The 247,211-nt window shown below is 39.0% G+C and overlaps 1 long non-coding RNA gene across 1 annotated transcript; it reads left to right on the top strand.

Annotated features, from left to right (window-relative positions):
* Positions 1–47,836: 47,836 nt before the first annotated feature.
* Positions 47,837–207,693, top strand: LOC128920555 (uncharacterized). Its single transcript, XR_008470646.1, has 4 exons — positions 47,837–47,979; positions 133,786–133,957; positions 200,403–200,577; positions 205,893–207,693. It is a non-coding gene; the product is annotated as an uncharacterized LOC128920555 (long non-coding RNA).
* The last annotated feature ends 39,518 nt before the right edge of the window (positions 207,694–247,211 follow it).

The raw sequence follows: 247,211 nt of genomic DNA, 5'->3' as shown, positions 1-247,211 counted from the left end.
GTCAAAATCGGAAGCACTTCTACTAATTTGTTCACTTATGGAGGTATAAAGGATCGTAGTGATCATATCTCAGACCTGTTTTAGAGAGGTATGTATTCACTCCGACAACAGAGCGGCAATACTGGCATTGGAATCGATGACAGTACGCTCTGGGCTAGGTAAGAAGTGCCTTAGATTCTTATCAATAGCTTCCAGCTATTTTGCGATCCGACTAGTGTGGGTACCCGGTCTCCGCGGGATCGTTGGACAAGCTTGCAAGGAATGGTACCCAAGCTACATTGACGTCGGAATGGGAGCGCGTTGGTAGTCCATAGACCACCTGCGCAAGAGCGCTGGACATGCACACTACGCATGAGCTCGTCAAACGCTGGTCAACTACCAGCACTTGTGCAGTGGCGAGGTCCTTTGGCCCTCTGTGGAACGTAAGCGGTCCTTTCAACTGCTTTCTCTGGGCAAGGTCCATCTCAGTGCGATCATTGGTGTGCTTACTGGACATTGTCCAATGGGTACCCATGCGGTCAAACTTGGGATCGTGGCAGATGCACGTTGTCAAAACTGTATGGAAGAAGGCGAGATGGAATCATCATTGTCCAGCTTTTGCCAGACTGAGGTTGAAACACCTCGGAAGGCCCTTTTTCGGCGATCCTAGCGAATTGGCTAGAATCGATATTAGCCGTCTTAAGAAATTTGTAACGCATTCCAAGCGTTTTGCTGAATCTTAAAGGTCTTTGATCCACAGGGAGTTTTATTGGTACCACAATGGACAGCGCCAGGATGTCTAAGTGAGATCTTCTGCTTTTGCAGTTTGTAATCTAACCTTGTAGTCGTATATTCATCGTCGAAATCGCGTTTATTCATCCTTGAACTTCGAACAGTGTGACCCCTGCCAACAAAAGCACTCCTTATTTACTAGATTTAGTTCCAACCCTTCCGAGGGATACAGAATGCGTCGTTGAGTCTGTCACAAATAGCTCCGCTTGCACCATATATCATCCGAGAACAAATTTACCGAAATTATTAGTATTCTATTGTCTCATATTTCTCTATTCCCCGAGCGAGTGTGAAAGCGTTCGGCACATGATATGTCTTAGCCAATTCCTGTACTCATTAGTAAACGACTGCTTTACATACAAGTGCGTTTACCGGTGAGCCTAATAACTGTTCGGCATTGATTGTTTATAACCGAAATCCTACGATATGTTTGTCAGCCACATAACCACAATCACGCATGCAAATTGGCCGGCTTACATGCATGCGAAGAAGCCAGAGGCAGTGGCAGATCAACAGCCCAAATGCATATACTGATAAAAGCAAGCGTCTAAATGTATTTATAACTGTGCATGTGTGTGTGTATGTGTGACCTACTTGTTGTATTCAACAATTAATCATGCAAGAAATGCCCACTAACTACATGCAAATACCCACACACACACACACAGAGTTAGGAGCGTATAAGCCACGGCTGTAAGTATGTGTTTGTACCTCCTCTCAGTGGCTGTGCTGATCTGATCGTTTGCTTTTTGGCCGCATGTAACCAAAATTCGATTATTACACCCACAATTGAACGCCTGACCACACAATCAACGCATATTATATTAGTTGGCTTAGTCACCTTAAGGACATTGCAAATGCTTATTAGTGTTTATTGCATGCGAGCTTCGATTGGCAGCGGCAGGGACAGTGAGTTTATCGGCAGTTTGTGTTTGTTTGCATGCAATACCTCAAGACACGACCGTCTAAGGCCAAAGCTGTTTGCATGAACAAATAAACAGATGCATTTATGCTAAGCAGGTGAGGGGCTCAGTGGTGTTTACAGTGGCATGCACTGAAGTGTGAGGGTGGGTATTCAAGTTTGCAGATTGATGATTTTTTTTTGGACTGGAATTTGTAATCTATCTAGGTCAAAAACTTATATGGAAGCACCATACGATTAGAACTACTTGAAAAGTTCTACTAGGAATACTTTCTCAGTAACATTCCAACTAAAAACTCCAGGCATATGGAACTAGACGAATCTTTAACGCAATGATTACCCAAACCGTTCGATAATTTTGGTATGGTTAATTGATTTCGACCGCGATATTCCAGGCGCGTAAGTCTCCATTTTGCTGAGCTATCCCAGCTTCATATTGACCTCATGTCACAAATTTTTCTACCAGTGGTAATACCACATTTCCTTAAGTACAATTCTATCCTACTCATAACTTCGATAATGAGTGCCAGACACTTTCATTAATTCCTTATTTTATACCCTCTTCTTAGTTCATTGTTTACTCTGATGTACCCTCGTATATTGTACGTCTATATTCACGTGTAATTCAATATCCAAGTTGCTAATAAAACAAAACTTGGGAATATTTTACAGCAAAGCAATTGTTTCGAGCATTGAACAGTAGATTAAAAGCAGGCACAAGAGATTCCAGTGGTGTGAGCAGCTAAGTAGTAGCGACACATATAGTAATACCTTTTCAAATGGGGCCATTGTGGTAATAAAAGCAGTCAGGAATAAATTTTATATTCCAGTTGAATTAACAAAGCTTCGTATCATATATTTTAATCGTTCTTCAAAATTATTATTTATTAAAAACTCTACTTCTGTGAGCTTGACGTGATGAATAGACTCAATCATATACCCTAAATGTAGGCAACACTTTATTTACATCTATTGTTGCCTACATTTAGGCGGTTACTCATAAATGTAGCTAAATCTCACACCTTTTTCAAGCAATTAAACACATTCAACATATTGCACAAAAGTCTAAAAAATAATGGAAGGCATCGATCGACCTATCCAGTGTGTCCAACCAGCGCCGTTGCACGTATGTCTGATGACAATTGAATCGAAAATGCTTCATGATGCGCACTTGTCGCACCAGAAATATGATATCGACAGGAAAGAGTGCTCTCCATTTAAGTGGAAAATTGTGCAAATTTGGCAAATTAGCCCTCGGCCTCAGCCACTGGGGTTGCATCCTCGCATCCCATGCGATAGCTCTCAATTTTTGCTGCATGTGATTGAGTGCGAACCTCAACAAATTGTATGCAATTAGCCGAACGCCACACTATGCCGGCACGCAAGGATCAACGGACTAGCTCTGCACACTTGCACACACACCCCTTCCTGCTGCAACATATATGAGTGTGTGTGTAGTGCGATGAGCACCAATATGCATTGTCATTGCCAACAGCAGTCGGCTGGCTGCACTCACATCTATAAGTACTTCCAGCTCATTAGCGGACTACAGCCATAAGTGCGTCAGCAATTTGAAGCTTTAGCAGCGAGATGTTGCTGTTGCGCCTGGCGTGCAGCTGCTGATGCCACAGCTAATTTGAATTATTCATACGTACTGACCGCTCTCCGCTCAGCTCTATGTGGCATGTCGAGTTCGTTGCGTAAAACATTCAATATAACCTGTCGCAGGCTAATCTTATGCACAACAATAATTTTCAATTTATCCTTATGGCACATAAATTCGCCAGAATATCTCTGAATATCTCTATGCATGCATATGCCCCATCAGCCATTTTGGGGGCCACCGCCGCCGCTGAACGCTCGCATGGTGCCTGGCTAATTGAATAAGCCCATGAATATGCCAGTGGGGGCGGCGCACTGTTGGTTGTGTGGAATGTCGCAACACAATGAGATAATACACAATACACTAATACCGAACAATGCCGACCACAACAACAACAACAGCAACACCAATAAAAACAACCACAATAGTTCATCGCACAATGGCGAGAGCTGGCCAGTTAGCCAGCCAGCCACCAATACAGTGGCAATAATAATAACAAAGAGCGTGTGTGTGTGTGTGCAATAAAAGAAACAACAACAGCAACAACTAGGCGCTTATAGCTATTGTGTGTGTGTGTGTGTGTCTTGCAACAGGCTCAACAACGCGCAGCGGCAGCAATGATCCAAATTGTTGCAATTAATTAGCGAAATGACTGCCGACGCTGCCGTCGTGCTGATAGTGCTGCCATAACTCTTCAGAAATACATATGAAATATATATATATACATGTATACTCATATACGAGCTATAGGCAAGTAATAGTGCATCTAATAGGCTGACAGTACGTCATTTTGTTGCTGCATAACATTGTGACAGCATTGTTGCTATTATTATCTAAATGCCACATGTAGTACGATTGAAATTGCGAAATTCGCAGCTGCACCCACACATGAGGCTTAAGTATGCATTTCACTATTTCACTATTAATCAGTTTTTGTGAGTAACTCTTTGTAATCGCTCTGTCAACTACATGATGAACAACATAATTTGGTCATTCGCTGAAATGGCACAACATTTGAGCTCTCGTTTCACCTCGGCATGTTGCACTCTTCACACCAGCAGATCGTTACTCTTTCACACGCACTCGCCCGCCTGCATGTCGAATTTCATCATTTTAATGTGCTGCATTTTGTTACTGTTGTTGTGTAGGTCAACACCGAGTCTGAGCGCTCATTTTGTGGTCATTCGTCTGAATTATGTCGGAAATTTCATATAAATTTGAACTCACTGCTTGTGAACTAAGTGACAGTAATTACAGGCGGTATTTGAGATAGTGCTAAATTTATAGTTCAATAAAATTGAGAAATTAGCATAAGTTATTTTTGGACGCGTTGACATAATTTCATGCGAAGAATATTAAATAAAATTATATTTTAATTAAAAATTTTAATTTAATATATTTAATCTTCACTTCTACTGGGTGCCAGGGCATAAAGGCATTGAAGGCAACGAGATTGTAGACGAAATTGCCAAGAGTGGCGTAAAACTGTCTTCCGGAAACGCGACCGACATTGGCAAACCCATGCACTGTCTATACGCTGATCTGGACAGGGGCATGAAAAAAAGAATCCTAACACGGTGGACAAATATACCGGGGTGTAAAACCGCTAAAGCCATGTGTAAAGCCGTAGACCAGAAATACACCAAACTCATTCTGTCACTCGATAGAAGGGACTGCAGGAGCTTGGTGGGAATACTCACAGGTCACTGTCTGGTGGCGGCACATGCCTACAAAATGGGACTTACGGGAAGACTGCAGGAAATGTCAAGAGCAAGGTGCAATAGAAACAATGAAACATCTTCTGTGCTCCTGCCCTGCATTGTCAAGACAACGACTTCGTCCTCACAATATGAGAGTCTGGAAGAGGTATCAAAAGTGAAACCCCAAAAACTTTTAAAATTCGCGTCAAGCGCAGGCATCCTAAAGGATGACTTCTCCTCGTGGACAACGTGACGGCACTCCATCTGGTATCGCAAAGGACCTAAATAGGTCTATGTGAGGCGTATTGGCCTACCAGTATAACCTAACCTAACCTAATTAAAATCTGTGTAGTTTCCTTTAAAAATGTCGCATCAATCTAATTATCATATCTAAAATAACCCAGACGCCCGCCATAAAGCTTTAAAAGCTTTCGAAAATAAGGGGAAAAGGTGTAAGCTTCAAATAATGACACTATTATTACGTTAATAGCAGAAGCTACTCGAAAGCTTTAGTTCCTTGAGCTTTCACTTGAAAAATAATAATTGGCTAAGATAAGCAAACTCTTCAGAGATCCAGAACAAAGTAATTCGTAAAATACGATATTTTCAATATTATGAAAGCTCCCAATGTTGTATAACAAGAGAGCTTTCGCACTACTGAAATTCTTTGAGTGATTTGTACTGAAAATGAATTTAAGAATACTGCTTTACTAGCACACATGTTCCCAGGTTGCATTTCGGCACTCCCTCTCACCAATACCACACGCTTTCATCAAAAGCGTTGAGCTTTCACTGTGCTTTTGGCTATAAAACGTTAGAAACGATTTTAGCTACCTTGTTGCCGTATCAACGAATGTGCTGCGTGCATACAAACTTATCGCAACAACATAAATATTTGCATAGTCAAAGGGGAAATCGTTGCTTGCAGCTGATGCAAGAGGTTACCTTATTTACCAGATGCTGCATATTATTACTCATTCTCTGCGCTGCAATAATTCAACGTCGCTCCCTACGAAATGGATTTTATGCCCGCGCTGCTGCTGCTGCTGGGCTCTCTATCTCGCCGCGCTAAGCCAATAAATCTTCAACAAAGTTTTTTCTATGGCCAAAAATGTGTAGAAAAAAAATCCAAAAAGAGAAATGAGTGTCGCAATTGAAATTAATTTCTCAAGGAGCGCGAAGGGCTGGCGAAGAAGCTGCTACCAAAAACTAACTAAGCTGCACAAACAAATACACTGCCGCAGCGATGCTTTGCCGTGGAGAAAGCTGCAGCCGAAGCGTTGGAGCGTTGCCTAAAAGTTTTTACCTCTTATTCGCACCTTCAGCGCGCGAGGAGGGGGAGCCCTTTAGTTACCAACCTTGCGCGCGCTGGCAAGTGTTTTCGGAACTTTTCGCTCACACGATGCAAGCATTTATGCATTTTCCGAACTTTCGCAGATTTCTCAACGATTTTTCTTCATTTTATTTACAGTTCACACAAAAGTGACGATTTATTTTACTTTTACCTGCGTTAAGCGGTGGCGGTGCTCGCTCTACACTCCACGCTTCCCCACCACAGGTCATACGATTTTCTCATCTGGCTCAACTGGAAACGCATTTCGAATGCAAAATGACATTTTCACTATCAAAACGTACAAATCCAATCGATTTCACTAACACGTTGCAATGCGCCGTTACTATTGTTACTATTGTTGCTATTGTTGTTGTTGCTACTGACATTTGTGTAATGCACAACTATGCCACAAAATTGAAAAGAAATTGATTTTGATTTCAGTTGCGAAGATGTTGCGGACTATGAAGGTGATGAGGGGGCAGGGGTGAGGGGTCGTAGCTTCGAGAGGTGCGCTCATAAATTATCGCAATGCTTTGAGGTTAAGTATACGCGTGTCGTGCGCGGCAGTAGGCAGCAAGTGTTGGCCGCTGTTCGCAGTGCGGCAGTAGTAAGCGGGTGCAGGAGAGAGAGAGCGGGAGGGCGCGCTGAGATTTTCGTTTTTCCCATTGTGGTGTTGAAATGACTTTTGATGGCGGATATATTATGATATTTTCTTAGGCAATGGATATATACTGCACGTATTTACACAAAAATAAACATTGAAGCAAACTTGCATTTGTTTTCATTCCATTTCGAATTTAATTTGCAAAACTTCCAGAGCTCACAATAAATGAAAATCTTCAAAACTTTTTCTATGGAAATTGCAGTGAAATGCAGTTGTTTTAGTTGATTTATGCGATCTTTGAGAATATATGTGGACTCTTTATGAAGTTTTTGGAAACTAGCAAGAATTGTGCTCTGGCCTGAATATCATCAGACTGGGCACGAGTCGGAGCTCCGGTGTTCTACAATGGTCTCTCATGAGCTCGGTTAGAGTTGGTCCTCTAGAAGTACAGCTGTGGCTAAGAGATCCTTCTAGCCAAGAGTAGAATCTTAGTGGTTCAAAAATAATTAACAGCTCCCAGCAAGGTCTAGACTCAGTTGTGGGAATTTCACACGGACACTATCCAATAGGAAGTAAGCGTAATGGAAACGGCTCGAAACTGTCACTTCAACCATCCAGCATTATCTCGAATGAGGTTGAAAGATCTTCGGGGAACCGAACGAATCGGCTGGAATCGATATTAAACGTTTCAAAAGTGCTTTGAAAATTTTTGGAAAGACCCACTGCGCTTCGTTGGTACATGAAGACCTCTTTATCCAAACTTCGGGGTGTTCGATGCGTTTCGGTGTTTTCATAGTCCATGTGAGAACTCTCTGACCTTCTTCGCAGAGTTCAGGTGCGAAAACTTAACATAATACATAGTCAAGGGCATTTCGAGCTCTTGAAACCTTTAGATTCACCATTTAGAAATTGTATTTGTATAATCAGATACTTAGAAATATAGTGATCCTTGGGTCTCCGGCTGAACACTTAAACAAATATTGATGCTGTTGACAGAAAAATCAAATAAAAATAAATTAAATCTTTTAAAGGAGTATAAAGCTTGGAAAATACAGTAAATTGGCAACCATTTGGACCGAAGAGAGTCGGTGTGTTACAAAAGCCAAGCGTCTTCAATGTTTTTGTCAGCAATTATAATTGAAAATACTTTATTAAATGCCACAAAATGGAGTTGTTCATGTGTGTGCGCGCCCTTAAAGGAATTTGCGAATGTATGTGTGTGCATATAGCGAACACACACGAGTCCTTTGTGTTTCAATCAAACGCATTCGGCAAATGTTTCCATTCCGGCCTCTGCTTCCATATACACACCAAAGTGTGGGTCTCTGCGCCAAAAACGCTGCCTTGTGTTGCATGTTGTAACTGTGAGTGTGTGTGCGGCATTAAAGGAGCATTTTGTGGCATGCGATTGCCTGAGCACAATGTGTAATCGAACATTGCACAGGAAATAAAATAAAATGTTTATACTTTTTCAATAATAATGGCCGATAAATAAATGGCAGAGCGGCCTGTGTGTTTGTGTTGCAACAACATCGCATGGCCTGTGCATTGCGCCAAAAAAGTTGTAGGCAAGTTATGCGCCAAATGCACATTGCACGTTTGTGGCATGTAGCACTAACAACAGGCGACATATTGTGGTGGTATTTTTGTGTTATTGCAGCCGCTCGTAACGCTGCTGCTGTCGTTGGTTGTGTTGCTGCAGCTGTTGTTGTGGCTAAGCATGTTAAAATATGCCGCAACATTTTGTGGCATGAAAACACATACTCGTATGAAACCATCTAATATTGCCATTACTTGCTACAGCGGCGCATGTGTGTGAGTCGGTGTAAACTACAAAAGATAGGGAAATGTGCAAAAATATTGCGGTTCAAACACACACACGAGTCGAACACACACACGCAAGTCGATTGTGTGCCTGCATTCCCTGCATGCGGCACTGCATCGATATGCAGCGGTAAATGTGGTTTTCGGCACAACTATTTGCACCGCAATAAAGCCAAGAAAGCGCTGCGAACTATGCAATGGAAAATCCTCATCGTTCTCCATTGTTTTTCTGGCTTTCGAATTTTTTTCTTGAGATTTTTGGCAATTTTTGGTGCTTGAACTGCTTTTGACTTCACATATGATTGCGTGTTGTTGCACGAATTCTATCTATGCCTTTCACTATTTGGTGCACCACAGCAATAAAAATGCCAGAGAGCAGCGTAAAAATAGTGGAAAATGATAATAAGATTTCGCTGCCGCAAATATTTATTTCGATATTACAATACATATATATGCAGCATAACTACAACTATTTCGCCGATTTTCCATCCGGCATGGCAGAGCAGTAAGCATAAATAACCGTCAGTCGATGCAATGAGGCAGACAGAATTCGATTATGCGGGTGCGGCAAGAGCGGCAAGTATGTCTTTGCCGTTTTGTCTCTTTGTCTTTTTGTCTTTTTGTCTGCAGCTCCAGCTCCGCAGCTCTCCGACGTTGAATTATTGTGCAACGGCATTACTATTCTCTATTTGCGCATACATTATCGGCAGGCATACTTTCGGGCGCGCACACACACACGCACGCTTGCCACACACGCCACATGCCACACATATGTTTTCATGTCACTGCGTCAATGCATTTGCATTTGCTTGCGGTTGGCGCAGCACAAAATTCTTGAAATATTCGCTTTGCCTGCTGCGATTTGCGGTGCATGCAACGCGCCGCCCACCACCTCTTTCCAGCCTAGGCAGTGCCTACTTTTAGGCGCTATGGCTTCGCACATATTTCTCCCCATTTTGTCCAAATCCATTCTGCATTTGCCAAATATCAAAGGATACCGAGGTCGTAAGCCATGCGGCGGCTAACGCAATATGTTCCGCTTTTAATGCCGCATGTGGCAGGCAATACTTGAACTCTGCTGCGCGTCAGAGTACGCCCATCAGCAGTAACGTCGGTGTGTGTGTGAGTGTGCGAGACCACACTGCAACATGACCACAGGGACGGATTGTCCAGTGGCAGCAACAGCAGCAGCAGCATTTGTTGTACCGTTAATTTTGCCAACTCATAAAAGTCTCGATGAAGTTGATGATGCCACGCGCACTCAGACACACACACACACACACATACTCATATGTGCCGACAACTAAGGTGTACTTTATGTCATTTAATCGCGTTGTACCGTCGTCCATCACTCAGAGAGCGACTGCTGTGAATGCTTGTTAATTTTTATATTCACTTCACGCCTGCACGCTCTGTGGCGCCAACTCCAACGGCATGTACGCTCGTGTGTACGGCAGTTTCGACACTGTCTAATGGTTTCATTGACGTGCCGTGTCTGCATTCATGGCTCGGTTTTGCTGTCAGCGGCGGCGATGAATTTGTTCTCTCTTAATTTGGTGGAGTTGTGCTGGAGCTGACCGCATCATTAGTTAAACAAATGTGTACGAGTGTGGCTCTAGTTAGTGTTGTTGTGATGTACATAGGTGTGAGAATTCGTTTAAAGCTTGTACATTTAAAATTTAGTTAAGAGATGACGTGATCTTATATTAATCAGCGTATCGGACGAAAAATTTGTCAAACTAACTAAAGCTGTGAAATATTTCCGGAAACGATCCTTTCGAGATCCATAATTACATAATAAATTTTACTTTTTTACGGTCGTCTGCGTTAAAAAGTCTTCGAAATGAAGAGAATAACTCGATGAAACAACGGGAAATTCCAGTGCTTCTTCGAATTGTCGAAACACTTCTCAAACTCGATTTTTGGCATTGTTCTTTCGACGATTTTACGTATGGTTTAAGAAGCTCTCTTTCATTACTTCGCCAATTACAGTGGGATAAGCCTCCTTAACATTGCATACAAGGTCCTCTCGAGCGTATTGTGTGAAAGATTAAAGCCCATCGTCAACGAACTGATTGGGCCTTATCAGTGTGGCTTTAGATCTGGAATATCCACTAAGGACCAGATATTTACCATGCGCCAAATCTTGGAAAAGATCCGAGAGAGAAGAATCGACACTCACCACCTGTTCATCGATTTTAAAGCTGCCTTCGACAGCACGACAAGGAGCTGTCTCTATGCCACGATGTCTGAATTTGGTATCCCCTCTAAACTAATACGGCTATGTAAACTGACGTTGAGCAACACCAAAAGCTCCGTCAGGATCGGGAAGGACCTCTCCGAGCCGTTCGATACCAAACGAGGATACCAAACGTTTAAGACAGGGTGACTCACTATCGTGTGACTTCTTCAATCTGTTGTTGGTAAAAATAATACGATCTGCAGAGCTAAATAGAGAAGGTACACTCTTCTACAAGAGTGTACAGCTACTGGCGTACGCCGATGATATCGATATCATTGGAAACAACACCCGTGCCGTTAGTTCTGCTTTTTCCAGACTGGATAAGGAAGCGAAACGAATGGGTCTGGAGGTGAATGAGGACAAGACGAAATATCTCCTGTCATCATGCAAACAGTCAGCGCACTCGCGTCTTGGCTCCCACGTCACTGTTGACATTCAAAACTTTGAAGTAGTAGACAGTTTCGTATCACTCTTGCCAACAGGTGCTACTTTGGACTGAGTAGGCAATTGAACAGTAAAGTCCTCTCTCGACGAACCAAAATCAAGCTCTACAAGTCGCTTATCATTCCCGTCCTGCTTTACGGTGCAGAAGCTTGGACGATGTCAACATCAGATGAGACGACACTAGGAGTTTTCGAGAGGAAAATTTTGCGCAAGATTTATGGTCCTCAGAACATTGGCAACGGCGAATACCGCAGACGATGGAACGATGAGCTGTACGAGTTATACGACGACATTGACATAGTTCAGCGAATAAAAAGACAGCGGCTACGCTGGCTAGGTCATGTTGTCCGAATGGACGAAAACACTCCAGCCCTGAAAGTGTTCGATGCAGTACCCGCCGGAGGAAGCCGAGGAAGGGGAAGGCCTCCACTCCGTTGGAGGGACTAGGTGGAGAGCGACCTGGTTATACTTGGGATCTCCAACTGGCGCCGAACTGCGAAGGAGAGAGACAGGTGGCGCACTATCGTCGATTCGGCTATAACCGGCTAAACGGTTGCAACGCCAATCACATACATACATATGTGGCTAACCTTGAGGTTAGGTTCCACAATCGTGTTGTCCTTGATTCCTAAATGTTTCTTCAAGCGAATGACAAGTCCAATAAATAATACACAATAAGTTTGTACATTATGTAAGACATTCATTGCCTGCCGGTGTTACATAACACTCACGAACATCCAAAATGCATATACGCCCACAAACCGAGCTGTGATAAAGTTCGTTTCAATTACAATTTAATTTAGGCAAAGTCCAGATCGTTGCCACTGATTGAAAAATATACTTGTAAACAAAATTAATTGTGTGCCTAAGTTTATTTGTATGGATGTATATACATGTATGTATGTGTATGTATGTCTGCGTGGCACTGAAATTATTTGCTCGCTTCCAACAGCTGCCACACGCTGCACACACTTGCTGTACACATTGCTACACTACACTACTGCTGCCTGTAATTGATAAGCGTATGTACAACAACAACAACAACAATAATAACAGCAATAACAAGCAAATCTTGTCTTGCACAACAAGTTTCTTTTATAATTGAGACAACGACGACGACAACGACGAGGACGACGACGACAGCAATGAATATTTAATTGAAATTTAATTACTAAACATGACTGAGCATTTATTTTATAGCATTAGAAATACCAAGCAACAACAACAACCACAGCGCCAACAACAACAAAGTGAAACAAATGTAATGTAAATGGCAATCTAAGCAAATGAAGCAGCGGCGCAGCGTTATAGTAGCTTCTGTGTGTGTATATGTAGTGGGTATATAAGAACAACAACAACAACACTATTATATAAACAATATTCATTATTCGTGGATTTAAAGTTGAGTAGGATCTTCAACAAGCCAACGTAGGCGTACAGCTGAGAAAATTAAGCGTGTAAATACAAGAAGAAAATGCTAACGGAAAATCACGATGAAAGTGTGGTACGGGATAATTAGCATAAACAAAATTAAAGAAAAAAATGTTTTTTTTTAGAAAAGAAGAAAAAATATTTTTTTTTTAAATTTTGAAGAAAAAAAATTATAATTTTGAAAAAAAAAATTATATTAATTTAGGTATTAAAAAGAAAAAAAAAAATTGATTTTGTAATTCACCAAAATATATAAAGATGACAACGCTTAAACTCTAATCCTAATCTAAGAAAATCAATTTTTTTTAATTTCCAAATTTTCCACTAAGTTTTCCATAAGTGTAACAAACGTCTTCGAAGCCATTATTTTCCAAATACAACTCTGTAAAAGTTTACAAAGAAACACGAACAACAAATTGCGCCAATTTAAAAAAAACACATCACAGCATTTAAATGCAGAAAAATCAGCTACCAACAAACAGGCAACGCACATCCCTACTTCACTCCGCTTAAATGTAATTATAGCGGTATTTATATTTGCACAGCAACAAAGTCGCTGGCATCAGCTGCGCCCACGTCCAGTTACAAAGCAATTTCCATGCGCCATTTTCGCTATTTGCGCCCACTAACACAATCAATTTGAGCCGTTTCAAGTGACGGAAATTATACTGACTGCGCTTTAGTATAATATTTATTTATGAAAGTGGAGAAGGCAAAATATTTAAATTAGTTGTTTGTGCCATTTTGATTGCGTTTCTGTCAGTGTGTGCGTGGAGTGTGGAGCGTTGACAATTCAATAAAGTTAAATTTTCTTAACTTAAAAACGCCCTGAAGTATGCAATAAACGTTGTTATAATACTTTTTGATGAGCTGCCTGCCGGAATTGACAAGTTTGATGAGCTACACAACAAATTGTATGCGTAAAAGTGGACATAAGTGTAACGAATACACTGAAGAAAACAAATATATGAAAAAATTTAGCTTAAGGGGCGTATAAGATTCTTTAGTGTTGAAAGATTGGCTGAAAATCCACCATTTATTATTATTCTAACAAACTATAGAAATATTAATAACAACAAGAAGCCGATAGTTTATGAGTTTGTTCCACTAGAGCCCCTGTTTTCTTTTTATTGATAAGAAGCTTAAGTGCCAAAGCAAATGATTTCAACAACAATATTCAACGCAAGCTATAATAATACTAGGATTTGATAAATAATTTCTCGCATTTTATTTTTATTTCTCAAAAATATTTGAAAACAGAATAAACAACTTAAAAATATGCCGTCAACATTTGATTGTGACGCGCTTTCATAGTTTCCAAGTAAACAAATTCTATTAAAAACGTAATATTTTATTTGAGCTCCCCCACCCCCACACCGCAACAACCTTGATTTCGCCACATTGCTTCACACAAACACACAGAGATGAGGCTGCCGGATGTCTTAAAGCAAAAGTTGTTTATATTAATAATAGAGCGAAATAAATAACACAGTTTAATAGAATATTTGTGTGGCAAGCGGCAAGTTTGCGCGCACTTAAGCTGCTTAGTAGCCAAATTTATGCGCTGCTGCTCAACAAAAAAGCTTAGCGCTGGCTGTGTGTGTGTGTGGTGTGTTGCAGCCGCAATTCGCTAATAATATTGACTGTTTACGATTGCAAATGCTTGCCAGCCAATAAGATATCGACATGAGAAATAATAAAATAATAAAAAGCTGCGAAGCTCAAACGACACTTCATAATTCGTGATGCGCCACAGCGTCATTTGAGAGCGCTTATTTGGCCGCGGCAGCTCGGGTGTGGGGGGAGTTATCACCGCTGTTTGCGCAAATGCTTGACGTTGTGAAATTGGAAAATATTTATCTTTTATTAATGGCCGCGATAATTTCAGCGGGCGATATTTGAAAATCGAGTAAACACAAACAAGTGCGTCATGCGATAGCAACTTTTGAGTGTTTGTAAGAAGGAAAGGCTATCCCAAAACTTAGATGCTTGGGAAGAGCTCTAAAATAACTGCATAATACAAAATGGGGTCTACTTTAAAGGCGACAACATTAACAGCATTATGGGAATGAAAAATATTTTTTTGTTTTGGAGGATGGTACTCACTCTATCACTTCGAACTGCGGATGAATGGTTTCGACGATTCAGAGCGGTTGAAAACGACACCATGGATAAGCCAGTCGCCGGAAGACCTGTGACGACGAATACCGATCAAATCATGAAAAACATCGAGTTAGACCGGCATGTGGCATCTCGTGACATCGCCCGGAAGATGGGAGTTGTTACCAAACCATTTTAAACCATTTGCAGAAGGCTGGATCCACCAAAAAGCTTGATGTTTGGGTGCCGCATGATTTGATGAAAAATAACCGTCTGGACCGGATCAATGCCTAAAACGGAACGAACTCGATCCATTTTTGAAGCGGATGGTGACTGGCGATGAAAAAAAGGGTCCAAACCGGAATTGACGGCCAGGAAGGTTTTGCTGTGTGTTTGGTGGGATTTGAAAGGAATCATTCACTATGAGCTGCTCCCATATGGCCAGACGCTTAATTCTATCAACTACTGCGAACAACCGGACCACTTGAAGCAGGCGATCGAGAAGAACCGTCTAGAATTGTCCAACAGGAAGGGTGTAGTAATCCAACGGGGCAACGCCAGACCACACACTTCGTTGATGACTCGTCAGAAGCTACGGGAACTCGGATGGGAGATTTTATCGTATCCACCAAATAGCCCGGACATAACGCCAAGTGACTACCACCTGCTCCTTTCCATGGCGAACGTCCTTGGTGGTGTAAAGTTGAACTCAAAAGAGGCTTGTGAAAAGTGGCTGTGTGAGTTCTTCGCAAATAAGGAGGGGGCTTCTACGAGGGGGTATTATGAAGTTTCCCTCTAGATGGAAACAGATTATCGAACGAAACGGCGCATATTTGCACTAAATTCGATCACTGTAACACTTTTTATAAAAATTTTGAACAAAGAGAAAAAATAGATAAAGAGTTAGTTAGAGTTAGTAGATATTTGCCAACCTAATATTTATTAGGGAGAAACTGTGGCAGAACTCGAAAGAACAACAGATAATAAGATTGAAGTCTCCAAGGTCTGAGACCACCTATTAGCTTGAGCTTACACCTTTAGTGCTGCCAGATTTCGTGCTGCTGTATTTATTCACTTCCCAACTGTGCAACATTTGGTGAAACAAAGACAACTTAAGCAGACATTTTTGACAGTATTTTTGAGTGGTGTTGCCACCTTTTATATATTTTTTATATAATTGAATTAAATATTAGAATATGTGCTTCAAACCGAATAAATTCAAGAAAGGTTTCAGCTGCATATATTTCAGTTAGACAAATTCAATACTCTCCCACTCTGCTGGCATTAATGTTAATATGGCATCACTGCTATGTATTTAAAATCTAAAAAATCTAAAAAAATCGAGTTTTGTCGCAAATTATTTCCAGCGCGAAGGTAAAGCATTTCAATTTTCCAAACGTTTTTAATGTTTAATGCACACTTTTATGTTCACAATTGGTTGTTGTTGTTGCACACGCAGTGCGACAAATTTTCTTTGAATATTCATTACTTTAGAGCATTTTATGCAAATGTGTGCACACGCATGAAACTTAAATATTTAATAAATTTCGCTGTGTTTGCACTTTTTTTTTTAATAAGGCGACAACGAAGTGTTTAAGGGAAAAAAGGGAATTTATATGTGTGGATATGTAAATATGTATTTGTATGTATGTATGTGCCTTATAGGGTATTTGTGTAATGCATGAAAGAGTTGTTGTTGACTAGTTGAAATTAAATGGCATGGGAACTGCAGAATGCCATTTAGTTGTTGTTGTGATGAATACAAATATAAATTTTTTGCCACATAAAAAGCAACAACACTGTGTGCTTTAAATTAATGAATGATTGAGTGAGTATGCTTGTGTGTGTGGTGAGTGCGTAAATGCCGCGCGTGTGATGGAATACATCATCAGAAATGCATTACACAAATAAACAAATAAACACAAGTGCTTACAAACCGCATTTGTATCCACATGTGCGCGGGTGTGTGTGTGTGTGCGCGCTTGCATAAATAAAAGCGAATTTAGTCAATCACATGCGCATTTGAACGCAATTGCAATGGTAATGCGCTTGCTGCTTGATGCTGGCTGTGGGAGTGTGTGCATGTGCTCAACGTGCTTGCGCCTAAATGTATGCTATGCTTAATTTACGACGCTTTTAAAGCGTTGTTGTTGTTGTTGTTGCCACTTTGTCAGCGGCTGCTTTATTTGTTGTCTCGCTCGACAATTGTTGCTTGCAGCATTTACTGTTTTTTTCACTGTTGTTGTTATTGTTTTTTTTCTCTTTTGTTATTTTTTTTCTCTTTTGTTATTGTTGTTGTGCGTGTGTTGTTTATGCATATGAAGATTTGAATTTTTAATTGCGCCCACTCAACGCCGCCGCAGCAGCAGCAGCAGCCTGCTGAGTGTGCAAATGTGATTTCAGTTATGCCTTGTTTGCCACTTTGTGGTTGCCACGCACATTTAATTTCACTTCATTTTCTTGTTTGTATTTTTTTACCGTTACAGTTGTTGTCGCATTGTGCTAGATTTTACTGTTGCGCACTTTATTGTTGATATGCTGTTACTTTGTTGTTGTTGTTTTATTTTTTTTGTTTTTGTTGTTGTTGTTTTTATTTATTTTTTGCTGTTTTTTTTTTGTTTTTGTAGCAACTTGCTCCTCATTCGTTTTGTTATGATTGCTTATGTTTTTCCCCACTCACATTAACTCCTTTGAGCACTCGGCGCTTAAGTCCTCTGACACACACACACACACACTTACTTATATTTATATGGAACTTTTTTTTACCGTTACGCTGTGGAGCCTCGCTTTATTGTTGTTGTTGCTGCGGCTCGACTGTAGTCTTATCTTTTTGTATCCCCACAAGCATTGCCAGCGCACATACGGGCTTTACTCTCACTGCTGTTGTTGTTGTTTCAAATGTAGTTGTTTTTGCGGCGCTTTATTTTTAAACACACATGCCGCGTTAGTTGTTGGCAGCCATTAGAGTACTTAAATTTGCCAAGTGTACTCTGCAGTTGACAAAGAATTTATTGTCTTAAAAATGCAATTAAATCTGCTGGCTCGGTCATTTTGTCAGGTCCTGGTTTTGGCCTTTGTTCTTGCTTGCTGGCGCTCTTGGGACAGCGCCAGGCAGCACTTTAAGCATTTTATTTGACAATTTCATTTGAGTTTGCTGCGAAGCCTGCTATATATGTTCGTATATATGTACTTTCTACTTTCATATGCCAAATTAAGTCGTCTTATTTATTTCATGCCGCTTTCTATTTGCGTTAGCTGCTTCTTCTTATTGTTGTTGTTGCATTTCGCTTTACGCACAGCACAGTTTTTTTTTTTTACTTTCGTCCATTGTTGTTCGCCGCCTTTATTTTTGCCGTTATTAATGCTCGCTTATGCTTATTTGTGTTTGCGCAAACAGTCGTAAAATGAAGTGAAAAGTCAAACAAAAGCGACATTTGCATGTGGAAGTTGTAAACATGGAAATTATTTAGCTAAAACGAACGAATGCGAATTTTATTGCGTAGCGCCCGGAAGGGTGCGGCGACGCAGCGCTGAAGTAACAATGTTGTAATTATGTTTATGAAGAAAAGTAATTAACGTTAAGGAGATGTAAAAATTATCATAACTAAGTAAAAAGAGAGAAAAGTTGATGGCGAAATCAAAGCGGATTTAAGTGCCGAAGTTTGATGCTTAAGTATATGCTTAGGAGAGATTTCTAATGGCTAAAATGACCGTGACGGCGATTTAATTGACTGACTGTCGGACAGTAAAGAACTCACTAAATGTGGATAGCAGTGAGTGAAGACAATGTTGATGGTTGTTAAGTACAGGGTGACTCTTTATGAGCTTAACACTGAACCTACCGACGTATTTTATATACTTATTTCTACCGAAGGCGGTGAAGTGACCGCCTTCATTATAGTCTTGAGGCTACAGTAGCGGTCTGATAAGTACTTAATCTCACTGACAGATGTCGCTACTAGTGCATGAGTACTTTGCTGTCGAGTAGATCATTTGGTTGCCGAGTGTGGGTGCCGAGTCATAGCGGAATAGCTCGGAACTGCAGAGCAGATGAGCTCGCAAGTAGGCGCACATGTCGTACTATTTCACCGTGTTGCGAACGAGTCGGGGCTCCTTGGTTCTCTTGTACGCTAGCACTGGATCAATGGATCTCTCGCGAGCTTAGTAAGCGTTGATTAACAACTAATATCTGCGCGGTTGCGAGATCCTTTTGGTCCAGATTGGAACGCAAGAGATCGATAGAACCACGTGTACTTAAAAGGGTTCAGCTGTTTGGAGGGAGGCGAGATGGAAACACCAAGCCTCCTCCACTGTCCAGCGTTCACAAAACTGAGGTTGGAACATCTTGGTAGCCATACTTTAGGCGTACTATGGAAAATTGCCGAATTAGGCATTAGCCGCCTCATAAAAGGGTCTTCTTTGCGATCCATGCTTAGGAGTCTTCAGGCATCACAACGAACTGGCACCTTTAGTTGTCCAAGTGGGTTCCATCGCGAAACTTGTTGTGAAGGTCAGCCTTCTTAAACTAACTTAGACTACTTCCGTAAGCTCCTAAATCGGATTCGTGTTTTAAATCGACTACCAGGAGGAGGATGCCAAAACGGCTACAGGGACCTACTATGCCGATTATTGGAACGATTCGACGCTGATGTAAAACAAAAATGGTCTCATTTGACGAAGCTGAGAACCAAGCGATCCGAGATTTAGCTTGTCTTTCCAAGAAGTGAAGAGAAATATCAGTTAAATTTAATGATGTGGGCTGTGTAAATTCCATTTGCCATTCTTCCATGAGACGGCTCCTACCATGCGCCACCCGTGTCTCCGAAATGCGGTTAATGCAACGGCAAATGCACGCTCTATTTCCGCAATAATCACGCACTTGATATTGACGAAGTCACGCATACCTTGCACGAGTCACCCACAGACACACACAAATACACAATAAACTGTAAGCACACACCAGGTATTACCACGCAAATCCAACCATTTTGCATTTTGTAGCGCACTGATTTTGGATATATTGCTGCCGATAGACTGGAGTAGGAGTCTAGCAGCTGGCAACTTGCAACAATGACGGCAAACCGCAAAATCAACAGCAAGCGTTGCAAATTTCGGATTAGTTCTAGGAAGAGTTGAAGTGAAAATGGATTTGTGGCACTGCTCGGCTGTGGTTGTGTATGCGGTTCTGCTAGCGACTGATGCAGTGGTTTGTTGTGGTTTCTCTTGAAATTCGCTTTCTGTGAGGTTTGTGAGTTCTCGGAGGTGGCTTGTATTTATCCCACATCTCGTCAGCTTCGACGTGTAGGCGTAAAGAATGGCATCGCTGATGATTTTCCCCTCTCTAGCTTCTACTTCTGCACTGATACTGATTATTTTGACGACCTTGACTCAGCTGCCTATCAATAACGGTAAAATAAGAGTTTTGTGATCTTCGAATAACTGTGGAATACACTGTGGAAGGATTTTACCCTGCAATGATTGTATAGTTTCTGCGCAAAATTTTGATGAATTCTCAAAACATTCGAGCCAATATAACCGCAAATAACTGCGATTTAAATCCGTTATCTATTCTTATTTGTTAACTCGTAAACATTTCCAAATAATTTATTTCTGAGTAAATTCATGTACCCCCTTAAATATTTCCCCAAATCTGTGACACGTGCTTTGAAACTCAGTTCATAACATTGTTGGCCTTTATGTTTTAATTCTCTTAAGAGTTGCTACCCGTCGCATGGCGCTAACTTTGACTGCTTGGCACAACCAACATGGCATATGCTTTATGACAGCGACGATTAGAAGTCCCGGCACAACTTTTGCCAATCGCAGGTAAAACGTTGTGCTTTGTTGTTGCGTTTGCAGCAACGAACTTAAGCCTTTGGCGCCGCCACTAACACGAACTTTATCGTTTGCTAGCGTTCAACTTGGAACTTAGACTTTAACAAGTTTAGCGTCAAGTCGTACACCGTCAGACGTGTATTTGTTTAGGGCGCCTAATGTCTAGTAGCTCCCCACTAAAAGTGTGTGTGTGTGTGTGTGTGTGGCTGTTCGGTTGTGTGACAAATTGAAATTCAATAAAATCTTTTGTTTTAGTTCCTTCGGTTCTTTGGGCGCACCAAAAATTGTTGTCACAGTGGCGGCGCATTTTCCACAACACGTCAGCAACCTTGGCAAACTGCTGCATTTGAAGTCTCTTGTGTTGGCAAATTTGTACCTAAATGTATTCACACAAGGACAATTTGTTCCTGTGTCATGTCTGTGTTACCTTCAAAGTGTTTCTCAATCGAATTTTGAACTTTGCGGCAGGTTCAACCGTGTTAACTTTCGCAAGTCCACGGGGACGTTATGTTAGTGGTGAGAATGAAGTTCACATATGCAGCTCTTTCTGTTCTTTTTTTGTTCTATTGCTTTTAAGTTATGGTAAACTGAGATTTAATTGAATGAGCGCCTTCAATATTAAAGGCATCAGTTTTGGTTTCATAATACATTAATAGAAATTAATGATTTTAATGATTTAAAAGGCTTTGAAGACCTCTCTTTTTACTTCCTTAAAGACAAATTTTCTTAAAGTAATAAAAAAAGAACCACTGTTAGGCGAACCATCTCGGTGCTAATCACATAACCTCAAAGTATCATGATTTCGTTTCTTGTTCAAGTATGTTGGCTGGAGATATACAACTGTGCCCAAAAAAATCAATTTTCTGCTGCGGATACGTTGAGGATGGTGCAGAAAGCCTTTGGTGATGAGGCTATGTCTAAAAAAATGTTTACATGTGGTATAGTGAGTTCCAAGCCGGCCGTGTCGAAGACGAAGAGCGTCCAGGGCGACCATCAACCCTAACCGACGAAGCTCACGTTCAACAAATCAAAGATTTGGTGTTGAAAACCCGTCGATTAACTAATAGAGACCTTGCTGATGAAGTTGGCATATCGAAAGGCTCAGCCAATACCATTTTGAAGGATGTTTTGGGCCTCAAGCGCGTCAAATCTCGACTGATATCGAAAACATTGAATTTTTTGGAACAAATTTCGCCAAAAACTCAACCCATATCGTTCCGCAACCACCGTATTCACCTGATCTGGCGCCGTGCGACTTCTGGCTGCTCACCAAGCTTAAAAGACCGCACCAGGGACACGATAGAGGTGATTCAAGCCGCAGCGAAGACGGAACTGAAGGCCACCCCGGAAAGTGACTACAACCAGTGTTTCGAAGATTGGAAAAACCGTTGGCATAAGTACATTGCATCGGGAGGGGTTTACTTTGAAGGGGATGAAATTGATTTGGAAGAATAAATAAAGAATTTTCAAACTCCACTTCGACAATTATATTGATTCTTTATTCTTAACCAAAATTTTGTTTAATTTTCGGGACATTGAATCAACTACTCTTCTGATTTTTATAACTCTGCGCCCAAATGTAGGCAACAATTTTTTAAATCGTCTACTTGTGTTGATATATTGAACAATCTTGCTGTGGCTCACTTTTTGGCACTAATCAACCCTATCGAGCGTTACCGAGTAATTCTTTGATACGTGAGTGACTTCCCTGTAATCATCAAAATTCTATTACATTTATATGAAAAATGTATTGACACAAAAATTACACGGTTCATTTGCTCATGCACATCTAACGTGACGAAGGTCTCCGCTCAATGTGCTGTCAAAGTACACTTCAAGCATAGACCCTACCAAGGACAAAGAAAACAGCTCTATAATATGGCCCACCCACTACACTCTGAATTCACTTATCCACACACCAGGTTGTAATCCTTGACGCATATCCTCGCATTTCCTGCCATATACAAGTATGTTCAGTCTGTAGGCAAACAAAAGCCTACTTCCCCTCACCCTTAATGTGGGTGGCAAAGGTTGCGTGCGGCTGTCGGCACCACGACGTCGTTGTTGCAGCTCAGTTTGACACACGCATGAATTGCAACGCTGTTGCATGCAATCTGTCTGTCTACCTTTTACGGTTAGGTGTTGCAAACTGCCGCACTGACGGTGCAATAACGGTGATGACAATGCCACACATTGTTGCATTTTTCGTTTGTTTGCCCGTGGCGAAGTGAGTGCAACGGCTGTACGTGTGGCACGTAGCAACTTGCAACAGCGTGTTGCATGCATCAAGCTAATGCGGGTGTGAAGTAACGCACACACACTTGTACATATTTAAGGCGGATTTGAATGGTGAAAGGGAAATAATGTATGAGACAGCAAGTAGAAGCAGAAGAAGTTTAGCATATTTGAGGAAAAACTCAGCTCTGTTATGCTCGAATTTTACAGTTAGATTGTGTGTGTGTTAAGGTACAAGATAGTTTAACCTTCGTCAGCACAAAGCTCTCGAAAATTGACCGCCAGTTTTCGGACACATCATAACCTCAAAGTGTTACATGCCTTGTTGCACGCCAAGAAGCAGAGTTTTTAGATCGGAAAGCGTTTTCGGAAACACCAACAGAGGAGAGACGATTTGTGCAGTATTTTTGACGAAACTTTTCGTAGAACTTTTCATACAGGGAAGCTAACGAAAACGCAAAAGAAAACTGAACAAAATGGAATTGTGTAAGCATTGAGTCCTTTCGAATCCACTTCAACTGTTCTCCTTTCTTTTTACACTCGTTTCTTTTGTCTTTCGCCGTTTTGTATATTGTGTGTTGAGCTTCCCTTATATCCTGGGATTCTTTATTGTTCTGATGGTTCCAAGATGTTCCATTAAAGTGAGGTTAGGTGGGTTTAAGTCTCACTTTGGAATAAAACAAGTTACGACTATTCTAGAGAGATACATAATTAAATACAAATATGAGAGAGTAAAAGAGACAGAGAGAGTGAGAGAGAGATATACAGAGAGGGAGATGGAGAGTACGACATATACTAAGGACTTATGACATCTCTACGGGAATACCGCTAAAAAGTAAGCTTAAATAAGAAGCCTCAAACCTCAAGAGTGTGATTCTTGAATTCTTTTCTAAAAAAAGAACAGAAAAAGAACTCTGAGAGCTTGCTACCTTTTTTCAAAATTAAAAATTTAAATTTAAGCGCAGAATCTTATGCCACAACACATTCACGCACACACGAAGCACGTGAATAAATATTCATGATGTTTCACAGTCGCAGGTTGTCGCGGCTGCATGCAACGCAACGCAGTGCAACGAAAAACACTTAAAATTTCCGCAAAGCACCTGAGGGATTTACTGCTGGTTGTTGCGGTTGCTTGCGCACAAACGATGCCGTCACGTCAGTTATGTGTTTATTGTTGTTGTTGTTGTCATTGCTGGTGTTGTTATTGTGCGTTCTCATTTGTTCCGCTTCTTTTCGCATAAACTTAAAACAGCTGTTGTAACAAGCTACGCGTGCGCGTTGCCGCTTATTGGATTTGGGCCAAGTTTTGTGGCATGCCACACGCACACACATATACATGTGTGTGTATGAAATTCAAATGTTTATGCCACGCAAGTAATCTATCAGGTTGTGGCGACATATTTTCTTCGACTATTTTAGTTCTTTCGCCGGTCACATATCCAGGTGTGGCACAAACTGCATGCTGCCCCGTCACAACGGTAGCAAATTCGTTGTGAGAATTTTGAGTTTGAGAATTTTTGCGGATTTCATAAAACTTTTTCCATTAAGCGACAACGAAAACTAAAGCTTAAAGCAGATTACTTACAATATCTCTTCTGCAGCGCTGAAACAAAGCTACGACGAGTTGATGCACCAGTGTGTGTGGCATGCGATTGTTGTTGCACCTGCATTTGTTTTGTTGTTTGTGTGCATTTTATATATGCCAGCTTCGCCGACAATTGCAATGCGAATGTGAGACATGTTTAAAGTTCCAGGGTTAGCAAAGATATGCAACGTAAACTTGCCACTTGCCACTGCCACTCGTCTTGCAACCTCCAAGCAGCCATCTTAGTGCCGGTAGCTAGAAACAAAAAGTCAAGAAACAAAAGCGCCAACTTGGCGATTCTTCAACTTTCAATTCCCCACACTGCAGCGTTGAACCCAACTTCTCTCTCTATATATATATGTGTGTGCTTGTGTATGGAGCTACATTTGGATCGTATAACTTTAACGATTCTGGGAAAAGTCGGCTGCCGCACACAGCTTATAATGGTTGACTGTCGCTCACAGCACCTGTCCTGGTGGTCTCCGCAATTGTGTTGCTTGCTGCGGCATTTTGTATTTCTTAAGGCGCGCGCAAATCATTTGAGACCAAAGACAAACAACTGGCGTAGACTTTGTGATTACAAAGGAAATTTGAACGGCGACAACAGCAGCGTACAACGGGATTGCAATTGAGTGTGAATAAGTATGATGTGAGCGGGGACGTTGAGAGTTGGCGGTATAATTTAGGTGAGATCAACTGTTTGCAAACATATGCCTATCATACAGGGTGTTTGCTTGCGGAATATGAAAATGGATGGCAAGGTGGTAAAGTTGTCTCTTACTCGTTCGAACTTCCGAACACAGGAAGGCAATTAATTGGACAAGTGCTCTCCAAATTCGTGAAATTTAAAAATTCCCGTTATTTTTTGAACATTCTCTCTCTCAAAATTAATTGTTTTTGCCCTTGTAAGCCTTGATGTTTCAATCTAATACACATTTTTATGACTTTACAGTTGTTTTCTAAAAACAACCAAATATATATAAATTTAAGTTTTTTTTTTATAAAAACGGTTACAAGTGTCGATGAGCCTCAGCCGCACTTTTCTTGGAAGTAAAAAAGAAAAGCAAAATTTTCCGCAAATGTCGAGAATTCGGCTCAAAAAGTGACATTTTCAGTTGAAAATAAGTTGGGGATGCAAACAGATCTTTACAAATATTTTGTTGGGTTAAGGTTGACACCGAAACGATTTAATCGACCAGTGCTTGACCCTAGAGACAACTATTGGAAAACGGCGGAAGCAAAGTTGTAGACCTAATAGTATCCAGCAGTTAAATCACATTTGATTGCAATCCGTTCAGCTCTTCTCCTTCGTTGTTCAAAGTTCAAATAGATTCTCATGCGATTATGATTACTTTTCATTTAAAAACATTCTCGTTACCATTACAGCCCGCTGCATGCATTGCCTGTCATTAAAAACTTGCTAGTTTACAGCCATTGAAGCGCTATTGTAGAAAACTGATTGGCTCGCTGCTAAAAGTCGCACTGTCATCGGTGCATTTTAACATTTGCAACATGCTAAAAAATATAAAAAATTAAAAAATGAAAAACTAGAAAAATAAAAAATTGCAAAAAAATTGCAAAAAAATTGGAAAAACAACTTTGCTCACTTTTCTTGCTGACAAAATGGGAAAAGTTTAAATGACGTTGCAGCATGAATGTAGCACTTCTGCAACTCATACGTTAACACCGTTGCTTTGTATGTGGAGCGCGCAGGGCGGGGGAACAGCTGGAAAAGAGTACGCGGCAGTTGGCTGGAGTTTCCGAGTAAGACATTGTGGATAAACACAGTGCAGAAGTCGGCAAAGCCAATCGTAAGGTAGCCAATGTGTGTGGGGCAAGGCACGCGAGGTCAAAAGTGAGCATTACTTAAAAATTATAAATGAGTTTGTGTGTGTTCACACGTGTTTATTTATTTAAAAAGTTCGACTTTCAGCTGGTTAGTTGGAGCCATTTGCCGTGTTGCATTAGCGGGCATTTCCGGGCAGATCTCCAGCCGATTTTTTTTTATTTTCCTCAATACTGCTGTGTACATATGTTTCTTTAACCGGTCGCAAAGTCAAAGTTTCAATACAAAAATATTAAAGTACACTTTGAGTCTGCTTTTCAGACGGGCAGCTCCTTTGTTTGGCTAGTTAGCGCAAAGCACGCATGGTTACGAGGGTGTTTTCATAAGTTTGTGGCTCATTCGAATTTCAAACTTCATATGGGAAAATGCAGCCAAATGACAGCTCCAAAATTCTTGGTATATATTTTAGTTGAAAATGAAGTGGTTCTCTATTATACTGAATCCCTCTCCGGTGTCCTAATTAGGTTTCTGAGGACGAAATACTATTCCGTTTTATATGGAGCCTTAGAGTTTGATATATGTTTTCTTTTATGCACACCCTTAGAACTCTAGATCAACGCCCATTTAAAAGCCCAGATAATGAGAAGATGTCTTTATAAGCTCTCCGGCAATAGGGAGATCTCTGGAAGCTCTACATTCGGATCGGCACGATCGCGATTAACACATTTGCTAAACTGTTTTCCAGAAAATCCGTGTTTATTTTCTGTTCGTCTGAATCCCTGATATCAAACTCAAACTCTGGGCCTAACACTTTCCTCAGTTTCTATGGTATGATCGCGCAATGCAGAACTCTATGGTCTGACTGTTTAATACTGAGGACTAATTGTATGTTCTTGCAATTCTTATCCTCTCCGGATTCGTGCCATAACTTTTCGATATCCTAACAGTTCACTTATAAATAAATGGAGTTTAGTTTACCGTTCAAGATCACGGTACAGCAGGGACCAAGTTATGGAGAGCACAGTCCAAGGTCAGTTCTGTCGCTATTTCTCCTAGAAAGTGCTACATCTTTTGAAAAATTCTTTACATCGAGTACATTTAAAGTAAAAATACCCTCGCACATTTTTGTAGCTGCAAATCATTACTTTTCTGACCTTGCTTTCTTCTTTGAACACCTTTAAGTCTCTAGAACGTCTTCGATTTCAGAGGCTACCTTGGCTTTCTCATAATGAACAGAAGCTCTTATAGGCTCCGCAACTCTGGTAGGACCTCTGGACACTACATCCGAATTAGCTGGATCGCGTGTAATTCATAGATGAACGGCCTTCTGAAAATCTAGGCTCATTTCTGATCGTATGAATCCTTGAAACTTCGTTCTAAAGCTGAGCGCTATACTTTCTTAAGTTTCGATAGTTCGATCTCGCAGTCCAGAACTGATTTCTCATTACTGACTTCTCATTACTGAATTCTAATTCGCTGCTTTTATATTTTGTAACATCTTCGGATCACTACGCCCTGGGGTGCGTGTTCGAGACCTTGTTCCGTAGAAATAGAGCTTTGATTAACACTGTACACTCTGAAACGAGATATATAGACAGGGCCAACACAGTCCAACGTCAGTTCTGAGACCGTTTCTCTCAAAAATGGTAAATTTTTAGGGAAATTTGTTCAACGAGTACCTTTGAAGTAAAGTTCCTCTCAAAAAAGTTTGTTACTGAAAATCATTACTTTTTCATAAACTCGCATACTTTTTAAAGCGCTTCGACGTACTAAAGAATGCATAGCAAAATAGCAATAGCAAAATGCATGCTAAAATAAAAAAAAAGTCATTTTCAAACACTTGCATGTGGCACCATTGTACGCTGACTGGTGTATTGTTGCGCCGTTGTGTGTTTTTGTCAGCAAAACTTTTCATATTTGCAGCTCGTTTCACGCGACGTTGCCACTTGTGCAATGGAGTACGTGTCAAATACGAAAAAAGAACGAAAAACATAAAATTTGACTACAAAATGATATTGAAAAAAATGGAGCGCAGTGCTGAAGCAAATAACCGAAAAAAAGCTGTGCGAAAGTTTCACTTGCATTACCTTGCCACTTGCAAAGTGTAAGTGCAAATGTGACAGCACAAATAAGCAGTCACGAGAAACTTGTCGATATTTAATATTAAATATTTATTTTTTTTGTTTAAAGTAGCAGTTTTCTAATGAAAATGAACAAAGAAACAGAAATACTTGTGCATTTAAATAATTATTATTTCAGGAGAATCTACATCTTGACTACAGGAAGCACCCAAAAATTGGTAACGAACCAATGTCTTAGCCGATCTGTTTTTTCTGGATTAACCCATAGCACTTTAGATCGATCGGATGATGACTGATTCATTGCATGATCTTCATTTTTACAACCTCCTCGGTCTCTCCTTCAAGTCTGCCTGACCTAGCTACCTATTCATATGGAACCCTGTGGATGTCTGTATTGAGTACTTTCTTTTCTTGTCCCACCTTTCGTTTGCAACTTCTTTACAAAGCGTCCGTCAATAATTTTATATCTTATTAAAATCGACTACTCCATCGTTGCCATATGCTTTTAAATATTCCAACAAACATTCCCGAACATATAATTGTACATAACTAGACGCACTCGCCTTCGCTTTCGGGACAACGCTTGACCTTTCGCACTTCAGCTGTTCTGCATAATTTGATTTCATGCCGTAGCCACCGCAGCAGCTGTTACGGTTCGCTGCCAACTTGAGCTTCGTACATTTCAAATTTTAGCCAATTCTTCTTGTTTAGTTGTTCGTATACACAAAATTTCCTTAACAGCGAGGCTTTTGTCCTCGGGGGCCGAGTGCGTAACTTTTCGGAGTTCGGTGTTTTTGGTTTTTCTAGAGGACCCTATAGGAAATACTACTTGGTCTGTGCTAGTGAATAGCTTTTTTCTGGAAACTGTTTGGCTCTTAGTGCACAGTCTCGGAGTTTCCTATTGCTCAATAAATGATTGCCGGCAACACTTTAGTTTAGATAATTTTATAACCATTTCCGAGCAGGTACATATGACCGAACTCCGCCGTTGGTCTAAAAGGAGTAATACTTCGTGGGCTGTATAAAGAAAATGTCGGCATGGACGACAACGAAGCCGAAAGGCTCTGAGAACTCGAACTTTTCGCTTCCCAAGTACTGTCGTAAATTCCGAATTTTAGTAGTTCTGTGTGCTAGAGGGATGGATCAGGGAATATATATTGCCGTGTATTTCTATGACTGTTTGTATATAATCCTAAGCACTGATTGCATTGCGGCGCTGTAGCGCTGGCAGCACCCGAGGCAAGCGAAAACTTTTAGTGTTTCTTCACAAAAACACCAATAAATAAAAATGCAAACAAAAACAAGAAAAAAGTGTGCAGTCTTTTCAATACTTTCATTTCATTATTTGCACGTATTCGTAGATTTGGCACCGAGGTGATTGTTTAGCTGCCTCAAGTGTTTTGCTGCTTGGCTCAAGTGTTTGAGTGGCCGTGTAGAGCCCCCGCCGCGGCTGTACGCCTGAAGCTGCTCATTACAGCAAAGTTTTGCCTGCCAGTTTGTTTGTTTGCATTGCTGGGCGTTGAGCGGCGCCTAAAACTTTACCGGCGCGCATAGATTTAACGGTCAATTGATGCGCTGCAGCGGCGAGGATGGCTGCGGACCCCAGTACGCCGTGGTAGGCAATTGTGTGTGTGTGTCTGATTGTGTGTTATTCATTTCTGTACCTCACACTCTCTCCTCTCTGTGCTCCTCTCCTACACTCCGACTCCTCTCGCATATGCAATCGACAATTCGGCAGCGTGATTTTCTTGTGTGTGTTTTCCTGGGCTGTGAGGTAGCAAAAGTTTATAATTTTATTTATTGAAAAGTTTGCGGCAAGGCAAATCAACTAGAAGCGACTGCGCGCGCGCTGCAAAACTTCACGCTGCTCCAGCAGCGGCTTCCTCTCCATGACGACCCATTTGCCGCATTCAACTTTCTTCGCCTGGTGCGCCGTGACACAAGTGCACGTTTCATTCCGTTGGGTAATTTGGTGGCTGCGGCGCCTTCGTTTGTTAACGCTATCGGCGTTCGTCCCCCATCAACCAGCGCGTTGTTGCTCTTGTTGTTTGTGCACTTTTTTCTATTTCTTTGCTTAAATAAATATTGTAAATTAAGTTTGATTCTCTCCTTTCAAATGCGTCGCATACGTTGCTGTGGAAAGTTTTTATTTCATTTGGCAGCAATTGTTGCTGCCCCAAATTGCATTTACAGTGCTCGTTTATGTTTTCATTTTAATTTTTATTTATTTTTTGATTTGTTATTCGCAATTTGCATTGAGTTTAGGCGGCGGCGACGGCGACACACACTCGGCGCGAGTGCGTGCTTATTAAATTATGTGTACATGTTTTTCTTTAATTAAAAGCAGCACTCGCGCAAGGAGCAATAGCGCGTTAGAGGAAGCAGAAGAAGAGCAAAGCGTATGTGTCTGTGTTGTAGTGAATGTGCGCGCTGTAGCTGTGTCCTTGAGTGAGTGAAACTTTGCTTTAAAGCGTAATTAAAATGCCATTTGCCAACGTCCTGTTGTGTTTCCCGTTGTTGTCACAACACTGCTTGTGGCGCCGTCGCATGATACACTTGGTCCACCAACTCTACACTCACTACATTCTATACTCCCTAATTGAATTATTACGTGGCCGTCTCCACTTTCTTTTCACTATTTCATCTTCAAAGTACCGGTACCGTTCATTTGGTTTCGTCACTCTCGTGGCACTGTCAACATGCAACTTAACTGGCTCTACGTTTGTGTGAGCTACGTTTCGTGGGTAATTTACACCGTTGAGAGGCAGTGCTGGAACACACCATAGCACGTACTTACCAATGTACTACAGTAGACTCTCTTTAATGGAAACGATTTTTTATTCCAGAGCATTCAAGGTTGGCCTGAGTTTTGCCAGCTTGAAAAAAGTATTCTAAAGGACTGATAATTTTAGAACTTTTGAAAGGATGGCAACGCACCTTAACTTGAACCACGATTGGATAGCCTGAACCTTGACCCTTTTTAGTGATTCTAACCCCATTTAGTGATTAATATTTGAAAGCAACAGTTTCTTACGAGGTTTTGGACCCTTCAAATGAGCTTTATTGAGCTGTTTTCGACCACTAACTTGTCTTCCGATCTCTGAGGATCAGTTGTTAATCACTGATCCTCAAAAAATCCGAAAGCAACAGCTTTTTGCGGGGTTTGAGACCCCTCCAACGAGCTTAATTAAGCTTTCTTCAACCACTAACTTCTCCTCTGTCTTGTCTGCTCTGAGGATTAGTGATTCATATCTGAAAACAACATCATCTTGCAGATTTTGTGGCCGTGCCAATGAATTTTATTAAGCTTTGTTGTGCTTTCTTAGACCACTAACTGGTCTATCGGTCTCTGAGAAGAAAGATAGACCTATACTATTCTGAAGTGTCTAATATTACCATATAGGACTATATATAGGCTTCTACTTCTATATCTTCAAGGTCAAGAATTTAAAATTCTAATTCTCCATGTAAGTCTTTTCATCGAAGTTTCACTCGAGCCAGCCTAAACTGTACCTCTTCACTGTACTCAAAACTCTACTAGCAAAAATAATTTATCATTTTCCTGTCAACTAACCAAAAGTTGTTGGTTACTGCTGCTGCTTCATGCATTTGTTGTTGCGTATTTATTTACCGGTAATTACAATTAAATTAATCATGCGATAGCTGCGCACATAGATACGTACTCGTAGATAAATACTTATACATAACTGTTAGTCTAAAGCAAACATTGCGCTCTTCACACTTACTAAACTTGTTTGCTTAGCTATCTGTGTGCGAGTGTGAGGGTGTGTGTGTGTGCGGAGAATATCAAGTAACGGCGTTATCTGTTAATGAACTTGACGCCGCTGCTACGTTCTAGGGTATTTTGGCTGCTGTCGCCAACAGCTGCTTCAAGCGCCACCGCAAATAGCAACGGAAGACTGTTGACATAGTCTAACAAAGCGGTGTGTCTAAAATGTCTAAAATTGCTTGTCTGTAAATAGAATTGCGTTCTTCGGCGTTTTTGTTGCACACATTTGAAATATATAGAAGGAAATTTAAAGTGTGATTTTGTATAAGTATTAAGTAGATACTTAAATATTGAATGAAACATAAGCAAAGAAAGACAGTTGTGAAAGACAATAAAGATTCTTTTAATTTTAAAAAACATTTATATCTAGTGTTTTGATATTATTTAAAAAATTATATTATATTTAAAAAATTCCAAAAAGCTTTAAGCTGAAGCTCTGAAAATAAAAAAATCCAAAAAGCTTTAAGCTCTCCTCAAATAGAAAAGCTTTTAAAAAGCTTACACAAGTTTTAAACTCATTTGATATTATTAGAAAGTAAACGGTTCAAAAAGCTTTAAGCTCCCTCAAATGGAAAAGCTTTCAAAAAGGAGCTTTAACTTCATTTGATATTATTAGAGGTTTAAACTCATTTGATATTATTAAAAGATAAACGATTCCAAAAAGCTTTAAGCAACCCCCAAATAGAAAAGCTTTTAAAAAGCTTACACGAATATACTCGGACCTTTTACCATGTTTAGAAGAATAAACCGAGAAAGTTTTTCATCAGATTTTCGGCTTCTACTCGTCCCCTTCAGTTAAGGGCGTAGGCAAATAGTGCTGCAGTACTCAAAACTGTACTCACGATATCGATCGGACTAAAGCTTTTTCAGGCTCATAAAAAAAGAAAGAATTTGTTTCTTCAGTTCGGACTAAAGTTTCTTCAGGTTGATAACGAAATAAGGACTATGCCGTAATTTTCTTAAATATTCTAAGATTGCCAGGTAGATTTTAGATGAGAAAAAACTAAAGAGATATTTTAAGTATTGAAAGCTTTGAAAAGCTGCTCGCTTTACTTTATGTGCCCTTGCTTTATAGCAAATTTTCCTAACTTCAAATGTAAAATTGTGAAACTTGGCATAAGCTGCTCTAGATTTAGCTGCTCTATTTAAAACCCCACAGGCCATCAATATTATGATGCCCGAAGTGCTTAAATAAAGAAAACACTTTTTTAATTACAAAAGAAGGCAAAAAATTCAAATTAGTTGTTGCATGCGCTCAACTCTTTTTCTCTTCTAAACTCACTGCGGCACTTTTTAATTTGCTTCCGCAAAGCAAGCGTCGGCAAGCAGGGATGCTGTAGCCAACTTTACGCACTAAACTCCTAAGGGTATGCTATTATTTTCGCGCACCAAAAAACTTACGCCATCAAATACGCAATTTTCATCATTGCGACATGCTTAAATTGTTGCGGTGGCTAAACGTCAGCATACAACAACAAACCGTTACTCGTTCCCATACACACTCACTTAGATGAACGCTCTCATAATTAAGTGTAAGACTTAAGTGCATTGGCATGCACGAAGTGAGAGGCAAGCAGGCAAGCTCTACAATAGCGCCAGCTGGCTTCCAGTTGCCTGCTCTGCTTTGACCTGCAGGCAGCGAGTCGACTGACTAATCTAACTGAATTTTCTACGGCTCCAGCTTTAGCTACAGCCATTCGCCTTTGATGTCTTGTGACACTTCCGCTCGCTTTCTGCCTGCCTCTGCCACATCAGCTTTAATGGCCACTTTATGCAGCTTAGTCGCTGCAGAGTTGACGCTTCATGCCTTAACTCTTTACGGCCGCAATCTCCTCCCATAGCGGTGTGTTAATTCTTGTTGTTCTGCTGTTCTGCTGCCTGCTCTTTTGTTCGTCGCCGCTTTGTCTTTGCGGCAAGTCGATTTTGCGGCATTGCATGCTCCAAACTACAGTTTTGGCATTGTTGCAATTGCTTCTTTGCGCTACTACTTTTCCCGTTAAACGTACTTAACTACAGCTTCTTCTAGGTTGTTGCCTTTGCTATTGTTGTTGTTGTTGTTGTGGGGTCTGCAGTTGTTTCCTATCGCTTGCTGGCTTAATGTTTGCGACATGTTCTCCAGAGTGTCAGAGTGCTGTTTGTCTGTGCCACAAACTCGCACCGGAGACTGCGCCACTGCCTTGAGCTGAGTGTTAGTTTTTCGGGGGCTTCATGTATAATTTATTGCACTCGAGAGAATAATCAAACAACTTGGTGTTGTTAATGTTGTTTCGGTTGCTTCCAACAATGTTATTTTTGTTATTGTTTTGGCAATTTCTTTGCTAGATTCTTTCGCGCTTCGTCTTGGTTGCGGCTGCGAAAAGGTTTGCTTTTTTGAGCGCACTTCAGCGGCGTCTTTTCATTCGGTTTTGCAGTGATGGATTAGTGGAGGGTTTGATATAATGGAAAATGAAACTGTATATTGCTGTTGCTGGTAGTTCATAAGCGTGTATGTGTGTGTGATCTGATCCAGCGCTCTTACCAAAAAAGGAGCTCAATCTTGTGCAGTTATTTGCAGCTAATGCGCTGTGAAATGAAGTTTCCGTTAAATGTATGCTTGAAAGTTGTTGCTCTCCGAAAAAAAGTTAGAGAATTGAATCCAATGGGAAGATGTAAGCGTACCCACACTCATGCCTGAGCTTAACCCCAAACAATTCGCATTATCGTAAGTTTTAAGTACCTGCATGTACATAAGTGCTTAGCAAGCTTATTGCTTATTGACTAGCCGGAAGTTTGTACAACTATTTTAAGTAACGCTTAAAACAGGAAAAGTTGTAACGGTTTATTTTTGTGTTATTGAAAGTTTTACATGCACATAGTCTCCTCTTGTGTCGTTATGTGTATGCTACTCAGAGTTTTTTCGATGTAACAGGTGTGTTCAAAAAATAACGGGAATTTAAATTAAAAAAAAAAAATGTATTCATCCGTCTACCTTATTATTGGCGCCCTTAAAATATTCACTTATGCTAGAGTTTCTTCCAAACGTCCAAACTCTTCTCAAACACAATTTTTGGGACCGCCTTTGTCACTTTCATCGATGTCTCGTAAGCTTGTAAAACGACGGCCTCTTAAGGTTCTCTTTATTTTTGGAAGAATGCAAAATTCACATGAAGTTATGTCATTGGAGGAAGGCGAAGTGGTATCATCCAGGCACTTCTTCCTTCAATGTCCAGCATTCGCCAGACTTAGGTTAAAGCACCTCGGTAGGCACATCTTCGGCGTACCCAGTGAAGTGACTGGAATCGACATTAACCGACTTAAGCACTTTATAATAGAGTCCAAGCGCTTTGTCGTATCATAAGGGTCTTAGAGATCCGTCAGGAGTATTCGGGTATCACAAAGTACAGTCGAATCTGTCCAAGTGAGCTTTTTGGAGTATGCGGAGGTCTGCCCCTTAACCTAACCTATGTCAGGAGAATGTGGAGACTGGCGCATCGTTAGAGTATTGTTTTTGGTCAAGAATACATAAAAACATATCTAACCTTACTCTACTTCAGGAGAGCTTTCCCAGTTTTATCTAGATATATTGTTAAATATACATAACGAGTGCGTTTCATTGAGAATCTTGTATAAAAGCGGTTTAGAGTTCTGAAAAATGATTAAAATCGGACCTTAAATACAAAATTTGTCATTATTTGACACCAGCGCCATCTGTTTATTCATCAGATAAACTCAAATGAGATAAATTAATGAAGCAAAAGTCGATTGACATTACTTACGTATATCCTTTGATATTGTATTTTTGTGCTTAACGTGATCTGTGGCATTGTGTCTGTGTGGCATTGAGAAAGTAGTAAGATGATTTTCTTAGAAATCCAACAAACTTTTATTATGATTTCTGCACTGCTCCGCTCCAATTACGCACACACTATACACGTATGCGTTGCCATACAGCGTGCACATTTGCGAGTTCTTCCAACTGCTTGCACCGCTTTTAGCATCTTTTAGCAGCAATTTGTCGCTCTTCAGATTGAGTTTAGCTGCTGCAATTTAGCAGCAATTAAAGTTAGTTAAATGTCGTAAAAACCCTGGTAATTAAGTAGAATTGCCGCAAGTGACAGAGAAGCAAAGGCTGCAAGCGTTTGCAATAAATGCACGATGCAGAGCCGGCGAAGAAGTTCTGCAACAACTGACAGCCGTAACATATAAATTTACATGAGAAGAGACGAGTGTGTGTGTGTGTGCTGAAATAAAACTGGCATAAAATAAAATAAAAAAGAAAGCTCGATAAGATGTTTGATGTGCAAAAAATGCAAATAGCAAGTAGAAGAAGAAGCACTAGAAGGAATTTGCCGACAAAAGCGTACAAAATCAGAACAATGCTTTGTTGCATTGCTTAACGGCACTCCTTCACCGACATGCGTACATTCTATGGAAGACCACAAAATTGCTCTCATTAAAAGTTGTGGGAAGACGTAAAAGTAAGCACTCAACGGAATAGACGAGTATGCAGCCACGCCAGTTGGCAAGTCGTTACGCAATAAGCAAGTGGTTTCTTATGCCTTTTTATGCCTTGTATAATTTCAAGTTGCATGAATATTAAAGAGAACTTGGCTTTTAGTTGCTTCCAAAGATGGCGCTTGTACTCTCTTCCATTAACTTTATGATAATCACTACTTTGTGGCAAGTTGAATATTTTTTATAATTATTTTTTGAAATTTTTTTTCTAATCTCCTTATTGCCACACCCTGTATCTTAATTGCTCACATTTGCTTGCAGCTCGGGTTTCATTTAACGTTAACTCTTCACATTTCAAGGCCTGTCACACACATTTATGCTCATTGATTTGTCTTCGACGTAAAGCTTAATAACCTAGTTGTGAGAGAATACATCAAGCATAATCATTAAAGTAGTTGACAATGAATTCTAACCCAGTAATTATTACGAAAGCAAAAGTAATGCAGATAATTAGCCAGTTTTGCGACACAAATGAAAGGGAAAGGTGGTGAAGAGTGAATTGGAAGATAATGGAGAAGAAAGTTGTAAAAAAATTAATGTGAAGATTAAGAGAAAATGTGTAGGAAGTGGCAATGAGAATACTTCAGCGAAAGGTTGAGAAAGGGAGAAAGAGACAGTGAGAGAAAAAAGAGAGGGAGACAGAGAGAGATAAATATCAGATCAAGAAAAAGAAAGATATATCTATATCTGAGTGATTTCACAAAACTTCGAAAAACTTAAAATAAAAAAAATTCGAATTCGAAATTTCGAAGTTTCAATAATATGTCTATTGTATTCAAACCTAGAATTATGTTAAGGTTTAGCATATTTATTAGAAGCAAAAATGAAATAAAAAGCACTTTAGTTGAACATAAACCGAAGTAAAGGCAGATTTCTTTGGAGCTATTATTCGAATTCGCAAAACATCATAAATCTTGGTACACAATGTTAAAGCTAGTTTAAACTAATGTAATTTGAATGGCATGCATACATCTGGGGCGAATTTTCAAAAATTCGGTAAAATTTGTAATAAATTTAAAATTCGAATTTTCGAAGTTTCAGTCAAAGAATATAAGTTTCCAATAAAAATTTATTTTTAATTTTTTTGAAATTTGCATGATATATCTACGTCTGAGGTGGTTTGCAAAAATGTGGTAAAATTTGTAAAAAATTTCGAGTTCGAATTTTCGAAGTTTCATTCGAAGATTATAATTTTTGTTTTAAAATCTAGAATTTTGTTAAGCACTAACTTGTTTAGTGTGAATATGGAAAGAAAATGTGAAGACAGTGGCAATGAGACTACTACAAAAAGAAAGAGAGAGAGAGATATTGAGCAAAATATAAGATAAAGAGTTGGATCGTCAGTGAATTCTTGTTACTTTTTTTTAAATAACTGCATTTAAATCTTGAAGTTACTACAACAACAACACTGTTGCTGTTATGTTGTCTGATTTCACTTATTACAACGAAAAGTAGGGCAATCAATACGCCTGCGTGTGTTTGTATGGCTGTGTAGACTCGCTGTCTCGCGCAGTGCAGTCAGTATAATAATCAATATACATACATACATATTGCATAAATATATCCTCGTGTGTGTGTGTGCAATCCATTAGCAGTTATTCAACTCTTCGCATTTGGAAATCAACAAGAGCGGATGCACTTTGGCAAGTGAAACGTGAAATATCTAATGAGAGGAAATGCAAGCGTTGCTGCCACAGCAACAGGAGGTAAATACTATTGTTGTTACTCAGCAAGCATGAATGATTTGATTTTGAGTTGAAAAAACTGTTGTCTTCATATTTGGTATGAAAAAGTGGCAGGGCGTATGAGTAACATGAGTAGTTGCTTGGGTGGGGTTCATATGTATGTGGCTTTACAAAGGAGGTTAATTCATTCATGCATTGTGGTAATTAATGCGACTTGACATATAATGAAAAGTTGATAAGACTCTGTATTTGTTGATTAATTGAACGGAGTAATGATTACAAAGAAATTTTGATGAGACACCAAGGCGTATGAGTAATATGTGATTTAGAATAAGTTGAGTTTACACAGAGAGTAGAATGAGATTGATTATAAGCTCAGTTTCATAACAAACTTTATTGCCACACCTCATTTATATGCTGATTTATATGCGACCCTCACTACTAGTTTTCTACGCCGCATTTTTAAAGGTCTTTCCTACAACTTCACATCATCATTATGCACTTAAGTTCAATTTCAGCCAACACACACACAGAATAGGTCTTTGTAAAAGTTACAGCCGAGAACAACAATAGCCAGCTGCTAACGACACCTTTATTATGTAACTGGCGTAAGCTCTTGCACAGCAACGCCTACTTGGAGGAGTAGTAAAGTCCAAATCAACAGAAACACATTTAAGTAGTTTTAATACACACTCGAACACACACACACACACTCCGCATATGTCAAGCGATAGCGTGTAAAACTCACTAGTCATTATTTTTTCGTTAAAGAAATGTGGAAAGCAAGGAAAAATCGACATTGTCTGTGACCTTTAAAATGCTGTCAGCGCAAACTTACCAATGTGTCGCGTATGTGTGTGTGTTACTACTTTTGTATGTATATGTGTTTGAGCGCATAAGCTGGCTTAAGTTGTGTACCCTTTCTTATGGCTTTCTATTATACGCTCTTGCCACATATCAAATATACAATTTTTTTTCGTTCGCTTCAGCGCTCAGTTCTCACTAAATTCCCACAACAACAGAAGGACCATTAAAATGAAATTAATTTTTTTATGTAGCAATGTCACTTTTTATTACACACAAACACGCTTGTAATGTGATTGCCTTTTTTCTGTTGCGCACTCGCCGCACCTTCGTCGTACGCCACAGCGTTGTTGCGGCGGCTTCGCTCAACCTGGAAATTGCGAAAAGATTGACTTTGAAGTAAAAGGATAAAGCATAATGATTTTCCCATTTACGTCGGTTCAATCAGCGGCCTGTATCACAGCTACACGCAACATAATGTGTATTAAATGATAGTTGGCAATCTTTTTTCTGCCGCTTGTTAGTTTTATGCACGGAGTAGAGGCCGTACCGTAATCCTTTGATATAAGTGGGGGTCGCATTAAACTAGTTAAAAATTGCGTAATTTGCATGTGATATCTACATTTGAGCATTTTCGCAAAAAATATTTTTTTAAAAATTTCGAATTCGAATTTTCGAAGTTCCAGTCAAAGAATATAATTTTTTAGTTACATTTTCGTGAAGTTTGCATGATATCTGAGCGGTTTTGCAAAAATACGGTAAAATTAAAAAAAAAAAAATGATTTCGAATTTTCGAAGTTCTATGGAAAATCTGGTAATTTGTTAAGAATATATTTTTGTTTGGATATTTCCTAGGAAGAAAAACAATCTCATGGCACATTCCTTGAACATAAACCGAAGTATGTAATAGTCTGATTTGTTTCGAATTTGCTCTCCGAATTCGCAAAAGACCATAATTTTTGGTACAAAATCTGAAAACTAGTTCGAAACTATGTAATTTGTTTTGCAAAAATTCGGTAAAATATTTAAAAATTTCGAATTCGAATTTCCAGTTCAAATTTTCGAAGTTACAGTCAAAGAATATAACTTTTGTACTGAAATGTAGTATTTTGTTAATATTGGGGAAAAAATCAAGTAAATAGCACTTTCGTTGAACAAAAACCGAAGCATAGTCTGATTTCTTTAGAACTTAATGTTCGAATTCGCAAACAGACATTAATTCTTAGTACACAATCTTAAAACTAGATTAAATTAGAGTAATTTGCATGATACATCTACATCTAAGCCATATTATGCAAATACTCGGTTAGATTAAAATAAATATTTCGAATTCGAATTTTCGAAGTTCCACACAAATAATATAACTTCTGTATTGAAGTCTAATATTTGCTTAACTATCAGCAAATTTTCTTAGAAAAAAATAATCTAAACTGCTTCTTTGTAGAACACAAATCGAAGTCAGATTTCTTTCGAACTGAAATAGAAATAGCAGGAATCGCATTAAACTAGTTAAAAATTACGTAATTTACTTGACATATCTACATCTGAGTATATTTGGAAAATTTTTATTTTCGAAATTTCGAATTCGAATTTTCGAAGTTCCTGAAAAATTTATAACTTTGGTATTGAAATATAGTATTTTTTTAAGAACTAGCGTAAACGATATAAATCGAATGACTATCAAGTATAGTAAAATTCCTTTCGAATTCGCTTGAATCACAATTCTTGGTACTTTCCCGCAATCTCAGTTCTTATGGAAACTATGTACTATTCATGTAGTAATATGCTTGTTGCTGCATTCATCACAACTGCATTACCTAATTAAATCTGCTTTCAATGAAAAGTTACTAAAAACTTTTACGTAAGAATTATAAATATTTACATACACACACACGCACACAAGTATACTTAATGCAAAAGTGCGCGGGAGACTGCGTCGTATTGCCTTCCATGAAGCGGAGAACGCTGCAATGCGGCCACCAACGCAGCGTTTCTAAAGTGTTAAAAATTACCAGAACCAGAACCAGAAAGTGGAAATGCGCGCGAGTGTGTGGGAATTTCCACAAAGTGTCTCGGTGAGGAAAAAGCGCTAACTTTGGCAAAAAACTTGAATGCGTTGTTGTTCAGCGAGAACGGCATTTAATTATCTTGCAACGCGTACGTTGGGGATAGCGCGCCAGAGCGGCGACATTGCGACGATAATAATAACTACGTTGCATCGGAATAACAGTAAGAATACCGTTACATTGAAAAATTATACACAAAAAAGTACATATCAAATTAAATATTTGTCGGAACAAGTTGTTGTTTTCGAATAAGAAACAACCCGCTTTTCGATTTCGAAAAAATTAAGAATTTATTATCAAGCAAATCACCATTTATTTCGAAATAAATTTGGCCTAGATATACTCACAATTCGATTTAAGGAAATATTTCCACTATAGTGATAACTATAGGGTTGCCGTATCGGCGAAAATCAAAAGTTCGGTATAAAGACAGAACTTTCACAAGTTCCTGAGCTTTTCTCTCTCTTAAAATATGTTTTTATGCGATTTCGAAATTTCAATCGAAACTTAAGATGCACTACAAATTATTACAAACTTTAACGGTTTACGAGCTAAACGGATTTCTTTCAAGTTTGCTACTCATTTCCATTTACTCCGCTTCGCTGCTCCTCACTTCACTTTGCGCCAACAACTTGCAACTTTATTAAAACATCTGCCCTATCAATTGGCCATTCATCAGCCGTCCAAACAATGTGCAAATTCATTTTTCCTCGAACGTCGAGTGAAGAGTGAAGCGGAGAGGATAAATAATAAAATATGAAAACAACAAAACGCCATTGAAAGTGCATTTAAAAGTTTCGCTAGAAAAACAACTTTGACAACTCATTCGAAACTGATTAAAGCGACGCGTTGTCTTCGGAGTACACAGTAGTTTGCCAAACACAGAGAATTGGTTTAGAAGGCAAGTGATAGTACACTTTCCGGTTGTAAGTTGTAACGAGAGTGCTCATCTCAGCTTCCCCCCACACTACTTGGATGCTGAAGTGCCATTACCAGCTGTATTTGATTTGGCCCACTCATTGGGGCATGTTGACAACCGCCACGCCCTGAGCGCCCACGCGCTGTGCTGCCATGACAATTGTTTTTCGCAAAGCTGCTGCTTAACTGGTGGAATGGAGGAATGAAGGGCTGCTAGGCTATGGGGTGTTTGGGCGTTGTTGCGTCGCGCGTAAATTACGCGAAACTTTCCCACTTTCCGATCAAAGTTAGAGCGAAAACTTTTTCCGCGCTTCTCAACTTCACAAATGATGAATTTATTTATACGCGTCGCCCGCCAAGTAACGTCCAAACCAACCGAACCGAGTGCTATAATATCTCACAAGTGGCGCTATTTATTCCCATCCAGCTAATCTCCGCTATCTCCGTGCGGCGCCACAATGCGATACACAAGTAGGTCGGCGCGGCAAAAAAAAAATGTGCTCCATAACAAATGGAGGCTGTGAAATATATGCGTGTCTATAAAATAAATAGATAAGCAAATACTGAATGAACTCGGCCGCAGTCATCAACAGCAATGACATCGACACCGACTTTGACTCTGACTGCGACACCAAAGACAACATCCGTCCGCACTGCCTGCAATACAATGGTGTTGGTGGCAACAGTTTGTCAGTGAGGGAGTTCAGGAGCTCCGAAGCTCGTCGTGGTGGCAGACTTTCAGTTTTAATACGAAAGTGTATGAGGAGATGAGGAGGAGGTTTGTTAAGCTTATATTATATGGGAGTGGCGGTCGGTATGCAGAGTGAGTGTGAGTGGTTACTTGAGGAATTGGATTGGAAATCGTTAAAGTTAAAAATTTGCTGCGCAATGCGATGATGATAAAATGTAATCAAAGTATGGACGAAGGCTCGTCAGCAAAGCGTACGCTTCGTTACCCAGTAAACCGCAGCCGGAGGCGACGATAAATTTATGGAACCTCTGGAAAAGAGTCTCTCAAAACAAACTCTCTCAGAATTCGCTCTTTCGTTTTCCTGTGTAGGAAACTCTTTGGAGTTCCAGTTCCAGCACAGTTCTACTGTTCTTCAGAGTCCTAAAGCATGACTAGAGGGTCCGTTCACACTTCTACCTCAATATTTCCAAACCATTTTGCACACTTGGTTATTAGATCTTCAGCCTAATACGGGTATCAAATTCCTGATTATGCAAAGCCGGCCGAGTGACTGGCTGTTTAGTTGGCCGCTGCTCGCTTCCGTTCTTTGGCTTCTGAGACGCTTGATATTTGTGCACTGCCTGGCGATATATACTTGCGAACAAACATGAAACTTTCGAATGTGAAGTCAGAAAGTGGAAAAGTAACTGTAAATTCTGCCGTCGAGGTTTCCAGCCCAAAATAAAACTTAATATAAAGAGTCTTAAAGCGAATTTCGTAGACACGGATACTTGTGTGAAAGAATATGCAGCACGCATACTTCAGCCAACAGGTTTATCTTATCTAACGAAACTGTCAAACCGAGCAACACTCAGTGACACCCTAATAAAGCACTGGCAGTAAGTCAGTTGAAATGGACTGGCACTCCAAATGGATTGAGAATCTATGTCAAGGAGATGCCAGCCATGACAAACAACAACTCAACTAAACTCAGCAACTACAGCAAAAACCGGCGTATACCAAGAAGAGAGAGGGAGAGAGAACTGGAAAGTGTCAATGGGAAGTAAGAGCACAACGGAAGCAGCGTCGCACAACTGGTTGGCGCTAAGCTCAAAACAGATTTAAAAAAGTGTCCAAAAAATACACCCCTAAGCGCTTAGCAAACTTAGCGGTTCCGTTATGCATTTTTATGTGCAACTGTGGTTTTCGTTGCGTCGCTCCCGAAAGAGTTTCGCCGCTGACCGAGCGAGTTGCGAGCGAGAGATAAAGCGGAAGAAACACAAAGGGTTGTGTGAACGAAGCGGGGTATATTCGATGGGTGAAACACGCCAAGGTCACGCTGAGGGTCCGCAACTAGCGATTACTCAGCCGCCGAGTTGAATTACTGTCAACTGCTCCACTTAATTTTTACGAGTGACTGGTGGAAAGGGCGGACGATGCAAATGGAGCATGCAAAATAATAGTAACGGTAATAACAGTAAAAAATGAAGTATGTAGTACAGCCCCCCGCTCGTGTGCAAATTGCAGTTATGTATAATTCACAGTTATTTTGTGCTAAATATTCATTTCACAGTTATGTTAATTACTACTTTGTGCAAATATTAATATTTAATGAGCGGCAGCAATGAGTTTCGTGTTTGTTCCGAGAACCGAGAACAATAATATGTGTACACAGCGCACAGCACACAGCCATAAATGTAGCGGTAAAGTTGACATTGTGTTTTGTGCACATTCAAAGCCGCAGAGCGCATTATTGCATTAACTCTATTGTTTTTGTTGTTTCTGTTGTTGGTTGCATACATTTTGACTTTTGGCTAGAAAATAAATATTTATTTTTGCACAATTTTATGGCAACTAAATAATACAAGCGACATTTGCGTAATATCACTTTAATTATGTACAGGCAAACAATATGCTTCACAAATGCGCGCTTCGAATTTCAAGGTTAGCGAGTTTGAGGTTAGGTGAACTTGGTGTTAATTCCCTGAGGTAATAGTGAACAATGGAAATGAGGGAGAATAATTTCATGAGTGGCGGGGGAGACAGGTGTTGAATAGAGGTCTCATCTGGCTTGAGCTGGATGTACTGAGTTCGCTTGGAGTTGAAACCGTCAATTGAGTGGACTGGAAGGATATGCAAGGTTAGGTTAGGTTAAAGGGCGGATCCTTGTGCCACACAGGAGATCCCACTTGGACTACTAAAGTCGGCAGACCTTTGTGAAGCCGGGAAGTTCCCAAAATGAATGCCCGATACCCTCAAGTGACGACAGAGCGCTTTGAGCCTTTTACGAATTTGTTGAGGCAACTAATTTCTACTGGGTTCAATTCAACTGGTTCTCTGAAGTTCATTCTGCCAATGATTTTCAGTGCAATCTACCGAAAGCTGAAAGTAAAATCATGGAAAACATCTAGTTAGACCGGCATGTGGCATCTCATGACATCGCCCAGTAGATGGGAGTTAGTCACCAAACCAAATTAAACCATCTGCAGAAGGCTGGATACACAAAAAAGCTTGATGTTTCGGTGCCGCATGATTTGACCCAAAAAAACCTTCTGGACCGAATCAACGTCTGCGACATGCAGCTGGAACGGAACGAACTCGACCCATTTTTAAAGCGAATGGTGACTGGCGACGAAAAATGGATCATATACGACAATATCAAGCGAAACGGCCGTGATCGAAGTCCGGTGAATTCCAAACAGTGGCCAAGCCGGGATTGACGACCAAGAAGGTTTAGCTGTGTGTTTGATGGAATTGAAAGGGAATCATCCAGTATGAGTTGTTCCCATATGGCCAGACGCTTAATTTTACCATCTACTGCGAACAACTGTACCGCTTGAAACAGGCGATCGATCAGAAGCGTCCAGAATTGGCGAGTAGGAAGGGTGTAGTATTCCAACCGGACAACGCCAGACTACACACTTCGTTGATGACTCGTCAGAAGCTACGGGAGCTCGGATGGGAGGTTTTATCGCATCCACCAAGTGATTACTAACTGCTCCTGTCCATGGCGAACGTCTTTAGTGGTGTAAGCTTGAAATCAAAAGAGTTTTGTGAAAAGTGGCTGTCCGAGTTCTTTGCAAATAAGGAGGGTGGCTTCTACGAGGGGGGTATTATGAAGTTGCCGTCTAGATGGAAAGAGATTATCGAACGAAACAGCGCATATTTGAACTACATCCGATCACTGTAACACTTTTTATAAAGCATTGAATAAAGAGCAAAAAAGGGAGATATTTGACACTCTAATATATAGGTCTTTAAAGTGGTCCGAGTGGGCAATATATTTCTTCTGCCAACCATTTCCTCTGCCCTTCTCTTAGTGAGAGCTATTGAGCAATTGAATTTATAGTTATTTGTCTCTTAAATAGTAACTAAAATGTGCTCCACTCGCAAGAATTTCTAAAGTCGCTGAAGAAATGCCGGAATAGACCGTAGCTTCCGGTGGACGGGCGCACGTGGCACGTGCACAACAACAAAAAAAGAGATAAAAGTTACAATTGAATAAAAAGCCAGTGAAAAGCTAACAAGCAAAGGTAGCAGAAGAAAAATCTCAAAGGGATAACAACAAGCGGCTTAAAGTGTTATATTCTCAATGTGGTCAACGCAGCACCGCCCTCTTCAGCCAAGACCCCACTCGCGCAACCGTTGACTTTTGCAAGTGACCAAGTCGAAAGTTACGCGCTCGGCGAAAGCTGCTGGCAGAAAATCACATTTAAGCAGCTTAAGTGTGTGAGAAAGCGGATTGCAGCGTCGCAAAAGCAACGTGAGCATTATTTAACATATGCCAAACCGGGAGGCGAGCGGCAAACAAATTTATATAACTTTTATTGGCAGCCATATGCTGGCCGCTTGCTGGCTGTGCGCTTCGCTGTGTTTACAAGCGCCGCGATGGCCGACAAACAGCTTTGAAAAATGCGCTTCCGCCGGTCACACCGGCATAGCCGTGTGAAATGCCGTTTCCGCTGCAAATGCTAGCGCCGAGGCTGGAAAACGTGCAAACAACAACAACAGCTCAGGTGTGAACGGCGCAAACGTGCAGCGCGCGTTGCATAAGCCATCGAGTATTTGCCAATAATATTTAAATAAAAGCGGCGTGCATGTTTGCGCGCACAAGCGTGAATGCGAAATTAAATAACATTTTTTCGATGTTTTTTTTCTTTATTTTTCATTTATTTGCATTTCCTTCCCCAAAGCGCCGCGCATTGGCACGCATGCGCGCCTCGTGCTTCTTCTTTTTTGTTAATTGCTCCCATGCCACAGCGCCAGCTGGCGGCTGTTTCGCGAACTACTTTTTTTTGATATTTTTAATTTCACAAATTTGTTTGCTAATTACTTTCGCATAATGCACACGAATGTGCGTGTAATTTGCATTTATTATTTGCTTTGTTTCGGCGGCGGCGGTGGCATTGTTTTGCATTGGAGCGCGCCGCTTTTGTTCGGTCACACGCACGACACACACACACACGGACACTCACGCGTGTAATTATCGGTATTATATTGCATAATATGAAATAATTACAAATTAATAAAATATGCTGCCTCGTGTTTATGGTTAATTTGGTTTCTAGTGGCTTTTGAACCGCATTGTGATTTCGCATTTGCGCCGCCCACGCACTTTTGTTCGCATTCTGCTGATTTGGAATTATGCACAAATTGTTGTTTTGAAAACCCATGCGAGTTTCAAAATCCGAATTTTGCAAATTTTGTACTTAATTTAGCGAAATCTCCATTGCAATGTCGCGTGGAATGCTTTGCTGGCTTATAAAAGCAACAATTTGTTGCAATTTATTGCGTGTGGCTGCGAGTTTGTCAATTAAATTGGAAATATAAAACATTTTATCCGCTTATTAAATAGAAACTATTTCAATTATAAATAACTAATTAGAATTTATTACTCGTTTCAGATTTCGTTTTCAGTTTTAGTAATGCGAAATGATGGGAGAGAAAGTTCGTTGCGCTACTCTCTTGGTCTCTAGGCCGCCTAAGTACTCGCATAGCCAATATGATGTAGTCTAAAAATGATTCGAAGAGTATTGTGCACCCAAAACGAAAGGTAAGTGAATTTTGAGCAGTATCTTTCTCCCTCTCTCTCTACCTCTTAAATTCTTAATTATACTTGTCAACATTAATGCTAGACTTTTACACATTATAAAGTGTTTTATATAAAGCAATCAAAGAAATCATTCATTTTGTTATAGTTTGACTTAAGATTTTTATTTATTTATTCATTTATTTTACAGAATTCTTAAAAATTGTCCGAAAATATTCAATTGCAAACGTTTTTCGGTAGAGTGTTTTTAAACTAACTGATAGGAATGAAGGTATGAAGCCTGAGCACGGATTAAGTGGTCATTGCTCGTGGTGAAGAAGATAACATAAAGACATTTTATTTTTCCGAAACTCCGTGTCAGCTCTTTGCTTTCGAGGTTGCCAGCTTATTAAGGAATATTTGTTAGAGAATAGTTTCCAACATCTGCACTTTCTTTCACATACTTTCGAAAGTTAATAAAAAAATTCGGAGCTTTATCATGTTGTATATGAGCATTTCCAATGGTCGCGAACCGTACGTTCGCACGCATTTAAAGTTCAAAAAACAAGGAAAACAAAAAATTGTCTTATTTTTTTTATGTTTCGATAGCATTTTGCTAGGTCTTTCTTTGTGCAAAAGGTAGGATCTTTCGATTTTTATTTTTTAATATGTTAGCGACAAACATGCGGTCGCGAACGTACGAATAATGGAAGTTGCTTTTGGGTGCAACTAGAAAAACACAAAAAATAGCGAAATGGAACATAATATTCTAAAAGGATTAATTTATATTACATTGGAATAAAGTAACTTCCTCATATCTAATTGCACGCTGAAATTTGTCCATTGGTTTTTTATTTATGAGGTTGAGTACCGGTCGCGAACGTACGGGTCGCGAACGTACGATTTTTCCATCAAGTTTTTATTTGGATTTTGGAAACCTTTTCTTAAATAACGCAAACTAATATTCCTTTTATTGATTGAAAAGATATAAAGCACAAGAAATATTTATTTAACATTGTTATATTTTGAATAGGCCGTACGAGCAGTTCATAGCTTAAGATTTTCGTCGTAGGAAATCGAATGCACCATTCTGATACCTGCAATATTCGGTATATCCTTCCATTTTCGATATAAAGTTGGAGATATCTCGAAAATTGTATCAGCTCCAATATATAAAATTTTAATTTCAGTAATGTGCTCTTGCGCACAATTGTATAAAGAGAATGGATCGTTTAAAACGACATTTTTTGTTCTCGTAATTTGACAGATTTTTCTTTTCACAACTGCCAACTACCATGTGACGTTGCAAAATAGTTCCGTTGCAAAATAGCTGTTTTTTATCTCTTGAATAAGCTTCGTTATGAAAACGTAAACATCGATTTTGCTGTGATTTAAAATATCAATAATTACTGCAAACGACTTAATTTCATTAAACATTCAAGCTACGCAAGTAAAAATGGAAACTTGCTTATAGTTGAAGTGTGCGCTTTGAATTTCATTTTGGCACACCAGCCTATAATTTTCCAAAATCTATTTGTAGGACAAGTACCACAGGCGTGATATTTTTCCTTACGTTTTCAAAATAATTTTGTTGTGCTCGCTTTACAAAGAAATGTTGCTTGAAAATTGGCAGTTAAACTTGTAGTTCATGGAGCAAGTTCGATAACGCAGCAAAAGTGCAAGTCAATATTACACGATCGCTCACTTTCCTCCAGTACTGTCATTTAACATTTGCGTCCATTTTTGACAAGTATTTTAGCGGCACTATATCTTTTACATCTTTTGTACACTTTTCGCAATCGTTTGTCATACAATTTTCATTAGAATATTTGTTTAGAAACAAATCAATACTTACGGTCGCGAACGTACGAAATTTTGAAAATCGAAATAAAAAGTTTGATGCACTGTTTACCTAAAGTAATTTTGTTCTTTGATTAGGGATGCTTAACTTGCTTTAATCGTGTTTTTTTAGGCACCAATTTGCACTCAATGTGAATTAATAGCAATAAATGACGTTTTTGGTCGCGAACGTACGATTAGATCGTAGATAATAAGCAAAATAAATATTTACCGTTATTCGATTTTTGTTTGGCCCCTTTACATTTTTCTCTTCTTATTTGGTATTTAATAAAGAGATTTTGTGGAAAAGTACAACCATAACATAAGTTATTCATATAAAATAACTCAAGAGAAAAATGACTTGTAGAGTAGCTCAAAGTAAAAGCAAATAAGTTTTCAGGTTTCAGGTCAAATTTTTCATGAAAATACCAGAGAGAGGTTATGAAAACATTATATTCATAAAATTTAAACATCTTTGTAAAATCTTATTAAAAAAAAAATTATCTTTATTAACATTTTAATTTTTGGTCCTGGTTGACGATTCTGTGGAAATGCTCATATCTTTTCTGGAACTACAACCGTGGGCTGGTTTGAGGCGAGAATACAAAACTTCCCCAATTGCCTCTACCTTAGAGTAAACATACATTGAATGCCTGGCCGCCCTCGTTGTCCACAAATCAGCGAATCCAAGGAGCTCTTCACTGTCTTCCATACATACGATAGGGCCAACCAGCTCCCCCATGGATTTTTATGCGTTTAACTTTATCCATGTCGATTTAGAACACATATAGTTCATGTATCCATCTTCCCCGGTACTCCCGCTCACGTTCCAAAGATCTTGCGGAGAATAGTTCTATGGAATAGTTCAAGTACCTTTTCATCTCGGTTTGTCTGTTTCTGTGGGAATGATAAGGGAGTTATATCTTTGTTTTGGCCTTTGTCTTGCCCTCATTCACCACAAGACCAATCTCTTTTGCTTCTTTTTCTAGGCTAGGCTAGGGTTTGCTGACTGTCTGTTTGTAAGGTCTATGATGTCAATGTCATCAACATATCTCAGTAGCCAGGAGGATACTTTTAGAATATACCATATAGTACCACGGCGGTTCAGATTACCGGCGCGCATTACTTTTTCCAGCCTTATATCGAGGAAGACACACGAAAGGGAATCACTATGTCTAAAACCTCGTCTGGTATCGAAAGGCTCGAAGAGGTCCTTCCCGATTTTGACGGTGCTGATAGTTATGTGCTCTATATAACCGTGAGAGTTTCGGATCTGCAGTTGCTATCAGTGCTAAAGAAAGCGGATTTGAAGTAAATAAAATAGTAATGGGTGACGATCTGTTTGTTTGGTTCTTTTCCATGATTTGATGTATTTGAAAATTCGAGGTTTTCGAATCGTAATCAGAAAGGATCCATATTTTCAGACCTCCTAGAATCCTTCACAAATATTATATTTGCCGTTTCGGCCCCTATTTCGTGCGAAATCTTTTTTTCACAAATGCTTCTCATACTGCTTGGAGACATACTAATGAAGGTCATAAAGAGTAAGCGAAAAGGCGTACTGTGACCCCAAAAATAGTCTATGAGTGTTGTGTGGAATCCACATTAGGTATATGTACTTATATTGATCGATGTAAGAACATACGATGCTCCCGGTTTAGAGACGAAAAACTTTGGAAAAAATAGTAATAATATTGAAGATTCGTGGGTTCAGTTCCTAATAAGTAAAAGAAGCACTGAAAATTCTAGGCCCTATATTCCGCATGAAAACAATATGAAGTCATTCAAATAATAAATTAAAAATATTAAATATTTTCACTACAAAAAATTCGCGTATTCTTGTGAGTATATTGTAAATATTTGATTTTTAATTCAAATTCAATGTTCGTTGAGCTAAAAACTGTAACTGTAATTAAGCGCTGAATAACAATGCAATTACTTCCAATCAGAGATTTGTAAAAAAATAATCCAACCAGTTAGTTATTATATAGAATTTATTGACAAAATATTTAACTTTTCCTAATTTTTTGATCCGTTTTTTCTGTTGGTCAAAAAAAAATTGTGTAATCAAGGAGCGCAATCAGCTATCAAATTTTATTATATAATATTACCACTTCACATAATGGATTCATCACTAGGCGAGTGCGCGCGCAAAAACCAGCGCTATTGACATTTATTACAGCGCGAGCTTGCGCTCAATATTGAGTACTCAACGCGCTAATTCGTATTTAATAGACAATTCAGTAGTTAAACAACGAAAACCACTTCGCATCAGTGCAATAATAAAAACAAACCCACGAGCAATAAAGCAGGATATCCCGCACTCATACACACACACACTCGCACTTGGCTTATTGCTCAAAAAAGAGTCCAAATAAGTAGCTGCGTTTTTAGCATGTGGCAACCACAAAACCCACTAAATCAATATGCACACAGTGGTCAAACATTTCAGCGCCAACGCCAGCCAGCAATCGCTGGGAATTTGCCGCGAAGTCCATTTGTGCGGCGAGCGCATTTTCATTTTGACTTTTATATATTTTGGCGGCGCAAAAAATTGTTTGTAAATATAAGGAGCGCAAAAATAATTGCATACTTTCGAGGGCGGCGCTGACGAGTGCGCGGTTTCACAGTAAAAAACAGCACAAAAAACGCAAAAAACAACACACAAACAAAAGCATAAACAAAAATAAATGGTTGCAATAAGCCGGAAATGACCACATTTCGTGTTTGCTTAATGTGCAGCACTGTTTGCTGTGCGCTTAAAATGCAAACACAGCTCAATGCAAATTGATGATCGCTGGATAAGCGCCCGTCAGCCCAGCGCCACCATTCAACCCAACTCTTTTGTAGGCGGTGTCCCTCACATATAGAAATGGGCTCGTAAATAAAAGCACAAACAACAAAAGCTGTAGCAACAACAATGTCGGTGTGAGTAGTAGCGGCAATAAATATGAAATCACAAATAACGCTGTGATTGTAATTGAAATCGGTCAAATTTGTTGTAAACAAATTCATGAATTTCAAACAGACATAACTTGTGGGTTAGTGTCACTGGGTGCCTAGTTAGTGGGTTGGTTTAAAGTAAATACCATCAAAAATAAAAAAAAACTCTGTAGGAAATTCGATGTTAAAAATGGGTTCTCAATATATAATAATTTCGATCTGTTATTAAGGGGTCAAAAATGGGCGGAAAAATGAATATAAAGAAAGACTTAGTAGGAGTGGTTCCAAAAAAGTATGGTTTAGCGCTTCCTCGTTGTATTTTAACTAACATGGATTGCTGTCAATTTAGCAAAAGTTCGCTAGCTGCTGAGCTATAGATTTATCTGAACACTTTACTATGTCCCGAAGCGTATAAGTCCCTCACACAAAAGCCTACATATAACGCTCCCACCAGCATTGCTGCCCGCATGCCTTTCGCCTGCGCTCCGATTGGCTCTTTATTATTTTCATGCGTTGCGGTCTGCGGTTGGCTTTGCGAAAATAACAATACAAAAGTAATGATTATGATTTGTTTGAGTTGTTGTTGTGCCAATAAACATTGCGTTGAAGCACTCTAATTGATTTTGAGCATATAATCAAACAGGCAAACACGCCTACTGACATCCATTAGTTTTGAGTTTGAGTTGCCACACACTATTGGAGTTGAGTGGCTCGCTCACCGAACAGTTTGTTGAGCACTTGCAATTGAGGTGTTAAATGAAACTCGTATATAAATTGCGTAAATTGTATTTAATTTGCAAATAATTTGTTATTAATCGAAATGATAATTTCTATTTACGAATTTTTGGTGTTTTTAGCGAGCGAGCGCTGTGTTTTACATGAAGTCATTGCAATAACAAAAGCTGATCAAAATTAAAGTGTGGTCATAATGATACTTTTGTGTGTCAGATCATTTCAACTCTATATTTTATATCTGGTAAGAATTCTATGTTCTACATTCCATGTTCTATGTTCTGTATATTATTTTCCATATCCCATGTTCTCTTATCTATCTGTACTACTATTATGAGGAGGAAAAATTTGTATGTAAGTTTGTAATAAATAAACTAAAAAACTACTGTGCCGATTTCAAAAATTCTTTCACCATTCGAAAGCATTCACTCCGAGTAACATAGGTTATATTTATTGCTAAAATCTCAACTTTTTTCCCAACTTTGTTCCCAGGTGAGGGTATCAAAAAGACTCCGTGATGGAGAATCTTAAGCTGAAACTGAAAATCGTCTGGCAAGTCATTCTCTTCGCATCGCTATCACATGCCAGAGCCTTCAAAGCCTTCCAAGTACGCGCTTGAGAGTCGAGTACGGAGCTTGTGCAGCGGCTTGAAGAACAAAATATTATATTAGAAATATACAAGCTCGCAGTAGGGCGTCGAGCGTTCCCAACACCTTCATAATCAGAGAGAAAGACAACGGACACGAAAGACTAGAGGACGTAATCAAGTTTGAGTTCATTGCAAATAAAATATTATTTCATGTTCATGAATTTTCCTCATTTAATGTTTTTTTTAAATGGACCCACGCAAGAAATGGGAGTACTTTCACATACATATGTTAGGGAGAGTGTGTAAAAACTTATAACTTTTGAATTGTATGCTTAAAACCGTGCGAAGCCGGAACGATCTGGTAGTAATCTATATTCTCTAATATATATTATAAATTCTGCAATTCATATTCTATGTTTGATATTCTATATCCTATATTCTATGTTTTATATTTTATATTTTATACTCCTCATGTTTTACATTTTATATTCCACATTCATATTCTGTAATCCATTTTCTGTATTCTGTTCCATATTTTATATTTTTAATATTCTATGTTCTATACTTTTTGTACTATATTATATATTCTCTCATCTAAATTCTATATTCTATATTCTATATTCTATATTCTATATTCTATATTCTATATTCTATATTCTATATTCTATATTCTATATTCTATATTCTATATTCTATATTCTATATTCTATATTCTATATTCTATATTCTATATTCTATATTCTATATTCTATATTCTATATTCTATATTCTATATTCTATATTCTATATTCTATATTCTATATTCTATATTCTATATTCTATATTCTATATTCTATATTCTATATGCTATATTCTATATTATATATTCTATATTATGTATTCTATATTCTATATTTCATCTACTAAATGCTGTCTTCTAAATTTTACATATTTTCTCAGTTTTGCTGCCCAAAAACATGGTCACTTAAAAAGTTGCTCATACGCCCTACTTACCCAGTACTTAACCTACTCATTAGCGTGCCTATTAGATAAATATCCGTACTTATTAGGCTCATAAACTAAATCACAACAAAGTTATTTTACAAATATATAATCTGCTGTTTTCTGGTCATTAAAGCGCTGCTTTTGGCTGCGTGTCAATGCAAAGCCCGTTATCTGCCTTGCATACTACAAGCAAGTGGCTATGCAAAGTGCAACAGCCGAGTCATTGCATTAAGAATTTAAAATGTCAGTGAACTTTTGTGTACGGTTTTTATGGACGCCGCTGTGAGCCATAAAAATAAGCATAAACACGCGCGCGCACACACACACACACACTCGTACACGTGACCGAATTCATTACGCTGCTTATATTTTGTTAAGCTGATTCGCCGCAAATTGCCACACTAAAACTTTGTTAGTATCTATCATTTATTTTTAAGTTGCACGTCCGCGCACCCCAGTGTCGCGCTCCACTGACATACGAGCGTGCTTGAAATGGGCGAATGTGCATGTAACACTTCAGCTTGTCTGCTGATTTGGTGGCGCTTTTATCTATTTGCATTTGGTGCTGCGGCGCCGTGTGCATGCCAGCGCTTTGGCGCTTGGCCCATTTGCAACGCGTTGCATGCACCAAAATGTCTGTCTGTCTGTGCGATGAAAAATTTCTGCAAATGTATGTGCGCGCTTCACTGGGGTCACACACACAGCCAGGACATAAAGATAAGCGCGCCACAACAATAATAACAGTAAAAATCACTAACAACAGTGGCAACATAAACTAAAAGGCAACATGCGGCAACACTGTGTGTATGCAACATGCAGTTAGATATGCCGCGCAATTCCAAGTATTTTCATTCTTATTGCCACTTCTGGAATTTGCCCCATTTCGCTTTCTTTGCGGCCAACTATCTGTCTAAGTGCTGAGTGCCGTTGTGTGTTTGTGGCATGCACGATATATGTATCTGTAGCTGTAGCTGTAGCTGCCACGGCTGCCAGGCGAAACGCAAAATAGTAATTTGTGTGTTGTTGTTAATGTTTAGATTTCATTGCTGCTGCGCTTTCACTCGCGCGCCGCCCACCACTCCGTCCGCCGCTCGCCATAATGGCATGCGACCGTGCCACATTGTGGCAGCTTTCATCTAATCGTCGAGGAAATTAACACATTCAACGCTGCAAATATCAGCGCCGCCAACGATAGCAACCCGTCCAGCCAACAACAACAACAACGACACTGTATGCACTGCAATTACAAACAACAAGCGAAGTTCTAATTGTGCAACACACACTCTCAAGCGCTTGCACTTATGGGGGAGCGCTTGGCAGGAGCGCACGGTGTTGGCGGCAACTTTTCCATTTAGGATTTATGAGCTGCAGCGACTTGCCAACGAAAGTTTGCACTTTGCGCGCTGCGCTGCCGACGCTGACCACATAACGGCCCATAAGACTGCTGCGAACTGCCGCCAACTGCCGTTGGTTGTTTACAATTTGTAAATGTACCGTAATGAAACACTAGAGCTGCACCAAGCGAAGACTGCCTTTGCAATGAAGCCACGTTATCGCTGGTTCGGCGGCACAAAGGAGCGAGCGGCGGAGAGTTAGTTGCTCCACGCGCTGAGTTTGTGCCTCTTGTCTACTTTGCATGACTGTCTGTCTCTATGCGCCACGCTACAATGTCGGTTAATTTGCACTGGCGTTTTCATTAGACAAACTTACGACAGACATAGTAAATGCATACATTTCTGTTGTGGGCATAGTTGTTGTAATCTGTGTGTATGCGCGCTTGCGTATCGGCCAGTCGCCTGGCTACTCTAATTCAATCGCGGCACGCAAATGGCGCAAATGATAGTGCAACATAGTTTTTGGGGCCAACTTCACAATTACTCACATTTGTCAATCAACAATATGGGTGTTTCCAAAGGAATGCTGGAATTGTATGTTGTTTAGAAATATAATTTGCAGAAATCAGTTTTCATATTTGTTATGAATATTCAAGTAGTTCGTGACGAATGCTGTTTATGCGCGCGGTAAAGTAGCAACAGTACAGAGAACTTGCTGCACAAATAACTTAGAGGTGTATAGCTGTATGCGCGATATGTTCGAAAGATAATATAGCCTCTAGGGTATAATTCCGTACGTAGGAGGTGTGTTCAAAAAATAACGGGAATTTTATTTTTTTTTTGAAAAAATTGGCAATGTTGTTCCACATAATAAAAAATAAAAATAAATTTGACAATTCAAAAATTCCCGTTATTTTTTGAACACATCTCAACTTCTTTCAAAAGTACTCAAGAAAAGCGTTTGCTTCATTTTCATCTCTCTCATGTCACTGCAAGATCTTCCCACTCTTATAAATAGGTCGAATTGCCACGTAGCCTCCCAATATACATACATTTATGCTACATTTTCTTCATCAACATATATTTGGGAATCAGTTTAAATTAAAATCGGTTTTGTCAAATCTTGCCGTAGGGTTTTTCAATTTTTGTCTTTTGTCTGGTTATCATCATAAGCTTTTAACTAGGGTTATTTACATACAAAGCTTCCCTTCAGTAACCTTATCACGACAGTTAGGGGTTTCTAATAGATCGTTTTGCGCTTGAAGTCTCCATCAATTACTGTAACTTGGTATTCCCTTGAAAGATGTTTCAATTACCTTTCCTCACGTGACTAAAATCTCTGTTTTTGCTCTGCAAAAATATGCAATGTTGCCAATTTTCATTATTTCCATTTTCAGATGAAACTTCGCACAACAACTTCAATAGCAAATATATTCTAAATTAGTAACAGCAACTACTAAAATGAAAATCGTATTAGTTAAAAAGTAAATAAGTAATAAAAGAATTGAGAATTGTAACAGAGCGCTAACAGTAATTTCAAATACTCAATTCAAAATCTGTAACTCGTTATGTACTACATAGTTCCTCTGTATGTTCTTCATAAAAAGCACGTTCGCTGTGCAATGGCAATTTTCAGTTTCACTTGGCTGTTAGTAAATTCGCGTAAAATCAGTAATGGAGAATCTCGTTCGCATTGCCATATTGCGCAAATAAATTTGAATGTGATTGTACGATTGCAACTGTTGCCATTGCTGTTGCTCTGCATTGTTGCCGCTATTGATGACTGTGTTGCTGATTATTGTTGCTGTGCCATTACACAATGCGTTGCTTTAGCGCTTTAGATGCCAAAAATCACAATTACAGGTGGTGGGCAACAAATTATGAACCAATATTTATACTCTTTACAATTTAATTTATATTTAAAATAGTATTAAGAGAGGCTTACTAGCGTCTAAATTAAATAAATTTCAAATTTTTCATAGTGCTCATGATTTTTTGTCCAATACTGTATTATTTACAATATACTTTGCTATTTACAATAGCACCAGTTCACATCCGATTTGGCAGTTTGCTTTGCTGTAGCAATTCAACGGAACTAGCAACAGTCTGAACACATACATAATTGCACCGTTAGTTGGTTGGTCACATGCGCTGCCGCCATTAATATCGTCTGCTGCCAAAGGGAACTGTTGCTTGCGCGCTTTTATGGCGATTACACTTTGTAGTTGTAGCTGTAGTTGTACTCTGTATATATATTTCTTTATATTTATTTTATTGCTTTTGTTGTTGTTATGCTTATCATTATGGTTTCTTCTGCAAATGTCGTTCGCTTATCGTTGTGTGTGTGTGTGTGTGTTTATGTGTTCGTAGATTATTGCAATTACAAGTGGCAATTGCCAATATCTTCGCACTTCGTAAACACTTCATTGTTTGTGTTGTTGTTATTGTTGTTGTTACTTATACAATCTGTTCAACATTAGTTTTAAGCAACAACTAGTTTGATTACATTCTGAAGGTTCTGAAGGGACCCTTTGCTATTTTTTCGCACCTAATCGAAACGCGTTGATCGCATAAAATGCAATTGCAATGGCGTATAAGCGCGTCGATGCATTTGAAAATCCAATTACAAGTTTACAAATGTAGTTTAGGGGCCGTTGGGTGTGTAAGAGGGGTGACTAATATTTAATTTTAGCTGCTAGGGGCTTACGTGGCTGTAAACTTCAATTCTTAAATAAAAGCTTAAAGCTTCAGCCATGGAAAGCTTTGATATCCCTTAAAAAGAGAAAGCGAACGGAAAATATAGACAAAGCTCAATCACGTGATCAGGGAGTAACTTACCTATATGCTCATTTGATCAAGATTTTGATATCTCTTGTAAATCTCTACATGTAGTAGACTAAAACTTAGCGCCATCTATCGTAGAGCTTTGAAAACTAAGTATATGGTTCATATTCTTGGAAAAAGAATACCGCGAATGTTGCTGATATCTTATATGAGTGATTACATATACCTTCTATACTCCCATACACCATCTTCCTTCACCATTTCATAGGAGAATGTGCCATATTCAAATTGAATATCACATGTCTAGTCTCACAGTGAGTTTACTTTCTCCTCATATTGACCAAACTACTGCACACAATCACTAAACCAATAACAGCTGTGTATTGCCTCCACCTAAGCCCTTCTTGGCCTGAATTTCAATTGTAAACTATTTGCAAGTATTTCTTTGTTTTCCTTGCTGCCAAACATTTGTTCCATTGTGGTTATTCGTATGGTTTTCTTGAACCAGTAATGCATTTCTTGCAAAACTTTACATGTAAATATTTGCATTAGAATTTAATGGTTCTGTAAGAAGTTATGTGGTTGAAGACGTCAAATTTAATGTCAGTGCTTTTCAGTACCTGGCACGCGTTTTGCGAAGTGGGCAACGAAACACATTTGAATGTAAAACTGTTTGTAAACAATAAGGCTGAGTACGTAGTGGAGGAGAGCCCGAGCGCTAGTGCCGCATTCGATGAGTGATTTATTCTCGATAAAAGTGATGATCTCTAATACCTTCTTTCATAAAATGAAGTCAACGAAGGCACCATAAAACTTGATGGACCCGGATTTAGGCGATTTGGAGCTTTGAGTTTGATACTTTGGAACTCTCCATGATCTCAATCTTAGTGCTTGAGATTTTTTTTTCCTGCAAGTGGTCTTTAAAATAGGTTGTTACGATCTGTTAAAGTCTGCGGAGTATCCTCCAATCTAAACATTCTCAAATGCGAAAGCAACTCTTTAACATTCCACTTGATTTTATTGAATACTACAACCGAGTCCCTCAACTGGCTCAGCGCTCGAAATCAGAGCAAAGCTTATTGAAATTCGTCTGGGCAAAGTCAGGAAAAGCAACAAACAACAGTAGTACGTCGTTCACATTGTTATAATCGGCGCTTTTGCTCTGCCGTTTGACTGCGGATTTTGTTTGCGAATTCCATTTACGAAATGATTGGAATTTATGCTTTCAGATTACATTTGAACAACGAACGGCAATGGCGAAGGGTAACTAAGTAGCGGTAAATGCGAATGTTGAGCTAAAAGAGCGCTGCATCATGAGTGGTGAACGGTGTACTGCCAAACTGATGCGAGTGTGTGGTTAGCGGTTGAGAACGCTGGCAGAGCGGAGGGAAGGGCGGCATAGTTAAAAGGCGGAAATCGCTGCACATGAAGCGTACAAGCACTTTCAAAACGGCATTGCGGCCGCAGCAAAAGACGAAATGAAATGTGGCGAACTGGGATTTGCTGTTGTTGTTGTGCGCTTGTGTAATGTAATGCTTGGCAGTTCCGAAACTCAGCTGATGTGAAACTCTCATGGATATTTGCCACGATTGGCGAATGAACAGTTGAATAGTCTTGACAGCCGTTTCGATGGCTAGCAGCTTCCAGTGTGTGCATGTGTTACAGCGGCTTAGCAATGCGCTTCGAGGCCCAATCCGTATTGCTTCAATTTCACAAATGAATTACCGCCGCCGCTTGACACAATCACGCAGTTAGCGTAATGCGGCCGCGCTGCATTTACAACAACTTCTCATTTGGGCAAAAATGCAATTATTTTGCTCTTCACTGTGCTACGCGCTCGACATTTCGGAATTGATTTCGTTGATAGCGCTCATAATTTTCACTTCAATCCGCGTTCTAAGCAGCACTGCAGCAATAAATATCCGCGCTAACCATTGAGCGAAGCTTCTGGCCGGCAACAAGCGACAGCACAACAACTGTGGAACAGCATGAAAGCGATTGGTATGCCAGTCGACCGCAAATGAAGCATACTGCATGAAATGAGTTGTGAGTCGTGTTCTCGCCACAATCGCCGTGGCGCGCAGTGCGTAGTTGTAGTTGCTCTGCGTGCTAGAGAGGGCGAGTCAAAGTTTTCGACTGGCTGAAATGGCTTCATTGAATCACACATTTTGACGAAGCTATGCTTCACTGCAGTAATGGTTGGTTTGTGATTACAAAACACGTATAAAGCGCTTGCCCGCTTTGGAAGAAAACTACCGGAAACATATTATATGTTCTATAAAATTTTAGTACTGGATCTTGCTCCCCTTGGATACGACAGACTTCAAAACAATGTTCGCTTTAATGGATTTTCCATAATATGCTTGGGTCATTCGAGGTGACCGCAAAGCGTATAGTACTATCTGGCGTCTTTTTTAATACTCAAGTACGGCAACATTTTCTCACGGGCTTATCAATTAAGAGTATATTTCCATTTGGATTCTGTCCCTATATCTGTTAATTATTATATTAACCGTTGGAGAATTACAATTTCCTTTGTTAAAGGAATGAAATGGTACTGAAACGGCGATTAAAATTATTGCGATTACTTCGGTAAATAATTTCTTCTTTAGCGCGAGTTAAAGAATCTGTTAAGGCATACATATATACAAGTTGTGTTCAAAAAATAACGGGATAATTTAAAATTTGAAGGGTTTGGATATATGTATATCTCCTTGATGAACGAAGAAGCGAATATTATTAATCGAATGGGAACTATTTTGAAGGAAACAACATTAATGTTGAATGAACAAACATTTTTTTTCGAAAAACGAAAATTCCCGTTATTTTTTTAACATATTTCTAAGCTTTTACTAAAAGAAAAATTATATTTGTATAAGAAAATAACACACACACTCAACTGGCGTCAAGGAAATCCTCTGTACATATCGAGTTAACATTCAATTTAAGTAATTATCAACAAATACGCCCTTACGCCTTTACGTATTCGCATTGCGGTTCACGCTTAGCACGAAGCACGGAGCATAAGTTGCCTCTTAATTAAATATTTAAATGATTTTAAATGTAAAGTGTTCGGTAATGCCAATGTGTATTAGTATATGTGGCGTGTGGTGTGACTGGTGGCTTTCACCTGTTTATTCCCATAATAACAGAACACATGTAAACCTAACTGTACACTTAACGCTGTACTACGAGCATATTATTAGCTCAGGGGCGTCGCTGTGAAGTTATGCATATATAAGTGTGAGTGGGTGAAGGTATGTGTGCATTTGGGCGTATCTGTGTAGAGCACGAGAAGTGTTGCCACGACGCGCCAATTTTCAATTAACTAAAACACGTGTAATGCCTTGTTGTCACAGCAGTTACTTAGTTACTTTGCTTTAACTGCCGGAGAGCACAAAAAAACGTGCTGAAAGTGCCAAAGATGTCACCGAAAGCAACAACGCCGCAGGGAATAGACGAGTCGTGTGTTCGATTGGCAGTTTTACCATATCACTTATGTGTGTTGTGAATGAGCTTTACTGGTGCCTCTGCAACTTAATCCTTTACACATAGCGATAACGACGTGTGCTAGTGCTGTTGCGCGTCTTTATTTGCAGCAAATGTTTGTATTAATTTCGATTTAATTTTCACACCTGTGGCAAGACACTTTGCTGGCAATTAATAGCGCGCACACACGCACTCATCGAAGCAGAAGGCAGCAGCTCAGCGTATTACAAGTGGCATCTATTCCCTCTTCGCTATTTACTATTCGCCATTTGGCATTTCTTGTTTGTTAATCTTTAATTGCAACACTGTTTGTGGCGGTATTAATGGCATTCAAATGACGACAGCGAAAGCTGTGTGGCTCATCAAAGCGCCTGTTGATGAGCTAACGAAGCAATGGCTAATTTATGTTGCCAACTCAGTTGGTGAGTAGGGAATAAGCTTCGTAGGCAACTGCGTTGGAGATGGTTGGAGATGCGCGGAAGAGCGCAAACTGCGTGGGTACTTGGTAAGTTACGAGTTTACTTTGCAGTGCACAGTGGGGTTTCAAAGCTAAATACACCGAGGAAAATATTATAATAAACAAGCAAAAAAAAAAAAACAAAAGGGACAGAAAAAATTGTCTACTTCTTGATTCGGAATGAAAGATATATCTCCATAACATTGAGTTGGAAGAAACAGCCGCGCCGTTTTTTCTGCGTTTTGCCGCATGGATAAGGAGGCGAAGCGAATGGGTCTGGAGGTGAATGAGGACAAGACGAAATATCTCCTGTCATCAAGCAAACTGCCTCGAAATCCAGCGCAGAATCACTCTTGCCAACAGGTGCTATTTTGGACTGAGTAGGCAATTGAGAAGTAAAGTCCTCTCTCGGCGAACCAAAATCAAACTCTACAAGTCGCTTATCATTCCCGTTCTGCTTTATGGTGCAGAAGCTTGAACGATATCAACATCCGATGGGATGGCACCAGGAGTTTTCGAGAGAAAGGTTTTGCGGAAGATTTATGGTCCCTCAAACATTGGCAACGGCGAATACCGAAGACGATGGAATGATGAGCTGTATATGTTATACGACGACATTGACATAGTTCAGCGAATAAAAAGACAGCGGTCACTCTGGCTAGGTCATGTTGTCCGAATGGACGAAAACACTCCAGCCCTGAAAGTGTTCGATGCAGTACCCGCCGGAGGAAGCCGAGAAAAGGGAAGGCCTCCACTCTGTTGGAGGGACCTGGTTACACTTGGAATCTCCAACTGGCGCTGAACTGTGATGGAAAGAGAGGAGTGGCGCGCTCTCATCGATTCGGCTATAACCAGCTAAACGGTTCAACGCCAATTACATACATACATAGCATTGAGTTATTTTTGACTCATCCTGTGAGTCAACGTTCCATTTCTTATTCCTTTGAAAGGCAGTATAGAGCGACGAAGTGAGAGAAAGAGAAGAAAGAAAAGAGAAGAGAAATATTTCAATTCTCTTTAATTATTATATGCGAACTCTGGTTATGATTTCTTCTCAGAAATCTGCTAACAGACATAACAATCATCTTTCTGCCAACTGGAACTACCTCTTGGCATATCTTATAAGTCCAGGTATTCGAATCACTCTAGATACCAAGTCCAATCAATTTGAATATCATATAATTATTATATATCCAGCAATATCCAACAAGGTCTCTAGATCCATCATTGATGTTGCTTAAAACCGCTATATTTTTCTCCTTTAGAATAAAAAATATTAACCGAGTTTGATTTGTTGCATATCCGCCCACAGTACTTGCGCCTCCTTGACAGCTAATCAACTTGACGCATACCGTTAAGCGAAATTGAATCATCAGCTGCACTCTCGCCTCATTTACGAGCCTATGAAAGCTGGCTAATGATTTTTACTGTTGCATTTAGTTTTACTATTTGTTTATTTGCTTCAGCGTAATTCTACACTTTCACTTGAAATGCTCTACCGAGAATCACTAATCGAATTAAGTTGACGTAAGCTTCAAAGCGATGTACTTAGGTAATACCTTGAAAAACCACAAGTGATGAAGGTGGTAATATGAAAATGTGCTGAATATATATGTATAGCTATTCAGCTCATATTGGTTCGTCTTAAGATGGTAAGGTCTCAAATATGATTTGAATTCGGTAATAAAATCGTATGTTTCTGCTCATAATATACGTATCTTCTTAATATTGAATAATTACTGTATGAATATTGACAATTCGCATCTTGAATAAATCCTACTTCGTATATATCTCTTTTAATCAATCCGCCTCAATGTAGGCAACAATTTTCCTTAATAGCCCCCACTGAAGCACTAAGTACTACTTTCTACAATGCTGATGACTAATACTAAAATTAAATTGGTGCACTAACTTCCTTAAAGTTGCATTGCACCATTTTTGCATAGACAAATATTGTTACCTCATCACCTGCCTTGCACACTTAACTCTTTACTCCGGGCCGCAGACACTGTTTAGCTTGGAGTGGAGCAAACAGCTTGAGTGTGCTATTGAAGCTCATTAAATTACCGGCTCCTAATAACCCTACACTACAGCCATCAAATATTTGCTGTCAAACTGCTGCGTGACGTGCTCACGAACACAAAAACGGTGTTCAGGTGCCCGGGGTATAGCGGTGGTCAGGGGAGCAAAGCCAATATCCTTAATCTCGTTCAAATTTTACAAAATGACAGCATCAGCAGATTTTCCACACCGTTTCACCGAAATGCAACCAAGCAATGCAGCTACGATACGGCAACAATAACAACAACAAAGAATGCCAGAGAATGTCACACATATTTGCAGAGTGTGACATAGGAAAAAAGAAAGTAGTGGAACAACAACAATTGCAGCAGCAGCAGCAATAACCCCTAAGCACAACAGCTGACAACTTGTGTTTGGTGTTTAGGTAGTTCACATAAAATTTCACACACAATTTTAGCCAAATGGCGCATTACCAGCTTGAATGCTGACATACGCCGCTGAACCCTCGCCGCTGCAGGTAACCCGTACCCAGGGTGCCACGTCGGTCCGTACGGGGTCGCTGCCGGTGCGAGGCGTCCAAGCGGTACTCAGCTCGAAAGCTGGCACTGCGAGCTAACCAGCCATTCAAGCTGCAATTTAAAATCAGATCAGTGCCTTCAATACGGAAAATCCAATACAAACGGCAGTGCAGAGCAAACAGGAAAAAAAAACGAAACGGAATAACGCCGAGGCAGTCGGAAGAGAAGAATGGCGGCGAAAGAATATAGTTGAAAAGACGCAGCGACAGTAGAAGGCGACGTGGCAAACTTGAAAATTGCATTTTAAGCAGCACTGAGTGCCGTTACCGTTGTGGCGCCACCAGCACAACCAGTACAACGAGCAAAACCGTCACAACCGGTGAAGCGACGTCAATGCCATCACTTCGTTAAGTAGGAAGACATTCACGGCGGCGCTGAGCTGAGGAGGATGTCGACGAAAGTTTGGACGAGCTGTCAGCCGGCAGCACAGGCAAACAAACAAGTGAGTCCTCGGCGTTTGCGGAAATTTTGTCGTCGTCCGCCGCAATGCGAGTGCGGCGAGTATGAGAGCCAATACCATTCACTCGCTACATATTATGATCGGGGCGACTGACATTCCACGCTGAGTTGTGACAGGTGCTTAACAACTTATTGTTGTTGTGTTGTTATTATTATTGCTGTTGCTGCTGCTGGTGGTGACAACCCAGCGCAATGGTGCAACAATAATATCAACAGAAAATCACATCAACGGCAATAATAGCAACAACAATAACATAAGGAAGAAAGTGTGGAAGAAGCGAAAATTGATATGACAATGAAGCGAGCGTTCTGGTCAATTTGTTGGCAAAAGATTTGCTGTGCCATGGCTTCCTTGATTATGTACCGTAGAAATGAGTGCGGAAGATTTGCGGTAAGTGCAGTTTGTTAAGGCGGACATAGCGTTAATGTGATTGCGGTGTTTGTGGCGTAAAGTGTTGAAGAGAACCTGGATGTTAGATGCAGATTATAGGGTGATTCAGAGTGTTTGACAGAGTTTTGGAGTTTTTTTTTTGGAATTTCGAATTTGAGCTCTAAAATGTTAAGTGATTAGAATATTAAAAAAAGAAGAATCATTATTTTTGATGAGAATCTATAAATGAAGGAAGTCAAGGATTATGTTGGTTAATTTATTGTAAGATAAATTTGTATATTTTTAGATTTTTTATTAGGTCTACAACTTTGCTTTCGCCGCTTGTTTTGTAAATTTAAGGCTTTAGTGTATAAAAACGGTTACAAAAATGTTATTCAAAATATTAGCCGTCGCTAGCTACTACTTTTGACCATCTTTCTGGTAGCATGCGTATTCCGTGACGAAAGAACTACTCATCTTTCGAGTCGATCCAAGTATCAATTCAATTTTTGATTTCTTCATAAGAACTGAAGTGCTGTTAGCTAGACCGTGTGCCATCGATCGGAACAAGTGGTAGTCAGATGAAGCAACGTCTGGAGAATACGGCGTGTGGGGTAAGATCTCCCATTTCAGCGCCTCCAAATATTTTTTGACCATCTTTGCGACGTGAGGCTGGTAAATGACTTTATCGTGTCTTTCCTCTGTACTGTGGCCGTTTTTCTTTTAGTGTTCGGCGCAAACGCCTCAATTGCGGTCGGTATCGATCTCCTGTGATGGTTTCACTTGGCTTTAGCAGCGCATAATATATTACCCCCCGCTGGTCGCACCAAATGCAGAGCATGACCTTGGCGAAGTGAATGTTCGGTTTTGCTGTCGACGTGGAGGCATGTCCAGGCTTTCCCTATGACTTTCTTCGCTTAGGATTATCGTAGTGGACCCATTTTTCGTCGCCAGTTACAATGCGATGTAAAAATCCCTTTCGGTTGTGTCTTTGAAGCAACTGTTCACATGCAAAGAAGCGCCGTTCGACATCTCTTGGTTTCAAGTCGTAAGGAACTCTTTTTCCTTGTTTCTGAATCATCCCCATGGTTTTGAGGCGTTTTAATACGGCTAGCTGTGTCACTTGCAACGATTCGGCCAATTCCTCTTGGGTTTGAAACGCATCTTGGTCGAGTAATGCTTCCAATTCAGCATCTTCGAAAATCTTCTTCCTTCCACCACCATGCCGCTATTCGACTTCATAATCACCATTCTTAAAACGTTGAATTCACGACATCTTGTTTCACGTAGGATAACCTCACCGTACGTATCCAAAAGCATTCGATGAGCCTCAGCCGCACTTTTCTCGGAATTAAAAGAGAAAAGCAAAATTTCCCGCAAATGTCGAGAATTCGGCTCAAAAAATGACATTTTCAGTTGAGATTAAGTTTGGGAGGCAAACAGATCTCAAATAACAAAAACAAATATTTTGTTAGGTTAATGTTGACACAAATGTCCAAGATCGATATAAAACGATTTAATCGATTTAATCGACCAGTGCTTGACCCTAGAGACATCTATTGGAAAACGGCGGAAACACAGTTGTATAAAATTAGAAACCAATCATAATGATAACGACCCATTTCCACAACTTCAATGAGTAGCGTACAATATTCCTCCCCTCAAATGAAGTTGCACATCATAAGCTGCCACAAAAACTACGTGGCAGCAACGCCTTGTCACCCTTCACTCTTCTCACTTATTCACACACGAACACGAACACCGTTACGTGGAATTCCCACACACATTGCATTAAATTAAAGCAACAATGTTGCAAAATATTTACGCTCATAATCGCAGTGACAAGGAAAATGTTGTTGCAAATAAACAAATAAACAACTGCAAAACTAACCAGCAACGCGAAGCAATGCATGCAACAACAACAATAACAATAATAAAAAATATATAAATAACAGGTTAGAACGGTGGTAACAGGCGGCGGCAACGCCATGGCGTTAGAACATCTGTGGCAGGTGAAACAGCACAACAGTGGCAGTGACAAGCAATAAACAGCGCGCTAAAAACAACAAATACATCGAGTGTAAAGAATTGCAATGGCGCACAACATATGCCACACATCGTATTTACCGTTATTTACGCATTGTCACTAAACACGTGTGCGATTGCACTGCAGGGAAGCACGGGAGGAGAAAAAATCGTGGAATTTTAAAAAAGAAAATAAACAAAACTGGTGACATATGTGTGTGGCAACTAACGGTGAACTGTGCGAAATTAGCTGTTAATGCGATTGTGGGTTTTGTGAACTGCGCGTTCGAATGCAGTTGCATGCAGAAAATATAAATTTGAAAATTGCTGAGCACGCCCATGTTGCTTGCTGTTGTAAATTGCGGTTATTATGCAAATTTATGCTTTAACGGTAGATATTACTATCTTGCAAGGTTGCAAGATTCGGTTATTTGAAGAAAATTTCATAAATATAAAAATAGATATTACTAGCCGACCGCTTCGGCTGCTTCGCACGGCTTTAAACAAACATTTCAAAAGTTATAAGTTTTTACACACGCTCCCATACGTATGTATGTACTTCCCGTTTCTTGCGTGGGTTCATTTAGTAAAGTAAAAAGTAAAATGAAGAACGGCGGATATGATACAAACCAAATTCTTCTATGAACAAGAAACATTTATGTTAAGGCTGAAGCTGACGCTGTTTCCGTCACGTAAACACTTTCTGGAGAAGGGACGTTTCCTGTCCAATTTCCACTTCCATCATTTTGACGTTCGCTCTATATCGAACATCTGTTTCCGGTTGCTCCATTTTCGGTTCCGGCACATCATTCCCATATCTGGTTCCAGTTAGCTCATTCCGTTTCCGGATGCCCCACTTCAAGTTCCAGTGACCAATATTCAGCCACCCCATATCCGGTTCCGGCAACATAGTAATCCATGTCCGGTTCCGGATGCCCCATTTCCGGTTACGTTAACATCATCTCCGGTTGCCACATGAGGTTAATGCCCCACCTTATTCACACGATGACGTTGCAAGATCACGTGATATTTTTGTTTACAGGTCAATGAACCCACCCTGATCACGTGATATCATTTCAAGGTCACGTGATATATTTGTTTACAGGGCAATGAACCCACCCTCATCACGGGATATCATTTCAAGATCACGTGATATTTTTGTTTACAGGACAATGACCCCACCCAGATCACGTGATGTCACATTAAGGTCACGTGATATTTTTGTTTACAGGACAATGACCCCACCCAGATCACGTGATGTCACATCAAGGTCACGTGATATTTTTGTTTTACAGGTCAATGATCCCACCCTTATCACGTGATATTTTTTTTACATCACGTGATATTTTGTTTACATTTTTGAGTGAGGTCAATGACCCCACCCTGATCACGTAATGACTTTTCAAGATCACGTGATATTTTTGTTTACAGGTCAATGACCCCACCCAGATCACGTGATGTCACATCAAGGTCACGTGATATTTTTGTTTACAGGGCAATGAACCCACCCTGATCACGGGATATCATTTCAAGATCACTTGATATTTTTGTTTACAGGACAATGACCCCACCCAGATCACGTGATGTCACATCAAGGTCACGTGATATTTTTGTTTTACAGGTCAATGATCCCACCCTTATCACGTAATATTATTTTTTACATCACGTCATATTTTGTTTACATTTTTGAGTGAGGTCAATGACCCCACCCAGATCACGTGATGTCACATCAAGGTCACGTGATATTTTTGATTACAGGTCAATGATCCCACCCTTATCACGTGATATTTTTTTTTTACATTTTTGAGTGTGGTCTTTGGTGCCCGATGTCTTTCTCTCGGATTATGAAGTGTGCTTGTATATTTCTAATATTTTGACGATTTTCAGTTTCAGATTAAGATTCTCCGGAGTCAGATTCAGATTGAACTTTTAATCTATTGGCGGTTGTCAAACCTGAAAAAAAAATTAAATTAAATACATTAAAAAATAAAAAAAACATCACGAGGTGTGTTCAAAAAATAACGGGAATTTTTATTTTAAATATTTATATTAATATATATTATTCGACTTTAGTTCTAGTCTCCATTCTACGATATACACTTATGCCAGCGCTTCTTCTTGCAATCGTCGAAACACTTATGTCAGCGTTTTCTCGTATTCTCGGAGAACGATGGCTCTTTAAGTTTCTCTTTATATATTTGGAAATAGGAAAAAGTCACACGGAGCCAAGACTTGCGAATATTAAGGCTGGCGCAACGTACGTTAGAGTACTGACTTTGGCCAAGAAATCACGAACAGACAGCGATGTGAGAGCTTTTAACAGACTACAAAGTAAGTAAGCTGACAATTTTATGCTTATATATCAACTTAATAAAAATACAAATTAAATTTTGACAATTGCACTCTCCAAAGGCGTGAAATTTTACAATTCCCGTTATTTTTTCAACACACCACATATATTTTTAAGTTTAAAATGAAATCCGTGTTACATTTATATCTCATAATTTCTCTTAAAAATAGGGGAAACTAATACTCTTTTGATAGAGCTTAAAAGACTGCCTGATCCGATGAGTTCAACAACTTGTACTGGGAACGAGTACGAGCAATTATACATTATTCACTAATTAGAAATTTGTTCCTGAATGTTAAAGCGTTTCTAAGTCCGTGTAAGAAGTTGCTTTAGCTGAAAAAAGTGAAACCGCTGCGAATTTATAGCATCTCGCTAAAAAAACCGAATTCTTTAAAGCAACGCTGATTCACTGCCGTAATTTGTTGAAGAGTTTTTGCTTGTCAGCGGAACTGCTGCACAAAAAAGCACACTCAATTATGCTTAAAGCACTTACAGCAACACTTACAACTGCACAAACATACACTCATGCGAACAAGTCATGCTTTAATGCTGTCGCAAGCAACTAACTCACAAACGTCAACAACAACAAAGCGAAAGCCAAAATTAGAGCTCTTATTATACACCCATACATATGTCTGTATGTATATATAGATATATATATGAGACTAATCGGCGCCATATTCTAATTACATTTGATAATTTTTCAAAGTCGTTGCTGTTGCTGTCATTTGTAAACACATACATACACAACGTTGCCACAAGTGCGGAGGTGCAGAGGAGCGATGGCGGCGCTTTGAAACGCTTTCTGGGACAGTGCATTGCCCGAATGTAACACACAAAGCGAAAGCTCGCCGCAGAGAGTTGTCGTGTGTGTGTTTGCCACAAAAAAAAGCGCTCTTTGTCGCCTAAAAGCAGGCAAAGAAATTTTCATTAGAAAACTTTTTGCATTAATCCGCAAACGAAAGGGCAAAAAACTGACGCAACCAACAAAATAGAAAACCAAAAACAACAAACAAATGAAAGAAACCGAGAAACAAAAGGCGGAAGGCACGCAACACGTAGAGAGAGAGAGATGAAGAAGAGCGGCGGTGCGGCTTATTTGAATATGCTGATGACATTGCATAATACCCGAAATGTGACGCGGCCGCAGCCAAGTGTTACTTTTCGGAGAATAAGGCGGCGGTTGAGGGCGCCGGGGTGGCCTTGGCCGTGGTGGATGCTGCAGGTGGGTTAGGCACGGCTAAACCGGTAATGCTGGCGGTAAGGTTCATGAAAACTTTTCGGCATATTAGCACAAATCTATGCGCGCGCTTGTATGTGTGCTTGTAAGTAACTGTAAGCGACTGTAAGTGAAAGTAGTACGTTAGTAGCAGCGCCTAAAATGAGGTTGGCCCTAGTTGCTACAAGCAGAAGTTTGTATGTGTTGTGCGCTTGCTGGTAGCGAGATTTAATTTTTTTGCAACAGTTACTTTTCCTAACTCTCACTGTTTGTTGGCTGCGTAGTGTTGTTGTTGTTGTTGTCTGTGGCAAAATAGGCGTAAAAGGGATTTGTCACAAATACTTTGGCAACTTTGCTTTTTAAACTTTTCAAGCCAACGCGTGGAGAACGGAAGAGGGTGAGGGAGGGAGCGGCAAACTAACAGCTTCAAACGACTATACATGCTCTCGAGTGCCTTTTCAAAGTGTATGCGTGTGTGCGTGTGTGTCTGCTTCTTCTTGCTTTGTTACTATTACACAAAGCATTACGCGCCACTGCTTGCCATTTGCTTTGTTCCGCTGTTGGCTTTGCCTTTGTTTGTGCCGCCGCCATCGTCGTTGCCTTTAACTGTTAAAGTTTTCTACTTTCAGTTTTAAATTAACTCAATTTGCAATTAAGTGTAATTTTTTGGTACCTTCGCTTATTCGGCATGCGACTTTTATAGTTGAAAGTTAACTGGAAATGTAGTTAAGATTTATGTGCTTAAATTTACTTACCGAAATGTGGATTAAACCGCCTTTAAGTGGCCACGTTCTTAAGTACAGTTGCGAGCGGGTAATTTCGGCTTGTCTGCTTAGAGAATTGCTTAAAGTCTCGCAGTAGTGGCGTTAAATACTTGTAGAACGGATTTTTAAAAATTTAGAAAAATACGAGGTGTGTTCAAAAAATAACGGGAATTTCAAAAAAAAATTTGGAGAGTCCAATTGTAATTTTTTTTTATTTTTTTATTAAGACGAATGAATAAATTTTTTGTATTAAACCAAAATTTAAGTTATTTTTTGAACACACCTGATTATCATGTCTTCTGTTCTTAAGATTTTTAAGATTTAATTTCACTACAAATACTTGGCTTCCGACCTCAAACTATTTTATTATACAATATATATCATACTATTCTATTATATTTTGCGACGAAACCTCTTTGTTATTAAACCATTAATGAAAATATAAAATAAAATTCTTTCTCCACTTGAAGAGTGCTTAGTGTTCTTCAAGGCGACTCTGCAGCTTTAAAAAAAAATTATTTCACTTAACTCTAACATAAATGCAAATTAATAACCTTACCTTTTGTGCTCCGAACAAAGCAAAGCCTTCAAGTAGTAGTTGTCAGCCTCAGTGAAACTCACGTCACTCATACGCACTGCCGACCATGAGGCCAATCACAATAATACATTCAAATAAATAATGAAGAGTCGCAGCCTGTGTGACCACATGAAAGCTGAGAAAATTTGTGGTAAATTGAAAAAGTGATGATACAAGCGCTCTTCTGGGTCTGAAGTGGGCGTAATAGCTCAAATGCCTTTGACTTTGGCATTCTTGAGTGGTGCTTAGGTGCTTAGCAGTAAATAGTGTTGCCAAGGCATAACAACTACTTATTAATCACCATAGTGTGCCATAAGACACCAACGACAATTCAAAAGAAAGAAAGAAGGAAGCAGAGAGTGCTCGAATTGCCATGGGAATGTGTCAATATGTGCGAGAGTGCGCGCCAAAGGCAATTTTAATTACACTACTTATGCAATTAGTTTATTTCATACGCTTTTACACACTTGGCTTGCGTTATTTGCTTTTTTAATTTGCCGACATAAATCGTGAATGCATAAAGCGTATAAAATGTGTTGCTTTACCACTCGACAACAACAACAACAACGTTTCGTTTCAATAGCCTTTCAACTTTTCATTATTTACTCACTCGCAGAAGAAAGTCCACAACGGTACGGTGACGGTGTGTGTGTGGTGTTGGTGGCGGACCTCGCTTGCTGCTGTGTTGGCTAAGGTTAAAGGTGTGTGCTGTGAAATGAGAAAAATACAAATATAAAAATGATTGAAGAAAATGTTGAAAGAATAAATGAAGCTACGGGCGAGCTGGTTATATTTTCTACGAAAAGATATAAAAAAAAATTAAAAAAAATGAAATAAAACAAGAAAAAACGTTAACTTCGGCTGTACCGAAGCTAATATACCCTTCAGAGGTGCATTTCTTTTAGTAACTATGTGTTTAAGCAAATCTAAAGACGTAAGAAAAAGTATGTAAAGAAAGAGAAAACATTTTACTAATTCTTTTTAGCCGGATTGTTTGCTAGAAACATTAAGGTTTTATAGTTAACCGATGTGAACAATTTCTTCGGATATTATTATATTACCTTAAGCAGTAATCCATGTCAAATTTCGTGAAGATACCACGTCAAATGCGAAAATTTTCCATACAAGCCATTGATTCCGATCGTTAAGTATGTATGGCAGCTATATGTTATAGTGAACCGATCTGAACAATTTTTTCGGAGATTAAATTATTTCTATGAACAATAACTCGCACCAAATTTCGTGAAGATATGTAGTAATATGCGGAAGTTTCCATATCAGCCCTTGATTCCGATCGTTCGGTTTGTATGACAGCTATATGCTATAGTGAACCGATCTGAACAGTTTTTTCAGAGATTAAATTATTTCTATGAACAATAACTCACACAAAATTTCGTGCAGATATGTAGTAAAATGCGAAAATTTTCCATACAAGCCCTTGATTCCGATCGTTCAGTTTGTATGGCAGCTATATGTTATAGTGAACCGATCTGAACAATTTTTTCGGAGATTAAATTATTTCTATGAACAATAACTCACACAAAATTTCGTGAAGATATGTAGTAAAATGCGGAAGTTTTCCATACAAGCCCTTGATTCCGATCGTTCAGTTTGTATGGCAGCTATATGCTATAGTGAACCAATATCGGCAGTTCAGACAAGTGAGCAGCTTCTTGAAGAGAAAATAACATCTGCAAAATTTCAAAACGATATCTTAAAAACTGAAGGACTAGCTCGTATATATACAGACAGACAGACCGACGGAGATGGCTAAATCGACTCAGTTTAACATATTGATCATTTATATATATACTTTATACGGCCTCCGAAGATTTCTTCTGGGTGTTACAAACTTCGTGACAAACTTAATATGCCCTGTTCAGGGTATAAAAATATAAAAAAAAAAATTTTAAAATATTATAAAAATAATAATAATTGAAAGTGGTAGTAAAGCTGCAAACATGCCTGCACACACACACACCCACTCTCTTCCTCACTCTATTTGTTATAAATATTTTTCATTTCAACATTTTCGTTGCGAGCTTTTTCTACTGCTTAAATGCAGGAGCTGCGTGTATTTCATGTTTTTGCGCCCGTTAGACGTGAGGTAATGCCTGCCTTCACTCATCTCTACTCAACTCACTCGCCGCTGTTTTTTGTAGCTATTTTTCGTTTTTAAATTTTTCATCAATTTTACAGGTCAGTGCTTAACAAGGGCACTAATTGGCACCAACGGCAGCAACAAGGGAACGCTGCTCGGTGCAACGCTGCAATGCCATGCCATGCAAGACAAGTGAGGCGCGCCGTCGGCCAAAATGACTGCAAACACGTCTGAGGTTCGGAGCGATAGTGTGCATTTCACATGTAAATTCACTTACCGGCATGTGAGGCGGTACAGTCGGGTGCAAAATCTCGGTATATTGGAGAGAAAAAAATTGTCAAAAAATAAAAAAAAATCAAGAAATAAGATATTTGAGCGCCACTAAGTCACTAAATGACCCTCTTACATTCTTACATACACTCTCTTACATTTGAAGTATATTTCTGGAGATCGAACAAGAGTTCGTTTCATATTTGTAGATAAATCCATATTCTACATGATCTCTGCTATAACTCTAGCTTATTAAACTTTTGTAACGAGTTCAGCCCACTACAAGTATTCATAACCGAGCTGCACTGCTATAACGATACCTGAGCGTGTAATTATACTGTGTTGCACAGTCTGTCCTCTCAGCGCACTCACCTGTGTGTGTCTGTGCGGATTTTTGATATGCTAAATAAAATAATTTTTCAGCTAGTTATGAGGTGAGTAAGCACATTTATGTGCTGTGTGTGTGTGTGTGTGTGTGTGTGATGCGGGCTTTCAACTCTTACATTTTGTTTTGTAGCTGTGCCACAAAGAGAATGTCAATATTTGCATAACCTCTGCGGCGGCTGGCTTGCGTCGCCGTTGAATTTTTCAACAGCTATGCGCGCTGAGTGTGTATATGTGGCTTTCACTACTTTATATTTGTGCATTTACTTTCGCATTTTTACTTTATTTTTTCACCCCGTATGGCCCGTAAATTTATTTGGCGCTTATGTAGGTTTATGTAAATTCATTAAATTTTGTGTGAAATTAAAGTGAAAAGGCGCGTAAAAATGTATTTTTAAATACTTTTTAAATAATTTGCATATCAACGACGTTGTTTTTGCCCTTTCACATTTGCGGCGGTTACTACTCCTTCGGCGTACATGGCGTATACGTAATGTTTGAATTCGTTGTGCGCGCCTGAAAGCATGCTAAACTGAAATTTGCATTACATGTCGTTTTGAGCGCTGAAAGTTTATTTATAAATATACAGTGTACAGTGGGTTTCAGTGTGTTGTTGGTTTATGTGTGTGCGTGTTGGGTACATTAAATGTGTAACTTTTCGCATTGCTCGCGCATATACTTTGTGGCTTTTATGAGGTCATAATTAACACGTTACTCAACGACACGCGCGCACGTGTTATTGCTGCACTTTTTACTTGCTGCAACATGTTGCAGCATGCCATTTGCATATAAGTTGCATGCCAAGCGAAGGTTGCTGTCTTTTAAGAGGTCGAATCGAGCGCTATAGGGAAGTGAGGCAGTATCAGTGAGTGAGGTTAGGTTGATAAATAATTACAATCGATTTTTAAAGTATTTTCTATGGAAAAAGTGCGGTCTGTTGCTCGCTCTTACCTCTTAGTACTAAAAAGTTTGAGGGTTAGTGAACTAAAAAGTATAATATTTACTATTTTTACTTTAACCGAAGTTGGCTCTGAAATTCTTTTTAAGTTCGGCTTGAAATTTAGAGCTCACTCATATAATCTCGACATAGTAGCTGACATATTTACTTGCCAGATGCATTTTTTAGGTTTGTTGTTGGTGGCATGCCACTTTTCGTGTTCTTAATTGCATAAAATGCCATGAATGAGGAACAAAGAGGTGTGCTTTGTGCCAGTTAAGCTAGTTTAGGAATTGCGTTACAACCGCATTTGTTTGCATGCAACTTCAATGCGCAATTCTCTAACAGTCCAAAATACCGTTATCAATGAAAATCCTTAGCTGCAACGCAGCACAAGTGAGTTTGCGTGTCACTTGGCTTCGCTTATAAGTTATTATAGACTCTAAAGCAAAGGCGTCGCGCTTAATTGGCAATGAAACAATAATGCCTAGCTGAAATAGTACGCTTATAAGCGCCAGCCAACACTTAATTGCCTGTGAGATTGACTTTAAAGAGTCTTTAAATTAAATTAAAGTGTCTTTAGTGCAAAATAAGTGAAATTTTTTAGTAAAAAAGCAGAAAAAATTTTAAATAATGCAAAGTAAAAAATAGTTTTAAAAAGTTAAGTGCATAAATTTCTAAAAAAACCGTAGAAAAAACCCGCTCTCAGTTGTGGCACTCACTTTGCATGCACAACAAACTGTAATTTTTTTAGCGCGTCACATATTTCACATAGTTTCGACGAAAGTTGATTGTTTGCACATAAACATTTCCTCAAACTCCGCGCGTCAGCACTCCATGGCGTATACGCAACAATTATTTTCGCTCATTTTTTAACGTGTGAGAAAAAAAGTGTTCAAATTGACTGACACCAACACATTGGCTGGCTGCACTAATAGCACACAATGCAAGTAATGACAGCTACAACAACAATAACAGCGCAACTCTGCTATCAACAGTAGTGTTGTACACAGTAGTTGACAAGCAACCAAAATTAATTACATACAACTAACTAAAATGCGCTTTAGTTACACACACACACAGAAAAAAACACAAAAAAACTCTTTGGAATAAAGTAAAAACTAGAATGAATAATAATAGAATAATAATAGCAACTCTATACAAAACAACAATAACAACAGACACTTCAGAGCACAGCACAGCAAGCTACATGACAGTTTGACATTTAGATTGACAAGCCGCATGATGTTGCAAGCCAGGCAGCCAGCGACGGAGCGGTGGGGGTGGCTAGTCCGAGTCCGCATTCATTAACACAACAAAACGCAGGAATGCGTGTATGTGTGTGTGTAAATAAATTTATGCCACAAGTAAATCTAAATGTTTTTGGTATTTTTGGTTGTTGCGCTATCTATGGACTTGCCGCGTAGATATGATAATCTGTGTAAGCAACACATTGTTGAAATGAGTTGACGTAGTTTGGGGTTTTTACTTTTTGGCAATGTTGAAAGTGTTGAGTTTTCAGCATAGTTGTTTATTGTTGTTCATTTGACGTTTTACACGGTGTTTAGAGTTGACGGAACCGCGTGCAACAGACGTGGAACATATCACAAATAATTTTTATGAATAGTCATAATTATATTTTGTGTATTTTTGGTTACGAGTAATGGATTTTTTATGAAAAATAATTTAAAAAAATTCATTAAAAAATACAAAAAAGTTGGCTTACGACGACCACAGAAACAATTTTATTACGTTTACGAAGGGCTCTTCGCATTCGTTTAATCTGTTATATCCTTTTTCAAGGACGAATTTTGCCATTTACAATATATATACAAGGGATTACATAAGTAGTAAATATCTATTAAATATACTCAAAAAAAGTCTTCCAGGAATTCAGTTCGAAAATAAACGTTCACGTATATTTAAAAAAAATATATAAAAAAAAAATATATATATAAAAAAAAGTCTTCCAGGAATTCAGTTCGAAAATAAATGTTCACGTATATTTTAAAAAAATATATAACAATCTAAAAAAAGTTCCAAAATTAAAATTTTTTAAATTTTTTTATATATTTTTTTTTCAAAAATTGTTTTCAATTTTTTAAAATGGATTAAATTTTTTTTTTTAATTTTTTTTTATTTTTTTTTTCAAAAATTTTGTTTTCAATTTTTTTTTCTAAAAATTTTAAAATTTTTTTAATTAAAAAAAGTTCCAAAATAAATTTTTTTTATAATTTTTCAAATATTTTTTTTTTCAAGTTATTTTTTCCCAATTATTCTTATAAATATATTTTCAAAATTTTTTTTTTTTAATTTTTTATAAATTATTTAAATTATTTTTATTTTTTTTAATTTTTGTTGCATTTCGATAATTGAGCTTACGCTGTTAAACAAAAAAACTTTAAGGCTTAGTACTTTGCAGGACTTTGGCGAGTCCTTCTGCTTCAACATACATTAAATATACTCAAAAAGCGTCTTCCATGAATTCAGTTCGAAAATAAACGTTTACGTATATTTTATAAAAATATAAAACAACATAAAAAAAAATCCAAAATTATTTTTGTTTTAATTTTTAAATTTTTTTTTTAATGTTTTTCCAATTTTTTTTTTTCAAAAATTTTGCTTTAAAATTTTTTTCTAAAAATTTTAAATTTTTAATTTTATTTATAAATATTTTTTTTTTAATTTTTTTCAAAAATTTTGTTTTAAATTGTTTTTTAACTTTTTTAAAAACTTAACTTTTTAAAAAAAAAAATTGAAAAAAGTTCGAAAATGATTTTTTTTTTAATTTCTTCAAATTTTTTTTTTAAGTTTTTTTCCCAATTATTTCTTATAATTTTTTTTCCAAACATTTCTTTAAAAATTTTTTATACATATTTTTTTAACATTTTTTTCATTTTTTTTTTAATATAAATTTTTTTTTTTATTTTTTGTTGCATTTCGATAATCGAGCTTACAGGACATTGACGAGTCCTTCTGCTATACTTATATTATATATTGCAATCCTAAAAGTTTATGTTAAAGTGGCGTTTAAAACGCTTTTCTATTATAATAATTAATTTCAAAAAAATCTCCAAATACTCAAGATTACCAAATATAACATTCCTTCATATGCATTGCATACATTTAGGCGCGCAACGTGAAGTGAGCTTTCACCGAGTTACAAGCGTATTAAAAGAGAATTCACTGAACCCAAAAAATCGCAAAATTTCTACACACGAAAGCGCGCCTTTTTAAATTTTCCCGAATCAAAATAGAATTACAATTTTTTAAATGCGCATTTTTCACGCAGCTGACAGCGATAAATCATTCCAATTAGATGAGCTGCGTGTATTTATGTGAAAAATGGCGCTAATTCCATTTGCTGGCACCACAAATACACGTACAGACACACATGTGTGTGTGTGTGAGAAATCAAATTGCGGCAGCGCTGCCTGCCTGTATGCTTAAATGGCGAAAGTTACTAAAAGCGCATAAAACGAAATGAGAATGAAGTGTGAAGGGAGCGATGGCAGTGGCGCGCTCAAGTTGGGAAAATACCCTAATTTGCATATTTTAAATATAACAATAAACTCAATGAATTGTGTCGTAATCAAGTCAAATCGAATAATATGACACGCTGGAAATATTTGTGGAAAATGCTGTGTGAACGATGAGAGAAGGAGGATGGAGGAAGGGTGTAAAGGCAACGAACCGAGCAAATACCAAGCAATCGAATGCTGATGAAAAAGCGAGAAAAGCAACAAAAATGCTGTAAGCAGAGTGCCACTCGCACTCATACACACACAGCAGTAAAGTAAATAATTTACCGTTGAACAGCGAAGGGGACGCAAATGCATAAAATTGAAAATGATCATCAGCTGTAGTGACTGGGGTCACAGTGGCAAGAACAGCGTGAGCGTGGCGACGAGTTTGCAAGTGGATCTGGATCGAACGCTCGACAGACGCCGCGGACAATGCCAGTTGCGCCATTCGCTCGCTCACTCGCTGCCCCATCCATTCATTCATTCACGCGCAAATTCATTGCTGTGTTTAGTGACTTCATTCGTCATGGCCGAAATGGCTGTCAGTGAATGGTTGTGTGTATGATTCCGCACCGAATACCCTCTCGCTTCGGGCACGCACAGTTCTCTACAGCGCTTAGGCAGCTGTGTCCCTGAATTTGAGTGTGAGTATGTTGGCAGCTGTTTGGGTATGTGACTGCGAGTTCATTTATGCATTCATCAATCAGTTAGCAAAGTGTAAATTCTGTATTTTTCACACTCGTAAAACGCCCGAAATGAAATAGGTGAGAAACGTGGGTCGTGTGAATTGGCATTGGAAGTCGAGATTGGAGTAAGGACATGTGGAGTTTGTGCCTTAAATAGGGTTTCACTCTACAATCGTCGTCGTTCGAAACCAGCAATTTTTCGGCATTTATACTTGCGAATGTGCCACAAATATATAACAGCGCGCCGGCAATCGGTTGCCCACAGACTGCAAACAGTAAATAAAAATGCCAAGGAATCAAACACATATATACATATGTACAAGCAACAAGGGATTTTTAACATAGCACGTCTGCGTCGCTTGGGGCCAAATGTGGCAGCCTTTTCAATACTCAATGGTATTAAGAAATATATTTTACTTAATACCCCAAAGGGACGCGGTGGCTGTGCGGCTGCCTTGCTTGGTTTATGGCAAGTTGTGGGTTGCCTTGTAGCAAGTTTGATAACGGTACCACGAGTATTATTTGGCCAACGTTTGCGCGCAGTGAAGCGTGCTCCAACACACTCACACTCCACTCACATTCCACTGGCAGCCAACACACTCACTCCAGTGGCCATACATAGCAACCAAACCAATATCACTCAGTACCAAAAGCCGCCGCCGCCTGCATACCCGCTTTCAACGGCACTAACAAGTGTAGTGCGCTCCGTTGCTCCCCATTTATTTTATTGAAAAATATAAATTGCACCTAAAAGTATGCTATGAACTGTGATTCATGAGTGAAAGTTGCCGCTTTGGCCACAGCTACATTGTTGTTGTTGTTGTTGCTATTTCGATTGTGATTTCATTTTTGCCGATACTTTTCGTGATTTTCGTTGGTGCTTTGTTTTACATTTTCGGCTTCGGTTTGCTATTGCTGCGCTGGGGTTAATACTTTTACTGACAGCGGGTGCTTGACGCTTCGTTGCCCTCTGCGAGACGCTAAGACGACAGCAGCGCCACTACGCCGTGCGTTTCTTTGTTTACTTGGCCATTGTTGTTTTTACATATTTCTCGGTTATTTTTGTACTCATGTTATTGTTGTTGTTGTTTTTTTTTTTGTTTGTTGCATTTGGCTTTTGAAGGATTCTATTCGTTTCGGTTCAACAATCAGGCCAACAACCAAATGTTGATGAGGTCGGTCTTGTAGCTCCGTGTGGGACGTACGCTAAAATATTATTTTGCAACAGCAGTGCAAGGGTTCTAAAGCAAATGCTTGGCGTCGAGCAGTCTTCAAGTGTGTGTTTGTGGGTATGCGCGCTAGTGAAATATATGCGCTGTCTATTTTGCGAATTTTATTTAAAAATTCCATCATATTGGCATGCTGTATGGCATCAAGGCGGCAAGACGCCCCGGCAGCTGCTGAGGCCAACTGATTGACTGACTGGATCACCGACTGCTTAGCTGCTTGAGTCTCTTGGTCGCTTGGCCAACGGTTCAATGCTTCAGCCAGTCACACCGAAGCATCGCAATCCATTTGGCCCTTAAGATTTATATCGTTGCTCATTTGCTGTTGTTGTTGTTGTGATCACCACTACTTGAGTCCATGTGTCCACGGTGTGTGACAGCTGAAGAGGGTTCCGAAATGGCACACCCTTCACTGCTACACTTTGGCGCGCTTTGTTTTTTTTTTTTAGGGAGCGCGCCACATGGCTGACCAGTATTCAACCAACGAACGAATGGTCTACGCTCAATGGGTCCCACAAGCGCTTGTTGCAAGTGGCGCTCCTAATCAATTGTTATGAATGAAAAATTTGCTGAAAATTACCGAATGCTTGAAATATGTTTTGCAAAATGTTCTTTTTTGTTGTATAATGAAATATCTATTTGAGCGTGGCTGCGCAAATGCCTGATGGCTTTTTGACGCCATTCACCATTATCTTTGAGAAAATTGTGAATATTTTTCAATATGAGGGGTGAATTGGTTTTGTTTAAGGCTCGCTTGCTTTGGACAAATTGCGCTGAAATGGCTTTTGAATTTATGAAAAGCGTTTTTCATTTGCATACTTTCAGGCGTGTGTTGGTGTGTCAACGCCTTTGGAAATGTTGCCGCAATTGTTGTTGTTGCAACAATGGTTACTACTGCCAAATTGAGTCATTGGAATTTCGCTATTGCTTTTAGCATTTCCAATGAGTTATTGAAAGCATTTGAATATTTAGAATACATTTTTGGTATGTACGCTTCATAATGAGTGAACTAGGGGCTGTTATGCAAGTGTATGTTATATGCGGACATCGAAATGAATAGGGGAAAATGTTAGGAAATGCGTTGTAAATATAAATGAAATGAAATGAATTTAGTTCGTGCTAGTTTTCCGTGTTTATTACAAAATGAATATGTAGGAGACAATATTCAATATTTGCATGGTCACTTAAAGATCCTTTATATGCTTAGCACGTCTTCTTTGACCTTCACATGACCTTTTTATTCTTGATTTGCTATTTAGTTCCTTAACTACTTAGAATTACTCTATTCGATAGACATTAAGGAATGTGTATCTTCACTATCATCGAGTGGTGTGCGAGATCAACAAAGAAGACATCTCGGGTCTCACTTTTTCCGTGCGAAATAGCGGATATAGAAGATAGAATGAAGAGGGGGTTCCTGGCTTCACAAGGATCTATCTTTCATACTCTACGTGTGTTTCCTTTCTGGGAAACCGACCGAAAGTAGCTAAGATTATGCATTCAGACTCAGTACTGTGACTAACAGAATTCTCCGCAATATTGGTTTCTTCTTTTTTCTGCTCTCTATAACTGAATATGATGCGAGATTTCTTCCTTCTTAAGTTTTTTGGATTTTTTTGTGATTTTGTCGCTATACTTATTCATTGTAATACTCGCTGACGGAGTGTCTCTCTCAATAACTATGGGTTATTCAGCCATTTAGTCGTAAGGAACCACTTATTCCTATGTCTGTTCTATTCATTGAATCTCTTAAGTTTTCTCTTTGGGAACAGCAGCCTACCAGAAGAGTACCCATTAAAGGCATATTTGATTCAATTTGAAATCCTAGACTTTAAAGTACCAGCAGCGGTCTCTATTGAAATGAGGCAAACACTTCGTAATAATAGATCTCTATATAGAGCCACATGATTTATGTAGCCTTATGGAGTCCAGTCTCCTCAAATATAATTACGATGGAGCGGCTCTACGGTAGATGAAATTGAGTAGCAGTTCCTCTATTCTGCTTCCCCTATTCCCCTATTACCATTTTAGAACATCGATTTAGTGATCGCCTACCTGCCTAAAAACTAATAGCTTAATTTGACCAAAAATCATGGCGCTCATAATCCACATACCGCCCACATGCAATAACGGATTACGCTGAATCCATCATCGGGTCCAACCCAACCAATTGCTGCAATTTAACGCTCGCAATGCGTTAATTTAACACAGTTCTTTGACACTCAAAAAGTCAACAAAGTTGTGAGTGAGTACTACGAACTACCAGAAAGACCACGGAGTCAAAGCGCAGACAAGGCGCTCAGCAATTCGGTATAAATACATAATTTATGTGCGCTGCAGCCAATTAGTCTTAGTTACATTTTCGCACGCAAATCAACACCCAAATAAACGGAATGGATTGTGCTGAATTAATACCGGATTGAATGGCAAGGAAGGCACAATTGTAAGCAAGAAGCAACGCCGACAAAGCGGAGTGTAGTTAGTACAAAAGAAAGCGTTCGTAGCCGCATGGACGCCAGCGCAGCACTCTACGCAAGCGACTCTACTGCCAAATGAGGCGGCGAAGAAAGTCGAGAAAGCGAGAGCGTGAAGAATAATTGAGGCTTTTATGCATATAAATTGCTTAAGAATTTGTGACATAAGTGCCTTCATGACGCGCAAAGTGCCTACTAACTTGCAGACGAAGAATGTCGTAATAGAAAAGGGCGTGCCACAAAGAACGCGAAGCAAAAAATGCAACAACAACAAGTTTGTGTGGCAAATAAAAGGAAGTCGACAATGCAAAGCAAATGTCAATTTGTCATTATGTGGGTGTGTGCGTGCGCTTGTGTGCTGTGTCAAGGCAGGCGAGTAATATTTCATAAAGCCACCGTCACCGAATTCGCACACACAATTTTGTATTATACATATGCGCGCATTTGCGGCTTTTCATTTGTGTTTTGTGTTTGCTTTTGTTTTTAGTTTGGCATTTCATATTTTTTCTTTTCCTCAAACTTTTTGCGCGGATTTTATGCAGCGTAGCTTTTTTGTCTGCGTGGCTGCGCTGATTGCTGCGCACACACAAAAGCTTGTCAAGCGCTCGCATATAAAAAAAAATATATATGATTGCATATGTGTGTGTGTGTGTGTTAAGTAGACGCCCGAAATTTATTTGTGCACCACGGCGCCAGAGTTTATTTGGCTTATTAAGCATACACTAGAGAGCGGCGGCAGCGGCGATGAAGGCGTTCAAGTGCGCAAACGTTGGCAAAAATAACTTACAAAGCGGAATGTGTGTAATCATATGCGCACATAATAATTGCACACCACCACCGCCACCAGTGAGTGACTGTTTGAGTGTGCGCGCCGCAAAAAGCTTTGAAATGCACAATCCGCGCACCCTGCCTCACATACGCCGCGCGCAGTGACAACGCGGCGTCGAGCACTTCTGTCAAGGACATGTCGGCGACAAGCAAAATTATGCGCTGGCACTGCGAGATGAGCGCGGAGAAGCAGAGTAAACGCCATAAATGGTTGGCAAACGATAAAAAGGAGAAGATCAAACCAAACGAATCACCGCATCCCAGCAATTATAAAGGCAAAAACTTAAGAAAACGCAGAAGCGGAAGAAGAAGAAAAATGAGATGCATGCACACTAAAAAAGAAATTCGTAAAATGAAGACAAAGACTTAAATAGGAAATAAAAAAAAAAAATTGGAGAAGGCGCTCACGAAATCAGCGCAGCGCCTTAAAAATGCACAAAAAGTTTGTGCTTTCAACGTCAAACGTAGCGCTGTGTGTTGCGCTTGTATTTGCAGAGAACTTAAATTGATTTCCTTAATCACACACACATACCCAGAAACCTTCATATATGAATTACATATTTATAATATTAAACTGTATGCCATTGAACTCCCCCGTGTAAGGCGGAAGCAGGAAGAGTGAGCGCCGCAGAAATGTCAACCAAAATTTACCGTTCATTTTCTACATTCTCACTCTGCGTGCGGTTAATAATAATCCCCTGATGAAAAATTATAAGTTGCTCCATTTGATGTGTGGGCGATAAGTGCCAAGGGCGAGGGCGGTGTCAGGGCGCTCATATTGAGCTAAATTTCACTGCCAGCACACACGCTCGACCGCAGCTGACATCGCTGGACTGCATGTTTGTCCTTTGGCTTTGACGCCACATTTGAGCGACATTTTTGTTTTATTCTCGCATTTGTTGTTGTTATGCTGATATTTTTGTATTTGTTGCGCGGCACATCCGCATGCCTCGGCGTTTATAAAAAGAAAGCGTTGCGTCTGCAAGTTAGCGCTGTCTTTTTTTTTGAGTCTTCATGTAGTTTTTGTTGTTGTTGTGTTGTTGTTTTGGACGAAAAATATCCGGCTTGACGGCTGCGCTGTTGGTAGTGTTTATGCGTATATGGCTATGTTTATGTCTCAGCTCATTTGTTTATCTATTTCTTTGCCGGTTTGTTTAGCATTCACTCGCACACACGGACACCCATACATACATACATTCCGCTTTGCATACCTGCGCTGCGGCGTCGCCTTGTTTGACTGGCACTCCTGCGAAATGAATGAATCCGTTTTGTAAACACTTGCGGTTTTTTATGTAAATACATGTACGTCATCGCCATCGTCAGCGGCAAGGCTGTGCCAAGCAGCAGACGTCAATAAGCGAAGTGGGCGTTTTGAGTCAACGGCAATATTTATGCGCTCCCGCTCGCGCTCTTCCAAATTTACTGGCATTCGTTGGCCTCAAGCGCGAAGGCTGTACCGGAAACGGTTGTGCTTGTCGATATTTTTGCTGCGTGAGCGCCGGCATTTTATTAACTGGCGATAAAGGAAAGAGCTGAAGCCATTCTTCAGTAAGCTAATTTTTATCGCACTATAAGAAATGCGCTTAAATTTTGGAAGCCGAACTGTAAATATTATAAATTTTGTCTTCTAATTTTCGAACAAAAATTAAAAAAAAATATAAAAAAATTAAATTTAATAAAAAACTTTAAAATTATGTAAATTTAATATTAAAGTCACATTTTTCTACACTAAATTATATTAAAAGACATTACATTAAAATACATATAATCTTTAATGGACTTTACGCTCACAATTAATATTGAATATTATTACCACAATTTTATATATTTTTTTTAAATGAGCTGACTTGACTTCAGGTGCTCGACATTAATTTCTTTCTTAATTTATCTCATTTTTACCAATTTACTGCCACGAGCACGAGTCACTCATATATTTCACACAGACACACTCTCAGTGGCCGATATATCATTACATTTCATATCGCACAAATCAAATTAAGTGCTTTTAATGTCAAACACATTAAACGGCGCCGCTGTCGTCGAATGCGAGGGAGCGAGCAATCGGCCTACCAATCGTGCTTCATTTACACTTTTAATTTGCTGGCCAACGCCACAAGACAATGCAGTGCTCATTTTAATTACCCACAGGATAAGAGGACACAATAAAAGTGGCTACTTGAACGGCTACTTGTTACCGTTATTCGTTGCTGCTGTTCGTTCGTTTGGCAGCGGTTGGCTGCCGCATACCGACATCATATTTAAATAACAGTAAAATGATAAAATTGCTCGTAATCGTAATGATTTTGTGGCCTAAGCAGGCACATAAATTTAATTTATTGCCCGCACAGATTTCTTCGTCAGCGTTGCCGCGTCGCTCGTGTGTCGCAAAGATAATTTATAGCCAAACGAAAATTGAAAAAGATAAACAGAAATAAATACGTAAAAAAAATCAGATAAAATAGAATAATGACAAATAAAAATGAATAACGCTAGAATAATTAGAATAGACAAAACGTGGCGCTTAAAGTGGGGAGGGAAAAATGATGAAAAAATAAAACAAGACACGTGGCAACTGATATATGCGATGATATTTGCTATTGCATTAGAGTACAACAACAATGTAGATTTAAATAGTTATAGATATATAATTTGATTATTATTTTTGTTGTGGCGGCAGAAGCAATCTCCTAAATTATTTTATGGAATAATATTGAGTGGGCAGCCGTGTCCGGATCCGTCTTAGTTTTGTAGACCCAACGGTTATGATAACGCTGTGAATATGGGTAAAATCCGATATAACCACGCGCATCGCCCATCGCCCATACAAAGGTTGTGTTGAAAATTATCTAAAGTGCTTTAAATCGCTAAGTAAAAACACCAGCAGCACTAAATTTTATAGTGAAGAGACTACTGCACTTAGGGTCAAAAACCATATTTCGTGAAAAAGCCGACTGATTTTAACCGAATTTGGTACATATTATGTTCTTTACTTGATATAGGAAATGGGCGAAATCGGTTCACAACCACGCCTACTTCCCATGTTATACAATTTTGGATTCCAATTGGTTCGTTAACTTTGCAATATATAAATCAAGTACCAGTGAAGCAAAAGTATATAAATGACTTTTTAAGACCCCCGGTATCGAACATAAGGCCCTCGGTGCTTTTGGCTAATTATTTATCGAAAATAAATATAAATCTTTTACTTGTATGTATGTATGTGATTGGCATTGCAACCGTTTAGCCGGTTATAGACGAATCGACGATCGTGCACCACTTCTCTCTCTCTCCTTCGCAGTTCAGTGCTAGTTGGAGATCCCAAGTGTAGCCAGGTCGCTCTCCACCTGGTCCCTCCAACGGAGTGGAGATCTTCCTCTTCCTCGGCTTCCACCAACGGGCTCTGCATCGAACACTTTCAGAGCTGGAGCATTTTCGTCCATTCGAACAACACCACTAGCCACCGTAGCCGCTGTCTTTTTATTCGCTGAATTATGTCAATGTCGTCGTATAACTCGTACAGCTCATCGTTCCATCGTCTGCGGTATTCGCCGTTGCTTATGTTCTGTGGACCATAAATCTTGCGCGAGACCTTTCTCTCGAAAACTCCTAGTGCCGTCTCATCGGACGTTGACGTCGTCCACGCTTCTGCGCCATAAAGGAGGACTTTACTGTTCAATTGCCTACTCAGTCCAAAGTAGCACCTGTTGGCAAGAGTGATTTTGCGATGGATTTTGAGGCTGACATTGTTCGTGTTGTTGATGCTGGTTCCCAGGTATACGAAACTATCTACTACTTCAAAGTTATGGCTGTCAACAGTGACGAGAGAGCCAATACGCGATTGCGCCGACTGTTTGTTTGATGAGAGGAGATATTTCGTCTTGTCCTCATTCACATCCAGACCCATTCGATTCGCTTCCTTATCCAGGCGGGAAAAAGCAGAACTAAAGGCGCTTCCATTTATTCTATGCAAATTCATGTTTTCCTTATAATAATGCATTCCCAAATGTGCCAAAAACTAATAAAATCAGGATCTTACTTCTCCTAGCTCCCAAATATGTAATATAAGAGTTTTCAAGCATCTCTTTATACCGTATATATCGGTTAATATGTGGGATACAAGCGTATAGTCTTGGGAATAATGTAGCTTGGTGGCCTTCATTGTTGCAATCGATTCAGCCCCCATATACTATATATAATAATTTTCATTATTCCAGTGGACTTTATGCCGAATATGTGGGTCAAATTGTGTGTGATCATAAAAAAAATTAAATTGCGAGATTATAAAATGTTCTTTTTTAAATTGATGAGCTTTATCAAGGCCACAGAGTGGTTCAGAGAGGATATGGCAGTGTGAGGGGATTCTAGTATCTCGGTCCCAGACAACTTCTGTACCTACCTACCAACATATTTGTTTAAATTAAACTTCAATTTAACAGAAAATACACATTTTTTAATATTGATTTCGTTAGTTAAAGCTATTCTCAGAATAATTTTGCTAAAATTTACTATTTTTCTCACAATTTGCTGTTTGGTTTTAAACTGACCTTTAGTTCATAATCATGTTGCGCGCGCTCTTCTCGGAATTATTTTTAATTTTTGTTTTCCTCACAGCAAATTTAAATATGCCCATGAATGTAATGTGCCTTTACGCAGTCCATTATTGCGCTGGAAATTCGCTTTTGGGTGAAAGTACGGCCTTACCGCTTATTAACCACGACGACGAACGAAAAAAAAAAACAACATTTTTGCATGAGTATGCGAAGCCGCAACTACTGAAAACTTTCTAACCAACAGCCACACCTACATTCACCACACTCACTATCGTGTTAGTCTAACGCGCGCTACGCGCAAACACGAACAAACAAGCGCAAAACTGTGCGCAATCACTGCTGCGAAAGTTGGCAAAGCCAAGGGTGTCAGAAATGCCAGCGACGGAGGAGGGGTAGGCGGGGCAGCGGCAGCAACAGCATAATTTTGTAATTAATTTGCCAACACGAATGCTGAGCACGACATTTTAACATGTATGCCACCGTAGAACGAAAGTTGGGGGGCGAAGCGCCTAAAAGTAGGCAACAACACTCTATCGAAAAGTAATAGAACACCCATATACAATTGGGGGCGCACATTTAGTTCACACGAACTCACTTTCAGCAGCGACTCGTATTTGCATTTAGGGATTTACATTCCCGTTCGTTCATATCTCCAATTTGCCACTGTGGCACAAGCCAAATTATGCGCCACTGTTGTGTTGTTCCTTGTGTTTATTTTTGCTGTTATTGTTGTTGTCATACTGGTTTTTCGGTCGACGAAAAAGTATTGGCTTATCAGGCGGTCGCAGGAAAAAAACAACAGAAATATTAAAACAATCAAGTAATTTATGCACTCTGTTTGCTTTAGAGGCACCAAACTACCACAGTTGCCTCGGCTATACCCTCGGCGCTGTAATGGTATATTTGTGTTGTACGCGCGGCATTCATATACCCATGCGTTGAGGCTCGCATAAACCACTAGGCGGTAAATGCGCCGAAATCACTAAATGAATGAGTGGAACTAACAGTTCATTGCTGTTAGTTTGCTGCCGACTTTTAGGCGTGCTAATTGAGTTTTCATGAGTGAGAGCGCTTATGTAATTTCTGTTTGCTTTTTGCCAAGTGTAAGGCGAGGGTCTGATTGTAGTAATTCCACATTTCGCCTATTTAATGTGGGTGGCACTTTTTTCCAAGTTTTTTTGCGCTCAACTTTTTCCAAAAGCCGGTTATTAAACTTGGTGAAGGCTTATGAGTTTAAGGTGAAATTAATGGGAGAGAAAGCAAATTGTAATCGATGCTTTAATACTTGTTGCAAGCTGGGTTTAATTATTTATGGAAATTTTCTGCCTTAAAAAAGTGATTTGGACTATAGAAAAGATATGAAATACTATATATACATACCGGATTATAACTTAAGGTTAAGGTTTTCATTCATTTGATTATATGCATAATCAAGAAATTTAAATGAGAGATTTACTGTTAAATAGTCTTTCCATTTTAATATACAAATTGCTAAAAAATTACTTGTGATACAGTTTTATAGATTCTATCGTTGTCTCTGACGACAATGAGCTTTTAGTGAAAGCTCAAGTGATTTTGGTTGATATATAATTGTGAGACAGAGAATTTCATCTATGTTAACTATACTATTCTAAGGTACCAATATTCCTTCCATGAAAAGCTTGTTGTGAATTCTCAACCGTTTTATAAAATTGACTTTTTTAATGTTAATTTTGGGGTTTTTCATATTATTTATATCTTCTAAAAAACGTTTTATTCCAGTTTTAATTCTCAAATTGAGAATTGACTTTTTTCATGTTTATCTCTGGTTTTCTTTCCATATTATTTAAATTTCATATAAATAAATAATAGCAAATGAAAGCTTCCACGAATGCTTGATAAGCTTTCACAAAAGCTTTGAGATAAAAATGTGAACGTTGTTTGACTTTCGAAAGAAACAGTTATTATTCGTTCTATATGCATTGAAAACAGTTACACGTAAATTTTCAAGGTGGTTTCCGATGAAACCTACACCAAAACTCTTTCGTATCGCGCATAAGTTTCGCAGAAAATCCGCAATGTCAACACAATTTTTATAACTAATTAAGCTAAAGCTAAAGTAAGGGAGTGTTAAATGTGCGCGGAGATGAATATTCGTCTAACAAAAATATTATTGGAGAAAAGTATACGAGTATTCATGAAACTGAGAGATAACACTGACTTCGTTTCAAGAAGAATAAAGAAGAACCTTCGTGACCCTAAGTGTGTTCAGGGTTGCCTCAAATTTCATAACTTTTACTCCACTTAGCCACTTCAAGGACTGTCGCATATACCGACGTAACTAAACTTTATACAGCATATGCCTCTCCATTTCGCCATATTGCTACAAAAAACTGTTATGAGCACAAAACGGTAATACCTTGTGGCCCACGAATACCATTCGGGTATAAAAAGTATGGGCAGCAAAATAGAAAAAAATCCCTCCAAGCTTTTATGCGCTTCTCAAAGCAGTCTGTGGCTGTGAAAAAAGCGCAAAGTAACGGTAAAAGGCGATTGTGTCAACGGTGACCTGGGTAGTTGCAGCTGATGTTGCTTGTTTATGAAAGGATAAGTCCGGTGTCCTTCGGCGAATACAAATTTCTGCGCAAGAGCTTAGCAAAGCACTGCGCTTCTACTAGAAAAAAGTGTGCCGCGGGGCAAATATTCGCAAAGTGGGAAACGCAATGCGTGAAATATGGATAGAAAAGAACGCTGCATCAATAGATTCGTGGAACTTTTCTGTTTTATAAAACTGTGCTTTTATATAATTAGGTGGAAAAAAGGTTTAGCGAGCTGAGTGAGTGGTTTGTGGCAAGCTCTATTTTTGAGAAATTTTCATTAACGGACTTTACTACTCTCTCTCTGCTAATTGCATTACAAGTTGTGTAGGCGTCATTTGTTGCTGCTGTTGTTGGGTTGCACTTGACATTCTGTCACAGATTTCCACTAGGAAGGCGTATGTTGTTGTTGCTGAATACCTGTTGATGTATGCTGTTGTTGATGTTTGCTATTTAAACATTAATTTCGTTTTTTTATCGCCCACATGTCAAAGCTGTCAGTAGCTCGTTGTTGCTGCGGTGACGCTTGCGGCTGCATATGCGGCTTTGGAAGTTTGACGGCGTAGGCGAAAGTAAGGCTTCCGCTGAAGCGCGCTCTTGCGCGGCAGATGCATAGCGTTGGAGCGTGAGTGCGGGCGTGGGCTTTAAAGCGAGTGTGTCTGTGTGTAGGTTGCGCTCATGTTACACGCTGCACTTCTGCAGCTAACAACTAATCAAAGTGCTTACCTGAAATTTTTAATCAACAAAATGTCATCACTAATCCCTTTTTAATTACAGCGCTTGTGTGCAGGAGACAAACAAAAAGCGAAGCGCTTAAAAGAAGTTAATTTGTATGCAAAATAATTATATTGAAATTTCCGCTGCGCAGCGCCGCGCACCGCACCGATCGTCATCAAATATCAATTAGGCTTCGCTATAATCACGTTTCGATTTAATTTCCTTGAATGACATGTCGCTGCAGGAGCGGCGCCAGCGACGCCCACTCGGCGCTAATGACGGCACAAAGTGCTTTGCATTTGATTAGCAGCTTCCTGCCGGCTGGCTGCCTCGCCGGGCGCATGCCGTTAGTTGCAGATATCCGTTAGCGCAGACTTGCTGCAGTTAGCCTTTCATGCTTTCATGCTGTTCTGCATTCGATGCGAGTCAATAGACACTCAATAAAAGTCATTAGAATCTCGAGCTGCAGCGAGCGTAGGTCCTAGATACCCGCGCGTGTGTGCATGCATGCATGGTCCTAAGTGCTTTGGACTAGGTGCAAATGTTTTTGTGTGCGCTTTAGCTACCAATTATCCATCTATAGAATACCATTTCCTCCATTTCCCATGACGATTTGCATTTGGCGCTGTGTTAATGCTGGTGAAATCGTGCAAATCGCACTTGAAAAACGTCTGAACCGGCTAAATGGCGCAGACAAGGCGCAGGCTTCCTACTCTGCCGCACCAAATCGCTTGCACAATAACGAACGCCTCCAGTGCCACGCCTTTCGAGTGTCGATAAATTTTTATCGGAAACTGATTTGAAAGTCAATTGTCCATTGCTGTAGCCGCTTGAGCGCCACTACACACGTTTCTTTTAATCGCGCGCTGCAGTTTTCTTTCGCCTTTTCGCTCACCTTTAGCATTTTGGCGACCAGTGCGCCTCTTTCGTATGCAAACGAGGCAATTTTTTGCAGATTTCAAACTCTTCTGATTGTCCTGGTTGCAAGTAGTTGACTCAGCCGTTGTCGCGCTTGTCCCAGGTAATTATTGGCACATAAAATGCCTTGACTTAGTATATTGTGTCGTTGTCAATGGCATTCTGGTGTGCAGTCAAATGCCGCTTAGGTTGTGTAATTGACCGCGTGCGATTTCGTGAGTTTATTGTTTTCAGATAGCCATTTGAGATTTTATTAATAGTGAAAGACAGTACTAGCTTATTGCCAGAATTTTAAAACTCTCTACTGAGGTCGTTAGTCGTAGAAAGGTAGATTTAGATATTTCAAATCGAATCTTAAAAATTTTCTTAAAATATTGTAAATACGTCTAGTCTCTATATTTATCAGTTTTAAGAAGTAAATCAAAGCTCAAAAAAGCTTTGAAAGCTCGTTGAAAGCTCTTAAAGGTATTATAAAAACGTTTAGTATCTTTATTAATAAGATTTAGGAAATAAATGAAAGCTCAAAAGCGGAAGAAAGTTCTTAAAGCTCAAAATTGAATTTTATTACCAAAAGATGATCATTCCCGATTTATAATCAACTCTTCATTCAATCAATAGGCATCAAATGAGCTTCGAAAGCTCGATGAAAGCGTGGTATCTATTTTTTATAATTAAGAATTAAATGAAAGCTCAAAAGTGCTTTGAAAGCTCGATGAAAGCTCTTAATGCTCAAAACTGAAATTTATTGTCAAAAATAATAGTTTTCCTTCAAAATCAAAAATAGTAAAGTTGCTAAGCTCTTAACTATTTGGAATTTACAGATATGGAAATCAGTCGCGATTAATAACAACTCTACCAATCAACCTATGGGTATTTGTCTCCTAGCTCACGCTTAATTTCTTCATCTAAATATTATGCCGTTATTGTTGAATTAAACTGCCAACCGACACGGCTAATAAAATATTTGTATCTAAAGCTTCCTTAGGGTCATTATAGTAACAAATCCACAAATACATTCACATTTGCAGCTATATATATATTTATATAACTATGTAGAACAATAATTGAGCATAGACAAATCAGAATTTAGAGATACTGTAATTACCTGTAACTGACCAGGTACACACCATTTGAATTGTGCTTTTCTGGGTCGATGGGCGTCGTCAGTGTGGAACCAATGATTATGAGCACAATTGTAGCTACACGTACATACATATATACAGCTTCATATTGATGGTAATGCTCGGTTTATACGCTCTAAGTTCCCCTTTAAGGCCGAGTATGCATTAAATATTTTTTGGTGTAAATTTAATTTGCTTTAATGAACATTTTAGTATTGCCCAAAAGCCTTGAGGGTAGCACAAAACAAAGAGCAAAGCCAGCTACAAACAAACGTTTCATCAAAATATTGTTATTCAATTTAAATTCTTCTGCAGCAAAGCAAAGCCAAGGGCTAGTCTTCACTTTCATTGTTGCCGCGCAACTTTTCTGCTGCCGTCGGCATTTCCTATTTACTTGTTGTCGTTGTTGTAGCCATTGTGTCATAAATCTCGATTTTTTCTTTGCCGCTACTTATGTCCTTATTATGTGGCGCTTGCTAAAATTTCAGCTTCGTGCGTGTTGTTGTTGCTGTGATTGTCTGTATTGTGTTTTATTGCGCGGTTGATTTATTATAATGTCGCGTATAGTTTTAGGCGCACAATTGTGATTACGCTGACATTATTGCTGACATTCATCAAGTGGCGCAATTGTGCTGGCTGCCACCAGACGCGCAGGTAGTGTGGCGGCCGGCTAGGCAGATAGGCGGCACGCATCCACACACACACTGCCACACATTCGCGCGGGCACGCAAACAAACGCTTGTAGGCCTGCGCTTGCACTTGAGGGAGCGATAAAATTAAATTAAACTTGAGATGGTTTCATTAGGCAGGCGGACGGCCCAATGGCTCGGTGGTGATTCGGCTGACGAGACATTGCTGTTGTTGTGGTGTGCGGGCGCGCGCGTGCTGACAGTCTGCCGGTGTAGTAGCAGAAGAGGAGGGTGGGCAGCGAGCGTGTAATGGCAGGTAAAATTGCCTCAACTGCAATTCGACAGCGATACGGATAGATAATAGCCGTCAGTTAACTGTAATTTATCGCTATTTGTTGTGAATTAAAGAATGTGAGACTTTAATGTCGAAATTTTCATTGCCAACGAGTCAAGGTAGTCAGGTGAGTTAGTGTTGAGAGGGGCATGAAGAGGGTAGTTATGTTCTGATGTACTTATTACACCTGAAATTATTGGTGTTTGAATGAGGTGTAAAAATAGACACAAATATATTAAGCAGGTGAGCAGTGGAGGCGGTCGAATGGAGCTCGATTAACTACTTGATAATCCGACCGAAAAATTTAGTCTGGGACACCCATTTTATCTACATTGGAAAGCACCCTCCTAATATATTACACTCTCTCCTTATAATCACTTTTCTCATAACTGAAATCCATTTTAAATTTAAAGGTCACTTAAGGTCATTCTACTAAACCACCTCAAATTCCATTAAAACAGTTTCATTCTTAAAAATTACCTGCATTCTCTGATCCACTTTATGCTGATTGCGAAGGCTTACCCATTTCCTTATAGTGAATCACTACTCCTCTCTCTATACTCTCCGCTCTCTTTCGTATCTCCAGTTGTCTCCCTAAGCTTGCGAAAATGTCAATTCATTGTTATATCTTTAGTCAGCCAGTACTTTGGTTTATATCTAAGCTAAGTGCAAATAGTTTAATATTTTTCTAAATGGTAGTGTAAATCGTTTTTAATTAAAATCAAAGACTTGTACACCTGTGGCACCCAAGACAACACATGGACATGGCAAAACGAAATTAAAATGTTACAAAGAGCTTACAAGTCTCCAGCGTAAATTCGAATAAGCACACAAGCACTTTGGGAAGGTTATATATAAATATCTGGCTCTATAAATACCCTGCAGAAAATCGGGTTGTAAGGAGGTCGGAGATTCATGGGAACATTTCGAAGCAAGCTTTTCACTTCAGTAGGCTTTCTTCGGGTTAATCATAAAATTTGTTTACTCTTCATTGAGTCACATTTCCCTTTACTAAAAATTCGTGATATAGTAGCAGCTATCGGTAAAGGTTTTACAGTTCGATGTGATCCCTACCGTAAAGCAAATACGATTTTAGAAGCACTTCAAGTATAGCGTCATCTATCGGAGCTTTATTGTGATAAAAAACATTCTCCGATTGGAAATATATCAATTAAATTCAAACACTATCGGATTGAACAAGGAAAAAAAAAATAACAACAGGAACACGAACTTCAACTCGGCACGAATAAAAAATTAAGCCTTCGGCCTATTGACACATTCAATGCAACACTTTCTCGCGTGTAAGGCCGAGCTAAATTTTACCGCAGGGGTTCTCACTATGATCTGGCAACTGTAATAAGAGTAGATATACGAGTGTGTGGCACATAAATGTGGTGAACTGATACAGAACACAATGGACTTTTACAGCAACGATAAACCAGAACTGCAAAAACAACAAGTGTGGGAGTGAATGAAGTTGCCACATTGCATAAAAAGAGCACACACGTAACTCTGATGTGATATAGTATAAGAATGTATGTGTGTGTATGTGTGTGTATTAATGTTACGATTGTAGCTGCTGTTAATATTGAAAATTGAATAGCCTACTCAGAGGGAGCACACACTTACACATATTGTATATGTGGCTGCAGTGGATATGGGGCGCACACCGAGCAGATGCTGCGCCAATAAAGCAAACAATAATGGAAAAATACTCATATTAACACACACACACACACACAGGAGTGTACGTGGGAGTGTGTAAAGCTGTTGCAATCAATAAGTTTTCCAGCAAATGAACACATACAAAGCTGCCAGAGTACGCGGGATACCAATGAAGAGAAGCAGCAGAAGAAGAAGCGTGCATGTACATGGAAAATTGCTGAAGCAGGGAAGCAGAGGAGAAATAAGTGGCAGAAGATGAAATAAATGAATGCGCGTGGCAATGCTGTTTGCTTTGAGAGAAACAAAGCGAATGTGAAACAATGAAGTAAACGGAATGCGCACGGACGCAGTAGGGCTGCTGGATATCGCCAAGAACAACTGGCCAGCGTTCGCCCTTCCACCGTCAACTGCAATGCCGAAGTGAGCAAGAAGTACTCTCAAATGGTGTGCGTTTAGTTGAGCTCGTGCTCCCGCCGGCAGCCAAATACCTGCAGATGAGCAGCATCTTCACTTGAACCACATAGGGACACATACACTCTCACGCATGGCGTTCATAAATTGCACCACACAGATATTGTGCGGTCCATTGAAGGTTTAAGGCATATTGGTGTGGCCGGCGCAAATGGCTGCCTTTATGGCAAAGGCGTTGCGGCGAGCAACCGAGAGTTAGTGCAAAGGGCCGGGATTGCAAGTTATTCGGGCATCAGCTGGCTGCTGGTGCTGTGTGGTCTCAGCGGCGGTAACTGGAATATTTCACATTGCGTGCATGCCACAAACACTATGTTGCCGTCGACGGTGACTGCTTATGCTTGAAGACGGTAAGCAGTACAACAACAACAATGTGTTACATTGCATTTATGTATTATGCAGTGTTGTATTTTCTCTGCTTCTTCTTGCAGCCGCACAACAACCACACATCGTCAATCTCTGCCTATTTGCCTAGAATATATGGCAGGCGATTTCTTAACACTCACACGTCTGTATGCACATACAGTAGCGTGCAAAATCTGCATTCAGTTAATATATATTCTCAAACTGTTTATGGTTTCCGAGCGCAGTTGCTGCGGTTTATTAGCGTCGCTGTTGGCAAGTTGTTGCAAGTATTATTTCAATTTTCCATTTAAACCTTTTGTGGCGTTAATTAAGTGCCGCTGCTGTGATTTACTTGATTTACTGTTGTTATATCTATAATATGTTGCAGCTTTATGTGGGTGCTTCATGCAAGTGTAAATGCTAATAACTCAATCGCCTTTACGTGTGTGAAAAATGCTGGATAATAAAGTAAAAGTATGAGTCATTGTTCATTTGTTCACTCGAAGATCCGTGAAGCTCTGACCGTTAAATCAGATGTTATTCTGCAACTGGCAGCGAATTTTGCACTTAAACTGAGGGAATCTTTTCTACTAGTTACCTTTAATAAGGGACATTCTAATATACCCGTACTTATCAGATTTCGGTTTCTATCCAATATCACGGATACTATTCATAATCCATTAGAATTAAATCTAAATTCGGCCCTCGATATAGTCTTGGAGTGGGATAGGTGCGAGGTGGATCAATACCGATGGATCCAAACTAGGTAAACGAGGGGGTGTCTTTTCAGCAAAATTAGAGTCCAGAATAGCCGTCTAAATACCAGATCACTGCAGTTTTGCAGCTTTGAAAACTTTAGAGACTCTTGAGGATTCGTCGAAAATGGTAAAAGTAAGCTATTAGCGGGCCTTCCTATTGGCGATAAAATTGCAATGGTTTCTAGGACTCAGTGAACTAGACGAATTAAGCGGTTACGCTTGCTTATATTTAGTTTTCGATAAAGAGGGAATGTACATGCTCCTGGTTATCAGTAGATCAAACTCGGTGCAAACAAACCCTGACTTACTCTTAGCGGATGCTAGCTGCAGAAGTTACTTCGAAGAGCATGAGGTGGAATCATCTCATCACTTTCTTCCGAAATGCACCGCCGTTGCGAGACAAAGATTCCTAAGACCTCAATTTTTTTATTAACTGAGCGAACTAGTCGATATATGTAGAAGTGAAATTTCTGGAGATTTGTATTAGGTTGAAGGTCGCTTTGTCAATGGGTGATTCTGACTTCACAAAGGACTGTCTCTCATAATTTAAGCGTGTTTTCCTCTGGGGAGCAGCCATACTCAACAAGCAGACAAACTGGAACTGAGTGGAGTAAGGACCGCACATGGCGACTATTGGAATCTAAAGGGATTGGCATAAGAATTTTTGTATGAGATCGCTGTCTGATTAGAAAGAACGTCGGTTGACTAGGGATACCATATATTGATTACTGTAGAAGCTGTTAAGATGTATAAGAAGAAGCAACAGTAGTATAACTTCAACGCGACTGAGAGGTTTTGTTTATGAAAATATTTCCAACTATCGGTCGCGGTTTTCATGACGCTCTCTCGGAAGTTACAAAACTTTTTGGATTGTTTAACTTTATCAGCGCCACATAGTGGTTCGGAGAGAACATGGTAACGTAAGGGGGTTCCTGTCTTGATGAGCCTTCTCATAAACTAGGCGCGTCATCTGGCATCCACTATATCAACCTACTCCATAAGAAAGTTATTAAAATCGCAAAAATATTTTGAGTCATGATTTTTTGTTATAGACTTAATTGAAAGTCTTTCTTTGTGTTATTCACTTTCCTGTACTCTATTTTTCTGCTCAAATATTTGATTATCTGTATCAATATTTCTGATTTATTTTTAAACCGTTACATTTATCTCGTGCACGCTACAACTATGTAGAGTCCGGAGTAATATACACCCTAAATTTTCTCTTCTTATTCCAAAACGTGTAAAATAGATTGGTATAAAAATAGATTGCTATTCAAAGTCATTGGAAATTTCCGACAAACACACGCGATAATAAATTCAAAATTTATGAATTTACACAAATTGCAAAATGACGCTATCACAGGGAGTATGAGAGAGCTACTTCTTCGCTCAAGTGCCACATTAAATTATAGAAGAAATAGTGCTGCCCTATAAATTCACATTTTATTATTTATAGCAATTCGCTGTTTTGCGCTGTTTTTTGGCGAATATTTCCCACCTTTATGGCCGAACGATTTTATGCATTCATTCATTTGATGCTGCCGCATGCCTCGGGTCATGGATGGAGTTTATGTGCACTCAAGTGTGAAAAATATTGCAATGTACAGAAATTCTTAATAAAACAGCAATTCACAGACATAAATACACGCGTGAGAGCATGGCCAAATGGAAAATAAAAGGCCGACCGCTACAAGTTAACAAACAATGTGGCATTTGTGTACAATGTCAGCGCGCGAATGCCATGAAAACCCACATACAAATGGAAAGTACACAAACAAAAGCGTTATTACAAGGTGGCAACGCTGCTGAATGCCGCAGGTGAAATGGCTGTGCGTGTGTGTATGCAAAATATTATGGCGTAAAAGGAATGAAATAAATAAAAATAACGGCACAGAGTGATTTTTAATACAATATATCACTCATACGCCATGGCAGCGGCGACGGCGGTGGCGGCAAATACGCGCGTTATATTGTTGCAACTACATTGTGGCTGGGGTGCGCGCGCGCTCGTGTCCTTCATTGTCGTGGCCAAAAAATGTTTCACACCAAATATGTTAACACCTTTATACGCACATAAATTCGACGAGATTGCGTTCGCCACGCTCTCGGTATATGTGAATGAGTGCTCGTGTGACTGAAAATATGTTGCGACTCATAAAAACGCGTGCACCCCATGGCGATGCGGCAGCGGCGTCGACAGCGCCAAAAGCGTAAAAATGAGTCCGTAAAAAATTTCGCAATCAATTGCAAGGTTGCATGCAGCGCCGCGGCGCGTGTGTTCGTGTGTGTGTCTAGCGCGCGCTGTGGAGCCAATACCGCATTGTCAACAACCAATGTGTTGCATGCCGCAAGTGTAGCAAGTGTTGGCACTGAGTTTGACTTGTGTATATTGGAAAGCGTTTTTTAGCACATTCTTTTTGTGTTGTTGTTATTTTTTCTTTTTTTTTTGGCGCTTTTTTCACGGGTCACAGGAATTCGTATGAGGCATATTTGCTGATGCAGTTATGCGCCGCGCTGCCTGCCACCTGCCACTTGTCTCTACCACACATCATTTTCATGTTGCACACTAGCGCCACTATGTTGCCACATCAGCGGCATGTAGGCTGTCGAGATTTCATATGTGCCCCCTCCGCGCGCCGCTTTCACCCCTTCGCCGCAGCTGTCGAAGGCTTTTATGTGACTTTTATTCTAGTTACTGTTGTTGTTGTTGTTTTTTTTCTACATAAAATGTTATGCCACATGGCTGTGGCAAGGCAGTGCAGTCAGTGGAAGAAGAAGAAGTGGAATTCGTTCAAGTGAAATGAATGGCTGCAGCAGTGCTTGCGCTGGCAGCCTCCATTACGGGCACCGGCTTTGTCGAGAGTCTATCAGCGACACAACGAAGAGGCGGTGGTGAGTGAATTTCTGGGAAATATGCGAGTTGAATAGGTGCCAAAACGTTGTTGCCATTTGAATAAGTGTTGACTGCAGCCGTGCGCACTCCACTTGTGCATATTTTCTTGTGCAACAGACAGCGGTAGGTTGTGCCACGGCAACGGCAACAGCAATACTTGCGAGCGCTACTGGCTTGTGTGTGTTCGAGTTTGTATGTTGGTGTGCGCTTCCAACAAGCTCCGAAACAACACTATAAAAATATGTAATTTATGTGCCAAGTCTGTGGCGGACAATGAACATGCCAGCTGTGCATGCTACGGATGTGCCACAACGCCACCTACCGAATTTGCAGCAGCCACTTGTGCCGCAATTTTTGTATATTTTCTCTCACTTCTAGTCGTTTCTATTTCGGCTTATCCGCTTGATTCATGACATTTTAATAGGTTAAGTGTACAATTGGCGTCAAGATGAGTGCAAAATTTATGCCAATGTGCGCTTCCCGGCAGACGCCAACGCCAAACGCCAACACCATTGCCATTTCAACTCAATGTTGCAACTAACATAAACTCACACATACACACACACAGTGACGAAGACATAGAACGAAGAAAATAAGGCGTTAATAGCGTTAATATTTTGCTGTGCGAATTTCTTTTGTCTCCCACTCCCTTCGCGCCGCCCACTTAGTCTTCTCTCGCTTGTTGTCACTATCAGCGTTGCGCATCCATAGTTTCAATTAGTAGCCTTGGCAAGCGCTTCGCTATGTGGCAGTGTGGCACTGGCCGCAATGGCAGCGTAATTCCGCAGCGCAATGGCATCTAATGTGGTTTTATCTTTGTTGATGGCGCGTAGCTTTGGCATAAATTATGTTTATTTCTGCTAATATTATGAACGATTAAATTGTGTTACTTGCGTTAGTGTGGGAGTGAAGGAGAATGAGTGTGTGGGTGTCTTGTATGCGCGTTATATGCTCTGCCATTTATTACATTGAATGTATTCTGAGTATACAGGGTGCTTCAGACCTATCGGCAGTGCGTTGCTTAAGTAAAAATATTCACTGTTGTTGCATTTTATTCCATATTTTTCAGTTTTGATCGCAACATTCTTGAATTAAGTAGAAAGAGTCGTTGAAGTCATATTCAGGTCATATTCCATGCAACAATAATTGTATTTTCACATAGGCGACAATTTAGTGATGACCGCCTCTTTTGGAGCATCATAAAGTGGTAAATTTACATATATAGAGCGCAGTGAACTTCTTCTTTCAAGGGAAAGACAAAGAGTGATCCTGTCTTGAAATTATTGATTCACAAGCTCAACATGTTACTTCTCTTGTAATTTGAGAACTCTGGCAGTATTATATCTATAAACGGAGAGTCTAAGGAAAACATATAAAAGGGCCAATCAAGCTTCCGGTGCATGCCATGTGGTTTTGAACTTCTTCAATTATTATGTTATCCGGCGAAGAAATTTGGTCATCAAGGTATATATGCTTCAAAGAAGTTGAAAGAATGACCGTTGAGCGTTTTCTTAAAGAACATTAATAGAGCCAGTTTCAAAAGGGTGTGATTGCTTGTGGGAGGATGGATTCGTATGTAGTAGTTCACGTAAGTGAGGAAAGTTTCTGACTGCCATTCACTTGGGAGTGGCCAGGGACGATTCTTTTGCATGTGACTCATGCAGCTCACGACTTCCGGTCTTAGACCAAGAATCCTCTGGGTAGAGAACAGACATCCGTTTGGAGGTGAGCTAAAGTGAGAAGGCGAATCCCGCTTATGCGGTTGTGCGTAGGGTTTGGGACCCAGCACATAAAAACGAATAACCAATGAATAGGAAGCAACAGCTTCGGATAAGGAACCCCAATTTTGATGACTATCACAGCAAACGTATAAAGGACTATGATTTAAGGGCATGCACCTGGAATGTCTCTGCCCAGCTGGTTGATGTCCTCGTAAGAGTAAAGGCTGACATCACCGCAATCCAAAAAATGCGGTGGACGGGACAAGGACGGAAGAAGGTGGGTCCTTGTAACATCTACTACAGCGGCCATATAAAGGAACGCAAATTCGGTGTGGGATTCGTGGTGGGAGAGAGGCTCCGTCGTCGAGTCCTGGCATTCACTCCGGTGGATGAACGTCTAGCCACAATCCGCATCAAAGCGAGGTTCTTCAACATATCGCTGATTTGCGCCCACGCCCCGACGGAAGAGAAGGACGAAGTGATCAAAGATACCTTCTATGAGCGCCTAGAACGTACCTATGAGCGCTGCCCCCGCCACGATGTCAAAATCGTGCTTGGCGATTTCAACGCTAGGGTGGGTAAAGAAGGTGTCTTTGGCACAACAGTCGGAAAATTCAGCCTCCATGACGAAACATCGCCAAACGAGCTGAGGCTGATAATGATACTTTCTTATAATCCATTGTTGAAATGAGATATAGTGTTGTTTATCATCTGTGATGTGATATATTAATCACGTGATATTATTTTATATATATTTATTTCAGGATTACTGAATTTCATCTAGTATTATGTATATCAATAAAAATTACAGTTTATTGGAAACAAAAATTCTCTAAACCTACTTTGTTCTCATTTGTGGCTTGGAAGAGCACTTCTTTGGAATTAGGGTTAAAAACCCATATTATCGATAAATATCCGTAAGCATATCTTATTCTTCGTCGATATGCCACTTCCAAACGTCTTGTAGTATGGTAATTTTAAAAGTCTTATGAGGGATAATTTATTATGTCTTGTAGCTTTAGTAAGGTAATGAGAACTTAGAAATCGTGTCTGATTCGTACACCAAGGCATACGTTAATCCTTTTTATACTTGTTTTGATTTAGTAGTTGTCACCTTCAAAGAACTTATATACCTTCAACGGTACCCTGTATGGATATCCCTACTACACTTGCCATAATTGTGTATTTGCATAGCTAGTTTATTGTGCGCTATTTAGCCTTGAGTTTCGTATAACCCAGCGCACACACACATACACGCAGGCGAAATATAGACATCATTGGTGAAACAACGGGGCTGAAAGGCACACGTCTTCTACTCCTTTGGCATAGTGAAAGTGAAAGCTTCGCTGGCAATGTAGTTGCTTAGATTCACACGAGGTAGCTATGCACATATAGAGAATGCGTGTGTGTGTTAGTAATTAGTATGAGTATAACATAGAGTACACTCGCTTAGTTCTACATATGTACGTGTGTGTATAAGCAACGCATAACTTTCAGCAGATATTATGAGGGTTATGTTATGCATACATGTCTATGTGTGGATGTTGTTGTTTGCCTTTAATATTAATTAAGCGATATGTGTGCAATGCGAGTGCTGCTTAGCGTTAATAGCCTCGGTGCGCTCAGGCTAAAACTTAAATGAAATCTACATATTTATTGCATTTTATTATGAGCGTAAATGAGGCTGAGCTAAAGCGACGCGCACACAGTGAATATGCCACTTTGCGAATTTGTGGCATATTTGGCGGCCACTAATTGGATAGATGCGCAGATCAAGATGGCGGCGGCACACACATACAGGCAGCATACAAAGCGACTTAATTGTAGTGATTAACTGCAGCGTAAATTGTGGGGCATGACCGCGTGACGCAGCCAGTGGTAGAGGGGGCGCGCTCTGGCTTAACGGTGTAGCAGAAATTAAGAAATTCAAGACGGCGTCGCACTAACTGTGCCATTAACCTATGTACAGTTGCATGCGATTTACGTGTATTTGCTTACGTGACGTAAGACTACTTAACGCCGTTGCTCTTGGCAGACACGCTGCGTGTCTATCAACTTGCTGACTGCTCATCGTGTCTGCCGGACCGCTGCAGTGGCCAACTCGTTTATTACGCGCACTAACGACAACTTAACGGTTTTATGTTCGTATGTAAACAGCGTTGCGGTGGCTGCGTGTTGCACGCGATCACGACACTCAGACGCTCGTGCAACGCTCTCGAGTGGCTGGTGAGCGCCACAAATTAAAATAATTATTTTATTTACTCTTTAAATAATTGCAGTCCTCCTCAGCTGCCTGCCGCTCATACAAGCGTGCTATTGACGTGAGCGCCGCCAGTGACAGCTTGACATTTTCACTAAAAAGCGCTGTCGCCGTCGCCGTCTCCAGGAAAAAGGCGCTGATAATTGATGTCAACCTGCATGTTGTCACTCGCATAACGGTTCATAAAGTTTCATCAGCGCATAAACAAGCAGCGGCAGACATTCGAGAAAGGCAGTGGGGCTTGCAGCGTCTTTTGGGGAGGGCGTTCGTATGGTCTGAGACGTGTCATTGCAACAATTTCTATTAACTCATATGCGCTTCGCAGTGTGTGTGTGTGTGTGTGAGCGCACGTGCTTTGCTCCGCGCTAAATGCGCTCGCAACTGTAGCGAAAGTTTTGCACCAGATAATTTTCACTCATTGCCCTCGAGTTGCATGTGACATTAGCGAAATCCGTTTTTCGTCGAAATTATGTTCGTCGCTGCTGCCGCTTTTGCTACTTTTCCTGCGAATTTCATAAAGCTGCCAAGCGGGTGAGTGCTTTTGCTTGTCGCGAGCGTGTTGAAGTTGTGCTAAACGCTCTGATGTGCTGCCACGTAAGCAAATGTGGCAAGTACGTGCGCGGCAGCGTTAAAGCAAGTGACACAAACACGCCTGTAAGGGAAGAGAGTCGTTGCCATAATTCGCGTCGAGGATTAGTTTCATGTGTAGTTCATGGAAAAACACGGCGTATGAGTGACGTTAGCGTGCTCGTGGATGCCACATGCTCATAATTTGTGGAAGCAAAAGTTTTTAGAAAACACCCGGTAGTGAAATGAGCTAACTGTAAACCTGAACTGTTTTTTGAGCTATTTTCAAAGAAAGCACACTTTCTTTTTTGTAATAAATAAATCAAGTCCGGTAAAATAAGTCATTGAAGTAACTATTACCAGTACTAGTTATTTTCGGTCCAGTTTATTTGTGATTCTAAGCGAGTATTTATGTAACTAGTTTGATGATTCTATGCATTTAAAATTTTTAATATTATTTTCCAGACTATTTTTCCGTTTTACAGTAGGGTTCATATGCGTTCCTGTAATAAATTATATATATAAACATTATAATGAAATTCTCTAAGTCTGCCACACATACACACACACACTTACAGTGTTATGTCACTACTAATATAATTAGCAAGTTAAGCTCATTAACTACTTTGATTGCTGATATGTTTTAGAGCAAGCAGTGTGTATGCTTAGACAGCTGCAGGTATGCCATCGCACTAATTAAACGAAAGTGGGCAATAACATGAAGATTTTTGTTCACAACCACGCCTACTTTACTTATACAACCATTTCGAGGTCGATCTTATTCGTTTACCTTATAAATTCAGTGAAGATATCATTCAAGATACATTCCAAAAATCGCCGAAATCGGACCATAACTTTTCAAGCCCTCAGATATCGAATATAAGCACCTCAGCCCCCGTGGCTAACTTTTTACAGAAATTATCTAAAATCTTTCACATATTCTATAGAAATTGAAAGCAGAGTGGAGTGTTTCTTTTAATAGTGTGGCTCTCTGATAAAACTGGCACTTCCTCTAGCCCCCTTATACCTTATATACGGTTTTTCAAACCTACAGTGGACTTTATTTACCGTATATTTGGTTGGCAATTATCTCCTTTTCTGCTCTTTATTTAATGATTTATAAAATGTGTTACAGTGATCTAGACCGCAACTTCTCCATGGACAGGAACTGGTGGCGCTATGTCCGAACTATATGGTGGATGCGATAAAACCTCACATTCGAGCTCCCGTAGCGTCTGACGAGTCATCAACGAAGTGTGTCCTGTTGGAACGCTTCTGGTCGATCGCCTGCTTCAAGCGTTCCAGTTGTTCGCTGTAGTTGATAGAATTAAGCGTTTGGCCATATGGGAGCAGCTCATAGTGGATAATTCCTTTCCAATCGCACCAAACACACAGCAAAACCTTCCTGGCCGTCAATCCCGGCTGGGCCACTGTTTGGGACGATTCACTGGCCACGACCGTGATAGTGATAGTGATAGAGTACCATCCCCAAAAACACCATTAATCTCACTGAACGTTTCTATAGCGGATTTGCTTTTAACGAAGGAAATATTTAAAATAGCGCGAATTTCGGCGTTAGTGAACTCCATGTTTACACGTCTGTAACTGTTGAACACAATATCCAAACTAATCATGCATAGCGTCGTTTTGTAGGTTATGTCATAGCCGCGAAATTCAAAAGACAAAACAGCGGAATAGAGATACTTGCCAACTTAGTATTTCGGTTAATATGTGAGGTATCTAAGCAAATACTCTTTATATGTATATACTAGCCGACCGCTCCGGCTTCGCACGGTTTTAAACAAACATTTCAAAAGTTATATGTTTTTACGCACGCTCCCATACATATGTATGTACATACTTCCCGTTTCTTGCGTGGGTTCATTTAAAAAAGTAAAATGAAGAAAATTCGAGCATGAAATTCTATTTTATTTGTAATGAGCTAAATCTAGATTACGACCTCTAGTCTTTCGATGAAGATAGCGGAATAAAACTTTACACCAATATCGATAACGATTTCTTCTATGAACAGTAACCAATATTCAGCCACCCCATTTCCTGTTCCGGCAATATATTTATCCATATGCGTTTCCGGATACCCCATTTCCGATTCCGGTAATATCATATCCGGTTACCATGAGATCAATGACCCCACCCTGATCACGTGATGACATTTCAAGATCATTTGATATTTTTGTTTACAGGTCATTGACATCGCCCAGATCACGTGATGTTACATCAAGGTCACGTGATATTTTTGTTTACATTATTAAGTGAGGTCTATGACCCCACGCTGATCACGTGAGGTCATTTCAAGGCCACGTGTTATTTTTGTTTACATTTTTGAATGAGGTCAATGACCCCACCCTGATCACGTGAGGTCATTTCAAGGACACGTGATATTTTTGTTTACAAGTCATTGAGCCCGCCCAGATCACGTGATGTCAATTCGAGGTCACGTGATATTTTTGTTTACATTTGGTGTCCGATATTTTTCCCTCGGATTATGCAGCGAGCTTGTAAATTTCTAATATTTTGACGATTTTCAGTTTCAGATTAAGATCTCTCATCAAGGAGTCTTTTTGATACCCTCACCTGGGAACTATTTCCAAAATGTTTAGATTCTACCAATAAATATAGCATATGTTATTCGAGGTGAATGTAGCTTTCGAATGGTGAATGAATTTTTTAAATCGGCACAGTAGTTTTTGAGCTTATTCATTACAAACATACATACAAATCTTTCATTTTATAATAGTAGTATATATATATATATATATGTGGAGATCACCACTCTACACTAATTATAATAATTTATCATAACTATTTACTATATTCATTTATTTGTACTGTACATAATTATTTATTCGTACTCTACTTCTTAAGTTTCGCATTACATGTATTTTCTCCTAAAACTTAACGAATATAACAAAGTAAGGATGTAAAAGCATAAGCATTGAAACAAAGCACAGTTCGTCAGAGGTTAGCAAACCAATCGCACGCGTTCTTTAATTCGCTATCGCCAACGACAAATACAACAACGTCTAGTACCGCATCACCACCAAATATAAAGGGTGATTTTTTAAGAGCTTGATAACTTTTTTTAAAAAAAAAACGCATAAAAAAAATCTCATCGGTTCTTTATTTGAAACGTTAGATTGGTTCATGACATTTACTTTTTGAAGATAATTTCATTTAAATGTTGACCGCGGCTGCGTCTTAGGTGGTCCATTCGGAAAGTCCAATTTTGGGCAACTTTTTCGAGCATTTCGGCCGGAATAGCCCGAATTTCTTCGGAAATGTTGTCTTCCAAAGCTGGAATAGTTGCTGGCTTATTTCTGTAGACTTTAGACTTGACGTAGCCCCACAAAAAATAGTCTAAAGGCGTTAAATCGCATGATCTTGGTGGCCAACTTACGGGTCCATTTCTTGAGATGAATTGTTCTCCGAAGTTTTCCCTCAAAATGGCCATAGAATCGCGAGCTGTGTGGCATGTAGCGCCATCTTGTTGAAACCACATGTCAACCAAGTTCAGTTCTTCCATTTTTGGCAACAAAAAGTTTGTTAGCATCGAACGATAGCGATCGCCATTCACCGTAACGTTGCGTCCAACAGCATCTTTGAAAAAATACGGTCCAATGATTCCACCAGCGTACAAACCACACCAAACAGTGCATTTTTCGGGATGCATGGGCAGTTCTTGAACGGCTTCTGGTTGCTCTTCACCCCAAATGCGGCAATTTTGCTTATTTACGTAGCCATTCAACCAGAAATGAGCCTCATCGCTGAACAAAATTTGTCGATAAAAAAGCGGATTTTCTGCCAACTTTTCTAGGGCCCATTCACTGAAAATTCGACGTTGTGGCAGATCGTTCGGCTTCAGTTCTTGCACGAGCTGTATTTTATACGGTTTTACACCAAGATCTTTGCGTAAAATCTTCCATGTGGTCGAATAACACAAACCCAATTGCTGCGAACGGCGACGAATCGACATTTCACGGTCTTCAGCCACACTCTCAGAAACAGACGCAATATTCTCTTCTGTACGCACTGTACGCATTCGTGTGGTTGGTTTAATGTCCAATAAAGTAAACTGAGTGCGAAACTTGGTCACAATCGCATTAATTGTTTGCTCACTTGGTCGATTATGTAGACCATAAATCGGACGTAAAGCGCGAAACACATTTCGAACCGAACACTGATTTTGGTAATAAAATTCAATGATTTGCAAGCGTTGCTCGTTAGTAAGTCTATTCATGATGAAATGTCAAAGCATACTGAGCATCTTTCTCTTTGACACCATGTCTGAAATCCCACGTGATCTGTCAAATACTAATGCATGAAAATCCTAACCTCAAAAAAATCACCCGTTATATAGTCTTGGATAGAATGTAGCTTGAGGGTGAAAATGAGTGAAATCAGTTTAGGAATTACTCCACCTGCCATATACTACATATGTGACCTGGTCTACGGAAAGGGGGCTTAAGTGTCAAAAAGCAATTTTCACTTTTTAGTTGATTCGGATGGAAGATGAGAAGCTGTTTATTTTTAACAGCTGTTTCCCAGAAAACTAGTTTTCGCACGTTAGCTCCCTTTTCGTAGACCAGGTCATATATAGTGATTTTTGTTGTTCTAGTTGAATTAATCCCGTATATTTGGATTATTAACTCACCCCTTAATTGTTAATGAGTTATTAGAAACTTTCATTGTACAAAGTGTTTTTCGACTCCACTCTAAAAGACCCACTTCCCATTCATTCATCAAGCTCTAAGTGAAATTAAATTCGTGACTAATATTTCTATATCGCATTGAGTCGTGATTTGAAAAAGGTGGACACGAAGATCGATTCTTTGAAAGATATAAAATTCGAAGTTGTTGTTGTTGCGTTGAGAACTTAAACTTAAATTAAAGTTGATAAAAGTTTTTCTCGCTTGCAACAGCAGCAAAGCTTAGAATTAAATCTCCCAATTTCAATTTCAGAACAACTCATTTTGAACTCATAATACTATTGTTATCGTTAACAAAACTAATACTGAGGATTTTGTGTGATTAAAAGCTTAATATCATATTGAACAGGATATCACTCTCTGATTTAAGGTATTTTCGGCAAAATATGCCTCAACAAAATCAACCAAAATTGTACACAATCTCACATATATACATAAATGCACTACAACTACAATTTCGCTGACAGCTTTAATGTGGGGCTTTATGAATTGCACGTCGTCGCATTGCGAATGCATCCGTGAGGCCAAATTGCGGCAGCTATTCAGCCGTTAATATTCACAAATTCATGTTGCCTTGGCAACAGTGTTGCATATACAACGGCATACAAATGTATAGAGCAGCATGTTGTGTGGCAATGCTGGCATACAGCGAAGCTGCGAATGTGCAACAGCGTCATTGTTTTGCGGTGCACAGATGCAGGTTGTACCGCTGTGGCTGGCTTCGCAGCTGCTCTTGAACCGCTGCGGGAAAAAGCTTATTGTAATTTGCGTGAAGCCGTTGGCGGCCGGTGCAGAGGTCAAGCGCAGGTGCGCAGGTCGCGCGGCGGCTTGGAAACGATAATATTTGCTTGTGCGAATTTCGGGGTTAATTTTTGGACAGTTGCACCAATTTACAGTTGTTGTTGTTGTGGAGTATAAAAGGGAATATATGTAGCTGCTGTACTGACAAAATGGCGAATTATTAAATGAAAATTCGATTAATGGGCGCGGAATTAAACGTCGGTTGGAGTTAAACGTCTTTAAAGTGCGGGTCGCTAATACTTGTGATTAAAGTAGATGGTTTCGGATTAAAAAAAAATATTTAAGCAAAATATTTATCAAAATTAATCGCTATTAAATATTCGTTTTTTTCATTTTCTTTTACTTCTTATTCGTACTACATTTGCGCTTAGAATTGCCATAATCGCACCACCCTCCCCAGTGATGCAGGCGCTTCACTAGAAATTCCCAACATGAAGGATATTAGTGAACAAATACCCAAACGCGATCCCCACATCCTCACTCAAATACAGACAATACACTTCAAAACTGAAATAGAGATAGAAATCGAAAAAAATGGAATAACAATAAAGCATCAGCAATAACATTACGACCTTTCACTTCAGTGCGCACTGACTTTGACGCTCTTCGTCGCGCTTATCCGAAGCTCAGCTCAGCACTGCTGCTCGGCTTAGTCGCGCGCTGCGGCTTCTTAGTTACACCACGCCGCTGCGCTTTGCTTATGTGATCCCTTACCATTTTGTTGCTGCTGCTGCGATTTGTATGCGTCGCCAATGCCAAGGATGCCACCCATTTATATAACCAACGCACACCATACATGTAACGGCGCTGGCTGAACACACGCAAAAAATAATATATGTGCATACAAATGCAAAAATGCGAAGAAAATAAATAAATATCTCCGAAAGCGGACCAACATGAGTAAAAAGCAGAGAATCACACACAATAAAAAAGAAGAAGAAAAAAAAAATACAGTAGTACAGATAGTAGTTATCCCTTGTCGCACTGTCGTTGCATAACAAATAGTTGGAACAAAGGACAGCAGTCTGGCAAAAGCCAAACAGCCAACCAACGAACCAGCTAGTTAGTCGCCAACAAATGGGTGAGCAAACCGGCGCCAAGGACAGGGCGTCGCGTTGGTAACGAGCACTCGAGCTGAAGCGAGTTGAGCTGCAGCTTTTGAGTTTGACGCCACATTTCGATAAAATGCAAATCCGTCGGATTATTCATGCGCATTGTTATATACTACAACAGTTATATGTACTATACATATACAATCGCATGTGTGCTTACACATGACCGTTACATGGCGGAGGACTTCGTGCAATCACGCGGTCACAAGGAAGTGTTGCTAAATCCTTTGCGCAAATGCGATCTGCTGTAAGCGACGGCGGTGGTGGCGGTGGAGTGCGTGCAGAAATTGCATAAGTATTATGTAATTGTGAAGAGACTTCGAATGCTGCTGGTGGGTACATGAAATATGTATCGCTCGCAATATTTAAAGCGATGCGTTTAAGAGTTTTCAATCGACTTATAAAATAAATCTAAAGTTATTTGAGTAGATATGGAATTGAAGAATTCTATAGAAGAAGAACAATTAGCTATTGATTAGGGATTTATTAATAAAATATTGAAAAACTATGATATCATATTTTGTTGCATTTTTATAGTGATATAAGATATGGTGATCTTATAAATCATATGACATATTCCTCTTTGATGCAATCATGTGATGTGATGATATGATTTGGAGTAATATGCGATAAATTTTACACGATTTCATGTTATTAATTTCACTGTAATGGATCTGAATTCATACAATGACGTGTGGATATCATCTTTGTGAGTGAAAAAGTTATTTAAATTGAGTTATTGCCATCTGGTGATAATGTGATGTGACTTAATATGATCACGTGATATGTTGTATGACAGGATTATAGAATTTTGTAATTAATTATTAAACTATAATTGACTTTACTTTCATATTCATTCAATGAAATGCGACTTAGTGATCTATATGACCTGTGATGTGATCTAGTGATAATATGATGACGTGATATTTCTTAAAGTTGTTTTAATTTCCGAAATACCGCATTTTGTAAGATATTACATAACTATATGCGATAATATCAGAGCAAATATTCCATCAGACGATATTATACTAACGTGATGTGATATTATGATCACGTGATATTTTTTTCTATGTTTTAATTTTTGGTTTACTGCAATTTGTTAGAGAATCAAACCTATTACAGTATAACTAAATGTAATTCTTTATAATAATCCATTCAATTTCTTATGTTGTAGTGACCTATATGACCTGTGATGTGATCCAGTGATATTATGAGCACGTGATATTTTTTTTTTTTTATTTTTGTTATGTGTTTTCATTTCAGAATTACGGATTATTATACGATATTACTTAACTATATGTGATTTCAATTAAATTAAATAAAATATTATGGCGACGAGTGGCTTGAAGCAGATGTAATGTGATGTAGTGATGTCACAAGGCGTTATATTTGTGAAATATATTGTGGTTTCTGCAGGGAATTTGGTTTTAAATTTATTGTCTGACATTTCTTTTACATATAGCCCTGTAAATATAGACTATTCTCTGTCTTGAAAATATATAATTTCTACACTTTAGCCATTAATTTGAATACTACCAACTCAGCCGCTGGTGTTCAGGGTCTTACACCATGCAGTGCAAATCCTATGTGATTGGCGTTGCAACCGTTTAGCCGGTTATAGCCGAATCGACGATAGTGCGCCACCTGTCTCTCTCCTTCGCAGTTCGGCGCCAGTTGGAGATCCCAAGTGTAACCAGGTCGCTCTCCACCTGGTCCCTCCAACGGAGTGGAGGTCTTCCCCTTCCTCGGCTTCCTCCGGCGGGTACTGCATCGAACACTTTCAGGGCTGGAGTGTTTTCGTCCATTCGGACAACATGACCTAGCCAGCGTAGCCGCTGTCTTTTTATTCGCTGAACTATGTCAATGTCGTCGTATAACTCGTACAGCTCATCGTTCCATCGTCTGCGGTATTCGCCGTTGCCAATGTTCTGAGGACCATAAATCTTGCGCAAAATTTTCCTCTCGAAAACTCCTAGTGTCGTCTCATCTGACGTTGACATCGTCCAAGATTCTGCACCGTAAAGCAGGACGGGAATGATAAGCGACTTGTAGAGCTTGATTTTGGTTCGTCGAGAGAGGACTTTACTGTTCAATTGCCTACTCAGTCCAAAGTAGCACCTGTTGGCAAGAGTTATTCTGCGCTGGATTTCGAGGCTGACATTGTTCGTGTTGTTGATGCTGGTTCCCAGGTATACGAAATTATCTACGACCTCGAAGTTATGACTGTCAACAGTGACGTGGGAGCCAAGACGCGAATGCGCCGACTGTTTGTTTGATGACAGGAGATATTTCGTCTTGTCCTCATTCACCTCCAGCTCATCCGAGGCTTTCGTAGATTTTTCATTGGGGGGTGTTTTTATGTGGTGGGTCCCAAACCCTACGCACAACCGCATAAGCGGGCTTCGCCTTCTCACTTTAGCTCGCCTTCAAACGGATGTCTGTTGGCTACCCAGAGGATACTTGGTCTAAAACCGGAAGTAGTGAGCTGCTTGAACCATGTGGAGAAGAATCGTTTCTGGCCACTCCCAAGTGAGTGACAATCAAAAACTTTCCTCACTTGCGTGAACTTCTACACATGATCCCATCCTCCAAATCCTATACTCGTATATATTATTCAACATTAAAATTAAAGTTGTCAGTTCCTATACTTTCAACTAGCAAATTCTTGTTTCATTTGCTTGCAAGTTGCTGAAAAAGCTTCTCTGAAAAAAATGCGAAACTTGTCAAAGACTTTGCGCGCGCTACTCCTATTTTATTAATTAGTTAACTTAATAGAGACACATGCAAAAAGCTTTTACAGCGAATTCTGCGTTAATAGCACAAAATGGAAACGCAGCAAGTTTTCGGGCGCTTGGCGCATGTTAACTTTTAACTGGCAACTTGCAACGCAAGCAACAGCGTAATAATTCCGTAGCATACATTTAGGCGCGCGAGCCGGAGCACACACGCATTTCGCTGCACTTCTGCCGCCTCCCTGCGCTGTCAACAACATATGACAACTATTTTTACAGACTTCTTTTCGGCTTGTTGTTGTTGTTGTTGTTTCCTGCTGCTATTTGTCGTTACTCCATTTCGCACATAAAATTTGTTGCAACACGTTTGCTGCGCGCGCGCCACAAGCATGCGTTAGTGAAAAGTTGATCCTTCGCCGCCGCTGCCAAGCTCACTGATTGTTATTTCTGTTGGCGCACGGCGTACACGCACACATGTGTGGCAGACGCAAACAGCCGTCGTCGCTGCGTGCACCTTTAAGTAATTTTGCGCGTTTTCAATTTCGCCAAAGTTGCATGCAACCAGCGGCAGCAGTTGAGTTGCTTGTGCTGATTTCGCATTATGTAAACACACTGCAGGCAGAAAAAAAAAAAAAATTCAAGAAACACCAAAAAGTAAAAAACAACAACAAAAGGCACAAAATGTGCTGCAAAATGTTGTATCCGAGCTGAAGTGAAGTGTCAAACTGGCCGGGTGACACACATGCCACATGCAGTCGCAGGCATGCATGCTGTAGTGCATTACAGCACGCGTTGCATGTTGTTATTGCTGTTGGGTGGGATGGTTGTTGCAGCAGCCTCAGTGTTAACATTATTAGCACACAAAGTATGCGATTAGTAAAGAACGTGCAACTTGTGCGCCGAAGGCTTGAGGCGGCGTATCTAGAATATATATAACATTGTGCCTTACCCTGAAGCGCATGAGGGCGAGACATTCATAGTGCTTGCTACCCTAGAAACGAACCAGTTTTTCATTCTTGCTCTTCCCTACAGGGTCACTTGTTACTACATATGAGCTTGTGGCAACAACCAACTCTCCACACAGCATTCTTTCTCTCCTCTTCTTTTCACCACTCACCTTCTACTTCTTCTACATCTTGCTGCGCCTCCACCTCATCTCACATGCGCACGTACATTTCGAGCTGCTAAAACTTTGCCACAAAATCCCGCTACTTATGCGTTTCACTTTTATTTTTATTTTTACTCTGCTACTTTGCCATTTGCACATGAATGCGCATTGTTGCTGCTATTGTTATTGCCAGCTGCTGTAATATTGTTGTTGTTTTGTTGAGTGTAAAACACATTGAAATTTGTTGCACGTCAGCAAATGTGCAAGTACGTATGTGACAAAGGAGAAGAAGCAGCAGCAGCAGAAATGTGAGTGAACTATGTAAATGGGAAATGTTTGGAGTAAAACTTACAAAGTGTACATGCCACCAGATAAACATACATATATACACATCTGTAAATATATACATACATGGCATGTGAGAAGAAAGCGCAGCAAATTATGATGTAAATAGGAAAAGTACGAAAAAATGCGATTGCAACAAGATTGTATCTTGAATGAGACAAAGAAATTGCTGTTGTAAGAAATTGTGTAAAAAATTCGTAAAAATAACAAGTAAGGAAGGGCTAAGTTCGGTTTTGACCGAACATTTTATACTCTCGCAATTTGACCCATATATTCGTCATATACATATATGGTATAAAGTCCATTGAAAGTTGGAAACCCTAATATTAGGTAAGAAGCACCAAAGTCCTCATGTTCGATATATGGGGCCTTGGAAATTTTTGGTTCGATTTCGGCGATTTTTAGAAAGGGGCTGCCACAATATAAATGCAGTATTTATGGGAAGTTCTGTTCCGATATCTTCACTAGTGCTTACTTTATTAATTGTAAAGTAAACGATTCAGATCGACTTCAAAGTTCCGGTATATAGGAAGTAGGCGTGTTTGTGAACCGATTTGGGCTATTTTCACAACATATTATGGGGATGTAAGGAAAATATTACAAACCAAGTTTCATTGATATTGCTCGAGTAGTTTCGGAGATATGGTTTTTGACTCATAAGTGGGCGGAGCCACGCCCATTTCAACTTGTGTATACCAATTTGAGTGCAGTTTTTTTGTATCTTCTTTATAATGAAATTTAAGATTTCTGTTGGTTTTCCTTACTGAATTAAATCATTTTTAGTAGTTTTCAACGTAACCTTTGTATGGGAGGTGGGCGTGGTTATAATCCGAGTTCCTCCATTTTTGGAATGTATAAGGAAGAGCCTAAAAAACCGACTATAGAAAGTTTGATTCATATAGCTTTTGCAGTTTACGAGATATGTACAAAAACCCTAGTAGGGGGCGTGGCCACGCCCACTTCCCCAACAAAATTACATCTACTTATGCCCCTTACTAGTGGGATCCTTCATACCAAATTTTTTCAATAGCTTAATTTATGGCTTAGTTATAGCTCTTTATATGTTTTCGGTTTTCGCCATTGTGTGGGCGTGGCAATGGTCCGATTTCGCCCCTTTTCGAAAGCAGGGTGCCAAGGAATATGTGTTCCAACTTTCATTAAGATATCTCAATTTAAACTTGTAATAACATCTTCAAAACTCGGTTTAAGCTTGACTTTTAACATTTTATAAGCAAAATAGTTATGTTAAGGCAACTAACAACAATCACTTTCTGACTTTTGCTATTGCTTGGAAGCTCCCTCACTCACAAGCTGAGTAACACTTCTCACAATTAACTATATTTAATGCCATTCACTACCAATAACTGTTGTCGCACTCAGTTGACTTTACAGTTTTCTCATCAATTTCAATTAATTATGTAATTTTAAATACACAACAACAACAACAACAACAAATTGAGCTTTACTTAACTGCGCCCATATATAACACTCCATATAATTTAAATATACGCGTATATTTGTTCTTGTTTAAGTAAAATTTAAATACCACTAACAGACTGTGCTTACATGTTTACTTAAACAACACACACGCAACCGCATATATGCAGATGTACTTAATTCATTTACAAACTAACTGTCGTTGTTCAATTCCTCTCAACTATTTAAGAGCACTTTTAATGGGAAATTAATGTCGAAACATATGTGTGGTTTTTATACTTTAGAAGAGAGTTAGAGGGGGTTACTAGCAGTTGCAAAGTGGTGGATACATACTTAAAATGGCTTAATCCATATAACTTCTAGTACTCAGGAGTATGTATTCATCCGTTTGATCCATTTTTGAACAGATGTTGCCATATGTCACGTGGCATTTTTGATAAGTTGTATATCGGTACATATCTCCTTTTTAAATATATCTACCATAAATTCTAACAAGTTGTTTCAATAAGAAAATATAGGAAGTAGGCGTGGTTGCGAGGCCATTTTTGGATAGCTGAGAATCTCAAACCTTTTTCACTGAAAATTATTGGAAATGGTGAAGAGGCTTGTGAGAAAAGGGAAAAAAAAACTTCCGGAAATTGACTGCAGCCACGCCCATTGCCCGCTTTTTATTGCTAAGAGACGAAATGAACTGTGAGTAGTTTTAAAGAACAAGTTTATGTGAAAAGTGCGCCTGGTTATAACCAGATCATACACCTTTTGTATAAAGGATGGTATAATAAGACTTCATCATCATCAAATTGCCTTGCCAAGTGAATTTCTGCATAATTTTTTCGTTGAACAACCCACTTCATTCTATCAACCCCCCTGTGAAAAAAATCCACCTACGCCCCTGACATGCTTAAAGCTCAAACAAATAAATTGAAATGTGCCATCATCATAATTGAACAATTAAAAATGTGTTATTTTAAAATTTGTATAATCACGGATAATCTAGAGTTGTTGTGCATACACAGTTTCATGTACGCCCGATTTCTTTTCACAATTAAAATACGCAAATACATTTGCAAATTGCATAGCGTCGATATTGGTCGGTTGTAAAAAACCAATTACCAATTAGTTGGCAAATTATAAAGCTGCATTATTACGCAAATTATAAAGTCAATAAAGTATTGTGTTTACATAATTGCAATGTGATTATCACACTTCCACACCTATACAAACAGATGTATATGAGAGTGTATGTATATCAGATCTATGCCTGTTTATATAGATACAATGTAGCAAGCAGATGAGCGGGTTTTTAGTTTTATTGTTGTATAGTGGTTATGAATAATCTATAAATAATTCTAAGTGATTATTTTCCTAAATTTGAAATTTTCTAAAATTTTCTGAAAATAAGTTACGTATACGCCAAGGTGTTCATTCATTGATTTTGTACTTATCTAATATGAAATGTGTAAATACTCTTTCTCTATGAGTATCTTTTGGAATCTCTCCTCTTCAGACATCACAGCTCAGTTATAAAAAAAAATATTTTTTTTTTATTTAAAAAAAATCCTTAAAAAATTTTCACCTACAAATTATGCGTGACCCAGAGTATGCACCTGAACCCTCCTTCCCTTCTTCCATTTTTTACAACTTTAATGAGTGCATTACGCCAACACCAAGATAGGGAGAGTCAGCAAACAAAAAACTCACACATACACACCCCTCAACCGCACGCATGTATGGTATATTAAATTACATAAAAGTAATGCGAAACGACAAAATAATAAAAAAAAACTATAATAATGAAGTCATTGAAGATGAAAATGTAAATTTAATTGAATCTGAAATTAATTGGCTTGGCCTGCGGGCGCACGTTGACCGATTTAACTCAATTTAACTTTGATTCTTAAGCAACACACAGGCGAAATAAGCAAAATAAGGCAAAGCAAAACAAGCGAGCGGACATATTGATTATGTCCGCGGCTTTGACGCCTTTTGTAACGCGACGTGCGCATAATTAATAAGCGTAAACAATGCGAGTGTGCAATATACATATAACTGGCACACGCACAACCTTACAGATATATGTATATATACATACACATATGAGCAATGAGCGCCTATATGAAGGCTATAATCTCGCATAGAATGCAGGCGTTTGCATGAATTTAAAGTTTTTTTCGAAAGTGCTGTTTGTATTAACAATTTTAATACTTTTATTTATTTAAAATTCGCTCGCTGTAATTTTATGAATTTCATTCGTGCAACAGTGTGACGCACGCAGTAATGCTCCGCGCATTAACTTAAGTCAACCAATCTGGTCGTAATGTGAGCATTGAATGAAATGAGAGATTGCTGCGCGCAGGCAAGATGTTATGTGCGGCCATAAAACGGTATATTATATATTTTTATACTCTCGCAGCAAAAGTTGCTAAGAGAGTATTATAGTTTTGTTCACATAACGGTTGTTTGAACTAAAAAGTCATAAAACTAAACGAGTTGGATATAGGGTTATGTATATCAAAATGATCAGGGTGACGAGACGAGTTGAAATCCGGATGTCTGTCTGTCGGTCCGGCAAAATCGGACCATTGCCACGCCCACAAATTGGCGAAAACCAAAAACTTATAAAGTGTCATAACTAAGCCATAAATAAAGATATAAAAGTTATAAAATTTGGAATAAAGGATCGCACTAGAAAAGGGGATATAATTTCTTTGGGGAAGTAGGCATTGGCCCGCCCCCAAATCGGTTATTTGTATATATCTCGCAAACCAATGAACCTATATAAACCAAACTTTCTGCAGTCGACTCTCTTACGTACCCCACCACACACCGTGAAAATAGTTGAAATCGGATAATAACCACGCCCACCTCCCATACAAAAGTTAGGTTGAAAATTACTAAAAGTGTGGTTAACTTACTAACGAAAAACGCCAGAAACACTAAATTTTACAGAAGAAATAGCAGAAAGAAGCTGCACTCAGATTTTTCTACAAAATGAAAAATGAGCTTGGCATCGCCCACTTATGGGGCAAAAACCATATCTCAGGAACTACTTGACAGATTTTAATGAAATTCGGTATATAATATTTCCTTGACACTCTTATGACACGGGTGAAATGTGGGCGAAATCGGTTCGCAACCACGCCTACTTTCCATATAACTCAATTTTGAATTCCATCTGATTCCTTCACTATATAAGGTATACATAAGGAACTAATGAAGATAGTGGAGTAAAACTTTACACAAATTATGTATAACATCTCTGGCTTCACTTGTGAAAAAATTGTCGAAAACTTATTATAACTTTTCAAGGCCCCAGATATCGAACATGTTGAACTCCGCGCCTAAGGGTAAATTTTAACCGAAAACATAGGTAAATCTGTCAGATAATTCAATGTAATTCAGAGAAAATTGTTTTCTTCTAATAGTGTGTCTCTGTTATCAAAAATTATTAAAATCGGGTCATAACATCTCTTAGCTCCCATATAATTAATTATAGGTTTTTCAAAAATACGCTGGGCTTTATTCCGCATATATGTATTGGTTAATATGTGAGATATCTTAGCGAAATTAAGTGAGTGTATAGTCTTGGATAAAGTGTACCTTGCTGGTGAAAATGAATGAAATCGGTTCAGGAATTACCCCAGCCCTCATATACTATATATGCTGATTTTCATTATTCTATTAAACTTTATGCCGAATTTATGTAAATTTTTGTGTTATCTTAATAAAATTTCTTTAATAAATTGCGAGAGTATTAAATGCTCGGTTGCACCCGAACTTAGCCTTTCTTTACTTGTTTTATATATATTTACATATGTCAATCCGTCATATAATTTGTCCTTGCGCCTCGAAATTATAAGTGCATTTAATGTCCGCAACAAATGTTTGTAATAATTTTCGCAAATTACAAACAAATATATTTACACAATTATATATACATATATGTGAGTCAATATGTATATTATATACCTTTGCATTGTTTTAAATTGGATATGAGCGCTGTTATTGAGCTGTTAAATGTTTAAGCGCCAAGGCTTTGCTTTAACAAGTTTGCATACAAGCGACACTCACGCTCACATAATACATATTTACACGCTCTGGGAACATATTTATATGAATTGTACACATATGCATGTATACCTGTTAAATTAATATTTACTTTACGTACACATACACTTCGATATACAATTCACTCCAGCCACCGCATACACACACATGTCCTTGCACATTGAAAACTCGCACTCGCACTTGCTGATGACTACTTAATGAACAGCCGTATGAACTTACGCATAACAACAAAAGCAACAACAGCGAGAGTAAAAGTGCAGCAGCACTTGAGTCAGCCAACATGCCAACAAGCGCACGCGAAAGGAAAATTAAAATTAAATATTTTTCAAGTTTACACATCCCTTTTCTCCCGTTCACACACGCATTAAGGATTAAATGGTTGTGCGGCAATTTTAATTGCAGCAGATTTCAATGCGGCATAAACATACAACAACAACAACAACAACTGTGTACACACAACTCACGTGCATATGACAGTAGGTAAGCGATGTTTCCATATTCGGATCAGTTATCGCCGGATCTTTATTGTTAACTTTTGTAGAATGCAAGGAAATTTGTAATTGAAGAAGTAGAGAAAGAAATATACAGAAAAGCCTTAAGTTCCATTAAAAATCCATAAATAAATTTCCGAAATTCAACATTTCCATATAGAGTTACTCATTTCAAATTAATCTCTTATCTCGATTCTCTGATACAATTTTTTTTATTTAAAGATTTAATTCAAAAATTTTGGAAAAAAAAATTCAAAAATAAATTTTGAAAACTAATTTTTGGAAAAAAAATTGAAAAACAAATTTTGAAAACTAATTTTTGGCAAAAAAATTCAAAAATAAATTTTGAAAAATAAATTTTGAAAACTAATTTTTGGGAAAAAAATTGAAAATTAAATTTAGAAAAGCAACTTTTGAAAACTAGTTTTTGGAAAAAAAAAATTCAAAAATAAATTTTGGAAAAAAAATTTTGAAAACTAATTTTTGGAAAAAAAATTGAAAAAACAAATTTTGAAAAGCAAAAATTGAAAAAACATATTTTGAAAAATAAATTTTGAAAAATAAAAATATGTTTTATTAAAAAGAGTTTTCAAACATTTATTCAGTCATAGTTGTTATTTCCTTGGCATGTAAAATTTCATCCATTTCCGTCTCATCGTCCACCACTGTAGTGTATAATATATACATATAATCTGTGCAACCTTGCTCCACAGCCAATTCGTATTTTTAATTAAATGTTTTCATGCCATTTAAGTAAGCACGTTGGCGAGCTAAAGAAATAATCTATTAAATTAAAATAAAAGCTGCTGCTGCTGCCGAAAACAAGTGCAAGCATTCAATATTATCAGTAATTTCGCAGCAGAATGGAATACAGTTATTTTCTGCATTTGGTGTAATTGCATTTTTGGCATGAAATTAAAGAAATATTTTTGTGCAAATTTTTTGGTGAGAAGGGAATTTGAATGCACCCACGAATGTATTGACCCCGCTTAACATAAGCTATATTTATTGCTAGAATCTAAACTTTCTGGAAATTGTTCCCAGGTGAGGGTATCAAAGAGACTCCGTGATGGAGAATCTCAATCTGAAACTGAAAATCGTCAAAATATTAGTAATATACAAACTTGCTTCATAATCCGAGAGAAAGGCATCGGACACCAAAGGCCACACTTAAAAATGTAAACAAAAATATCACGTGATCTTGAAATGATATCACGTGATAAGGGTGGGGTCATTGACCTGTAAACAAAAATATCACGTGACCTTGATGTGACACCACGTGATCAGGGTGCGGTCATTGACCTTTTAACAAAACTATCACGTGATCTTGAAATGTCATCACGTGATCAGTGTGGAGTCATGGACCTCACTCAAAAATGTAAACAAAAATATCACGTGATCTTGAAATGTCATCACGTGATCAGGGTGGGGTCATTGACCTCACTCAATAATGTAAACAAAAATATCACGTGACCTTGATGCGACATCACGTGATCAGGGTGGGGTCATTGACCTTTTAACATGGACCTCACTCAAAAATGTAAACAAAAATATCACGTGACCTTGATGTGACATCACGTGATCAGGGTGGGGTCATTGACCTCACTCAAAAATGTAAAGAAAAATATCACGTGACCTTGCTGTCATCACGTGATCAGGGTGGGGTCATTGACCTGTAAACAAAAATATAAGGGTGGGGTCATTGACCTGTAAACAAAAATATCACGTGACCTTGATGTGACATCACGTGATCAGGGTGGGGTCATTGACCTTTTAACAAAACTATCACGTGATCTTGAAATGTCATCACGTGATCAGGGTGGGGTCATGTACCTCACTCACAAATGTAAACAAAAATATCACGTGATCTTGAAATGTCATCACGTGATCAGGGTGGGGTCATTGACCTCACTCAAAAATGTAAACAAAAATATCACCTGACCTTGATGTGACATCAAGTGATCAGGATGGGGTCATTGACCTGTAAACAAAAATATCACGTGACCTTGAAATGACATCACGTGATCAGGGTGGGGTCATTGACCTGTAAACAAAAATATCACGTGACCTTGATGTGACATCACATGACCAGGGTGGGGTCATTGACCTGTAAACAAAAATATCACGTGACCTTGATGTGACATCACGTGATCAGGGTGGGGTCATTCACCTCATGGGGTAACCGGATATGATGTTACCGGAACTGAAAATGGGCATCTGGAAACGGATATGGATAACGATATTGCCGGAACAGGAAATGGGGTGGCTGAATATTGGTTACTGAAACTGGAAGTGGGACATCCAGAAACAGAATGAGCCAACTGAAACAAGATATGGGATAACCGATGGAACCAGTTTTGGGAATGATGTGCCGGAACCGGAAATGAAGCAACCGGAAATATTTTACCGGAAACGGCAGTTCGATATAGAGCGGACGTCAAAATGATGGAAATGGAAATTGGACAGGAAACGTCCCTTCTCCAGAAAGTGCTTAGTGATGGAAGCAGCGTCAGCTTCAGGGCTTAACATAAATGTTTCCTGTTCATGGAAGACTTCGGATTGCATCATATCCGCCGTTTTTCGTTATGAGACTTCCGTTTCCTGAAATCGTTGTCGATATTGGTAAAGTTTCATTCCACTATCAAATAAGGAAGGGGGCTTCTACGAGGGGGGTATTATAAAGTTGCCTAGTCTAGATGGAAACAGATTATCGAACGACACTTTTTATAAAGCATTAAATAAAGACCCAAAAACCGGATTATTAACAAATACAGCATGCCCTCCTATCACCTATATATTACTTAAACAGTGCCAATCTCTGTTTTACTTTCTCTCAAGAACTTCTTTTCAATGCTTTTGTCAGCGATCTAACCCAATAAATTTCAGTTTAATTTTGAGTTATTCCTTTAAACTAACGCTTCAAAGTTGCTCAAAGACACTTAAATCATAAAATACTTCAAACGTTGAAGGATTTAAATTAATGAATTTTTATTTATATATTTGAATAAATAACAACTGCCACACGCACAAAGCACACACACATACACACCGACAAAAGCACAAAGCCAACCGCGTAAATGTAAAGCGAAAGCACTTTGTTTCCCTCAACACATTAAGTAGATAAACATATAATATCGCATATGTGAATGTCGTGACATCTATACAAGGTTATATGAATTCACACGCGCACACACGCACTTCCCCTTTTACTGCTAGAGTCCAACGAAATTGCCAAAAAAAATTATTACTACCAGCCAGCGCTCATGTATGCTTGATTGTATGAGTGTGCGTGTGTTTGTGTGCGAGTGCTCGTTTGAACGCATTGCCATCCATTTCAACACTCGCATTCGCATTCGCTTTCGCAATTTATTTCTTCACTGTTCTTTTTGCCACTTTTATAAGTGTTTTATATGCGCGGGTGTTGTCTTGTCTTGAATTTTATCACTTTGCTGGTGGGGTGGGGCAAGGAGAGCTGAAGCGAGGAGTGGCGCGGCGGCCACTGGCAGTGTGGAATGCCTCATCGCTCAGTCGTTAAGTGCGAGGCGGAGAAGGGAAGGGGGTGAATTTGTCGCCGAAATTGAAAAATAAAAGCGTCAGCTGTACTGGCATTTCGCCGATTTTATTGCAGTTGATTTTAGTTGTTATTCCATCTACGTAACGCTTTGCTTTTATTATGCTTTCATGTGTTCGCGCGTGTGTGTGTTCGTCTGTGTGTGTGTGTGTGTGTGTGTTATGCTCGGCGAATGCCATAAATCAAGCAACTAAACGGAAACGATGAGATGAGCAGCGCGTAACGGTGCATCGATATGCCCGCTAAGCGAGACACACTGGCTGACATCCACAACTGACACATGTCAAACCATAAAACGCCAGAATATGGCCGGCAATTTCGTTATCTCATTTTGCTTTCGCTTTTGCCAATGCGATACGCGATAAACGGACAAACTTTGACAATACTTAGAGCGCACACACAATGGCATGCCGGGCATGCGGGGCATACCGGGATGTTCAAGTGCGCCATCCGGTTGGCAGCCACACACACACGCACACATGGCACTTCTATGCTTTCATCTGTGTGTGTGTTTGTGTTGTTGTTGGGTTTTATGTCTTCCGAATTGTGTCATATAGCTGTCAGTTGTGTTGCAGTTGAGATGTAATATGTTTTAGGAAAATATATTTTATTGCATTTTGATACTACACCGTATAACTGTTGTTGGGGAAATAGCTAAATAAAGCTTGGGCCATGGATTTGGAGTTATAGCAGCATATCTTTGCATATGTTTTTGTTGTTGGGTTTAAGAATTTGTCTTTTTTTTCATTATGCAATGAAGTAATTTAAGTAATAATGGCGCTGATTTAGAATGAGAGTACTTGATGTGTATGAGGTTAGGTTAAAAATTTCTAATACTCGGGAATAACTTTCTCGTGGAAGAGAATCGCTTTACATCTAACCATATTTCATATTGTTAAACGCTATCAAAGCTCGAAGTTACACCAGATTTCTTTCTAATACACTTCAGGAGCGTTCTTCACTTTTCATTGGCTTACTGAGCTCTTTTATGGCACGATTGAGAAACAAGTATACGGGGAGTGTTCAAAAAATAACGGGAATTTTCTTTTTTTTTTTTAATTTTAGCCTAAAGAGAACCTTATTTTTGAAAATAGTGGAAAATCGCATGAAGCCTTGTCCGGCGAATATGGATGCTGCGGCATCGTTACAGCATTGTTTTCGGCCAAGAATTCACAAACCAACAACGAACTGTTAGTTTTTAGCAAAAGAAAATCGCCAAACTCATGAAAAGACGTCTAACCTTAACGGCTGCTACAGGCAAAGTAAGCAATTGGATAATTAGAAACTTTAAAAATTCCCGTTATTTTTTGAACACGCTTCAACACTTTGGGCTTCGGACTTTTTGAGATCTTTTAAGGGGCACACCTAGTGTAATGGCCTAAAAAAATACTTTATCAATTATTTCATACATGTTTCGAGGATATACAATGAAATTTTTGAAGAAAAAAAATAAATATTTTTTAAGTTATAGTCGATCTCCTTCAATGCTGAAGTGATATTCCGGCATTCTCCGTGGATGAAATCGAAAAAAAAAAATTCTCGTTAAACTAGATAGTATTGTCTGTACAATGACCTACGATAAAAAGAAAATCAAAAATTGATAATATGGCGCCGTTTAAAAACATCAAATATCAGAAATCGATAGGTCATTGTATGGAGAACTATATATAGAACATGTTAAAAAAAAAATTCGATAGTGATCGTTCATTTTTTTTTTTTTTGAATAATCATTGCAGCAAATTCGGAAAATGCTGTTTGGAGAAAAACGCGTTTAAAGATAAAATGATCGTTTTCACTGTTACCGAGCGGCTGCTCTTTAAATTGCTATAACTCAAAAACTATTTGAGATATCGATTTAAAATTTTAATATGTTCTTTTGTAATCTACCGAAATATGAAACAAACAAAAAATTGATTTTTTTGAAATTTCACACTATCTTTGCCACTTAAAGCAATTTACATTAAAAAGGAAGCTACTGCCTTTGAGTTACAATATTGGAATAGGTTTCCCTTTCTGAAATAGAAAATCAATTTCTAACGGTATTTTTCAGTTTGTGATAATAAATTTCCGCCTCGAGGATATAGAGCACCCACCCAGTCTAGCTCTCAAACTTCATATTCTAAAGGCTTCAGTGATTCTAATTGCTTCAGTGAGTGGGAGTATCAATGAAGCATTATCTCAGTTAGCCGTCTTCCATGACTACACTAGGTTTCATTACCTAACCTCTGAGTCCTATTTTCTTGGATTTGTTATCCTTGTGTGTTTCCAAGTAAACCAATAGCTAGCTAGCTAATAACTAAACGAACCTTTTCCTTCTTTTAATATGCCTATATTTAATACATAACCTCATTGAAATAGCATAAGTGAAATAATTTCATGAGAGACACCTGAGTGGTTGAGTGATTTGCGCATGATTTAATAGTGACTGCCATTTGTGGTGTGATAATTCAATTCGACAAATATTGACATACGTATGTACATTTGTTATGAATCGCAAAGTTAACTCGGTTACATGTCAACAATTTACTTTGGAGTAGAGTACATATGTATACATATGTGCATTGGCATGTGTTTGCTAACCTTCGCATAGCTAAATATACAGTTATGTTTGTTTTTGTTTGTGTACAGCTTTGTCTTGAGACTTTACAAGTGCAGGTGTTGTTGTTGTTGCATAAACAATTAATTTTCAAGTTAACCGTACACCTTGACCCGCCATTAATAGCAACCAACATGAGTGGAGCTCCATGGGAGTTGTATATAATTGCTTACAAATGTGATAATCATTTGATTAACACTTGTCAATTACGCACAAGTGTGATGCTAGTGGGTGACTAAAATCTAATGCAAGAGAGTATAGATTTGAAAATTATATTATATATAGCATATAACCTTTAACCTCATATATACATACTCAAAACTGAAACTATGTGGCAACTCCACTGTCATATTGCGCCGTCTACCTACAAAATGTGCGTCGTAATGATTTCAAATCGCTTACTGTTGAATGAATAGTCACTTACTTTAATCCTGCGAAAGTTTTCGACTCGTGAATCATTAATTTACTGGAAAATAATGTCGCTCATACGCCATGCGCACTAAGCCAGCTAATTGACGTTGGTTCAACAGTGTGTGCATGTGTGTGTTGTGCGCTCAGCAATCACTATCACAATGTGATGTGCTCCATTACAGTTAAAACTCATCGACATGCCCAAGTATAATTATCAATTTCATTACTTCCGGTCAACACTGACAGATCCTATTAGTTTTGTAAGCAATTGATTGGGTGGAAAAACGAATGCGATGGCACAGCAGCCAAGTGGCCGGAGTGTAGTGCACAACAACAGCAAAAATAGGTAGATAGGTAAGTGAAATCATGGATAATGTGTGAGATTGTATCGGAAATGAGTTTGGAGCACAGTGATGTCCAAACAAAAAGCACAGTCGTCAATTTTTAAACCGAACAGGTATTATATTTATGCCCGAGCGCTTGAAAAACTATATTTTTTCGAGTACTTTAGCCTAAATGTGTGCTAGTTGCCGTTCGATAGTCGCTTACACTGTTTAACTGGCGAACCTAAAAGTTTACCAACCGCATTGTTGTTGTCATACCAACTGTTGTTGTTGTTGTTGTCAATTTTTTAATCTGCAGCTGACAGCGGCAATTACGCGCGCCGCTCTCAATATGAAATTCCTTGCATGAAAAAAGGTCAAACGTGAAAAAGCGCTACAAAAACATATCCGAAGCTCTCGAGCACTGGTAAAACGTTTCAAGTGTGTTCTTCTTGTTGCCACAGCCTCAGCCTCGTGGCACGTAGCGGCACATACTCGTATATTTCCCAGCGCTTATTTGGGAATACTTGTATGTGTTGCAATAATATGGAAGTATCAGTTACTTTTTAGTCCAAACAAAATTTGGTACATTGCCTGCCATGGCTGTCTGGCTGGCAAGAAAATCGGCAATTTTGTTGGTGGAGTGGCTGGTCAGCGCCTTATATTTGTAGTTATCGTTTCCATTGTTGTATGTGCCGCACTTTGGCTGTTTTACACTGTCAAAATTTGTTAAACTAATAATGGGTCTTTGTTTGTGTAATATAGTAGATAATGTACTTGAGGTACTGTGAAGCATTTTTAATAACTGAAGTAAAGAAAAAGCAGTTAAAATTTACTCTCATAGTCATTTTCTGACTTTGTGCTCTACAGCTAAGTTTAAGCGAAGTTTCTCCAATTGGTCTGATATGGAACTTTTAGAAAGAAAATGATCGGAGAAGAAATTCAATAAGTTATTTATTGATGCTGCTATATTCTATATTTACACTAAATATTGTTATATCAAAATAATGAAATTTGTAGCCTACATTTAGGCGCATTAGTAATAATGCTTTTATTTATCCAAGATACATACCCAAATGCTCTTTCTATGGTAGCGATATTTTTTATGAAAATTCTTTATACCAAAACTATTTGCTTATAGTTTAAAAAAATATACATTTATTTTTTCAATATTTGTTTATTTATTGAATCTGCTCTTTGAAGCCTAACAATATGTTATACAATCTTAATTCTAATTAAAACTAAACAAGCTCAACCAAGTGATTGAGTTGTTTTGGTGAAACATTGCTCTTCAGTGTGCTGGCATATCTTTTCTTTTAAGACGTGATTGATTGCAAGAATGTACTAAAGCGTTAGCCAATGGGTTTGGGTGATCTCAGAGTTTGGATAAATATTTGTTTCGGCTGTTCTCTACTTCTTTCTTTACCATGAGAATACCAAGATCTTTATGGATATTTTCATTACGCATGTACCATGGTGAGCACGTGATTGTTCTAAGCATTTTTGATTGGAATCTCTGAATGATATCGATATTGGTAGCACAGGTCGTACCCCACAGTTGAATGCCGTACATCCAAATCGGCTTTATGACCGCGTTATATAACAGAACTTTGTTGTCTAGGCTAAGTTTTGAATTTTTGTTTAAAAGCCAATTTAGGTTTGCAGCTCTTATCTTCATGTAGGTTATTTTGCTCGATATGTGTTTTCTCCACGTGAGCCTTCTATCCAAGTGAATACCAAGATATGTTACTTCAGTCGCTTGGGGTAATAAAATATTGTTCATTTTAACTGTTGGTCTTAGTTAAAATGTAACATGCTTGCACTTTTATTCATTTACATTTATACGCCAATTGGCGCGGCATTCTTCGACAAAAATCAAATGCTCTTCTAATAATCTTGATGCCATAATTGGGCATTTGTTTCGGCTCACTAAAGCTGTGTCATCCGCAAAAGTTGATGTCAGAATATTACTAGCTGTTGGATGGTCTGCTATGTATATTATGTATAGAGTTGGCCCTAAAACACTGCCCTGCGGTGCACGAGCTCTTATTGGTCGTTCTTCAGACTTTGACAGTAAGCTTTCTATTTTTAAATAAGACTCCAAGGTTTTATGCATTTCGAGAGGTAAGCTTTTTTTAATCTTATATAAAAGCCCGTCATGCCAAACTTTATCGAACGCCTGAGCCACATCTAGAAATATAGCAGAACAGTACTCTCTATACTCGAACGCTGGTATTGCATTATTAGTAACACCTTTTCAAATATTTTAGAAATATAAACTACAAATTTTAAAATAAAACTGCGAAGAATCTCTACATACATTTCGTTAGTGAAGCCACCTTTTGAAATTTGCGTCCAGCACAGGCATCGTAAAGAATGATTACACTCCTCATTAACTACGTGACGGTGCTCTATCTGGTATCGCAAAGGGCCAGAACTGGTACATGTGTAGCTTTCTGTCCTACCAGATTAACCTAACCTAACCTACGATCAACGATCGAGGTTGTTTTAAATGAAGTTGATCTTTATGTTTTCAATTTTATCCCAAAATTTTCAATCAACTGAAATCGTACAATCCATCCACTGTACCAAAAGTATGTATATAGTTTAAGCATGGTTTCTCTATTTTCTGTATTTTTAGTGGCAACAACGAGGCACACATTTCAACAATGTTTTTTACAACAAAACAACAACAACCCAGCCAAACATCATATATAGCTGATAGCTGTTGAGGAGGTGAGCAGTGCAGAGCAACCGCACATCAACGTAACCCGTCAGCAGCAATTATTTCGCACACACGGCGCAATCAACATGTAAGTATCAGCTACTCATATCTAAGCGCACACACACAGCTGACATACTATATGTGTATATGCCAACACACTAGAGTCACGGTATTTGGCAGCACACTTGAGCATTGTGCGCATTTAAGTTTCAGCTCAGGTCCAGGCAGCTGTTGTGCGCAGAACAAACGTGAGGGTAGAACGAGTCCCCTTACACATATATAAACGATATATAACGGTAGTTTATCCAACTATTGTTGCTACTTGTAAGCTGAGTGCGGCCACTAGCGCCATCTAAGTCACACACACACATAAAGGGTGATTTTTTAAGAGCTTGATAACTTTTAAAAAAAAAAAAACGCATAAAATTTGCAAAATCTCATCGGTTCTTTATTTGAAACGTTAGATTGGTTCATGACATTTACTTTTTGAAGATAATTTCATTTAAATGTTGACCGCGGCTGCGTCTTAGGTGGTCCATTCGGAAAGTCCAATTTTGGGCAACTTTTTCGAGCATTTCGGCCGGAATAGCCCGAATTTCTTCGGAAATGTTGTCTTCCAAAGCTGGAATAGTTGCTGGCTTATTTCTGTAGACTTTAGACTTGACGTAGCCCCACAAAAAATAGTCTAAAGGCGTTAAATCGCATGATCTTGGTGGCCAACTTACGGGTCCATTTCTTGAGATGAATTGTTCTCCGAAGTTTTCCCTCAAAATGGCCATAGAATCGCGAGCTGTGTGGCATGTAGCGCCATCTTGTTGAAACCACATGTCAACCAAGTTCAGTTCTTCCATTTTTGGCAACAAAAAGTTTGTTAGCATCGAACGATAGCGATCGCCATTCACCGTAACGTTGCGTCCAACAGCATCTTTGAAAAAATACGGTCCAATGATTCCACCAGCGTACAAACCACACCAAACAGTGCATTTTTCGGGATGCATGGGCAGTTCTTGAACGGCTTCTGGTTGCTCTTCACCCCAAATGCGGCAATTTTGCTTATTTACGTAGCCATTCAACCAGAAATGAGCCTCATCGCTGAACAAAATTTGTCGATTTGTCGATTTTTCGATTTGTCGAACCGAACACTGATTTTGGTAATAAAATTCAATGATTTGCAAGCGTTGCTCGTTAGTAAGTCTATTCATGATGAAATGTCAAAGCATACTGAGCATCTTTCTCTTTGACACCATGTCTGAAATCCCACGTGATCTGTCAAATACTAATGCATGAAAATCCTAACCTCAAAAAAATCACCCGTTATAAACACTCTCGTAGTCGGTGCTGCAATTCGATATTTTTGCTTCATTTGCGCGCTTAACGTTTCACTACACTATCAACGTAATTGTTGTTGTTAATGTTATATGTATGCTGCCTGTTTTTTTGCTTGTTGCATAATAATAATAACGGCGTTCAGCGTTGACTGGTGGCCATTGAGAATCACGGCCCCCTTCAACCTTTCTCAATGTCTATTTTGATGGCGCTGCGTGTTTTTGCTGCGCATATTTGGCCGTTGTGGCTGCCACAAATTCTATCGACACAACAATGGCGCGCATTTTGTTGGCGCTTCACTGCTTCAGTCAGCATCATTTTCAGTATCAGCCACAATATTTTCTTGCTGCTTATTGTCATGGGTGACCGCTGTTGGTATGTATTTATGTTTGAATATATGTGTGTATGTGTGTGATTACGTGCGCTCCAAATTGCCTTCCGCCCTATTTCATCGATACGCTGCTTAAACGCTCGCATTCAATTCATTCTTTGCACTCGCCTCATTTGGCCCGCCATTATGTTGCTATTTTGTAATTTTACTGGCAGTTTAATTTTCGTTTCTCTTCTCCTCGTTTTTTCTGGTTTTTGACTGCTGGCAGTTATTTTAATTGTTCCCAGCGGTTCGTAATGCAACATTTTGACAGCTCCCGTTGGGCGCATTTAAGCCCAGTTGGTTGGTTGGCCGTTTGCACGAGCATTGCTTTTGGCAGCGAAATTAGTGTGATTCTTCTTTAAATCGTCGCACTTACTACTTGCTAGTGTGCTATTGAAGAAAATAAGAAATATGTTTTCAAGCCGCACCATGGCGTATGAGTAACCTCATTTCAACTCCTAAGTGCCTCAGCAACAATGTTGCTACGGCAAAGTGTTCCAAGTTTAGCATTAAACTTAACTATAAATTATTTACGCCCGCTTAGTCAACATGCTGCATTTATCAAAATTACCCCTTCAGGCGGGTCAAGCATTTATCAGCCGGCACTATGGTCGGCAGCTGCTGCTTGTCAAAATTGTGCAGCTGTGTCCATGCAGGCATGCAGGTGAGCAATGAGCGCTCTACCTGAACAATAACAAATATGTTGGCATGCAGTTGCACATCCTCACCAAAATACCGGCATACAAATCCATATATTCCCTGCTTGTGTACTATATATAGGTGTGTGTGGGTGTGTCCTCTGCTAAAACCTGTCATATGTGTAATCGCTTGCGTGTCGTGCTCCATTGTGAAATGCAAATACTGTTTTATTTCGGCATTTAATGCATGCAAGCAGCCCTGAAGACACACTCTGAGTGACTTTATGTGTGTGAAATATTCTATATTTCATTTGTGTAACTTTCCTTCTGCTTCTTCTTCTTCTCGCGTCTGTTGGAGGAGCAGTTTGTCACTTCATAAATTTATTGTTTACATTGTTATTGCTCATGCTTTCGTATGCTCACTCGTGTATGAGTATTACATGTGTTGTTGTTGTGTTTACAAATACTTGCAACATTTCTATTTATACTTGCTGGCATATCCTACACCTGCTGGCTTACAGAGTTATGGAATTTCTGCATTCTTACCTTTTATTAGTTTATATATTTATACATTTATTTATTTACTTTTTTAAGTGTGATAATATTTTCTAAAGTGTTGGTGTAAGCAAATGTGTGGGCAAATTAAAGGTATCATAACTGAAGCAAATCGACTTAGGATTTGTTAGTAAATTCAAAAAGAATTTCTATCAATTTAAAGAAATTCGATAAGCTGTACTTTTAGTTTGAGTTTTGCAAAATAATGTAGTGCATTATTTGAAAAAGATATTGAAATAAAATTTAAAAACTTTTGTAACAAAAGAAGAAGTGTGGGATGATGTTACTCATACGCCGCGGTGTACCAAAAATAAAAATAATTGTTAATTGTTACTCAAAATTCATATTTTTTTACAAAAATGTCGATAAATCTCACAATTACTCTTTTTATACTCTCGCAACAAAAGTTGTTAAGAGAGTATTATAGTTTTGTTTACATAACGGTTGTTTGTAACACCTAAAACTAAAAGAGTTAGATATAGAGTCATATATACCAAAGTGATCAGGGTGACGAGTAGATTTGAAATCCGGATGTCTGTCCGTCCGTCCGTCCGTCTGTCTGTCTGTGCAAGCTGTAACTTGAGTAAAAATTAAGACGAATTATGACGAAACTTGGCACAAATATTCCTTGGGACCGTGAGAGGGTTGCTTTCGAAAATGGCGAAATCGTACCATTGCCACGCCCACAAAATGACGAAAACCAAAAACACATTAAGTGTCATAACTAAGCAATAAATGAAGTTAAAAAAGTAAAATTTGGAACACAGGATCGCACTAGGAAGGGTATATTTAGGTGTAATTTTTTGGGGAGAAAGGGCGTGGTCCCGCCCACAAATCGGTTAATTGTATACAATTCGCAAACCAATAAAGCTATATAAACCAAATTTTCAGCAGTCGGTACTCTTACGTACCCCACCACACACCATGAAAATAGTTGAAATCAGATAATAACCATGCCCACCTCCCATACAAAGGTCAGGTTGAAAATTACTAAAAGTGGGTTAACTCACTAACGAAAAACGTCAGAAACATAGCAGAAGGAAGCTGCGCTCAAATTTGTTTACAAAATGAAAAAATGGGCGTGGCATCGCCCAATTATGGGTCAAAAACCATATCTCAGGAACTACTCGACAGATTTCAATGAAATTCGGTATATAATATTTTCTTGACACCCTGATAACACGGATAAAAATCGGTTCACAACCACGACTACTTTCCTTATAACTCAAATTTGAACTCCATCTTATTCCTTCACTTTATCATGTATACATAAGGAACCAATGAAGATAGCGGAATAAAACTTTACGCAAATAGTGTATATCATCTCTGGCTTCACTTGTGAAAAAAAAGTGTCGAAATCGGACTATAAATTTTCAAGACCCCGGATATCGAACATGTTGAACTCAGCGCCTAAGGGTAAATTTTAACCGAAAATATGGGTAAATCTGTCAGTTAATTTAATGTAATTTAGAGGAAACTGTTTTCTTCTCTTAGTGTGTCTCTGTTCCAAAAATTATTAAAATCAGGTCATAACATCTTCTACCTCCCATATACCTAATTATAGGTTTTTCAAAAATACGCTGGGCTTTATTCCGCATATATGTATTGGTTAATATGTGAGATATCTTAGCGAAATTAAGTGAGTGTATAGTCTTGGATATAGTGTACCTTGCTGGTGAAAATGAAACAAAACCGGTTCAGGAATTACCTCAGCCCTCAAATACTATATATGACGATTTTCGTTATTCTATTAAACTTTATGCCGAATTTATGGGTAAATGTATATCTCTATAAAATTTCTTCAACAAATTGCGAGAATATAAATGTTCGCTTGCAACCGAACTTAGCCTTTCCTTACTTATTGTTCTTATAATTCGCGAGAGCAGTAAGTTTAAGATCTAACTTCAATCTGTCATTGTTCTGCAGACCTCCATCCGTGGCTAATATTTTTTTTTATTTTTTTTTTCACACCCAAATTTACTGTTATTACAAAAACAAATAATACAAAATAAGATGTGTTTTTCCACAAAATAACTAAATTTCTCTATTGATTATGCAAAATAATATAATTACAAATATTTGTTTTGCTACTCGCCAATGACACAAACAGCTAAAAATTACACAAATAATAAATAAACTAAAAACAGCTAAAGGCCAGGCGCTTTGCAATTCATTTGCACTAATATTTCTATTTCACTTGCAATTCGTGGCAGCTGGCTGTTTTGCAAAATGCATTAAATATAATTTGACTGTACACTTCTATTTCATGTTGTTGTTGTTGTTGTAATTATCGCTGACGTGCTGAGTTCTTATTTTCATAAATATGGCAAGCATATAGAAAATATATATATATTCATATTCACTGTGTGCGTGTAATAGAGAGAGAGAAATATTTCAATTTTCAGCGAAAAATTTGCAACAAAGTTCATTGTGGCATGCAACTGTGGCAACATACATACATATATATTGTAAATGTGTAACATGTGCAGCGTTCTTTTTTTTTTGTGTTTTTGTGTGATTTGCATACGGTTATTCATTCGTTTCGTTATTTCGTTTCGTTCATTCGTTAGTCCGCTCATTCGTCGGTGGCGCAAATTCAATCAGTTTACATTTTACTTTGTTACTCTTCATTTCAATTCACTGAACTTCGTTAGAACTAAATTTTACGAATGATTGCCCCAGTTTTGAGTGGAAATTAAAAAAATTTCTACGTGTATATAGATTGTATCACATGACGTGTAGTTTATTTGCTGTACGGAAGGTATATACGAGTATGTAAGCAGGTGCATGGCGATTGACATGGATGTATTGATTTTATTCAAAATTCGGTTGATGATGCTAGTTGAACTTATCTTCGTTTAGGTTAAAGAATAGAAGTCCATAGTAATATTTAACATTTAGCCAAATTTCTCTGATTATTTATCATAAAATCATAATTTATTGCTTATGTAAAGTTGATTTAACCGATTCTTTTAAAACGTAGTTCCAACAACTGGCTTTGTTTTTTTGAAGAACATTTATTGGAGTCTGAGAGTCCAAGGTATATGTCTAATGTGGGTTGTGAGCAATTTTATTAGCCATATTGGAATTAAGAAAGAAAAAAATATAATATGAGCCCTAACTGAGTCTTCTATATAGTTATATTTGAAATAGAGTTGCCAACTATTGAAAAAAGTGGAGTTCGTATTAATAATTTTGTTTGAATAGAATGTACCATATACAAGACAGTCTTCCGTTATGAAGAAGGTTTTATTTAGAGTATTTTTTGAAGTAGAGTTGCCACCTATCGGAGAAAAAATATAAAAATTTGATCAAATTTTGTTTTAAATTGTCGAATGATGGCTACCCTCAAGTATTCGACAGATTTTCAACATAAATGTATCTAGAGGTTGCGCTCTTTGCTTGATATCTGATCTTACAGTTTAAGGCTCTTTATAAAATGGTTCTATTTCAACTATTTTCATTTAAGGGGCTATACCAGTGTGAAATTTAACAAATATTTTTTTTTTACTTTTTTGCTTATTCGATAGTTAATACTTTCGAAAATATACTGCGAAATCGGTAAGGTATCTTGAATAGTTTTTGAACGACAGCGTTCTAAAGAGCGACCTCTCACAGGCATAAGCCGCCATAGTCGAAACTTTAAACACGTTTTTCTCGAAACGTTATTTCTCAAAACTGCTGACATCATAACTCTACAAGAATTTGACGCATCATCAAGTTTAAACTGAGTATTCTTGAATAATTTACTATACAATGACCTACGATCTTTTTGATTGGGATCCATTATTTTTCAATATTTTTGTAAAAAAGTCTTAAAATACAGCTGAAAATATACCTTATGCCCAAGAAACCTTAAAACATTCGATCGAGTACTTTTTTTTTTTAAATTCACGAAAATCGCCAAATTTTGTATTGATTACACTGGTGTAGCCCCTTAAGAGAGAGGCAGAGAGCGACAGAGCAGAGAGAGTTTCTGTTTTAATTTACATATTTCTTCATTTAAATTAACTGTCACAAGTTTACAAGCTTTCAAGATAGCTAAGGGTACAGCATTTATAAAAATCAGAGTTGTATTTCCATAAAAACCCAAATAATTCCTAAATTAAGTAAATTTGATTAAATTTTTATTTCATGCAATTTCAGCATTCTCAGCAAAATTTAATCTTTACACACTAAAATCGCATTAAATTAAAAACAAAAGCAACTAAACTGCCACAACAAAACCTGAAAAGTTTACAAAAACAAAATAATTAGCAACAAACTTTTGCTGCGATTGTGATTTGGAAGTGATTTCATTGTGCAGTTAGCATACGCTCCACTTGTTGTTTAGATAAACAAAACTAATATTTGTGAACGCTGCCAACTGCAGTGAACTTTTTTAATCACAGCGCCAATTATTTATATGGCAAATTGCATGGTGAAAACATAACATTTTCCACACCGAAGGTCAGCGAAGCTGATTGCCGGCCAAAATTGGATTTGTATTGCGGCTTTGACCGGCAGCACGGCTCACGCTCAGATGAACGCAGATAAACACATGCAAACATTTGGACACTATGAGTATAAGTGTGTATGTGATTGTTCCTGTTGTGTGTGTTGGGACAGGTGTGTCGCATGAGGTTAGCCGCACGGCATTCAAACGACTCAAATACGCTCACATTGGATCACATTTGGTCATTTGGTTTGCACTAATTCGCAGCAATGTTGTTTCTAATCAGTTTTTGTGCTTCCTAATCGAACTGGAAGCAGCTATTCATACATGCATATGCGCGATGCGAACGCTCGTTAGCGATTGTCACTCAAATTAGCGAGTATTCCGTGTGGTTTTAGCGAGCTGTTGGTCAGGCCTGTGTTTTTTTTTTAATATTACCTTTAATGGCTCTATCGTTCTAATGATATGTTTTGCCTTTCATTTGGGTGGAAGTTTAAACTTTGCTAATCCCAGACTGAACAAGTAAGGAAAGGCTAAGTTCGGGTGCAACCGATCATTTTATACTCTCGCAATTTATTTATAATTTTTAAATTTTTTAATATAACAAACAATTTGACTCACATATTCGGCATATATGTATATGGTATAAAGTCCATTGAAAGTTTGAAAACCCCTAATATTAATTATATGGGAGCTAGGTGAAGTTATGACCCGATTTTACTCATTGTTGGCACGGAGACATATTATTAGAATAAAAATATTTCCTCAAAATTTCTTCAAAATATCTTACGTATATTTTTAGTAAAAAATTTGTTAGAAGCACTGAGGTCCTCATATTCGATATATAGGGTCTTGAAAACTTATGGACCGATTTCGACGATTTTTAGAAGGGCGATGCCACTCTTTAAACGCAGTATTTTTGCAAAGCGCTGTACTGATATCTTCACTAGTGCTTACTTTATATATTGTAAAGTAAACGATTCAGATCGACTTCGAAGTTCTGGTATATTGGAAGTAAGCGTGGTTGTGAACCGATTTGGACTATTTTCGCAACATATCATTGGAAAGCTAAGACGATATTATGAACGGAATTTCATTGAAATTGGTCGTGTAGTTTCGTAGGTATGGTTTTTTACCAATAAGTGGGTGGAACTACGCCCACTTTGAATACTTTATAATGAAATTTAAGGGTTCTGATGGTTTTCCTTACTGAATTAAAGCAATTTTAGTAGTTTTCAACATAACCTTCCATACAAAGGTGGGCGTGGTTATAATCCGATTTCCTCCATTTGGACTGTATAAGGTGGTGTGCGAGATATGTACAAAAAACTTAGTGGGGACGGGGCCATGCCCACTTCTCCAAAAATATTACATCCAAATATGCCCTTTCATAGTACGATTCTTTGTATCAATCAAATTTACTTCCATTGCTTAATTTCTTGCTTAGTTGTAGACATTTTGTTGGCGTGGCAGTGTTCCGATTACGCCCATCTTATGGTGACAAGAAATATATACTCCAAATTTCATCAAGATGTCTCAATTTTTAGTCAAGTTACAGCTTGATCGGACGAATGGACAGACGGACGGACGAACAGACATCCGAATTTGAACTTTACTTGTCACCCTGATCATTTTGATACATATAACCCTATATCTAACTCTATTAGTTTTATGACTTACAAACAACCGTTATGTGAACAAAACTACTCTCTTATCAACTTTTGTTGCAGGAGTATAAACATTTTGATGTTGTTGTAATTGTAGCTGACTGTCCGTTGTAGACAGTCCTGAGTCGTATATAAATCCAGATTCATTCCGTTTACTTACAAATTCTTTGAGATTGGTCTCTTAAGACTACTAATAATCATTCTTAATGACTATTCTTTATTTTTGCTTTTCTAATAATTTGACTATCATCACTTTCACTGTAGAACAACAAAATTATTCGAAAAAATTACCATACAATTTTAAGTTAAATTTCAAATTATTTCCAATTTTTTATAAGTATGCTGTTGCCAAGATACTCGCTGCCTCTACTGCATGGGTCGCACAACGAATGCCACTGTCACAATTACCCAAATATTCATCAATGCGTTTATTGCTTTTCCGCCGCCACCCACAGACACACAGACCGCTAGCGCAACAATAGTAGCAACATTAAATTTTGGTATTTGCTTTCCACTTGTCTCTTAGGATTTTTTTTTCATATGTTAAACATGCATGTCCCCACATATGGAAGCACACACACACATACCCACATGAGGAAGGTTGTTTAGTTCGTCTTTTATTTAATATGTTTCTTTGTTTTTGCAACTTATCCTTATCCTGCTAAACTGTCATTGCTACCGAAAGCGAATCTGTCAAAGCGAAATGCAAATAAAGACAAAAACAAATTGACAGCGGAATGTTGGATTGTTGCTGGTGTCGCCGCCGCTTCGCCGCCGCTGCTGCTGGTGGGGCAGCCAAGGGCTATTGCTTGCCATTTGCCAGCGTTGCTAAGCTGCTGCTGCTACATGTATTTACTAAGAATGTTGCTAGCAAGCAAATACAACGAAATGGAAATTCCAAATTGAGTCGGGCGATCCGGTGATTGGGTTTTCATGGGGTGAGGTGTTGAGCCAAAGACATACATAAGTGTAGGTGAGTGTGTGTGTGTGGCATGAAATGTTGGAATGCAAAGCAGTCAAAATGGGACGAACTAAGCATAAAAAACAACAAGAATAACAACAACAAGTGAACGAAAACAGAAATGTTAAATCCTTAAGAAAAAAATTCAATTTGCAAAACGATATCCTTAGGATTTACATAAAGCAGTCATTTGAAGTTATCCGCTCGGCTTAGTGCGCTCGCATCCCTTTACCCTGTAGCATTGAGCCTTTGCTGGCTGCTGCCAAAAACACACACACACACACACAATGCCAGCTGCCATATGAGGGATGCCTGTACGAAAGAACACACACACATATAGTTGCCAAGGAGAGTGGGTGGGGAGAAGGCTCGCCTGGAATGCAAGCAATGTGGGGGCGTGCTGCCGGTGCGCTTGCTGCACAGCGAAGGGTTGCCTTTTATTTAAAATGTTTCTGCTAAAATGCCAAATCAGGCAGGCAACGTAGCGAAGGGGTGGGGAAGAGCGAGTATGGAATGCTATAGCGACTGTAAAATCAAATCGACAACAAGCTGACATAGTTTGCCACACACGCACATGTAGTCAAAGAAGTATATGTGTGCGTGTGAAGTCGCAAACAACCAGAATCCTTTTTCGCATTTTCATGCAATTCTTCTTTTTTTTCGATTTTAACTTATGCCATTTTGCCGAAAATGTGTGCGCTTAAGAGGGAAAATGGAAAACCATTAAATTTATTGAAATCACTTTTTTAGCATAAAATTCAAAGAAAAACTCCGTTGTCATGACATTTAATCTGGCGCAATCGCAGTGACCCCGCCCAACGCCCCGGTAGTCGCTGCCGTCGCTGCGGCGTTCTTTGCTACTTCGTTTCCAGGCAAAAGTGCCGTTAGTTGTGCAATTTTTTCGATTTTTTTTAAGTTTTTTTATTATTATTTTATTTTTTTTTTGTTATCTTTCGGGTAATTCTTGTGATGGCAAACATTTAAATAGACAAATATGCGACAAACTAAACTAACAAACGCTTGTAAACGCATAATGTCCCACAAATAGCTGCAGGGCGCTCATTGTGCGCAGAGCTCATCTGTGTGTTGGTAGCGTTGTTAATGCGCGCCAGTCTTTAAAAGCCAAGAATGAAGAAAACAGTTGTTGCTAGTGCGCAGACTAACCGTAAAAGTTCATTCACTGTTATGTTTATATATCAAGGTTTGCATGTGTGGCTCAGCAGACAGCTGATAAATTGAATGACTCAACTATATGTGAGATAAGGCAATAAACTAGTTTTATGTTTTTATGTGTGTCTATTAATATGCTAAACACCTGTAAATATTTTAATTACGTCGCCGCAGCAGTTTATGGTAATGCTTTGTTGTATTAATACGGGGATTGAGAACATTAGCTTCGACATGGAGGCATAATTTTAACAGAAGCGACTAAAGAAGACAAAATTGATGAAAGGATTAGTCAGAATTGTTGTTGCTAATGGAGCTTGATGTGTTTAAAATTAAAAGATTGTTCATTGTGAGCTTCCAAACGCTTAAGATTTTAGTGGAAGTCATGGAATAATGTTTGTTCCAGTTTGGTTTTGAACTTCGCTATATCACTTGACATTTTTTTTATAGATTCCTTTACATATTGATCGATAGTTCTTGATGAAATAATATGAAGAGGCGGAATACATTATATACGGAATACATTACATATACAGCAGACGTTCAGACGTGCCCTAGAGCCATTTCATTAATTTCCGAAACCAATTCACACTGATATATAAGTCAGGTCCTTTGTATTGATTAGGATATCTCCTTTAGTGATCTACAAGGAGTGTTCAAAAAATAACGGTAATTTGGTTTTTTGGAATATACTATTTACTCATTCAATTTAATCAAAAAATGAAGAATTGAACTGCTCAAATCCGTGGTAGTGAAAATGTTACAATTCCCGTTATTTTTTGAACACACCACGTATATACAATTAACAAACTAAAAATATCTTCATCATCATCTTTTGACACTTCAACTCCTTGTAAGCTTTGGTTTACCTATTTTTACCAGCTTGTAGCTGGAATCCTTTTTTTTTGAGTTTTCTGACGGTTAATGTTGTTGGGCTTGTTTTCGGAAGTACTTTTGTTGCTGTGATGACAATTAATTGCCGTCGAGTGGGCTTTCAGCCTTATTCGGCAAGGCCGAACTCCAGCCAAGTGACTTGTTATACCTCAAGCTGTCCGGTAGCCATTTCAACTAACATTTAGGCTAATAGATTATATGAACTACCCATAATTAGCCATAGGAACCTCTCGACATGGTTTCCCGAATCGTAGATGAGGTTGACGGTTGAATGCAAGAGGCTTAATTCATGTGACGAGATTCACTACCCTATTGGCATCACCACTTAAAATATCCAGTAAATCGAAATCTTACATATTATAGACTGATACCTTATATTTTGGAAACCAGCATCAGTATGTTGAGCAACATTCTTCACATAATATTAAAATATTAGACCAAATTGAAAACAGGAAAAACAAAATAATTAAAGTTAACAGCAAAAATGCCGAAAAATGAATCGATTTTCGAGCACAGAAGTGGTGCAGAAAATTAATTTATCTGTGCTTGAATAAAGTTCGAAATCCCAATGGATTATTGCAAAAGTTCATATTAAATGTTTATGTGTGCGGAAAACATGTCATTGTTGTTGTTGTTGTACTGACATGTAGCTATCACATTTAGTTCGAGTGTGAAAGTATATGAGTATAGGGTTTGGAGAGCATAACTAGTCTATAAACTATATACTTTGCAACTAGTTCTGATTCTTGTTCCTTGTACATGGCTTAAGACATGTGGGTTGCCAGTTTTCAGTTAGATATAACCTAGTCTATTATTAGTTAATAATAAAATAATAAAATCCACTCACGTGTGGTCAAAAAGCACATTTATCAGCTGTACAGTTCTACATGAAATTAATTGAAATTCTAAATAATTCGGTTCGTTTTCGCACTAGTTCAGCTTTATTTCGAAACTTCAGTCTCAAACTAGTATATTTGCGACTAGTTCGCTGTCAGTTAGTATCACTTAATTATAAACTATCTCTTGCTGTTCAATTCCATGTTGCACTGCGGTCTATTATCCGAATTGAAATGTTGCTTTTACTTTTGCTTTACAAGCGCTTAACAAAATGCTTGCCACACCGTTGCCAAATGCTCGTACGCAAACAAATTTAATGTTAGATACATTTTATTGCACCGGAAGTGCGGTCGGATTGGTTGCAGCGCACACACACATACACATTCATTCACGAAACACACACACAGTTGCAAATAAAAATTACGTCTGTCAAATCGCTGCGGGAGTAGTTTGTTGATATACGTCGGCATGTCCGTCCTCTCGTCCGGCTGTTCGTCTGCTACTGCACTTAATCCTCGCCTGCCCTGCCGACCGACCGAACGGCCGCTACACTCAGCTTTTCAACTATTTGAATTTACTGCAGCGCTCGGTGGTCTATGCCACATATATAAGACCTTTTTTGAATATGTATGTATGTGTGTTTGTTTGTGCCTGCGTATGTGTGCGTGTGGCTTATGTGGCTTGAATTTCCGATCCACAAGTTTGTATGTTGTTGTTATTTTTGTTTTTGTTGTGGTTGTTACTACTTCACTTTGCTTTGGTTTGCTGCTGCTGGAATGGAGTGTAAAAAAGTCATTTGGGATAATGTCAGTGCAATCAAATTTAATGTGTGTGCCACTTTTGCCAATTGAAATGTAGCGCTGCAAAGGGAATGAACTTCGAGTGTGTGTGTGTGTGTGTGTGTGTGTAGCATGCAAATGTTGCATACACACTTTATACGCATAACGGTAGTAATAGAAATTTTCAAATGTTTATTTGGCTGTTGAAGTGCCCTGTAGATTTCTTCGTAGATTCTAGTAAAATTTCAATTGCATTAAAGTCGATTTAAAGAGAATTCAAGAGTTTGCTTGGAAATTTTGAAAAGCAGCTGCACGTAAAGGTTAAGCAATACAAAGTAGACAAGCAATGTTAAGGAATTTTCTAGTCTCTTACTATACAAAAACAATAAACATAAGCTTTAAAGCTTAAATTTTAAATATATATTTATTTATATATGTGTATATGTATGTATGTGTTCTAGTGTTATCAAATCAAATTCTTGTGACAGTTGTAGACAAGATTTTGCGATAAATACGTACGGATGGCACTGCAAAACTTAGAACCAGAATATATATTTATTTTGTTTTTAAATATACATTGCTTTCTTTACTGAAAGCCTTAGATTGCTCGAAATAAATATTGTCATGCGGCGATTTGGTGCCTTTGGTGCTGATTTCAAGTGCAATTTGGTTTCAATTTCGAAATTTTTGTTGGAAAGGAAATTCAAAATTTAATTAAAGAATTTCTTTTATCTTTAAGCTTTTTTCTAATTTCTGCTTATAAATTCTGACTTAGTCAGATATCCAGAAAGATATTGACTTAAATTTCTTTATGTTATAACTTAGCCTCGAAAAAATTTAAATTTCTTTAAAAATCTGTTTGACCCCTGCATTGACCATTACCACTAACTTGACCTCTCTGAATTTTTTGCTTAAGGCAGTAGTCTGCTTTAGAAGCCGAAAAAAAGCGTTTTATAATTTTTTTTTGAAAGGGAAGGAAATGATTGAGGTAAACGGAATTTTAAGACGATAATGTACTATATTTAAGGCTTAAAAAACAATATTTATTATTAATTAATATTGAAATTTTTTCAAAGTTGTAAGTATTTTTCTGGAGCGCCTGGAGTCTGCACTTGTAAATCGGTGCCGGTGATGGAGGTCGTGCGATGCATCTGAAACAGTCGAACCAATTTTTTTTTATAAGTTCCTTTTCTTTATGAACTAAAAGAATATCGAAGAAGTTATAAAATTCCAATTTTTTTCGAAGTTTGAAACAAAAATTCACTTTTTTAAGAAAAAAAATTGACTTTAAGTTGCAAAACAAGTAGTTTAAATAATAGTTTTGTCCAACTTTTTTAGTTCAAATAGAGGATAATTTAATACTGAAGCTAGATCACTTTGGTTTTTTTCGATCGGATATATATTCTTTTTGCTATCGTCGGCACCGTTTTCTAATGCTTGTGAAAAAGAAAACTCGAGAAAACGCGCTTTAAAGTTTGCCTGAGCATTCGCACCTGCTCTACGCTCGGCCACTAAAACTGCTCTAGCTTCGAAAATATGTCGAATTGGCCTCTGGAATTTTGAAGACATATTCTTGGATAGTTTTGGAAGAGATTTAAAACAAAACAAAAAAATCGAATTTTTGAAGCCTGTAAAGCAGAGTACTGCCTTAATCTCTTTGGACCCCAAACCGGACCTCACGTAACCCTGGATTGACCTCTTTTGACCCCTTATTTAATTTACCTTGACCCTTAACTTATGTATCTCGACTATTTGCTTCATCTTTTTTGACCCAAAATTGATTTCGCGTGACCCTTAGATGTTTTCCAATAGATGTCTCTAGGGTCAAGCACGGATGTATGAAATCGATTTTTTTTATATCGATCTTGGACATTTGTGTCAACATTAACCCAACAAAATATTTGTAGAGATCTGTTTGCATCCCAAACTTATTCTCAACTGAAAATGTCACTTTTGGAGCCGAATTCTCGACATTTGCGGGAAATTTTGCTTTTCTTTTTTAATTCCAAGAAAAGTGCGGCCGAGGCTCATCGAATGCTTTCGGATACGTACGGTGAAGCTGCCCTAAGGTGCCAAAAATAATTGGAATCAGTGCATGTGTTCCAGTCACCCCATGTTTCCTATATGTGATCTGGTCTACGGAAAGGGGGCTTAGGTGTCAAAAAATCAATTTTCACTTTTTAGTTGATTCGGATGGAAGATGAGATGCTTTTATTTTTAACAGCTGTTTCCCAGAAAACTAGTTTTCGCACGTTAGCTTCCTTTTCGTAGACCAGGTCACATATAACGATTTCCATCCTTTTGGTGTCGATTCACAATTTTGTCTAATAACCAATGTTAAATTTATAAGAAATTATTTTATTTTAATGTTTTGCTGACGTCTTTAAGTATTTCATTCCTTTGATTCTTGCAAATTGCGAAAGCATGTATGCCCAACTTGTCTATTTAAACTTCTAGCAAACGCAGCTACTGTTTGTATAAAAATGTGCAGGTAAAATATTTAAATGAATACAATGACACTAATTCGTAATATTCAACGCACACGGTGTAACCGATTATAACTTCCGACAATATGTCACGTGAGTGATGTAAAGCGCTCGTAAAATCAACATGCGGGCGCATAAATATACCCAAGGCAACATAAGACACACAGACACACACACAGATCTATGAGAGCAAGGACAGACCCACTACAGTTGGCGAATATCACACACACACGGCGTTTGTGTAGACGCTTGCTTGTAAAACGAGCGCTAACATAACTAATCTATATAAATGTCATGCCATTTTTGCTATGCTTAGCGCTTTCCGTGGCATCCTTCACAGCACTTGATTTTCGGCAGCGTTGCGTTGTATGTGTATGTATACACACCTGCCATCGCTGCTGGCTTAAAATCCACAAAAGCATATTTTAGGGCGCGTCAGCACCTCTTGAGCGCCAGCAGTGTATGCTCGCAAAAAAAAAAAAAGAGAAGCGCGAACGTTAAAGAAGCCTAAATAAAGCCGGTAATATGTCACGTGGCACGCATCTCATTTTGGCAGGGATTCATCAAGCGCAACGCTTGTGATGGCGCACTGCTTTTCGTTATTGGCAGCGCGGCTGTGCGGTGGCAGGTGCAGCCGCTGACAGCTAGCTGAAAGTGCCAAGGCTGTGCGAAGAATCAAACGTCGGCGGTTGGTTGGTCGGTTGGAGAGGGGTGCGTGCGCGCAGTGGCGCGTAGGTTTGTGGCACGAAAGTATTCACCACAATTGGATTTCAGTGTTGGCTCTTGATTTTTTACTAGCTGCCGCGTGTCTTCGCTAGCCGTCGGTTGGGCGGAGCACTCAAGCGGCGCTAATTCCATTCATAAGCGAACACTGTGAGTTATTTGTGTTGAGTATTTGGCGACTGAGTTGCTTTGAAGCGCAAAAGTTGGCTAATTTCCATGTTGAAATGATTTCTTTTTATCTGCTTCGCTCGAAGAATGAAAAGTAGGAACTGCATAAGTAGCTAAGTTTTTAAGTAAATGAAGGCTCTTCTTCTTTATTTTCCTTTTCATGTTGGACGTCCAAAATATCTGAGCTATTTAAGCCGAACTCAAGTAGCTCGACAGCAGTACCTTCTTTCGGAAATGTGGTATCAAGTGAGGCCGAGTACTTATTTTATTTTATGTACTTTCCAAGACGAGACGTCCATCTGCTTTTGCTAGCACCAGCCAGAACTGCGTCAGGTATTTTCAGATATTTTTTTAAAAGTTTTTCTTACGAATAGCTCGGATAAGTTACTCGCATCCCCTGAGCGTGATTTATAACATCAAGACGCTCATTGCAATAGAGGCTGGAGAGAGTAGAGGCTAGCCACCTCACCAAATAAATTTTTCTTTACTCTTTAACCTTTCTGGAAAATAAATTCTTTCTCTACTTTACCTTCTCGGAAGACAATTTTAAAACAAAAACATTTTTTCTCAGTGTAACGGAAGTGTCTTCCTTCGCTGCCACCGCGCCGATGGCACGGCTTCATAACTACTTTACCTCCTGGCAGCTACTTTCGCACGTCATTTCAATGCAGGCATAATCAGCAGAAATTTCACTGACATAATGCGCACATAAATTCTCTTAAAACGTCAAAAAAATGTCAGTATATGCCATTGGCCTTCAGTTTGACAAAGTGGCGACAGTTTAGCAGATGAGCAGCTGAACGGAAGTGCCATGTAACAGTGCCGAGGGACGAACGCAAAAACTTCACAAGAAGAAGGAGAAACAATTTAAGACAGGAAAAATTGTAAAACATGTGAGGACGAACTATGCAAGAGCCACGCAGCAAATGGGCGCTAAAACCGCAGGCGAGCGCTGTAAGTAGACGGAAGTTAAGTGCTGACGGACGCAAACTGTCTCCTGACGGTGCTTATAAAGTGATAAAGGTGGAGGGAGTGGAGAGTATTTTGGCAGTGTTGGTGGACAGGTGGCATATGCAAAGTGTGGCGGTAAATAAAGCTTGCACAAATGAATTATAATCAAAGTGAAGGCAGGAAATTGCGGCGGCCTTCAGCGTAGCTAACTGCAAGTGACACATGACACATGACAGCTGACAGCTGGTGTCACACACTGATGACTGACTTGTCAATGCAGACATAAGCAGTTTGATAGTAGCGCAGCGCTTTTGAGGCTTAATCAAGTGATTGAAACAGCGCTGCCAAACTCTTTCTTAATCTTAAGCTGCACTCAAATTGTGTATTTAATTTATAGCCGCCCCCATCGCTGCTCACTGCGACAATATAAATATTTGTGGAAATCCTTGGGTTGAGCACACAAATTCGATCGAATGCAAATTTACATAAAATGCCCATTCACTTTGACCTTAAGCCAAGCGAAAGTACAAATTCAAGAGACTCACACACACACCCACAGAGAGAGAGAGAGTGAGAGAGTAGAACGCGCTCAATGTTGTCCCCACTGGATAAATACATTAATTTGATTTATGCCACCGTTATTATGGCAGCACGAAATCATTTCAACTGCCGCTTTTAGCAAATATCCTTAAACGTTTAATGGCCTACTTAATAGACTAGCAGACGAAATATAAATAAACTGTGACCAGCGCCGAAATGTCATTTTTCCATAATTTTTAAATAAAGTCATAATCGTTAACAATACAATAACAACAAGGCAATTACGGCGCGGCTGGCTGATGGCTGCTGGTTGTGTGGGCTGACCAGCGCTTGTTTAGATTGCCGTCGCCGCAGAAAATGACTAAAGCGTACGCCCACAGGATAACGCAGAGATTTTCTGCTTTCTCTTTGGTCCTTCGGAAATTTATGCCTACGGTCAGAATTTATGATCGCATATAATAAAAATGAAATACGGAAACTGAGTGTGGGGTGAGGTTGAGGGAATGTGAATGGTGGATTGTATCAGTGGCGGTAGCTGTGTTACAAAAAGAAAGTACAAAGGAGTGCAAGCAAAGGACACGCAATGAGTTTTTGAACAATCTAAGCAGCCGAATCTTCTTTTCAGTGGATTTGATTGCAATCGCAGCGTCATAGGGTAGGGAAAATCATTGGCTGTATTGGAACAAATATAATAACAAATCTCGTTCTTCAAAATATAGTGGTCCTAGAGACCATGCGAAAACCTTATTTAGGTTGTCTTAATAAAATCTTCCTGGATTATGCTTTACTCTGCTTAATGTACTCCATGGACATAAAACTCATTGCGTTGCCCTCGCGGTTTTTCCCTTGTGTCGACTGGTTTATCGAAGATAGTGCTTTCAAAACCACACTTTCCAGAGCACAGTTCAATAACTGTCAAACTGGAATAACTGCTGTGCTGCTGGCAGCAAAATAGCGGGTTCAACGAAGTGCGCCACCGCGTCGCGTACACGCCCACCGGCCGTTCCACTCGATCAGAAGAATAATTGCATTGTATTTTTACGATGACATGCCATATCAAATAAACCAAAATATATGCGAGTATGCGCCGCCGGTGAGAGCATTCTTCGCTTAGCTTTGTGGCATTTATGTTTGGCCACTGATTTCGCTGCGAACATAAACGCATCCACTTGCCACTTGCTTAGCCATTACTTCGCATGTATTTATGTATAGGTGTGTGCGGAGGGGTTTGGGGGTGGATGGGTGTGTGCGTATTGGTTATCCAAAAGTAATCTCTATATGCGGTAAAATTTATTATACACGATTTTTATATGCGCTTTCACGCTCATACGCACTTACTTTGCAATTCCATGTGAACCGCCGCCTGCCTGCCGTCTTAATGCGTCTGTCTGACTTCCGCTGCGAGGCGCTAACACACACAGACTACAGACAGATGGATTTGTAAATGCTTACAGGATAACCCAGTGAGCGCGAGCGATTGAGGAGAGAAATAATTAAATACTATATTAGAAGCCAAGCAGCTGAGGGGTGTGTATGAACCTTTCACAAAAATATCTAAATTCTGTAGAAACGAAATTTTTCGCTCACTGGTTAAGAACCACACAAATGGCCTGCAGCATTTCATGGTCATGGTCATTTGCAATAAAAAGCGCCAACACATTTAGGTTTTTATATACGCATTTTTATATGCGCCGTAAACCAAGCGTCTGTCCGTGCGCGAGCAATCAAAGGATGCTCACTAAAGCGTGCGCTTTGCTTCGAAGGCATGCACAACCATATATTTATACAATATAAATATGCTTTGTTGTTGCTATAAAATATACGGCAATCCATAAATGCGTGCCTTTTCAGCATTTCGCGAGCGCCGAACCTGCATGCTACGCCGCGCCGTGCAGGGATGAGCAACAGGTGTGTCCTTAATCGCATGTGTGCTTAGTGTGCTCACGCATTTGTGCATTTGCCGGACTTTTATGTCTTTCGAATGACTTATTGAATCGCTGCTATCGACGCGATTGATATGTGCTTCGCGAGATTTTTACAGCCCGAAACATAAATAAAGCAAGTAGTCCCCTTGGATATTTGTTATTATTATTATTATCGACTCTTAGATGTTATGTTGAGCTGGTGAGCTTTTGAACATTTTGTTGAGCATGAGATTAAACGCGATTTGTTTTAATACAATTTCGCTTTGTAGAGGCAGTTGTGATTGGCGTTGCAACCGTTTAGCCGGTTATAGCCGAATCGACGATAGTGCGCCACCTGTCTCTCTCCTTCGCAGTTCGGCGCCAGTTGGAGATCCCAAGTGTAACCAGGTCGCTCTCCACCTGGTCCCTCCAACGGAGTGGAGGCCTTCCCCTTCCTCGGCTTCCTCCGGCGGGTACTGCATCGAACACTTTCAGGGCTGGAGTGTTTTCGTCCATTCGGACAACATGACCTAGCCAGCGTAGCCGCTGTCTTTTTATTCGCTGAACTATGTCAATGTCGTCGTATAACTCGTACAGCTCATCGTTCCATCGTCTGCGGTATTCGCCGTTGCCAATGTTCTGAGGACCATAAATCTTGCGCAAAATTTTCCTCTCGAAAACTCCTAGTGTCGTCTCATCTGATGTTGACATCGTCCAAGCTTCTGCACCGTAAAGCAGGACGGGAATGATAAGCGACTTGTAGAGCTTGATTTTGGTTCGTCGAGAGAGGACTTTACTGTTCAATTGCCTACTCAGTCCAAAGTAGCACCTGTTGGCAAGAGTTATTCTGCGCTGGATTTCGAGGCTGACATTGTTCGTGTTGTTGATGCTGGTTCCCAGGTATACGAAATTATCTACGACCTCGAAGTTATGACTGTCAACAGTGACGTGGGAGCCAAGACGCGAATGCGCCGACTGTTTGTTTGATGACAGGAGATATTTCGTCTTGTCCTCATTCACCTCCAGACCCATTCGCTTCGCCTCCTTATCCATGCGGGAAAAAGCAGAACAAACGGCGCGGTTGTTGCTTCCGATGATATCAATATCATCGGCGTACGCCAGGAGCTGTACACTCTTGTAGAAGATTGTACCTTCTCGGTTTAGCTCTGCAGCTCTTATAATTTTTTCCAGCATCAGGTTAAAGAAGTCGCACGATAGTGAGTCACCTTGTCTGAAACCTCGTTTGGTATCGAACGGCTCGGAGAGGTCCTTCCCAATCATGACGGAGCTTTTGGTGTTGCTCAACGTCAATTTACACAGCCGTATTAGTTTTGCGGGGATACCAAATTCAGACATGTCGAAAGCAGCTTTAAAATCGACAAAAAGGTGGTGTGTGTCGATCCTCTTTTCTCGGGTCTTTTCCAAGATTTGGCGCATGGTGAATATCTGGTCAGTTGTCGATTTTCCAGGTCTAAAGCCACACTGATAAGGTCCAATCAGTTTGTTGACGGTGGGCTTTAGTCTTTCACACAATACGCTCGATAGAACCTTGTATGCGATATTTAGGAGGCTGATCCCACGGTAATTGGCGCAGATTGTGGGATCTCCCTTTTTATGGATTGGGCAGAGCACACTGAGATTCCAATCGTCAGGCATGCTTTCTTCCGACCATATTCTGCAAAGAAGCTGATGCATGCACCTTATCAGTTCTTCGCCGCCGTATTTGAATAGTTCTGCCGGTAATCTATCGGCCCCCGCTGCTTTGTTGTTCTTCAAGCGGGTAATTGCTATTCGAATTTCTTCATGGTCGGGTAATGGAACATCTGTTCCATCGTCATCGATTGGGGGATCGGGTTCGCCATCTCCTGGTGTTGTACTCTCACTGCCATTCCGCAGGTCGGAGAAGTGTGTGAGGCAGTTGGTAGGTCAAAAAATATATATAATATGTGATGAACCTAACCTTGCCTTCACTCTCACTCACTCCTCTCTCTCACTCTCTTATTGCCTCTAGTAAGCATTTGACCTATATCATCTTGACCAGAAAAGCTGTAAAATAGCTAGAATTTTTCTCTTGCCACTCCAACCTTAAAAAAAACTTATTCAAATAGACATTGGCTACCTTGCGAATGAATACATCACAGCTGACAAGTAAGTGACACAAAGATGTGTATTAACATTGTAAGGCGCGCAACTTAGTGTGTACAAATATGCGAAACTTTGTCCTTCAAAAAGTGTCAGCCAGCAACTTACTTAGCGTGCAATCGCGTAAAGACACCAGCAGATGAGCTGCGACAAAGTTTCACCTCAGCATCTATTTAGCAGCTTGACGTTCTTTTTATTATAAATATTTCGTATTTTTTATTTATTTCTATTTGCTATTCTTTTGCTTATTTTCACTAGCTGACAGCTTGTTGTTGTGGGCAGCATGGACATGTTGAATTTTTCTCAGCTCATAGATATATATATATACATATACAGTGCTCTGTCGGAAAAAATATTAGTTTAGAATACGACTTTGAAGAAATCCACATACAAGACAGTCAGGTTACCAATAACCGAAGGGTACCCTTTTTTATAACCGATCATTGATTCAAGAGCTTCCTGAAAGTTAGATGCACGAAATTTTTTACAATTTCTGTGCGAAAAATGTGTTTGATGCATTCTCTATCCCTACTGGCAGTCTAGCTGGCTTTCCTCGTGTACAGCATGCAATTTTTCCAACTCCTTTATTGTTGGCGTTTCGCTGATGCTGTCTCCATCGCCATCGCCATCGCCATCACCGTTGCCTAGCGACAAATTCTCTAATATGCAATGTCAGTGGAGTGACAGCTACGATAACATTTATGACACTCTACATGCATACTTAGTTGGTGATAATGATGTTGCAGTTGTTGTTAATGTAAATGCTGGTGCAAACAGGCAACGAGCGGATTTCGAAGAAGTGGGAAGCGTGTGAAAAAGCTACTCCACTACAATAAATGTGTTGTGAAAAAAAGTTAGAAAAAGTGGATCATGAAGGACTAAGTAAAGAGTGCTTATGACGAACGAGGTGTTGGCTTAGTAGAAAAATAATAAAATAAAATAAAGTAGATAATAATGAGCGCCGGTCAACTTTCTGCTGGTAATTTTAGTGTCCATTTCGATTTAGACATAACGGTGGTCTAATGTGACTAGGTTAGTGTGGCATGTGGCATGCAACCGACTTCCACGGATTTTGACACTTTGTGGAGTTGGCTGCTGCCAACAGTGTTCGAAAACTTGTGCCGCTTTGATGGCGCTAGTTTGTGCCACTCAGTTTTTATCTTTATTTTCTTCTTTCCTCGCTGCTTTCTCTTATCATTCCATCCAACTGTTGGTCATATTTGTTTTATCGATGTTGTTGCTGTGGCAAGTGCCATGAATGTATCATGTCGTAAGTTGGTGTTGTTGTTATTGAGAACTTGCGGCCAGTTAACTATTGTTAACACTCTAGCGATCAACACACACACATCAGCGCTTGGCATGAACTGTGTGGACCAATCACAATTTGCCGTGCGGACTATTTATCCAACCCAAGCGATTTGCGTCGGCGACTCATCAGCCATAACAGGGCTGTGAAGACACACATTTCTTGTAACGGTACTATTGAAGTGGGTGCGGTCGTTGCGCAACAACAAGCACATGAACACGAACGACTAATGATGCGCACGTGTGGCATGCATATATGCATACAAATCAGTTCGCAAGATCCTTACATTTATGTGTTGTTGATGGCGACGCCGTCAACTGATTCTGTGTTGTCAGTACATTGACTTTTTTCGATGACGCGCCACCGACTGCCACTTGTGCGTGGCAAGTGCCATCTCTTTGCGTTCCATGTAGATTGCGTTCGACCAAAACTTGCAAATCCCGTCAAATTCGAATTTGGATTAGTTGAGTTTCTGCGGGAGGCCTTAATGAGCTTTTAATAAAAGTTGCTCATACCACGCGACGCACCGAGGCACAACTGCAAATAGCTGACACGCAGCGCTTGCTTTTGCGCTGAAAATCGAAGAATTTTCGGAAACTCTCAAGCGACTGAAGTGGCTCACGAAACGTGTCTGGTCAGCTAAGCGCGCTTTGTTGTTGTTGTTGTTGTTCGGCAGCATGTTTGCCATTTGCGCCGCACAAATTCGATTGAAATTTCGTAGCGCTCGCCAGCCATTTGCTGCCGCCTGAGCCCTAAGCTCAGCTAGGGAATAGTCTGGGAACATAGACACGTCACTCTGTATAACCGTTATGCGCGTATTTAGTTTGCCAAGCGTCTGCCTAAAATTTCCACGCTATCGAGCATTGGATTTGTCAACCCAACTAACGAACGCATTTTCGTCACGGAGATTTAATTTACTCGCTTCAACGCCGATAATTGTCGAAGTTTTATTGGAAACGCTCGCTGCGAGCAGAGATGGCGTGTAACTGTATATACTCACTCGGGTGGTGTGCGTTGTAAGCTACGCATAAACTACGTGTTTAAAGAACTTGCAACTGTCGTTCGCACGTTAAATGCGTCACTGCTGCAAATAATGATGATGCCATTTGTTTGGCGCAAATCCTTTCCCATTGCCATTGGCGTTGCTGTTGTTGTTGTTGTTGCTGCTGCTATTGCTGCGACAGCATGTGTTGTATTAGTGACGATTATTCAGTTTTAATCCGCCACTTTGAAAAGTACGTGTTCGCAATTTAGAAAATATGGCAATTACCGGAAAAACATGTGGCATTTAGCGCGCGTATTAATTGGCAATGCCGAAAGGAGAGAGCAAGCGGGTGTTTGTGTGTAGTAAATGAGAGGGGGGTGAAAACGGGTATTTAGGGAATGAAAATATGTGTTATATTCTGCAATGTTTATGTTATTGCTATGAGCAAACGTCATCATGAGACTTGAATCCGCACATTTTGAGCTCCAAATAGCTTTCACACAGCTTTTGACTTATAAGCTCGTAAATTTTAATATTTTCAGTGAATCGAGGTTTAAAAAACAAAGTAATAAAAAAACAAAAATTTTTTTTGGTTACTAATACGAGGACAAGACGAAATATCTCCTGTCGTCAAACAAACAGTCAGCGCTTTCGCGTCTTGGCTCCCACGTCACTGTTGATAGTCATAACTTTGAAGTTGTAGATAATTTCGTTTATCTGGGAACCAGCATTAACAACACCAACAATGTCAGCCTCGAAATCCAACGCAGAATCACTCTTGCCAACAGGTGCTACTTTGGACTGAGTAGGTAATTGATAAGTAAAGTCCTCTCTCTACGAACCAAAATCAAACTCTATAAGTCGTTCGTTAGTCCCGTCCTGATGTATGGCGCTGAAGCGTAGACGATGACAATATCCGATGAGACGACTCTTGGGGTTTTCCAGATAAAGGTTTTGCGGAAGATTTACGGTCCCTTAAACATTGGCAACGGCGAATACCGCAGACAATGGAATGATGAGCTGTATGTGTTATTCGACGCCATGGACATAGTTCAGCGAATAAAAAGACAGCGGCTACGCTGGCTAGGTCATGTTGTTCGAACGGACGAAAGTGCTCCAGCTCTGAAAGTGTTCGATGCAGTACCCGCTGGTGGAAGCCGAGGAAGAGGGAGACCTCCACGCCGATGGAAAGACCAGGTGGAGAGGGACCTTGCTTCGCTTGGTATAACCAATTGGCGCCAAAGTGTCAGAAGGAGAAATGCGTGGTGCGCTGTTGTGGACTCGGCTATGACCGCGTAAGCGGTGTCTACGCCAGTCAAGAAGAGAAGAGAAGAGAGTTGCTCGGGCTCTACGACAGCTGACATATCATAAGTGGTTTGATAACTACTATAGAGGCCATGTGAGCATCGAAGTCATTGATCCCTGTGGATGTTCACAAGGAGCTGTGTGAGTGAAAAATGTTTTTAGATGAAACAATGAAAACGATGTCCAAATTGCACGAATTTCTAATCGAAATCCTTACCTAGCCACCATTTTCTACAGATTTTACCTTCATTGACATTTTTCTATTCTCCGAACTCAAACGTATGGTTTCTGGGGTAAATATATGCTGCCAAGAGATCAATCGTACACAAAAATGTTATCAAAAAGGTTGGAACATTGTCTTAATAATCATATCGCGTTGGACATATGTAGGTCGATTTTAGGAATTTATGCGGACAAAAATATTTTACATACACATACTTTGAATAATACATTTCCACTTTTTGTCCAACCTATTCTGTCTACGAAACTTTCAACTATCCTATAATCTCGAGATTCATGTGAGGGAACCGAAAAGATAATCCTTGAACAAAATTCCAAAAATTTAAAGGCATGGTTTTCTCATTCTGAAACCTTCGTTTTTGTGAGATCTCAAATAACCTCTCTATTTGTTAACGCTGATGTATGTATGTTGCTTGGCTTTTCCTATACTTCCTAAAGTCGTTTCTTCGGAATTTACCGTTAAATACGAAATTCGGTGAACTTAAAAAATGAATCTACCAAAAGTGGATGATATATATTATATTCATACATCAAAGACTTTCTCTTCCCTGGTTCTTAATAAACTGGGTGAATAACCAGCCCTCAATTTGGGAAGTACAGTGCCTGAATTGTAAGCCAAATATTAGGTTTTCTTTTCAGTGGTTATCTCATTACAATTGTTTGTAAAATATGATCACGTTATGTCTGTTTAAAATACGCGCTCAGACAAATAAGAGAGAAATTATTTTCAGTAGTACCGCATTCCATATAAATAACAGTAGTTTTGGTTTCTTTTTCTTTTTTCTGCATTTCTTTATTTCGCTCTTCATACAAGTAGAAAGTTCACGGAACTGCAGTAGAGTATTAAAAATTTAATTTCACCGAGGAATTGATGTACGCAAATTGCAAGGCCGTACACGTGTCGCCGATTCTTCTTTTCGCATTGTTTGTGTGCGTTATTTGCGAGCTTAAGTGCAGCGACATCAAAACAGTTGAAGAAAACACGGCGCTGCACATTTACAGCAGAGAGTCCCCCAAAGCGCAGCTACAAAGCAGCGCGCAGCAGCACGTGGGCTCTGTGCTCTGTACAGCGAGCGACGTCCTTCAAGCATTTATTAAACAACTGCTTGTACGCATCCTTCGTTGCTCTAATTTGTGCAAGTGCACTTGGGCGCGTTGCCAATGGCTGCGATGCGGGCGCGGTAGCTGAGGCTGGCTTGGAAGGCGCCCAACTCACGCCACAGCCAGGCAGGCGAAGAAGAATTTACGCAATTTTAATGAGCGTCGCGTGGCGTTGCGTCGGAATTTTTAAGTGTTCGTGCCGGGCGGTGCACAACAACAGGAAAGCACTGCGTGCAAACGGCACTTACAAGCAGCCACCCTGCATGCGCAGAGAAGCGAAGTAAGAACGCACTTAAGCGCAGTGGGCAGCGAAATGGCGAGAGGACAACAGGAATACAAACGAGCTACCTGCGCTGGAGCTTGTTGACACTCAGGCAGGTGGTCTGCTTGCTTCCTGGCAGCTCCTTGGTACGCTCAGTGCTTTTTTGGCAAGGATGCGCGCCCAGCCAACGTGACACTACTTAGTATGTTGCACAACATAAGTACTTATGTACTTTCCACAGCCCGTGGCTGGAATCTCGGTGAGAAAAAAGAGAGAGTCGCGGAAGAGAGGGTGATGAGCGTAGAGTTGGTGAGTGTAAATTTAAATTTTAAGTGCGAAATGAAAAGAAATTCATTGCGAAAAGCAATTGCTGGATTTCACATAAATGCATATTTATCTTTTTGAGCACGCACGCCAACGCGCCACACCGACACACACACTCACTCGCGCCGCAACTAGCCCGCAGCGCGGCGTGGCGCGGTGTTGCCGCAACAACAAGCTGAAAAGGATAATAATGTGGCAACGCGTCGTCAGGCATTATATTTTACGTTGCACATTATTGTTGTTGTTGTTGGCTATGCTTGTGTTTTCGCCTGACTGTAGTTGTAATTTATTTGCAGCACCAAAATAAGTTTGAAATGTAAAAATAATGAGCGATAAAATGTAAACAGCGACAGCAACAACTTCATTACGTGTGATTTAGGGACATTGTCAACGGCAGCAACAACAACATTACGAGTTGCGCTAAACCGACACATTCACCGCCGCTACAATCGCGTAGACATTAAAGTCAGTGGGACCATCATCAGCGCCATCACCATTAGTGTCAGCGCTGTGCTTTGATATTCGGCAAACAGCGTTTGTGGTCCAACCGCGCCCCCTCCGTGCTTGAGTTCTAGTCAAGCCCGCCTCTCACATTTCACATTTCACTTGGCGCCAACGCATTTGCCGTCGCTGGCTCGGCGCGGAATATTTATTTAATCGCATTTAAGTAAATTATCATAGTAAATTGCTTCATTGCGCGACGGCATTGCGCGACGGCGTTGCGCTCGCACAGCGCTCGGACGGCGGTGTGAAAAATCACCAAATGAATGGCACTCTGATAGAAAGCGTCTATGCAATTTTTCGACTCTGCACAGCCGAAAAGGCAGCCGGCGAAGGCGGAGTGCATGGTACAGTGTTCATTTGCTGAATTTTGAGACTTTTCGGAACTGGATGTATACAATTAGGCGCTTAGCTCATTTCTAAGTTAAATATTCAAAATTCTACTTTGAAAACGCGCTGTTTGTAGCAAATATATTTCGGAACCCTGAAGTCTTTCTAGCCTTAAACGAGGGTATTATGTTCCTTAAAAAGTTTCATACTTAATTGAGCTCCTCAGCTCCACTGTGCTCATCGCCTGTCTGTTGAGTAGATGAAACTGCTTCTCGTCGCTGTACCGCCAGCGCGTTGACTCATTGAAATACAGCGCCACAGACATTTGAACAGTTGTGTGCGCTTGTGGTTGGCACTCGGCTGGAAATTCGCTTTCGGCGCTATTAATTGTTGGGTAGGTGTGTGCAGCAACATTAATTTAACGGCGCTGCTGTCAACCGAATTGATGTAATGTGAAAAGCTTTGCTAAAGCAGAAAAATTGCCATCAAAGAAATAATTACGTAAGAAAAAGCGGCACACAGCAGCACCGAAGGAACAAAATAAATACACGAAGAAAGCAAAACAAAAAAAGTGGCCGCTTAAGTAGAACATAAATTACAGTTGCTAAATGTGGCGAACTTCAGCAACTTAAATTAGAATAATATTGATTTTATGGACAAGACTGCTCGGCAGGCACACGCTAAATATACCATAGCGGTAGTGTGTGTTTGTGTTTGTATCGATTACATCACTTTTGGTGTGCTACATTTCAAAGCGGTCAGCTAGACTCCCAAACAATGTACATAGTATATATAGTACTCTTTAGAGCTCATTAAGCGTCTCACATTTCCGAAAACGAATTTCATGCAATTCAAATATTTCTGTGGCACATTGACATGCGCATACAGATGGCAACCCTGCAGTGAATCGAATGAGTTTTGAACTAGCTTAAGACTCTCAAGGACGCTATACCACTTTCATATTTTAGATGACAATTTTGCTCGGTATACCAGTGGTCAGTCTGAGGTCGGAGATAGACAGGTTCAAAGTAAAATTAAAGAAATCTAAAAAAATTTAAAATTAGTATTTCATTGAGAATATGGAACCTAGACCTCTGAGTTACATTTAATTTGCTTTTTATACATATATAGGTTATATTCGGTCCTTTTCGGACTAGTCCATATTCAATACAAAATTGTATGTTCAATTGAGGCCCTCAACATTTCACTTGGCATCCCATACACACCCGCATATTATTCAATGTGTGTTGTTGTTGTTTGCAATTGCTGTTGATTGTGTGGCCGTTTCAATTTCGCCGACAAGTAATGGTATTTAAGGATATTTTATGTGTCTGGAACTATGTCCTTGCGGCACGAAGCATGCATGTTTACACTTACAGACCATACATACAACGCCAGCGACGTGGGTGAATAACGGTGCAGAAAAGTGAAACAAAAATCACGTTAATCGAAAAAAGCAAAATACGCCAAATAAATGAGTTGTTGACACGGCCGCGGCCCAGGCGCAGGTGAGGCGTAGACGGCTGAGTGTAAAGGAAAATAAATAAATAACAAATGTAGGCAAATAAACAATAAAATAGTGGAGTGTATATGTGTGTGTGTGTGAGTGTTTATACGGCTTTCATATTCCATAAAATGAGCGCGAAGCTATTTATTGCAATTTCGTGCATTTATGACCGTCATCATGAAATATACTTATGTATATATCTGATTGAGTGTGTGTGAGTGTATGTGTTTGTGGGCAAATAAAAGTCGTAAACAAGGAAATGTCAATTTGTACAATGTTGACGAATTTGTTTGTAATGTCGACAGCTCCATTCATATTTAACCATTTCCCCCTTTTTCTAACTAATACTCTGAGTTTGCTCTAATTTTTTCTGCGCCGTCATTTTCGTCCACATAAATCGATAATGAAAGTTAAATTAAAGCGAGCCTTTAAGTGAAATTCAAATTAATTTTCTTGTTTCTGACAGCTGAGTTCCTTTAAAGCCCTTTGACTATGTTGTCAACATTTTTAAATTCTAATTAATTAATATTACTCTTGACAGGTGTCCAATTTCGAAATATTTGACAACACTTTGGTGATTTTATGTTGAGGTGTCTTAACAGATCCCAGATTGGAAAACAAGAATAGTGTTCTTTTGATATCAAACAGTACTCTACTGTTCTATTGCCTGAGTTAAAGCTAATATCTAGAGGCTGAGACTTGCGCGATTTATATTTTGAGTTCTGTACGCATTTTGTACTCTCTTTGGTGTCCATTCTCACCCTACTTTATTAGGAGTCTTCTTTTATACTTTTATTTGATCACCTAATTACTCGGTCTTCCTCTCCAATACTGAGATCTTATTCGATTGGAAAAAGATTTGAGGAAGGCCTTGCGACCCAGGGTCTATTGTGTCATTTCCTATTATAACAATATACTACTTAACCACGTCGCATTACGAAAACTTAATGGTGTTCCAGGACTGATGGACGCGATTCTGTCCCATTGGGATACAGAGCCCCTATTACCTGACTTCTTTTCCTCGCGATCGCCGTACAGACGAGGAGTAAGTGTCCAGGTGTCTTCGTTACTAGATCACAGAATCGACACTGATCCGACGAGCAGATTCCTAGTTTGTATAGATGCCACCTTAGACTGCAGGGGCTAATGTAAAGTGCCACTATTTGTCTCAGTTTGTTTCTTGGGAACGCCATTAACTGAGATCTTATACTATCTATTTAGTATTAACCAATTTCGGTTCCAACTTCAATGATAGAAAGCTGTCACATAAAAATATTCAATAGTAGATGGAGTTTTGGACAGGGAGCGCCATCTGTTATGTCGGTCCGTTAATATTAAATTATTTTTACATTGCCAGACAGATTCAGTTCTGTAAACCAATAATGGGTATAATTCCAAAAATAAATTTCGAAATAGCGATGTAAATCAATATTTGAGAAATAGCTTTATATTGTCATCTGATCATACTTGGGAACCCGGTATCCAGTTCGACTCTGGTGCATCCTTTTTGTTAAGTTATTTGGAAAGCAAAGGAATCCCAGTATTCTTGAAATCTTTGCTGAGCTCAAGACACACATTCATTTCGAATGCCGCTGTATCGTACGAAATGCCCGAAAAAGTTCTGAAAAATGCAGCGGTTGTGTTTTTTGAAGTTGTTCAATGTTTGTGTACCGACAAGACAGATGGCGCCCTTGTACTAATTCCATCTGTTTCGTGATTCCAAAAGGACTTTAATGCAATTTCACATATGGAATTTTATCCACACCGGAAAGTAGCATAAAAAAGGCTAACGCAAATAGAGACATCATCCCAACACTTCACAACCGCACTTTTGGTGGATTCCATGGGAGAGTGAGAGAGTTACAATAACAGGTTCTACAACTTAAAAAATGTAAATGTAAATGCGAAATTTCTTTTTGCCACATTTTCCGTGTTATTTTACACATAAACGAGCGAAATGTTTATGGCAATTAAATTTCACGCTTATTGCGGCAACTGCAGAATTATTATATGAATATTATGGAAAATGAAGGCGAAAAAAATGGGAGAGAAAAAGAAAACCGAAAAACATGAATGCTCTTTTACATTTGAACAAAGTTACCGCAATGATGAATGCTGCTGGAATGAAAATATTTTTGCGTGAACGTAACGGAAAATTAAGCTGTCACGCTGTGGCAAGCACGTAAATACTTCAATTCATAGCGAAGAAATTGCGAGTGCAAAAAAAACAGGACGAAAACACGTCGAAACGCATGCTGGAGTTGAAACGAGGAAAAGCGCAACAGTTACCAATAAAAGTGCAGCATATAATTATAGAAATGATTTTGGCCGTAAAATTGCGGCAACAGACAGCAAAGAGAGCGGGAAATTTGCGTTGAAGGAAGATCAAACAGAGGCAGCAGCGGTAGCAACGTTTGCGTCGAAAGCGAGTGTGGAAGCTTGGCTGTAATGACCCCGTGGAGTAGTTCTAAGGTGCTGACAACAGTGAAAGGCTTTCGAGAATTTAAAGTAGAAGAAATGTAATGATGTCTTCACTCAGCCTAAGCTGCTGGGTAATGAGTGGAACCGAACAATTTCTACGACAGCTGGTGCTTCCATACCGGATTTCATTCGGATCTGGAGTTCTAATCCTATTTGTATCGGTAAGTTCATGCTGCATTTCCCCAACTTATTCGCACTGGGTCGCACTTAGATTGCAAACTTGTTTCATGCTCACACGCAAAAACCGTTGCTCAACATCGTAACACACACATAGTCATATGTGTGTGTGCACATCACATGCAACGCATCAATACTGCGGTAACAACGTCAACAACGCAAATTGACATACGGGAAAAAGAAACAGCAAATGCTGTGCATGGCAAAGAAAAATATAAAACTGTGCGGAAAATAAATGAGTGAAGAGGGAAAACGCAGTTATTCAGTGCGAAATGCAAATGAAAACGGAAAACGTCGAGAGAACGGTGAATAAATTAAATTCGTATGAGGTTCATAAACCCGCAATGCGGCAAGGGGTAGGTTGCTGGAGCGCCTCATCACACGACACAACCAACCAAACTGCATTTTACATGTTTACCAACGCAAGAGCATTCATAACGGAAAATATCAGATCCTTGCAGTAGTAAACTAGTCAGGAACTAGTTCAGAATACTTCCAATAATGTACCAAGCATCAGTTTGAGTGAGTTGAAAAGTAAGATATAAAAATTGTGGAATCATAAATACCTAAACCTTAATAGAATCTTCATTATTTCCTTTATTTTTTTTGCAATGGATCGTTTAGCTCTTTACGGACTACTTCTAGTTGTAAACTCTCGTTCATTCTGTCCAGTATGTTGTCTCACTTCAGTTTACTATCTCAATGGGTATATGTAGGAACTATGTAGTTGGTCCATCCTTCACCTTAATCAACATCCATGATTGTGAAGAGCATTTTTGTTGCCATTTTCGTTTCGGTTTGGTGTAGCGCTTTTTGCAGTAAGCACACAGAACCTCATAGTCTTTTTCGAGTCATACGTATGTATATGTATATCTATATCTAAATGAAAGTATGTTCTCATACAAATATGAATATTAATTGTTATATGTTTGTTTTACACTGGATTAAAGAGTTCGCAACTAGTGGAGTTCGAAAATAATTCCTCCAGAAACTAACCTAAAAAACAAAATTTGCTAGATCACTGGATTTTACCAATGATGTAGGTCATCTGGTAGTTCTTGCCATTCTGTGACCGAATCTGTATCATAATAATACTGGTTTCCGATTTCCAGCGCTTCTGTTTTAGTAAACTCTATGACTAATAGTTTTATTCATTGTTAGATTCGAAAAAGCGAACAGATTTCACATACTGAGAATATGGTGGATGTGGAAGCAACTAGAAGGCCAATTCTTCATCTCTGAGTTATATTCAAAGAGCTCTAAAAGCTTTTGAGGAAGTCCACTGTTAAAAACTCAACTGATGTTAGTAAAAACGAAAGTATCACGACCCCTTGGATACCATTCTAATGATATTTCCTCTCCCAAAACAGCTCAGATTCCGTAAAGACATATGTATGTTCACTATAAGTTATGTATTATATTATAAGATATAATACACAAGGGGCTACGAATCGTTAGAGAATAATAGTACACTTCAAAATCAGCGTTAAAACCTCTCAGCAACTCTAAATAAATTTCACAAACAACGCTTTCCAAATAAATTCTGCTTTATTGCAATAAATCTAAAGCACAACTCAGATGAATTCAACTTAAAATCACATGCTGAAGAGCAGCTCATATAAATACTTAAGTACACTTGAAAATTTTTCGTAGTAAAGTGTTTAACGGTAAATATAAAAAAGCCGCTATATTCACTTTTCCTTTCAACTTTTCCGCAGGAGACTAAGGCGGCGGACAGTCTGTCGGTAAAACTTGCCAGCCAACGCCGCTGAATACACAAATACGCTGGGGACTTTCACACCACCAACGCACCTGCAGCAGTAGAACAAGCAGCAGCAGCAGCAACGGTAGTTAGACGCGCGCCACCACCCGCCCGATAGCAGGTGGCAGTGGCAGCTGCCGCCTCATACGCGTCCAATTACACTATATGCGCCGCACTACAATCCCCCAGAGACTACAAATGAGCACGAAGCATAAGCGCGGCGTACATGCAAAGGGGAGAAATCTTACAATCTTACAACAGCAACTCATTCCTCTCCACCGCCATGAAAGACGCTCGGCCTTGGTTCTACTGTAATTTTATTACTGTGTCAGTTCGCCCCTTCCGCATAACTTCCACTTCCATTTTCATAAATGTGGGTGTGCGGGTCTTGTCGTCTTTCGGCTTCCCGTCTGCACAGCATCCCGGTTGTTGGTTCGTTGTTTTTTCCACTTCACTTTGCTTGACGACATTTAAAAAATTGTAAGAACTTTCTCCTACCAACTGGCCGCGGCTTTCGCTGTGAAACGCATTTGACGCTAGTGATAGTTGAGCACTGCGCCGCCGAGGGTGTCATGCTGAGACACATCTTCTGAATGCGTTCGCCGAACAATAACAGTGTCATGACTGCCATGTCGGCTTGCTTGCCTGCCTATGATGTGGACAGACAGACGTGCGGCCGTGATGGCTGAGATGATGACTCCGGCGATACGGAGGATGACTGCCTGCCACCGTTGTAACAAGCGTTCGTATCTATTTGCTCCTTTGTGTATTTTTATGAGTGGCTTGTTTACTCGCAGTTGGCATTGATGTTCTTGAGTGCGCATTGCTGGTGGTGTTGTTGCCAACAATTTGCTGTTACAAGTTGTTAGTTGTTGTTTGATTTTAATGGTGGTTGCTCGTGTCCCCCTCTCGTTTGTTCGTTCGTTTTATTCTTATTCTGGTTCTGTTTGCTTTTTCTATTATAATTATTGTATATTTGTTGAATTTGATTGAACGCTGAGTGCATATTATCTGGATTGTAGGGGATGAGTGCGCTCACTTTCACTTCACTATTATTTCATTTCTAATTAATTTCTATTTAGTTACTGCGTTTGTTATTTCGTTTTCCCTTCGTTTTGCAATCTATTTATAGTCTCATTAATCGATAATTTAAGAATGTAGTGGCTGTGATATGAGTTGGTTGGTTTTACGGAAGGTTTTGAGTTTCTTGGACTTTCGGTAGGATGTGATATGATGCTGTGTATGCCTTATATTGTACTGTATCGCCTGCCTTACTCCAAAAAATATGTTGTTGAAGTATGTATTCATCATACCATGGTATTTCAAGGCAAGGTTCTGTCTCACTGAAAGTATTTAATCTATTTATTTCAAGCGGCAAGATCGATAGAAATCAGGTTCAAGTTTGAGGTCAAATTTTATATTAGATTTGGTAACTTTTCCTGGTACCTACTCCCCAGAGTCTGAACTTCTTCCATATAACCTATATTTCCTTTCAACTGGGTTGCATATTTTGTATATTTGCACATTTTTATTAGACTGCAGAGTTCGTTGTCTTGGGTTCTTAGAACACTAGTGTATAAGGTATAGTATAGGTTCTTAAAAACTTCTACTTGCACCGACTAGTAGGACAAGCGGTATGAAAGCGTCCAAAGTTAATTTTCTTAAGCTTTTCCTTAAAATCCAGTAAACGACGCTGGATCTTCATGTTTCTTACACCGCAAAATTTCATTACAACCAAGTACATCTCCGATCTAGCCTTCTTTAGACTTCAAATAGAGGAAAGTTCGTCCATTCCTATGATAGTCGGGTCCACGAACCTGAAATGGACTCAGATTTTTAACTGGCTAAGAATTGTAGACTGAGTAGCATTTCCTCAAATTATTAATGAAATATGTTCTACCGCTACGCCAACCGCTGGCGATGGTACGATGAGCTGTACGAGTTATTCGGCGCCTTTGAAACAGTTCATATTGTCCGAAAGGACGGAAGTACTCCATCTCTGAAAGTGTTCGATGCAGTATCCGCTGGTGGAAGCAGAGGAAAAGGAAGATCTCCAATCCCTTGGAGAGATCAGGGGGAGACCGACCTGGCTTCGGTTGGTTTTTTTTCAATTAATGCCAAATTGCGAGAAAGAGAGATCAATAGCGGGCTATTATTTTTTTATACCCTGAACAGGGTATATTAAGTTTGTCACGAAGTTTGTAACAGCCAGAAGGAAGCGTCGGAGGCCCTATAAAGTATATATATAAATATATATATAAATATATATATACTATAGCATATAGCTGCCATTCAAACTGAACGATCGGAATCAAGGGCTTGTATGGAAAACTTCCGCATTTTACTACATATCTTCACGATATGTGAGTTATTGTTCATAGAAATAATTTAATCTCCGAAAAAATTGTTCAGGTCGGTTCACTATAGTATATAGCTGCCATACAAACCGAACGATCGGAATCAATGGCTTGTGTGGACAATTTTGACATTTGGACATGGTATCTTCACGAAATTTGACAGGGATTACTGCTTAAGGTAATAATATAATCTCCGAAGAAATTGTTCAGATCGGTGAACTATATAACCTTAATGTTTCTAGCAAACAACCCGGCTAAAAATAATTATTAAAATTTTTTCTTTTTTTTTACTTACTTTTTGTACGTCTTTAGATTTGCTTAAATACATAGTTACTAAAAGAAATATCCCAATGAAGGGTCTTTGTTTTTTCTTGTTTTTTTTTTTTTTGCTATTTTGCCGTAGAATGTCGTTGTCTTTATTAAACTTTCTTATTCTTGTTAACCTTTTGGTTATTGAGACTTCATTATACTAGTTTAGTTTTTTGATAGTTTTCGTAATTCTAAACCATTTTCTCTAACTAATAAATTAAAACGTATTTTTTTCCAATTTTATTCATAAATTACTTTAAATTAACATCGCCAGAGCAATGCCACAAAAATACTTGTATAAAAAACAGAGCCATTAAATCTTCACTTGAATTTAATTAAAATTGTAAATTCAGCAATAATTTGTCTACATTACCGTTATTTGTTCGCATTTTTAAACCATTTCAGCACCTTGAATAATATGCTCGTTTTCATTAGTCGCACAACATATGTTCTACCTCAAACACACACACACACCCATACACACATGGACACTTAATGCTTTGGACTTCATATAACCTCCAGCCCTTACAGTGCTGCCATCCAGCCAATATAAATATGTCACATCAAAGAGTTATTTGCGGTGTAACCTTCGGCAATTATATCGCCAATTAAACGTTCTTTTTCATGCTAAATTTATTGTTGATCTGGCGTTTTTTATTTGCGCGCGCGTACAGTGAGATTCATTAAAAATGCACTCAACTGCAATTTAATCCTTTATTGCGACAATTAATTTTAATTTTAATTAAAAATGAATCACAAAAAAACAAATAACAAAGGAGGAGAGAGAGAGAGAGAGTATTGAACAACACAAACAACAAAACACTCCAAAAGTTGTGGCATAAAAACAAAGCGTTACTACAGGAGCAATCGTATAAATAAAGGGGTCGCTGTGTATTCCCCACAGCGCTGGTGATCAATGCAAAGCGTCGATTGTGTGAAAGCGCAGCCAATATGGCTTTGTGTGTTGGACGCGGCGCCTGGGTTCATGCCACTGTTGGCAGAGTTCAGCTGTCGGCGCCTGTGTTTGTTGTATCAATCGCCTTCCGCTGTCAGTCGCGCTGTCTGTCTGCTTGCACGTCCGTCTGTCACACATCCGCTTGCCTGCCACCGATTGTCAGTTTGATGGCAACAACGGCGGTGGCGCCCCGCCAGCAGCAACATGAGCGCTGAAAGGCTTTGCAAGTGTTGTTGCGCGGAAGCTTTCGTGTTTTAAATCATTAAATCCTCAATGTTCGATATCCATCAATGTAGACACGCGCACACCTTTGCATGCACGCAGCGCCAACACACATACATATGTGCGCATTGCATATGCACGTGCGTTATGTCGAGCGCTTCGCGGCGCTTCGAAAGCACTTCTATTCACACATATAGTATATTTAATATTGTATTGGACATGTCTGCCTGCATTCCGTCGTGATTACCATAGGCATTTTGGCCATTTTATTGCTCGATATTTATTGCAGTCACTTGTCGATATATGGCGGTGCAATGCACATCGCTACACACACACTGATGCATGCATTAAATGCCAGCAAAAAGTGGCAGAGTAGTTGGATTTTATTTATTTCGACGTCACGTTTTTGGTTTTGATATTTTTGTGCCGAAACGCTAAAGCAGCTTAAGTCGACTTCTGTCGAGGTCAGCATTTTGGCTTCTAGTAAACATTTTTGGATATATTCCTGGTTTCTCTTTTGACGCAATTTGAAACTGTCTTTGATGAGCTACGGTTTAATGTGAAATATAGTATTGAGTTTCAAAAGTTTTGGCGAGAATAACTCGCATTGTGCTCTTTAGCTAATTTCGACTTAAGCCTTTTTAACTTATTGTTGCAGTTTTGATAGTTTTATGCAGCGCATTTTTTCCATCCCACTGTGAGTTCAGAAGTCAACCGCTCTTATGGCCGAGCAATTAAAAGATAAAGATAAATCTGCATTTCCGCATTATACCCACACGGGGGGTGCAAGTGATTTAATATATTCTATTTAAATTGTGGATACTTCCTGAAAATTGAAACAAATTTTTTGTTGTGGGTTAAAGTTATTTTGTTCCTATACTCGTGCAATATATTGCACGGAGTATAATAGATGTGTTCACCTAACGGTTCTTCGCCTAAACGCGTTAGATATAGGGTTATATATATTAGGTTGGGTAATATCTCTTCCGCCTTTTATAAAAGTGTTTTATAAAAAGTGTTATAGTGCTAGGATTTAATTCAAATATTGTGCCGTTTCGTTCGATATACTGTTTCCATCTAGGGTGCAACTTCATAATACCCCCTTGTAGAAGACCATCCTTATTTGCGAAGAACTCGGACAGTCACTTTTCACAAGTCTCTTTTGAGTTCACCTTTACACCACCAAGGGCGTTCGCCATCGACTGGAATAGGTGGTAATCACTTGGCGCTATGTCTAGTGGATACGATGTCTATATGTCTGTATGGTGGATGCGATAAAACCTCCCATCCGAGCTCCCGTTGCTTCTGACGAGTCATCAACGAAGTGTTTGGTCTGGCGTTGTCCTGGTCGAACACTACACTCTTTCTCTTGGCCAATTCTGGACGCTTCTGGTCGATCGCCTGCTTCAAGCGGTCCAGTTGTCCGCAGTAGATGGTAGAATTCAGCGTCTGGCCATATGGGAGCAGCTCATAGTGGATGATTCCCTTCCAATCCCTCCAAACACACAGCAAAACCTTTCTGGCCGTCAAATCCTGCCTTTAACGAAGGAACTTTAAATTTCAAGGTCCCAGATGCTGAATATGACGGCCTCAGTGTCTATGACAAATTTTTAACACGAAAATTGAGTCTCCCAATTTTGTTTTAGAAGTTCAGTGGCAATATCTTTCTTCTAATAATGTGCCTCGGTGTCAAAAACTGGTATCTACCGTATGTATCAGTTAATACGTGAGCTATCTTGACACAATTAAGTGAACATATAATCTTGGATATAGTGTAGCTTTGCGGCAAAAATTACTGAAATTGTTCCAGGGTCCCTAATATGTTATATGTATATATGTGACCTGGTCTATGAAAAGGGTGCTAACGTGTGAAAACTAGTTTTTTTTGGATTCTATCACGTGAAAAAGCATCTCATCTTCCATCCGAATCAACTAAAAAGTGAAAATTGATTTTTTGACACCTAAGCCCCCTTTCCGTAGACCAGGTCACATATAATGATTTTCGTTATTCCAGTGGACTTTATGTCGAACATATGGGTCAAATTGTCTGTTATCTTAAGAAAATGGAATAAACAAATTGCGAGAGTATAAACCCGGTTAGACCCAAACATAGTTCCTCTTTACTTGTTTTATATTATATTGCAAATGCATAACTGAAAGAGAATTAAGGGATAATGTCAGCAAGTAGTTAATTAAATAAATAAAGCTGATGGAATTTTTTTGGAAATTAGAATTTCGCCATTTATTTCACTGATTAGTATTTTCAAAGTTTATTTTGATGCTTGGCTAATAACTAAGAATTTTAACCGAGTTGCATGTTTGGAGTGCGGTTATAATAATAATATAATATTATCTATCATTTCCTCAAACATCAGCATGTGCAAAAGCATCATCATCTGATGCCAGATATAATAGCCCAGCTCCCGGCATGAATACACCCCTAAACTTTGTAAATCCGAGATTGGCTTTGGGTATTTATGAATGCAATTGTAGAAAACTAAATTATCTATTCTAAATTAGACAACAGCTAATGCTAATACAAAAGACAAACTGATGTGAGGGGGTTGATAATTCTATATAATATATTTGGGGTGTTAGTTCCACCACCAACAATGCAACACTTTACGCCGGAGTAAGTTCAGTGTGTTGGTGGTGCTTTTGTATGGTTCCGCGGGCGAAGTGTGTCGAATACATTTCGTAACGGTGCAAATGTTGTGCACACAGACCGCATGTTTGCAAAGAAAAATTATTTATTGTTTGTATTGTCAATTTATGCGCACGAATAACGGTGTGGGGGAGGAAAGCAAAGAAGCGGTAAAACTAAAGCAACGCATATGTAAGAGGGTGGTAGTTGCAAAGCGATGAGGGCAGGGTGGGAGTTTATAGTGTAAGCTTAAGCTTATAGTGTACATAAAGCAGATACCCGCATAGATAAAGCTGAAGATAGAGAAAACACAAAAACAACACACACATATTTTCTTTTAAAGCAAAACCATCATTAATGTCTGACGGTGGAGTGCGGTCCTTGGTTGGTGTGAGTCAAAACAAATGAGGCGAATTGTAGAATGAAGTAAGCGAAATAGCTGAAATAGAAAAACCGTTATAAAAATAAATAATACATATATACAAGTGGAGGGCATATGCGTGTGCATGTGAATGGGTGTAACTACGAACCAAAATCCAAAATCGCCCGATAGCAAAAAAAAAAAAGCAAATAAGGGCGTAATGGCTGGCGAGCGGCATAAGGTGCAAAAAAGTGTACCGTTAAACACAAAAACATGTGAAAACAAATGTTGCACGTGCTATATGGGCGGTGCGGTCGGCACGCTTACCTTTGTTTGACGGCGAAGAATGATGGTTCGCAGGTTCGAAGGCAGGGGCGCAGGTCACAGGCGCGCGGCGCTGCTGATAACGGCGACAGCGAGCGATTGCTACGCACCGGAATTAATTACAAAAGTCTTTTATCGACACGTGTCGGCGCATTAAGGTTAATTTCTTGTGTGCACATGAAACGCCAATGCAGATTGGCGCGGCGTTTCTCTGAATTGCCGAGCGCAAGAAATTTTTAAGTACTTTGCCTTTTCCGCATACAAATCACGCGAAATCCCTTAATTTGCTAAGTTGCCACATATTATATTTGGGATGTGTGTGTTGTATTAAGAAGGCAGGTGGGGGCTTCAAAAGTGGCAGCGACGCACACTTTCTTTCATTTGAAGTATTTTTTATTTAAACTTTTTCATTTAATTTCTTATTATTTCGAAAGCGCCGCCGCTACAATTATTCTCACCACGCATTCTTAAGCAATTCTTTATTTGTTTTCTGCAAAAAAAAAAAATCGCTCACACATTGACTAAGCGCTTGAGCGCTGCGCAAATCACCCTGCTTACCGGCGCGTTGCTATTGCAGTCGACTACCCAACCAACTTCCGTGCAATCAAACGTAATCCCGTGCAGTTGAAATGTATTTCCTATAAGGGTTGCGGCATCGCTTACGTTTCGTTACGTTCGTATATTGCCTAATCACGTCTTAGCTCAAGTGCAGCTGTTATCCTTTAAAGCTGAGATTTCTTTAAACGCTTTGGCTTTTCGGGGGTTGCTGCTGCCTTTGCACCCTTAAATATTCTACACATGTGTGTGAGGGGAGGGTGAAATGTTTATTGCCGACAGTTGTGAAACACATTTGCTGTGGAGTTGATGGCAGGTGGGTGGGTGAAACTAAATCAAATAGTCGAGGGCATTTTTCGTAGAGCTCATACATACTTACATTTTTCCTGGATTTCTGGCAGAAACCAATATCATTCGAATACTTTTACTTTACTCAGGTTATTTAAAGCTTATATTTTAGTTCTAGTATTGAAATCCTGATTTTTTTAGGTGGAGATCAGTGAGTGTATATGGTTGTAAGTACTCGTATGCTCAAAAGCAAATAATGATTACCAAAGTAGCTCACAAGTTTAATACTCAATAATCATTCAAGTTCACCAAGTTTTTAGGTCAAGTATTGTGAATGGTGAAAAACAAAACAATTGACTTCTTGCGCTTCAAAAGTTTAAGAAGTGCTTTTTCTACGAATAACTGTTCTTCTTTCAAATTTTTGCTTGAAGAATTGCCTGCAAAGCTTTCTTCAATGTCTAATAGGTTAGCGTAGAGAGAGATTATGTATTTTTTGGAAATGATAAGGTATGTAGGGGTGTGCTTCTACTACAAAGTGTCCAATAAGCGAGGTTCTTTAAATTCTTCTTTAATATTGGAGGTTTCGATGTTCTTGTTATTGATTCATCGTTGGAGTGACTCCTTTTTCTATTAAACTGGCTCTACTCGATCGCGGACATGATATATTTTCACTCAACGGAGGTCGGTTGGGTATCACTTCTTGATAATAGAGCTGTAAAAACTCAAGTAAACATTGGGTGTGTTCGAGAGATCACTTGCGTTATGTCGGATGGATGCGTCTGGTTGTTCTTTCGCTGATTATGTTTGCAGAAATTATATTATTTGACGATCAGCTTGAATGGTGATCCCTTGAAATAAATTCACAGATAATAAAGCATGTATGACACTTGATTATCCTTGCAATCCTTAAAGTATTAATGGGAACCGAGAACTTTTTGGTATAAGCTTGAATTTGTTCCAAAGAAGAGGTGTTTTCAGATAGCTTCCTCAGGGTTGTTCCGTTCGTAGGACTGAACTTTATGTTTCTATAGAGCAAATCGAGATCACAGAACACAGATCGAGAGCAAAGTTGGAAACATTGGAGGTTTTTGAATTAAAATATTTTCAAAGTAAGGGAGATGTATAGCAAAGCGTGAGCAAACTATTCTGTTGTCGAAAACATACTATAAAGCTCTAAACCTCCATTGCAGACTAGTTGGATGAAGCAAGTTTTCAAAAATACCTTCGAATTTGTAACAAACAACTCTTGAATTCTAAATCTTCATTTCAAATTCATTTCTATTCGTTCGCCGCCACATTCACCTCCGTTGTGTCAATTAATATTGTTATTATTATTCACCGGCAATTGAAGCATATTTTCATTATTCCTTATCTGCTTCATGGCTTCATATGCACTCGGTAGTTATTTGCAAATACACCCACGTTGTGACATGCAACAAAATTCGCGTGTCGCGTGTGGCGTGTGTATCTGCGGCACAAATCCAATTTGCCAGCGTGTTAGACGGTTATGAAAACGATTGCAACAACCTGCGGAACTTGTTTTCCGAAAAATGCCAAGTATCTCGCCACTGTCCACCCGCGAATAACTGTAGTTGCTGCAACTAAGCAGCAGCAGTTGGCAGCGCAATATTGCTACTCCGCTCCACTCTCTCTTTTCTCTCTCACTGGTCGCGCTGTGGACTTTTATTTAGTTTTCTATGTTTTGTATAATTTTGTTTTTGCTTTGGCGGCAGGTATTTTTGTCATTTTTTTATTTTTTTTTGTTGCTCTACGAAGTTTTTTTGCTCGTGCGAAACGTGTTGCCGGTGACGGCACTGCTTCCGTTTCCCGAAAAATGCAACGGTTTTTTTGTTCACACTTTTTAGCTTAATTTTTATTTGCGAAAAAACGTGAATTGCAAACTTTTGCTGTAAACGGTTTTTTTTTATTTCACTTGGGTAACATTGGCTGGCAACAACAACAACTGCCGTCACACGGCGAACAAACACGGCAGTACTGGTTGTTGTTGTTGTCGTTGGTGGTATAGAAAAATGCACACATTTCCGTTAAATGTCGGTGTTTGCCGTTCCCCTCGGCTCTGTGGCGCCCCACTGCCGCTCTGCTCTCCACAAATATTTCACCACACCCCGCTCTCACCCTGACCGCTGTACCCTTGCGGCTGCCACGTTGCCAATGTGCAGCATGAAGTTGTGGTCACGTTCCCACAATTTTTACTTTAAAGAGTTTTTGTCTTTATCATTTTGTTGTTGTTGTTGTTTTTGTTGCATTTCATTTTAATTTCTTCAGCTTTGCATTTGGCACCATTTCGATATTGAGTTGAACTTTAGTTGCATTAGAAAATAAATAAAATAAATTTTTAGTCAAATAATTGGCAACGCTGCAGGTGACCGGGTGGAGGGGGTTGTGGTGGAGTAGAATGTTTGAGGGGGGATTGAGGTGTTGCTGCTGCAGTTGTTCAAGTGAAAAACTAAATAGTCGCTGCTGACATGTGCTGCTTTCATTGTTGTTGTTGTTAGTGTTTGTGTTGTTGTTGCCGCTGTTGCTGTTGCTGTTGGTGACAGGAAGTTGTAATTTTGTCGGCAATTTCCGAATTTGCTGTTTGGCTGTGGCAGGCAGCGCGTGAGCGTGCGCCGCGTGATTTCGAAATTTGTTTTTCGTTGCAAAGTGCAGTTGAGTGGAATGAATGGCATGCAGCAGTACACAAAGCTTTGCAATTTATTCACTATTCATAGCAGACATGCATTTGTTGCAACATTTCTGTTGTTATCACCGTTATTTATTTATTTTATTTTATTTTTTATTTTTGTTTTGGAATAGTTGTTGTTTGTTTTTCGGCGCTAACTTGTTGATGCCACTTATGATTTGTTTCAAAAGCTTAAAGGGCTCCTAATGTCATGTCCGTTATGCTTATAAGCAAAAGAGCTTTTCAAAAGCTTTAACAACTGAATAAGTTTGGAATAATTGAACTTGAAATGTAATTTTTAAATTAAAATTTAAATGCGAAATTAAATTTTTGGAAATTATTTTAAATTTTATAGTTGTGGACGCGAGCGAGCTTCAGTTTCTGATATTTGTTTATGCATAAGAATATCTAGATATTTAGGTAATTTAAAGCGTATGGATTGTGACTTCGCTTACTTCACACAAAAACCACTTTTTTGATGTATTCATTGACAGGGGAATGAAGGAGATAACAAGTCTCAAACTAGTCATTGCGAACGAATTTTCGATTTGGTATTGGTTCAAAGTTACAGCTACTCCAATTGAGATTCGATCACAGCAATAGTTTGACAGAAGCTTTCTCGAAATATTAAAGCTTTTGAAGACGGCCTTTGTCAACTTCTTACTTTGAGCTAAAGGTGGACCTTTGAAGGAATTATTTTTGGTAGCAAGAACTCTATGTAGACCTTAGAAGTATTAGCACATTATCTCGACATGGACACAAAACTCTACGGATATCGTTTCATTGAGTTATTAGGTCTACAACTTTGCTTCCGACGTTTTCCAATAGATGTCTCTAAGGTCAAGCACTGGTCGATTAAATCGATTTTTTTTTTTCATATCGATCTTGGACATTTGTGTCAACATTAACCCAACAAAATATTTGTAGGGATCTGTTTGCATCCCAAAGTTATTCTCAACTGAAAATGTCACTTTTTGAGCCGAATTCTCGACATTTGCGGTAATGGTCGATTAAATCGATCAAATCGTTTTATATCGATCTTGGACATTTGTGTCAACATTAACCCAACAAAATATTTGTTGGGATCTCTTTGCATCCCAAACTTATTCTCAACCGAAAATGTCACTTTTTGAGCCGAATTCTCGACTTTTGCGGGAAATTTTGCTTTTCTTTTTTAATTCCAAGAAAGAAGTGCGGCTGAGGCTCATCGAAAGCTTTCGGATACGTACAGTGAGGCTGTCCTAAGTGAAAAAAATCATTAAATTTACAAAAAAACGGCGGAAACATAGTTGTAGACCTAATACTTCGAGGAGCTTTTCAGACTAACCAAAGCACCACAGCTGTAAACTTAGTTCTTGATTATTAAGTTGGATTAGCTGTATAAGACCTCTTCGTACTTTCAGTTAACACTGAAATAAGCATAATCGTCATTCTGTCAGTTTTCTTGTTTCCGTTATTTCTTTTACGTGACTTCATAAATCTCAAATTGAGAATGGAAACAGAACAATACTCGCTATATCCTAAAACAAACCTCAACTAAAGTAATTTAAATTTTATTGAAACAACAACAACAAGCGCTTCTACTACGACATATTTCTTCGTGTATCTTTACATTTACCGTTAATATTTTATTTCTCCGCAATAAATTTCAATTAGAAACTGTGAAGTTTTCTTAGCAATTATTTGTTAGCTTGTTGTTGTAATGTGTGTATGAGAGTGTTCGAAATTGTTATATTTTTGCTGTGCCTGACATTTTGCGTAATGAAAATTCGAAATGACTTTTTGCAATTTTTCAAATGAGCAAATAAATATTTAAGTACAACAACAAATACAAGTAGGTAAGGTAGCGTGAGAATGTGGTGTTTGTTGTTGTTCCACACATATGTAAGATGAAAATTTCAAAATGCACACTTTTCATAAATTTCAAATCAGATTTCTTGGCAAAAGCAAAGGCAAACGTCTTTGGGAGGACAGCTGATTGTGTGTGTGCGTGTGTTGGATGTGTAGTTATAGCAAATCACGTCTTTCACGGAAGCAAACGCGCACACATTTGAGAGAAACATATGTTTGTATGCATGAACATGTAACTCTGTGTGTTGCAAAGTGCCAAGTCCTCGCAATTTCCGTTAGTAAATGTTTTATATCTACTTGTATACTCACACATACACATACATATACATATACATACATATTTCTTATACATATATATATGTACAAATTCTATTTATGTTGATTTGTTCTTGATCATTCCTCCATTTGATATACCGTTATAATATGCATGCATGTATGTATGTGTAGGCAAATCTCTGCCTTTTGTGGCAGCTCTATAAAGTGCGAATATTCTGAACTGTCATGCGTGCTGTTAGCAGTCGCTCCGAACAACGGACATTTGCATCATGCAACAGCGGCAACAACAACTGGCAGCACCAACAACACCATCACACAGCAGGTCCAACGATTATAGGTTGCTTTTTACGGTGGAACAAATCGAAAAATTTTGGATTTTTTTCAGGAAAAATTATTAGGTCTAAACCTTTGCTTCCGCCGTTTTCCAATAGATGTCTCTAGGGTCAAGCACTGGTCGATTAAATCGTTTTATATCGATCTTGGACATTTGTGTCTACATTAAGCTAACAAAATATTTGTTGAGATCTGTTTGCATCCCAAACTTATTCTCAACTGAAAATTCCGAATTCTCGACATTTGCACGGAATACGCATGCTGCCAGAAAGATGGTCAAAAGTAGTAGCTAGCGCAGCCAACATTTTGAATAACAATTTTGTAACCGTTTTTATAAAAAAAAAATCTTTAAATTTACAAAAACACGGCGGAAGCAAAATTGTAGACCTAAGAGGAAAAAATATTTTTTTTTCGAAACTAAATATTTTCGAAAATTTTAATATTTTTTCAAATATTTGGCGGTTTAAGTTAGTTACAGAGTGTGATGAAAGCTGAAGTGAAGGGATAATAAAAATTCAATTTGAGTTAATGAGAAGCCTAAAAATCCTCGCAACAAAAGAGATCAGTGTTAGGCCAAGTACAATGAAAGTGCTCAAGATAAGCTTAGTCTCATACCTGATACAATACATTAAGTCAGTGTTGTTAGTATTCCAGGACTACCATGCCGCCTATAGTGCTTTATATGCTATATATATGTATAGACCTCCTTTCACATGCGTGTGCGCTCGTACGTGGTGTTGCGCGACACCAGCAAATGGCATAATTGTAAGCTGTCATGTCACACACACGAATGTAATGTGTGTGGCAAACTGAAATTTATGTGCATTTTTGATTTTCGTTGTACCACCATCGGCGAGTATGCATGGCAAATGTGTGTTTGTCGTTGCACGCAGTTGTACAACTGCACCTACATTTGTATTTAACCGTTATAATGTCCAGAATTGTGATTTTTATTGCATGTAATTGCATGTACTTCACTTGTTTTGTGCATATTATATGGCAGTGTTCCATGGGGAATTACTGTCGCCAAGTCCCTGCTGAGCTGCGTGGAATAGTGTTGAAAACTCATTAAAACAAATTGAAAAATTATTAAAGTGTAATGTGAAAAATTTGCTGAAATACATGCGAGTAGCTTGTTCTTTGGTTTAATGTAATGGCAGACTTTAATGTGTGTTGAAAAAAATATTTATTTATTTATACTTAAATTTATAATTTGTAAGTGTTACTGCTCTGGTTCGTGATCAGCTAATAAAAGTTCTGTGAGTGATGCTCTCTGAATACTCTTACAAAAAATTATTCCTTGGTATGAATCCCGCGAACACTCATACTCGTTCTGAAGGCATCACTCATCGTAGCGAAAAATTTTCTGTTCAACTGCTTAAATATATATATATTAATATTTAAAAGCTTAGCTGATACTCACAGTATCCTTCGACAGCCTTCAGAAAGTACAAAGTTCAGATTTATATAGCTGAAACCGAATTGGTCCCACAGCAATATTCTCCAGATTTCTCCAGTGTTTGGTTATTCAATGCTTTGTTGTTCTTATAACGATGGTCCAGACCTTGGCTGAAACGAAAAGCATAAATCTAGTTGTCATCGAGGACATCTAATTGGAGTCCCAGAAAATGAGCTGTTTCAACATATTCGGTCTATAGGGAGAGGGGGGTTCGTTGCATGCAGGATATATATATTTGGTTTGTGGGGGTCTATTCTTAATAAGTAATAGTTAACAATATCCAGAGTGAAGTTGCGCGAGAGTCACGCTTGTTTCACAAGGCAATTCGAGCTCGTCGTCTTCTTCATGCTTAGATGTAGACGATAATGTAACAAAAGCTGTGTGAGCATAGAATTTGGCTTAGTTTACGACTACCAGAAAAGTGTTTGTCTATGTTCATTGACCTTCTGAAGGCCCTTGCAAGATATCATTCACATTTCGTTGTATTCTAAACTTAAGACAGTAGTCTGCTTTACAGGCTTCAAAAAATCGATTTTTTGTTTTGTTTTAAATCTCTTCCAAAACTATCCAAGAATAAGTCTTTAACATTCCAGAAGCCAATTCGACATATTTTCGAAGCTAGAGCAGTTTTAGTGGCCGAGCATCGCGCAGGTGCGAATGCTCAGGCAGACCTTTCTCGAGTTTTCATTTTCACAAGTGTTAGAAAACGGTGCCGGCGATAGCAAAAAGAATATATGTCCGATCGAAAAAAAACCAAAGTGATCTAGCTTCAGTATTAAATTATCTTCTATTTAAACTAAAGTTGGACAAAAGTATTATTTAAACTACTTGTTTTGCAACTCAAAATCAATTTTTTTTCTTAAAAATGTGAATTTTTTTTAAACTTCGAAAAAATTTGGAATTTTATAACTTCATCGGTATTCTTTTAGTTCATAAAGAAGAGAAACTTCTAAAAATTTAAAAAAAATTTGGTTCGACTGTTTCAGATGCATCGCACGACCTCCATCACCGACACCGATTTACAAGTGCAGACTCCAGGCGCACCAGAAAAATACTTACAACTTTGAAAAAATTTCAATATTTTTTAATAATAAATATTGATTTTTAAGACTTAAATATAGTACACTATCGTCTTAAAATTCCGTTTACCTCAATCATTTCCTTCCCTTCAAAAAAAAATTGCTAAAAAACGTTTTTTTTTTCGGCTTCTAAAGCAGACTACTGCCTTAATCGGCTGTTCAGAGTCTGCTTAGAAGTTAGTAGGTTATTTCATATGTAACTTAGTATACACAATAAATTTGAATAGAAAACTTCGAGCAAGACTATGAAGCCATGAAGCTAGTAAGAAATATAAAACCATATACTGATAACTTTATATACCTTTTATATATCTTCAGCTACTTTCTAATATAGGAATCTAGCAGACTTCCCTATTGGGTATTGCAACTTTCACTCTCAAACTTGCTTACTGCTTAGAGCAGTTCATAGTAACATAGAAACACCATATTATACAATGTGAGGGGGCTCTAAACTTCAGTGCAAGCAAGCACATTTGCTTCGTGCTTCAATTTAGTACGCTGCTTATACTTAAGTGCTCCCGTTTCGTATCTGAAAGGCAATTTACGCAGTTATTAGAGCGTTGACATGTGTGCGTGCGTGCTATAAGTCTGTGTGTGTGTTTGTGTGGCCAACGCATACGGAATTTATAATTTATTGCTGTAGATTTTGAATTTTATACAAAGTAATGCATGCAATATTATTATTTTGAAAGCCTGTACTGTGCTGTGCTGTGTATGTGTCTGTGTGGTTTTAAGTTGAGTGAAATGTGTTAGATTTTATGGATTTAATGCGAAATACATAATTGCTCATGTGTGTGTTTTCTGGGAATTCTCAAAATTTCAGCAGCTACAACCACACAAGTTAACCGTTTTCAAACAAATTATATGCAAAAATATCAATTTTAGCCTTTTTCCAATTATGCCGAAATTAAAAACTATTTATTTAATAAAATATTCAAATTAATTTGCGACAAAACACACACACATGCGTCCAAATTTTTCGTTGGAATTGAATTTGAAATTGTGAGTTAACTAAAAGTGTCCGTATACATATGTAAATGGCATAAAAGTATATAGGTGGAACTCTATTATGTTCGCTAGAAGCGTATTATGAGACCTCATAAATGATTATTCATAATAATAAAGTGAATACTTTGTATTTTTAACAGCTTTCCCGACAGCTGTTGCGGTGGAGAACCGCTTGTTTTGAGCAGTCTGAGTAATGTTCATTACTGTCAATTTTCATCTCTTTGATTTGCATATTGACTATTTATGGATGACCATAGAATATTTTCTATATACGCAAGTAGTATTAGTTCAACCTTACTTTCTTAGAAAATGATTACCTATTTTGTTTCTATGGACTAATAAAGGCATAAATATGTATTTCGCTTTTCTGTGTTCACTTAATCTGTGTTCAAAAATTAACGGTAATTTTCGTATTTTGAAAAAAAAGGTACTCATTCTTCTAAAATAGTCCTGATGCGATCGACTGAAACACTTCTCAAATTCGATTTTTGGCCTTTGGCTCTGTCGGCGATTTCTCGTTCGCTTGTAAAACGACGGCTCTTTCAGAACTGAAAATTTTAAAATTACCGTTAGTTTTGTGACTTCTTTCTTCTTCTTCTTCTTGACTGGCGTAGTCACCTCCTACGCGGTTATAAACGAGTCGACAACAGCGCGCCACGTGTCTCTCCTTCTGGCAGTTTGGCTCCAATTGGTTGTACCAAGCGAAACCAGGTCCCTCTCCACCTGTTCCTTCCTCGACTTCCACCAGTGGGTACTGCATCGAATACTTTCAGAGCTGGAGTGTTTTCTTCCATCCGTACAACATGACCTAGCCAGCGTAGCCGCTGTCTTTTTATTCACTGGACTATGGCTATGTCGTCGAATAACATATACAGCTCATAATTCCATCGTTTGCGGTATTCGCCGTTGCCAATGTTTAAGGGACCATAAATATTCCGCAAAACCTTTCTCTCGACAACTCATAGTGCCGTCTCATCGGATGTTGACATCGTCCACGCTTCTGCACCGTAAAGTAGGACGGAGATGACTTGTAGAGTTTGGTTTTTGTTCGTCAGATGTAGATTTTCCAGGTCTAAAACCACATTGATAAGGTCCCATCAGTTTGTTAACGGTGGGCTTTAGTCTTTCACACAGTAAGCTAGATAGAACCTTATAAGCGATGTTAAGGTGGTTTATCCCACGGTAATTGGCGCAGATTGTGGGGTCTCCCTGTTTGTGGAATGGACAGAGTACACTGAGATTCCAATGTCGGGCATGCTTTCTTCCGACCATATTCCGCGAACCCTATCAGCTCTTCGCCGCCGTATTGGAATAGCTCGGCCGGTAATCCATTGCAACTTATTTAGTTCTACTATATCTGTTAAACTGGTTTAGGTTCCAAAATATAATCTCGTTCATAAAATTTATTTTTTAAAGGTAAGGTTACTTAAAAAAAAAACTTTCCCTAAAATACAGACCCCAAGTCAGTCTGGAAGCTCGGCCCAATAAAGCTGTGAGCGTATAAATACAAATTCATGAATTCCTTGTCATGCTCTATTGTTGTGGATTCATTACTGTTGTGTAACACAAATATTTCACCCGAAATTTCCAGCGTAAATAATTTATTTTTCCGACTAATTAAGATACTAATAAGCAGGAATATATCTGTGTCAAACATAAAGGCCTTGAAGTCTATTTTTATTACTATTGATAGGCGAGGCTATATTTAAGCATATGGACATACACCTATAGTAGATGTCCTTGTTACTTTCGCTATATTCATGCATACATTTGCATGTAACACATTGTCGAATTCGTACAAAAATGATTATGAATGTGTGTGCGCTCAAATGTATGCGCATTTCGCTTTTCCTTTTTCCTGCAAATCTATAAACGGCTAAATAGGCACAAAGCGGCTTTGACAGCACAAATGAAACACCACAGGAAGTCACAAGAGTTCCACCTTTGATGCAACAGTCACATACACGCCTAAATACTACAGCTGGCATTAGGTCTAAGACGAGTGTGACGATGTGAATATATTGGCGCACAATGAGTACACACATGTATAAAGAGATTGACACAGTGGCGCACAAAAGTATACCCACAACACTCCATTTCCGTGCGTGTTTATTTTGACAATTTTTTTCTGCAAATATATTTGTATACAGACACACCGACAGACATACAAACATAAATAAATAATTATGTGCGGCACATAATAGCAGCGAAATAATAAATAGAAAAACATAAAACATCAAAGCAAGTGTATGGCGCCTAAAAGCAGGTGTGAAAAATAAAAAAAAAACCAAACGACAAGCTCACATCAAAACATACAGCGTTGAGTTGAGTAGCGAGCCTGCAGTAAGCAGGTTCAAAATATTCGACAGTTTGGCACAAACACCCAAACATATTGCTGGCAACACATCACAAGCGCCAACATTAAACCGCCGTCACTGAGATGACATTGTCTGCCCGCCGTCCCGTTGGCTGTCTTGGAGCAGCAGCTGCGTTGGAAATGTCCTTCCGAGGAATGTCAATATTTAACACAATGCTTGGACACCTGAAAATTTGCTAAATTTTTACAGGTGCGTGTGTGTGTGTGCGTGTATGTGTCCTTTGCGTAAATTAGTTGTGGATTGAGCGCCGAAATAACTATGAAAATTTCATACACTCCGTGCACCCTGTGTCTCTTTGCAAATACTGCACACACAGAAACACCTACGCTACGCTTAAAGGTCCATTCATCGTGCAAAACCGGAGAGTTCTTCGTTAAGTTTTTGCGAATGTGTTTATCGTGAGCGCGAGTTGCAGAGAGCGCGTGAATTGCCTTAGAGCAGAGGTTGCTGAGCGTGGAGACTTGACGTCGTCTGGAAGTGTTGGAGCACCGAGTGGAAGCAAACTTCGATTGGCAGCGACACATGTTGCTAGCTATTTAATGTTATGCAACAATGTTGAGATACATATGTTTCGCAACATTTTCATTTGAGTTAAATACTCCTGTGAATTGATTGTAAGTTGAACTGTGTTGTTTTTTTTGGGGATTTTCTACTAATCACGCCACATATTGCGCGGTTCGTAATACCTCAAAATAATATATCGGATTTAGGAAACCTATTTACTTATAACAACTATACCATTCAATACCATCTTTTCGAACCCTGACATTCGACTCGTCATTTACTATTAAATTCTTTCCAGACACCTTGTTCTATTTTATTATCGTTGCCTTCCTTACTTAATTTTATTTTATTCTTTTTTATTATTTATTCATATTTTTCTTGTTGTTTTTTCCTCTTCATTGTACGCTCAATTGGCTATTATGCGACAGTTAATCTGTTTACCGTCACATATTTACTTTGTCGTGATAAATGGTTCTCGCGCTAATGTCTATCGATTTTTTATAATAAATTTGTTTGCTTTTGTGCTTTGTGCGATGGTCATAATTAAGCACTTGTGTAAATAGTATAAATTACTTTGTCTAAGTGTTAGTAACTGTTCTTATGAGTTGTGATTGACTCAATATTTTTTTGAGAAGTAGTATGTAAACTTTAGGGCTTGAGCTACGGAAGTGGTTTCTTAATTAGTGCCTCAAGAAGGGTAGGTATTTAAGCATTCTAATGAAGTAGAGTAGGAATAAAGAATGTAAATCGAAAGAGTTTAAAAAAAATGCTTAGTACGAAAAAAATCCATATTTTAGCCTTCTCTCCTAAAATGCTTGCAAATTATATTTTTTTGTGATTGACAGCCTCGCATCGGATTACTCGAATTCTATTTGAGTTTTGTTGACTTTTATTACCTAAAACTTATACAATATCAATCAACGATTTCCATTTTTATTTCACTGCAAGCCCAAATGTAGGCAACACTTATTGATTGTGCTAGTGAAGTAACTAATACAGTTCTGTAACTATTTGGAGCGAACAGTTTACACATATTAAAGGCATTTTCCATATATTTGAGCACGTGTGCATATTATTATGCCCAACATATTCATTTCTGTAATCTTTTAAATGGTTCAAAATGAAAAATTTCCCCCAAAATGATTTGTGTTTTTTCTGACACTGAAAATGGTACTTGAGAGGAGTAAAATGGTGAGAAAATTTTCCATAATTTGTGGCAAGAAATAAACTATTTAATGTGTTTACGTCAGGTGAGGAAAAGTTTGTGTCTGAAGTGCACGTGCTTATGAATTTACGTCTGCATGAGTATCAATTGGTGAATTTAAAAGTCATGTCGGGAACTTTTCGTAATTAGTTTATTAGAGGAGCTTTAACGCAAATTTATTTTCCTTTTGCTGGTTAAGATTATACTTTGTGGATGTATAATTCTTCTAAAAGCATTCCGTGGCTACTAATGATGTTTGAACAGAAATCAAGACACTATTATCCTGAGAAATAAATTTATATTCAAGCATCTATGGCAGAATAAAATTTAGCTTTAATAACTATCAATTACCTCAAAAGGAGGTTATTCATTGCGGTAGAGAGCTCGTTTTTGACAAAAAATGAGAATCCAAAGCAAAGAGATTTTGTTGGGAAAATTAGAGTCTTATTCTCATCCTTACTCTCATCTTCAAGGTCATGTAACATTCCTTTTTACGATTTCAAGCAAGATTTTGAAATTCAAGTACATATTAGCGAGATATATGGCCAAGCGTCTGTTGGGTAGCTTCATCCGCTTACTTCTTAGTAGTTACAACTTTCTTAGTTTTGCGCCGGACATTCCGTTGTGTAAGAACAATAAAAGCATTTAAATTGATTTGATCACGTTCGCAAGCTTTGTTCCACTTATGGCGCAATTCGAGCATCTTACGGCTGCGGCTGCGGCAGTACTCCCCGAAGTGCGCGAGTGAGTCGAGCCACAAACCGTGTCGTAAAAGCAAGCGGCCAAAAGAATGGCTGTTAGGCAATAAAAAAATAAAATAAATAAAAATAAAAAAAAAAAATAATAAACAACAACAACAACAGTGCAGTGTGGCGCAATCTCGGCTGTGCGCTCGCGATGATGTAATATCGCGCCATAAAATAATAGCATACATGCAGGCGCAGACGAGCGCGCGAGCATACAAAGTACCGTTTCGGTGGCTGAGGTTTGTGTTTGTGTGTAAGCCGGCATGTTTACATGGCAGATATACTGTGCAGATAGTTTCCGCAGCAGACATTAAGTTGCTCAACATGCTGCTGTTGTGCCGCCTTGAAGTATGCTTTAAACAATTGCCACGCTGTGTCCAACTGGCGTGTGATTGCCAACGGCGATTGACTGTGATTTCGGCTTGGAAAACGTGTGAATATGCCAGTATGCTTTATTAATGAATGGTTGGATTTGTCCAAAAAAGAAATGAAGAAAGAAGACAAGCTTTTGCTTCGCATATTGAAGAAATAATTAAATACCTTTATCTTCACGTAACTTATTAGTGAGTTTATCTGAGAAAAAAATGTGAAAATATATCCGCCTTTTGTCCTTGTGCATTCACAAAAGTTAAGAAATGATTAGGCCAATATAAGAATCATGTGTATTTCCAAGAATCTTTAGCTTTATCATGCGCTCACAGCACAACGAGCACTCATATTGCTGCCACATGTAAATACCCAAATGATTAAGGTGAACGTAATCCCGTAGATAAACGTCACAGCTGCACATTGTGATTAACTATAGTCGAGCGAATAATTCAAAGAAATACAAGCAGAAAAAGCCCCACTCTCTCCCACTCACTCACAGGCGTGTTTTGTAGGCGTTTATGTGACCTCGTTTGGGCTCATTAATTATGACTGAAAGCAAAAACGTACGCACTGAACCCATTTGCCTCGCATTTATGCAAATATATATATATTTACATAACGGAGAATGAGAACACCCACCCACTCACTTAACTGTGTATTAACCGGCGTAAAACATTTTCGTATTCTCAGTATACTTTGACAAATATGCTGCGCCTCAGCGGGCTTCTCCTTTGACTTTCAGTGGTCAGTAAGTCCTTGGATCACCCTAATGTATAGAAATGTGTCTTAGCTTCCGCTCATTATTATTTGCGCAAAGCAGATCTTAAAATCGGCTGCAGAAGTAATTTCCATTAACACCAAAGAAAACATTTGATTCACACGCGTGCACAGTTGTCCTTACGACCAGCTGCTGGAGGGAAGGACTCGAAGCTCAAAGCAAATACGAGTAAGCACAGTGACATAAGTCAGTGCTGTGTGTAAATACGAGTATGATGATTGGTCCACACACAAATCAGGCATTCAGCCAACACGTGTGAGTGGAGCGGATGTCATTGCAGGCCTCGGGGCAAAAGGTTAAGTTGAGCTAACGCAGGGAATTTATGTAAATCCCTTTGTGCCTGTGAGTGTGTGTGCTCATTAGAAAAAAAAGTACATTGCCGACAGTGAGCCATGAAGAAGAATGTGTGTTGTTGACAGCTTTCAACAGCTCCTAAATTAAAGGACAGTCTCATTCCGCTTATACCGATTATTTAGTTGCATAAGTATGTGCGTGGGCTTACATAACTGGAAATTATGGAAAATTCAATTAAAATTGCTGGCTTCCTCATTTTGCCTTAATTATTTGTATTCTGCTGTTTCGGAGTGTTAGATGAGATAATACAAGCTTTGCAGAGGAAAGAAATTTTCCACGCTTTGTTGGTGTAGTTAAATCAATTTTATTTGGTGATGAAGGACATACATAAATTATTTAATTATATATTATTAAACGCACTCGTTGTTAGCATAATGAAATATAATTGAATAGTTTATGTACTGTAAATAAATAAAAAATAAAATAAGTGATAAGAGAATTAGCTATCCTTTAAGGGATTTGTCGCGTAAAAAATTGCCTATTTTCAATATGTTTTTTTTCGTGTAAAATATTATTTATTAAATTCAAACTTTGTTCTGTCTTATAGATACATATTTAAAGAATAATTTCTGAAATTAAAAAAAAGTAAAACTTCTCCATTGCGACGTCATTTCCGGTGACCCCTCAGAAAAAAGGTGCTTCCGCGTTGTCAGCATAACTCCTGATAGCATCATCCAAAATAAAAAAAAAAAATAGGTACTTTAGGTAAGACCATAATCTCGTGCTTGAACGAAGGAAAGACAAAAAAATGAAAATTGGAATTTTGGCTGACATTTTTCCAAAAAAATAAAAGTTTCGGTCAAATTTGCTTGACATTTTTTTTCTTAAATACTTGTAATTGAAAAAAATAAAATCCTTCATTCAAGCACGAGTAAATTGTATCTCGAACACCTGTTCAAAATTGCATCAAGATCGATTGAGTAGTTTTCGAGAAAATTTGACAACCGACTTTGAAAACACAGTTCCAAGAAAAACGTGTTTAAAGTTTTGAGTAACAATAGCACTTGACTTGGAGCGCACACCTTCCAAAGGCTGTATCTCCGAAACTATTATTCGACTTGAAAATTTAGAACATCTTGAGATGTTGTAGAAATTAATAAGCCAAAAAACAAAAAAATCGATTTTTTGAATCCACGAAACCCATGTAACCCCTAAAGGATGGTTGGGTTACTCTTTTAGGTGTTTTTAACACGTGTTATTTATATAAAATATATTACGAAAAGTTTGAGTTTCAGTCCAATAGTGGATTGAATATCGGTAATTCGGTCTCCTATGGATAATATTCTCAGTATGGATACACCATTTTAAAGACTCAAAAACTTGCTATTTGAAGCTGAAATTGCGGCTTTACTGGTTGACTGTAGGCCAATTGATTCTAGAGCTTAACAACCGAAAACTTATTTGGAATAAAATCAAACGATTTATTCATTCCTCTATACACACAGTACAAGAAAGACGAAGGGTGTTGAATAACCCTTTTTGTCATAAGGGCTTATTCTTCTTAAAAATTCTTTTCTCGACGAACAAAAAAATTTACCCTCCATAAGTCTCATATCATTCCCGTTCTATTATACCACTTAGAAAAGCATTACGTAGAAGTTGACGAAACGAGATGAGAAATCCCATAGAGCGTTCGAGAGAACTGTCTTCTACAAGATCTTCGGTGCCGTCATCATTAAATATAAGTACCGTGGAAGATGGAACCTTGAAGAGTATGAGCTCTACGACGACGACGTAATAGTTAAACGCATAAAAGCCGGGTTGGACCATGTCATACACATGGTAGACGATGAAACAGCAAAGCTCCTTCGATTCGAAACACATTGGTGGACATTTATGCATTGGAAGAACCAAGTATATAGGGATCGGTCCGTAGCAGGAAGGTACAACCATCGTGACCTAGAAAAGGATATATATAGGCAACTGGCGAGATTTATGTACTCGGCCCAGACTGAACCACGGTTGTGGTCCAAAAAAGAAGAAAAAGAGGTTTGAGGAAAACTATTTTTCTTTATTAAATGCAAGTCAGTCATCAATCCTATCGGTAATGAAATGCAGAATATAAGTTTTATGACCTTTACTTAACCTTTTAGTGAAGATAGATTCAGTTTTTTGAAAATCCGGTGTAATATACTATCTCCTTTATTACACATTTAATTTGAATGTCAAAGTGGAAAGAACTCTTTTCTCTCTCTCTTTTACATGATCTATTCTACTTTCTCACCAGCGAAGGTGCACCTCAAGTAGGACACTTCACCTATAAAAAACAAAAGCTCTGAATACTTGAAACTGCAAATATTTGCTTTATCTGCAGCACAAAATGCAGCAAATCGATTTTTAGGCTACGCTCTCGGCGGCTAATGTATGAGCACTTATGTGTGAACGTGTATGTATGTATGTCTGCTGCTTAATATGTGTGAGTCCATTAGAAACGAGGTATTTGCGCTGCGTTCTAGGCCTAACTTATGTATATATTCGACAATGCTGTGCATCAAATTGCACTGACATGCAAAGAAATAAATCTTTCGGGCAAATTTCCTGTGCTCAACACCGTCAATTATTTGAAGCAACATTATTGCCTCTACCCGAAAATCACAACAAAAATGGCAGTTGTTATTGTAGGCTGTCAGTTGTTGTTTTTGCTTTTACCTGTATATTTATTTATTTATTTTCGTTTTGTTGTTGTTGCTGCTGCTGTTGGACGAATTTAAAAGCATCATCGGCCATAAATTATCGCACAAACGAAGTGAAAATGAGGCACTGCCGTGGCATTAAACATATGAGTGTGTATGCTACGTACCACACATACATACTATGTGCCACACATACATACATGCAACAGTACATATTTACTTGTAGTGTAGTATAAGTGCGAAGGCAGGTAGCAATAACTCACACGCGCAGAGCCAGAGCTTGTGGCAGAAATCGAAGTGCAAAATGTTGTTGCAACAGTGAGTCAGCAGACATGTGCACATATGTATGATCGTGTTTGTACAATAAAAAACAACAACAACAAAAATGAAATGAAAACAACAGCGAAAGAGTATCAATTCCCCGCGATGAAAGCGAGTGTCTGTGCGGCGCTGGCGGTGGCACAGATTGCCAGTTCGCGTGCAATGCGCTGTGGCAACACGGCTGGCAGGCCTGCAGGTACCCCTGCCACGTCGGCGCACAGCAGCAAAGGCTGTAGGCAACAAAGCAACCACAACAAACAAATCAGCAGCGGCAACAATCGGCGCACAATAACAATAACAACAATGCTTTCTTCCATGCGATGTGTGTTTCTGCGAGCAGGGAGAGCACGTGGCTATGTGAGCGAGTGTGTGTGGGACTCAGAACATTCGCTGATTGCGTCGCAGATAAACATTTCATATGAAATTGGTAGCTGGCGAAATGAGATATTTTGGCGCGCTTAATTGCGGAATTTAAATTGCCACAACCGACAGCAACAACAACAACAGTAGCAGCAACAGCAATGTGTATGGCAACGACCACCAGTGCATTGGCTGGCTTGCCATTGCCTCGGCGATTATCTGTCGTTCCAAGCGCACCAATTCAAGCGTAATTCTCTTGACGGCACCATTAATATTCGCCAGATTTGAAGAACGTCTGTTCGACGCTGCCACTGTTTTAGTGTGGCACATACATATGTGTGGCATGAATGTGTGCGCCTTTGCCGCCAATTGCGATTGAAATTTGAGTAATATTAAGCGCAGTTAATTGACAGAGTTTGCGTTGCCAAATCAATCTCCTTTGATTTTTCACCGAAATAATTATTTACCTATACTCATATACAGTTATAATGGAAGCTTAAGTTATAATCGAGCTTTATCCGAGTGTCATTGACAATGTCATTGCTCGCTGCGATCGATATTTTCTATATTAGTAGCCTAAGCTCTTCAAGTGCTCAGTCGTAGAAATCACAGCTGTCTTCAGTATTATCCATTAAGATTCTTTGAAAATAGTGGGTTTCCGTGACCTTCTTGAAACAGTATACAATTCATATATATAATTAAAAAAAATTTCTCCAACCGGTGACAGTTTTTAGCAAAATACTGTCCAAAACTAAAAGGAAATTCAGTCCAAAAGTCAGTTTAAAAGTCAGTGATCTGAGCCAAAATTGAAACAAACTCCGGCTAAAGGTGAATGACCTCAGCCAAAATTGCCAAAATGTAAACAAACCCCAGCCAAAGGTCAATGACTTCGGCCAATATGTAAACAAACCTCGGTCAAAGGTCAATGACCTCGGCCAAAATGTAAACAAACCCCTATCAAAGGTCAATGACTTCGGCAAAGGTCAATGACCTCGGCAAAGGTCAATGACCTCGGCCAAAGGTCAATGACCTCGGCTAAAATGTAAACAAACCTCGGCCAAAGGCCAATGACCCGAGATCACGTGATGTCAGGATTGTTTACATTTTGAGGGATCACATGATAAGGTTTGTTTACATTTTAAGCGATCACGTGATGTAAGGGTTGTTTACATGTTGAGAGAACAAGTGATGTCAGACAGGTTATGAGTTTAATTTAGACAATCAAACACCTAGGAGAAATTCCAGTAAGTTTTCATGTCAGGAATACGGTGATTTTCAATGGATCGTTAAAAAAATATATATTTATAGAACCGTGTCTTTATGCTGCGCCCATCACGCAAAGCCCATCCTTTAAATACTGTTAATACAGATATGAGATATAGCACTAATAATTGACTGAAAAGTGAGAAAAGAGAAGACATTAAAAATACAACAAAACATTGTGTAGATCGATGACGACTGTTGCAAAAAACGGCTCACGAAGAAGGAAAAACGAAGTCAATAAAAAACATGCCTCCATAACTACCCACTTATGAGCAACAGCAACAAAGGATGGATAAATGACGAAATTCCTGCATATATGAAAGTCAAAGTGAGCGAAACGACAGCAAAAAGCCGAAATTTATGCAAGAAAGCCGGGTTATCTCGACAATGGTCAGCCATGATTAAGAATGCGGAGATACTCGTACATTCTGCGAAAACAGTGGAAACCACTTTGGACACAGCGGACGCAGCGGATCAATAGCAATTGAACAACAACAGTTGGATGAGCGATCGCATATGCATTTATACAATGTTGTATTGAAGAGTAGACACTTTTTTCTTTTCCTACCTTGCCTGCGAACAAGCAGCCAAAGGCAAGAGGCACGCAAGAGCAACAGCTGCATTAATACACCAGCAACACCGCAGGCAGCATATTGACAGTTGGGGATCGCTGACAATTGAACAACGAAACGATCGCACCCAGCTCCATTGTAAGTGATACACAGCGAAAACCGCGCAACGATTGCCCGCCCGAGGCGTCAGTGGATGTGGTCTGAAGACAATGGGACCAAGCTGCGGCAGCAAAAGACGGCAGAAGGGAAGTGAAAATAATGAAAGGCACTAAGAAAGACACTTTGTCGATTGGCAGTTGGCAGTGTCGGCGACATAATGTTGGCAATTTTCAAGGTAGCAATGCTCCACAAACCAAGTTGCCGCGCGGCAGCGGCAGCGGTGAACAGCAGACAGCAATCAAATGACTGCAAATAAACAAGAAACGACACTAAATTGCTTCGGACTTAGCTTTGTGCCCGTGTACCTGTGCGCTTGCGCACGCATGTGGAGCTGTATCTGCGCCAATGATGCATGGCTAAAGCAAAGGCAAACAGCGGCGAACTCGTAAAAAATCGTCGATACAGGGACGATTAAATTGGCTTGACTTTCATGTTTTTGCTTTCGGTTTTATTTATACTTTGTTATTGCTTCGTGTCTTTGTTTTTGCTTTTTGTGTTTGTGTGCTTCTCGCTTTCGTTCATTGTGTGCTGCGTTGTTTCATTATTTCATTCCCCGTCTGCGCCGCTGCTGTCAATCGTTTACAAGATGAATGCGTTTGCAGCCGTGTTGGCATTAAAATCGCATATCATTGGGCCATCAGGGATATTTCATGGCACTCAACGCAACGAAAGGGACTTTAAGCGTTTAATAGTTTTTGTGTGTTTTGTTTTTGCTCCGAATACACAGTATGGTGACTCAACTGTCAACTACTCGCAGCAATTGTATGCCGATGAGTTCCATATAGTATGATCCGTAGAGACGCATTGAAGAGTGCAATTAGAGAGGAAATCGTTCGAAAATAAGAAAATAAAAGGGGAACATAACTAAATATTTTTTTTTAATTTTGAAGAATGAATTGAAGGAATTCAGTTCATATCATTTTTGGGTTAAGGCAGTAGTCTGCTTTAGAAGCCGAAAAAAAACGTTTTTTTAGCAATTTTTTTGATTGCGGTAAACGGAATTTTAAGACGATAGTGTACTATATTTAAGGCTTAAAAAATAATATTTATTATTAAAAAATTTTGAAATTTTTTCAAAGTTGTAAGTATTTTTCTGAAGCGCCATTAGTCTGCACTTGTAAATCGGTGCCGATAATGGAGGTCGTGCGATGCATCTGAAACAGTCGAACCAATTTTTTTTTTAATTTTTATAAGTTTCTTTTCTTTATGAACTAAAAAATACCGAAAAAGTTATAAAATTCCAAATTTTTTCGAAGTTTGAAAAAAAAATTCACTTTTTTAAGAAAAAAAATTGACTTTAAGTTGCAAAACAAGTAGTTTAAGTAATACTTTTGTCCAACTTTTTTAGTTCAAATAGAAGATAATTTAATACTGAAGCTAGATCACTTTGGTTTTTTTCGCTCGGACATATATTCTTTTTGCTATCGCCGGCACTGTTTTCGAACACTTGTGAAAACGAAAACTCGAGAAAATGCGCTTTAAAGTATGCCTGAGTATTCGCACCTGCTCGACGCTTGGCCACTAAAACAGATCTGCTTCGAAAATCTGTCGAATTGGCCTCTGGAATTTTGAAGACATATTCTTGGATAGTTTTGGAAGAGATTTAAAACAAAAGAAAATAATCGATTTTTTGAAGCCTGTAAAGCAGACTACTGCCTCAAATACTTAAAAAATTCTTATTAGTTGTTCCAATTTCTTTTTCTCACTGAATAAGGTGACAAATATTACAATAAACGCTCTGCTCTTGGATCTGTACGGATCTTGAGGTATTGTAGTTTTAAAGAATTTGGCTGTTTTCATACTTTCCTAAAAACCTTTCCGATCTTGAACTTCGGGTCGATGTTGAACCATTTTTTTCAATCTTCAATAGATGCTCATTCGATCAGTTGACTATGTTGCACTATCGTAAGAACCAACGACGATCAGGTTTCAGCAAGTCAAGTTTTTTTTAGTCAAAAGTGGGTTTTGAGTTGACTTCCTGGTATTCAAACTACACTTCCATGGCTAGTTATTTTAAAGCCGGTTTTCAAGAGATCGCTTGGATAATTCTGTCATATGTTCGATATGTTCGATGTGTAGGTGTCTCTGCGGCCGAATTCAGGGTTTCTGATGGATCTGATCATGGATTCGGGACTGGGTTCAGGACTGTTCGATATGTTCGATGTGTAGGTGTCTCTGCGGCCGAATTCAGGGTTTCTGATGGATCTGATCATGGATTCGGGACTCGGTTCAGTCTTGTACAGTATTCAGCTGAAGGAAATTTAAGGTTCTACGCTGAGTACGATCTATATGACAATTTCTGGAAATAGCTCAATATGTTCGATGAAGTCTGTCCTAGTCCTTCATGATTTCATGATCAGTTCCGTCAGAAGCGTCAGAGCAGAGCTGGAATCTGGTTTTTCAAGAAAAATTATTGCTGCTAAATGACTGAAACCAAATTTCAAGGTTTTCTTGTGCAACGGCACATGTTCCATATCCCAAGTCAGCCTCTGAAACATATTAGACGCCTGAAGAATCAGCTGTTTTCCAAAAATAATATTTTTTAGTTTGAAATTTTTGCTTTTATCGTTCACTTCTTATGCACATAATCAGAATCCATATTCGTTGTCAATGTGTGTGTAATTCATACTTGCAACACTGCAGCTAGTGTGCAAATCGTGTAGACGTTGCAATACAATTTAATCAGCTGCTAATTGGATATGCTTGCAGCATATTTGCATTGTTGCCGGAAATAATTTAAAACTTGAAATTGGATTTGTGGCTGCGCTTCTAATTTATTGCGCTGCCAGCGTCATGGCAACGATTCAGCGAAACGGCGCTGACAATTGCAAGTGTTATTATTGGCGACAAATTTGAAAATGTAATGAACACATCGCACACACATAGACAGACACACACACAGACAGAGTTGTGCATAAGCAATTCATATTTACAAGCGAGTGTAATAATAATTTCATGTGAGCTGCAACGTGTGGCAACGCTTAACGCCAGCCAATTTCAGTTCAATAATTTCCTGATTGTTTCACGTCGCTCATCAAATGCCACCATTTGCATTGCTGTGCCCTCGAGCGTTGCAAGCGTTGCACGTTGCTGCCGTAATTTCCAACACATCCGCTTGTTTTTTTTGTATATTTTTTGTGTTTCTGCTCTTCTCCATTTCGAACTCAAACTCCTATTTGCACTTGCTTAGTTAGATGAGTAGCTAGTTGCAACAACAACTCGCTGTTCGTTCAATGACCAGCGCACAATGCTGTGATAGTTGTTGTTGCTATTGTATGCTTTGTTTTGGTTTTATTTTTTTAATTTATCGAGTTATTTCGCATGCTTATTGGAAAATGTGATTTTATTACTTTGACTATAGGTACTACGGTGCAACGTCTCTATTCCCCGGCGTGTGGATTGTATGCTGATTGTATTGTCTGCTCATTGCCCTGACTACGTTCAACCATCCATCCAGCCAGCCATCCAGCTATTTGCATGTTTATTCAGCTATGCGAATGGCACTCGAACAAATTTGTGCGGCGCAGCGCTCCGTTGTGAGTATTTCATTTTGACGATTTTGTAATTTGATTTTCATATTTTCACATTTCATCAACATCAGCTTCGATACAATGTTACACATTTCCACATGCAACACACACAGTTATACTAGTACAATACAATAAACCATATATATCAACTTATTATTATTTCGGCCGCGGGGCGAGCGAATTGTATGTACAATGACCCAGCACAACTGTGTGAGTGTCGCCCTCTGGCGTTGTTGAACTCCCTGGGCAAATCATGTTTTGATCTTTCAATTTCACTCGAATTCGAGACTCTTTCAATTATTTTGTTTATACAGTTATTTACATACATATAGACCAATATATTTATTCGAATATATAATCAGAGGTTTGATTGAATTTTGCTTAAATTAAAATATTTGAAAATTGAAAAATTAAAACTTTTCGCAGCAGTTCTCGAAGTCTAGTTCTCTCTAGCTCTCGAATTATGTTTAAAGTCTATCTTTCGAATCAAGTTATTTTTCCCCTTTTAAAAATAATAATCAACCATTAGTTACTATTCTATGAATCGGCTCGATACAAGGTTTTATTAAACTCAGAACTCTTCCTGCATTTATAGCAGCTACAACCTGCGAAAACTCCAGTAAGCTGTGCCAAGTCTCATTTGCATATATGCTCTCTTACTCTAAGCTCTTCCAAAACTATGCAGACCCATATTCATCAGGTTAAGCATTTGTGTAAGCGATATTTGCCCACACCATCCGCCTTCAGCTGGTTTATTTTAATTTATTTAAAAATTGCTAATCCGTTATGAACCTCACATAAGGCTTCCTGAATATGCAAACCAAAAATTGTGAAACCAAGAGGATGTAGAGTGACTATGAGTATTTCGGCAGCACATAGACAAGCTCGTTTTTATACATATAGATGTCTAAGGGTAGTGTAGATGATCCGTATGCCCCTGGCGTTGGCACAATTTAATTGAATTTAACAACTTCGGTGTATATACAACGTGTGGTTGTGAGGGTTCGGCTTGTCTTCTCCACAGAGACACATGTAAATCAATATTTTTATTGTAGGAATATAAAAGTGTCCTCAGAGGGACTGTCTTTACTTGATGTCAGCTCACTAAAGGTTCTATACCTGTTCTAAATGAACTGTTTCGACAGGGTCGGTCTATAGAACGGGGGCTATTAGATGAGTGGTTTTAAGTGAACACTCAAAGAGTAATTAGTATCGTGCGAGGACTATTTGTCTGCGGTTCTTATTCTTTATATTTGGCTTCACATTTTTTTCGATCTTTTTTGTCCATAAAGCATTATCCTTACCTTTTCCAAAATTTTGTAGTTTGTTCAAAATATCAGTTAATACTCAGTGGTTTATTCTTCAATAGATTACTATTTTTACGAAAAGAACTCTTCAAATAAGCCTCGATGTTTCGAAAATTATTTTCTGTTACCTATGATCTGTTACCTCGGATGATCTTTCTTCTTCTCTTCTTAACGCTTCTTTAGGCATCCGTCTTTTTATTTTTGGATCTATTGTAGATGATGTGCTATGCTTCCGAGAGTCACAAATGGATGGTTAGAAAATCCCAAAGATTTTAAATTCAATTTCTTGCTTTAGTACCTTCTTTTCCCAATACGATAGTTTTGTTTCGGAACTAAAATATGCAAAGATTTTACTGTTATTATTATTTTTTTTTGTGGAGAGCAAGCCCGTCAGTGTGTGTCCAATTGTGTCACAGCATGAGTGCGGCGGACATCCGGTTGTCCATTTATGCGCAGAGTAACTGCCAGTTCGATGACTCGCTAGCCGCTGGCGTGTGAGGGCATCAATGATTCGGAAATCTGATTTAATTTAATAAAATGGTGATTCGGGTTTTAGCGTCTTGTGCGCTTTGTGCGCATTTTAATGCGCTTCATGCCCACAAATGTGCGACAATAACAACTGCTTCTGGACTTTCTGCCATAACAACAACAACAACGGGAAATGTATCAATTCTTTTTCATTTTCTATTTTTTTTGGATTTTTATTTTTGGCTTTGTTTTTATTCAACTGACCAACGGTTGATTTTATTTTTTATTCATAAATTTTGGGGATTTTTGCAAATGTCTGAAGTGGATTTGCCGGCAAAATAACGACCTATCACCCGCACGCTTCGTATGCCCCTCGGCTCCACTACGGCCCTGTGCGCTTCACTGACTGTTCGAACCCTCTGGTCGGTCGGTCGGGTTGCCTGTCAAGCGCTGACATCCTCGTCGTCGGCGTCGTTGTCATGGTCCCCATAGATTTCGGCTGAAATTCATAAAGGGCTGGCATGCATAATCTCCATAGAAAAGGCAAAATGGTACACAAGAAAAGGATGTTATGACATCTCTTATTACGAATTTGCGAATTTCCACTCTTCGGGGAGGCTGATGATTTCTGTGCAAATGAGTAGCGCTCTATATTTGTACTTTTTCAAACTGGTTGGCATTTATGCTCATGCTCACACATATTTACTTCGGTATGTATGTAGCACGGTCGAAATGTGGCATCTGCATTTGAAATGTGGGCACTCGAAATCGAAATCGCCTGCGTTGTGGTGAGTCGGTTGTGAATAATGTGCAAAGATAACCGAATGATTTGATTTTGCCAAAGTGGAATCGAAATGAACAGTTGCAGAAAATTGTTAATGGCAGCACAAGCAAACACACAGAAAAAAAGGGGTTTCTCCACAGTATACACAAGTAGATTGTTAATTTGAGTGAAATGAACTTTGGGTTCATAAATAAGCTTGAATTGCGCTAAATGAAAAATGAAAAGATATGTGTTGAAGATATAGTAGATATGGAAGTGTCTGTCACAAACATATAAACATAAATAGAAAGTCAACAGGATTTGCTCTGATTTTTTGTTTTTTATTCCACAATTTTACACATTTTTTTCTCCATTAAATACAGTTTGCGTTGGGTTAGCAATGATAATTTATGCTATGGATTACAGGCGTTGCGATATATATGCTTAGATTAGTAATCAAGGAGACTAATAGACTGGTAATCATTGTGAATTATTGAATTTTCAGTTTTTTACATAAGTACATTAAATATAATTATTGGTAATTATGAAAAAAGTAATCATGAAATGTAATTAAATTACTTTACGATTACTTTTAATGATTCCTGATTACTTTACTTGTATTTATTTTCTTAATAACAGTATAGATATGCTTTTTGCTTGGTTAATACAAATCCAAGGGAAAAAATTTGAAATTTAAAAATATTACAAAGTAATTAAACTACTTTACGATTACTTTTAATGAATCTTGAATACTTTATATGCTTTTGTTTTCTAAATAAATAAAAAGCTTGTCTTACCTAATGCAATGCGGAAGGTAAAAATTAGAAATGTTACAAAGTAATTAAATTACTTTACGATTACTTTTAATGATTACTGATTACTTTACTTGTATTTATTTTCTTAATAACAGTATAGATATGGTTTTTGCTTGGTTAATACAATTCCAAGGGAAAAAATTTGAAATTTAAAAATATTACAAAGTAATTAAATTACTTTACGATTACTTTTAATGATTCTGGATTACTTTACTTGCTTTTGTTTTCTAAATAAATATAAAGCTTATCTTACCTAATACAATTCGGAAGGTAAAAATTAGAAATGTTGTGAAGAAATTAAATTAGTTTACGATTACTTTTAATGATTACTGATTACTTTACTTGTATTTATTTTCTTAATAACAGTATAGATATGGTTTTTGCTTGGTTAATACAATTCCAAGGGAAAAACTTTGAAATTTAAAAATATTATAAGGTAATTAAATTAGTAATCGTACTTTAAATTATTCTTGATTACTTTACTTGTATGTATTTTCTATACGACTGTATTTAAATACAACTCTGTGGCTACTTAATACAATTCCGAGTAAAAAAAATTGAAAAATAAGTAATCATTACAATGAGTAATGATTATAGATGACGAAAAGTGGTTGAGAAGAAAACAAAATTGATTAGTTTTTCTGTAGAAAAACTTTAGTTTTAAATTTTGGAAATATTATTAAGGATTTTGAGGAATTAATGGAAACTCTCGGAAATCTCGTGTAATGCAACGAAATCGCTGAGAAGCCGACAAAGAAGAACTTATACGCAACTATTTAAATAATAAATGTCTGAAGTTAGACTCTTAAGAATCGATACTGCAATGCAAAATTGTTGACACACACACACACACACACAAAGGCTGATTGCTTGTTCAGACGCTGGGAATCTTGTAAAGCTAGAATTTAACAAACCGACAGCTGCGCATGCGTGCTTTTCTACATGCATTCAGCTAGGACGTGTTGCATATGCACGACTTTACAAAATATTCCAAAAGCTTCAAGTGAGCGTGCAACAATATGCAGGAATTTGTAACTAACTGTGTGGGTATGTGTGTGTATGTATGTGTCGTTGCCTGTGACTGTGATGCAGTGCTCGTACGAAATTTGAATTTTAATCTGCACACACTGCAGTTTTATTTATTTATCACAAAAATAACTCGGACATAACTCTCAGCTTGTTGTTGTTGTTGTTGCTGCGGCAGTACTGCAGAAAAAAAAGGCTGAAACTCAAGAAAAATCAAAACAAAACATCAAAATAAAATTATTTACGACTGTGCATGCATTCAGATACTTTTATATGAATGTGATAACGAAGAACGAACAACGGTGGGTGGCGCTTTTACACCAGCTCCTGCAGCCACTCCAGCTCCAGCTTCATACTGCCTTACTCACTTTCCGGCAGCAATCTCGGCTCGTGATATGCCAACGCCGCTGCTTTGCGACAAGAATACGAAATTTGAATTTTTCTGCATGAAACACACACTGTCAGCTGCACGGAGCCCTCGGTGTGCAGCAGCCGAGCCAAACATGCCGCACAACAAACTGTAAACGCATACATATTCATGCATATGCATATGGCCAACGCATACATACATAAATACTGCTCATATGTGTGTGTGTGTTCACGAAATTTGTCTGCAGTTTATCGAAAATTCCGTTTCGCTTAGAGTACTTTGGCCATACTTTTATTGAAATTTTATAATTTCCTGTGAGTGCACACATATCCTTTAAGGCATGAACTACATACACTCTGCACATACGTACGTATATATATATTTAGTCAGCAATTGAAATTCATTCGATTTCTTGCAGAAAATCAGCTTGAAGTTTGCTGCAAAAATTCAGTAGAAATCGAGAAAATATATTTATTTACAATATATTTGCGCGTGCATATATATATTTAATTAAAATAAATCCGAAATATTTCACAAACTTGAAAATAATTAATATTTTATTCAATTTTCAGGCGTGTTGTTGATATAAAAGTCGATACAGGGTGCTGCGAAAAGGTGAGTGCAATTTAACGCAATTTAATTTTAATATTATTTTTGCATTTATTTATTTTTGTTGTTATTTTTTCGAGATCAAGTGTGAACAAAGCTAGGCCACGCTTACATTTCCTGCCAGGCTTGCCACTTATTCCATAATTACATCCATTGCCGCATTTTGCCTAAAACTTGAAACACAATATTTTCCCAACTCAAAAGATTTGCATGCATGCCAGTGGACCCTCTGTTTATGCAATTTTGTTAGGCAAAATATTTGTTTAAGTCGCACGTATGCACACTTATCGTTACTGTGCATTAGCAGATTTATTACGCACTGTCAGTTCATTAATATTCCTCTATAAGAATGCCTGCATGTGTGTACTTACCAATAAACAACAAAAACAAGCAACAATTAAATGAAAATTCTCAAATTTTCTTGCACATCCTGTTTTGATAAAATTTTAATCTCCTGTTGCATGCACAAAATGCAGATATTTTGCCGAAATTGCAACATTTACAATATGTAAATACACTGAATTTAGCTTGCTGAGGCAACCAGTAGAAAATTTGGTACGATTGCAAATGCAACCCTGTTGGGTCATATGTAATTGTGTGTCGGTTTTTTCTGAAGTATTATTATCATCATTTTGTATTGCTTCTCTTTCTGACTACTTTCCGAAATATTACTTGAAGTAAAGCTTTAAAGATAAGTTCAAGTTACGTTAAGTTCTAAGGTTTGAAGATTTATGAAGATTTCACTTGGCCGGAGATGATGAGTTCTTTGTGAAGGTACTGACGATACTTTACTTTAACCCTTGTATGTCAACACCAAGAACCCATCATGTGCTGAGACGTCTGAATTCTTTTCCAACTAGTTCGTCTCTTTGGATAATGTTATAAGAACGTACTTGTTTCAAACTTACTCTTCAGAAAGAGATTCTTGAGAGATTCGTATACTATGGGAACTCTATAGCTAATCCTGATTTCAAATTGTTTCCGAATTCTTATTGGGTTTAAGCAAATATATTTCGAATTTCTTTAGATCAATCACTAGACTGCCTCTAGTCTCATACAACTGCTGTTTCGGAAACAGATTCTTGAGATTGCTAATACTATATGAACTCTATAACTAATTCTGATTGCAAATTGCTTCCGTATTCTTATTGGGTTTAACCAAATATATTCCGAATTTCTTTAGTTTCAATCACTAGACTCTGTCTCTAGTCTCATACAACTGGTGTTTCGGTAAGAGATTCTTGAGATCGCTCATACTATGGGAACTCTATAGCTAATCCTGATTGCAAATTGCTTCCGTATTCTTATTCGGTTTAAGCAAATATACGCCGTATTCTTTAGTTTCAATCACTAGACTCTGTACTCTTGAGAGAGAATTTATTAATATGCTTACCAGCATGTAATCGAGAGTCGGCACCCATACAAATTCAATGTGCATCTTAGGCTTTATATTTGTTCTGACTTTTTTCAATTATGCATGTCCTTTGCATAGCTTCTCCCCTTGTTGCCTTTGATAATTGTTGCAAATCTTTTGCGATAGAAAACTATAAACACAGTGCGAGTATATGACAATATGTTGGTGGCATTTAAATATTTTAAAATCTCTCACCTCTTTACATATACTATTACATATACTCATATGTGGCATTATATAACTGGCACAAAGGACCGACCTCGAAATCGAGTAATTTCCCAAAGGATGCTTGAGTGTTTTTGATAATGGCTTGAAAATGTGCCCACATATTTATTTAATTATTTCGTATATTTTTGCACCAGAGAATACTACGTATGGCACTTCACTTCACATTAATTGCTTTCAGTTCGGTAAAAGTGAATTCTGATTCAAATATATTCAATTTACATCTTTGCATAATACTTAAATGGGTTGCAAAAGTACAAGCATATTAGTGCTGATTGCATGTGGGTGTAAGCAAAAACTGTTGTCGGATGCAAGTCGGTGTGCGATGGGTATTCTAACTTTGTTCAGCAAACAATTGTTTTTACCATGACAGATAGAGAGATACAAGGCAGGCTGAGAGATAAATATTATTTGTATCAAAAGTAGAAGATAGAGAGGCTGAGTGAGAGAGGTAGAGATATTGAAGAATATTTGTCATCTTCTTATATGGTATATCGGTTTACTCTGAATCCATAGTTTGATTGATTGATCTTTTTACCTTTGATTCAAGAACCAAGAAGAATAGTTTGAATAAGGATATTAAGCATACTGTTGCTAGAAATTGGCTGCATTAAGACAATATTGATTGTATTCTCCGAAAAGCTGATCATCTTCAGGTACGAAAATGAAACATAAACAGAACGTCGTACATATCATTACAAAGAAATAGCTCCCGTCGTTGGACTCTTTTCAGGTTCCCAAGACGGTTCCTACAGAAAATTTAAATAAAACAATACTAGTATTTCTCCCACTCTCTCGTATGTAATTTCCGGTTGCATACGCTCCTAGACCTTTCTTACTTGCTTACACAAAAACTCACCTTGTTCGTCTATGCTTCTTAGAAAATTCTTGAAATATGCACCCTTTCCTTTACGCTCTCAATAAGTGCAAGAAGTACATGCAACACAAAAGCAAAAGGTGTCATGTGTGCGTCTGTACGGTTCGCATGAATTGATGTGTGAATAATTTACAATTAGTGTAAAGTGCTTTTCGATGTCCTTCTTAGTTCGATGAGTTTAATTGACTTCGGAAATGAAAAATTATTTGCCATCGAGAAATGAAATATTTACGAAAATGCTAAAATGTAGAATATATATTATAGAAATATATAAGAATATGGGTAATACATACATAAATATTAAAATTTTATTATTTATATAAATAAGGAGATTAGTGCTAAATAGTGAAGTCTAATACCGTGAATTTGCTCAGTTTACATTACACAGTAAGGCTGAGTACATAGTGTAGTGAGGTGCAATGGAGGATGGTTATATTGGGTTTTTAACTAACTGATCTCGAGCCGGTGTTGATGCTGATAATAATGTCAGCCTTGAAATCCAACGCAGAATCACTCTTGCGAACAGATGCTACTATGGACTGAGTAGACAATTGAAAAGTAAAGTCCTCTCTCGACGAACAAAAACTAAACTCTACAAGTCTCTCATCATTCCCGTCCTACTTTCTGGTGCAGAAGCGTGGACGGTGTCAACATCCGATGAGACGGCACTAGGAGTTTTCGAATGAAAGGTTTTGCGGAAGATTTATGGTCCCTAAAACATTGGCAACGGTGAATACCGCAGAATATGGAATGATGAGCTGTATGTGTTATTCGACGACATAGACATAGTCCAGCGAATAAAAAGACAGCGGCTATGCTGGCTAGGTCATGTTGTTCGAATGGACGAAAGTGCCCCAGCTCTGAAAGTTTTCGATGCAGTACCCGTTGGTGGAAGCCGAGGAAGAGGGAGACCTCCACTCCGATGGAAGGACCAGGTGGAGAAGGAGCTGTCTTCACTTGGTATTACCAATTGGCGCAAACTGCCAAAAGGAGCTATTCGCTATTGGCTTCAATATAAGCTTAGACTATTGAAGTTATCCATAAGAGTAGTAAGACCGTTTCTAACATAATTTGCGATATATTGGAAATATATATATGGAATCGACAACTCAATCACAGATTTTTGACATGAAATATTTTTTTGGATAAAAAGTCTATACAAATATATACAGAGTTGGCTCTGTGCGCCAAGCTTTGGTAGAAACTCGCATAATTGGTTAGGTTCCGTTTAATTAACTGCACGCGCTGAAGACGTCTTCCATCGTAACCCTTTGACATCATGAATTTTCGATGAATTTTCAATTAAAAATTACTGTAAAATACACAACAAACACAGAGAGCGTGTAAAACGCAGAGCAGACTTCATTAAGAATCGAATGCGCACAAAAAATTTTAGTTGCGGTTAAGCAATTTCAGCTGAATTTCGACATGTTGTCGCTGCGCACGCCTAGGAATGTGCGTGAGTGTGCGAGAGAGAGCGCGCCTCAAACTAAGGTGATCTCACTGGCTGCCGACTGGGTGGCGGTGGACCACCCAGCAACATAACCGCAGCGCAGCCACCGCAACACAGCTTTACTCCCCAGAGAATTTGCAGATTTCGCATTCAAAAGCAATCGAATCGGCATATTTTGCAAACCGACCAAGTTTTTGCACTTTGTGCTGCAAATCAAACTAATTAATGCGACCACACAGGCATCATCATGCATCAGCAACATGCAGCATCGTGCAACAATGTCATCAACGTGTGCGCGCCTCATCGCTGAGTTGCCGCAAGTGAGCTGACAATTTTCGTGCCGTAAATGCGCACAGTTTTACATAAATTTCACTCGTTGCCTGTCAATGAGTAGTAATTCGATGATATTTGCAGATGACGCGCTGTCGGTAACAAGTGGTACATGGGCGCTGGCACGAAAGAAGCGATAAATGTTCGATATTTAATCGATTGTTTCAGTAGAAGATTTGGAAAAGCTGAAGCTGAAAGTTGAAAAAATGAATTTTGAGTCAACATAGTATGCATCAAATAATAGCCCGCTTAGTGTGGAACCAACATTCAGTTCGGTAAAAATATCGATATTGTCGCTTTCATTGCAATCGAAAACAATTTCGAAAATCATTTTCGTGATGAAAATCCATGCTGTGCATATAAAAATGAGTATTTCAACCAAAAGCGCTTGCGGCAAGTGAAAAATATCTTTTTCGTGCTTTAATCGAATTATTATCTTATAGCGCGTGTTTGTGTAGGTGCGTGAGTGTTTCGCAGTGATACGATTCGCGGAATGAAATTGCAGCTCTGTGTGCCGATATGTCGTGGCTGTGGCAGTGTATGGGCTTGCGTCGCGCTTGTGGCAAGTGCATTCTTTGCCTATTAATTTTGCCGTGATTCAATTTACAAACTACTCGCATGTGTCACCGCAGTGACGACTATTTGCACGCGCGCTATATGATGTATGCGACTGTCAGCACTCAGCGCTGACGCCATAAGCCACATGCCATATTAATACGCATTTTAAGCGATATCCACGGCAATTTACGCTAGAGCAAATACGAAGATTCAGCAGCGGTTGACAATCGTGCGGCTACTGATGATGCTGCTGTTGATGATGGCGACGCGCTGCGCTGCTGGCGCTGGTTGGCAATTGATGAACCCGGCAACAAGCAAGGAGTCAACAATACAGACGGCGATATGAGCAGCGCGTACAACGGCTGACGGCGGGCGGCGCAACGGTGGCGGTAGCAACATCATCAATATTGATAATTGCTGGTGAAGTGCGCTGTGCTACTGTTGAGCGGTGTTGATGGCATTAATGTCAACGCCAATGCTTGCCATTAACCTCGACATAAATCGCAACAAGCCGTCGACGAGGAAGTCAGGCGCGCAGGCAGCCTTTCAGCGCGTCGACAAGCCAAACACAACACACAACCTGCCAAGGCGCAGGCAGCAAGCAGCGAGCGGCAGGCGGCGCGCTGAAGGCCAGCATTCAATCACTCATTCACTTATGCGCCATGTCACTGCGTCAGTTCGATAGTCAATCAATTCGTGCCGAACTTCGTTAATTTGTGACGTGGTGACAGCGAACATAGCAAATGAAAGTAGATTATATGTGTGTGTGTGCGCGTCGCATTCTTGCCATATACGATTCCACTGTGTGCATGTGTAACTGATGCATATGCATATAGTATATAAGAGAGCGCGTGTGTGCTTCGCGCTGCGGTTTTTAATTGAATAAACATCGACAGGCCACAAAGGAATTGAGCGCGCTCACACGCATACCAGAAAAAATCGATTGAATAGCCGCACATGTGTGTGTGTGTGACTGCCAGGATGCCAATTAAATGAGATTTTTAATTAGGCACAATGCAAAGGTGCTGTCATTGGTCGCGCTGCTATTGAGCGTGGAGAGCGGTGCGTCGGCGGCATGCTGCCCTCAAAGCTTTTACGATTGGCTGTGGTGCTGTTATGGTGTGTGTAGCGGCCTTAACTGCTCGAGCGTTTTAAAAGCGGAAAAACGAAAATTAATTTGCTTTTTATTTTATCTCTTCGTCCCACCTTATAAATGCATGCAACAACGGAATCCAGGAAAAAGCTGCATGGCATGCGGGCGCGTAAGTGGTTGGCTGGTCATGTGGTGCGGCGATGATTGATGAAATGTGTAATTATCTGTGCGGAGGTGGGCGTCAACAGCGCGTCTCATCTGTTAAAAGTCATTTGCGAGAGGAATTGATGATGGAATGGTTTCTTTAAAAGAACTTTAATAAGAGAACGGTGCGATTTTGCCCGGATGCTGCCAGGAACGTGAATCTAACGAGCTTCACTCGCTCGTTGAGCTCCTTAAAATGGCGCTGGAGACAATTAATGTTAAACGTGGACTTGAACTTACCCAATATAAGCCTGATATTTTCTCTTATCTTTGTTCACAGAATCATGGTAAAATGGAATTGGACACAGAGTATCTCCGGAGAGTGATGGAACATAAGCTAAGGGTTGATCTACTGTCGAATAGAGCACTTTCTTTATGGGTTTACCAGACCTATCATGAACCTCAATATTTTCTCTAGGGCTTCCAGGATAATTTGGAATAATTTTACAGACCAAATTCAATTCCAATCCAAAGTCGACGGATGTGCTTTCAAAGCTGCTAAAGAACTATTCAATAGCTTTAGAACAACACTTCCGTTGAAGGCACTATTTGGAAGGCGCAACTATAAGGAACTATTTTTAACCCAAAAACCCCGTCGCGTGGGTGTTGAGCAAAAGCACAACTACGAGTATTGCATGCACGAGCGCACGCCTTCCTAACCAATTTCTTAGCATTTGCGGATCTGTAAATTGCGAAATGAGTTTCTGCAGCAATTTGTATTATTTGTCAATCGATACGTGCGTCGCTATCCTTGCCACTCCACTGCTTGCTATTAATATTATTAGGTCTTGTACTTACACACAATACCACACACACACACACTAACACTGCGCCCTTACCTTGCCTTGCCACATGACTGCTTATTCGTTTAAACTTAAGCACTTAACCCATCCGTGGGATTTGCGTTCCGACACAGCGACTGCCGGTCGACCGAGCAGAAGGTCAGCCACACTTTGGCGCCTCGTGCGTGTGGCGCCCGAGCTCACATCTTCCTGGCAAACGACGTGTGTGCACACCCAAGGGAGCGATTGTCATAAAAGGTACTGCTTAACCGGCACAACAGAGCAACTTAAATTTCACTGCCCACAAAAATACCAAATAATTTCGGGAATTTATATAAACTGCTTGTTTGCCTTGTTCGCCGTAGTTGTTGTTGTTGATGTTTTTCAACTTGCTGTTGACATTTACAAACGTTTACCACGAACCTTTTCCCGCCCGCTAGCCGCCGCGTGCGCCCTCTTATCTGTTGTCGGGTAGACAATCATTTATTTGTGCGATGATGTGATTGTTTCGGGCTGACTGTTCCTTTGCCGTGCTCCCAAGTTGTCACTTAACCTAAAAAGGATAATAGACTTGAATCGCGCCGCCGTCGCCGCTGCGAAACGAGCAACAATGTAAATTTACTGCCAAGACATTTCGAACTGTATATTTTGTTGTAAACGAGTAGCAAATACAAAATGAAGACGAATCAGAAAGGATGTGCGTTGACCACCACCGGCCACTCGCCGGACTGAGAACAGTTTGAAAAAAGACATTGAGCGCCGTAAAAGGATTGAGTTGTGTTGCGCTGAAACATGACGGCATATACATACAGTCGGAGTGATCGGACATTAGTTTGCATTGGAGTTGGTTAAGGACAGTGAGGAGTTTTTTTCTTAATAAATCACTAGTAAGCAGTGGATAATTCGCTTAAGATTTAGAACAATGTGCGGAGCATAAAAAGCTTCCAGGCAGCGCCAGTAGGTCAGTTAGCGTTAGCTTGCTAGAACTCATCGACGCTTAGGTGGTAACTACTTTCAAATGAAATTGCTTATATATCGAGTGGAGTGTGCTCGCTTAAGCGCCATGATTACCAACTTTCGTAATTTTGTGTGGACCCCCATGCACATATGTCCATATGTAAACGAGTGGGTAATAATTCAAAATTTCACATTCGGTTGAATGCTTTCGTTTTACCGCAATTTTGTTATCATTGTTGTACGTAGTCTGATGTTGCTCGCCTACATTTGCAAAGCCTACGACTGACTCCGTATGCCCTTATGATTTTTTGGCAAACAGGATTAAGACCTTATGAAACTACTGAGCAAGCGTGGCGAATTTATGCAACAAAGAAATGATGAACTTTCCAACTTGCCACGACACCGAAGACCACACTATAAGTCACAGTCGCTGGGGAAAATACAGTTTTTGCTGGCGCGACTGACAAGGGCGGTGACGGCGGTGGAAGCGTGTGGTGCGCAAATCTAGTCGAAATTGAGGAGGGGGACACCTACCGTGGGACGCTGGGATAACGAACAATGGCCGTGAGTGTGACTTTAAATTCAGAATAATGAACGCTAGATGCCGGAGCCACAACATCTGCCATTGCTCATACATTTCTATATATGTATGTACACAAATCTGCAACTCTCGGTGTAGATTATGGCCGAACTTACATGGCATTGTGTGGTGGTGAAGTGAATCGAAAAGTCATGCGTTAGAGATAAGTAAAAGAACTCTTTGGGTTTTAGGAGATCCTAAAGATTTTAGTTGAAAGATTTTCAAATTTCCGTTATTTTCGAACGAATTCGGGTCTTCAAGACTTCACTGGTGGCCTAACAGATGACCGGCACCCAAAGATTTTAGAGATCTATTACATAACCTCATTAGCCTCAGAAGTATTGGAGTCTATATCCACTTTAGTTTAACTTTTTGATTCATACACTGTGTTCATAGTTCGCAGCTGAGAGAACTTCAACCAACCATCTGCACAAAAACCGAATTCTTGAAACCCTCGATATCCGAGCACCAATTGCACCACCCTTTAGACATTGACAGAGCACACGAAATCAGCATAAAAGCGTATGCCGAGAACAAAAAATCGCACAAAACGCCCACATACCCGGACGCCAGACCAAATCTTGGCCAACAGAATTGGGAAGTATGTTAAAACTCTTTCGACCTTAGTTGGCAATTTCTGATTAGTGTCGGTAAAAAGAAGGCACACAGATTTTTCGTGTGACAGAGGTATTCATACCACTCCGAGTTGTACATGGAAATACAAATGAAACAGTGCAATGCATGACATATGTAACAGAAGAGGAGCAGCAAGGACAACAACTGCAGCAACAGGAATTAAATCAACAGCACACAAAATCCTTTTCGCTGTACTCTAGGACAGCAGAGGAACCCAACACGCAGCCACATGTGGACTATGTGTGCGTGTCTACTGTGCTGTTGCATGAACTGCTTGCAAGTTGCATGAAATTGAAGCTTAACTGGTTAGTCTATTGTTAATTTTCCCTTGCAGCAACTGCTGTTTTCAGTTCGGTTTAAATGAAAGTTATTTTGGAACTGGTTCAAAACTGGTCCATTTCGAACTAGTTTATTTTTAACTCTTAAATTTGTAGTTGCGATCTTTTTTCCCAAGCTGTTTGCTGAGCTGAGATTCACTAAAAGCAATTTTATGACTGGTATTAAACTGGTCCATTTTGAACTAGTTCATTTTCAGTTCGAAATTTGTAAGTTCAAACTAGTATTTTGTCGAGCAGCTTGAAGCTTCATCGCATAGTTACACGCATACGTCCTTCGCAGAAAAGCAACCGAAAGAGAGAAAGAGACATAGTGAGTGTGAGAGAGACTATCGAACAGGAAAGCAACATGGGCCGCTAGGCAATTAAGTGCAACCAAACAGCAAAAATAACAGCATAAGAGCCTCTCTCACACACACATACATACACAGCATACATGCGTAATATTTGGTATGTGCTTTGTTGTTGTGCTTTATCCTTTTATGAAACTGAATTCCTCTGCTGTGTGCATACATTTGCATATGAGTCCGTTTATGTGGCTGTGTGAGTACGTGTGTGTGTGTGTGTGAGGTGGTAATTTGCTGTTGCAATTCTGATTGAGATGTGTAAATGGCTATGTAAAAATTGTTGAGTGGCTATGATTTGGCAGACAATTTGATTGTTATGTGTGCAGCATGAATGCGGTGACTTGGCTGGACTCAGGCAATACTACATTGCTTGGCAATCACGAAATTAAGGAAATATTGAAAAAATGTATAAGTGCCGAAGCTAAGTGAAAATGTGCATTGAGACGATGGTAGTTCAATAAAAATTAAATTACTTTTATATACCGGTGAGGTTTCTGGGATGTTTTCAGAACCTGTGACCACTCGCTAAAGCTTCTTAGACCATACAAAGTTATAAATTGTTTGGTTTTAAAGCTCACTACATAATCTTAAAAATATAATTGATTTCGGATTCTACGCCCGTTAAAGTAATATCTGTATTAAAGTCTTGAATACCATTGAATTAGAGTTAGTGAGCTTTTGTAATATGCTAGTGAGCTTTTTTAATGTAAAGCTTACCGGGTACACAATATCAGAGAGTTTCCACTAAAAACCTACTCTGCGATGAGTCGTGAGTTCAATAAGAAATCAGAGAAACAGTTATTCGGAAACAGTTTAGAATAAGTCGAATACTCCGAAAGCTACATAGCATGAAAAATAATTCTGAAATCCTGGGTCTATATTTCGGATGAGTAGATTGAATCTTTGTATGCACAGGATATAAGCTCAGGATTAGACATTCCCAAAAAAACAAAAAATAGTCCGTAAAGGGTTTCATACTAAAATTAAAGCTGGAAAATGAGCTTAAAGCTTTTAGATAAGTTTAGTGAACTAAATGTAATTCCAGACCAGCGAGCAATACGAACATTTTGTGGGAGTTTATTGATTTCGGATTCTAAGCCATACTGTTAAAAGCAATATCATATATTTAAAGCAATATCTGCACTACAGTCTTGAAGAACATTGAATCAGAGCTAGTGAGCTTTTTTAATATGCTAGTGAGCTTTTTTAATGTAAAGCTTACCGGGTACACAATATCAGAGAGTCTCCACTGAAAACCTAATCTGCGTTGAGTCGTGAGTTCAATAAAAAATCAGAGAAAGAGTTAATCGGAAACAGTTTAGAATTAGTCGAGTTCTACGAAAGCTACATAGCATGAAAAAGATTACTTAAATCCTGGGTATAAATTTCGGATGAGTTACATAAAATATTTGTATTCACAGGTTAAAACCTCAGAATTAGACCTTCACATAAAAGGAGAATCAATGTTTTGTGCTGAAATAAAAAGCTTAAAAATGAGCTTAAAGCTTGCAGATAAGTTTAGTGAACTAAATATTAATTCCAGACCAGAAAGCGAGAAATATGAACATCTTGTGGCAGTTTAATGAAATATATTTTCAAATTAATTACATATAAAACATATTTACCTGGCATTCCACTGATGATTTCGACATTTCATAGATTTAATCTCTCTGCTGTTGAAACTTTCAGAGTAATATATCTACATATATGTTTGTAGGTATATGTGAGTATGAAAATATGTTTCGGTATCTGAATTAAATATGAAAATATACGCCATTATGTGCATATATGAGTGTGTATGTGTGTGTGTGTGACCCAGCACAAAGACGACGTTATGTTGATGGAATTAATTTTAAAAGGTATTTAGTTGAACAGAATGCAACCGATAACGCATACAACTAAGAGTTCCACACTTACACTCACACATATACATTTTGACATATACACATATACACCTACACTCCATACAAGCATTTGCGCTCGGCTCACAAATAAATAAGAAAAACCTATCTACTGTAGACAGCATTTGTGTCTCTGCTCCAAATGAAATTCATTTCACAAAATCCCTAAGCGTCTTGTCAATTCTTCTGGCTGTACTACATTTCGGCCGCCCCTCACCACCCGCCGTCCTCAGCAACGCCACTCCAACATTGCAGCAAGTGCAATTAAATTGTTGGCAACTTTTGTAGAAATAAATTTAATAAAAGCTCTTTGGCACGGCGGCAGCAGGGGATGTGGCAACCCGCCGCTGTCATGCGATATCCTGCTGAACACACACACACACTCAGATATGTGAGCATATATGTAAATATAATAAAAATGCTAAGTAAAGTTGAAATCTTGTTTGCTTTGAAGTATTCGTATATTTTCGTTTTATCACAGACGCTGCGCTGATTGCTTGTTGATTGTTGCTGCTGCTGTTGAAGTCACTCTCTGTTCTCTGTAATATTTTTGCCTTTTATAATGACATATGCTTGACTCCAAAAAAAAGGGGGCGCGACCCGTCGCAGCCAGCGATGTGCGGGAAAATGGTTTGGAATTGTTGGCACATGACTTTGGCAAACACACTTAAGGGTTGCCAGTCTGTCTCAGGTTGCTGACATTTGCCAGTTTCAAGTGCAAACTTTATTAGGGAAAAATGTTGAAAATGTCGAAAAACTCGAGGGATCTCCAAAAGTCGAAAATATTATGAAAGAGCACGTCACAACAATTTGACGGATTGTCAGATTGTCAGGGTAAATATGATTCTATGGTAATGGATAACATAATTGTCTTTTAGGTTAATTCAGTTTATAACCTATACTTCTAGCACTTTAGGGGTTGCAGCGGTCTTTCTATAAAAGTCCATTGAAATATTGAGCAAATGCATAGTAGAAATACTTAACTCAAAAAAATATCAAACGTAATTCAAACTAAACGCTTTTAATGTGATTGAAGATGCTAGCACACCACTTTTTTCAAAACTCCCCACAGCACTGCAATAAATGAGATTTGAAATACTATCCGCCTTCGATTACTCCAACCCACCCCCAGATAATCGCTCGCACATCTGTGTCATCTTGAAGACAACCGTTTTAACACTCACCGACCGACCGATCTGTGCAACCCTTCGCCAAACTCGCACGCCACCCACTCCCTCGTCGAATTTGGCGTGTCTTCGTGACAACAGCAAACCATTTCGCACAAGTCCATGTTGATTGTGTTAATAGCAGCTGTTTCGTACATTAATGTTATTAATTTTGACTTTAGTGTCGAAAGCGTCCAGCTGATGCTGCTGCAATTCATTTACCGTTTTTCTATGCTTTCATTATTGTTTCGTCGTGTTATTGTTTTGAACTCTTCTCCGTTAATCCGCTGCTAAGTCGTGTATAGTTCAACTCTAAATTACTTTCTCTGTCTTATTTGTCGCCGTTTTTGTTTTTGTTTTTGTATTTGGATTTGAACTTAGTGCTAATGCCCAGTGGCTATTGTAAAGTCTTCGTTAGCAATTCGCACTTGTGCCGGAGAAATGTGGAAAATAAATGAATGTGGCGTTTAACAACAGTTGTTAGTTGTAAACATCAATAACTGTTTTCTCATGCGGGCTTAGAGCATGGCTACAAGCTGACATGAGTGGTTAACGGAGTACATTGTAGACAATTTATTAAAATGGAATAATTTATTTTATTATGTTAGTTGTCAGCTTGAACATAGTCTATTTCCATTTTAGTTTTCACTAGCCCTGCATAAAATAAATTTAAACCAAAGATGCTTTACAAATAAAAACCCATTCTCTTACACTTGCGATGCTTTCTTTTTCTTGCTTCACTCTCAGAGTTGAATGAATTTTCGTTATTTAATTCGTAATCAATTTCTATTCAGCAAATATTTGTTGGTTCGCTGTTCGATATAGGTTCCTGAAGCATCGCCGGAATTCCTGACCTTTTTCTTGTCCTTTTTCACTCCTTTACGTCCTTTATATAATGAAACAGAAACTTTGGATAACGATTTTCATTCCGTGACAGTTCTCTGATATATAGAAACCTCTGAAGAAGCTTTGAATTTTAATCCGTTATTTAGGCTTGTTGGGAACAGCCTTAACCACATGAAACGCATGCATAAAAGTGGTTTTCGGGAAGAAATAAGAATAATATTTAATTTATTGTTCGCTGAATGTGTGCTCAAAGCTAGTTAGGAAGTGTCTTAGTTCATTACAGTTAGCGTCATGCTATTTCACTATAAGACTCGTGTAGGGATCACAGCGTAATCACTGGGAGCTGCAGAGCGGACCATCATCCTATTTTACCATGCTGGGAACGAGTCGGGGCTCCGTTGTCCTCTTCTGCTATAGCACTGGAAGTCTCGCGGGCTTGGTAAGCGCTATTAACAACTAAAACACTGCGGAATAGATACATGCGATGAGGCTAGGAATCCTGCCGTACGCAAACTATCATAGCTGTAAGGAGGACCGAGCTATGGAAACAAGATGTCATAACCTCCTCCACTATCCAGCGTTCGCAAGACTGTGGTTGGAATATCTCGGTAGTTAAACTTGAGGCGAACTATACGAATTTGCCGGATTAGACATTAGCCGTCTATTAAAATTTGTAAGAGGCTCAAAACGCTTCGGCGATACGTAAGGGTCTTCTTAGCGATCCATTAGGAGTCTTCTGGTATCAGTATGCACTGGAACCTCCAGCTGTCCAAATGGGATCCATCGCAAAACCTGTCGCGGAGGTCAGCCTTTTTAACCTCCGCGGCGGGCCTTGGTACGTTGTCCGACATCCACTATACCTATACCCTTTGAAGGAATTCAAAATAAGCAACTGTCCGACTTCTGTTGTTTAAATAGACGATTTTAGGTAATTAGATGTTGAATAGATGTAGAAAACTACAAATACATGCAAGACATTTTTTTAATAGAGTTGCCACCTCGCAAAAAATAAAATTTAAATATCATATTGGTCTACAACTTTGCTTCCGCCGTTTTTTTTTTAATTTAAGGCTTTATTGTATGAAAACGGTTACAAAAATGTTATTCAAAATATTGGCCGTCGATAGCTAACACTTTTGACCATCTTTCTCGCAGCATGCGTATTCCGTGACGAAAGAACTCCTCATCTTTCGAGTCGATCCAAGTATCAATCCAATTTTTGACTTCTTCATAAGAACTGAAGTGCTCGTTAGCTAGACCGTGTGCCATCGATTGGAACAAGTGGTAGTCCGATGGAGCAACGTCTGGAGAATACAGCGGGTGGGGCAAGATCTCCCATTTCAGCGTCTCCATATATTATTTGACCACCTTTGCCGAGCATTGTCATGCTGGATAATGACTTTACCGTGTCTTTCCTCCAACTCTGGCCGTTTTTCTTTTAGTGCTCGGTTCAAACGCATCAACTGAGTTCGGTATCGATCTCCTGTGATGCTTTCAGTTGGCTTTAGCAGCTCATAATATATGACCCCCAGCTGGTCCCACCAAATGCAGAGCGTGACATTGGCGCCGTGAATGTTCGGTTTTTGGGTCGACGTGAAAGCATGTCCAGGCATTCCCCATGGCCTTGTTCGCTTAGGATTATCGTAGTGAATGCGATGTAAAAATCCCTTTCGGTTGTGCCTTTGAAGCAGCTGTTCACATGCAAAGAAGCTTCGTACGACATCTCTTGATTTCAAGTCGTAAGGAACCCAGTTTCCTTGTTTCTGAATCATCTCCATAGCTTTGAGGCGTTTTGATACGGCTTGCTGTGTCACTTGCAAAGATTCGCCCAATTCCTCTTGGGTTTGAAACGCATCTTGGTCGAGTAATGCTTCCAATTCAGCATCTTCGAAAATCTTCTCCCTTCCACCACCATGCCGGTCTTCGACTTCATAATCACCATTATTAAAACGTTGAAACCATTCGCGACATATTCTTTCACTTTCGATATTCGGCATTCGATGTGCCTAAGCCGCACTTTTCTTGGAATTAAAAAAGAAACGCAAAATTTCCCGCAAATGTCGAGAATTCGGCTCAAAAAGTGAAATTTTCAATTGAGAATAAGTTTGGGATGCAAACAGATCTCAACAAATATTTTGTTGGGTTAATGTTGACACAAATGTCCAAGATCGATATAAAACGATTTAATCGACCAGTGCTTGACCCTGGAGACACCTATTGGAAATCGGAAGCAAAGTTGTAGACCTGTACAAAATATTAGAAATTTCTGAGAGTTTTATGAAAAGTAGAGGGGTCTATAGAATAAACATATCCATGGCTATAATTATGGTAGAACAGAATAAGTAAGATGATCGGGATATCGCTTAAACTTTTTCTTAGGGACTTCAATATATATTGGAATGAATTTCAACCAATAAATAAATGTTGTGTAATTCATTTATCACTTAAAAGCACTCCTACTTCCTCATTTAACCAAAACTATATTAAATGTGAGAGATGATTTGAGTAAAGTGCATAAGTCTTCAGATAAGTAGAAAGGACTCATTATACTAACAAAACAACATTTCTCTCTAATTAGTTTAAAATTAAAAGTGTTAAGTAGAAGAAACACTGCAATTCACAACTTTCAAATGCATGTTAAGCCGATTCGGTCTGTTGTGTGTGCTAAATTGTCGGTGATGAGCAACTAACTTAAATCATAAAAATGTATAAAATTAAATGCGAAAGAATGGCAATGCTTAAGGATAAACCACTCGTTCCACATAAAATTTATTTGCAAAATAACGGTAATTTATTCATAATGTAGTAAAATAAAGGCAACCACAGCCGGCAAACACCTAACCTAAAAGTGAAAGTCATAAGCTTTGTTCTTGCTCTCACACTCACTGCATGTGTATGTGTGTGTGAGTGTCTGTGAATTTACAAGTAAACTCAGAAAATACGAAATTAATTTGCTGGAAACAATGAGAACAAAGCGCTTCGCACTGAGGCGGCCCATAATAATTGTTGAACCAAATAAAATGTTGAAAGTCAATTTTTTTGTTTTTTTATCTTTTTGTTGCTTTCACATTTTTAAATCAATGATGCAGCACAACATCTGTTGGCAGATTTGGCCGAAAGCGTTGCTCGGTAAGCGCTGAGAAGGCAGAGACGGCGGATGCTCCTACTATTTTTTAACAAATGGAGAACCCTCTTTAACTTTTTTTTTTTGCTGTTCCACCGCTGTTTAACTGTTAATGATGCAAAAAAAAATATTCTAAAATAAAATCTTCCATGAGTGTGCGGCATTAATACTTCGGCGCAATAAAAATAAGCGTCGGTTTTGCAGAGAAAAAAAAGTATATGCAAAGTGTGGCAGATTATGAATTTCTAGTGGCAACAATAAATTTAAGCACCGAAAACAGTTTACGCAACACACACACGCCCACACACCCACACGCAGCAAGTATTTAGGAAGTTTTGCCGGCGCACACGCCGCAAAGTAGGCAAACATATTTCGGTGTAGCCGTGCGCATGCTGAAAAAACAGGTGCTAAGCTAAAAATAATGTTGCAAGCTAAACAAAAAACAGCAACAATGCCGCAACAAAAGCGTACAATATGCATTTGTATACATTCATAAAAACATATATGAAAATTATATAATAAAATACCAAAAAAAAATATTTTTTGCCGAAAATTGAGGTTAGGGCGCTGAAAGTTTGCGGCGCGTGCGATGCTCTAAATTCAATATTAAACATAATTGCATTTAGAAGCGATTTTATTAAAAGCAAATTAGTAACGCCTCCAGAATATTTCGTGCCACATGAGTGTTTTGAGGTTATGTAGCGTTTCGAATACAGATTATGAGTAATATTAATTGAAAATATATAAGCAATTTCTAGTATCAACTAAAATGCAGCCTGACAACAACAAGGAATGCTATTGCTGCAAATATATCAAATGTTGCAAGTATATCAATTGTTGCAAGCATATCAATTGTTGCAAGCACACATAGAAATTTGCGGAATCTTAGCGTCTAAGCACCTACTCAACTATTTCCCTCTCAATCTTGAGAAATCTTGTGATTGCTTTTACGTTGCAAGGAGGCGTACGTTGCCACACGCCTAAATGTATGCAGTTGCAGTTGCGCCTACAACATCTCTATCAGGTGCCAGCCTTAAATGCCTTGCCATATTAGTTGAAGACACATGCACCCACCCACATACAAGGCACTGAGTGCTGTTGAAATCACTGTAATTACACTGGCGCTTCAGTTGCAGGCGATTTGTTATTACTTTCCTGCTATTATGCCACATTACAACTACAACAACAACAATATATGTGTGTGGGTGTTTGTGCAACACTTCAGTGCATATAATTACATTGTATTTACTTAATGCGAATATTTTGATCTGCAACCTGTGGTGAGTGCTGTGCAACACTAGTCGGTACGCCGGTCCAACAGTCAACGGCGCGCAGCCACTCAGCGTGACTCAGCTGCTGAGCTTGTAAATTGTTTGTTAGTTGCAAATACCTAAACACGGATATGCGTGTTGTTGTTGTTGTTGTTGTCTGTCACTGCATTTGCATCTTAGATAAATGCCGTGCATAACACTGACTGTCGGTACAACGAACGGTATTTACTGGCAGAAATGTCCGCCCACAAGCACTATTAGGGGATGACGGCGGCGCAGCAGCAGCTTAAGCCAGAGCAAGGACATCAAGGATCATGTGTGGCATGTAGCATGTGGCATGTGTGGATGTATGTTGCATGCTAACTTTGTTGTTGTGATTGCCTGCTGTCATTGTTATTATCACTAACACTGCTTGTCATAGCTGTTGTTGTTGTTTTTCTTGTTGCTGCTGTAAATAAACTTGAATTGCTGCAATCGCTTAGCAACACTACAGAAATAACAACAGCAACAACAACACGTGTAACATTTGCGACAACAGCGACAGTTTATTTTATTTACTGTTGCTCGCCCTTGCCCTTCTCCGCCACTCCGCAGGGGCATGTGAATGAGAGTACAGTGAAGAGATGCTGAGTCGAATGTGTTGTTGCCACATAGCCTTGCACCACCACCAAACACTTGTCAGCAACGAGAGAGGTATTTCCAAGTGACAGCGTCAATTGCGTCTGTGGTAATGTGACAGGCTGCAGCAACAACAGCAACAAAAATACCCAGCTGTTGGTAGCACAGCACAATATAGCATGACATAGCACAGCACAGCACTGAGCTAATGCCAATAGCAGCCAGACAGGTGTGTGCGGACCTAACAAGCACGTGTTGCAATACTCGCAATTTACTACTAAACTAAATATATTTGTTGTTCACCTTATTTATTTATGCTACATGTGTATGTATGTGTTGTTGTTGTTGTTGTTGTTGTTCAATTTTGTTAGTTGTTGTTGTTGCATTTGTGTCGCCGGTTGTTTGCATTTGCATTTGCATTGCATTGCGCTGGACTGAGTTGGATTTGTGTGCATTGTTTTGTCTGTCACTTGCATTGTCAACGGTCAGCTGTCAGCTGTCACGGCCAGTTTAACATTATTGCTCTGCTCTGCTCTGCTGTGCTGTACTGTTATGGGTGAAATGTGAATTTTCAAATACTCTCATATATATTTTGACATTGACATCCAATTGTGTGAGTGCACGCACATTTGCCGACTTGAATAACGGTCATTCGTTTGACGCCGACCTGTCAAAATGCCGTTATGCATTGCCATTGCATTTGAAATGCTTTTAGGTGTCAATGCGTGTGCGACGTTAAGTGACGGTGACCGTCGTACGTAAATTGCAATCATTTTCTATTTGTTGGCCAATGATTGGAAATGCAATATTTTTGTGATGGCCAACTTAGTTGGTGGCACGTGTTGAGAGATAGAGCTTGACGAAATTATTTTGTTAGAAATTATTTAAATTTTTATTTCTTTTGCAATTTCAATGATATAATGGCCACGCCCACTTTTAGATACGATTCGAAGTCACGACATCTACTGACAAACCTTTCTCAGCATAGATCATTATTATATTCGACCCCACCTCAAAGAAAGTCGTCGAAACAATATTATATTCCTAATGGGAGGCAACTATTTTGTGTCAAATATGCTTCCTTAGTCCCTTTACTCCGCTTTGCTCTTATGATCGGTCCAAAGAGATAGAGAAAGATCTCCTATATAACGAAAAAGTATAGACAAGTGCCGGTGGCTGAGGTTTTCTCGTATATATAGTTCTCATGAGAGACATCTGTAACCAGTTTGATACTAAAGATAAGTAATCTCAGTTAAAGAATGTAAAGGTCTATCCATATTAATCGGAATGTTCAGAGTTTTTTTTCTTAGTTTTAACAAACCTTTGGAACACTGCTCTATAATCGCTGGAGAGTATAGAAATTTCTCAGATATGTCGTCTTTCTGGGCACTCGCTCTTCAAACTCTTGCAATTTAAAGCAATTCATGTTAATTACAACTCCATTTAATTACCAAATTAAAGCACAACAAACCAGACCATTATCCGTAAGAAACTCACCGCGTACTCGCCACAAAAGCCACAGTTGGAGAGAAATCTCCAACCCAGTAAAACCAATACCGGCGCCAACCCACATCAAAGCAGCAACCGGAAATCTTAGAAATGGAACATCGAAAATGCCGAATGCCGAGGAAATGCAAACAAATGAAAAGCGAGAGTGAATGCGGCTCCATAAAAATAAAATTCGAGCAACACAGCAAAGCAAAAAGGTAAATGACGAACGTGCACCGGCAGATGGCATCCTTAAAATGCGACAACATTAAATTGAGAATTGAGGATTGAGCATTTGACAGTTCGGCCGGTTAGCAGTGGGCCGCTTGGGTAGTGGAGGTCCGACGTCCAGGTTGTAGGGCGCGTTGTCAGGCAGGCGGTTGGGTGCCCCGGCAAGTCAACGCATTTAAGACGAAATAAATTGGATTAGAAACCGCACAAATCCAATTGTCTTCTGTGGTCGAAATAAATATGCAGGGATAACTAGGTGCACGCACACCCAGCAACTGGCCCCTGTTGCCCCTGTATGTGTGTGAGTGAGTCAGGAAAAGTCACAACTATCAGGCTTTGTTTGGCGTCAGCAGGTAGTTGTAGCGATTGAGGCTATTTGCGGTGCAAAGGCAAAGTCAATCCAACGCAGCAGGTGACATTTATTGTTGTTGTTGTTGTTGTATGTGTAGCGAAAGTGAGCTACAATAGTTGTGTGTTGTTGTTGCAGAGTAAAACATTTAAAAGTCATATAACACAAAACGATAGTGAAGGCAAGCAGAACTGTCTCTGTCCTCTTTAATATATGTAAGCATATGTGTGTGATACAGGGTGCTCATACATGGTTTTTTATGTTATAATAGCCATGTTATATGTGCCAAATCCTGTCTCAAAATTTTGTTTCCTTAAATTTCAAACATTTGCGTGCAAAATAATGGCACTATGACTTGCTTTAAAAAATCTACCTTTGAGGCACCCTGTAATTGTCCTATATTATATGTATTTAATCCGTTGTATTGTACACAAATCAAACACTAATTGGATTTCCAAGGTTTCAAGTTGTCAATATGCCCGTTTCTCCATGTATTTAACGGTATTTGTGTTGTGTACACAAGCAGTATGCCGCTTTGTGTGTGTGCGTGTGTGTGTTGCCATATAAAATCTGGACATTTTGTGTCAATTCGTGCGATTCAAATGAGCAAAGAAATCCTGTATCTATCAACCAATAAACACATGTAGTGCGGCACATTTTTATTTGCGTATGTATGTATGTGTAGTATGTGGATGAATTGCTTGTTGTTGTTGCTTTCGGAGTAATGGGTCAATGTCCATTAATCACGAATGGCAAGCATGTGGCAATATTCACACTGCCCGAAACGATTGCTCGGGCAGCACATTAGGTAATTATCAACAAAACAAAACCCAAAAAAATGAATAAATATATAAAAAACAAGTAATGGGAAAATATACAGGGTGATCCATATGCGAATATAATAATTTTAGTTGTTTAGTTAGAGAAAAACTTTGTTGATCTGTTTGAATATCTGGATTATTATTTATGCAATATTTATTTCAAACATATTTTGGTATAGTGTTGCCAGATTTTGAAAAAAATTCCAAATATTAAAAGAAAATCCAAATGGCGAGGTATCTGTAAGAAATTTAGACATATAACATACTTACGAATTAATTATAAAAATTTTGAGGCCTCATTTTAAATAGAGTTGCCACCTAACGAAATCGATTCTTGATAAATTTCAAAATTTTGTCGCAATGAAGTGCTTAAGAAAGTCTTTCGCAAAGTAATTTGGAGAACCTTCATTTAGACTTACCCCAAAATAGAGTTGCCACTTTTTTATAAAATAAAATTTCTACTTATGACAGTTTATTCGATATTTTTATTGCTCAGATTACTAATTTCTATAAACCACTTCCAGCTGTATGAAACATGTACTTGCCTAGTGATTGTTTCATCTGAAACACGTTCTAGGTCATCGCTCATCTTAACTGTAACAAATTAAAACTGTAGTAAAATCAGTATATACACACACAAACGTTATACATACGTACATTAACTGTTATATAATATATCTACGCAAACATAACCGTATCTAACGGCCAACACTTATTCAACTGACATAACGACTGCATAACAGCTTGGATAACTGGTAACTCAAACACCATCTCCCCTGCTGTCCATTGTCGCATATATTCCTCGTCTTCTACGCCAACACTCGCACACCTGCACTGTTGTTCGCTTTGCAATCACAATCTCTTCTATCTGATTTTTTCGCTTTGAAGCAAATCGACGATTTTCATTTCAATGACAAAGCCAAGCTCCACTCCGGCATGCGAGTGTGTGTGTCGCCTTCAAGCGAGTTCAGATGTCAACACGTCGCATATCGATGTGCGTCGGTGTTATGCCTTATGTTGCTGTTGTTGTTGTTGTTGTACTTCATATGCGTACGTGTAGCAGATCACGTAGTAGAATGTCGTGTTTAAGTGAGTGTATTGTCGTCGTCGTCAGCAGCTTCACTCGCAGTAGGCGGCTCAGTCGTCAGTGGGCATCCCGGCTTTTGTTCGAGCATTTGCTGGCACACAAACATATGCACAAATCTAACTGTGTAGGCACTATGCAAATAAAAAGTAAAGCTGGAAACGTGTACAATGCTAGTTTGTAGATATAAGAGTGTGTGTGTGTGTGTATGCGAGCTTAATGTATTCGCTGGTGACTTTGTGCTTGATGCCGCCTGTGATCCCGTGCGTCAGTCACATACACGCTGGGCAAACACTTAAATTGCAATTTGCAAATAGTACGGAACGGAGTCGTAGCACACAATTTTGCACCACACGCACACACATATCAGCAATGCTTTTGTCACCCACACACACACACACACTTAGGTGGAAGAACTATTTGCTCAGTCGCCTTGTGCAGCACACCCACTCACTAAGCCGACGAGACGCTCTAACCGTTATAATCCAGCGTTGACTTTGTCAGCGCCATCATCTTTCGGCGTGTGCAACACCCGCCTGCGTCGCATCTCTGATGCCTGTCACAGCTGTTGCCGCAATTACCACAACTATCCAACTTGTTATTTCGTACCCGGTTCTTTGTACGCTGCCGCCGTCATCGCCGCCGCTGTCTTTTGCTGTTATTTCGCTTTGCCGCTTGCGCGCTCTTTGTTGTGGTTTGCCATAGCTTAGGCAACGGCGGCTCGTCAACTCATGAAAGGGAAATTTTTGATGAACATCTGTGTACCGTTACTCATCCGCACCCTACACGGCCTACACTTTGTTTCATATGTTGCGGTTGCGAAGGATAGCGTTGGTTGGAAAAGTGCAGACGAGCTGCTGCGTCGTTAGTTGAAAATGTTACGTATACGCCAGGTAGGCGCTGACATAGAAATATTTGTGAAAGTGTGTGTGCTTTTTAGTTGCAAATTAGCACGTCCAACTAAGCAAAGGGGTCGTGCTTAACAAACTGGAGCAACTCGTTATGCATTCAAAGATGTTTAACACAGAAAATATTTTGGCGCTCAACAGGAAGTGTTACGAATTTATGAAAAAAGATAGATTAAGATAGACTCACAAATGGCGATTATTGGTTCCTCTCACTTCAAAGACTTTAATATTTGATAATTAATACACATTTACTTTAAAAATATGTATTCACTACACTTTAGGTATCTAAAATATTTGGCTGTTTAGTTCATTTCAGCATTTTATGCATATTTTTAGCAATCAGCGCTGCATTTGTCTTTACTCTAGTATAAAATCTTGCTTAATTCCTTACTCTACACTTTTCTATTTTGACTAACAAAAATTCTGCGCTCTCTATTTTAGTACATTTTAATGCCACAACCAGCAGATTCTCACTCATTATTGCAATTGTAATTTTATTGTTTTTTTTTCTATTTTTTAACTGTTCCAACTCATTTTAAGTTCATACAGTTGCTGTTATTCTACTAAACTAAAGCATTTTCTAATTTTTGCTATTTTGGTCTTACACTTCTTCATCAGCGCTGTCTCTCCGTCTGTCTGCAGACACTTCGCAAAAGCACTCCACCGCGTATACGTGACTTTTTCAGCGTTTTTTCGCGCTCATTTAAATGAGTAATGCTTTGGCACATGCATAAACATAGAATTCCAAGGACTGCTTGTGCTTAGCTGCTATTTTTGAACTAATGGTATGGTGTTTATTGTTGTTTTTACTTTTTAGTCTTTAGCTTTAAATATTGGGCAACAACAGCAAAGAAGAACTATTTGTACTGATAATGGTTGAAGATATGGTTCATTTTGTAGATAAGTAGGCCATTTTTGAATATTTGGAGCTCCTAGTGTGGTTCTTGGAGGAAATTATTGCTATAACTGGGTTTCAAATGTTAACTGAGATCTAATTTGTTGTCGTGTACCTGAATGGGTTCGGTTCCCAAGACCTTCTAACTTCGCAATATTCCTCCAAATTATTCTGACTAGTCGCTACAACAACAACATACTTGTTCCTAATCACATATAACCCCTTATGAGTCTACAACTTTGCCTCCGCCGTTTTCCAATAGATGTCTCTAGGGTCAAGCACTGGTCGATTAAATCGATTAAATCGTTTTATATCGATCTTGGACATTTGTGTCAACATTAACACAACAAAATATTTGTAGAGAACTGTTTGCATCCCAAACTTATTCTCAACTGTCAAAATGTCACTTTTTGAGCCGAATGCTCGACATTTGAGGGAAATTTTGCTTTTCTTTTTTAATTCCAAGAAAAGTGGGCAGAGGCTCATCGAATGATTTCGTATACGTACGGTGAGGCTGTCCTAAGTGAAAGAACATGTCGCGAATGGTTTCAACGTTTTAAGAATGGTGATTATGAAGTCGAAGACTGGCATGGTGGTGGAAGGGAGAAGATTTTCGAAGATGCTGAATTGGATTGGATACCGAACGCAATTGATGAGTTTGAGCCGAGCACTAAAAGAAAAACGGCCAGAGTTGGAGGAAAAACACGATAAAGTCATTCTCCAGCATGACAATGCTCGGCCTCACGTCGCAATGGTGGTCAAGAAATATTTGGAGACGCTGAAATGGGAGATCTTACCCCACTCGCCGTGATCTCCAGACTGCTCCATCTGACTACCACTTGTTCCGAGCGATGGCACTCCGTTTAGCTAACAAGCACTTCAGTTCTTATGATGAAGTCAAAAATTGGATTGATACTTGGATCGACTCGAAAGATGAGGAATAGTAGCTAGCGACGGCCAATATTTTGAATAACCCTTTTTATACAGTAAAGCCTTAACTTCAAAAAAAAAAAAAAAAAAAACGGCGGAAGCAAAGTTGTAGACCTAATAGATTCCAGATGTAGTACCCAGCAATCTTGGCAGTCTAATCACCCGCTCCTCCAGACTTTATGGTATTTATAGATTAAATTTTTCGTAAATATTTTACTAAAATGCCTAGATAGATTTAAAACGAGCTTAAAGGCGCTGGCCTTCATAAACTGATGTAACTAACCTAAACTGCTGACAGCTCCTAGATTGTGGCTAAACTGCGGCTGACATACTGCGGTCGCTGGCGCTGCAGCGTTAACCACTGAACGTAAAAATTAAAAAAAAAAATCAATTTCAAAAGGCACAAAGGCGGCGTTTGATTGAAACACTATAATTGGAAAATAACGGAATATTAATAACTGCACTTTGTTGTTGTTGTTTATTGTAACTGTGCGCTATTGTTGCAATTAATTAATATTTTTGTTAAAAATAGCGCACGGAACCCGAAAACAGAACGGTTCTGCGAAGTGTAACGCCCATATATTTTTTTGCATTATTTTACACGCACAACAACAACAACAGCAAGGCAAGCATGTGGTAGCCTTTGTGTGTGAACACTTTTTGGCTGCCTCTTTTTTGTTGTGTGTGTGTTGTGTGCGCCACACGCTCGGTGGTCAGTGGTTTAGAAGAATTTAATTTTTTGTCGAAACTCAATATCGACGGCTGGCAGTCAATAAATTCGCTTGGCGCACGGCTGTAATTGACAGCTGCCTTTGCGTTGCGTGCGTGCGTGCGAACCTTTTTTTTGTCGGCGCTGCCACTTTCACTTTGTAAATTGCGCACATTGCGGCACATATGCTGACACATGCGTGCAACTGATGGCTGCCATGCGTTTTTCGCTTTTTCGTTTTTCGCCTTTTCACATTTCACATTTTAGTTATTATTTGCTTTTTTATGCTTTGCACTCGCTTTTGCTGCCACTATGTATGGCTTTGTGTTTGGTTTTTAGTTTGTAGTTAGAGAGAGGGGCTGTGGTGCTAAGCACATTTTACGCACTTTTGCTTTTAAACAAATATGCGCGGCAAGCGGGAAGTGGCACAAACACTTTTCACACACAAAAGCCGCCACAGCCACCCACTTTGCCTTTTGAGGCAACGGCTGCGGGCGGCGTTGCGGCGTGTCGGCTTTTTACTTGCCTTTGACAGCGACAAATTTTCCATTTGGTATTTGTATGATTTTCCAAGCTTTTGATCCTTTTTATATAGAGCGCTTGCCTTTCAATTTCACAACGCATCGAAAGCACTCGGCAAACACAACACTGTTAGTTGAGTTGGTGAATTAAGTTAGCGAGTTAGCGAGCTTGCGAATTGGCCTTGACATATGTGCGCGTATGTTGCGTATGGCGGACAACAATGTATGAAGTGTAGTTGTTGGAAATGTGCATTAGTAGGCACACAGTAGCTCTAAAAAAAAGTATTTCGCATGAGAAGTGGAGGTATGAATGTGTTAGAAAAAATGTGGGCAAGTTCAGAACTTGACATTTTATGACATTTTTTGGATTTGAATTTCAATTAAAATGTATCTTAACACAGTTTTAAAGTAATTAGTCCGAATATTTCTAGGAGGCACTGTAATCAGTATTATAATATTTAAAAATATTAAATTTCAAAAATTTGTAGTGAATAATAAAATATTTTGATTAAAGAAGGATCACACAAACGTTGCCATTTCCACTATGCAATCAACAGTTTGAGAGAACAAACAGCCGAATCAGTCGAATAGTGAACAAATTCGATTTTTTTTTTAATTTTTTTATTCCATTTTTTTTCTCTTAAATTCTACATGTCACACAATTAATTGCCGCCATTACCGCATTACATTCGACGGAAGCGAATCAAAACAAGCGGAGGACAGACAAACAACACCTGGCCATGGCATAGGCACACACTTGTCTTCCTCCGAATCTCTTTATGTTTCCAGCTTGTGTGATGACTGTGTGTGTGTCTTTGGTAGCAAAACATGTGAAACATTTAATTAAGCAAAAATTACAGTTACAGAACGTGCGAGAGTGAGGCTGTAACCGAGGCGCTGTTTCTATTATGGCAACGGCTAAGCGCTTTGGGCAGCGCTGCCTCGAAGTTAAACCGTAGCAACCGACAAGTGTTTGTGTAAATTAATAACGGTAAAGCGGTATCCATAGCAAACTTTTAGGCAAAAAACAAAAACAAAAAGTAATATGTAACTGTCTGTAACATGTTGCAACAAGTTGACGGGGAATTAGATGGAAAGTTCAACAAGTGAAATTTTATAAGTAAGGAAGGGCTAAGTTCGGGTGTAACCGAACATTTTATACTCTCGCAATTTATTTATTTAATTTTATTAATATAACCCACAATTTGACACACACATTCGTCATAAATATGGTATAAAGTCCTTGAAAGTTTGAAAACCCTAATATTATTTATATGGGAGCTAGGGGAAGTTATGACCCGATTTCACTAATTTTTGGCACGGTGACATATTATTAGAAGAAACATATTCCCTCTGAATTTCTTCAAAATATCTGAAAGACTTACCTATATTTTCGGTAAGAAAATAGAAGCCCATCGGTCCTCATGTACGATATATGGGGCTTTGAAAATTTATGGTCCGATTTCGACGATTTTTAGAAGGGCGATGCCACGATACCACCACAAGGGAAATATTACAAACCGAGTTTCATTGAAATTGGTCGAGTAGTTTCGGAGATATGGTTTTTGACCCATAAGTGGGCGGAACCACGCCCATTTTAAATTTTATATACCATTTTGAGTGAAGCTCTTCTGTATCTTCTTTATAATGAATTTTAAGGTTTCTGTTGGTTTTTCTTACTGTATTAAAGCATTTTTAACTTTTGTATGGGAGGTATGGAAGGTGGGCGTGGTTATAATCCAATTTCCTCCATTTTCGGACTATATATGGAAATGCTAGAAAAAAAACGTCTCCTGAAAGTTTCGTTCAAATAGCTTTAGCAGTTTACGAGATATGTACATAAAACTTAGTAAGGGGCGGGGCCACGCCCACTTTCCCAAAAAATTACATCCATCCATTTTTCTTTCATAGCTTAATTTATGGCTTAGTTATCGCCATTTTGTGGGCGTACCTGTGGTCCGATTCTGCCCATCTTCGAACTTAATTTTCTCACCTTTTACCTTTAAACTTTTTACTCAAGTTACAGCTTGCACGGACGGACAGACGGACGGACATCCTGATTTGAACTTTACTTGTCACCCTGATCACTCTGGTATATATAACCCTATAGCTAACTCGTTTAGTTTTAGGACTTACAAACAACCATTATGTGGACAAAACTATTATACTCTCTTTAGCAACTTTTGTTACGAGAGTATAAAAATTTAATGGTGAACTAAATTTTTGAGAAGTTTGCTCCATTCTAAAAGAGATTTGAAGTGGAAAAAGTGGCAATTCTGTCATCATATGAGTACAGTACTAACAGTATCTGTAAAATCGAACGATTAATCTCAGATGATGAGAGAATTACCAACTTTTTGTATCTTACCGACTAATTTTTATATTATATTAACTAAACCACAAACTGCTGAGTTCGTATAAAGCTTTTCATTGAAAATATTTTTTGAAAAGGGTTGTCAGCTGTTTTACATTTTGCATGCATTTGAAACATTAACATAAATAAAATATTACACTATGCACGCCGTACTAAACATGTTTTCAGGTGATTGTTACGAATTTTTTTTTGTTTGCGGCGTTGCCACTTTTTTGGAAAAATTAATGAAATTCCAAATTTCTGCCACCAGCTGAAAACCGAATGTTGAACCAACTTATTTTTGCGTTTTGAAATTTTTTTAAAGCTTTTCTCCAAAGTCATTTATGAAATTCTTAAGCAAACTTCCGAGAAATGAGAAATTTTGTGGCCTTGAGCTCGTTTATTCTGCAGAAAAACATTGAACAATAGTGAATTCAATTCTGTGAATTTCCCGCGAAAATGCTTACAGTCATCAGACAGCTGTTTGCAGGTGTTTTTACTTACGGAGTTACTTTCTCGAGAAGCATCAGTAAAGCTTCAACTGTTTCCGAGTAATCAAGTTTGACAGACCAAAAGTTTGCTTAACTTAAAAAGCAAAATGTTTTTTCAAAGCATTAAAATAGGACATAAATTAGCTTGTCTTAAATTTTTTCAACCCATAATTGATGGATGAATTATTAGAAGAGGTTCAAGCCTACTTTTGGTATTTTTTAATCAATTCATGTTGAAGAAAAAGTGAATGATGAAGTCAATTGTATGGTACAATCGTCCTTACTTTAGTCATGGCTTTGCTTAGAATAAGCGTTACTCATCGAGCGATTATTGGTGCATTTATCTTACTGTTCAAAAGTGCACTAGGATCAATGTCATCTTGAGATAAACTGCTTAAGGGTTTTTTAGCAACCTACTGAGATAATGCCAATTTAAAAGAGCATAGTTTTTCTTTGCTAGTATAGTTTAACGTGGAGTTGAGAAAATCGTTGAGAAAATTATTGCGACAATTGTTGAGAATACTGTTGAGAAAACCGTTGAGAAAATAGTTGAGAAAACTGTTGTGAAAATCGTTGAGAAAATTATTGAGACAACTGTTAAGAAAACTGTTCAGAAAACTGTTGAGGCAACTGTTGAGAAGGCTTTGAGAAAACTATTAAGATAACGCCCATTAAAAGAAAAAAAGTTTTTGTTGCTGGTACAATATCATTAAATAGGGATGATACAAAGATTATTTAAAATTCGAGTCGAATATTAATTGCTAACCTAATTACTTTGAAAATTCATCTTTTATATTGAATGCCTTTTACTTTTTGTCAAAGTGGGACCACTGGTTGTCTTACTAGTACTTTTTGGAATAACCTTGGGTTTAAATGTTTAGCACTTAAAATGTTTCAATCGAATGAGTACTATATATATTACTGCACTTAGTTAAATTTCTTACGAAATTCTCTCAATATACGCCATCACACACACTCCGATGCACACATATCTTTATATGTATTTGGTCGTAATCGACTCTGCACTTTTAATGCTTTTCTGTGAACTCGCCTCAACCAAAGTAATAAAATGTCAGTAAAATGAAATAGATGATATAATGGAAAAAAAGAACGAGTGCCGAACGAAGTGCCGGAGAGATTCCGAAAAAAACTAGTTAATGCCGTTTTTCAGGCAACGCCGTGACAGGAAAGTGCCCAGTTCAAGCGAAGGACCCTCGACTCCGCCGCCGCCGCACACACATTCGCCTGTGATAAAAAATGAACAAATTGTAACATAATCCTTTTCGCAGCAAATTTTTATGCGATTTTTTATTTCAACACACACACACACAGAGACAGAGTTACATAGATCCCCCTGCCAGTGTGGACATATGTATTCCCAGAGCGCCTGCGACATCCTTAGACGCCATTAAACATGTATGTGGCACTGCTGTGCGCACTTGTATGGTTGTCACTCGAAGGATGTGGCCGGTGGCGAGTAGCAGCTGCCGGCAGGACGAGCGGTAAGCGGAGAGTACTGTACACGCAGCCAGTTCGAAGAAAGTGTGAAGCATTGGCTTGAGAATTCAGCAAAAAAGAAGTTAATTTTTTAGCAGTTGAATTGAAAAGAAATGCAAGAACAAGAAAATATCGATGGCAGCAATGACATGTTGGCATGTCCCAACGCACTCACCAGCCTTCGTCGCCTTAGTGTCCAAATGAGAATACAATGTGCGCGCCCGGCTTGTGCCTCAATGGGCAATTATGGCGCTGAAGGCGCACAATTTTTTATATTTTTTTTATGGAACGCACGCCTTCGAAGTGAGCGAGAGGAAAAAAATCGAAGAATATTGACAGCGAATTTGCGAGAAATGATGTTGTAAAACCCGGCGACGGCCAGCAAACAGAGCTGAGTGGAGGTGTGGGGCAGTTCACACGGTTAATAATGTTAGACATATTGCGTGTAATGGAAATGACATATACTTATGTGTCTCTACATTTACACATACCTATGTAGAACTCCTGTTTATATATGCCACATTATGAAGTGGGCAGCGCTGCCAGGCAATGTGGCACGTTGGTGTTGATAATGACATAAAAATTGAAAGAAAAAGGTGGCGACGCTTTTAAACAGGTCTTTGGCCGGTTGCACGACAGCAAGCGCCTAGATTCTAAAGCGTTGACAGGTTGGGTGTTCACATACACGGGAGAAGTGGACTCAAAATTAAGACGTGCCCTCATCAAAGTATACTTACCGCAATGTACGGAGGTATAGGGTGATCCCAATATTTATAACGGATACTTAAGACACTTTTTTGAAACTACTGAAACTTTTTTGAAAGTCTCGACGAGATCTGCTAGGCTTTAAATATCACGAATGTGACCCACACAGTACAAAATTATTAAATTCATATTTTTAAGGTTCACCCTAAATTTGAATATATAAAGAAAAGCCGTACATAAATTCCTTTCGTTTTCTCGGAAGCGCCATGTGGCTTTTGACGAAAGTTCGTAAGACAGCCGAATCAACCGTTCACGGCCAGCAACTGACCCTTTCATATGTGTGTGATGTAGAACGGCATGCAGAATCCTTATATTATTACATAATAAAAAAGTATTGCCCCTGAAGTAATACCCATTAAACTTTACTCTGCAGCTTATTTAAGGTTTTCAAAATCTGTGAAGTAATGCTGGAACGTGGCTATCCAGACTTACGCATATATACTTATATTATATAATATATACGAGTATGTACGTCCAACAGACGATTGAAGCGCGCAAGTGTTAATATTCGCCAGCTGGCCAAGCCAGCGTGGAGTAGCATTTGCCAAAAAAGAACGCGCTAACTAGTGAGTTACCGCTGCCATAGGTAGTTGAGCAGGACTACAGCAAAAAAAAAACGTTTATATTATATATATATTTGTGTGTGTTTGTGTGTGCTAGTGACCGGGTCTGGGGCTATTTCGCATGCGATGCGAGCGCATAAAACTGTTCAACAAAATTTTGATCACGTAATTGGGCGCCATTTGTTGTTGCGATATATGAGCAAAACGTACGAGCCAAGCGAGAAAATGCCAGAAAAAATGTCAGAAAAAAACTGAAAGCAATCAAAATGAGATGAAAAAACGCTTTAGTTGCTGGCGGTGGAGCAAAAGAAACACACAACGAAATAAATTTAAAAATTGGCGTACTCACGCACAATCGTATATATATATATATATATCTGGATGCCTGTAAATATATATGTTTGTATACAAATGTATTTTTAAATTGTTTTACGCGGCGGCGCTTGATGAGAGTTTCGACCGGCTATCAAAAACTTTTTGACGTTGAAATGGTTTAAACGTTTTGCTCCAACAGAAGTGTGGAAGGAGAGAGTTCATCGCACCTCTAGTTGTTCACCAGGCTGGAAAGGAGTCGTCTTCCTCTTTGGCACTACCACCGTGGGTTAGTCAGCAAACACAAAACTTCGCCAGTTGCATCTATCCTTTGCGAAGTCACGCCAGTTGTACATTCCAAATGCAGACTGGTCCCTATTTACTTGGTTCTTTCATTGGACATATGGTCATCCTTGCTTCCATTGTCTACAAAAGGGCCTCGAATCTAAGGAACTTTTCGCTGGAGCATCGTCTTCCATGCGTATGACATGATCCAATCAGATTTTTATGTACTTAACAATATCCATCTCACCATAGAGCTCATACAGTTCATGGTTTGGTTCTCATTGTTAACGTGAATGTTTCCAAGGATCTTTCGAAGAATAGTGCTCTCGAATGCTCCATTTCATTCTCAACTCGGTTTATCATCGTTCATGTTTCTATTTTTGTTCGTCGAGAGAGAGAGAGAGACGAGAGGAATCGTTTTGTGTGCCCCCCAGGTACTTTGTCTTGCTTTTCTTAGGTTCTCTTTCCATTACTCAGCCAATGCAGCTGTTGTTGCATTAGTCAAAACTATTTATTAAAACAATACATGAAATTTAAAAAAATTGCCGAATTTTTCAGCAAGGCTCATTGTCAGGTTGTTGCGTTTTTTTGTAAAAACACAATAAAGCTCGTCAACTTGTGCACATGAACATTGCCAGCTACGCAACAGCTGCGCTTGAAAGAAATACCGAAAGCGGCACATTAAGAATTAGTCCGATGCTTGGGCTTGTGGCTGTCATATGTGCGCCATTAAAGCCGCTGCAGTGGCCAAATGTGAGTATAGCACATGCCTTTAATAAATTTTTCACACTAAAAAGGAAGTTTACGACGACACAAATACACGCACTCACGAACATACTCACGCACATGTTGTTCTTGTTGTTGTTTTTGTACCAGTAAGCATATGTCGCCGATGAGGGCCAGTTCCAGCGGTAATTGTGCTGTTTGTTTGTGTATGTCGCATGAAAATAATGACGAGCAATTTCTTTGTGACGCTTGCAGCGCTGCCAGCGATGCAACGAAGCGAAGACGGAGGCGCAAAGGAGATGAAAACAATTTTAAGTAACACAAATTTAATTTCTGCGAAAGCAAAACTTCGGGCGGCAGGAGTTTGGAAAATAACAGCATTTTTAACAACAAGATTTGCCAACATTAATAACTACATGCAACAACAAAAACAACAACAGCAGTGAAAACAACATCACTCAAGTTGAAAGCAACAAGGCAATGCTCGTCTTCCGGAAGCTGTTGGTTCCGCCAGGATTCAAACACGTGTGTGTATGTGTGTGTATGTGAGAGTCACGCCGACGGGCACACACCGGCTACGCGCTGCCATAGAAATCTAGGCTTGTTGCAAAACATGTCGCCTCGCTGTTGCTGTTGCTGCCACACGGCGGCAGGTTGGGGTTGTCAAGTGGCTTCTTAGCCAATGTGGGGAATTTATGATGTCAGTTGGAATTATGACGACGTAATGAGTTCGAGCGGCAACAGCGTGCGGCACACTTAAACGAACGGACGCTCACACACACACACACTCGTCATATATAGCGATACATAAGCTGTGTGTGTGTGTGTGCCGAAAAAGTGTAAAAATAAAATAATTACGCTCGTGCATGTGATCCGTTCATATGCCCCCACATATACATATACATATATGTTTATGTTGCTACTTATTTTTTTGTTTTGGCTTTTGTGTGTATGTGTCCTTTGTGGCATTCGCGCCGCTAGCTACATACATGCGTGTCACATTAGCCAACTGACTGACTGACGACTGCCTGAGTTGTTGTCGTCATCTTACCAAATGTTTCCTGCCAACATTAGGCGCTCACGAAACAAAAAATAAATATGTGTGGCTGTATGAGTGATGTGGCTATACTTTGGAAATTTAAATTGTTTAAAAACTCTCAACGCAGCGCATGCATCCTGTACGCCGGTGTCACATTTCCTGCCTGTATATGTTTCTACTTAAATTAATGTACGTTTATATTTGGTATCCATATGTGCGTATGCTTACAGTAATCTACCAGCAATTTGCAAGCCAAAAAGATAAATAACATTTATAATGAAAGCCTTCTTAGTAAGCTAACACGTGGGTTTACACATTTAAGAAACCGCTGAAATACCTCCTCTAGTGAAGTAGTAACCCAGCTCCAATAGAATTGATTTCATTAAATCCCACATTCAAACAAAATTTCAAATTCGGGAACATCTCTAGTGATTCTCTCAAGTACACTATTAGATAAAGCTAATGTCGGTAAAAATAATATATCAAAGAAGTCTCGTCATTCGTTCCAGCATTGGATTAGGTAGCTAAGTGGTATAAACTCTGGATAACTAAATGTTATTACCTCGCTGCTAACCTTATTGAGGGCGATGGAGTACAACAATGGAGTATCAAGCACTCCACCAGATCAACAGCGCCATCTGTGGCACTTTAAGTATTATGCGTCGATGAAATACGATTTTGGTGGTTTTTATACTCTCGCAACAAATGTTGCTAAAGAGAGTATTATAGTTTTGTTCACATAACGGTTGTTTGTAACACCCAAAACTAAACGAGTTAGATATAGGGTTATATATACCAAAGTGATCAGGGTGAAGAGTGGAGTTCAAATCCGAATGTCTGTCTGTCCGTCCGTCCGTCCGTCTGTGCAAGCTGTAACTTGAGTAAAAATTAAGATATCTTGATGAAACTTGGCACACTTATTTCTTGGCACCATAGGAAGGTTGCTTTCGAAATGCAAAATCGGACCACTGCCACGCCCACAAAATGGCGAAAACACATAAAGCGCCATAACTAAGCCATAAATAAAGCTATGGAAATAAAATTTGGTATGAAGGATCGCACTATGAAGGGGCATATTTGGATGTAATTTTTTTTTCGGGAAGTGGGCGTGGCCCAACTAAGTTTTTTGTACATATCTGGCAAACCAATAGAGCTATATAAACCAAACTTTCTGCTGTCGTTTTTTCTAGCCACTTCCTAATACAGTCCAAAAATGAAAGAAATCGGATCAAAACCGCGCCCACCTCCCATACAAAAGTTAGGTTGAAAATTACTAAAAGTGGGTTAACTTACTAACGACAAACGTCAGAAACACTAAATTTCACATAAGAAATGGCAGATGAAAGCTGCACTCAGATTTTTTTTTACAAAATGGAAAATGAGCGTGACGTCGCCCACTTATGGGTCAAAAACCATATCTCAGGAACTACTCGACCGATTTCAATGAAACTTGGTTTGTAGTAGTTTCCTTGCATCCCAATGATATGTTGTGAAAATAGGCCGAATCGCTTCACAACCACGCCTACTTCCTATATACCAAAACTTTGAAGACAATCTGAATCGTTTACTTTACGATATATAAAGTAAGTACTAGTGGAGATATCGGTGCAGAACTTTGCACAATTACTATGTTAATAGTGTGGCAGCCCCATTCTAAAAATCGCCGAAATCGGACCATAGGTTTTTAAGGCCCCATATATCGAACACAAGGACCTCGGTGCTTCTAGGACTTTATACAATATATATGACGATTATGTGGGTCAAATTGTGTATTATATAATATAAATAAAGTTAAATAAATAAATTGCGAGAGTATAAAATGTTCGGTTACACCCGAACTTAGCCCTTCCTTACTTGTTTTTTTAATTTTTTATCAAAGAGACTTACATTATCACTCTATCAGCTTCATCTTGGTTGTAAAGGATATCTTCAATTTATTATATATCAAACAATAATTGGAATACAGTAATATCACTCGGTATTTTTCCTGTGTTCAGTCTTAGATAAAGCTAACGTCAGTAAATTGCTATATATTTTATCAAAGAAATCATGCAAAACGATCTGTCATCAGATTAGAAAGCTAAGAAGTTTCCAGACAGTCTATCTAGAGAGAATCACCAAGCTTCTAACCTAATATAGAGTGGGTTTAAATTAGAACAAAGTGCAGAGCAGTTTACGAAAACCGCAGCGCCATCTGTTGGATTTTTAGTTTTATAATCGATACAAGTAAACAAGTGGACTCTCATTAAATATTCATATTTAACGTACTAAATATTAACTCGTAGATTTATTACCTCGTATATATACTTTAAAGCACTTCTCGATATAGCCATAAGATGAAATCTTCTGACGATGAGGTTTTTATCTTCTTAATGTTAGGTTAGGTTAGTTTGGTAGGCTAAAAAGCCACACATAGACCAGTTTTGGCCCTTTGCAATACCAGATGGAGTGCCGTCACGTAGTTAATGAGGAGTAATCATCCTTTAGGATGCCTGCGCTTCTTGCGAATTTCAAAAGGCTTTGTGGCTTCACCAACGAAATCTCTTCCAGATTAACGTAATATGTAGCCCCCTCATGCTGAAGCCGTTGTCTTGATAATGCAGGACATTCACAGAAGAGGTGTTCCATTGTTTCTCTTGACATTTCCTGCAGTCTTCGTGATCTATCAGTCCCAACTTGTAGGCTAACCTTCTTAAGGTTAGCTTGTCTACCACTTCATGGTTTTCATCAGTTGTAGTAGAGTCAAATTGCAGGTAGGTCATATGCAGATTTTAAGATCGTTTGAGGTATGTTTGTGGTGTTTGTTTGTTCTTTTTCGAGAGGGCATCTTTAAAATATCAATTCTGCATGGCGAATAATCAAGAAAATACTACTTCGATAGGCCATACGACCTTGTACTTTGTAGCTAGTCGGTCGGAGTACACTCTTGAAATTTCATGGAACCAGCGTTCTCTTCGGATCTTCGATTGAGGTGATGAGCTTTATCCGTTACGTTTATGTAATCTTCTTGGGCAAATCGGGGCCATTCAAGGAATCCTGAATCCTCTTATCTGAAGTCTGACTTCACATTTTGCGCAAACCTTGTTCATATCTCATATATTTCGAACCCTAATACAAATTTTCAAGTAATTTCTTCAAGAGAACTGTACATTTAAAAGCATAAGTTAATAAATTTTTACCAGAAAACATAACTTTAATACTGTGTGAGCACAAAATCCAACACAAAATAAATAATTTTTGCAAATTCAGTATTCTTCGCTGACCACTCCACTACACTCCACTCTTTCAAGCGGCTAATTTCCTGCACTCCTCTTTAAGGATAATGATTTATGCGTTTAATTTAAGTTGAAATTGCTTTGGCAATTTTCAGCTTGCCACAGCACTTGTGCGGTTGCACAAATTCTAAAAGCATTTTAAACTGTAATTTTCATACCACACTCTTAGAGAGAGCGCAGTTACTTTATATATTTATATATGTATGTGTAGGTGTGTGTATGTGCGTGGCTGCTGCATGAAATCGAAAACAAGAATATATAAAATGAAAATGAAAATGAAAATGAAGAGAAAAAGAAATGATTTATGCAGTTTGAGCGCCGCCTGCTGGCCGAACGCAAGCTAACCAGCGTCTTGAGCGTCTTGCAGTGTTTGCTGCTGTTGTAGGTGCTGCTGCTGCACTTTGCGGCTGCAGCGCTCATTCTTCGTATGCAATAATTTCGTTTTTTTGCCGACTGCGGCCCACATACATTTAGGTCGCACACAGACGTCTTCTCACCTGCGTGAAACTGGTGTGTGTGTGTGTGATTGAGTGCCAGTGCTCGAGTTGTAATTTCGCCTGCGGTACTTTGCAAGCCATCACAAAAACATTTATTATTAGTTGTAAATTTTTTGCTTGAAATGAAAATCGATTTTTGAATTATTGCGTTCACTCGAGCCCTTGCTGACGCCGCGCGCACTTATCTTTTGCATATTTCCTTCTCTCTGGCTCTGCTCCTTGCTTTTGACTGCTGCGCGGTGTGGCATGTTGCAATTTTGATTTGCAACGTTTTACTTTTGTTTGCCCGCCGGCCTTTCGGTGTGCGCTGCGTACGGACCTTTTCTCGCCGGATTTTTGCTGCCTGACCGCAGACGAGATTTAATAATCAACATACTCGTGCATAGTTCGTTCGAGTTTAATTTGCTATGCTTTGCCTAAGGCGATTTGTTGAAGTCGGTGTGGTGTTGCAATTAAAATTGTTGGAATTTTTCAGCAATCCTCGTACATAAATGGCGATAGTTTCGAAATTATGTGGCGGACTTTAATTAATAAAGTGGTTTATTTGAAGCAACAAAACAAAGCAAAAACAAAAATTTTAAGCCGCTTTCTGTGCGCTTTGCCACAGCGCTCGCATATTTACATAATTACTTGCAACGCGTTGTTAATTCGTACGCAACTCACCGCTTGCGGTTTCCTGCTTCCCCTCGCCAAATACTTGCGCACCACTCACCGCCTGCCGAACTCATCAACCGGCGACACTTCACCACTTCCTTTGGTCACCTTCTGTTCGCCACGGCGCACACTTGACTGCCTTCCTGCGCCTTTTCAGTTTCGTTAAAGCGATTTGACAGGAAATTAACTTCGCTGCATACAAACATATCAATTTCCCGTTGCCGTTGCCGCTGCCACTTTGCATACGCCAAACCGTTGGCTTGTCTGTGTTTGTTGTTGCAGGTAAGCGCTTCGATTATTATTGCGGTGTTGTCCACCCTTCGTTTTATTGCACAATCCTCACTTGCCACACATTAATTTGCTATGCTTTCTTTTGTCACAACTTCATGTTGCCGCGCGCAAACCAAATTGCCGCTAGCTGTTGTTGTTGTTGTTGTTCTAGCGTGGATTGTTGGATTGGTTTGGCTTCGTTTGTAAATTAAACCGGAGATGATTCTGTGGTTTCATGTTGCAAATAATAACAATACAAGCAGCGCACGGACAGACAAACATGCTGCTGCTGTTGCAAAAGTGAGCGCTAAGTTAGTGCTACAATGATAGCATATGCTCACAACAACAACAACGCTAGTTACAACAACCACAATTGTACAATTTGAAACTAAGCTTAACTAACGAGCGTGCAGCAGTGCCACATAAGCACCGCCGCAAATGATGGTTGGCGCGCGGAGGGACGCGGCGATGTTTGGCGGTTGCTGGCTTTTGACGAGGAGCGCACACGAAGCAGACCACATCCTGAATGCACAAAAACAAATCAAAAACCTAACAATGTTATTCCTCTTTTCGACTACAAGTACACAGTGAATAATGACGAGGGTCCGTGGAGTCGAGATTGTTTAAATAACCTAAGGCCGGTTTAGGTTTATGAAGGAAACTGTGTAACTATGTGAAACTGTGTGACCGATTTAAGATTCGATTTGGGGGATCTTATGATCAGGAATCTATAAAAGATTAGTTCGAAGCCGGAACCCGGATGCTCTAATAGGTTAGGTTATGGGGCTGATCCTTGAGATAAAACAACGAGATCTCAAGAGCCAAGCAATCCCACTTGGAAAGATATAGACGTCTGCGATTAATGTGTATTCGTGTCAGGTCATCTGGTTCGCTGAAGTTCGTGTTACCGAGAAGTTTCAGCCTCCATCTAGCAAAAGGAGAAAGTATCTAGACACTTAAAAAAAATAATAGAACTTTTGCAGAGAATATGTTGGTATAACCGATGGTCACCGCTTGGAAGACGACTTCAGCACACTCCACTGCTTGCTTATTCCATCGATCTAACAATGAGCTAATGTGTAGTGTAATCATCCCCCATCTCCTTGTGCGACGACGTAAGCTCATTTTAAAGATTTCTCCTGCTGCCTGCCACAGCGCGCTCTGGATGTGGCCTTTAAAAGTTGGAAATTAATTTCCATTAAAACTGAAATTTAATCTTCCCTTCTGCTGTTGCTCCGTAACAAACTAAGTACTTAACTTAGTTAACGAAACTTTTCACAATGTAACTGCAACAGTCTTGGCTGTATGCTTTGCTTTGTTTTTGCGCTATTTTTATTGCCTTTTTTCTGGCTTTCTACCATCTTTCTCGTCTTGTTGTTGTTGCTGCTGTTGTTGTTGTATTGATTCATTCACTAGCCAAATGAAGGTTTTAATGAGTTTTCGCTCGCCCGCCGCTTCGATTCATTACGTTCTTGCCGCGCTGCTATGAAAATTGCAACTTTTGCCATTGTGTGTGGCCAATGGCATTCCCGTGCGCTTTGTGAGCATTTTGTTTACATTTGTTTCAGTCCTCTTCCAATATCCACTCCGTTCGTGCGCTTGTGTGATTTCGCATTGTGGCTCGGCGTCTCCCCGGTTTTTGGTGCCTTGGTTCTCGGTTGCTGCTGCGGTTTCGCCCTGAGTTGTTGGGTCCACGACGTTGGCGTTGGTTCAATACTTTTTCCACTTCTGTTACTTCTGCCACTCATTGTTCATTTGCTTGCCTTGCCGGCTGGCCGTTTCCAGCAATTTGTGTGATCTAATTCGCCAGCATGTGAAGAGGCATGTATGTGTGTGTGTTTGTGTTATTGGTCGCTTGTCTCTTCGTCTCTCGCACCGCTCGCCGCAAAGCTTTTTCGTGTT

This window comes from Zeugodacus cucurbitae, chromosome 3 (genome assembly GCF_028554725.1).
Source record: "Zeugodacus cucurbitae isolate PBARC_wt_2022May chromosome 3, idZeuCucr1.2, whole genome shotgun sequence".
NCBI lineage: Eukaryota > Metazoa > Arthropoda > Insecta > Diptera > Tephritidae > Zeugodacus > Zeugodacus cucurbitae.
Note: the sequence above shows the minus strand (reverse complement) of the source record. Positions and strands in the feature narration are given on the sequence as shown.